This window comes from Ustilaginoidea virens, chromosome 6 (assembly GCF_000687475.1).
Source record: "Ustilaginoidea virens chromosome 6, complete sequence".
NCBI lineage: Eukaryota > Fungi > Ascomycota > Sordariomycetes > Hypocreales > Clavicipitaceae > Ustilaginoidea > Ustilaginoidea virens.
This window is the reverse complement of record NC_057321.1, coordinates 2,397,819-2,653,109: the sequence shown is the minus strand read 5'-3', so window position 1 is coordinate 2,653,109 and position 255,291 is coordinate 2,397,819. Positions and strand designations below refer to the sequence as shown.

Sequence of the window (255,291 nt, the reverse complement as noted above, 5' to 3'; positions counted from 1 at the left end):
TTCCGATTTCCCTACGTTATAGCAGGCGGATAGGTTAGAGGCTTAACCGTTATACTATCTTTTCGCTTATAGCGCCATAGCAGTTATATCCCAAGTCGATTAAGGTATTAATAAAGGTATAGGATTTATATAAGATTTGTTGATATAAACTCGGGGTACCCAGTTATACGTAGGGTCGCGCGCGTGGTATTAAGTACCGTGAGGTTACCGGTCAAAGGTATGATTACTTCTTTGATTATGACTGACTAACTAAGAGGAAAGAAAGGAAGCAAAAGAGTAATTACACGATATGGCCTTTTTATGCGTGCCGTAGTCACGTGCATTGGCGCAGTCGGGCCGGGCTGCCCGCATGCCCTACCGGGCTCAGGGGTAAAGGGGCAAAAGGGGCCAAAGTGGCCACATCATGCGCATCAGGTGTGCGCGGCACATCCGTCGCAATATGCCCAATTAGTGCCTAATTAGGCACCTTGCGACAGCAATTCCAATACTAGCAGCTTCTCTTTTTATAGAAGCAAACATCGGAATCGCTAGGATGTAAGGCGCACATATAGAAAGAAAAGTGCGGCGCGGTCTCGGCAGGTTATGCCGTCGATAACGCTATCGCGCCGCACGGCCGGCTTATGCAGCCTCATACCGTACAGCAGCCGGTATATTAAATATCGCAGCTAAAACAAAAGGGCAAAAAGGGGCAATAGTAAACGCAGTAAAAACAGCACAATATTGAACATAGGGAAATCCACACACTTGCCACCTATAATATCACCAATCATACCTAAATTTAGTTAGATATTGACTGACCTCTTTACCCACCCTTTTATACGTATAATAGCCTTATTTTAGTTGACGAAGGTCTTAAGGGCTTTATTAGGCGTTCTTTTAGTCATTACGTCGGCGAGATTATTATTCCTATTAATCCAATGGATCTTATAAATCTCCTGGCGCTCGTATGACTGTCGTAGGGCTATAATATCTATTATAAGCCTCTTTTCCTTAGTAGTGCCTAGCTTGACTAGGCATTCGTATAGCGAAAACGAATCCATATATACAACTATAGGGATCTTTGGCAATCCCAGCCTGCTGGTAATTATATTAAGGGTCGTGCCTATCGCATATGCGATATTGACCCCTTGTACTATACTATATAGCTCCGAAGCGAGTGCGCTATGCATTACCCACTTGCTCTTTATAGAGCTATAAGTAATAATATTACCGGTTAGCTAGAAGGCGTTATTTGCAGTATCTGCCTTATTCCCTAGCATAATTACGTAACTAATCTAGGAGCTTAAATCTTTATTGTTGGCAAAGGATCCGTCAATAAATATAAAGAGTTTGGCTATAGTAAGGGCTAGATTGATGTACCGTAAGCCACGATCCTGGTTATCGCGCTGCTATTGAAGGCGCTTGTTCAACCTCGCGATATCGTTATAGTTAGGTTGCTATTATTATGCTGCGACGGATAGGTCAAAAGAGGCCTCGGGCTAGCAGACCGTAGCCATATAAACACCACGAGCGCGTTATTCGATATAATTACGCTAGGCTGTAGGCGCATTTTTGTCGATGGTCGTGATCTTCTTACTTTACCCTTTCTGGTATAAAGTTATACCGTTATTGTTAGCCGTTAGTATGTATTTGTTGAATATTAAGGGCATAGTTAGCGATAGCCTCGTCTTAGGCTTAGCGTTAAAGCCTGCCTTAATAAGCTCTAATTCCTCCTGTTAGAAGAAGGCATTATTACTTAAGCCGAGGGTATCGTCAGTCTGTATACCTACAATACCGAAGTATATAGTAGTATTACGGTTAGGAGCGTTAGTACAGTCAGTATCGTTATTACCGGCGGATATTAGCAAACAGGGGTTATAGGTTGATATAGTTATGCCTAATTTCTCGCGATAGTGCCGGAAGTATATCGCCCACCAGTGGGTGCCTGCCTCAGCTATTCCGTATAGTGGCTTTACCACTTCTATAATCGTATTATCGGGGTATTGATACGCTATCTGCTTAGGTAGCTTAGCGATAATCGATTTATTAAGGGTAGTAAATAACTGCATATAGGCCTATGTGATATCGCGTATCCAGAGAAATAAGCCGTGAGAATGTTATAGTGATAGGGCCAATGATATAAGTAACTATTGACTAGCCCGTTGGATTATAGGGGACTAAGTTAATATCAATTGCTTTTCGTTATTACTATAACCCTGTATAATAAGCCTAGACTTCTCATATAGGGTATCTATACCTTTGCCTTTGATTTCTCATACTATACGTGAGTTGAATAAGCATTAGGCTCCATATTGACCGATATTAAAGGTGACGAATCGGAATATATCGCGGGCCTATAATGCTTCTATCTCTATACGGTCAGACTATTCGAAAGGGGCTCTAGGGGTTATGATCTTCCCTTCCCAGCGTAATTAGCTAGTAAGCTATAGGTCGGCTTGCTCTTTTGCAGTCAGGAAAGAGGCATTAATAACGGTATTAGAAGCGATAGTATTAACGAAAGCCTCTTTTTGGTCCTCATTGATTATGACATCAGATATTACACATACTAGCGGTAGTGATAGTGATACTGGCCTGACTTGACCAGAGCTAGTGGCTAGCGACGATAACGTTACGGCTACAGGCGACAGTAATATCGCGGCTAGAGGTGCGGCTATAGCCGGTATCCTGACTTCTAGCCTGCCGGGGCGGGCCGGGCCTTTAGTATAGATGATATCTTCGGGATCGTCCGTATTAAAATTATAGTTATAGGGCTTAACGACCGTTGATCTGAACTTAATGGGGCCATAAGGCATTTGCACAATATAGGTCTCACTATTGAGACTGATTAGCCGGTATAGTCCGTACTATCCACCCTTTTCTCTCCATACCTATATATCGGACTATAAGGGTAGTCGGTAGATAGGCCACGTGTCCGGGCCGTTCCGTTAGGTAAGGGCATCGCGAACCTGGCGTCTAGCGAGGCATTTTCTAGCTTCGTTAGTAGCCTTTCGTAATATTAAGGCACGTTGTAATACTAATAGGCTAGGCGGTAAGTCATCTATAAGTCGAGGATACGCTCTAAAGACTAATAATGTAGGCACTAGACTATTAGGTCCAGCCGAGTTATTAATAGCCTTTACAGTAAGCTGTAATTTCTGTTCCTTTGTTATTAGATCGCCTATTTCGTTACTAACGATGGTATAGGCTTTGCGTAATAGGGCGTGATATCTTTCGACTTTGCCAATACTATTATGGGCTTCTATAGGAATTTCATCCATATTGATAGATAGAAGCCGGGCATTATAGCGGAATTCGGCAGAGGCGAAGTTGGGTCTGGCATCGTGAACTATCCAATCCGGCGGGCTAAAGTAAGTATCGATTTAGCATTCCTTAAGGGCATTTTAGATATCTTGGGCCTTTTGTTTTTATAGATCGAGGAACCTAGCCGCCTAGAAGCTTATTGCAGTATTTATGATATGTAATACCGGCCGATTATTAATATAAAGGATATTTACGATTATCTCGTAGTTGAATTAGCGGTTATCCTTTAGAGTGAACTTAAATTAGTTAGGTGCCTTTGCGTTTATCTAGCATTAATAGCATATGTGGGTAATGCTCTCGATGATACTGCGGTCAATATCATCATAACCAGCCCGCTAAAGCAATTTAGTAAGCCTATTGATAGAAGGGTGCCCGAATCGATAATATAATTGACGGATCTCCTGTGACGATAGATAGAAGGTTGCAGTATCCGTGGTATTGAGAGTCTACTATAGATGTCCCCATTTCCTGATAATTGGGACCTTGATATCTCTTTGGATTAACAGGTTATTAATATTGTTAAGCTTTACGCCCATCCTATCTATATCTGTGATAGAATAAAGGAAGGGGATGCTACTATTAAGGACGTAGAAGGGGATATTGCCGAATATCGTCGGAATATTTAGTATGCCGGAAGATATGGCAGAGCCGGCACCAAAGTTCACTATGTGCTTTTTATTAGTCGTCTCGATGGTTAGTGTCTTTATTAATCTTATTAGGGCCTTTACTTGACCTAGGCCTACTATTAATAGGCTAGAGGCACCGGTATCCAGTAAGATTCCGCGGAAGGTGTAGTCACTATAGCGTTCTTCTTCTAGAAAGGCAGAATTATAGTTCGGTGAGGGCATTCGGAAGGGGTTAACTTATAAGAAGGCGTATCGGTATAATTCATCTTGCAGGGCCTGTAATATCTCAATAGATAATAACGGTTCTACTTGCATAGGGGCTTAGAAATATTAAGTGGCTGTGATTTGCGGTATAGTAGCATTCTCTGCATCCTATTATATGTCCCCTGCCATCATTACTTCAATATTACCAATAATATCGTTAAGGTCAGCCTCTTCTTCTTCGAGGCCTTAGGGGCCGGGCTCTTCGTATTCCTATAAGAAAATACGGAATTTCTTATTATTAGGGGCAGTATAGTGGGATCGGTTCTTTATCTATTAGTCCTTTAATTCTTATTGCTCTTTGGTAGAGTGGTTAGATAACTAACACCCTATTTTATTACAAATAAAGCAATGTCTTTGACGGGATCTATCTGGAAGGGCACGATTCTATTATTGAAAGCGGTGTTAAGGGGGTCTATATCGTTAGGGGCGTTAATACCGGTTGTGGGATTGACCATATCTATAGTCTGTGAACAGCGCCATATTATTATTAATATCGTCAGTATCGTGATATTATTACTATTGAAAGAAATGATGCTATTGATTTGTATGAATTGACTTATAGATAGAAAGGGATTACCATAGGTCAGCAGTAAGGCCTTCGAATGTAGGGGCATAACGGTATAAGGCCTGGCTATACTCAGGGGTATCCCTTATAGTATTAAGGACTTATCGGTGAAGCTCCGTATCAGCTATAAAGGGGGGAAAAAGACTACGATATAGGCATTAAAGTTCCTCTAATAGGATGTTGAGGCATTCTAACTTTAACTTATCGGGATATTTCGCGATAGTTGATTGGAGCGTTATTCTATTCCAATAGTGCAAATAGAATTGTTCTATGCTCTCATTTTCGAAATAGCTCTTGACTTTGCGGACTATATCGTCAAAAGTGAGGGTATCGCGAATACGTTTAATGTTATTAAAGTAATAGGTCTTAGTATCGCTGATAAGCATGATTTAGAAGGCTCTAGCGAATGTATTATCGGGTAATCCTAATAGGCGGTACTTGCTCTTGAAAGAGATGACTTTTGGTACAATAAAATCATCCATTTTGCCGCTATATCTATCCTCTATACGATAATTGCATAAGAGGTTAGATATCTTCTTGGAAATATTATTATACCTGGTTTGGGTATGATCTTCTTGGCTGAACCCTTATTGGGTATAATCTTCTTAGGGGTATTCCGGAGGGTATTTCGGAACGGCTTATCGGTTGCCTTACGGTAGGCTGGTGGGGTTTCTTACGGGGGTATCCTATAACTCGGGTCGGTTTAGGTTTACCGGTCCTCCCATTAAGACGGTCCGTTCATCGGCCTAAGTAGGCCGATATTAGCGGGAAGGGCCAGGTGCCGTGCCTATTTTTAGCATTATCGGATGAGGCGTTTAGGCCCGATATCTAGTATTACGGGCGGCATTGGCTTAGAGGGTATCATCGGGGTCCTCTATAGAAGGAAGCATATTATCGGGGCCTATAACCCGAGCTCTGTTGGGTATGCTATAACCTTAAGGGGCATTAGAATAGCCGCCTCGGCTAGCCCGGCTAGGGGTATAACCCCTAGGGTATAATATTTAATCGGTCGGGCTATAGTCTTCGTTGGCCGTTGCATATTATTATTGATGATGCCGGGAGCTTTCCCCTATTTCGAATAGCGGCCTATTATAAATAGGCGTTTTCCCTTTAGGTTATTAGGACCGGCCCCTTTCTTCTTCAGTAGGGGCAGGGGTAAGAGGCTTTTTCGATATAAAGGGGGGAATAATAGGTTATTATAACTATGATCGGGCCACTATTAGTATTGTAAAGTCCCTTATTGAGGCTTATAATGATCTTTTTGAGGGCCTTACTATAGTAGGTGCTCATAATGAATTCCGTGAGCCTATAACTTCCTCGTCGAAATTGCCGATAGGTACTAATGCTTCCCTATAAGGGTTGAGTTGTAATTAGAATATTTTACGCCCTAATTGACGGTCGATCTCTTCTTGAGGCTATTTAGGGTTCTGTTGTTATTAAAGGCATTCCATTAAGGTAGGTATTGTGATGGAGCCTAATGCTCCGATATACACGCCGTGATCTCGTAAGTATATACGGAATTCGCATAGGAATAGAGGGTTAACGCGGTTGAATAGCTATTCATCCTATTTACTATAGTCTTCGTGAAATAGTTCCTATAGGTTATCGTCAATTATACAATCCTTCTCATAAGTATAGATCAAAAAGGCCAGGCGGTTATATAATGCCACAGTAGTGGCATTAGGGGTAATTGGCTCTATCGCAGTGGCCTAATTATCATCAAGTAAGGGGGCAAATCGCTATAACCTTTCGGGCAGTGCCGGTTATAATGTTAATAATCGTGATCGTGCTATAGTATTAAGAGGAGGGTTCGAGAGAAAAGGGGGGGGGGGGATATATTGCAAAGAGTGCAAGATTCACTCTTGCAAGGAGTATAAGATTCGATCTTGCAAGGAGTGCAAGATCCGTGCCTTATAAGATTATTATAAAGAATGTAAGAGGGCTTTTATCTGTAGGGGTATCTATAGGGATAAAAGAAAGAAAAAAAGGGATTAGTTAGCAAGATAACCGTTTAACGGAATAGGTTATTTGCCTCCTATAGTAAGCAGGTGACCGTTTAACGGAATGGGTCAGCCGCCTCCTATATATACTAAGGGTATCTTCAAAGATCGTAATAGTTAGTATGTTTTCTTCCTTCGTAATAGACGGAAGTAGAAGAGGTTTACGTCATTCTTCTAATTAGTTGGCAGCATAACCGTTCAACGGAATAGGTTATCTGCCTTCCTAATTAGCACGATTTGCAATAGAAATCGTCTCTTCGAGAGTAATCTTACTGATCTATAATGCACCGTTCTTTGCGGGATATAATCCTATGAGTGGTGGTTATCACCACTAATCAATATTGATATAAACTCGGGGTACCTAGTTATACGTAGGGTCGCGCGCGTGGTATTAAGTACCGTGAGGTCACCGGTCAAAGGTATGATTACTTCTTTGATTATGACTGACTAACTAAGAGGAAAGAAAGGAAGCAAAAGAGTAATTACACGATGTGGCCTTTTTGTGCGTGCTATAGTCACGTGCATCGGCGCAGTCGGGCCGGGCTGCCCGCGTGCCCTACCGGGCTCAGGGGTAAAGGGGCAAAAGGGGCCAAAGTGGCCACATCGTGCGCATCGGGTGTGCGCGGCACATCCGTCGCAATGTGCCCAATTAGTGCCCAATTGGGCACCTTGCGACAGCGATTCCGACAAGATTAGTACTAAAAAGGGGTATTTATCTATTCGTTTTACGATCTCCTCTAATTCTTTTTATAATTAGGCTAGGATCTATACGCGCATCTTAAGCCCTCTAATAAGATTAAATTTAAAGGCTATTTTTTTTCTTAATCTTCATCGCTACTTTCGACCTCTATAATTTATAAGTTAAATAAGGCCACTTTAGCTACATCGGGTCGGATTACCGGCAATAGGTGGTATATAAACATCTAATAATTAGGAGAGCTATACTAAAGATAAAGACCTTTCTTCCTACGATCTTTATACCATTCTTTAGAGACCTATATCGCCTTAGGCGCGCATTAATTACCTTTTAAGTCTAGCTTATTATTGCAATTCTCAAGGTCACTATAAAAGCAGAGCCTTACTAGCTAGCTAGATGGCACAAGACTGTCTGCGACCTGTGAACTAATCTTAATATAAATACTAGATTTTTCACTAAGTCCTAAGACTATACAAGTGCTATAAAGCAGGGCAAGTGTAAAGGCAAGGCAAATATAAGATAACCAAAAACGCAGGGAAGGTGGAAGTTAAGAGGCATGTAGTGTATTGCAATTCTCAAGGTCACTATAAAAGCAAAGCCTTACTAGCTAGCTAGATGGCACAAGACTGTCTGCGACCTGTGAACTAATCTTAGTATAATACTAGATTTTTCACTAAGTCCTAAGACTATACAAGTGCTATAAAGCAGGGCAAGTGTAAAGGCAAGGCAAATATAAGATAACCAGAAAACGCAGGGAAGGTAAGAAGTTAAGAGGCATATAGTGCATTAACAGACTCGATTGTGCTACCCTTCTACTATCTAGAAAGAAGGGGAAAAGCTATCCTATATATACACGAAGGAGGGGTGGGCCCAGGCATCCAAAGTAGCCAGTAAGAAAGCTCCCCGTAATGCTCGCTATGCCACGTATATAATACGTCAGCAGCCCCACTATATCCAGCCTTTCCAACCACCCTAACCACCGCACTAGTAATTAGCCACCACGCTAGTGACTAACCACCACGCTAGTAACTACCCACCACACTAGTGGACTAGCCACCACACTAGTAGGCCGCCACCACACTAGTAGGCCCACCACGCTAATTTAGCAATGCCACACCTTTTTTTAATAAGGCCTACCTTACTTGATATACAGTAAATAATCCACTGAAAATCCTAAGGTAAAAGGCAAAGGCCTAAGGTTGGTAAGACTACCGTAAGTCCAAGAGGCGGTATAAGGACTAGAAGGTCAGTAAGCCAGTAGGGCATTAGGCCAGCAGCCTAGTAGGCTACTATAGGATTTTAATACCCCCTCTGATTAGCTACTGTAGTATCAAGCTAATCGTGTAAAGGATAGGGAAAGAAAATGCAATAAAGGTCCTAAGGAAAAACATAGGAAAAACCTTAGTAAGTTAGTATAAGTTAGCAGGCCCTAAGACCTAGTAACTCGCGGAACCTAGTAAATTTAGGGCCCGGCAGTGGCTTTGTAAGACCGTCAGCAGGCATACTATTAGTAGGTAAGTAGGTAATTTTAACCAAGCCCAGCTGTGCTTGCTCCCTAATATACCGGAATTTTAATAGTGTATGCTTAGTGCGAGCATGCTGGTTAGGGTCATTAGAATTCGAAATAGAGCCCTGATTATCGCAGTATAACGGTATAGGGCGTAAAATATCGATTTCCAGCTCCTTACAAAGGTTAGAAAGCCACTGTACCTTACGGATAGTCTCAAGTAATGCATTAGATTCAGCTTCTAAAGTAGATAATACTACTAAAGAGGCTCGCTTGGAACGCCAGCTAATAGGACCACTATTAATAGTAGTCAAGAAGCCTCCAGTAGATTTAGAGGTTTCTTTACAGCCAGCAAAGTCGCTATCAGAGTAAGCGGCTATAATAGGCTGTTGGTTGCTTTTAGTAAAGCAAATAGCTAGATTCTCAGTGCCTTTAAGGTAACTAAAGCTGCCTTTTGCAGCATTTAGATGCACATTAGTTGCTTTCGACATAAACCGAGAAAGGTATTGGGTAGGAAATGCTAGGTCGGGCCTAGTCATCATCATAAGCCACATTATAGTGCTAGTAAGGCTCTGATAAAGGCTCTGATCAGTAGGGCTAAGGTCTTTTCCACTAGATTCATTTAGAATCCCTGGTTGAAGTGGAATTAGCTGAGGTTTAGTATCCTGTAGACCGAATTTAGCTAGGACCTCTATTATAAATTGGGCTTGGTGTAGCCACAATAGACCTTCCTTCCTATTTCGTATAATCTGTACGCCTAGGAAGAAGGAAGCCGGACCGCGGTCTTCTATAGCATAGACCTTATGGAATTTCCTTTTTAGCTGGTTAATATAAGTTATATTTGGACCAACTAATAGGCAATCGTCAACATAAGTGACGATAAAGGTGCTGGTTTGCTTATTATAAAAGACGGCAGCATCAGAGGCTAAAGGTAAGAAGCCTTCACTAGAAATCAGGTCTTTTAGCCGGTGTTGCCATTCGCGGGGTGCTTGTTTTAGCCCGTATAGGGCCTTCTTTAGTAAAATAGCTTGCTTAACAGAGGGATTAAAGCCGGCTTCTTTAAGTAAAGTTAGTAACCGTTGGCGCTGTATATTAGACCAAAGCTTATTATCAGTAAGTAATAAGCTCTCTGTAAATTCAAGAAATCCGTCAGGGATATCCATATAAATAGTTTCGGAAAGCTCGCTATTTAGAAAGGCACCTATAAAGTCAATTTGCTCTATTTCCCAGTTATTACTAGCAGCTAAAGCCAGTATAACCCTCCAGGTAGGTGGGATAGAGGTAGAAGCATAGGTATGCTGGAAGTCCTTTCCTTCGACTTGCATAAAGCCCTTAACAACTAATCTAGCCTTATATTTTATAGGCTGATTATTAGCATCCTTTTTAACCCGAAAAATAGGCCTATTGCGTATAATTTTCCTATCAATAGGAACGCTAGACTTAGGAATAAATTGGAAGACTTTAGTATCCAATAACTGCTCAAATTCCTTAAATAGTGCCTTTATCCAAAGGTCCTTTTCAGGACTTCGTAGCACATCCTTCCAGCTATTAGGCGTACCATCAGGGGCCTTTTTAGCTAGCTTACGCTTAGCTGCATAGCAGGAATCCCATATTAGGTGGTATAAATCCTGATTAGGGAATAAGTCGGTAGGGCTAGTAGGGTTAGTAGGGCCCGCAGGTATAACAGGGCCAGCAGGGCCAGTAGGGCCAGCAAGGTCGGCAGGAGTAAGGCTGGTAAGGATATCTATAAGGTCATCCTTTGCAGTAGCCGGGGACTGAATTGTAGGGGTGGTATTAATATTAATAATACCAGGGACGCTTTTAAGGTCATCCAGTATAACATTATTATTAGTAATGTTAGTAGGGTCCGGCATGCTTTCCAGGTCATCCGGTATAGCATTAGTGTTAGTAATGCTAGTAAGGTTAGTAGAGTTAGTAGGGTCAGGAATGCTTTCTAGGTCATCCAGTAAAATAGCAGGTTCTCTGCTAGATACCCCCTCTGAACCTATATTTTGCCCTCTATGAAAGTCTCCTTCTAGACCACTAGAAATAGGGCCTATACCTTCATTTTGGTGAATAAAGGTAATAAAGGTTGTTTTGGTAACAACCTTCTTCTTTAGAAGGTAGACCAAGTAGGTATTATTACCTAGAGTGGCAAGGAGCCTACCAGGCTCGGTACGGGGCGCTAATTTGCGGCTCTTTACACGCTTTTCGTGTGGTATAAGCACTTCAATAGCTGCTCCAATAGCCCTAAGGTTAATAAGATCAGGGTAGTGCTCCGGTGTTATCTGGTTATAATCCTTTAATAGCTCCTGATAGGGGCTAGAAGGTCTGTTAGTAACTGCTGTTATATTTACTAGCATAACAACGCCAGTAATTACAGCGGACCAGAGGTTAGATGGTAGCCTTGACCAGGCCATAGTAGCACGTAGCCTGTCAGCTATAACCCTAATGGACCGCTCAGCTAGGCCGTTTTGTTCGTGAATATAAGGGCAAGATGTATTAAAAGTTATACCCTGTTCGACAAGCCAATCGCTAAGCATTTTGTTGATTTCATTTCCACCATTATAGTGGAATTCAACAGGCGTTTTACCATATCTGACCTGTAGGCTCTGTATAAAGCTCTGTAATGCTTTAAAAACAACAGTGCCTTCCCTATTAGGCAGTAAGTAAAGCCAACGGAATCGGGATTTTCTGTCCACTAATATAAGGGCAACAGGTCGTTTATTGTATGGTGTGGGTGATATAGCAAAAGTATCACCTTCTATAATATCTAGGCATTTAGCTGGATTAGGTATCGCATCTTTAGAAGGTCTTCTAACCTTCTTAGCCTGTATATAGGCTAGACAGCGAAAATCAGCATCTTTAACCTTATTAAGGTTAGGTAGACCAGGGGTATTAGCATAGGTCTTTTTAAGCAGCTGAATACCTATATGCCCTAGCCGTACATGCTAAATGCCGGCTAATTGTAATAGCTTCTGATATTCTGTATCAGCAGCTATAGGGGCAGGAGTAGGGTTAGTAACCTCTACAGGGTCTTCGCTAGTCCTAATAGCGGAAGGTTGGGTAGTAGGGCTAGTAGCCTCTACAGGTTCCTTACTAGTCGCAGTAGTAGGAACGGGGGTAATAGTGGTTTCCTCAGGATCACTATAATCAGCAGGGTTAGTAGGGCTGGGGACCTCTACTACTATACTATTAGTATAGTGGCTGCAAGGTTGATGCAGTAGTGGTGTGTCTATTCCTTTCTGTGGAAGGAAAAAGCCGTATTTTTCGAAGTTAAAAATGCCGATGCATTTACGGCTTGCTGACCAAAGCTGATTTTTAATTAGTACCCCTTTAGCGGCATAGTGCTTTACACCGATAATAATGTTAATATCTAAGGTAGGAATATATAGTGCATTCTTGAGCTCTATAATACCCCATTTAGTGGGATTAACGCCCTGTAGCACAGTAAATCGTGCTGTGCCCCAACCAGTAGGGGAAATAGGGCTACCACCAGTAGTAATTACTGGCTTATCATCCTTCTCAAAATGGTGAAAAGTGGTGAAATACTTCTTATCATTTACAATATGATAAGTAGAGCCTGTATCGTAAAGGAGGGCATCCTTAGGGGTCCTACCGCCTGATTTAGCACTATAGCTTATATCAGTGGATATAGTGGTAGAAGAAGAGGAATAGGATATATTAGTATCCTGGGTATTATAATTGCCTATAATAAAGGACTCGATATTTTGCTGTTTGCTGCTGTTATTAGAGTCCTGTTCCTTCTTCTTTTGCTGCTTCTTTTTCCTATTATTAGTAGAATTATTCTTGCTGTTATTAGTAGAAGCGGCATTAATAGTAGTAGGGCTAGTAGCCTCTACAGGGTCCTTGCTAGTCGTAATAGCAGAAGGTTGGATAGTAGGGCTAGTAGCCTCTACAGGGTCCTTACTGTTCATATTAGTAGGACCGGAGATAGTAGGGCTAGTAGCCTCTACTAGTTCCTTGCTAATTGTAATAGTAGGAACGTTACTATTTTGCCTACTAACTAAGCCTTGTATAAGGGTAGTTAGGGTATTCATCTGGGACTTTATATAGTCCATATCTAGCTGTAGTCGTGCAGTAAGATCAGCTTTAGAGTTGGAATCCAAAGTGGCCTTATAAGTGGAAGGCCTAGACTGTGCCATTATAGTGGTTAAAAGTCGTTAAAAATGGTGCCAATAGCTGTAGGAACAGATGAATAACCAGCTAAATAGCTGGCAAAATAGTCGAGTAACTAGCTGGACAGCTAGTAAATATAGTGGCTAGTAGCCTACTATAAAAGGTAACCGCAGAGTATAGCGGCAGGTCTCAATATAAAAGAGCACAGATGCCGTAGGCGTTGTGCAAGTCCGTATTATAGCGTTGGTATTCAAGGTGCTTATATGGTGCCGTAATATAAAGGTGCCGTAAGTGCCGTAGGTGCCGTAAATGCCGTGGAAGCCGTAGGTGCCGTAGGTGCCGTAGGTGCCGTAATATAAAAGGTGCCGTAAGTGCCGTACCAAAAGTGCTATAAGTAGGAGAGTATAACAGGTGACGTACAGTGCAGTGGGTGTCGTGCACTAGGTGTAAAAGTGTTATACAGTGGTATAATGTGGTAGATATCACACTATAAAATCCGTAGGTGCCGTAGGTTACGCCGAAAATAACATAAGGTTACGCTAAAAGTGCCGTGAGGTTACGCCGTAAGTTGCCGTTAGATACGCCGTTGATTGCCGCAGGGTAATACCGTAGGTAACAGAGGGTAAGCCAAAGGTGATAATAGGTAAGCCGAAGTTAATAAGGGTAAGCCGAAGATACCAAAGGATAGCTATATTAGTAGTACTAATAAGCAAAAGAGACCAAGGGGTGAACACAAAAAGGTAGGGTAAAAACAAAAAAGTAAAAACCCGGGCTCATAACCTATTGCAATTCTCAAGGTCACTATAAAAGCAAAGCCTTACTAGCTAGCTAGATGGCACAAGACTGTCTGCGACCTGTGAACTAATCTTAGTATAATACTAGATTTTTCACTAAGTCCTAAGACTATACAAGTGCTATAAAGCAGGGCAAGTGTAAAGGCAAGGCAAATATAAGATAACCAGAAAACGCAGGGAAGGTAAGAAGTTAAGAGGCATATAGTGCATTAACAGACTCGATTGTGCTACCCTTCTACTATCTAGAAAGAAGGGGAAAAGCTATCCTATATATACACGAAGGAGGGGTGGGCCCAGGCATCCAAAGTAGCCAGTAAGAAAGCTCCCCGTAATGCTCGCTATGCCACGTATATAATACGTCAGCAGCCCCACTATATCCAGCCTTTCCAACCACCCTAACCACCGCACTAGTAATTAGCCACCACGCTAGTGACTAACCACCACGCTAGTAACTACCCACCACACTAGTGGACTAGCCACCACACTAGTAGGCCGCCACCACACTAGTAGGCCCACCACGCTAATTTAGCAATGCCACACCTTTTTTTAATAAGGCCTACCTTACTTGATATACAGTAAATAATCCACTGAAAATCCTAAGGTAAAAGGCAAAGGCCTAAGGTTGGTAAGACTACCGTAAGTCCAAGAGGCGGTATAAGGACTAGAAGGTCAGTAAGCCAGTAGGGCATTAGGCCAGCAGCCTAGTAGGCTACTATAGGATTTTAATATAGTGCATTAACAGGTTCGATTGTGCTGCCCTTCTACTATCTAGAAAGAAGGGGAAAAGCTATCCTATATATACACGAAGGAGGGGTGGGCCCAGGCATCCAAGGTAGCCAGTAAGAAAGCTCCCCGTAATGCTCGCTATAATACGTCAGCAACCCCGCTATATCCGACCTTTCCAACCACCCTAACCACCGCACTAGTAATTAGTCACCGCACTAGTAACTAACCACCACACTAGTGGACTAGCCACCACGCTAGTAGGCCACCACGCTAATTTAGCAATGCCACACCACGCTAGTAGGCCGCCACCACGCTAGTAGGCAACCACGCTAATTTAGCAATACCACACCTTTTCAACAAGGCCTACCTTACTTAATATATAGTAAATAATCCACTAAAAATCCTTAAGGTAGAAGGCAAAGGCCTAAGGTAATACTACCATAAGTCCAAGAGGCGGTATAAGGGCCAGAAGGTTAGTAGGCCAGTAGGGCATAAGGCCAGCAGCCTAGTAGGCTACTATAGGATTTTAACACCCCCTCTGATTAGCTACTATAGTAGCAAGCTAATCGTATAAAGGATAGGGAAAGAAAATGCAGTAAAAAGTGCTAAGGAAAAACATAAGAAAAACCTTAGTAAAAGTAAGTTAGTATAAGTTAGCAGGCCCTAAGACCTAGTAACTCGCGGAACCTAGTAAATTTAGGGCCCGGCAGTGGCTTTATAAGACCGTTAGCAGGCATACTATTAGTAGGTAAATAGGTAATTTTAACCAAGCCCAGCTAGGCTTGCTCCCTAATATACCGGAATTTTAATAGCGTATGCTTAGTGCGAGCGTACTGATTAGGGTCGTTAGAATTTGAAATGGAGCCCTAGTTATCGCAGTATAGCGGTATAGGGCGTAAAATATCAATTTCTAGCTCCTTACAAAGGTTAGAAAGCCACTATACCTCGCGGATAGTCTCAAGTAATGCATCAGATTCAGCTTCTAAAGTAGATAGCACTACTAAAGAGGCTCGCTTAAAACGCCAGCTAATAGGACCACTATTAATAGTAGTCAGGAAGCCTCCAGTAGATTTAGAGGTTTCTTTACAGCCAGCAAAGTCGCTATCAGAATAAGCGGCTATAATAGGCTGTTGGTTGCTTTTAGTAGCACTAAAGCAAATAGCTAGGTTCTCAGTGCCTTTAAGGTAACTAAAGCTGCCTTTTGCAGCATTTAGATGCACATTAGTTGCTTTCGACATAAACCGAGAAAGGTATTAGATAGGAAATACTAGGTCGGGCCTAGTCATTATTATAAGCTATATTATAGTGCCAGTAAGGCTCTGATAAAGGCTCTAATCAGTAGGGCTAAGATCTTTTCTACTAGATTCATTTAGAATCCCTAATTGAAGTAGAATAAGCTGAGGTTTAGTATCCTATAAGCCGAATTTAGCTAAAACCTCTGCTATAAATTAGGCTTGGTGTAGCCATAATAGACCTTCCTTCCTATTTCGTATAATCTATACACCTAGGAAGAAGGAAGCCAGACCGCGGTCTTCCATAGTATAGACCTTATAGAATTTCCTTTTTAGCTAGTTAATATAAGTTATATTTAGACCAACTAATAGGCAATCGTTAATATAGGTGACGATAAAGGTACTGGTTTGCTTATTATAAAAGACGGCAGCATCAGAAGCTAAAGGTAAAAAACCTTTACTAGAAATCAGGTCTTTTAGCCGGTATTGCCATTCGCGGGGTGCTTGTTTTAGCCCGTATAGGGCCTTCTTTAGCAAGATAGCTTGCTTAATAGAAGGGTTAAATCCAGCTTCTTTAAGTAAAGTTAGTAGCCGTTGGCGCTATATATTAGACCAAAGCTTGCTATTAGTTAGTAGACTTTCCGTAAATTCAAGAAATCCGTCAGGGATATCCATATAAATAGTCTCAGAAAGTTCGCTATTTAGGAAGGCGCCTATAAAGTCGATCTGCTCTATTTCCTAATTATTATTAGCAGCTAAAGCTAGTATAACCCTCTAGGTGGGTAAGATAGAGGTAGAAGCATAAGTATACTGGAAGTCCTTTCCTTCGACCTATATAAAGCCCTTGACAACTAATCTAGCCTTATATTTTATAGGCTGATTATTAGCATCCTTTTTAACCCGAAAAACAGGCCTATTGCGTATAATTTTCCTATCAATAGGAACGCTAGACTTAGGAATAAACTAGAAAACTTTAGTATCCAAAAGCTACTCGAATTCCTTAAATAGTGCCTTTATCTAAAGGTCTTTTTCTTTTTCAGGGTATTGTAGCACATCCTTCCAGCTATTAGGCATACCATCAGGGGCCTTTTTAGCTAGCTTACGCTTAGCTGTATAGTAGGAATCCTATATCAGGTAGTATAAATCCTAATTAGGGAATAAGTCGGTAGGGCTAGTAGGGTCGGTAGGGCTAGCAGGTATAGCAGGGCCAGCAGGGCCAGCAGGGCTAGCAAGGTCGGCAGGAATAAGGCTAGTAAGGATATCTATAAGGTCATCCTTTGCAGTAGCCGGGGACTATAATATAGGACGGTTATCTAAGGTAGGACAGTTATCCAAAGTAGCATTAGTATTAATAACGCTAGTATTAGTAGGGTCCGGCATACTTTCCAGGTCATCCGGTATAGCATTAGTGTTAGTAATACTAGTAAGGTTAGTAGAATTAGTAGGGTCAGGAATACTTTTTAAGTCATCTAGTAAAATAGTAGGTTCTCTGCTAAATACCCCCTCTAAACCTATATTTTGCCCTCTATAAAAGTCTCCTTCTAGGCCATTAGAAATAGGGCCTATACCTTCATTTTGATAAATAAAGGTAATAAAAGTTATTTTAATAACAACCTTCTTCTTTAGAAGGTAGACTAGGTAAGTATTATTACCTAGAGTGGTAAGGAGTCTACCAGGCTCGGTATAGGGCGCTAATTTACGGCTTTTTACACGCTTTTCGTATAGTATAAATACTTTAATAGCTGCTCCAATGGCCCTAAGGTTAATAAGATCAGGGTAGTACTCCGGCGTAATATAGTCATAATCCTTTAATAGCTCCTAATAGGGGCTAGAAGGTCTATTAGTAACAGCTATTATATTTACTAGCATAATAACGCCAGTAATTACAGCAGACTAGAGGTTAAATAGAAGCCTTAACCAGGCTATAGTAGCACGTAGCCTATCAGCTATAACCCTAATAGACCGCTCAGCTAGGCCGTTTTATTCGTAAATATAAAGGCAAGATATATTAAAAGTTATACCCTGTTCGATAAGCCAATCACTAAGCATTTTATTAATTTCATTTCCACTATTATAATGGAATTCAACAGGCGTTTTACTATATCTGACCTATAGGCTCTATATAAAGCTCTATAATACTTTAAATACAATAGTGCCTTCCCTATTAGGCAGTAAGTATAGCTAACGAAATCGGGATTTTCTATCCACTAATATAAGGGCAATAGGTCGTTTGTTATATAGCATAGGTGATATAGCAAAAGTATCACCTTCTATAATATCCAGGCATTTAGCTGGATTTAAAATCGTATCTTTAGAAGGTCTTCTAACCTTCTTAGCCTATATACAGGCTAAGCAGCGAAAATCAGCATCTTTAACCTTATTAAGGTTAGGAAGACCAGGGATATTAGCATAAGTCTTTTTAAGTAGCTGAATACCTATATGCCCTAGCCGTATATGCTAAATGCCGGCTAACTATAATAACTTCTGATATTCTGTATCAGCAGCTACAGGGGCAGGAGTAGGGCTAGTAGCTACTATAGGATTTTCGCTAATCGTAATAGTAGGCTCTTCGCTAGTCATAATAGCGGGAGAGTTAGTAGTAGGGCTAATAGCCTCTACAGGTTCCTTACTAGTTGCAGTAGTAGGAACAGGGGTAATAGTGGTATCCTTAGGATCACTATAATCAACAGGGTTAATAGGGCTAGAGACCTCTACTATTATACTATTAGTAACAGTATAATAGCTGCAAGGTTGATGCAGTAGTAGTGTGTCTATTCCTTTCTATAGAAGGAAAAAGCCATATTTTTTAAAGTTAAAAATGCCGATGCATTTACGGCTTACTGACTAAAGCTGATTTTTAATTAATACCCCTTTAGCGGCATAGTGCTTTACACCGCTAATAATATTAATATCTAAGGTAGGAATATATAGGGCATTCTTAAGCTCTATAATACCCCATTTAGTGGGATTAACGCCCTATAGTATAGTAAATCGTGCCGTGCCCCAACCAGTAGGGGAAATAGGGCCACCACCAGTAGTAATAACAGGCTTATTATCCTTCTCAAAGTGGTGAAAAATAGTGAAATACTTCTTATCATTAACAATATAACAAGTAGAGCCTATATTGTAAAGGAGGGCATCCTTAGGGGTTTTACCGCCTGATTTAGCACTATAGCTTATATTAGTGGATATAGATAAAGAAGAATAAGATATATTAATATCTTAAGTATTATAGTTGCCTATAATAAAAGCCTTAATATCTTGCTGTTTGCTACAGTCCTATTTCTTCTTCTATTACTACTTCTTTTTCCTATTATTAGTAGAATTATTCTTACTATTATTATTAGTAGAAGCGGCATTAGCAGACCCTTTATTCTTAGAGTCCTTAGAAGCCTTAAGCTGCTTAGGGTTATTATTAGCAGCTACCTTATTAGACCCTTTAGAACGCTATTCTTCTAGTAGGTCAACTATAAAATACTAAAGGTTAAATTTGCTGCTATTAATAACACCTTAGGCGCTATAAGCCCTAATCATAGAGCGTTAGCATTCAGTCCAGCGGGTAAATACCCCCTCTACAGCCTAAAGATACTAATTAACTTAATCAAAAGAGTCGATCTTAAAACCTAGGATTCTAAGGCGAGATATATAGCTATTAAATTCGCTATTAAAAGCCTCTAAAGTGCCTTTATAACCGGTAAATATAAGGGTGTGAAATATAGGGTATAAGTGTGCCCGCTATACTTCTGGTGAGTGGCAGTACTAGGCCACTAGTAAAAGGTAGGCTTCCTCTGGGTTATTACACCAATCTATAGCCTCTACAGCTTCTTTACCATAGCTATTCTTTAGCATTAGTAGTAAAAGTGCCTGCTCAGACTCATCAAAGTGCCTTACTATAGAGGGGTCGTTAATAAAATTAGCTATTTTAAAGGCCCTAAGTTGTATTATAAGGGCCTGCTTCTACTAGTCGAAATTATAAAGGCTTTTTAGCTTTTAGGACTCCTTAAAGCGGTTAGCAGTCTTAGCTAATTCCTTAATAGCCCCATCACTAATTTAGTTAGTAATAATTATTAGTAGCATTGTATAAATAGGCTCTTTACCCTTATATTTTATAAGAGTAGAAGGTTGGTCGATTTCCATAACATTAGCTTTACTATCATTATCTTTAGTAGTAGTCTTAGTAGAAGGTCCAGCTTCAGTAGCTTTAGTAGGCTTCTTATTAGTAGCCTAGGTAGCCTAGGTATTATTATTTTGCCTACTAACTAGGCCCTATATAAGGTCAGTTAGTATATTCATCTGGGATTTCATATCGTCCATATCTAGCTATAGCTATGCATTAGTATCAACTTCAGTATCGGATTCAGGGACCTTATAGGATCCTAACTCTGCTATAGTAGGCAAAAAGGGTTTAAAAATCCATTAAAAAATGGTGCCGATAGTTGTAAAAACAGAGGAATAACTAGCTAAATAGCTAGCAAAATAGTCGAATAACTAGTAAAATAACCGAATAACTAGCTAGATAGCTAGTAAATATAGTGGCTAGTAGCCTACTATAAAAGGTAACCGCAGAATATAGCGGCAGGTCTTAATATAAAAAAGCACGGATGCCGTAGGCGTTATGCAAATCCGTATTATAGCGTTAGTATTCAAGGTGCTTATATGGTGCCGTAATATAAAGGTGCCATAAGTGCCGTAGGTGCCGTAGGTACTATAGATACCGTGGGTGCTATAGGTGCCGTAATATAAAAGGTGCCGTAAATGCTGTACCAAAAGTGCTATAAGTGGAAGAGTATAATAGGTACCGTATAGTGCAGTAGGTATCGTACACTAGGTGCAAAGGTATTATACAGTAGTATAGTATAGTAGATATCACACTATAAAATCCATAGGTGCCGTAGATTACGCCGAAAATAACATAAGGTTACGCTAAAAGTGCCGTGAGGTTACGCTATAAGTTGCCGTTAGGTACGCCATTGATTGCCGCAGGGTAATACCATAGGTAATAAGGGTAAGCCAAAGGTAATAATAGGTAAGCCGAAGTTAATAAGGGTAAGCCGAAGATACTAAAGGATAGCTATATTAGTAGTACTAATAAGCAAAAGAGACCAAGGGGTGAACATAAAAAGGTAGGATTAAAATAAAGAAGTAAAACCCGGGCTCATAACCTATTGCAATTCTCAAGGTCACTATAAAAGCAGAGCCTTACTAGCTAGCTAGATGGCACAAGACTATCTGCAACCTGTGAACTAATCTTAGTATAAATACTAGATTTTTCACTAAGTCCTAAGACTATACAAGTGCTATAAAGCAGGGCAAGTGTAAAGGCAAGGCAAATATAAGATAACCAAAAACGCAGGGAAGGTGGAAGTTAAGAGGCATGTAGTGCATTAACAGGTTCGATTATGCTGCCCTTCTACTATCTAGAAAGAAGGGGAAAAGCTATCCTATATATACACGAAGGAGGGGTGGGCCCAGGCATCCAAGGTAGCCAGTAAGAAAGCTCCCCGTAATGCTCGCTATGATACGTCAGCAACCCCACTATATCCGACCTTTCCAACCACCCTAACCACCGCACTAGTAATTAGTCACCGCACTAGTAACTAACCACTACACTAGTGGACTAGCCACCACGCTAGTAGGCCACCACGCTAATTTAGCAATGCCACACCACACTAGTAGGCCGCCACCACGCTAGTAGGCAACCACGCTAATTTAGCAATGCCACACCTTTTCAACAAGGCCTACCTTACTTGATATACAGTAAATAATCCACTGAAAATCCTTAAGGTAGAAGGCAAAGGCCTAAGGTAATACTACCATAAGTCCAAGAGGCGGTATAAGGGCCAGAAGGTTAGTAGGCCAGTAGGGCATAAGGCCAGCAGCCTAGTAGGCTACTATAGGATTTTAACACTTATTAACACCCGATATTTATATATCGCCCTCGGAATCCCAGGCGTATATCGGTCGGGAACAGGTCGAACCCGTATAGTAATTAATAGTTAAGCTAGTCTTAATATCGATAGCAATTTATCGGTAATAGTCTACCGCCGAATAATAATTATAACGGGAGACCCTAAGGCTAATAATCTTATCAGCTATATAAGCGTTAAGCGCTAATCGGAGGTATTTAAGCTTAACTTCCTTAGGCTAACCGAGACCGTTAATAAGCGTAAGTTTTTCCTTAAATCGCATAAAAAAGGCAGCAAAAGGTTCCTTAGGGCCTTAGTATAAGGAGTGCTTAAGCTTAGTGATAGCGCGATCCTATTGGTGTAAGTCCTCAAAGAGATATTAGAGGTATTCGAAGAACTTTATTATATTATAATCGCAAGCTATACTATTCTTGAAAAAGGCCGCGATTTATAATTAGATTGTAGACAAAAGGTTCTAAAAGATAAATATCTATTAGGTCTTTTTGTCCCTAATAAATTCCTTATCGACCTCGAGCTTATATTGTATAAAGGTCCGCCAGGCTGTAAATATAGCCTTTTTGCTATTAAAGGGGTCCCCCATTAGGATCGGCTTATATTTTGGCTAGGTATTCTAAGCCATAGGGAGGGGGGCGTTCTATTATACGACCGGGGCCGGTTAGGTAGCGTTTTAGGAGCTATTTAACTAATTCGTAAGGAGGGTCTATAGCAAGGCGGTAACAGCAGCGAGGTATTATATATTAGTCTGCATCTACGCCTCTATCTATTATAACCCTAATATAAGCTACTCTACTCGGGTATATATATTATATCGGGGGCGTTATAGTCTTGGGTGATCTATACCCGTTTCTCCAGGTGTACTTATCTCGATATCTTGTATAGCCTACATCATCGGCTCTATAATGTGAGGTTATAATAGTAAGGCTGAGAGAGTCTATTTAAATGTAAAGGACTGGCCCTAGGGCTATTGCGAATAGGCGTCGAATGAATATATTAAATAGACTAAGAAGGAAAGGAAGAGGACCCGAATAGGGGCCTCTAAGTAGTCTATTTATGCCCGTACGTAGTACGGGCTGAGTCCTTAGCGAGCCCTTATAACCCTATGCCGATACTCCTTAGGCTAGTCGCGGGCGCAGCCCGAGTCCTAGCTATATTGTGGCGCGGGCGTAGCCCGAGCCCGTAACAGTAAGTAGCGTTTATCTTAATAAAAAATGGTCTCATCGAATGTAATATGGCTAGAATTAAACCAGCAGTTTCTTTTTAATAAAGGCACCCAAATTAGGTATTAAGTGGTCGAGATATAGCCTGCTAAATACCTGATGTAAGCTCTTTAATTGAGCTTTAGACCTTTCTGCAATATCCTATCGCGAGTTATTACGAAAGCCTTGTATCTATAGGCGCAGAGGTGGTGAATTTATAGATGAATATCTGCCGGTAGGTATTTCCAGGCGGGCTTATTATTATAGAGCTAAAATTAAAGTATTTAAAGAGGTAACTTCCAGTTATCGTAAGGTCTTTCTAACTTCCTAGGGCTTCGATTTAGTAAATATACCGCTACTTCGGCTGTAATAGGCTATAACTCCTTAGGAAAGCCTGCTTATATATTGAGAAGGGCTATTTTCGTCTTTAATACCCCCCTAGAACATTCAGTATAACCATTCTAATATTAGTAACTAAGGCTCGAATTTCGAATTATAATACCTTTCCGTTTAGCTTCTTCCTAACTATTACTAGTCTAGAGTGCCGTTTCGTTATTAGAAATAACTATCGCGATCGCTATATCGTATAGGCGTAAAACCCGATTCTCGAAGATTAGCTAGTATCTAGGTAGGTCGGTCTTTCTAGGTATTATAAAAATACACTTTATTCCTATGAATCGGCAGGTAAATAACGCTATATATTTATCACTATTGAAAGCAGCAGCTTATAGAAATAGATCGAAAGAGACTATTTTAAAGGGTTCCTAAGGCATTAAGAGCTTATAAAATAATTATAATATCTACTTTATAATTTTCATGCTGCTATAAACCTTATAATTTAAAGCTTCTTTTTCCTCGGGTATCTATAATATATCTTTAAAGATATAATCCATCGAATCCCGACCTAAGTGCCTAAAATGCGTATGCTAGATAATATAAGGCGTTTTTATTGAAGTTTTAGGCTAGCGGCTATCTCCTCGAGCTAAATAGGCTTCATTAATATTTAAGGCTTTATTTTAAGCCTTTATAATAAATTCATCTATAGGCATATTATTTCCGCTACTTTAATAGAGGATGTAGGGCCTCTTATCTACCTAAGAAACTTAAAAGATCACTTCTTATTAACTATTTTTTCGTAGGTAAATCTTATCGACTTTATTATTCTAAAATAATCCCTTATTTCTTATCTTTTTTACGGCGAAAAGATTCGCTATAATTATCGGATTATATAGAATATTGGTAAAGGTAATAGCCCTTCCATCCTATAATATAATTCGAATAGAGCTAATACTAAGAACTTTTAAAATACTATTATAAGCATTACGAACGAAATGCTTATCAATATTATAATCGATATTAGTAAACTACTTTATATTATTAAAAACGTATATTAAAGTGCTACTATCGAGTATAATATAAGACTTTAAAAGGCCTAAATCATCCGGGTGAGTTCCTATAGAAAGAATAGATATTGTGAATATTTTATCTTCCTTTTTTTTTTCTATTAATCTATCTTTTTCCTTATTATTATTATCGTTGCTTTTGCCTTTGCCCTTGCCCTTATGTTTATCTTAAAAGGCCTTAAATGCATTTTATACCTTTTTAGATTCCTTTTTTATCTTTTTATATATAGCTTCCTAGCTTTTCTTACTAATCCTATCTTTTAAGTGGTTTAAAGCTATCGATAGAGTTAATATCTAATAATTCTTATAATAAGGCCCCTTTACTATATAGGGCTTGCTATAGTATTTATAGGTCTTTTTCTCTACTAAAGATAAAGCTAAAATATCGCTAGAAGCGGCTTACAACGAAGGTTTAGTATTATTGGTCATAAATACTATATAACTACTGCTAACCTTCCCTTTTTCTTCTAGCTCCTATTTCTGCCGAATATATTTAATAGTTATTAGAAAATCAAGATATTTATTCCGTTTTTATGCTTTTATTATTCGATTAAGGATTTTTTCCTTAAAGGCAGGATACTTTTAATAAAGAGCTTCCGCTAGCCATTTAGTAGGCGTATTCCTATTAATAAGGATCAAGTCTATTCGCATTAATCGCTTATACAATATAGAGATTTTATTAAACCATTCCTCTATATTATATCTTCCGAGGTTATATTGTATAGCCTGCTTGAATTTTTCTTTAAGGTATTCCCAGATAATAAGCTGAACCGGTCGTATACGTTCTATTAGGCGTTAAATTTTTCCTTAAATGTTTTAATCGCCTGCTATTAATATCTTATAGTTAGGGCTTAGCATTAATTCGAACTATACTGTATACGCTTGAAGATTCCGATTAAATATCGTATAATAGTCATTCTAAAAGTTATACTAAATATTAGCTTATTTCATCTATTCTGTAGTATTAATACCATTAGGGCGTTATATCGGCTTAAAGTAGTAGTTTTCTTTAATATTCTCGATTTGCTGCGGCTGGATTATTTTTATTCTTACCGAGGGTAATAGTCCTGCCGATAATACCCTAGCTGCCGTTATAGCTCTAGTATTTATAAAAGGGGTACGATCTATAGCTTCTATTAATGAATCGGCTATTGCTACCGATATTGGTATTAATGCTAATGCTTATATGGAATAGATAGGTTTATCTAATTCCCACGCCGGCAAAAGGGGCATATTTAGCATCGCCGAGCCCTTAGGATTAATAAATATCTAAATATTATCCTCTAAAGCATACTTTTAAATATAATCATACCAGATATCCCAATTATATCGGGATATTAGCTTAACTACTAGTTTAGAGCTATCATCAGTAATAGTACCTATTTTCGCTAATAATAATGTTTAGGGCATAAATTGATCTAACGAAAATAGCGGTTAAGATGTCGATTTTTAGATTAAAGGAAATATCGCGACTTTCTATAATAGCCTCCTTTTTAATTAATAAGGCCACACGAGTATATTAGCAATAAGGCTTTCGACGGATTTAATGGGGAACCCGGAGCTTACTTAAATAGGATCCGGAAAACAGTAGCTTTTACAGCAAAATAAAGATAACAGTTGATCTTAAGGCTGGGCCATAAGGTAAGGGATAACAATAAGGTTTTATTGTGATATTTACGCAATTGCTACTATGTCAGAATGCACAGGGAAAATGCGATAATACTTAATTGAAGGAACTAAGTCTTCTCTAAGAGACTTGTGTTCCCAGCTATTTATAGTGGGATAGGGGGTACCCCTAAGGGCTTACTGATCCAGGGAGAACTCGGCACATCCACCCTCGGATATGACCGATATCCACATTACAGACAAGCCAATTTCCCTCCAATAGCTAAACAGTTCTCCAGCGGGGCAGCGGGGCAGCGGGGGACGGGAGTGCTGACACACGCCCGAAACGAAAACAAGCATCACCCAGCCGCATCCATGGAAGTTGACATCACACATCACACACACCCAACAACCCGCACCTCCGTCGCGACGGCCAACCCTCCGCCATGGCCCCGAGCTACATGCGCAAACTGACCCTCGCCGACGTCGACCTCTGCGCCGCCCTCGAAGCATCTGCCTTTCCGCCATCCGAGGCCGCAACCCGCGAACAGGTGCGCCCCCCCTTCCACCTTTCCAAGCCCACCCCCGCTCACATCGGCAGATCGAGTACCGGCTGTCCGTCTGCCCCGACATCTGCCACGGCCTCTTCGTCCGCGAGCCTGCCGCGAGCGGCGAAACCCTCATCGCCCACGCCCTTGCCACCCGGTCCGACGGCAGCCTCATCCGCGAGCACGACATGGCCGCCCCCCCGGGCTGGAAGGCGGCTGCCGCGGCCGACGGGGGCCACCAGCCCGAGGGGGCCACGCTCGCGCTGCACTCCCTGGCGGTGACGCCGGCACATCAGCGCCGCGGGGTGGGCAGGAGCCTCGCGACGCGGTACCTCGCGCTGATGGCGCGGGTGCCCTGGGTGCGGAGGGTGGCCATCCTGACGCACGAGAGCCTGGTGCCCTTCTACCAGGAGCTGGGGTTTGACGATCGCGGCAGGAGCGCGTGTGCGCACGGAGGGGTGGCCTGGAACGACATGGTGCTTGTGTACTAATCCGTTCACCGCAGTATGCAAAGCCTAAAAGAACCGAGAACCGCCCTCGGTGTGGCGTCATTGACACTTTTGGTGCCGCAGCTTCCCGGCTTGCCTTGATTATTTTCTGTTGTCTTCGCCCCCCCCCCCATTCTCTCTCGCCCGTCCTGCCCACCACCCGCGGACTCGCACTCTTGCACTAGAATACACACGATGGGGAAACCCTTCCATTATTCAACCGGGCAGCATCACAGTCCTCCCCTTTCAGACCGCGAAGCACGTCCATCGCCCCAGGCGTCTCGTACCACGCAGCATAGTGGTATCCGAGCATCTGCAACGCCTCCTCCTGCGAGCGGGCCGCGTAGCGCATCGGCCTGCGCAAAATACCAGCGTCCGGGTCGTGGATCAGCAGGTCCCAGAAGTAGGCGTTGTACGCATCGACCGCTGCGTGCAGGCTGGCGACCTGGCGCTTGACGGCGTCGAGCAGCCTCGCCGTCTCGTCCGGCCCGGCCAGCAGCATGTCGCGCCGCGACCCCACGATGCCGCCGCCCACGAGCTGGCCGCGGACCATGTCCTCAATCTCCCGGGGCACGGCGCCGCGGAGCGCGATCCCCGCGTTTTGGACGGCCCGCAGGTCCAGCAGGACCCGCACCTTGATCAGCAGCAGCGCCGCGCAGGCGCTCAGGTCGAGCCAGACGCCGTCGGGCCACCGCAGGTCCGGATCCTCCAGCGCATCCGCGTCTCGGACGCTCAGCATCGGCGGGGCCCCGCTGACCAGGCCGTAGGTCGGCCGCCCCTCGTCGGGCGCGTTGCCCATCACAAAGTCGTGGGCTTCCTGGTCCCTGCCCAGCCGGATGTACAGCGCGGGCACGAGGTGCCGCACGCCCAGGTTGTCGCCGCTGCACAGGCGCATCATGTCCAGCAGGTGGTCCAGGGCCGTCTCCACCAGGTCGGCGGGCCCGCCGGCGGTGCCGTAGCTCGTCAGCATCGCGTCCACCATGTGGAAGCGCGCGCGCATGTACGGCCGCGTCTCGACGTAGGACCAGAAGTCGCCGACGTGGTCCTCAAAGTACCGCCCGGGCTCCAACATGGCGGGCGGCCGTTGGCGCAGCGCCGTCTCCTCCGCCTGGTAGAGGCGGCGCGCCTTCTTGACGGCGCCGCACGGCGTCCTGTGGTCGTCGCGGTCGGCGGCCTGGCAGTCCCGCCCGCAGTAGTACACCATCTGGCAGGCCGAGCAGCGGAGGAGGCCTTCTCTGCTGCCGCACAGCTCGCAGGCCCGCGGGGCCAGGCCGTCGAGCCTGGCCACGTCGGCGTTCATGATGAGAGGCATCTCGCGGGCGGCGGAAAAGGCGCGGCTGGTGGACGAGGTGCAAAGCGCTGTGGCCCGTTGAGAGGGGCAAGGTAGCCCGGACATTTGTCCAAGGGTGAAGCTGTCATGGGCATGTAAAGGGGCTGCTGAGTCATCATCGTCGGTTGACGGCGGCCCAAAGTACACCAGAGCGCAGGTCAACCGACCTGTGCCGCCCTCTTGTCATCCGACCCCCCATAATAACTTAACTGACCTGACCATTGCTGTGGGCTGTATCGTTAATGCGATTGGTTTCTTAAATCTGCGCGTTGTTCCTAAATAGTCATAATGCCAAAAGGGCACCGGTCGCAGAGTCGGTAGTAGTAGCTTTATAGAATGTCTTGATGTGCTTCTTATGGGATGCAGTAGTCGCAAATATAGTGCTCTAGGAGTGGCAAAAATTAATTAAGAAAGCGATTAAAAGGCAGAGTGCATTACCTTTAGGCATCATTCCTCGTCATTAAGCTCCATCCGATAGTAAATCTCACCAGCGATAATAATGATTTTACCGTCGAAATCGGTCTCGTGCGGAGGCAAATGCGGTTGGCGCTCCTTCTTCTCATTCAGATACTTGAAGTACGCCTTCTAATTAAAGAACTAAATTATAAAATCAATTCTAATTCAATTCAAAATTAATCTCAGACGTACCATTTGCGTATATGCAGATTTTCTTTGATAAAAAACGAGGGCGGTAATGCGCATACTCGAGGGATTCTAATATATCAAAAGGAAGGAAAGAGAAATAGCGCAGGTAAGTAGGCGTTTGCGTTATGGGTCACGTGCAACCTGCAGATAAATTATTCCTTACTTAATCCAGGCCAATCCCAAGTATATTGCTCTTAATTTAACCTATCTATCTCAATTTCGTATTAATTTTAAATAACCCTGACTAATAAACCAATTATATTAGCGATACAGCCTACAGCAATAGTTAGGTCAATTGAGTTATTATGGGGGGCGGGATGACAAGGGGCGAGCACAGGTCGGTTGACATGTAGTCTCAGAGTACACCGAGGCAACAACATCAGAACAGTCAATAGCGGTGGAATGAGGGGAGCAGCCTCGACATTTCATTTCCTCTGCACCTACGTGTCTGGTGCATCTGGCAGCAGCTCTGGGTGACAGCCATCGACAAGATGCGGATGCAAGAGCGCAATCCCACGGCGAGGGATTGCGAGCGCGCAGCAGGAGCTAGGCCATGTCTTATTACTGTGCGTGACTCTGGGGATGAATCAAAGTGCTCGGCTCGCGCGTCTCACCGACTTGGGTCTTGGGAGCATGATTGGCTGCAGCGCACGGCGCGCAGGGGCGGCATGCTCATTTGATACAACATGAAAAACAAGCGACGCAGAAATATCCCGATGCTTATGCAGGGTCCGCAGGAGTTGTGGCGCCAACAGTGAGGCGCTGCGATAAGTGCGGCTGGTTATACCTCTTGTTCCGTGGCGGCATTTTTTTCTTTAACTGCTTCTCATTACGGATACAGGAATAGCTACAGCGAGCTACGAGAAAGCACAAGTCAGGATGGGGTGCGAGTGCACGTGACTTTGGATCTAGGTACAATCTATTTTTAGGTATCCAGCCAACCAATACAGCCAACCCAGTATGGCCGGGAACCTGCCGCATTGATGTGACGTCACACTTTCCGGTACCCGTCAACACAACCACTGAATGCCATCCAGGCTGGCGACAACGCACAAACAGGGTGCGGCCCGGTACGTAATAAGCCACGGCAGTTCAAGTCGATTGAATATCTGGGCTCTGCGCTCCAAGGGATGCGAGTTCCCGGGATGCCCAAATAACCACTTTGCTCGGTCGAGTTTGCGCAGCTGGTTTGCGACTGCCGATGCACGCTGCTTGCGCTGGCTCACTCGTACGCGAGGGGAATGATGTGAAGCCAACGCGAAGGCGGCAAGAGGCTGCGTGCAAGCACATGACTATCCCTATCCGGCGTCAAAGAGCTTGCGGCTGAGGACGAAACGTCCCCATCGGCAGCGTTTGGCCAACATGACCAGTTTGCAAAAGTCAAAGAACTAGTTGGAGTGTTGTGCGGTCTATTCTGTTGGTGCCTGGCTCTTAACCACCGCATGCTTCCCCTCACATACGTGCAGGCACGGTCACGATTCACGAACAGGCAAGGCAGCCGACTACCAGTGCCGAGCCGAGATGATCCAACAGAGAGTTTCATTCACATCACTATCCTAATTCGCACTATCCTAATTCGCACTTTGCAACATTACAGAGCCACACCTGGTCAAAAACCCCCGACATATCCGACAGACGCACCATCGGGAGCAGACCCCGTCCACTCCAGTCTAAGGGATTTGGAAGCCGGGAGGCACGCAGTAGGGGCTGCCATTCTGGCGGTCGAACTTGCAAATAGTTTTCGGTGGGCAGTACCCAGCAAACTAAGACTCCCGTCAGCGCAAATGCTCTTGCTCCTTCTCGGGCATCAGGCCTCAACTGGACAGCAAAGGGGCTACTCACCACCCACTGTCCGCTGGTGTTGCAGACATCCCAGCCCGGCTGGCCAGTCTGGGTGTGATGGTCACAGCGGTAGGTAGCTGGCTTGCAGCCGTCGGAGCCAGTAGGCGAGGCGGCAGCTAGAGCTGCGAGAGCAACACTGGGAAGGAAAAACTTCATTTTCGTCTGCTGGTGTTTTTTTATTTTTTTTTTGGCGTCTGGTAGAATTCACTGTCTGTCTTGGGAAAGTTGGTTGTGAGGCGATGAGAGATGCCAGGAATGAAGGTGAACGCGAGAAGACAGCTCCTCATTTATAGCAAGCTTCTCCGGTGTTCGCTTGACACGCCGGAACCACATTCGTTCCGACTTATTCGGATAGCGGAAGCGTGGCGTCGTGTGCGTCTGCTGGTGTGCTTCGTATTTTCACAAATGGCCAAGCCTTGCACTGCCATCGGGCGAATATCGCAAGCCATGAAGCCAAGCACTGCCTTGTTGGCCGTTGGAAGGGGTAGCCACGAGGCTACCACTTGCGGAGAGCCCGGAGGTTCGGGAGTCGGCGCAACTAGCCTGCACGGATACGAACGGCATTCGTCCCACTTAGCGGGCGAGCTGAAAGCCCCTTCTTTAACCTGTTCTGAGCAAATTTTCCCGCCACTTCCACAGCCTCGAGGTTTATTATAGTATCGGCTGGGGTTTGCGTCAGCGTGATTCGGCCAAGTCCGCACATGTTTTGTTGATCCGCGACACGAGTGGACCCTCGTCGCGGTAGCCACCGGTTCGTATCTTCTTGGGCATCGCATCAACCGGCCGGGCGCGAGTCGCCGTCAAGGGTGTCCATGCGTCAGGGAAGTGGCTAGCGAGGCGCCGCTGACATAGGCGGAACGTTGCCATTGTCGACGGTAAGCGTCGTCGGGATGCTTGACGTTTTGACTTTGGTGGCTGGAGTCAGCTCACAAGGGTCCACGTCCCCCAGCCCGATCGGCGGCACGTCTCCGCCTGGCCTGTTGCGGCAAAACTCGTCGACCAAGCGAGGAGGCTTGTCTTGACGCCTTGGGGTCGCGTTGGTCTGCTCTGTCGGGCTGGTTTGGGGGCGCCTGCCTTGGTGCAGCGAGTCAATCGGTTTTGGTTTTGCATGGGTTCCAAGTCGCCCGGCCGACTAGGCACCAGCGAGGCTGCTGCGTAATGGCGGGTTGCGATTTCGTAATTTGTGCTCCCGAGGCTGGCTGGCAACCTGCGCGGCAGCCTTACCTCCAAGGCACCGACCGAGGCTGTCGGGTTGTTTTCCGTTCCGCAGACTCGCACCACCAACCAACCAACCAACCACATCGTCATCCAGTGTCGTCAATTCGACAACTCGACGACTTGCAACGTTGCCGTCTGACCCCGGATTCTTCATCGCCCCGTGGCGCCGTTGCATTGGACACATGATCATCGGGGAAAAAAAAAACCAATGGCGACCTGCGAAGCCTCGTCAACGAAAACCATCACTCGCTAGCCCATCTCCCCTTGTTTTGCGAGGAACATCGAGGGAAGCCCTGCGGCCAACGGTCCAGCGAGGCCGCGTTCCGAGACGGCTAGCGCACGACGGGTCCAGACAGGGCGGGATATGCTCTTCGGGCTGGAATCATTGACGCGGTGCATTTCGCTTCGTCAGCAAACGACGACTTCAATTGTCCGCGGGCGCCCCGGCCATGCAGCCCTCATCCCCGACCGTGTCCAACACATTACATAGTTCGTTTCTCGATTGCCATCTTCCGGCCGCGTTTCCTCCTGCCTCGCCATCGTTGGCCCGCCATCGTTGGCCCGCCTTGCACAATCATAAAGCTTGCCGAGAGAACCCCCGAGTCGCTGAACGAGTCTCGCGCAAGCTCTTGTTCGGCTCGTTGATACCATCTCGACAGAACAAACATGGACTGTCATAGCTCGAGACTCAAATGTGCATCTCGTGCAGGGGCCGTTCCTTGGGTACACCTATCTTGTGGCCCGATTTCGGTTCGAGCCTGTTGCCTGAGACTTGACTTCTGGACTGCAGAGCAGAGGGTTGTTTCGACCGTTCTGGCAAGTGATTGACTCCTTCTACATTTCTCCGACGTCTTGTATTCCGAGCAACTCGCGCGAGCCCAGCTGCTACTTGCTGTTTGCGCGAGGTGAATCCGACTATATAACAGCCACTCTTCTTTGCTCCGCCACCCGATGGGCAAAACCGGAGGGCTACAGTCTCCCAAGGGCTTGAATATGGGTTCCGTCCGCGCGTTGTAAGCTGTGGAGCCGCCGCAGTAACGAAATTGATCCCCTTTGCGTGGCCGATAGGGAATCCCGACTGGCCGGCTTCGGAACCTATGCGTTAACAGGGACGAGGAGCAGTTTGGCAAGTACTGAATAGGAGGATCGCTAGCAGCGGCCATGACGGGATGGCCTTTGAGTGCATGATATCAGCAACTATTTAGGCGCTTACCTCCTAACCTAACCCTACCTGACCAAGTAGGTGTAGGTACGGTACCTCTGCGGGGGATGCCTGACGGCGGACGCGCTCTCAGCAAACCGTCAATCTTATTACTAACAAGCATCTGAATCTTAGCCTCAGGCGCCACAGGTGGAGATGACCGGTGGTGTAGGCCAAGTCGGCAGTGATCGTCTCGCCAAGCCTCCCTCAGACTGGGCACTTATTCATGTGTTTCACCCAAAAGGGCCCCGTGTCAGCATCAATGATCAGCGTGGTGGAGAAGGCCCCCGTGGTTAGGCCGCCAAGGCATCAATGCTCACGTGACGCATCCCGACGCATCCCTGTGAAGCAGGTGGCGTGTGGCATTGGCAAGAGGCTGAATCGACAAGCCCCTGCCGAGTCAGGTCAGGCGTCAGGGATGAGAGAGTCCAAGTAGCAACGCCGACGAAAAGGGAAAACGGGCACGCGTCTTGACAGGGACCTGATTGATTGCTTGGCTTCGCGCTGAACCAACAAGCCAGCAGCGCCGCCTCGTTGTTGATCAGCTGTTTCAGACCATTGACCTGTTGGTTTGGGTGTTGGTTTGGGTGCGACGGCCCTGATTTCTTTCAGCTCGGCCAAATCCGCGCTGTCCCACTCCAATCCACTCCCTAGTACGAGATCCGCGCAGTCAGAGTCTGGTAGTCCGTAGATCAAGCAAACTTCCTGATTGCTGGGCCGGCGACGGGCATGGCGAGCCAATGAAAAGATGGAGCCCCCCTTTCCCCCCCACCCACTCTCCAATATGTCATGGGCCCTGGACTTCTGGTGTGCAACGCGTCTGGTACTCGCCAGCACTTCAAGCCCCTTTTCGGATGTGGGTATTCCGTCTTCACTTGGTCAAGAAAGTGTGTGTGCAAACAGCAGCTTTTGCCGAACTTGTTTGCGAACGGAGCAGGAGTGTTGCCGGCCCCCTTTGAACAGGCGAGTGAAGAGGGTACTTGCATGTACTCCGTACTTACCGTGACCTGCTGCCCAGCTGAAGGGTCTTGGCCCACTAGCTGTCCAACTCGCATAAGCCTTATGTAGTAGCCTCATGTATGGCCGCTCCTTTGCAAGTCTGGAACGACGCCACTGGAGCCAGAGGAGCCAATGCGCCTGCCCGCCCGGGGCAGCCAAGGCCAAGGCTGTGCCTGAAGCGCAGCCTGTGGCAAGTGGCATTCGGGTGTGGCTGCCCCAGGGTTCGTTTGTTCGGTCGTGCCTGCCTGCAGAAACACCCCCCCGCCGATGGAGCGTGACTGCTTTCCTCATCCCTACTCCGTACTCCGTGCTCCGTACTTTTTTTTTTTTTTTCTTTTTTTCTTTTTTTTTTCCCTTTCCCCTGGTTTCCAAACCTCCATAACCCCCCCCCGTTCTCTCAACTCATGTGCAGGCATGGACTTGAGCGCCAGCGGACGACTGTCTCCGCGCCCTAGACGGCACGCGTCCTCGGCAGACCGATTACCGTCGCCGTCCCCAAGCACTCCTTGCCTGTCCACGGGGAGACTGCTCTCGGGGCTCGTCACTCGTTTCTTCAATCGACGATTCGCCTTCGCCCTGCCGACCGTCTGCGTTCTCGGCTCCAAAGTCGTCCACATTTGCTCTCACAAGTCAGCCCTTTCAGCCGTTCATTTCAAGCGATGGAGCTTTTCATTCTTTGCCCAGGACCTGCTCCTGATACTGCTGTTTCGCTTTCTTTTCGACAAGTCTTGTTTGAACGGCGCTCGTTGGGTGCAGCTCGCCGGCAAGACGCTGGCTTGGCTGCTGGCCCCGATCGCCACCGCCTTGGGCGTCTTCAACGTCTGCTTCTTTCTGCTGACGGGCGCGGAGGTCCATTGGCGCAACATTGCCTTCGCCAGCGATGCGTCTTCGCGCGCCTTGCTCCTGTCGGGGCTCCTGACCCTGGTGACCGTCGCTAGCTGCGCAGTGTTGACCGCCTGGGCTCTGCAGGACCTCTTGTATCTCGTCGCTGGCATGGCTACAGACACGCTCAAGTGGCCCTTGAGGAGGTTCGTGCTGCGCAGGCCTCAAGGTAGTGGATCCATCGTCGAATACACAGCCCTCGATGACAGCTACGACGACGACAACGACGACAACGACGACGTGAAATGGCCAAAAGAGTCGTTGGAGCGTGCATCTGCCCGCGAGGGGAAACCCCGAAGGTGCATGCCGCTGCTGCGGGCGGCATCGTACGCCTTGGTGGCCATTGTGCTCATCGCACAAGTTGTGTGCACAGCGATACGACCGCACGAAAGCTCCCTCATCTTCTTGTCGTGGACCTCGATTCTCCTACCCTTTGTCGACTTTTCCTCCACCTCGCCAAACCTGAAGCATCTTTTGCCCTACTACAACAACGGGATCAACTATGAGTGGGATAACCGTACAGCCCTGCTCCCCCCCACGCCGCTACCCTGGCTCTCGCAAGAACCCAAGATTCCTGGGTTCGACGATTGGTACAAGTCGAAAAAGCACTACAACGCATCCGCCGATCCCCTGAAGATTTCCAACCTCGGCTCGGAGCTGTTACCCCTGCTGCGAGAGAAGCTCGGAGATGTCGAAATCCGCCACGTCGTCATCATCTTCTTGGAGAGCACCAGGAAGGACGTGTTTCCCCTGAAAAAACACGGCATGATTGACGCCAAGCTGTCGGACACCTATGTCCCCGGTCACATGCCCAAGGAGGTCGAGGAAAGACTGGCAACGCTGACCCCAACGGCCAACTACCTCACCGGAGACTACGACGACGGCTTCGAGCACGAGACAAGAAGGGCCCGCGGCGGCATCAGCTTCAACAACGCTTACACGACGGCAACATATACCCTCAAGAGCCTGACGGGCACGCTTTGCGGCGTCACGCCCCTGTTGGCCGACTTTAACCTCGAGTACAACCACCACATCTACCAGCCGTGTCTGGCCCAGATTTTCGAGGCGCTCAATCACGTGGACGGTGCCAAGGACGACGAGCCATTCGTCGGTTACAAATGGGTTTCCAGCTTCATGCAGTCCGTCACGTTCGACTTTGACAAGTTTGGCGATTTGATGCTCAAGCTGGGATTCCCCGCGGACCGCCTCATCGACAGGGAGTACCTCAAGAGCGACAAGGCCAAGTTTGGCCGCGTTGATTTGCCCGACGTCAACTACTTTGGAATGGTTGAGGCGCCTTTGGAGGACTACATCCGCGACGCCTTTGCCTCTGCGGAGAAGAAGAAGGAACGCGTCTTCCTGACGCACATCACCAGCACAAGCCACCACCCCTTTGGGATGCCTCGAAACGAAACGTACGTGCCTCTGTCCAAGACGGGCCACGACGACCTGTCGCACTACCTCAACGCCATTGGCTACGACGACCGGTGGCTGGCCAAGATTGTAGGCATGCTCGACGAGCACAATGTGGCCAACGAGACGCTGCTCGTCGTGCTCGGCGACCACGGCCTGTCGATGCCCGAAAACGACATCGTGTCGGCATACTACAACCCCAACGTCGGCAGCAACCACGTGCCGCTGGTCATCTCGCACCCTCACCTGCCGGCCATGAGCGTGGACGAGCCGGTGATTGCGTCGCAGATCCTGCCCACGATCCTCGACGTGCTCGTGGAGACGAAATCCCTCGGCGCGGCCCACAAGCGCGCGCTGAGAGACCTGATGGCCAACTACGAGGGACAGTCGCTCTTGCGGAAGCAGGAAAAGGCCGGGCCCGACGGCCGAGGAAACTGGCAATTCACCATTCTCAACCCCGGCCGCGCCATGCTCAGCGTGCGCGACGCCCGACAGCCGAGCCTGCGGCTCATCGTGCCGGTCATTGACAACATTGAGTGGCAGTTGACCAACGTCAGCTCGGATCCCAAGGAGCAGCACCCCATTGCGGGCTTCAACTTTGCTTCGTTTCTGGAAAAGATTGAGGACAGCCACGGCGTCGAGACGGCCGAGTGGGCCGAGGAAGCGGCCTTTGTGTCGAGGTGGTGGGTCGAGGAAAACAGCAAGCGGTGGCGGTACGGGCCGTGGTCCGAGTAGCCCGGGTGGTCTGTCCTTTATATTTTGCATACGCACATGGGAAGCATTTTGTGTTTGGCCTGTTTGACCTATTGGAAGGAACTTTTTGAACTTGTATATTTTTTTCGCGGACGACAGGCTTGCGTCTGCGCGTGTATGATTAGCATCAACGAGTTCCTGTCCATGTCGTGTCCACTGTCCATTGTCGACTGTCCGCTGGCACTAGACGCCAGCTGCATCTCTTTTAATAGCCAACAGCGCTTACATACATACCAGACTGGTCGGTGACGATACTGTAATCTGCAACTATACCAGCCTGGTCGGTGTCATCACTGTGGTGCGACTTGGGTCAGGCACAGGGTAGCGTCATATGCGTTTCATATATATATACTGTATTTATACGCTAGGTCGTCTAGTCATGGTGCGTCCAGCCAGCCTCGTATCGAGGGCCGCAGCGCTAATTCACCGAGTGCCGGGACACATTCCTGACACATTCCTCTGTACAGTCGAGTTTCGGCGGATGCCTCGTCTCCGAGGGCAGCTGCCGACTATAAGCAGCGTGGCGGCGTCACCGCACGTTCATAGCTCTGATGTCTATACGGCTTGGCATACTTGCACCGGGGGCAACCAGACGTACAGCGCCGCAGGTCAGGCGGTACAGGGAGGCGTCTTGTCGGCAGGTCCGCGGGGACTGAATGCAAGTTGAACGGGGGATTTGGAAAAGGGGGGCCAGGGAAAAAAAAGTTTAGCAGGCTTTGCTGTGCTGCTGCGCCTGGAACCCGGGGCATCGGCATGCCAGCCATGGCAGAGGGCGTGAGGAGGACCGGGACTCGAGTATGTGACGACGGGTTGGAAACGGCTGGTGTGTGCGGATGCCAGCGGGACTGGGGCGCACGCCACCGTACGGATCGGAGCGCGATTTCTGGTGGAGACGGTTTAAGATGGGACGGGCGCATGGCCGGGTTCACGAACGGGCAGCGTGCACAAGACGGACGACACACCGATCCGTCATCAGGAAGCATGCGCGGCTGCCCTGATCCATAGTCGCCCAGACGCTATGGTGCGTAACATTCCAAACATCACCTGTCAGTACAAGCCCGATTGAGCCGCGGTTGGTGTCGCGCACGCTTGGATGCCAGCATCCAAGCAACGCCGCGAGGCTCGTCTGCAGCAGACCGCACATGCCCTGCAGCGCTGCCTTTACCCCCTCTCAGGAGACGCACGACTCCGCTTGCATGCCCTGTTGTCATCCGGGGCCTCGTCCTCAGAACGCCTTCTTTTGCCCTTTGCTGGCGAATCCGTGTCCGCGCGACGGGCCGGACTGCCGGGCTGCTGCGCATCGGAGAATTCACCCTGCAGCTCGTCACCGTTCGCCTGCGCCGCGCCTTCCGCCGTTGGTGCCGAGTCTCGGCTGGTCGAGGGTGAGCAAGCATCAGGCGCGGCAGCGGTCCTTGCGGTTTTGCCGTCGTGGAGCAGATTGTCAGCCGTGACTTCTTCCGTAGGTGGCTTCTCTTGGCTCGTGTTGGCGGCGGACAGGTCGGGAGGGGATAGCGTGCTGGCGAGTGTCGACGCCGAGTCATCCAAGAGCAGCTTTTCCTGCGGGACTGAAGACGGACAAGAGGATGGAGGCGTTTCCTTCGAGCACGGCAGCGGTTCCGCAGCCGCTATGTCTCCCAAATGCTGAATGATGCGACCCTCGTGGCGATTCCCGTCGCTATTTCTGAGAATCTGGTAGTAATAAGGTTCGTCCTGCGTCTCAAAGTTAAGGTCGACCTCGCCGTCGTCTTCTTCTTCTTCTTCTTCTTCTTCTTCTTCTTCTACTTCTTCTTTGGAACATCCATGGTCGCTGTTTGGATGTCCATCTCGGGCCATCTTGACTCCCCCAGGGTACATGGCTGAGCAAATGGCTGTAATCCATCTCTGTATGCTGTATGAGCTGCAGGCAAGGCGAACGTGCCATGCCGAGTCTGCTGTCAAGCAAATTTTCCCTGGGTAGAAACTGTCGCCGAGCATTTGGTCACTGAATGCATATTGCTCTCTGGTTAGTTCGTCGGCACGGTCTTTTGCCTTCTGGTCCAGCTCAGCTGCATCTCTGGCAGCCATTCCTTCTGTAATCATTCGCTCGTAGAAGAAGCGTGGATCTAGTATTGGAATGCAGATTTGGTTGTATTTATTGCCCAGTCGCCGAAGATCGTTGACGGAGAAGTCCGTCATCTCGAGCCATTGGTGTTGGACATCGAGCGGAACGTCGTACATGAATGTGGGTGGCATTCTGGCTGTGGCAAAGGGACACTATGATGTTGAAGACGATGAATGAATCCCGGCATCGACTTTTGATGGAAATGCACGCTTTTCGCAAGAACAGGTGGACAGATGCAAGCAGAAAGTTGAGGAGGCAATGGCAAAAACCCAGCCACCTGCCTCAACCCCTTTGCTTTGTCATGCAAAGCCCCTGACCACATGACCACATGCGCGGGCGTAAGCGCCGAGCCCATAAACAGGCAGGGGGTTTTCAAACATGCAGAGGACGCTAAGCCTAAATAGAACCTGTATCTTCGCATACTTTCTATTAGCAGCTGCAGAGTACATACATGCCCTGCCGCATTCTTCTTCCTTCTATTCCACACATTTCTCCTCTATACCCCGCACATATTATCACACACACACATTATCACAACGTTTGCCCACACAATGGCCTCAGAAGCAGCGACTCCCACACCCTAATTATCCCTTTATCTCAAATTAAGTATGGATATTATATATATAATGATGCAATTACTCTGATTTAGCACCAGTACCTTACATTACGCGCAGTCCTGGCCTAGGGCCAAGTCCCTTATCTTCTCAGGTAAATATGCAGGAAGACTCTAGCCAGTCCTTGAACTAGGCATATTACAAGCCTTAATAGACTACTATCGCGATTTCCCTCACTATATGCACGTTTCAAAGGTTTGCAGCAGCAAAATAAGGAAGATCACTACTCATAGAAAATTATATGCGAAGGCCTAAGTTCTGTTTTAGGCTTAGCGTTCCCTGTCTGTTACGAGTACCCTACGAGCAACCGCCGCGCTAATGCGTGAATGGTTTCGCTTTCAGACACAAGTTCCCAGAAACCAGTCAACCGTCTCCCATCCTTCGCCTTTCAAACATGAGGAGTCAGGGCACGGCGCCAACAACACCGTCTCAGCGGAGCCTCGCTCTTTCCATCTGCCATGCGTTTGTTATAAGACTACAGGTCCAACCGGGGCTCTCAACCGGGGCTCAGGCATAGTTATGAACCGCTACTGCCACTTGCCCACCGTTGCACCCCCTCCTCAACATGTCAGCCAGCAACGAGAGCGCAACTCACCCATTTACTGATGCGGAAATAGAGCACCGAAAGCGCTGTCTTGACCTCGAATCCAAAGTCAGGATATCACAAGTGCTTTGTCAACCGGCACTCACTAACCCGGTCGAGCAGACAAGCACGTATGTCGACAAGAGGGTTGATTTGGCGCCACGGGCGGTAGCAACACGGGCTGAACTTGGAGTAAATGAAGTAGTCGAAGCATTCGAAAGGGCCTCAGTCGAATCGGCTTCGGGCACTCGTCTCATTGTAGCCAGGCCACCATCTCGCCACGCCAGCGCCTTGGATACCGGTACAAGCAGGCTGCCGTACACTATTGGTGGTTGGGACTTGGTCAGCGTTGAGCAACGAATCACGGATGCCGACTTTGTCATATCCCTTACCTTCTATGACCCTCCTCAAGAAAATCCCTCTCCACGGATGATAGCCAACGCTTTACGGTGTCGCCTGTGTTACCAACCGCAGCGCGATGATTGTTATCTCACCAATGAGGATAGTACGCGCCTTCGCGTCACCAAACTGGCCTCTCCGGATGGCCCGCAAGAGGACAGTAAATGCCTTGACCACAACAGAAGCTGCCTGGTTTCGACTGGAGTATGGAGGATCTCCTTTATCGAGACGGAAGAGCAGCATCTTGTGGAGTTTTTGCTCCTTCGGAGGCAATTTGTGGTATGCCCAATTTATTTACCAAATAAGCGGTCGCTGGACGAAGCCGAATTAGTCGGCGGGCGAAGCAAATCGACCGAAACTAGCAAGCAACCCGCCCCTTTACCTCCTGTAGCAGCCGGGAAATCAGCCGCAGATGGTGCTCCGATGAACTGTGGGCCCTCTTCGTCCACCGAAACTGTCCACATTGACACGATGTCGGTTCTTCAGCTTTCAAAGGAATGCTCGCTACTCGTGAAGAGCTCGCCACCCACTGAGGTGACCTTAGAAGACGAAGGAGTGACGTCTTATAGGCTCGACTTTCGTTGGAAAATCGACGAGACAGTAGGGTCAAAAGTCTTTGCTTGTTATCATTCAGCCCTGCCTGGCGGCATAGTCGTCAAGGCTCTTGATTACACAGACAGGCCCAGCGGAAGATCACCGTTGAGCGGCTGCGTGAAGAACTGGAAACGGGAACAGGCCTTATTAGATCGACTTGATCATGTAAGTTTCGCATTGGCAAGCACGTCAACAACATCTTGATTTCTAACTCTTGCTCTTCAGCCCAACATCATCAAGTTAAAGTCTTATGACAGCCGTATGCTGGCATTGTACCTTGAGCATCTGCCACTTTCGGTCCAGCGGCAGTCACCGGTATCCCCGGCTGTCGCTCTTACTTTACTTGGTGATATTTCGGCCGCCTTGAATTATCTGGAACGGGAAAAAATCGTTCACAATGACATTAAACCTGCCAACATCGCGTACTCTGCCGAGCGTGGCGGTGTCTTGTTCGACTTTGGAATGGCTGCCATTGATGGGGAGCTAGTACTAGGTGGTACGCCCATGTTTCTCCCCCCTGAATACCTGTCTCATGAAGTGTATAAAAAAAGGCGCGGCCCACATAGCGACATTTGGGCACTGGGCTTAACTATGCTCTTTTGTACGGGGAAAATACGGTATCCCAAGAAGAAAGTGGCGGCTATTAATCTGTTCAACTTGGCTATCGAGGATAGTGCTGATACTCAGAACCTCAAGAACTGGCATGCCACCATCGACTGTGTCAGAGTGGGCCTGGCTCTAGAAGAACAAATGGACCTGATCATATATCACATGCTGGAGCCCAAATTCGAATTGCGCATCACGGCCGCAGGAATACTCGCCGAACTCGGACGATACAAGGATGTTTCGGTCAACTCAGGTAGCTCCCTCCCTTCGACCCTGGAGTCCTAAACCCGGTTGCCATTCACGGCATAGATGATCAGGCAGCAAGTCGAGTTGGGAAATCAATATAAAGCACCATGGCTGCCGTGTCTCGTCGTGACCAAGCTGTATCACCCCGAAATAGTATATACAGCTCTCTCAGTAGTAAAGACCGAACAAAGATACAGTTTGAAGTAGATGTAGTTCAGCCCGTGGGGACCTTGACGCAGTCGTAACCAGCAAAACGGTTGTTTGCATGAACGGAGGATTCCTGCAGACGGGACCGTTTCCCAAGCCGACTCGTCCAGCCAATAGTCCGGGTTGACTGATGCATACTGATGCGGCTTGTTCTGCGATCCGACGCGCGGTTTCATAGCCAAGTATGGACCGACTGTGGAAGAGGACGGAGCTGGGTAGCAAGCCAGAGGGCGGGTTTGCTTTATGCCATATTCTCAACCCTGGCCTCCTCTTCTACCTTGGAATGGGCTATTGCCCGGAGGGTTGGCGACTTGACGAAGGCGACCTGGGGCTTCAAGACGGACTCCTCCCTCATAATCAGTAGTGACGCGTGGCCAAAGGGTTGTCATGTTCCTTATATATATAGAATGCAGCCGCTGCAAGGCTCAACGATAGGACAGAGTAAGGAAGGTATCGGGCTCGTGCTTGTCGGGGCTCTTCTCCAAGTACTGCTAAGCAAGGTACATAGGTCACGTACCCTGCACATTAAGAACGGGGAAAGCAAACGAGGGCTGTGCCAATCACCGTGCGGTACGCAGTGAGGCGCACATGACATGCCCCAGCCGTTAGCCGTTAGTGTTGGAATCGTCGGTCAGTCGGTTAGTCAGCTAGTTACTCCGCGCACCTGACTGGCATACGTGGCCGCGGCACGGCCGCGGCACGCCCACGTGACTGCGGCACGCACACATAAAAAGGCCACATCGTCAGGTGCCGCCCTATCTGCTCTTTTCTTCCTTTCTTAGTTAAGCCAATATATTATAGTCAAAGAGGAATCATACCTTTGACCCGTGATACGGTACGATGCAGTAGCATCCCGCGCGCGCCCTACGGACTGGGACCCGAGTATATACCGACACTGACCAGTGTTGATAGGAACTCGGTATACCCAGTTGTCCGTAGGGTCGCGCGCGTGGTATGATGTACCGGGTGATCACCAAGTAAAGGATTTTATTACTTTACTAATGACTATCTAAGAGGGTAGGAAAATGAAGCAAAAGAGGAATTACACGATGTGGCCCCTTTTCCTGTGCCCGGCAGGGCACGCGGGCAGCCCGACCCGGCCGCGCCGGTGCACGTGACCACGGCACAGGCACAAAAAGGCCACATCGTGTAATTCCTCTTTTGCTTCCTTTTCCTACTTTCTTAGATAGTCATTAGTAAAGTAATAAAATCCTTTACTTGGTGATCACCCGGTACATCATACCACGCGCGCGACCCTACGGACAACTGGGTATACCGAGTTCCTATCAACAGTTAGCGGGCAATTATTGCAGCGGTCCGCCCCACTGTGAATTCCCTTCCCAGCATTGGATTGGCAGGGCATCGTGAACCTCCTTCGCTTCGCCCACCACCTTGGGCTTCGAGACAACTTCCCGTGGCACCGTGTGGAGGAATGGGCAGAGATGGACGCAGAGTAAGATGGGCCACCGGCAGCATTGCCTTAGCTTCAACGGCGCCAGACTAACCATTCGCAGAATCGCCGCATCGAAGCCCTTCACGCTCGTCATTGGTCCCCACCGCCGCGAGTTTATCATGCACTCAGCCAAGGTTGCCGGGCTCTCCCCAGCTCTCAAGGCGCTGGTGAATGGACCAATGCGAGAGGGTGTTGAAGGGAGAGTAGAGTGGGATTTCTTGGACGACCTAAGCTTCCTATGTTTCTTCAATTACGCCTACACAAACCGCTATGATGCAACAAAGATAAAGGCTGATGCTAAGCCTGGAATGTCGGCCTCGAGCAACCCAGACCTTTCTGTGACGACAGTCCTCGATACCAAGATGGTGGTCAAGTTTGACGATGGCCAATTTACATCCAGGGGCTGGCCTGTTCGCCAGACGTCAAGGGTGAAGCCCAGAAAAGACATACTTAGCAAACGGGCCGCTCTGTGGACTCATTTCTGTTGCCTAAAGAAACCTAGGGACGACCCAGACGAACGCAACGAGGAGGCAATCATCGCAGGGGGGGAGCTTCCACCGGAGCAACTGGTGTGCAACGCCAAGCTGTACGCTTTCGCCGACTACTACGGCATTGAGGACCTGAAAGTTCTAGCATACAACAAGCTGCACAAAGATTTACGCGACGCCGCTGAATGCCGCCTGCGCTTGTCCAACGTGGTGTCTCTGTTGCAGTACTGCTGCGACAGACCTGTCCCTGATGAGCTGAAGGAGCTGGTCGTGCTCTATGTCGCTTGTCAATTCGACAACATTTGGAAAGAAGAGGGATTCCAGGATCTTCTGGCGACTCACGGTGACTTGTCCGTGGCCATTATTGGAGAGCTGCGCGGTTTATTGGAGTAGGGCATGGAGGCTCACGGCGGCTTGTCGCCAACCCGTCTCCGGAGAGCTGCGAAGTGTGTTGGGAGTAGGGCATGGCTCACCGGCGCCGGTCAACTGTGGTTGAAGAGGGTCACTACTGTAAACGTGAGACAGCGTTTTCCATTTCGCAGGTTCTTTTTGCATCGTGGTTCGGCAAGGCGAGGAAATAGCCTATTTGATACGTTTGAGCATCTCACGGAGTCCCGGGGGGGGGGAACACAAATCTACCTACATGACGTATGTAGTCTAGGGGTGTCTGAATTCATTGCAACGCTGGTTGACAGCGTGATTCGGTTGCCACTGAAATGCAGATCAAGCACGACGTCTAGGGTTCCGCACCACGCCCTGGATCCGATCCATGTGCCAACCTGCCCGTTCCAAGACTGGTGCGCTTCCGCCTTCAACGTCTTCGGAAACGAGGCAGCAAAACAAGCCCCCCCCCCCTCCTTCCCACCAAGCCTCACTTCTGGACGTCTTCGTCAGAAGGTTCCAAGCTTTCGCGGATTGTCCAGCTCCGGCAGCCACAGCGGCTCGGCATCCATCGCCATCACCTGCCGCATCGTAGGCCACGTTATCCAGGCCGTGAACCGGTCCTCAAGCGGGGTTTTGCAGTCCACAAACCTGCTCTTGTTCTTGTGAACGCAGTTATGGCCGTCCCTCGGGCACTGCGACGCGAGTCAGTCTTGCCCACACCCGCCGCCGCCGCCGCCGCCGCCGCCGCCGCCGCCGCCGCCCGGCTTCCGCTTCCCCTCGGCGTCCTGCGCGCGGGTCCCGACTTACCGCGAACTTCTTATGGCACCTTCCCGCGCGAAGCGACGGGTACGCCGCCCTCTTGCGGTTCGCCGGAATCATCTTGTAAGCGGTGCACATGCCGTCTTTCTTCTGGCAGGTCTATAGGCGGTGACGAAATAAGCAGAGCCGTAGCATGAACGGAGCCGCGAGCCACCGAAAGCGGATTTTTGTCTTTTTTCCTCTTCCTCTTCTTCTTCTTTGATTTCTTCTTCTATGTTTTTTTTTTTTAAACTTTTTCAAACTTTTTCCTTGCTACAAGGTGGTGACGCGTGCGGCGGGGGAAAAGGGTACCTACGCCGATCCAGTAGTAATTGGGGCGATCCGGGAAAGCGGGATCCATTGAGTCGAAGGCCATAAAGGCAAAGGGCTTATTGCCCATCAACGAGTGGATCAGTTCGACGTCCATGTCGGCGTGGGCGGGGAGGATGCCCGCGGCGGATAGGACGAGCGCGACGCCGAGGAGTCTCATGGTGGCGGATCTGCCGACGGTCAGAGGTGCGCGTTTGCTGCCGGTGGTGCTGCGATTTGCGGGAAAAGAGGGCATCCGGCCAGTTCGCGGGGTTGCCGGGTAGGATGCTGAATCCTATTTATTCGTCGGGACGGGGGGACACGCGCTCCGAGGAGCGAGCGCTCTTGTCTCCTCGGAGCGCTCTTGCGAGGGGGGGGGGGCGTTTCTGCTGTGCTGTGCTGTGCTGTGCTCGGCTGGGCCGCGGGCCTCGTTGGGTGGTTCGCGCTGCCGGGCGACTATGTTTAGAAAGGGGGGCCCGGTGGTGAAATGCCCCAAGTGCCAACTTGGCGGGCGCACGTGGCGTGCTGCTTCCTTGGTTGTAGCCGGCATCCACTACGGGCGACTGGGAATAATGTCCACGGACCGGGTGGGTGGGCAGGATGGGCTGGAAATAGGGGCACCCGAGGAAAAGCGCCGGGGGAGGCTCGTCGGGGGAGGCGCTGTCCGAGCTTCATTCACCGTGGGGCATGAGTCGGTATTGACGCGGGAAACAATCAGCCAGGACGCTGGCACGCATTGGAAAGCCGTCGAGATGCCTCGGCGCAGGAACGGCAGCTGTGGGAAGGGCGGAGGGAAGGGGGGAGTGGTGCCTCGGCATAGTTGGCTCGGAACGCGGAGTGACGCAGCATCTGGAACGCAAAGCAAGGCGAGACGTTGGCTTCATCCAGGGTTTGGGTCTCTTTGGCGACGAGTTTCCGACAGACGCGAGTCTCGGTCTCGGGGTACCCATTGCGGCTGCGGGTGGGGGCTGTTTTTGAAATTCTCGTCTTGGACGATGCTCTGCGCGCGCTCCCTGCTAGCTGGAAAACGTGACGAGGCAGCGGTTGCTCGGTAGAGTGGAGAAAGGAAACGGCGCGAGTTGAGATTGTGCCCAGACGCCCTTTGAGCCCGTCGCCGCATCACGGCCAGCTTCGGGCATCCGTGTTGTCCCGCACCCTGCCAGGATGACGGCAGGGCCTGGAACTCGCCCACACAAGACTGCTGGACGGCTGGACGGCTATAATCGAGCTTGCATCTGCCGGATGGCCGTGGTTCGCTAGATAGTCTGACCGGCACAGACGGAATCGACTCTTTGCTGTTGACTCGCAGAATAGCGGCATTCATCCTTTGAGAACCCGCACGGCACACGAAGCAGCCGCCACATGTCCCGCGGCCATGACACCACTTTTGATTGTCAAAGCTATCTGCAGTAGTGAGTTTTCTCCTCTGTTCGTCTCTTCTGACGCAAGCTCTTGGCACCATGGAGAAAGCTCCCACGTAAACGTGCTTGTTGCGCGCAATCCGCGATCCGACCGCACAGCCCATTCTGCCCAGGCCTCCCGCCAGTGGATCCCGCAGCTCCGTCAGCCATGCGCTTGTTCAGCGTCGTCGTCGTGTTGCTCGTCCACTCGGGTGTCTGCTCTCCCGTGGCCATCCCGGCGGGCACCTGCACCTGCACCTGCACCTGCACCTAGCTTGGCCGTGCCAGTCGACTCGCCTCCGCCGGCTCCTGAGTGGTCCAACGGGTGGGACGTCCTCGCTCGCCGTCCGCGAATCACGCCCTTCGTCGCTGAGGGCTCAGAGGTTCGACAGGGCCCCCGGTGAAACCACCCGGCTTGCCGAGCAATGCGCGCAATCGGGCAATGGTTGTTCCCCGTGCAACGACGACCCCGAACGGCAGCTGCGCGACGCAAAAGGGCAAGCCTTCTCTATGGAACAGGCGACAGAATGGCCGGCTCAGCTGGGGGTGGGCTTCCATCCAGGCTGGGGCTGGCGCCGATGCCGCCGCGACGGAAGCCCGTCCGCCGTCCGCTGTCCGCTGTCCGCTGTCCGCTGTCGTTGGGAGATGCGCCGTCGCGTCTCGGCCGTCGGCAAACGCAGATGAAGCATTGGCCGGGTCCAGGCCCCCGACGGATCTGATGCACCGCGTGCTTCATGTGGACCGTTGGTGAGGGCGTCGTGGCGCATTATGCTCGTGGTACAATGAGGTGGTGGAACGTGGCCAGGGCCGGACGCAGGCACGAGCGGCATCAACAGCGACACCCGTGACCCTGCGGCACTGTCCATTGACGCGTGGGCATTATGTATGATGCTGCTGCTCCGGGATTCGGGGCGCACGGGCACGTCGGCAAAGGAGGCGTCTGGTGCTTCTTGGACTGCGGAACCCAGCCCGGTCCCGGGAGCAACGAGTTCTTGCCCGTGGCCGGGGAAGGTTCAGCCGCATGATTGCCGCATGATTGCCGCATGATTGCCGCATGATTGCCGCGTGATTGCCGCGTGGTTGCCGCGTGGTTGCCGCGTGGTTGCCGCGTGATTGCGTGCGGTGGAAACTGGGGACTGGAGGGCTTGTTTCGTGGCTGAAGCATGAGATATCCCATTCTTCTCGCGATGAATAGGCGACGAAGGCGAGTCGGCGGTGGGGGTTCTGGTCTGGTCTGGTCTGAGCCGGTCCCTGATTACCTAATTTCCGCCAGGCTAGTGAACGACAATGGGCGGGTTGTGGGGCGTGTGGGGTGTGGTCTGGTGTGTGTGGTGCAAGGGGGGCGGTGGCTGGCAAGGAGAAAAAGAAACGGCACAAACGGCACAAACGGCACGGGGTCTTTGAGGGCATTGAGTTGGAGAAAGAAAGAAGAAAGGGGCCCTGGGGCGATTACTTATCCGCGGCTTTGCAGCAAGTCTGGCAGACTCGGGGCGTACCGAGTACGGAGTACGGAGTACTCGCCGCGCAGAAGATGGGGACTTCTTTGGCGAGGTCATTACTAAGGAGCCGGCCATTGGTCGTTGGCAGGTTGGTTCTTGGTTCTTGGTTCTTGGTTCTTGGTCCTTGGCGACGAGCGAAGTGGCCGACCTTGGCCATCCCCTTTCCCAGCGGGCCTCCGCGTTTCGCGTCCCGATTCTGGCCGAGAAGGAGGAGTTACTTATGTACAGTACTTACTGCACGCGAGCAACGGCGGGGATGCTTGTGGACTTGCCATTATTGTGTGGATTGTTGTGCTGGTGGTGACTGACGATCCACCTTATGCGCCACCGGCGGGACCAACCACAGCCATGACAAGTGATTCGCAGCCAATCCAATCCAATCCACGGGCGGGCCGCCATGGCAGGTTGCAGCACGGTGGCCGAGACGGGCACCCCCCTGACTCAGCACCCGATTTCTTACTATTTTACCCCTGGACCCAGCGCGGTGTGGCGTCGGAGCGACCAGGAGGGGGTGCGCCTACAAAGTGCGCCTACAAAGGACGCCAGCACCCAAGAGTCAGTCGGATGAACCACAAACGGCGCTTTCAGCTGCTGCGGCTACACGGCCGCCAAAATGACCTCGAGGCTCCAAGGCGACTTCGTCTTCCGATAGGGCCAACGGCTGCTTCAGTGGAGCGTTGCTTTGGCGGAGCGTTGCTCATGAGTGAATGGCAGGCTAGGCCTAGGCCGCACGTCCTGTCGGCCTGGTGGGGCGGGTTGACGACAAACACGGGGCTGTTGAAAGACGAAAGACGTGTGATGCAAAGAAGCGAACAAACAGACGGCTGATCTGGTGTGATGCGTCTTCATGCGTCTTCATGTGCAAGGGCAAGTAAGTGCATGTGCAAGAGCGACTGCAAGAGCGTGCAAGTGCAAGAGCATCCAAGAGCGAGTGCAGGTGCCTGCGCCTGCGCCTGCACATGCACATGCTTGGCGAGGCGTGCTCCGCCTCCCATTGGTTGGTGGGCGCCAGCCGACTTTCCCCCCCTTCTCGTCACAAAAAGTCGGCGTCCAATCTTCACAGCCATTTTTGCCAGAATGCCAATGCGAGATTAATTCATTGTCAGCCAGCCCTCCCCTCCCGCGGACCTGGGGCCCGGACCCCATCCGCGATTCAGCTCTTCTCGCAAACTCGCAAAGCCGCCGTTGTCCCGCGGTGGAGCGGAGCCCGGCGCGTCCCAGCATGTATAACCATCACTCGATACCCAGACGCCCTCTGCTCCATGGGCACCCGATACCCCCTGTTGCAACTCTTGATGCAGCGGCCCAGCAGCCGTTGGCACCTGGTATCTGCGGTACCCGTGGTGCCTGTGACAGGTGCATGAACAACCCCGCAGCCACAAGTCGGGCAAGAGCACCACCCCCCCTCCTTCCCTTTTTATAAAATATCAATAGGATAATAAGTAATATTAATAAAAAAAAAAAAAAGAGAGAGAGAACAAGGCTGAACGGCCACGAGCTTAAGTAACTGCCCATATGCTCCTGTTTTTCATCCTCTGCAATCGATTTCCCCCGAATCCCGGCAGCCATGTAAAAATTATTCGCATTGCAAAACGACTGCCGACTTGACGACCCCATCACCACGGCCCATCACCACGGCCCATCACCACGGCCTAATGCGGGCCTTTTCGAGGAGCAGACGGAGCGACAGCATCGCGGCTGCGCTGGACAACCCCGACGACGGGCTGCGAGTCCACGACGCCGACAGCAGCTGCCTGCTGAAAGATCCCTTCTCCGGCTTGACCTTGGCCCACTCGCCCTCGGCGTCTGGCCTCGGCTCCAACACTCGACATGGCTTCTTGACCTCCGACACGGTTCCCAGACGACCGGCCTCCCAAGGCGCGCAGTCCCACACATCCTCGACCGTGCGCTCTTGCTCCAACGCCTCCTCCACACACTGTCCCACCTACAGCCTCTATCCCGCGCCCACCAAGCCCCTCCCTCCGCTGCCTCCCAAGGCGGGCTCCTCCTGCTCCTCCTCCTCCCTCTCCGTCGGACGCCGTCCTTCGGAAACCTCGCTGGGAGCCAGCAGCAGCAGCGCCGGCCGCTCGTCGTCACGCTACTCAGATCCCTCTACAAGCGTAGCTGCTGCTACCGCCGCCGCCGCCACCGCCACCGACGTCCCAAGTGGGCTCCTTCCGTGCGCATCGCCGCCGCCGCCGCCGCCGCCGCCCATCTCGACGCTCCTCGTCCACGCTTCGGGTTCTCGGCCGCCCTCCGCCCTGCAAGCCTCCCTCAGGACCCTGGTCGTGTCCGACGACAAGCGCATCAACAACTGCGTGCACCACCTCGACGTGTCGTCGACGTCGTCGACCCTCGCCAGCAAGCACGGCAACAACTTTGTCAAAGTGTGGTCTCTGGAAACGGGCGACGTGCTGAGCACCATCAAGTTCTCGTCGTACACCGAGGCCCAGTCCCGCTCGCGCGACTACCTGATCCGCAGCCATGCCATCCTGTCCGAGACGTCGCGGCTCGTCGCCATTGCCACCAAGTTTGGCCGGACGGTGGAGGTCTGGAACTGGGACAAGAAGAAGAGCGTCCAGACGATTGACGGGGCGGATCGCTGGGCGGCCGGCAAGATGGAGGAGGCGTACGACCACGGATGGGGCTGCCTCGCCGCCTACCGGGGGGAAGCCAACAAGATCGACCTCTACGCCGCCACGAGGGAGAAGAAGCCGTTTGTGAAGATGCGGACGATAGACCTGGCCCAGGCCAACCTGCCCTTCATCCCGCAGTACCCGGAGCTGGCCCTCTCGGCCACGAGCCCCCTGGTTGTCGCGGCAGCCGGTCCGCGGCCGCCGCGCATGGGCAACCCGCCGCCGCAGAGGGAGACGCTGCTCATGGCGTGGGAGACGCACGACGTCGGCGGCGGCCAGCCCGGCAGCAAGCCGTACCGCGTCGCGCGGCCCTGGCAGCACGCGGAGCTCGACACGGCCATCCCCTGCCACCTGGCCACCTACGGCAGCGTGGTGGTGTCGATCTGGATCCCCGCCACCTTCCGCGCCGTGCCCGTCCGCGGCGGCGCCGAGTACAACCTCACGACGGTGCGGGTGCCCTCGCGCTACGTCCTGGTGTGGGACCTGGCCGCCAACTCGACCAGGGTGTTTGGCATCCCCAACTGCACGAGCTGCATCTCGCCCGACTGCCGGTACGTGGCCTACTGCCACGCCAGCGGGGCCGCCATCGGCGCGCGCGGCACCCTGGCCGTCATCGACGTCATGTCCTCGCACGAGGTGTGGAGCTGGCCCGACCGCAACGCCACGGCCGTCGACAGCGGGCCCAAGCCCGGCCTCGGCCAGTTTGACGATCTGGCCAAGGTCAGGGAGCTGTGCTTTTCGGCCGACGGCAAGGCCCTGCTGGTGGGGGATGCGGACGGCCGGATTGGCGTGTATGATGTTCACCCGAGGAAGGAGTAGTCTTTTTTGATACTTTGTGATACTTTTTGATCTTTTTTTTTTGATTCTTTTTGATACTTTTGATCGTTTTGTATCCTTGTTTGATTCTTTTTGATACTTTTGATCGTTTTGTATCCTTGTTTGATCCTTTTTGATACTTTTGACCGTTTTTTCCTTTTTGATCCTTTCTGATCCTCTTTGGTTCGTTTTGCTTATTCTGTTTTGTTTTATTTCGTTCTATTGTATTAACTTTCTGTTCCCCCGCCGAGGCGTTCATCTGGCTTGGAGTACTGCATCTCTGTTTTCTGGGGCACGGCCTGCTTGGTCTGGCTGGTGTGGCGAGGATCCCAATCCCAGCAATGATGACGATTCACGACGGTTGACTGGTGGGTTTTCAGCGTGCTTGTCTGCTCGTAGATGCAGCGTAGATGGAATCAGTGCGACTGCAGCATAGGTTGGGCCAGCGGCCATGCCGATGATTTTAGCTGCATGCGCGCGCAAACACCAGCCGCAACATGAACGCGGAATACATACTGTGCATCAGATGCATTCGCACGCAGACACCAGCTGCAGCATGCAAGCACGAACCTCTGATTCCAAAGGCATCGCGGGGTATTACGTGCGGCTCCAAACGTCCGCACAAGAAGATACGCCATGCGATTAGAACACACGCAATGCGTCTCGCCGAATACTCGAGGCAGCTCCCAGCGCCGCAACTACTGCGTCGCCTCCCGCTGGACAAGCAAAGCGATGCGCAGCACATCCATCTGCCTTGGTGAATCTTGGAGAATCTTGGACCAAACCGCGTCACGCGTGCGCCGTCAGCAACGACACTTGTCCCCGCCGTGCAGTCCGCAGGCCTCGGCGCTTACGAGGCCAAAGCCGCGTACGCCTGTACGCGGTTGCGCCACAAAGCCGTGGACAGGGCGGCGCATGACGCGGCCGTCGGGGTCCGTCCGTCCGTCCGACCGTCGTTTATCCCTCGAAGCAGCACGTCATGCGTGACGTGTGTCCAGCCGCCCGGACCGCTGCCACGGGGCACACCCCCTGGGCGCGGCCTCCTCTTCCCGGTCGACAAGGCGCGGTGCTTTGCTGTCGGCGCTGGGCGACCCACCACCAGGCGGCTTACACTGGGCGGCATGCGCAGCAGGAAGCACGGGTTCTCTGGGCGGCAGCCGGAAACCGATGGGCAGGGAGCGAAGAGCTGACGTGGCGAGTCAGCTGCGTCGCAGGGTGGCTGGGTGGTCAACTTGGGTCTGGGAGGGACGAAGCATGCAGGCAAGGGCGAAGCTTGGCGGGCCGGAGTGGACCTCCGGCGTGGCGCCGAGGGAGCTGCGGGGCCGGGGGGGTTGTCGATGCTTGTTCAAGGTCACATGGGATTGTTTAGCGGACGAGGTATGCATCGCAGCCAGGCGAGACCGGTTTCGTGGTCTAGTTGGTCATGATTTCTCGCTAACACCGAGAAGGTCCCCGGTTCGAGCCCGGGCGAAACCACACGTTTTTTTTTTTTTTTTCTTTTTTCGGGTTGTCATCTTTTGTTCTGTTTTTATACGTTCTTTTGGCCTACCGTCGCGAATGGCTGGGATCAATCTAAACACAGAGTCTGACTGCGGAGTAATTCGCAATCTGACTCCAGGCGAAGGATTCGTATGCCAACCGGTGCGTTGTGCAACACGCAAAGGCTCCCCTCCCTTACTCGGCAAGCGGAAGCACCCGCCAATCATCGAGGTCCGGGTGGGGAAGCTTGACGCGTAGGACTGGGGCTTAGCTCGGCAAGGATTCAACGTCAGTGTCTCCTTGTCCAGACTCCAGAGTTTCACCCGTCGACCTTGCCCTCTCCATCACCACCTCTGCAGACGTTTGCGGGATTCGTCCAGACGCTGTGCCTGGGCTGCCGTATCCCCGTGTGCACTCGCGACAAACAACCGCAGCAGGAGAGCTGCACGTCGAGGCAGACGAGAGCCGTGATGGACGCGCCGCAGAAGCATGGGAATCGCGGCTGCGGAACGCTTCCTTGCCGCCGGCCCCGTCGGGCTGGTCACGTCGGGCTGAGGGCATCGGTGTGTGTGTGCAAGATGCTTGTTCTCGGAATTACGCTAAATACCAACTTGCTGCAGCAGCCCGATCTGAAACCCCCAAAGCTAATTATTCCACCTCGTCTCGCGAGCTTTTTTTCTTATCAAACAAGGATAAAGATGAACCGATGGCACATGAACGAAAACGAAAGCGAAAGCCCAAACCAAAATCGAAAAGAGAGAAAACGCCGGAGAAACCGCCCCGACATTGCTACCGTCCCAGCTTCCTCCATGCTTTGATGCAGCACAGTTTCTCTATATGCCATAAGGTGTCTCGGTCGTCTAGTTTGGTTTTTTTTCTTCTCACCATGATGCAAACAAAATATCTCTCTTCTCCTCGCCGGGGAGGGCGCCTGGGCTCAGGCGGGGCAAGGTAGTTCCCAGTCGGATCCTTCTGAACTCTCTGAGCTCTCCAGCTTCTTGCCCTCGACCCAAGGCCGCACGGGATTACCCTTCCATCGCGTGCCTGCTGGCAGCTGCTCTCCGCGCATGACGAGCGACGACGCCGCAACAGTTGTGCCTGCGCCAATGGTCGTTGCCGGCAGTGCGATGGCTCGAGGGCCCAGGGTGGCTCCGTCTTGCAGGATGACCTTGTCCAGACGCATGATTCGGTCGTGGAACAGGTGCGTTTGCATAACCGCCCGCCTGTTGATAGTGGCGCCGTGGCCGACCTCGCACAATTCAGCCTCGGGCAGATGATGGCTCTCTATCCACACGCCGTGGCCAATCTTGGCTCCCAGACTACGCATCCACCAGTTCAGAAAAGGGGTGCCGTAAAAGGCCCCGGCCATCCAGGGGACAGCCAACGACTGGATAAAGACGTCGGCGAGCTCGTTGCGCCACACAAACGAGCTCCACAGGGGGCGCTGCATGCCGGGCTTGATGACGGGCGTCAGGAACCACTTGGCCAGGGTGGTCATGGCGCACGCCGCGATGCCTGCGCCAAGCAAGAGACCGCCGCCGGCGAGAACGGCCCACCCGACGCCGAATGTGATGAGGATCCACATGGAGCCGGTTCCAACGCAAGTCGTCAGCATGGCCCCAATAAGCAAGGGGACGATTCTGCACGACTCCACCATTCCTCTGGCCAGGACGAGCCGAGCAGGCGGCTTGAAGGTAAGCGACTCGTCCACGTCCGTGTCCACCTTCCGAGGCAATGAGATGGCTGGGCGGCCCAGCCACGATGACTCAGCTTCCATGTCTTTGGGGGCAAAGCCCAGCACGCCGACCAAGGAACGCTCAGGCACGTCAACACCGGGGTCAACCATGGCCGAGTTTCCGACAAACGCCTTGACGCCAACTGACGACGGGCCGACGCGGATCCGGCCGGAGTCGAGTTCGAACGGGGACAGCAAGACGTCATCGGCTAGGAAGGCGCCTTCCTCGACGCGTAATAACGAGGGGATGGGAACAACCGTGGATGCCTCGACGTGTCGACCGATGCGGGCGCCAAACAGTCTCAGAACCGTGGGCGTGATCAAGCTGGCGTAAATCGGGAAGAGGGTGGCTCGCAGGTTCATCATGACGAAGTGGGTGACCCATGCCGCCCATGCCGTGGTGCTGTGCCACGAGTACGAGCCGGGACGAAGGAAAAGGCTTGCCAAGCGAACAATCATGACGTTGACTGCGACGTACGCCAAGATGCCGAGGACGGCTCCGGGGAGCGTGAGCTCAATCACCGCCACCACCAGCTGATGGAAGTTGCTGTAATCGCGGACCAGGAGAGGGGTCAACCCCAGCGCAGGTGCGGCGGGGATGACGGGAAGGAAGTCCAGCAGCAAGAGGGTGACGGTGTAGCGGAGACCCGAGAAGAAGGCCCATTCGGAAAGGTGCTGCTGACGGTTCTCATCCGCCGAGGCCGTTGCCGCATCCGGGCCTCGGACGATGCCTTGGACGACAGTACCGGGCTCCACAACGGCGTGTGGCTCGATTACCGCGTCGGGCATGAGGGTGCTGCGACCGCCCACTCTGGCACCCCGTCCGACGGTGATGAATCCGATGTGCAAAAAGTCACCGTCGATCCACCAGCCGGCCGTGTCGACTTCTGGCTCGATGGCGCAGCCGGCGCCGAAACTGGCGAGGCCGGTGACGGGGGCAAGTCCGTGAAGCTGCACCCCCTTGCCGACGTGGCATCCCAGCAGCCGGGCGTATCGCCTCGCCCATTGAGTTCCAGCAAGGCTGGCAATGCCAGCCATTCCCACAAACCTCTCGGCAGCCCAAAGGCGGAGATGAACAGATCCGCCTCGAGGGTAGGTGCCTGGTTTGATGCCCATGGTGAAGATGCGGGCGCCTAGTGCCGTGGTAAGCATGCGTCCGGGAAAGGTCACGAAAACCGCCCAGAAGACGGCGATTAGCCACCACGGCCAGGCATAGGCTCCAGCCCACGAGTCCGGTCCCAGCCTCAGGGCGAAAAACTTCTTGAGCGTGGCCACGCCCGCGAGCCATTTGCCGCCGTTGAAGGTGAGCTCGGCAAAGATGACGAGGAACTGGACGAGCATGACCCAGCGGGCGGTGGGCTTGACCAGGCGGTCATCCTGCTTGGTGCCGGCAAGGTCGTCGACTCGCGCCGCCATGGCGGCAAGAGTCGGGTACTCGTACACATCGGCAACCGACATGGTAGGGCATCGCTGCCGCAACTGCGTCACCAACTGGGCGGCGGCCAAGCTGGTGCCGCCGAGGTCGAAGTAGTGTGAATCCGGCGACGCCGGCACGCCGAGAACGCGCCGCCATTGCTCGGCGAGCCACGCGGTGGTGCCGTGGATGGGCTGGGCATCGACATGCGACGAAGCGGGCGGCGGCCAGGGCAAGGCCTTGCGGTCCACCTTGCCGGACGTGCGGACGGGCAAGTCGTCGACGGTGACGAGCATGGGAACCAGAGTTGCGGGCAGCAGGCGGCGGAGAATGCCCCTGTCGTTGGCCTGGGGCGGGCTCTTGCGGACGACGTAGCCGACGAGGACCTGGTTGCCGGTCTCGCTGCGGCGGATGGCGCTGGCTCCGGCACTGACTCCAGGCAGCGTCATCAGGGCAGCGTCAATCTCGCCCAGCTCGATACGACGGCCGCCGAGCTTGATCTGCTCGTCGTTGCGGCCGACGAAGAACAAGCCGTCTCTCTCGGCGCGAACAAGGTCGCCGCTGCGGTAGGCTCGCTCGCCATCAAAGCAGGGGGCTGGGGCGAACTTGGCCCTGTCCTTTTCCGGATCAAGGTAGCGGGCCATGCCAACACCTCCGATAACCAGCTCGCCCTCCTGGCCCCATTGAACCGGATGACCCTCGGGGTCCACGACGGCCAACTTCCAACCGGCGAGGGGTAGACCTATCCGAACCGCTTGCCCGGCGACGAGCGGGGCGGCACAGGCGACGACGGTCGCCTCCGTGGGGCCATACGTGTTCCAGACCGACTCGACGTTGGCGGCAAGCCGGGTGGCCAACTCGGGTGGGCAAGCTTCTCCACCGAGAATCAGCAGTCGCAGACCCTTGAGAGCCTCGACGGGCCACAGCGCGGCCAAGGTCGGGACGGTGGACACGACCGAGATGTCCTGGGCGGTGAGGAAGGTACCGAGATCCGCACCGGCCTTGACGAGCGCGCGCGGAGCCGGGACGAGACAAGCGCCGTACCGCCAGGCGAGCCACATTTCCTCGCAGGAAGCATCGAACGCCACGGAGAGTCCGGCAAGAACTCGATCACCGGGGCCCAAGGGCTTGTTGGGCAGGAAGATCCTCGACTCGGCGTCGACAAAGGCGGCAGCGCTGCGATGGGTGACGGCGACTCCCTTGGGCTTGCCAGTCGATCCCGAGGTGAAGATGATCCAGGCGTCATCGTCGACGGTTGGCTTCCGCCGAGGTCCACCAACGGGCGGGTTATGTCTGGTCAGAGCATCCGCGTCGGCCAGGACAGCGGTGACGCCGGCTTCCGTCCAGACCAGCTGGGCTCGCTCGTCCGGATCGTCCACGTCGACGGGGACGTAGGCTGCGCCGGCGGTCATGACTGCGAGGATGCTCACGTAGAGCTCGAGGGAACCCGAGGTGACTCGCACCCCGACGCGGTCCCCCGCTCCAACGCCGGCAGCTCGAAGCTTCTCGACGCGAGAGGCAACCCGTTCAGCCAGCTGGGCATATGTGAGGCGGCTTGTGCCATTATCGATGGCCAATGCATTGGGGTGAAAATCCGTCGTGAGCTGCAGGATATCGACAAGAGTCCGAGGGGTTCCAGCCTCCTCGACGGGATACAGGGCCAGGTCTTGTTTTGAGCGAGTCTGGCTCATTTTTGCTGTGCGTTGGTGCGGAGAGAGGTGCCAAACATCTAGACGTCTCCTCCTGACGAGCAGTTGAAGTATGAACTGGCCAAGATACGACGACGACGACGATGACGACGACGACGACGAGAGGTACGAGGTGGCTGCAGTGTCCCGGGAAGGGAAGGGGGGGGGGGGGGGATGGGAGAGTAAGGCTCAATCAGAGTATACAAGAACGGGACTCTGTAGGGATAAGAGAGTGTTTTTGTATGTTGAGAGTAGTGGTGTGGCGGCAAGGCGGCTCAACTGGTTCAAGCCAGGTACGTTATTATATTTTATTTCTTGGTCCTGCTTTTTTTTTTTTTTTTTTTGGGGGGGGGGGGGGGGGGGGCGGGGGCGGTGGGTTTCCCTCGAGGGGTGCTGATGATGATGTATGTTGTCTGAGAGAGAAGCAGGGGATGCGGGAGTGGGGGAAAGGGCAGTCGACGAGTTTTAAACGCTGAAACGTATATATAGAAATATAGGGTTGCAAGATTCAAGACATTCAACTCCACGTGGGACTGGACGACGCAGAAGGCAGAAGGGCAAGAAAAGGATCTCTGAGACGGGTTGGAACCACTGAGGAGAGGGCCTTGCGGATCTGCCCAGATGCAAGTCGAGGGTGGTCCCAAGCCACTATATAGTATGCGAGCCGTGGCGTTGCAACACGACGACCAAGCCCAGGGAGCTTGCTGGCAGCCGAGCCCTTTTTCCTTGCGTGCCCGTCCGCTTGACGGCCTCGCCAGGTTCCCAGGTTCCGCCCCCCAAGGGTGTGTCGACTTGGGGACAGGCCAGGAAAAAAAACACACGCAAAGCAAAGCAAAGCAAGGGGTCCGGGACGGGAAGAAAAAAAGAGAAAAAAAAAAAACACACACACGCACACACACACACACAGACAGACAGACAGACACAAGCTGACGAGGCCGAATTAGTCACGTCACGGGGGTGAGATGCGGCGGGGCCAGCGAAAAAAATAAAAAAAAAAAACAACGGGCAAGGGGGGGCCTCGTCGGCGTTTCTTACTTGGATCGGACGATATCCGGGGCCACGGGCTGCTTATTTGCTGGGCCCAAAGGAGCGGACGCAAGAGAAGTCTGCAGCACGACTTCTGACATGTTGCTGACCGAAGAGGTGGGGGGGGCCGGACGTGACGAGCAGGGCAGGGGGAACACGCGGACTAGAGAAGAAAAGGAAAAGGAAGAGGAATAAGAAGAGGACAAGGAAGAGAGGTAAGAGTCACGCGCAGGGGGAAGGGGGAAAATGGCCCCCAGTGGTCGATGCGGCGAGTCTGCCGAGCAAGAAGCGGGCCATGGGGGGATGGGCTGGCGGGTGATGATGGTTTGAAGGGGGAAAAGGCGCCTGGGACGAGGGGACCCCGGGGAAGGGGGGGGGGGGTGACCAGGCGGTGGGTTACATGGTCTGAAGAGAGTTGGTCAAAGGGGATGCGATGGGATAGGACGGGATGGGATGGGATGGGAATGTGCAGCAGGTCAGGGACGGAGAGGTTTGCTTGGGGCGGGTGCTGGAGGTGCGAGGTCGTGGTCGTGGCCGTGGTCGTGGCACTTGAATCTGTTATGGGGGTCTGCTGCTGAGTATATTGTATGCCATGTGCATCTTGCGTCTGCGTCTGCAGCTGTTGCTGTTCTTGTTCTGCCGGTGTCTGTTGGCTGCTAGCTGCTGCTGCTTGGTTGGATGCCGGACTTGGGAGTTTATTCCTCAATGGGCTCGGGAAAGCCAGCCGGTAGCGCAGGCGCAGAAACAAAACAGGGCAAGGCAAGGCAGACGGGGCACGAAAGAAAGAAAGCCTAGTCGACGGCACCGAGCTTCCTTCCCCGCGAAGGCAGGAGGTCATCCGCCACGCACGAGCACGCGTCGTCTTCTGCTCAGGGAGAGCGAGCCAGCGCTTCTGGGTGGATTGACTGGGGCAACCTGACCCGGAACCGGTAGCTGATGCGGCTGGCTGTGGTTGTGGTTTGTTTTTCTCAGCGCCATCGAGATGGGCCACTTCCGACATGCCGCCAGCCTCGAATGCCCACGCAACCAGCCCAGGGCAACAACTGGTTTGCCCGCCGAGACGGCTGTGGCGCCGCCAAGAGCAGAGACGAAAGCAGCCCGCACGCCCCCCCCCCCCCCCCCACAGGCTCCTCAAGGGGTTTCGACTTTCGTCCTCGGCCCCCGGTTTGCGAGCGCGCAGCACCGCTGGTTGACGGCGCAGATTGCACCTGCGCCTGCACCTCGTTTTGATGCTCTCTACTTCCCGCTGCTCGTCGGAAGGCGGCGGCGTTGCGTGCGCGTTCGAGCGGGGAGGGGGGGGGGGGGTCTGGCAGAGACGCTGCGGAGAGAGGGAGGTGAAAAAAAAAAAAAGGGGGAGGGGGGGGGGGAGGGAGAGGGGGAAAAGGGGTGTGTGTGTAGGAGCAGTCACATGAGCGCCGCGCACGTTTAACAAAGTAAAAAGTTCGCTCTGCTGGCCCCGGCTCAGCTTTGTTCGACACGCTGCGTTTTTGTAGGGCGTTTGTTCCTGGCGTTTGATGCCGGCGCGGTTTCTGCGGCCGGGGGGGGGGGGGGGCAGCCTTGGCGATCCAGCCAGGAGAAACGCCGCCGCAACCAAGTTTCTCCCCAGGCGGGCGGGAGGGCCGGGAACCATCGCAGGGCGAAAGAAGAGGGAGGCGAGCCCGTTTCCCGTCCGATTTGGTTCGAGTGGAAACGAAAAGAACCTTGGACACGACGTCAAACAAGCGAGCAAGCAAGAGAACCGAATTTGAGGGGGGGGCGCCAAGGTTCCGGTGACATCTGTCAAGCTTTGGCCGCCCTCCCACCCCGGTCGTGCGCACGAGTGACAAGCCGCTAAGCTGAGTTGGGCAGGGGGCCGCGGGTACCTCCCCCCCCCCCCCAACCCCAGGCGGCGAATCAGCGCCCCGCGGCAGTCTGACGCAATCGGCGCCAGAGACCTCGACCAGGTCATCCACACGTCAGGGAGCCGTCTTTGTTGCCAAGTTTGGTCGGAGAAAGGGGGTGAAAGGGGGGGGGTTTGGTTGGTGAAGAAGAGGGAAGAGGGAAGAGGAAAAAAAAATAAAAATCGACGAGACCGGTTGCTGGGCACACGGCGAGGCAAGGGGCGCGAGTGGCAAGCTGACAGGTCGTCCGTCTCGTCCTTTGCGGGCGGACAGCCGCGGCAGCTGAACCGCGGTCCGAGCATTGTGTGGCCTGTTTATTGCGTGCGAGACACTATTTTTAGAGATGGGCTTCGATTTGCGTTTTCGGAGGCATCCGTCAGTGGGCGCTTCAATATTGATTTTTTTTTTTTTCTTTTCTCTTCTTTTCTTTTTGGCGAGTTTCAACACCCCGTCGACTCGAGGGGGGGCCACCAGGGGTTCCGAAGCTCGACGTTGATGCAGAATAAGCTAAGCGTCTGGTGCAAAGACGCAAGCGCTGGCTGGCTGGCCGGCCTCGCTGACCCCAGGCCGCCATGCAGTCTGCGTCGGTGTCGGCGTCTGCGTCTTGGCGTCTGCGTCTTGGCGTCTGCGTCTTGGCGTCTGCGGGCTGCGGGCGGCGGGCGGGCGGGGGGCCGCTGCGCTAGCGAACGCGACTCCAAGGGGTTTGCGCTCGTCGGCGTCTTGGCTCGATGTGTCGTCCATTCTGGCTGGTTGCATCCTTCTTTTCAGCCTCGTTCCAGGGAAGGCTTGTTGCCATTGTCGTGAGCAGTGAGCATGAGCAGTGAGCACTAGGAGCGGAACGGCGGGTCTGCGGCCATTCTGGCCGGCTGGCTGCAAGACGTCATGGCTTGTTTGCAACGTCGTGGCCGCGACCCCGGAGCGGGGCCCATGGCATGGCAGAAAAGAAAGTCTGGTACTAAGCGCCTGCGAAGATGATGGGGCCTTGCAGCGGTTGGTTGCCCCTGTCGCCGATGGGTCCTCCTTTCCTTTCCTCCCTTTTCTTGCTGATACCTGCTTCTTCTTCTTCTTCTTCTTCTTGGTCGCTGCGCCCCATATCGAAAAGAGCCGGTTGATCACCGGGGCTAGCCAGCAACCCCGTCTCGTTGGCCCCTCAGCCTCTGCCGGCTCTCTGTCTGCGACATGGCAGATGGGAGGGAGTCACTGCCGGGAACAGTAATACCGAGGCCCTGGTCAAGTTGGCATGGGGGCATGGGGGCCCCGGCTGGGTAAACGCCAGCCAAAGCAACTAGCGCCCCAGGGCTGGGACCAAGGGGAGCGCCGCACCGTTCAAGCTTTGTCCTAGCTGCAGCGGGAGCCAAGCCCAAGTATCTCCGTTAGCGAGACATCCCCCCCCCCCCTTTCCCCGGTGTAGCCTGCGTTTCGTTGCGTGTGGCTAATTTATACGTCGATGGAGCATCATGACCTGTCGCCTGGTCAGCTGGGTGGGGCAGCGAGGGAAAAGGGAAAAAAACCATTAGCAGGGCAGCAACAAACCCCGGCTCTCGGACAAAGCCGACATCGAGTGTGTTTGAGTGTGTACGCTCTTCCAGGCTTCACCCCCCGAGACAAGCTTTGTCGGCAGCGAGGCACGCCGTTGGCTCGCTCTGACGCGGACCCCGTCGTCGCGATTGCTCGGCAAAACTCGCGCCGATTGCCCTTGGAGCATGGAAGTTTATCCAAGGTTGCGTCTTCTGCATCCAGCCAAGTGGCCCCCCTGCCCCCACGATGGCGTGGCGCCTTCGCTTCGCCGGGCGGGACCTCTGCGCTTGTTCTTGTTTCTTGGTCTGGCGGCGTTTGCACGTCGGGCCGCCGAACCTGCATTGGCCTTGGCTCGCAAAATCTCGTGTTTGGCTCTGCCCTGATGCCATGTCATGCATGTCATGTCATGTCATATTCGCCGGGTATTGGGCACTTTTCGCACGGCAATTGCTGCCGGGTACTTTGCGTGCATTGCAGCGTCTTGCTTTGCTCCCCTCTCCCTTGTTTTTCCATCATTGTCTTGCCCTTTTCCTGTTCCCTTTTTTCCCCGCTTCATGTCTGGGGAGTCGGTGCGGATTCATCGGCACCCCTGCAAACCCCGTCCTCGACGCAATGCTACTTTGTCCCATGCTCCACGGTTACACCTGGGAACAGCACGGGCTGGTGGTGAACGAGACAGCTTGCGCGTCCTCCTCACCTGCAGGCTGCAAAGTCGTGCCGAAAGATGCGACAAACTGCCGCATGGATGCCTTGGGTTTGGGGGGGGGGGGGGGGTGGAGGAGAGGGGACGACCGCCCAATCGACAACGTGGTCAGTGGTTCGTCATGGCTGATCCGGTCAAGTCGTTTGCTGCAACCACCGCTGCACTGCGAATTTCGACACCTTTTTTTTTTGGCTCTTGCAGGCCCGCAGAGAGCGGAGCCGTCGTCTTCTGCCTTATTTCCGCGTCGGTCGCGCAGTTTGGTGGTCTTGATGATTTTTTTAACTCCGGTGACACGACGCGAATAACGTCTGACCAACGTCGGCTTCGTTCAACGGGGTCGACGGGGTCAACGGGGTCAACTGTCAAATTTGTCAACTGGGTTGCTGGCTTTGTAACTGGCGAGTTCAAACGTCAAAGTTGTGCGACGAGCCCTCGTCGGCAATGCCGGCGACACGTGACATGGCGGGTGGTACAGGCGCGTCTTGCTCACACAAGCTGCGGCAGGCGCGCACGCGAAAGCCCAGGGCGACTTCCCCTTTCTGGCCCCGACCCCGGCCCCGTTCGCATCGCATCGCATCGTTGTCTTCAACGAGTCCATGACCCTGACTAAACACACGGGTCACATCCAACACAATTGCACTATCCACCAGACACATTCCATAATCCACACATTCCCTGCAAAGACGCAAAATCCCTGTAGACGACCCCGGACTTGATAGCCGCACACAGGGTGCAAAAGCCTGCCCCGGCGTGGCAGCCGACGAATTTCCATGCCTGTTGTACACGCCTTGGATTTATTGACCCGCCGACTCCGAAATCCAAATCCAGCTTTGCTCGACGCTTGTCGACCAGATGAGGGAGAGAGCCCCGGGTATTGGGTCAGCCAAAGATTTATTTTGCTTTATTTTGCTTTCTTTTACTTTTTTTTTATTTCATCCCGGCCCCGCTTTTTCTTCGTGTTAACTGCGTGTCAGTTGCTGATCATGGTGATACTTTGGATGGGTCACGATTAGTAATTGGCCCTCTTGCTTCCCGCCACAGGCCATGGCCATCGTCAGCTTCGGGAATCCCGCTTTGCGAATCAGACGGCACACCCGCACACACACCCGCACACACACCCGCACACACACCCGCACACACACCCGCATACACACCCGCTGCCGGCTTTGCTGATGCCATTTCCGCACCATATATTGATATACCGAGACCGTGCTGGGTTCGTCTTTGCCTCGCGTATTTCGAGCTTCAACGTGACCCTCGCACGAATCCCGACAGCACCAGACCTTGCCGAAATCACGCAAGGTGCGTTCCGGGCTGACTTCGATTCCAAATCATTGCTGCCAGAGTGCCGCTGTGAGCGTTGGCTGCCGCCATGGATGCCGCTGCCAATATTGCCGCCCCCGCTGCGGCCCCACGACCGCGGGCCCTGGTGTATCGCGGCCCAGCTGGCCATCATGACCTGTCCAAGGCCGTCGCTCAGCTGCTCGAGTCGTCACCCCGACGCTTTGAGGTCCAATACGCAGGGCCGAACGAGAGCGTCGATGTCACGAGGGAGAGCCTGAGCCACGTGCAGCTCTACGCTCAACCCGGCGGACCAGGTGCGTCTGTCCCTTTCTTTTGTTGTCCGTGTATCATTGTCATCGTCGTCGTCGTCGTCATCTCTCCTGTTTCAATCTTTCCGCCCCGTTGCACCACGGCCCTTTCGTGCACGAGATAGCAGCTGCGGCCCATGGCCTGGCTGGCTGGCTGGCTGGCTGTCTGTCTGTCTGTCTGTCTGCCCAATGTGCACTCCTTTCCAGCGAGGGATTCTTCGCTCCTTTGCCTTTGCGCCTAGGAGTCTAGGATCCGTGGTCCCTGCGTCTCTGCAACACGCTCCCCGAGACGGCGCTTATTTTCGCCACCGCATATTTGTACCAGACCCCCTTTACCCCTTTACCCGCCCCTAATGCAGGCCATGTGTACAGATCTCGACTACGCCTGGGCCCAGACCAGAGCGTACGCCCCAGCCATCCGGGACTTTGTCTCCAGGGGTGGTCGCTACTTGGGCTTCTGCCTTGGGGCTTACCTGGCGGGGCACTCGCCGGGGTTTGGGCTGCTGCCACGTGGCGCCGATACCGATGCCGAGCACTGCCAAAAGGGCGCCCAGGTCAAGCACGACAGGGACACCATTATCCAGATTGACTGGAACTTTTCCACCGGCCCCAACGCCGGCCGCATCCTACAGGACCAGTGGGTGTTTTTCCAGGAAGGCGCCGTCATCAAGGGCCTGGACGACAGCGACAGCAGCATCGTCCTGGCGCGCTACTCGCAGAGCGGACGCGTCGCCTCGTCGCTGAACAAGTACGGCGACGGGTGGGTAGGCCTGACTGGGCCTCACCCGGAGGCCACGGATGAGTGGTGTAAGTGCCAGCTGCGTCTGATGCAACTGCAGAAAAAAAAAAGGAGAAAAAAAGGAAAAAAAAAATAAAAAAAGTCTTTCTTCGTGAGCGACGATGCATTCCCGTCCCAGTGCTGACTGATGCCCTATGCGCTCTCTCTCCCCCGCCGGCTCGTGCCTGTCTGTGCCTCGGCAGTCAGCAACTACAACATCAACAGCCCTCACGGGCTGCGGCACGACATTGGCCACGACCTGATTGAGGCCATCATGACGGGCGGCTGCTCCGTCAGCAAGTGCAAGTCGGACGATTGGCCGGTAAGCGCGCTCCGGGCCAGCAAGTCGCGCAACCCGTTGAGCAGGCTGTTGGGGTCCAAGCGGTAGCGGGTTTTCCCCGTGATGGAATGCGTCATGGCAATGGGGCATTGCGTTATGAGTGTGGGCATTTGCTGTTTTCTTTGTGCAGCTTGGGTCAGCAACTGTCAGTACATGCTGTGTGATGGGTGTGGGATTCATGTACGACAGACAGACAGCAGCAAACTTGGGTTTTACCAAATCCACCCCACGGCCACGTTCTCTCCCATGTGCTCGCTCCGTACATGATACACAAGACTCTGCCTCGGTGGACGCAGCATCAAGGACGGGCTCCGAGCCGCGCGCGGGGAACTGGTCATTCATCGCTGCAGTGCCGGTAGCCCCCCGGTGCAAGCGTCACAGAACGCCGGTGCAAGCGTCATAGAACGCCGGTGCAAGCGTTACAGAAGGCCGGTGGCAAGCTCCAGCCTTGCTACCGCAGCGTCCCAACAGACGGCATACGCCTCCGAAACCCGCCACGGCAGCTCGCCACGCCGCCCTCGCATCACTGACGTGCTCGCCCGGTTTCCCTCGCCTCCCGCCTCCCGCCTCCCGCCTCCCGCCTCTCGCATCCTCGCCTTGCGCTGCGCTCCTGAGTAATACCCCGGCGTCATGTGCCTCCCCCCTCGGACACGTTCCGCGTGGGGGGACACGCGCGACGAGGGCAGCCCGCTCGCCGTCAACGGCTAAATACAGAGCAGAGCAGAGCAGCCGGGTGGGAAAAAACACACCGAGCCCGCCCGACCCTCGTCTGACGTCAGATGGGGCGAGCTTTTTATTCCATTTTTCTTTTTTCCCTCCCTCTTTCGTTCTAGACGCCTTCCATGGCCGTGCACAGAGGCCCTCCCCCCCCGCACCTATTGCCGGGTGGTCGAGAGCCCCTTACGTCCGTGGTCGTACGGCGCATGTCCGACCGGGGGGGCAAACCGTTCCCGGATACTCGTAAAAAGAACGTTGACAATTGGAAATGTAAGCTGCCCGCTCCCCCGCCCCCTTCTGCAGCCCAAGTCAGACGCATGGGCACCGCATGGCACCGCATCACATCGCATCGCATCGCATCGCACCGCACCGCATCGCATCGCATCGCATCGAATCAGCTGATGGCGTTTCCGTTTCCGTTTCCATTTCCATTTCTTTTTTTTTCTCCATTTTTCCTCTTCGGTCCTGACTCGCCGCCGCAAGCGCAACGGGCCCGGCCGGCGGCGGATGACGCACACGGGCCTGCCTGCTGCTATGGTAAGCTTACTCGGTGGGGCCAGCTCCTTTTACCCGCCCGCGCGTTCCCCCCCCCCCCCGGCAGCTTGTATTGTATTGATGCGATGCGTACGTGCTTGTAACCGGTCAACACTCGCTACAGGGAAGGGGCCCTGGCTTCCGCTGGTACGAGGAACCCGAGGCGAACCGTGCACCGCCGGGGAGTTTTCCAGGAGGGAGGGTTCGTCAACGGGGCTGCTGAGCGTCGGATGAACCGGACGCGAGCCTGCGCTTGGGGGGGGGGAGGGGGGGGGTCCCCGGCGAATCAGGCTAATAAATCGTGCCTTTGGCGGCAGGGAAAGGCTAAATGTCCAGGCTGGCAACGCTGGGTGGGTTCGTGGGTGGTTTTTTTTTTTTTTTTTTTTTTTTTTTTTTTTTTTTTTTTTATAAATTTTTCAATTTCTCTCGCTTTCGGCGGCAAGCCCGGGGGGCCGTCTGGTGCCTGCCTCTTGGTGCAAGCAGCGTGCCCCGGGGTGCGTGCGTGGTGTTTTGGCGCTCGTCCACGTCGCCAGCGGGGCCTGGGGGTTCCTGGTGCGCGCGCCTGCGCGGGGTGGCGTGCGTTGGTACATACATAGCAGCGGCAGAGGGGTGGTGGCGCGGCGTGCCCGCACGCCCACGAGGAGGCCAGGCGTCAAAGTGGTGATGCAGTTTTTGATCTGCTGCATTGCGCCGGCCCCGTGCTTGCGAGCTGTGCAGTGTATTGTATTGTATTGCATCGTCTGCTTGCTGCGGAAGCCGGTGCGACCGCCCGGGGGTAAGTGTATGTATGCAGCGAGCGCTGCAACAGGTTCTTCCACCGGAAGTGGTGGGACGCATACCGGGGGGGAAGGGGGGGGGGGGGGGGAGCATAGGAAAATTGAGTGGAGAAAAAGGAAAAGAAAATAAAATAATACTAAAAATAAAAAGGCCGTCAATATCAATACTTGGGATCACACCAATGCCGCCAGCAGACCCGGCAAGCAGAGGAAAAAAAAAAAAAAAAAAAAAAAAAAAAAGGGGGGGAAAACGGGGGCGGGCAGCCCGTCCAGGGGGGCCCGTGGCACCGTCTTATATCGAACGGCAGGGCAGGGCAGGGGGCAGGCAAGGCAAGGCAAGGCAAGGCAAGGCAAGGCAAGGCAAGGCAAGGCAACATACATAGGCAGCAACAACAACCGGCGAGCGTCGTCATCACCGCCCAGTCGTCGTCATCAGTGCCACCCCGCCGCCGGCCAATCGCCGCGCCCAACCCAACGGCACATGTCTGGCTGGTCCGCAGAGCTGAGCCAGGCCGGTTTCCAAAGTTCTTTTTTTTTTTTTTTTTTTTTTTTTTTTTTTTTTTTTTTATTAGCACGCCGTTCCCCAGGCGAGATTCCGATTCCCGACCTCGACAAGCGCGGGCGTCGCAACGTCGCAGCTTAGTTTTTTTTCCAACGTTTGCAACCCAGGTCCCTTGCCGGGGGGGGGGGGGGGGGGGGGGAACGTGTGTTTTCCTGGCGGGGTGGGATGGGATGGGATGGAGTTGTATCGATGCTTCGTCATGCTGGTGCTGCTGCTGTCTCGAGCGTTGGGCGTGTTGGCCGCGCTGCCGGCAGTGCAACTCGACACGCCGCCGCCGGTCTTGGGCCGAAGATGATGGCCGTCGTCGTGCTTGCTGTGCCTTGCAAAGGGTGGACGCGCGTCACCGGGCTCGTCAAAACGTGGGTTGCACTGACGGCGTCACGCAAAAGTCGGTTGCTCTAGGTGCTGGTCTGCTTTGCTACGCATTCCAAGACACACTGGGCCATGGATGGATGGATGAGGTCTTACCTAGCACCAGACAACCAACTTCACACGTCTCGACCCCCACCGGCTTTGCAAGAGTCACGGCAGCTGGCTAGCTTCACGAGGAAGAATCACGAGGCAAGGGACCTGGAAGAATCACGAGGCAAGGGACACCTGGACCTGACCAGAGAAGCTTGGCCGTGTTCAAAAATGGCGCCGCGTCAACCTGGCGGAGAGCATCCCCCCCCTCCGTGCTGACGCTGCTGACGCTACCTGCTACCAGACGCAAGCTCAATCGTCCCCAAAGTTGTCGTAGTAGGTCACGGTGAACCTTCCGTCGCTTCCCTGGGCCGCACGCGCATAGTACTTGCCCCGTCCTGGGCCGTCGGCAAAGTCAATGACGGCCCCGTCCCTAGCCACTGCCGAGTAGTCCACGATCTCGCCAGGCACCTGCTGGCTCTCGCTGACCAAGAACTTCATCTTGGGCGAGATTTGAATCTTCTCGTTGTTTATCGGCGCAATCTGTCGTGCAGGTCAGCGGATGGTTAGTTTGGGCGGCGGGCGGCGGGCGGCGGGCATCACAAAAGGGGGCACAGGCTGATGGAAGCTTCGGGCGAGCTTACCGACGCGACGGGCGCGACTTGGCCGCGGTTGTTGACCTTGGCCAGCCCAACCAGGTACGTGTTGTTGGGCACGCTAAAGTCATCGCCGGTGTTGACCTGCACTGCGCCAGTGACAGCAGTAGGGCTCACTTCGGTGAGGGTGGGGAAGTTCTCAATGACCTTCATGTCAAAGGTGCCTTTGCAGCAGGTTAGTTAGTCGCTTTTTCTGTTTTGTGTGTTTCCCCCCCCCCCCCACCCAGCCGTCCGTCTCGGCTGCGGCCCGGGGGAAGGGGGTCTGTGGGAAAGCGGGAGTTGGTTGCGGAGCCCCCCCCGCCGCGACTTACTTCCGGGAGACGAGCTGGTGCCCAGGTTGCCCAGCAGGCTCATGCCGCTGTTGACAATGACTCCTGGTGCCGGGCGCGTGGGCACGGTTCCGACCCCTGGCAATCAAACATTAGCCGGTGCCCGTCGATGACAGCTTTTGGCGGCGCTGGGGTTATGTCAAAGACTCCTGTTTCCGAGATGAGCAAAAGGACGTACAGGGAAAGTAGTCGTTTCCGGTGCGGACTTCAAAGTTTCCGCCATAGGGGACGAACGAGGTGAACCAGACGTTCATAAAGGTTTCCCGGGTCCTGGTGAACTCGGGTGGCTCCATGAACACGGCATAGTTTGTGTTGGCGCCGCGGTTGTTTTCCACCGAGATGGTGTAGCTGAGAGACATTGCTGGCGAGAGGGAGTCTTTGTCCTTTGCAAGGGAGAACTTTGCTGCTTGGATCTGCGTGAGAGCAAGTTGCTTTGCTTTGCTTTGCTTTGCTTTGCTTTGCTTTGCTTTGCTTTGCTTTGCTTTGCTTTGCTTTGCTTTGCTTTGCTTTGCTTTGCTTTGCTTTGCTTTGCTGATGGGGGGAAGCGGGGGGGGGGGGGGGGGGGGGGGCCAGACGGGGTTTCGGATCGGTCGTTGAGGCGAAGAATCGGGCTTTTTATAGACAAAGAAAGCCTGGGTCAGGCATCGGGATGCCCGTCTTCGCTGGCGGCGGGCGACGCTGTCGACCATGAAGCAGACGAGATTTCCGATTCAGCCAGCCACCGCTGCCGGTGGCTGCGCCAAAGGCTGAACCAAGTTTCCGATCCGAGGCCAGGCGGGAGACGGCGAAAAAAGGTAAAGAAGAAGAAGGAGTAAAAAACTGAGGCCAAAGCCGCGGTGGTCGTCTGTTGCCCACGCCACGTCCAGCCCGAGGGCGGGTGATTGGCCCAGAGGGCGTCGCGCAAGATGCCAAGCGGACCCGAAGCGGAAACCCGCGCGTCCTGGATGGCTGCCAGCTGCCGGCGGAGCCCCGCGCCGTGCCACGCAGTCTTAGTAATAACGGCCAGCTGCGCAGGCCCGGTGCCACGATCGAGCTGCACCGCGATGCTTTGCTCTGCTTTGCTTTGCTTTTCTTCGCTTTGCTTTTCTTCGCTTTGCTTCGCTTTGCTTCGCTTTGCTTCGCTTTGCTTCGCTTTGCTTCGCTCTGCTCCTCACCCTTTGCCGCCCGCAGGCTGCTTCTTCCCCTCCTTCTCGGGTCTCGTCTCCGACGGCGCAGCCTGCCTGCCACGTCGCCGCTTACACGCTTCTCCCCTCCTCGTCGTCGGGCACCCATGCTGAAGCCCAGCCGCGGGGCGTCTCCCGGCGTCATAGAACGCCTTGACGTCATATGCTCCCGCGGGTGATGCGAGCAAACCCGCCCCCCTTCTCGCGGCGTTCTGCCTTTGGAGGACCGAGCCATCACCCAACGATGAACCCGCGTTCTGGCGCCACGGCTGCGGGGGGGCTCTGCTGTCGACGTGTCCGCCCGTGCGCGGCTCTCGTGTTGGGGGGCTGGCTGGCTGGCGGTCAAACAGGCTTGTCGGCGATTGACGAAGCGGACCCGAGCAATTCCAGGCGTGTGTGTGCGTGTGTGCGTGTGTGTGTGCGTGCGTGTGTGGCGGCGGGGAAGGTGATTAGGCCATGACGACGACGGGACGTGGAGGGCCTCGGATCCATGCGGGCCATGCGGGCCATGCTTCGCTTCTCTCGCACGGGGTCTTTCGGCCGAAGCCCGCGGCCGGGCTGCTTCGTCCCTCGTCGTCCGGCCTGGCGCTTACGGGGTCTCGCTGGGGGCACGAGAAAAAAAACCTGGCGGGGGCAGCCGCGGGCAGCCCGCCGACTGACGCCGAGCGGACGACGCAATGCCCCCCGTCCGTCTCCCGTTTGATTTTCCCCGCAGCGTCCGTGGCACAGGTCGCGCCGGCGGCTGCCTAGCAAGCCTGTCTTCCCGGCGTCGACTTGGCTTCGGCAGGCAGGAGCCCCAAGCAGAAGGGCCGGCCAAGGGACTCTTGCCTTCCCTGCCTCGGCCACCCGGCGCAGCGCCATCGACTCCGCGAACCGATGGAATCCCACCTGTTAAGCTTCACGCCAACACACCATGATCCAACTTAAAAAAATCTGGACACGCAAAACAAAAAAAAGGAGGGAAAGGAAGAGAAAGGAAGAGAAAACCCGCATTTACCTGCAGCAAGTCTTGACCGAATACCCCCATCATACCATACCCCCTGACCGAACACCCCATCACCGTCTGTCCGAATACCCCATCATACCGTCTGTCCGAACACCCCATCACCGTCTGTCCGAACACCCCATCACCGTCTCGGAATGCTCCTCCTCCCCCTCCTCCTCCTCCTCCCCTCCGCCGCCAGCGCCGCCTCGCCGTCGAGCACCTCGCCACGCGGACCGCGCTTCTGGCAGCCCCCGACCGACGCGGGAACCGCCACGCCCGCGCACCTCGCGCAGCCGACCTGCACCAGCACCACCACCCTGGCTGCCGCGGTGCCCGACCCCACGTACACCCTGTACGCGGGCTCGGCGACGCACACCGTCGCGGCGAGCTGCGGAGACTGCGCTCTGGAGTGGACCCGCCGGGCTGTCTTGTATCTGGCGCCGATGAGGTACACGGCTTCCGTGCGCGGCGGCGTCTCGACGAGGACCGTCTTTGGGTGTTTGTGACGCGAGGCATTGGCATGGCATGGCTGGTGGGCAAGCGCCGAAAGCGGTGTTGTGCACGGGCGAGGGGGGGGTGATCTCGGGGGGGCGGCCGTCATGGCGAATCGGCCTCCCACACAACGGCATGCATGAGAGACGAATACACGAGTCAAGTGGGCATACGTAACCTTGACTCTTGGGTTGCAAATCAGCCGTTATCTAATATGTCTCCTATGCAAGGCATAACGAATGCAAGAGTCCAGTCTGCAAAAAGTAAGCTTCCAAACTCCCTTCTTGGCTCAAATCAGCCCGTTGTATCTGGCTGCCTCCTTTATCGTGGCATAAGAGATGAAGACGAGAGTCAAAGTCTGCGATAAGTAAAGTTGACTCTCGGCTGTAAATCAGCCCTTGTACCTGACTGTCTCCTAGGTATGCAAGGCACGAGAGTCGAATACAAGGTTACGAAGAAAAGCGGAAAAAGAGAAATCTCCTACCAATTCTGCCATGAAGCAAACTTACTTCTCGGCTTTATATAAGCGGCTATCTGACTGTCTCCTTACGAGGCCGACGAATCCAAAAATCAAGTCTGCAAAGCAAACCCAACTTTGCTGGCTTTCAATCCCCCGTTATACTGCAGACCGCCTCCATACCCGTGTCAGCAAAGCACCTCAAAGGCAAGGATAAATAGACAAGATCAAGCTGAATACGCCAAGTCAATAGAAAAGTCGAGTCCGCATACGCAAGCCTAGCTCCAATGGCCTTCATCGCAAACTGCCTCCCACAGTCGCGCCAGAAATATAGCCATGATGGCTGATCACGCCAGTTAGTGGCCTAAGCAAGTACTGTCTCGTACCCCTGCGCTGATGGAGCGAAAACCGAGCTGGTTGCGTTTCCTAGCCGGGTAAAACTTGTGAAACTCGTGAAACCCGTGAAACCCCTGCCTGCAATATACCACTTCTATTCTATATCCCTGCCCGTGGGAAGTGTCCTCCTTTACATCCCATACTCCGAGCTTTTCTATTATCCATTCAGCCTTTACATGCCTTCTTAAATACTGCTCTTAGTAGAAAAACCCTGTAAACCCTCTCAAGACCCTAGCTAAGCCCATTTATTTGGATTCCCTTCTGCTAATAACACCCCGCCCTTTCCTCGCACCGGCAACCCCCCACGCGGAAACGCGGGGGCACCACCGATGTACATCGGTATATAGGCTTTTCTCCCGGCACTCGGGTTTTCTATTATTAGCATCGGGGCACTGTATACTGGCCTGTTAGAGGTATATAACTAGACTGCCTAGAGGATTACTCTTAATAACACCCGGCCGGATGCGCTGCTTAAATTATACCTAGAGCTCTGGAAGTTAGCCAGCAAAGTACGAGTCAATTAAATAGAGAAATGCAAAGTAAAGGGATAATGACTTTGGCTAAGACCTTGGTTATATCCTCTTCTACGATAATCCCGCCCGATGAGCTGCTTAAATTACACCTAGAGCTCGGGATATTAGCCAGCGAAGTACGAGTCAGCTACATAGAGAAACACGAAATAAGTAGATAAAAAACCCTAGCCAGGCCCTTGGTTACATACTCTCCTGCAAGAAACCCGCCCGATCGCTGCTCAAATTATCCAAAGGGCTTTAACTTAGCCAGCAAAGTAAAAGTCAGCTAAGTAGAGTTATACGAAATAAATAGACAAGAGACACAAGTAAGCCTAGTTACATCCTCTCCTGCGATAAACCCGCCCGATCGCTGCTCAAATTATCCCAAGGGCTTTAACTTAGCCAGCAAAGTAAAAGTCAGCTAAGTAGAGTTATACGAAATAAATAGACAAGAGACACAAGTAAGCCTAGTAATATCCTCTCCTGCGATAAACCCGCCCGATCGCTACTCGAATTATCCCAAGGGCTCTCTTAGCCAGCAAAGTAAAAATCAGCTAAGTAGAGTTATACGAAATAAATAGAAGAGACAAGTAAGCCTAGTTACATCCTCTCCTGCGATAAACCCGCCCGATCGCTGCTCAAATTATCCCAAGGGCTTAACTTAGCCAGCAAAGTAAAAGTCAGCTAATAGTAATACGAAATAAATAGACAAGAGACACAAGTAACCCTAGTTACATCCTCTCCTGCCAAACCCGCCCGATGTGCTGCTCAAGTCACACCTTACGCTCCAGCACTTGGCCTGGGAGCAAGGGTCCGCTGAAGATGGCGAATATACGAAACAAGACAATATCGAGCCTGGATACAGAAATACACAAGCCAAGTCCGCAAAGGCATCCTCAACCTTGTCCGTTCTGAATCAGCCGTTGTATCAAACTGACCCCGACAGTCGTGCAACGAAACAGTCATAACACAACATAACAACGTAAAAACACACATAAGAAATGGATGCAGTCGCACGCGAGAAATAAAGACACCGAGTCCGCAATCATAAGTCGTGTCGTGAGCCCCAGTCCCTCCTGCTTCCCCGTTGTCCTCCATCGTCCCGCTTGCACTTGCAGGCATCGCCAACCCCTACCAAGCACGGCTGCCACCTCCCTGCACCCCCCGGATTCCCGGCATCAAGCTTGACCCGAGCACGTCCCCCAACACGCCCGTCCAGCTCCGTCGACCGTCCAGGGCGCTGGTGAAGCTCGCCACTAGCCGCTCAACAGCTTCGCTGTCTGTGCCGCCAACTTCCCATGCTCCCCGGACGTCCCACCCCCCGGCGCGCTGCGGCGCTCGGCGAAACGTGCCTCTCCTTGTAGTCCAGTGGTCTGCGCTTCGGGACCGTCCATCCAACGGCCTTCCTTGAGAGTCGAATCGATCCGGTAAGCTTTCGACGTGGCCATCCGAGTCCGAGGGGGAGTCATCTCCGAAACGCCTGGCTTTGCGGATAAGAGGACGGGAGCGAGTCTGGTCCAATGACCGACGGCCATGATTTGCGTTGACAAGGGTCCTTCCAGTGGGCGCGTCGTCCTTGGCGTCGTCCTTGGCGTCGTCATCATTGTTTGGTGGCTGTCGGGAGGCCTCGCCCTCTGAAGCGTCTGCGTGCTCTCTGTGATGTCGTTCCATTGTTCTAGAACTTTTGGGTGACAGGGGGATGAAAGAGACTGATTTGGATGTCGGCGGCGGGCTGTCGCCCCTGTCGTGAGCATACCATGTATTTACACCATCTATTGCCTTGTTAGTCCCACCTTCTCCATGCAGGGGCTGCTCCCACCTCTCGACTCGCCGGCCTAGTACGATTGAACGCACCGTTTCCTCTCTCTTGCACGGGGCTGTGTCGGCTGGAAGCTTGTTGGTCACTCACATGATCTGGTGGACGATTCCCACCAGTCGGGGGCGGGCCTGCGGGCGGCGGGGGAGGTCCAGGCGGAGCCGGTCCAGGCGGATAATCCGCTGCTTGGAAAGTTGGCTCAGGGCGTGGAGGTGGGCCGGCCGGCGGAGGCGGAGGCGGCGGTGCGTACCCTGTGTAGTCTTGCGGCACATAAGGTTTGTATTCCTTGCGCAACGGTGCGCTGCCGTGCGATTCCGGGTAGGGGACATAGTTGTCAGCGGGTGCCATCGGGGGACCGCCTGGTGTTGGGGAGTATGGAGGATAGTAAGCGCCGCCAGATGCGGTTGGTGGTGAGTGTGGTCTCGGCACGGCATCATCGAAATAATCTCTCCTCGAGTCTCCTATCCTCGAGCCTTCATCATGACCTTGTTGAGGGGGTGGGAAAAAGTGAGTCCGTCGTGTACCAATGTTGGAGAAATCCATGACGGGCGATTCTTACCTCTCCTGTGGTGGTCTATTGACCTCGACCTCGACCTTCGTTCTCTCCTCTCTTTATGCTTTGTATCGTGTCTGTCCTTGAACTCTTTGATGCCGATGGCGGCAGCACCTGCTTCTGCCATGCCTCTTAGTCTGCTTCTGCTTCTGCTCCTCCTCACGTGTTCACTATCGGATCCGGATGAGACGGACGGATCCCGTCTCCGTCGCCTGCGTCGCTCTGCTCTCCTGTCTTCAGCTTCTGGGTCAAGGTCTCTCGGCGCCGGTGCGACTCGGGATGCGGGATACAAGGGATCGGTCCCGTATTCAACTAAGCCTAGCTCAGGATCAGCACCGGGCTGCGAATAAGGGGATCGTGCTATCGACCTCGACCTGCTCCGGTGCCTACTCCCGCTGGGGCTTCGTCTGCGTCCACTCGTCGAGCGTCGACGGCGGTAGTAGTCATCATCGCCGCTCTCGCTCAAATCTCGGCTCCTGTCCTTCTTCTCCTTGTGGTCGTTCCACAGCTTGTTTGCCACACCTGCGGCGGCGGCGACACCCCCAATCTCTGCCGCCCGGCGTAGACGAGACTTGCTCCTGGAGCGGCTGCGGTCCCGAGACTTGGACTTTGACTTGTCTCGGATGTGCTTGATGATGCCCGCGGTGGCAGCAGTGCCCAAGGCAGCCTTGGCCACTGTGGAAAGGCTTCGTCGTTTGCTCCTGCTGCGCGACCGAGACACACGAGACACACGATAACTCGGGGACGCAGAACTAGAGTAATCATCGCCACCAGAGTAGTAGCCGCGAGTGCGGCTGCGGCCGCGGTGGGCTTCCTCCTTTTCAATCTTGTTGGCTTGGAAGTACTTGGCGGCGCCGGCAGCGGCCAAGGCCACCGCGGCGACACCGAGACCCTTCTTGACCAGGTGATGATGATGGTCGACAGATTCACGGTCATGACCAAACCTCTCCTCGTAGGCGCTGTGCGCGCGGCGCGCAACCTCGGTTCCCAGGGCGCCAAGGGCGGCGCCGGCCAGGACCTTGCGACCACGATTTTCCTGCAAGTCCCCGTAAGCGTCGCGGCGGCTGCTGAGAATGGCCGAGATACCGGCGCCGGCGAGGGCACCTTCAGCGAGATGCCGCTTGTGGTGGGGGCTTTCGCTGCCATCGCGTCGTACGGTGCGACGGTAGTAATACTCGTCGTCCTCGCTGTAGTAGTCGTCGTGTCTTGGATGACGCTCGTACCGAGCCATGGCATAGTCTCTTTCACGATCGCCTCGGTACGGACCGACCTCGCGACGATCATAGCGATAGTAGTAGTCATCCTCATAGCCGTCACGATCACGTCTAGCCATTTCGCGGTCAGTCTCTCGATCCCGCAGCACGACGACGCCCGGTTGCTGACGGGGCACAATGATGGGTGCCGGTGGAGCATCCTGGACAATTATTTTCTGCGGCTCCTGCGACTGTTGACGGATAATGACTGGTGGCGGAGGAGGCGACTGCGGAACATAGTACTCGGTCTCCTTGCGATATCGCTCAACGTCGTAGCCACGGTCGTCGTCAAACCGCTCCTCGACTCGCTTCTCGATTCTGAGCTCCTCCTCGGGGCGACCATGGCGCGACCGCTTGTCCCACTCCCGATCGGTTTCCTTGGTTTCGTACACGGTGATACGAGACCGATCCGGATCTCGGCGGTTGTCACGCTCGACATCCTTTTCGTAAAACACCATTCGCGACCGATCTGCGTCGTAGGGCTCTTGGACCGGACGTGCATGATCTGGCATGGGCCCTCGCGTCTCCATAATGTCTCCAGAATTACGTGCAGAATACTTTGAGCGGCGATCCTCGTCGACTTCGACTCTTTCCGTCCGCTGGTAGCGCTCGCTATGCCTTTCAGGGGCGACCTTGTATCGTGTAACTGTAGTTCGTTTGTAGTGGTTATCGTCCGAGTCGCTGTTGTCCCGGTAGTATCGGGACATGGTATGTGCGAGAAAAGAGGATTGGAGGGGGGGGGGGGGGATGGGGGGGCCGACGCGGACCGAGCCGTCCCGTTGTGAGGCGCTTGGGTTAAGGTTTAATCCAGAGGCAAAGGGGGGATAAAAAAAAAAGCAGGCACCAGGTGGTGAGTAAAGCAGATCTCGACAGAACACGATGAAGCAGGGTTCAGAAAGAAAGCGGCTTCGCGATGAAGGATGCACGCAAGAAGGATAGGAAGCAGAAACCGGTTCAGAGGGGAAGGAGGCGATGATGACGAACCAGGGCTGTCAAGGGCAAGAGACGAGGGACGAGGGGGATGTTATGGCCCTTATGGGATGGCGGGGGCGTCTGGGGCCGTGTCAGCGTGTCCCGGTGCTAGTGAGGTACCCGCGCAGGCGTGACTGTGAGCTGGGCAGGCAGGAGGCGCACGAGCGGGGCAAAGCCAAGGAGCCAAGGAGCCAAGGAGCCAAGCGCTCCTCTGCAGCAGACAAGTACCCAGTAGTCGCGTGCGGAACTTGAGACTGTGCGGAGCACCAGGGCTGAGACGTGAGAGCAGGTGACGTGATGCCCTTGTTCCATGCCATTCCAAGCCGGCTACTCCGTACGTCCGTAGTGTACTCCGTAGTGGCAGAACAAGCGCCACCCTGGTTCAGACTTTTGCCATTGGTCTTGCGGTCTTGCGGTCTTGCGGTCTTGCGTTCTTACGGGTCTTACGGGTCTTACCGGCCTTACGAGCCCCCCCTTCAGCACGGGAAGCACGGGAGCACGGGGGTTCCCGGTGCAACACCCATGAACTGCCAGAACACGGGAGACTGGGCAGATTCATCTCATGTAGGTCACACAAGGATGTATGCTGTGGCTGGTCCGACTCTGTAGGCCGTCTCGCAAAGTGTATGGGCGAATACTACTACTCCGTAGGCACCAGACAGAGATTATGATATCCGGGGAGCTGGAGGCTCTCAGTGGGTGACATGATGGCGACCCGCAAATCATCACCACTTAAGAGCTCACCCGGGATAAGCAACCAACCCTCTCTGCCAAGGCAGCAAAGCTTGTAGGCGACGGAGTAGGGTCAGGTAGCGACTGGAAAAATTACCCTACTCCGACGGATGGCATCACAGCACGCACGCATCGGGTGTTTTGTATCCGTACATTCTCCGGAGCAACTCGTCGTTAACGTGAGTGGCCCACCAAAAAGCAGTTGCCGCCGACCAACGACAGTGGAGCACACCACCCACCGCCCATCCATGCATGCATGCACACCCATCAGTCACGCGCGACGCCAAAAACGGAAAGAGGGCAAAAATAAAACTCAAGCCGACAGAGACAGGGTTCGAACCTGCGCACGCGAACGTAATTGATAGCTAATGAGAGGCCTCATTCAAGTCAATCCCCTTGGACCACTCGGGCACTCTGCCTATCAGGCTTATCCTTGTCGGAGCACACAGCTATGCACATACATAAGTGGGAACTGACACATCCCATTCCGCACTCCGCAAATTCGCCCTTGATGGAATGGCAATCAAGTCCTTTCGTTCCCCTTTTCCCTCCTCTTCTTCAACACTTACGTAACGATTTACGTTCCCGCTCGCGTTTCACGTGGTTCCATTATCCATCGTGACTTTATCGCCGCGATTCTCTGCCGCAGCCGATAACCGCCGCCCCCTTCATTCAGCTCGGCCGAGCCCTCCGCTCCGAGAGAGCTCGGCAGCCCGGGCGAGGGGCGTAGAGTCTTGTGACGTCGAGAGATCAAGGCATGACCAGAGGTGGGTGCCCGGATCCTAGATGCGCGTTATGTAGCCGGGATCTGGCTTGGCTTGGCATTCGTCCGCTTCATTAGCAAGGGACGGACCGCCGAGGGACAAAACGCCCATGACGCATGGCTCGTGACTCTCCCATGTTCGCTTGTCGCAAGGTGCTTGGTCCGGCAAACATGGTCGTCTCCTCCTCGCCTGCTGCTCGATAACCTGACTTTTGGCTTTTCATCGCAAAAAAAAAATAAAATATAAAAAGATAAAAAAAAAATTCACCTGAGAAATCGTTTTCATTCGCAAAAGGTCCATGGTTCGTCAGGAAAGTGGACTTTCCATCAGCAGCAAGATTACTCCCAATGCGCAGGCCACAAGACATTACAAAAAAACTAGTGCATCCCGCCGCCGCGACCGGCCCCTACGCCAAAGCAGCCATGAGCTTCTTGAAGTCCGGCTCGCCGAGCCCCGTAGCAGCGTCCCACCCGGCAAGAGCCTCCCACCCCGGCGCTATAAAGTCGCGGTCCGCGCATCCATTCGTCTCACTCCCGTCCGCCACATCCCGATACACGTCTTTGCTCCTGGCCGCGTAGAGCAGGGGGTTCAGGAACCCCACGGGGGGCTTCTTGCGGCGCAGCCGGACGTCGTTGACCAGGGCCACCATGGCGGCGAAGACGGGCGTGGACGCGCTGGTGCCGTCGTGCGGCAGGGGGTACCCGCGCGTAAGAGTGAGGTAGTTGTCGCCCAGCAGGCTCAGGTCGGGGTAGGCGCGGCCCGAGGCGTTGTACATGCCCTCGTGCTTGCCGGCCAGCTCGGCCAGGTAGTGCCGCACCTGGGTGTCCTGCCAGGCCGGACGCGGAAACACGTTGGACATGCCTCCCGAGGAGTAGCTCGCGACGCCGCCCCAGCCCGCCGTGGCGCCGACCGACGTGATCCACGGGCAGCCCGACGGGAAGGTGGGTATGAAGCTCCGCCGCCCGCCCGGGCCGAGGCACTGCGTGTTGCCGCCCGTGCCGGACGCGCCCCCGTCGCCGGACGCCGCGACGACGGAGACGCCCCGCGCGGCGGCCTGGGCGAGCAGGTCGCACACGCGGCGCGCGTAGGCCAGCGGCACGTAGCGCTCGTCGTCGCTGTAGGACACGGAAACGACCTGCGGGGGCGTCTCGAGCGCCAGCAGGTACTCGAAGAACTCCACAAACGGCTCGTCGTCGAACGGAGAGATGGGTTCCGAAGGAGCCTTGTGCTCCCCGACCTTGGGCGCGCGCCCGCCCACGGTGTAGAAGGTGACGGGGAGCGGGCCGGTAAAGGCCATGGAGTAGTCGAGATCCAGCTCGGCCTCGACCGTCAGCGAGCCGCCGTCCGAAGGCGGCTGCAGGGTGCCGTTTCCGACCGAGACAATGCCGATGGGCGGGAGGGGGTCGGAAGCGCCGACGCCTCCGTACTGGTGCAGAAAGGCCACGACGTCCGTCACGTTGGGGAAGTTGTTGAGGAAGCCGGCAATGGCAATGGCGCTGCCGGACGCGTTGTCCGCGGGTCGGTAGTCGATGTTGTACTGGGCCCTCAGCTGAGGCGGACAGACGTTGTTGGTGCAGTTCTGCGGCCCCGTCGGCGCGCGCTGCCTCTTGCCGAGCTGCTGACGCGCGCCTCGGCCGCTGGGGCGGCGGAAAAAGTGCACCGTGGGGTAGATAAAGTCGACGTTTTTCTTCATGGCGTCGGGGATGGCGTAGCCCGTGGTGCGGAGCAGGACGTCCGGGCCGGCGCCGACGCGGTAGCGATCAAAGGTCGTGCGCAAAAGGCGGTTGGCCTCCCCGACGGTGAGCTTGACCGTCACCTGGTCGGCGGCGGTGCCCATGTCACGATCGGGAACGCGCTGATCCCGAAGCCACTGCTGGACCGCGGCCGAGGCCTCTGACGTATCCGGCCGAACCTGGGCGAGTTGCCGAGCGTTTAGGTGCTGGCCATACTGGGCCGATGCTGGGTCGGAAACCTCTTGTGCAACGGCCAGATAGTTCCTGTGCGAGTGGGAGAGGTAGATTCGCAGGTTCACAACCTCGTCATCTGCCGCGCGTCCAAGCCGCGTATAGTCGTCCGGGGGGGACTCGAGTGACTCGTGCTGCTGCTGCTGCTGCTGCTGCTGCTGCTGTTGGCCGTTGTCAACTCGGCACACATGAGCCAGCGAGAGTTGAGCGGCGAGAAGCCATCGCAAAGCAATGCCAGAAGCGCGCATCGTCAGAGGGGGAAACGACACGAAAGCAAAGGGGAAAAGGGGAAAGGGGGGAAACGGCAAAAGCAAAGGGAAGAGGAAAAGAAAGAAACAGGCTCCCAAGTTCCCGCACGGCTTCCGGCACAACCAGCCGCCCCCCATCGCGCAGAGAGGGCGCACGCGATGACGCAGCACGCCCTTTGCCGGGCTGTCCTTTGTCGCGGTAGAGGGACTCAGGAGACTGATCGGCAGATGCGATTCGCGGAATAGAGCACCCAGGCAGCTGCTCTAATTTGGTTCTGAACCTTCCCAGGGTCAAGGGTGGAGCGAATACGGGGACTGGGGGGGGGGGGATTGTGATGGATGTGCCGAACCCCGGTCAAGCAAGCGCCTTGGAATCCGAGGCTGCCGCGGGAAAAAAAGAGGCCCGTCCGCCGCGCGCCGAAGTGACGTCTATTTCGATACCGGGCTATGCAAAAAACGTCAGCCATACTTGTCGGTTAAAAACCTCTTGCATAGCCTGGGCTGGGGCTCTTCTTCCTCCCTCCTGCCGCAGGGACAAGGCGGCAACATACCTCTCCTCATCTCCTCCATCGTCAGCCGTCCGACTGGAGCCTTGAAAGCCTCACCATCGTACACCATCATACACCATCATACACCACCACCATCATACCGTCACACCGCCACTCGCCACAAATGGCCGGGTCGCAGTCTCTCCTCCTGCTTGCCTTGGCCGCCGGTGGTGTTCATGCTGCTGCTGCTGCTGCTGCCGCCGCCGCTGCTCCGGCGCCCGTGATACCCATATCGTACAGCTACGGCGGATACCCAAGGTAGCCACGGCCCGTCATCGTCATCGTCATCCCCTGGCCCAAGCATCCAAAAACAAACCTCTCCCTCGCTGACGCAAACCAAACCAACGCCAGGATACAAGCAGACCTCTCCTGGGGAACTCCCTCCCAGTCGTCCATCCCCACCATCTTCGACACCGGCTCGCCCAGCTTCTGGGTCTACGGTCCCCATGCCATCATCAACTACGGCAGCAAATACCACTACCAGCTAGGCCCGTGTAACAAATCCGTCGAGACCTTCTTCGACTGGCCCAAATCCACCACGTATTCCTCCGTCACCAATTTCCCTCGCGGACTGGGGTACTCGTACGGCGGCAACGGCAAGATCGTGGCGGCGTACACCGAGCTCAACGACACCTTCTCCTTTGCCAACGCCAACTTCCCCCCGCTCGCAAACAACCAAGTTGCCATTTCCAACTTTACCCTGGTCACCGAGGCCGACGACACCTGCAGCATACCCGCGTCAAGCTTTGACCACAGCATTCTCGGTCTTGCTCCTTTGACCGGTATCCAGGCGGGCCCTTCGTTCCGCGCCAACCTGCGCACTGCCGGCAAGACCTCGTCCTCGTCTTTCAGCGTGTGGATGGACCAAGCACCAAGGTCATCCAACAGCAAGTACACCTACCGGGGTGCCGCCGTCTTTGGTGCCATTCCCTCCACGCCAAAATACGTCGGCCCGCTGGTTCGAATCAAGCAAACCAACCCGGACCCTCCCTACACCGGATACTATGCTGCTCTTCCCAAGCTGACAGCAAGCAACCTCATGGGACCAGGGGGCAAGCCTCGAGAAATCGGGCTCGCGGACCCCACCGTCAAGAATTGCCTCCTCGATTCCGGCACCGGAGCGGATCGAATTCCCTTCAACGAATCGCAAATTGCCCAGGCGACTGGCCTGCTCCGGCTGCATAACCCTTCCATCCTCGCCTGGAACGGTACCTGCGATTCCATCCCTCATAGCGCGTCCCTGAAATTCACCTTTGACGGAGCTACGCCGGGTACTAGCGTCACCATAGCTGTGCCTATTCGCAGCTACGCGAGGGGGATATATGACAGTGATCCGGGCCTCGACACCTCCAAGTACTGCGGTTTAACCTTGTCGGGGGATGAGTATGGGGATTGCGTGCTTGGTGCCTCCTTCTTTTCTGCCATCTTTGCTGTCTTCCACGATGACATGCAGCAGGTTGCCCTGGCACAGGGCGGTGTTTCAAGAAACACTGCCGATGGCCTCTCCGCCATCGGGCCACTTACTCAGATTGCTGCTGGCAAGGACATCCCCTTTTCAGTTTAGATGAACGCAGATTAGATTGTGGCATGTGCATAAATGGAGTAATGAAGCTTGTTTCTAATTCGACCTCCGTCAACTGAGCTGTATTCTATTCTATCGCATGTCTCAGTACCTGCTCCACACTCGTCATATTTCCCGGTCATTCACTTACCACCGCCCGCTACTAGCCGTAAATATGACTATTGCTAAAAGAGGAGGGCGGGAATGTTAGTGTGTCGACAAACCCTCGTCTCTCAAACGGACCTGATGGTGCAGACATGACTTACAATTCTTCTGTGAACCTGCTCCGGTCAAGAGCGCCTTCATTCACCCAAACACTCACGCTGCATTGTCCGCAGGTGAAGTCGCCAAAGCCATCTTCACCAATCGTCACCTCGCCTTCCGACCAGCCCAATACATCAGACCATTTCTCCCCTTGATGCATTTCACCAACGTGCATTCGCTTTGTGCCAGGCCCCGCGTTGCTCAGCACAACAGCCAGCCCGAAAGGACGATCATGGGTGCCATATCGCACCCATCCGAGGCAGGTCTCATGGTCAAAGTAGTCTGCCTGTCGCCCGTACGCATACAGTTTTCGAGCTAGCATGAGTTGCGCAAGTTTTCCGCCGCAGCTAGGTGGACAAACATGCTCGCCCTGGATGCCGTAGAGATCCCCGTACCAGACACACGGATATCCTTCGCCACGGAGAAGAATCAAGGCGTAGGCCAGAGGTTTGAACCAATCCGAGATGGGAACTTCTAAAGCCTGGTGCGGCTGCGTATCGTGGTTCATAACCAGGGTCTAATGAGTAGTCAGCAGCGGGCAAGGGCCTTGCAAATGAAAGAGCAGCCTTGTGAAGACATACCACGGCATTCGTTGGCCGGCACTGTACAAGCGACCCTTCGAATACTTTTCGGATATCTGCACTCCCAGCTTGACTGATTTCGCTGAAACTGTAAACTAGCGGCACATCAAACAAGGAGAATTGGTGATCCATGTGGTCCAAGTATTTTTTCATGTCCTCGAGGCTGTCCTTCCAGAATTCGCCGACAAAGAACCACCCCTTGCCGTACTTTTCGTCTAGTTGCTTCACAAACTTTTGTACAAACTTGGCGCTGAAATGTTTAATGGCATCGAACCGGACGCCCTTGAGAGGGATCGACTGGGCGAGCCAGTCACTCCATGCCAGAACATCGGCCTCTACCTCGGGATGAGAGTAGTCCAAGTCGGCACCCATGAGATAGTCGCTGACGTGATTTTCATTTTTTTTTTCCGCGTCAGAGAGATAGAAATGAGGATTCCCGATTTTATTGAAAGACTCACTAGTTTCCATTCTCATCATCCACATCAGGAACCTCGGCCCAGCCGTGAGATTTGTCGCCAACGATGTTGTAAATAGCGGTTTTGTTATTCTCCGCATTGAAGTCGACACCACTGAAATGATACCAGTGGTACTTTTGCTTGCTGTACTTGTCGCCTCTTCCAGAAAAGTCGAAACCGACCCAGGCTTGAATTTCGTATGGGTCGCTGATTCGTTTGTTACGATCATCCGGGTCAACTTCCACAGCTTGGCATTTCTCTTTGTGGTCGGCAGCGAATCGGTGATTCAATACTGCATCCCAATAAATGCCGACACCGGTTTTCGTGGCAGTGTTGCACAAGTCTAGCAGCTCGTCTTTGGAGCCCCATTTTGTGGCGACAGTACCTTTCTGGTCAAATTCACCAAGATCATACCTATCGCAGCCAGGTCAAACACATGTCCCGCGAGCTCTTCACTTGAGGCATTGTATCTAACAGATCGTAAACATCGTAGCCGTTTGCTTCCTTTCCTGAGCCCTTGCATCTAATTCACGGGTCAGAACACGGGTCAGAGACTGCCCGAGGGGGACAGTTTTCGCTCGATGCTTACCCTGGCGGGATCCAAATGTTGTCGATGCCCCAGCTTTTGAGATTGGGTATCTGCTCCTTGAGGCGCCGCCAATGCTTCTGGTCTGCAGGCACATACCACTCGAACCCCTGCATCATGGTCATGTTTTCGGGTGTTGGGTCCTTTTGCTCCATTGCGCACGTCGCAGGCGTGGTGCTCTGAGGGATGATTCTCACGTATGACAGCAGAAATTTTCGAAACAAAAGAGATGCTCGTTGAAAGGAATGCAAACAGCTCTCGTGTCCAGGGTTCGCCGATGATATGCGTCAGGAACCGGCTACCGAGCTGGTAGCTTGAGGGGTTGAAACCTGGGACAACGTATCTGCTGCGCAGGCACCGAATTATGGCTTTCTGAGAATCCGTCAGTTCCTTGATTCTGGCCCCTGCCGACCGATTAGCGTCTCATGTGGAGCTTGAGCCGGTTTCCTCGGAGCAATTATGAAGTCGGCAAGATGCCATGAGCACCAAGCAGGCTGGGAATTTAGCACTACAGCCCCTTGCGCCCGCTATGATGGCAGCACAGCTGTCAGCTGTCTGCAGAACAAGCAAACAGCTGGACTCTTGGGCTAGACGGTCCAATCGTTGTCAGGTCATCCGAGATCCACAAGTTGCAGAGCACGAAAGCAGCAGGGGCTGCGCCGCCTCTGACGTCACCACTTTGCGGCAACAATTGGACCTGAGTCATCTGGCAGATCCAAAACCTCGATGCAGATTGCCGTCATCATTTCGCATCGAGCAATACGTTGCAGCTTCCGAAAGCAAGTAGAAGCTCGGACAAAGGAATTTACATTTATTTGCTGAGATTTTTGGCTGGTCAGCTTTGCGACACCTGACACCACTCATTTGCCTCTTCTCCTCACTGCTATTGTACATACTGTCTCGCTTCCTTGGCCCTTCCGCAAACACCACTCAGCAATAACAGACTCAAGTTCATTTCGATCTTCGCCATTCCTCAATACTTCATAGTTCGAATCACCATGATTTCATCAAGCCAATTCAGTAGCAGACTGGTTGCTCGCTCCGTGCCTCGCTCGGTAGCTCGACGCGTGGCCCGTCAACCACGGCGTTACCAATCGAGCTCATCCTCGCCAAGTGCAGTAAACTTCAGCGGCTCGCATTTCACAGTCGGCATGATTGGAGGCGTGGTGGGTGCAGCTGTTGCCTACGGAATTTATTCCTTCACCCCTGCGGGTCGCGCCGCATCTCAGATCAATAAGGCTGCCATCGAGGCCAAAAAGGCCTACGACGCCGCCGCCAAGAAGCTGCAGAACAGCACCCCCGATGCAGACCAGGCAGTCAACTCGATCAAGCAGTTTGCCTATTCCTACGCCGCCTGGGTCCCCGGAGGCAGAGTTTACGTCGACGCAGTCTTCAAGGATTGGGACACTGTTCGAGAGAGCCACAAGGATGAAGCCGACAAGATTGTCAACGATGCCTACAAGGAACTAAAGGCCTTGTCAAAGGCTGGCTTGAGCTTGGATACGGCTTCGAAAGCATACGACGTCCTCGCCGAGGTATCCAAGAATATGGCCAACCTTGGCGGCGAGGCCATCTCCGATATTCTCGACAACCATCCCGAGGCCAAAGAGAAGTTTGGCGGAAGCATCGAGAAGCTTCAGTCCATGGCGAAGAATTACGGCCCCGAAGCCAAGAAGCAGGTTGACGAAACGTGGAAGCAGATCAAGGACATCCTTGCTGGAGGCTTCTCCGCCTCAAACCTCGACAAGGCACGTAAACTGATTGACGACAAGCTGCAACAGGTCACCAACCTGGGCGAAGATGCTTGGAAGAAGGGCATCGAGGCAGCGAAGCCATACCTCGACAAGAACCCCAAGATGAAGGAACTGATTGAGAAGAACACCGATTCGCTCAAGCAGGGCAATGTCGGTGAGCTCTTGGAAAAGGTGCGCTCCGCTGCAAAGTCGGGCAGCCTGGATGACTTGAAGAAATATGTTGAGGATGCCGCCAGCAAGGCCAAAGAAAGCGCAAAGGACAAGGTCTCGGGGAACGGAGACAATTTCGGGCTCGGCAAGTACCTGAACATGGTTCCTCAGGGAAGTGACGTTTTACAAAAACTCCAGCAAATCAGTGAGGTGGCAGACAAGCACAAGGACGAGGGCGAAAAGTTGTTCAAGGAAACGGTCGAAGAGATCAAAAAGGTTCTCGAGAAGCAGTCGGAGAAGGGGAAGACCATTGTCGACAAAGCCAAGAAGGACGTAAAGTAAGGAGGCGTAGGACGACTGCGATGGCTACGAATCTGCGCGTCTGGGCGTGAGTGGCGGAGGGTGTATTTGTACTCGGTTAGATGTGCGATGACGAACAAAAGTTACACAGGAGCTGAACAACAGTGATTATGCGAGACAATTTGGTGAGTGTAAAATGATAGAAACGGCAACATGCGCTCAACACAATACCGCACCCGAGCGCACACGATGGCATGTTATCCCGAGGTGGACTTGGGTTCTTATGCATATAAGTTGCGACTCGCATCACCATCCGGGACGTCAGGAATAATAGAAGCAATAGGAAGATGGACTGGGACAGACTGCAGTGTACAATTTACATAGGAATGGTATCACCAACCTGGCTAGATGAGTGATAAGGACCAAAGACAGTCCAGCATCTAGTAACAGAGGACCTTCCCCACCCCTATTCCTACACCACTCATAAGACCGAGTCGACGGCCGAGCTTGCTTGGTTTAGACCAAGTGAAGAGGAAGAAGGACGAAGCAGTGTTCTTCCTATATACACACGTACCGACGTGTGGCATGCTCAACCTGAATTCCACTGAGCGGCTTGAACTTGGACTCGCCGTCTTGGCAACACGTCCAGTATAGGGGACGAAAGCACAGATGCGCTGATACGGCCGGGCTTCGCACCAGCTTTGCCGTCCATGCAGCCATGGCACGCGAGGCATCGAGGCAAGACCGGTCTAGCGACTCATCCGCACCAGGACTGCGCCCGAGACGTCACGCAAGACATGGGCTAATGCCGCGGAAACGACGCTTGATTCGCAGCGAGACTATGGCCAAGGGGGCACGCGGCACGCACAACGGGCAGGAAGCGCTTCTCAAGAGCGCCCCATGACGTACAGAGGGCGCGAGATGTCCCTCCCAGGATATTACATGTAACACGGTCTAGCGCTCAGCTTCAAAGGTAGATTACTACGTTTGCAGATAGACGGCGGATCCGAGTGGGCTCCTCTGGGGCCATGGTGCAAGGGAGCAATCGCACCCGACACATCCATTCCAGGCTGGGCTCTTTCTTTGAAAACAGCGCCCTGGACTGCGTGGGCAGACACCAGCTGCTTGGTGGCGTCAACGGCTCACTTGCGGCCCGTCATGGCCAACGTGAACACAGCTTCGGAGTTGCAACCGGCACAAGGGGTGCGGGTGGTGATGGACGCGGCCGGGTCTCGCCAGGTAAGCAGTACTGCTGCATGATCAGATAAGCTGCACGTCGCCGTGGACCCATGCCATGCCACGCGTCAAGGGGTAGATCGCTGCAACTGGCGTACCGGGTCGTGTACGCGCTGTCCGTCCTGGCGTGACTCCCTAAGCGCAGCTGCTCCTGTTTACAAGTCACGCTCGGAGGTATTCTACAAACAAACCAACAGAGACGCAGCACATCATGCACGGTCGTTGTATTGGCCAGGTAGCGGGATGGAATGACGGACCCTGATATAGAACGTGTAGCAGCTTGGGATGGTCTTCCACAAGATTACCCGCACACACGGCAGCTTTCTATCGAGCCGCGCAAAGAAAAATACGAGGCGAATCAAACAGTCGCTTTTTCACTGGTCGAAGGTGCACAAAAAGCCCAGGGCGATTCAGGTTCAGCTAGGCGTGTCTTGGTACTTGTGCAACCTCGTCCCAACGCACCACTCAGTAGACAACGCGGCAGTGACAAGGAGCAATTATACCAGTGGTGATTACACCGTTTTCTCCGTCTCCTAGTCTCCCTAGTCCCAGTCTTGCCGTTGGATGGGCAAAATCGTTCGGCTGCTTCTGGAACATACTCGGTGTTGGAAATGACGATTGACGAGGGCCCGGTTGACCCTTTTTTATTTCTGCACAATATCCTTGCACGGGTAGCGTAGAAACAGGGCTGTTAGTTAGGTCTCCATGTTCAGATGGACAGACCTTGCGAGAGGCCCTGCCCTGCACGCTGCTGCATACGGGGTATGTCGTGGTATGTCGTGGTATGTGCAAAGAATAACAAACAAATGCCTGGCCAGACGCCGTCCCTTATCAACATCACACGTACTCCCGCGGAACAGAAGACGGAGAGAGTAGCCTCAAGGTTAGGAATCGTATCCATGCTTCGTGTTCAGAAACCCCCCACCCACAGTGCTAGTCCGTCTCTTCTTACCCATCACATCGCGGAACCATTCGGTCAGCGTGAACCCCCAGTGCCCCGTCACCAGCACGCCAGACAGGATGTTGACGAGTTTCACCAAGTAAAGAAGAAAAGGGTCCCGATACTCGGACACATAAAGCAGAATGGGCTCGATATCGTACTTGACAAATATGCCTGGGATGTTGTACTCGGAAACAGCCTTGGTCTGCTCCGTCACAGCATACTGGTTCGTGACGATGTAGCTGTCACTGGCCGTGTAGCGGGTGGGCACGACGGATACGTAGTACTGGAACTTGTGGAAATGGGTTTCGGCGATATTGTAGGTGCGGTCAAGAGGGTTGACGAGTGATGGGTAGTAGGGGCCGAAGGACAGCTCGTTGACAATGTGGGAGAAGTTGAAACCTGGCATAAAAGTGGTAAGCAGAGCACACAAGACTTGTTTCGTCTGGCCGGGGATATATATATATATATATATATATATATATATGTGCGCCTGTGTGTGTATGCAGGGAGAGAGAACAAGAAGAAACCTACTCGAGTGGTCTAGGTGGCCGCCTTGGCTGAGATAGCCATGGCCTCGGGCCGTAATGTGAAAGTCACCTTGGACCTTGTTCAACTCCAAGCTTCCGTAGATTCTGCAACTATCCGGCGGGCCATGAACTTTGGGCGTCCTTGCCCACTTGGCTCGCCTCTTTCCCAGCGCAACAATATCGTGGATGTGCTCCTCGCCGAAACCTTCCTCGTCGAAATTACGCCACCCAGCACCGGTGACGACACGGCCCTCGCGATCCCTGCCCAGCTTGTGTACGCCGTTCTGATTGACCCATTGCCTCCAGCTCGTCTCGTCCTTGCTCAGCTTGGTGCCGGCCATGATGAGGTCGCCGGCCGCATCCTGGACGTTGACATGCAAGTCGCCGCACTTCATGAGGACGACGGCATCGAGATTGATTTGCAACGTGTGAGAGATGCCCTCCTCCACGTCGAAATGGTGCCATTCGGAGCCGCGCCACCATCTCGCTGTTTCGGCCCAGAACAGGACGACCGACACGATGACCATGGCAACCGTCCATTTGCCGCCGACCTCTGTTCTGGTCACGTATTGTGGTTTTGACTTGGCTGAATGAGACTAGTAGTCAGTTGCTCGGTCCTCCCTCTTGGGGGAAAAAGAAGACGGATCTTTGCGGGCTCGTCTGAACCTACGAAAGGCATCGAATGCGCTGACAATGCTGCCCTTTGCGCCAAAGTTGTCCTCGTCGAGGTCTTGCTTCTCGGCGCCGTTCATCATGTCCTCAATGCCTGGCGAGAACGCCGGTGGCAAGTGTAAAAGATGGGTTTTTCTCGAGAATGAAGCCTGACTGGGTTTTGTGGCTGCATGAATTCGGCAAAGTCTCGACGGCGTGAGCGGGGAGTTTGGTCTTCTCAAGAAGCTGTGTCAGGCGATTCCACCATGCTGACGGGCTCCCCGTGCCTCAATGTTATCTGGACGGACGGACCTTGAGGACAGCTGGACAATTTTGGATTATTCCCAGAGCGAGCCAGTTCATTGGGTGGAGAGCCTGGGAGCCTGGTGTGGAGCAAGTACGAGTTTGATTGGCTGATGATTGTGCGCCGGAATGAAGTAGGGCCGAAGCGGCGGCGATCAGCTTGTGGTGTAAGTTCAAATTTTTAGAGTATTGGCAGAGTACGGAGTACTCCATCCCTGAATTAGAATCCAGTATTGACGATGGAGGGCCCGTTTGATCCATGTCGCCAGCGGCAGAATGTCAATGGCATCCAAGTTGTATCGTCGTTATCAGGAATAAAGATGGCAAAGCATGTTACCTTCGAGTGCCGACGGGGAGTGCCCTTTCGCTGTTTGCGCTTCTTGGGCGTTTGTCAATCGAGAACTGCCCTTGGAAAAAGCGCCGCAAACAATTGCGAGGTATATTCGGTTCATTCAATTGCTTCTCAAGCACGAAACCATTCTTGAGGGTTGTACCGAAAGGTCAGCAGCAGGTCGGTCACTTGATCGGCTTCGGTTGTTGCGAATCGAAAAAAAAAAAAAAAATTACGGAAAAGGCGCAGGACATTATAGCTGGAGCCTTTCTAGACCAGAAGCGGAGCGCAGTGCACTGCAGTGGGAAGACATGCCGGGGAGTAAAGGACGGGAACAATATCCTGAGATCATGGCGATTTGAGACCTGCCTTGGTGACAATGCAAAGCATTCCATTGCAGTCCGCCGCCCCCTACCGCGATGAATCGTCTGTGGCATCACCTAGGTCTATAATCGAATCAGCTCTTGAAATTGACGGCATTGTCGCAAGTCTTGAATATGACCCGCCACGCCATCTGTGTATACTGTGCCAGGGACCTGGGACAGCCGCCCAGTTATGAGGCTACATCGTGGGTGGGAACCGAGAGATGGTTGGCTTCCCTGGCCGAGCGTTGAGTGACGTAGCCGTAACAGAATGCGGGCATCGAAGCTCGAAAAGTTTGAAGTGTTTCTTCGCTGGCAATGGAGCGCGTTTTTGGCGAGCGCAGATGCTGACAGCAAGTCTGGTGGATGGCAGGCTGGGGTTGTGGCGGCCCAGGGACGAATTCCGGCGCCAGGTGGAATCAAGCACTGGCCATCATCTCCTCAACAAGGCCCGGGAACGAGAGAGCCCGCCCACTAGCGAGCCAAGACAAGTCGGTCGATCGATACGGCACAACCCGCTTGGCATAGATCTCGATACGGCTCGAGCTTGGAACCTCTGATGGAAACGCCTTCAGCTCATGCGCCTCGACGGTCAAATAGACACCAGTTGACCTTTGGCCACCCGACCTCAGAAGGCACGGGGGGTTTCCCCATACGTTGCTGCTCTCTTGAAAAGACCGGACATGATGTGAAATGTGAGCGTCATCGCCGCTCCTGCCTTAATTTCCAGGCAATTGACATCACCCTTGAACAGCTGTCGAGGTTCCTGGGCAGGTGTCAGGCAAGGAAGGGTAGGGTCGGCTGGTGTGTGGGACCGGCCGGACCCGCTGGCGTATTTGTTTGGGCAAAGCCAACGACGATGCTATGTACTCCGTAGTCCGTACTCCGTACAAGCCCAGTTGACGCGTCCTGGCACTCTGGTCTTCGCAATCAGCCGCGGATGGTCAAATAACAAATGTCCGAATGGAATGCATGGAGGAAATCTGGGCAGAGAGGCTAAGGCGTGGCCGCGCCTTTTTTCGTCCCTCTGCCGAGTTTCTGCGAAGAACAACGGGCCAGCCTGCCCAGAGTCAGGTGCGAAATTGCAGGTTGCATCAGCTCGTAAAGGGCATATTTGCCGCCCGTGAGACGTGAGACGGGTCACCTCGAGATGGGTCACCTCCCTCCCCCAGTGTACGTACCGAGCAAGGGGGGTACCACCCCTTCCATACACTTTTGGCCCGATTTACGCGTCGCAGGCTGCCCTTCCCGGTTCCCAACCTGGGTTCCATCTTTCCGCCCTTACCGCCGCTTCTTCACCCACTCTCTGGTTCATGTCGACCCCTGGCCACTTGCCTTCATTCTCTTTTGACAATTACGCCATTCTATTCCTTTTTGTTCCTTCCTCTCGCCACCCGCCATTCTCATGCAAAACATTTTAGCGACAACATTCACGACCTTGTTAATGTGACCCCTCCGTCCGTCAACGGCCAATTTCCTGTACTGCTTTTCCATCCAGCGGGAAATCGCCAGATCAAGTCCCGTCAACGAGCGCCTATGACGACGATACTCGGATTCTTCCCCTTGACACACTCCCTGCCATACTTTAATTTCGGAAATCGGCAGTACCGCTTGCCTGCGTCATCACGAAAGAACGGCGTCGCATCATGAAGTCCGAAATTTCCGTTGGTACAGCGACGGCAGCGCTGTTGGCAGTCGCCTCGTTTGGACGCGCTCAGACGTCTCCCTTTTCTGTCGCTTCTATCGGTAAGGATAACCGACCAACTCCTTGTATTAAACCTCAAGGGTGATATGCCGGGTGAGTTATCACGCGCGACTAGGACTTCAGCTTACCCATGTGTTGAATATCCCAGCCGACATCAAGCAAAGCGCCAGCACTTTAGCATGGGACATGCTTCAGTACTATCAGGGCAACGTGTCTGGGAACACACCAGGCATCTTACCCGGACCGCCACCTCAGGGCGACTACTACTGGTGGGAAGGCGGTGCGATGTGGGGGACGTTGATCGACTATTGGTATTGGACGGGTGATTCGACTTACAATAATGAGATTATGCAAGCGATGCAGTTCCAGGTCGGCGAGAACAAGGACTATATGCCCCGAAATGTTACCGCATCCCTTGGCAATGATGATCAAGCCTTCTGGGGCATGGCTGCCATGTCTGCCGCTGAGAACGGCTTTCCTAACCCTCCGACCGACAAACCACAATGGCTGGAGCTTGCTCAAGCCGTCTTCAATACTCAGGCCAGTCCTGATCGCCACGATTCGACCTGCGGTGGCGGCCTTCGGTGGCAAATTCCGTTTGCCAATAACGGCTATGATTATAAGAACAGTATTGCCAACGGCTGCTTCCTCAATATCGGAGCACGATTATTTCGGTACACTGGAAATACCACATACTCAGGCTGGGCCGAAAAGACGTGGGATTGGATGTGGAAGATTGGGTTCATTGACAACAAAAGCTACGCCGTTTACGACGGTGCCAAGGTCGACAAAGACTGTACCAACATAAACAGGGCCGAGTTCTCGTACAACAACGCCGTTCTCGCTGAAGGCGTTGCCTTCATGTACAATGTGGCAAGTACCGTTCATTTGGCTGTCTTTATAATGAACCGAGTGTCCGATCTAACCGTTTTTCCTAAACAGACCAACGGTAATGCAACATGGAAAGAAAGACTTGATGGCTTGATTAAACATGGCTTAGAGACATTCCTCAACAAGGGAATTGCCGTCGAGATCTCATGCGAAAACGTTGGCACTTGCACCACCGATATGTTGACTTTCAAAGGTTTCCTTCATCGATGGTATTCAACCATCACCCAGATTGCACCGTACACAGCCGACACGATTCGCCCAATTCTCCTGACGTCTGCCGAGGCTGCCATTAAACAATGCACCGGCGGTGCCCGCGGTAGGCAATGCGGTTTCAAATGGGCCAGCGGCGTCTACGATGGCAAGACTGGCGCCGGTCAGGAAATGTCGGTTCTATCCGCAGTCGTGTCCCTTCTTATTCCCGACGCCAAGACTCCAATGACCGAGAAGAATGGTGGTACCTCCAAGGGCAACCCCAACGCTGGCGGCAGTGGCGACGACGCGATTAAGAAGCCGCAGCCCATCACGACGGCAGACAAGGCCGGGGCTGGAATTCTGACTTTGCTGCTTCTGGGGTCAGCCTGCGGTGTCTTTGGATGGATGAGCGTGGGAGTTTAGATGATTTTTTGCGAAATTTCCGAAAAAAGACACGAGAGGCGTGGGTGAGGGAGATTGGGCGACAAAGATGCCGAATCTCTCCCAACGAATACACATGCATCTCGGACGACCCAAGACGCGGGGGCTCGCTGGGGGGGTTCACTTCTATTGATATACCAACAAGTGAGAGGAATAGGCCACATTATGGTTGGCCGCTTTATTCGCGGACGAGAAGGGCGCAAAGGCTGGTTTTCAGGGCGTTGAATAGGGGGATACACGGATGAGCATGCCACGTTTTTCTCTTTTTTCCGGTTTCTTCATGTTATGTATGATGCGCTGTGCTGGGCAGAGATGGATGCTGCTTTTAGGAGACCGTATCACGCATGGCCTGTTGTGGTTTGCAAATTTTACGAATTTTGAGGCGGGTACATTTGTACTTGCGGCCATAGTATCGACTGTTTGACGCTGTCCCACGTATAAAAAGGATTTTTTTTTTCGCCTCCTGTCTTATGGAAGATCAGGCGTGTTGTTGTAAAATGTCGAGGTAGGAGGCAAAGTATTGGGCTGCAGCATACGGAGTACATGGCATGCACACCGAGGTCGCTCATAGCCCTTTGAAGGTGTGAAGGTGCATGTGTCGCGCCGTACCAGCCTCTCTAGCAGCGCCGCTTTTAGCGCGCTTACTATTTCACTTGTCTTTTAAATGCGCGCGCAAAGGCCACAAGACTTATGCGGAAATCTTCCAATGTCCCTTTGGAGGTCTCATCGCGCCTTGAAAGGGATAGCGATAGCTGGACTGCGGCAACTGCCGCAAGGGTGGGGCATCACGGGGGCAAGGGCCGACGGATACAACCCTAGTCACGAGGACGTTGCGCAGTAGAAAGCCCACACTCGAGATCATGGATGTCTGGATTCTGTAAACGAACCATGTACGGAGTAGTATTTCTTTACCATGTATTTACAACGCTTGTATACACAGTCTACTAAACGAGCTTCTTACGTCATATTTTACCAATCAGATACGGCTTATCAGATATGACTCTCTTATCAGTAATACCATGCGCGCAGCATCAGTATGTCGGGATATCCTTTCGATACTAGCAAAACACTTGCGTCTGGATTCACCAAGCATTGGTGAAATACCATTCGGTGATCCTTTCGATACTAGCAGAACCATTGCGTCTGGATTCACCAAGTATTGGTGAAGTACTATTTGGTGATTCTTTCGATACTAGCAAAACCCTTCGCTTCTGGATTCACCAAGTATTGGTAAAATACTACTCGGTGATTCTTTCGATACTAGCAGAACCCTTCACTTATGGATTCACCAAGTATTGGTGAAATACTATTCGGTGATCCTTTTGATACTAGCAAACCCTTCCCTTTGGTTTCGCCAAGCTTTAGTGAAATATCTATTCGGTGATCGCTTAATCGGCCGGGGAATGTACTCTGCGACAGACCCCGCCAGCGACAAGTTCACGTGTGCCTGCCAAACGACGATCTGTGGCGGGGCAATCGATAAAGGCGTGAAGACGACCCGGCACCAGAGGACGTAACTCCGCAACGAAACAGCAACGCTTGTATGAATGCCTCGGGCGGACGAAGATTTCGGCGTTCCAGGAGCCGTGCATATAAATGCGCTAGAGTACTTCTGTGTGCTGCTTTAATCGATCCCTCAAAGGGACGAATGGGTGCCCTACCCGTGAGAGAGTAGGTGCTCTGCCGCGCAGACATCAATCCGGCGACAGTGCTAGGGAAAAGTACGAAGGGCGCGGGAAAACTTCTTCGGGCCAAGGAAGAAAGTATGTGCCGACCCTGCCTATGCGGGAGCCTTCCCTGCACGCCTTGGGACTGATGCTGACCTGTGGTTAGATTTCATTCTTACTATCGTCGCCGTCCATCATGCCGAAAGTATCGGTATACTTCAGCAAGGGGGTTGGTTCGGCGCTATCCCTCCGCTGTGCCGCTGCTGGCACGATTCTAGCCGGTTGTATCAGCGCTGTTGACCGCGTGCCGTGCCCTTTTGCCAAGGAGGTCACGGGAGGGTTATGGCAACGACCCTGTGTGGAAACGCATCAGGTCAGTTGTCGACGACAACAGTCGGCTCTCGTTGGAAAACAGAGCAAAATCTCCCTTTCGGGCGGACTGACGGAATACTGTGGAAGACATCCCCGGATTGCCCAGCAAGACTTTGCATAACTAAAAATGCAACGGATGACGTCTTCGCCGCTACACACAATGGTAATCACTCGGTTCATTCCAAAAATTATTCATTCACAAAGGACTACAACGGTTTCGCGACTACACTAGGAATTGTTCTTTATGTCAAGTATAACACCCTCGCCGTCATAAGAGGCATGGCAACCTGCAGCCACTTTTGCCTCCGCCGTGCCCTTATTACACGATCGCAATCGACTTGCTCCAACTCTAATGGCCGGTTCACCACCCGAAAAGGAGAGGAACAAGTAAAAAACTGCCGGGAAAGCAGCCACTGGCAGAAAGTCTGCGTCAAAGCGACCTTTCATCGCCCAACTCACAGCCTCCCTCGCTAAGAAAGTGAGCATCAACATCCCCGGTCTCGTCCCTGCAGCAAGACAAGACCCAAGTCCAAAGCGAGCCGACCACCCAAGAACCCGCCGTCACTCCCGCCGTCACCCACAGGGAATCGTCCTCCCATAATGTCCAAGACAAGCCTCTAATCACTTCCATCATAGTTGGCACCTAAAACAGGGAAACACTTCCTCAATCCAGCTCCGACTTGATTTGAACCGCCCGGCTGCACTAGTACACTCGCCCTCGAGTCATCAATGAGATTGGCCGACATGCAGCCGCCATTGATAAGCTCAGCCTTGCCCTCGATAGATATTCGACAGCACTCGAAATCGCAAAAGTGTCGAACCTTCCGCCACTGGAAAGGTCGGCCCCAGCGGCTCGTCAGACCGCCGCAGCAACATGCGAATCACAACACCGTCACAACCTCGTGCAGGATGAGATGATTCGTCTGAGCGACGACACACGTCTCTCCCCTTTGTCCAACACACCTTCACCTCATTTCTGGAGCGCCTTATCCAGCACCCATTTCTTCGTCTCTCTTAACAGATTTCCCTCCCCTTCAATCTTGCACAGTTGAAAATCACCTTCCGTCAGCAATATCATCCATCATGGCCTCCCCAGGAAATCCACATAGATTATCGACAACATGGTTCAGAAAGTCTGGGCCGGACAGCGCACAGGTCTGGTGGCAAGAATTTCCTTCTAGACAGGCAATGTTTGCAACCACTCACCGCTTTTGCTACTCCGGATAAAGTCCCTCAAGGTCTCAATTTTCCTGGAAACTTTACAACATTGTCTCATAATATTCTCACCGAGTATATACATACCCCTATTAATCTAGGGAGCGCCCCCGACTTACTTGGAGCTGTGGTCAGCAAAAAAAATCCGGGGAGAGCTCCATCAAAATGCAAAATGGGCGGCAGCCTACTAGTCTTATAAGTATAGCTAGACCATGACCAAATGCGCCATCTCGATTATCAAAACGTGGCAGGTAATGGACCAAGCAAAGGAACGGGACACCAGACCACCGACTCTGAACCACCACGACGCACATGGGATCAGTTAAGGAAATCAAGGAGATGGTCCTGGGCATTCCGCCAAATCCGCGACTGGCTGCGCCAAAGGAGCCTGGCGACGCGGACACGTTTCGCGCCGACTGATGAAGGGCTCGGGCGGGCGCAGCCCAGGGCCTTGGAGAAAAAGCAACAGGCCTTGGCAGGAGTTGGCCATTCAACGCAATGCCTTGACTCGATTACCCCAACAATCCCTGGCTTGTTTCCATTCTGAAAGTCCTGCCATTGTAATGCCAGCCCGTTGCGCCATTTCTCCAGTTCTGGCGGCGGCCCGGGGTTACCTTCGGGATTTTTTTAGCCGAGGAGCCTTAATTCACCGTGACTGTCAACTTGGCCAAGATAAACCGCGCCGTTTGGCTACACGGCAAAAAAGAAAAAAGAAGAAGAAGAAGAAAAACGCGCCAGTGTCCTGCAGCAATACGATTGACAATATATCAGGGTTGGTTTTGATTGATTCTTACTCAATCGGTTGTCTGTCGTTGTTTGGCAAGCGCATGGAAACAAAACGCCTCCGACATGGTCGCTTCTGATTGCATCCCAAGGAGGTTGACTGTCAAGCTCCTACCTCGGCGAGACGCAATTATCTTCCAAGCCTCCAAGCTTCCACCTTGTACTTTCAAAGCAGGGCCGCCACTGTTACAGTCCATGCATTGCACACGAACCTGCGGCGAATTACCCAGGCATGACAATCATGACAATGCCCGTTGGCCAGAAAACGCACGCAACGTCATGGGACGAGGCCCAGGGTTGTAAGACTTGAAATACGACGCCATCACGAGACCTGCACTGTCGCGTGCGATAATGCCCGTGGGGACCGGCATGGTGCTGCGTGGAACCGCGGGCTGCGCTTATATACCGCTCCGAGAAAACAGCGCTCCAGAGAAGCCACCCCTCTGGAGGAAATTCCGCTGCGCATGCCGACGTGTCGCGCTTAGAGCAGCCGGTGAGCTATATTCCGACGAGTCAAGACATTGAGAGTTTCAGCACACCCACAAGCAATGACACACGATTGGCCAATGTGACGTTGGTGAAATCTAAGCTGGACAACGGACGGCCATGTGCTTCCGCAACGCCGTCAATAAAGAGCATCGTGCGCAATATGCGGTAAAAGTGACGAGACGGATTGATAGAGGAGGATAGTACGCTGCGTTTCTATATAAGATCAAGTTTTCCCGCTGTCGATGGATGAAGATGCGCATCAGGACCTACTCCAACCTTGGTTGCATACCCCTTGCTTTCCTGGCCTCGACCACAACTACTTTTTTTTTTTTCCTGCATCTCATCTTGGAAGAGAAATAGCTCTCTTCTGATCGAAGCACTCTGATTGCGAGAGATATTTCACATTTCAAAACAGCATCGCCTACACCACCCTTTAGAAATGCATCCTCTTGCTGGTCTCTTGGTTTTGCTCCCGGCAGCTACCTTTGTAGCAGGCGATAAAGTGACGGGGTGTCCTTCAGGTATGACCGGCATCTGCTACAACAAATATGGAGCTTGCGACCGCGCACGTTGCATAGCGTTTGTGTGTTTTTGTGAAGGAGTTGGTTTTGGCAATATCAAATGCGGGCATACATCTGACTGTCCCTATCCCCCCCCTCACGACAGGGACAGTGTACTCCCTCCCGGGGGGGTGAAGGGGGGGAAAGCATGGAAAGCATGAGATGATATGGGATCAGGGAGAGGCGAGAGATGGGGAGCAGTGGCCGCAAGGCCTGGTACGGCCGGGCAGATAGTAACAATGATGATGGCAATGCCTTCAAATCTGCGGCTCCGCCTCTTACGTCATTACCTGCCAGGCCCTGGCAGCCTCGGAGGGACCAATCATAAAGGGCCAAAGCGGCAAAAGTCAATGCGCTCTGTTGGGCATCTCGCACCGTGACATGCACTGTGACACGCGACCTTCCACCGCCATCTTGCTTACGCCATCAACGCCGTCAACGCTCGGCGGCCCAACGACCTTTCTCCTCCCCCGGCGGCGCAGCATCTCGCCCGCTTCGGCCGCAATTAAAAAACAGAGCAAACGGTCTCGTACCCTCGGCCCGCGCGCCCAGCCTCGCTTCCCTGCACAGGTCTCGCCCGTCCCAACCCCCCCCTCCACCAGCCCTTCTTCGCGGCCACGGTGCCGATGAGGAGCCTCACCCCGGCGGTCATGTGGCGCGCGCCGGACGGTCTGACGGCGCGCTGTGGGGGGGGGGAGCGGGAGAGCCAGCGATAAGAGGACCTGGCGCTGAAGGGGGGGGGGGTCCGTCCGGATTGAGAAGCGGTGCTTTTTCGCTCTGGCGTGCTGCCGTCTCCGGCGTGTTGCGGGAGCGGGAGCGCGGGTAAACAACGACGGCGCAGTCTACCAAGGCGTGGTTCAAGCGCGGGTCGCCCTAGACGGCGCCAACATGAGAAGGGATATGGCCCGGTTTCTCTGGCGCACTTGGCGGCGGCTACCCTGATCTAACGCACCGGCCGAGGGACGGTGACACGTGCGTGATTTTTGCGTCCTCGAGAAGCAGTGGGGGAAACAGGGCTGGCGTCTCGCTCTGCATACCGACCGACAGACTGTCTCTATCTGGCGCCTACGCAAGCCACGCAAGGAGGATGCGCTGCAGCGACCGAGACGAGAGACGAAACGACCAGCTTGAGGCGTCTTTCGTCAAGAACAGCCTGCGGCCCAGCGTTCGCGCGGGGACACCGTCGCTCGTGTGCCCATCTTGAACGAAGCTGAGGCTGTGCCGTTTTGCTAGGCAGCACTTCCGGCATTCCGTCCCAGCCGTCAGGTGCCCACTTCCAAGACGAAGGAGCGCCCGTGGGCTAGTCGCGGGTGTGTTGAAGGCGTGAGCGTGTCGGAGCCCTCGGAGATGGCGGAGGATTGACGATCGGTGCGCCGTCGCTCCCTAGCATCACCAAGCGACCGCAGCCATCCCAGGCCGCCGCCAGAGTAGGGATGCGCATTATTCAAAAGCTTGTCTGCCTGTTTCCACAGGTTTGGGAACGTCAATAGTAGGCTTAAAAACCGACGCGTGGGGGGAATCACAGGGCCGTCGATTCGAAGCTCAAGTTAGAGAAGCAGCTAGGAAGGAATATTTACAGATGACTGGGATAAATAGGAAAACTTTGAGGCCCACGCAGCTGGCCGACTTGACGGGAAGGATATGAACCTATTCCCCTTTCCAGGGTATTTAAAAACAGGTCTAATACGCACGGATGTCTTACTAAATTCAAAGCCTAAATTTGCCATTCAAGGCACGGGGACTCATGACCACACGGCAATCAACAGACCTACGCGGCGACTCTAGCGGCTAGGTCCTTTCCGAATCCTAGTAGCAATCATGAGTAATTCGACCCTGATTCTTTATAAATAGACGCCGTATATGCCGTTTACTACTTGGTCTCAGGATGAGACCGTCTATATTACTTTCTTGGGCCCTATTACTACGGCGGGTATGAGGTTCCCGCACCACGCCTCGGCGTTCCCGAAGCACGACACCATTCCTGCCACGCGGACCTGCAGCCGGTGGCGGCGCACCCGCCCAGATGGCCGCTCGGGAAATGAAGGATGGCGCACGTCTTTGGCGTGCGTTGTCACTGATGGAATTGGTGCAGGGCTTGCTGGTGCAGGGCGGCGTGGGTTGGGACGCGTTGCACGGGGAGGTGACGGCTCTCGCAGCAGAGGGGTGAATGCCGAGCGAGGGCAGAATACCGAGCGAGGGCAGATAATCAAACGAGCGCAGATAATCAAACGAGCGCACGAGGGCTGAGATTGCCCCCGAGTGTCGTCATCTACGGCGCGAATGCCAGTGCTTGTGTATGGCCAAGGTACACGGTTCTTCTACGGTATCCCGATCCTGGTGTGTTTCGATCGGTGGCATGCATGTCGCTTTCCCGTGTGCGTCGTGTGTCCTGACTCGACCGTAGCCGTAGCTGCTTGTTGGTAAAACGGGACGTGGCGTGAATACGCCATCTCCCTGTCGGGGACCTACCCAAAGCCAGCAGGGTCCGCTGGTTTCCACCCCGGCAACAAGACACGACATTATTTAGGGCACAGCCAGATGGATGCCCCCGAACCACAGCCGAGCTCCCGCTATCAAGGTCCCCCCCAATGGCACGGGGTCCGTCGGGGGGTCGCCCGGCCACGCGAACCGACGCCAGCCAGCACGCGGCCCGGCAGTCCAATCCAGTCCAGGCAGGCAGACGAGCGCCGCAACCACGACAGAGTGGCGACAGACCTTGCCCCGTCCCTCTGCGAACGATGCGTCGTCGCCGCTCCTGGCCTCGGGGGCGCCGCATCGTCACAGGGGCTCCTGAGCCGGGAGAGAAGCAAGCAACAGGGCAATCGCAGCTGCCGGGCGTTTCCGGCCGGGCCTTTTGCACAGGCTAGCACGGCGGGCGAGCTGTGCAGGCGAGCTGCGCAGGTAAGTGGCGGAGCGGCGGAGCGGCCGGGCAAAGTTTGGCGGCGACGATGTGAGCGAGTCGTAGGTAGGAAACTAGAAGCTGGGGTTTTGGTCGTCGCGGAACCTAGAAGCTGGGTTTGGTTTCATCGTCGCTCGTGAGTCGTGGAAAACTAGAAGCTAGTTTTCGTCATCACCTTTGGACCGGCGGCCATGGTTGCCCGTGAGTCGTGAGCGTCGCGGGAACCTAGAAGCTGGCTGGGTTTCATCATCACCTTGGACCAGACCAGCCGCCACGGTGCTTCGTGAGTCGTGAGCTGTCGCGGGAACCTAGAAGCTGGCTGGGTTTCATCATCACCTTGGACCAGGCTAGCCGCCACGGCGCTCGTGAGTCGTGAAGATCGCGGGAACCTAGAAGCTGGGTTTCATCATCACCTTAGCTCGACACCTCGAGGAAGTAAGCGTCCGCCACGGCCACGACTCACCACCACCCCGAGCGACGCACACGCTTGACTTGACAGTCGACTGCCCCTCCCGTGGAACGGGCTTCCTCTTTCGTGCCGCCTGTGGCTAGCGGGGACAGACGTGACTGACTTGGTCGTAGGCGCGGCGGCCAACTCGACGAGTTTTTTTGGCCAGCGGGGAAGTTTTAGGCCAGCGGGGAAGGTTTTTTTGTTGGCCGCCATGACCATGACCATGACCATGACCATGACCATGACCATGACCATGACGTGGCAAGCTGATGCGGCATGCTGATGCGGCCTGGCAAAAGTGCCGAAGACCGACCGACTGCCGAACCACGGACCCAAACGGCAGAAACACCTGGCGCACCGTGCAAGCCTGTCCGCGCACGGCCCAGCCCCCACAACTCGGGCGCCGCAACGCGCAGAGCAACGCAGCCACGCAGCCACGCAGAACCGGATACGTGGCACGGGGACCTGCGACGTACGGAGCACTGTGATGTGATTCATGTGTCAATCCCCAGCCCCCATTCGACAGCGCGCCGCCGCCCGCCCCGCCTGAAACCCAAATAGAAAAAAAAAGCAGGGCGTCGCGTCGCCCTGCCCCGCCCGTGCCCGTTTCCGCCCGGTCATGCATGGTTCGTATGTGATTGATTCCTGGCATGCGCATGCGCATTTGCATTCTGCATTCCGCATTGGTTGCATTTCTGCGTGTTTTTTTTTTTTTTTTCCTTTTTTTTGCGGCCTGTGCTCGCGTGCTGCTGCATACCATGCTATGCAGCCTTGCCCGCGATGCGCAGAGGGCCGGCAGGGCTGCCGCACTGTGTGGGCGGTGGGGGGTGGGCAGGCAGGCAAGTGTCGCACTGCGGTGGGATTGGCTGGCCTTTGCTGGCCTTTGCTGGCCTTTGCTTCCATCGTTGTATCGTGTCTGGTCAAGTGCCTGACTCTCTCGCCTTCGCCTTTGCTCCCTGTTTCATGTTTCGAAAAACTCGATTCGCAACTAGCAGTTCCCCCACCCCCGAGTCGATGCCAAGCTAAGCCGAGGTCGGCTCTTGGCAGTCAGTCTCTGGCGGCCAATCCCTGCGTCCCGGCACATGGGGGCCACCGGCCAGGCCAGCCTGACACAAGCCGGCCAAACTCTACCCGCCCGAAAACAACCAGGAGCCAGGCGCCAGGCGCCAGGGGGGGGTTTCTCGCCATCGTGAAACAGCCAGAAACACCAGGAAACCGCCCCTTCCTGACGGGCTTCCGAGTTCCACCGGGCCCAGCATATGTGGCATGCGAATGCAGGGGCAGGTCCGCCGTCCCCGTTGGGACCGACCGTTTTGCAGCCAGCCAGCCAGCCCAGCCAGCCCAGCCCAGCCTCTTCCTCAAGCCCCCCCGCAGCGCCTCGTTGGTTTTATAACCGGCCGGCCACCCTCCCCGGCTGGACTTGACGACTTGGAGCAGGCTCGCTGCGGGAAAAAAAAATAGGAAAAAAAGAAGAGAAAGGAAAGAAGAAGAAAAAGAAGAAGAACAGAAGAACAGAAGAACAGAAGAACAAAAAGAACAAGAAGAAGAACAAATAGAACAAGAAGAAGAAGAAGAAGAAGAAGCCAACTCGTCCCGGATAAAAGCAATAATTTCCGCTTCGAAAAATTAGCCAGCTCGTCCCGGATTCTTGCAGCCAAAAGAAAGAACCAGACTCGCCCCGGATAAAAGCAAAAGTTTTGCTTCCAGGAAACCAAGCGAAAAAATACAACCAAAAAATACCGGGAAAAAAGGAGAAAAGGAATCGACAAGGAACGTGAAAAGAATAAAAAAAAGAGACAAACAAAGAAATAAATCAGCAAAGCACGGCAAAGCACAGCAAAGCAAAAGGCGTCGTGTGTGTCGCCCGCGTACGCACTTGCCCACCATGACCAAGCGCAGCTTGTCGAGTCCCCTCTTGCACGACTTCATGGCGCCGCTCAGCCGCTCCCCCAACCTCGACTTCCACCTCCCCTTTGAGCAGCACTTCCGCGCCCTCTCGCACGCCGGCCGCACGTCGCGCGACACATGCTCCTCCTCGGCCTCGTCCTCCCGCGGCAGCAAGCCCCAGCACCCCGTCTATGACCACGACCACGACCACGACAACAGCAACAACAACACCTACAACAACTACAACATCAACATCAACAACAGCGCCATTGGCGACGACGACGACGACTACGACGACTTCGACGACGGCGACGACGACTTCCTCGTCGACGGGCTGGACGAGTACCACCAGGGCCTGCTGCACGCGGCCGCCTCGCGGGGCCCGCGCCGCTTCCACCCGTCGTTCCGCCGCCCCGTGTGCCAGCTGCAGCTGGGTGCGGCGTGCCCGGCCGGTCCGCGCGCCGCGCCCGCGCCCACGCCCAGCAGCCCCGGCCGGAGGGGCAGCCTGGCGCGCCCGCCCGCGGCGAGGAGGCCCGCCAAGCTGGTGCTCGCGCCGAGCGGGCTGGTCCCGGCGAAGCAGCTGCGCAGGGAGAGCTTCTGGTCCGCCCACCAGGGGGACGAGCTGGCCACGCCGCGGCTGACGCTGACGCGGTACGATCTGCGGGCCGACGAGGATGCCATATATAACTGGAAGCGCAGGGGGCAGTACTTTGACCGGTGGATACATGCGGACTGAAGGCGGCGCGGGTTGGAAGCCGACAGCCCGTCCCTTTGATCTCCTCTCTTTCTCGGTTGTTTTTTTTTTCTTCTTTTTTCTATTTTTTTTTTTTCTTTTCTTCTTTTTAGACTCTTTCCCCCCCTTGTGCAACACAGTGTAACGGAGCACGGGGAAAACAGCAACGGGTTGGCTCGCATAGCATGGCGGTTTCCAAAAAAAATATTAAGGAAAAAAAAGGGGAAAAAGCCATTAGGCGCGGCGCATATAGAGGACACGGGGGCTCTGGGCCAGGCATCACGGCGGCTTTTTCTTCTTCTTTTGCTCCTTGTTCTTATTCCTGTTCTTGTCCTTATTCTTCCCCCTAAAATGTACGAGATATCATGCGACGGAGACTCGCAACGTGCCACCCCAGCGTAGCTGTAGACAAAGCGCTCAGACTTGACTCCGATTTCGAGGCACTGACGACACCGTGACTGAACGCCCCGTCCTCGAGCGTGCCGCTCCGCTACCACCACCCTGCGGCCACGCGCCTTTTCGCATCGCCCAGGAACTCCTCAAACTCCTGGGGTCTCCAGCCCCCGCGGTACAGCTGGCCGACCAGGCAATCGACGTCTTGGCACGCCACCTGGCCCCGTCGTCCGGGCGCTCCCAAGCATCTTGCTGCACGCGGAGAGAAAGCCAGGGGGGGTGAGAGGACTCGTTAACTTGCACGCGCTCCAGTGGGGGCGCAAAGGTCGGGCAGAGCAACGGGGCCATGACGTGACGTACCTTGCTGGGCGATGAGGCGCCTGCTTTCGTAGACAAAGTCTATTTCTGCGCTGTCCAGGCCCAAGTCTGCGTGGAGAATCAAGTCGCTGCACGACGCCGAAAAGGGATAATGGCCCTTTGTGTAGTAGTGGAAGTGGCCGAGCAGGTTGTTTGCGTCTGCGGGCGAGCCAAAGCATTAGCTGGGTTAGCCCGAATCGCCAAAGCCAGAGCCGAAAAAAAAAACAAAAAAAAAAAGGAAAAGGAAAAAGGAAAAGGAAAAAGGAAAAAGGGCAGTGAAATGTACCCGCGTGGTATTGTCTAATGGACGCTTCGTGGATTTGGTTCTAAAGGGGAAAGGGCAAAAAAAAAGAAAAAGAAACGAAAAAAGAAAAGCAAAAAGAAAGAAGGAGCGAGAGAAAGAGATCATGTCAGTCACCACGACTCGCAAGGTTGTAGGGGTCATCTTTGGGCAGCCCCCCAGGGCTGCAAGATATGGCAGGCAACTCACCGTCATGGCGTCCTTCCCCAGGCTCCCGACCTCGAATGCCACCAGGAGCGATGTGTTGTGAAGCAGGATAAAGGTCGTCAGATACGCCACCAGCCATGGGCACTCCTGCCGCCCGTAGATGACGGCCTGCATCCTGCGGAGCACATCGCTCCGCAGCGAGCCCCGGATGTAGTTTGTCAGGATGGCTTTGAGCTGCAGAGCCAGCAGCGGCGGCAGCTGGCCGGCGCAACGGGGCGGCTGCGTCGTGCCAGCCACGCCGTCGCCGACGAGGAAGGCCGGCATGGACACGATCCTGCTCGCCGTCCAGACGGTGAACAGCTGGCGGATCAGCTGCGTTATTTCCGGCGGAGTGGCTGGGTCCTTGTACAGGGCACATGCCTGGCGAAACGTCTTGTTGGGCAGTCCGTCCGGCGGGCCTAGGAAGCGGCGAAACGCTTCGCCTGTAACGCCGGGGATGTAGTTGGCAACGGCCCTCCTGGCTTCGTCGTGGTCCACCAGCGAAAGGGGCTGCTGCGTCACGGCCGCTGCCTGCGCACCGGCGTCCGCTGCGTCGTGGTCCTCCGCGCCGTGTTTATGGACGCGCAAGACGATGCGCTGGTTGCCGAGTGCCTGGGATATGCCGACCACTGCCGTTTTGCCCGTCCTAGGCTTGCCGTGGCCGAAGCAGTCGAGTGTCCAGTTCAGCACAAGGTCCTCATCGGGCATGTACAGTTGCATGTCTTTGATTCTGTATCGGAGACAGGGTAAACGGCCGGGCACCTGATATGCGAGTCTGCTACACGGCAAGCATGGTTGACCAGTGCCTTGAGGGCTCATTTCACACTGCGAAGAGAGAAGGGGATGGGAGCGTGGGGGGGGGGGGGGGAGGCGGGGAGGAGGACCCGGGTTAGTGAAAGCACCACGCATCCAAAGATATGCCGACCGGCGAGTATTGGTTTCAATACTCACGCGCAGCCGCTGCTTTCTGCACCGGAGACACGAGCCAATCTTTCTCGTTCGCGCCGTCTCCTGCCGAAGATGGGTATTTTGAAAAGGCCGTCGCCTCGCCTGTCGTCCGTGCCCGCTGGATTTGCCAAGCACGAGCTCACACCAGTTCTCTGGCTTCCCCACCGGGTCAAGGGTGTCGGGAACAATGCCGTTGAGAGCGCCCTGTGTTTGGCCTTGCGGCAGCGGATCCGTCGGCGGCGACGGGGAAACCATGGGCGGCGATGCCTCGCTTGAGTACTGTTTCAGCAGGAGTGAGCGTTTTTTTTAAAAAACCAAAAAGGCAATTATAACCAAGTTGTACGAGGTTGAGAATAGAAAAACTTTCCATTCAAATTTGCAAGCAAAATGGTATCGGGGCTCACCTGAGAATCTGCCTTTAGAGCTTCTAGACGGTCGCAAGGGTTGTCCAGCAGGTTAGCATGGTCCATGTTATGCCGAACATCTACGTGTGCTGAGCGTTGATAAGGACTGTAGCGGAGTTCTTCATCGTGTGTCAATTTGGCGCCGCGTCGGCAACCTTTTGGCTGCAAAGTAAATAGATGGCCCGCGAAACTGTCTCACCTTGTGTCGGGTTTTCATCCATCTGCCCATTTGGCAGTATCGCGTCCACCCAGGTGCCAAGTGCGGTCTGACGGTCTACATCGTGCCACGGCTGCTGCACGTATTCCAACACGCCTGGATCTGATCGGTTCATCTGCCCACATGATCCGTCAAGTCTGCTCTGCACCAGCGGCGGAGCTGAGGTCGATGCGCCTGGGACGGCAGCCCATTGGCCAACGGGGATTGTTCCGTGCAGAGGCGTGTCGTCGAGATCAAACCCCAGTCTTGGCAGCGTCTCCTGAACCTGACTCTGGCTGGTCATGTTGAAGCCGTTCTGGAGCGCTAAGCCCAAGGCATTCGTGGCGGCCCAGCATTCCCTTTGGCCCTGGGATTCTGCCTCCAAAGCTCCGGACGAATCCCAGGGAAAAGGCATATGCGACATGGCCAGAAAAGCGCGAATCCAAGGACTGGGGAGCTGCCGAGTGTCGACCCTGTTCCAGGCTCAAAAGGCATGCCATATCCCACGCGACTTAAGTTAAATAGCTGATTCGATTCCTCCCCCTTGACATCTGACCGATCCGGACAGAGCCAACCAGTCTTGGTTCGAAACGGCACGGCAGCGCCCGCTGGCAATGGGATGATGAACGAAAACAGTGGGCCTGGCACGGAGCTGACTAGAGGCCTTTTACTCCCGTCATGTAATCCGTACGGGCTATACCTCTTTTTGTTGTCCATTTTTCTGTGCATGCGCGTCTTGGGCCAAAACGAGATGAGTTGTGATCGGAGAACGCTCAGCTGTCTTTGAAACCCGGATGCTGTCACGCCTGGGTCTTTCCATGGAAGCTGTTCAGACAACGTCTCTCTCAGCCTGACTATTGGAGCAAGTGTTTTGAAAGTATTTTCCAACGCCACAAACTTGAACAAACGAGGTGGGTACCACAAGTGGGAGAAGGGGGCAAAAACTAAGGCACAAACAACAATTAATGGGCTTGTTACGCAGAAGGAGGGGAAGGGGAAAATCAAAATCCAAGACAATGTCTTAATTTGGACGCTAAAGAGTGACGGGAACCAAGACAGAGTGTGTCAAGTGATGCATCCTGGGAGTATAAGGCTCCCGGCCGGTATACCAGTTCTGTCATCATGGCACCTTCAGCCTCACACGGGAAGCGTAGGGGTGACGAGGCGATTCATTACCGGATAGGTATCACCTGAAAACGGCCGGTTACAATGCCCCCCCCCCCCCCCCCCCGGTGGGTGTTATACCTGAAATGTGCAATGATTCAAAGCGGAAAAGGTCCGAGAGCACTTTCTCCGGGCTGTTCTAGGCGAGACCAAACTCCGGAGCGTTTCCCGTCTTGTCCAAGTTCATGACGCACTTTAGCAGGAGCGAGGACAGACACGGAAATTCCGTCCAAATACCAGGCCCCCAAATACAGCAATTAGCTACCTGGGTAGTATGGCTTTGCGCATTTTTATGCTGCGCTGTGGTAAACATTTGGCAAGAAAAGATACGGCAGCGGCTTGTGCTTCGTGAGCTGTCCTGTATTTGCCAGATATAGCTTCAGCGTTTGAAGACACGGCCGCCAATTTTTCCAATTCGAGCACCTTGTTTTCTCTGCAGTGCCGGGTTTCAATATTCAGTCCCCTTTCTCTCTTCTTGAAATTGCTTGTGAACATGAATTTTTTCGTCTGCCACGTAGGGAACCCATTAAGCCTCCGGACCGAGCCGCAAAGAAGAGTGCAGAATGGCAAAAGGCCACTCACAAGACTCGACACCCACGCAGGCGCCCTTGCTCCGTCGGTTGCTTATAGAACATTTCCACGAGGGTTCGTTGCGTCGAGGCAACAGACCGGCGGACGGCTTGTATTCTTGGTAGAGTCATGACCGATCTTTCCGGGATGGTGGCTTGGCCATGTTGTCTGAGTCCACCCAGATATCCTGGCCACATGCCCCAGGCAAGATGACTAAGGCGGCATGGGTATACGCTCGGGGTGTTTTGCATTTCTGCATCCAGCTTGGTCCATCAGCTGCACTGGGGGCAGCGAAAATCGCCGACGCCTCTCCATTGACAAGAGACCGCTTCAGGCGGCAGGGCCCACGAGAACACAGCCCCTGCAGTTTCGGGCTTCGGGAAGCAAGGTAATAGATTATGTGGGGTTGCGAGTGACACGTACCTTTTCTGCGCGCGCTTGGCTTGGCGTGGCCTGGGGATAAAAAAAAATATATTATCGACTTTCCAAGGGCAAGGGCACTCGTGTTCCAGCACCCATGTTTCGCGAAAGCCCCATGACGCTCGTCATGCTTGCACGCTGTGCCGAGGAATAGCACATGGCACACGGACGCGGTTCAAGCACGCTCGTTTCGAGCCCGGGATTGAAGAAGTTTGCGCCTGGTACGGAACCAGGGGGTCTTTGCTGGAATGGAGCTGAAATAACCACGAGGCGCATCGGGGAAAAAAGTCGCTTCCCACACCGCAACTCTGGCATGCGAATGATGGATGCTGTCTTGCACGTGTTGAAATGGTTGACGATGCCGGCTGCGCAGCCCAAGTCAGACGACAAAAAGGGGACTGCTTCCGTGTCACTGTGAGATTCCCCCCTCCTCCCCTCCTCAGCTGTCTGGAAGCTCGTCGGCCCTGGATGGTCGGCCCTGGATGGTCGCCCCTTGTCAGCCAGCGGAGCGTTCCGTGCTGTGATTGAATCTTCCGTCGCATTCTCCGGGAAGAGCTAGTTATGCCGTGGCAGCAGCGCGGCTGTTCTTGTCCTCGTGCTGATTCGCATTCTGGAGGACGCGGGACTTGCTCAAACAGACGTGTGAACATGGCAGCCCCTGGCCATGGTCAGCAAGAAGACGCGAGCAACGGAGTCGTCTTGTTTCCAGGTTCGACGGGCCTCGCCTCGCGGACAATTTGCGGTCCGCAGGAGCCTTGCAGAAAAGCAACATGGTGCCCTGGCTGCACGTCGTAGAACAAGATCAAATCGCCCCGCCCACGTGGAAACCCATGGCCAGGAGCCCAGGACGAGGTAACCCTGTGCTTGGTCATCGGCGAACCCGGGACGACAACCAACCACCGTGGCAATGGACTGGTGAGTTGTTAGTTGTTAGCCGAGTGGCGACCTGGACTCTTGTTCCGTGTGTGGTGTTGTATTGACTTGCTGCTGTCGAGTTCGTTCTCGACAGGACGAATAAATGCTTCAGTTGATTTCGGCGCGGGATCCACAGCTTGCTGCTGCAGCCTCAGTTCCCAGGCACCCAGTGCTCACCGACGCGTTACGTCAGCACCGGCAGCTTCGTCCCATCCATCGTCACCCAAAGCCTTCTTCCAGCCTCACTTGAGGGTTTCAAGTCCTTTTTTTTTTTTTTTTTTTTTTTTTTTGTGTGTTTCCTAACTGCCAAGACTAGTCAATTCGAATGCATCCGACCCGTGCACCAGATGAATTCATCCCTCCTATTTCGAGCTCCTCTCTCCCGTTGCTCAGCTCTCAGCCCTTGAGCGAGCCAGGGAAGCTTACGACCCAGAAAGGACACACTTGGACGCCAACACCATGAGGGATTCGCCATATTGAACCTGCCACGCCCACGCCCACGCTGCCGCGTCTACGTCGTCCCTCGAAAGCCCCGCGCGGATGCCAGTCCTAGTCAACACCTCGTTTCTCCAAAGCCCCAGCTTCGCCCGCCGCCGTGCCGTATCCACGCCCAACCAGTTTCCCCAAGGGGGGCTGTGCTGCAACCCCCCCCCCTCCACTGCTACACAACACCTGTCCTTTCCCACTCTGACCCGTTCCATGTCCCAAAGAAAATTGGCGATAAACTCCCTCCCCCCAACCCGACGGCAAAACCTACAACCGCCTCCTCCCGCAATGCCAGCAGCACCCCAACGCACGAGCTACGCATCACACCCAGTCTCCATCCCGGCCGGCTTCCTCGAGGACGCGCCCGCCAAGCCCGTCACCGTAACGCCCATACGATGGAGTCCTGCCCTGCCAGAGTACGAGGGCGCCGTCGCAGCCGTGCTGGACAATGTCCTGTCCCCCGAGGAATGCGCCCAGCTCCTCTGCCTGGCCGAATCGAGCGTTGTGCTCGAGAAGGGGGCCGCTTCTCCCTGGAGGCCCGCGCTCGTGAGCGCCGGCGCGGGGTGGGAAGTTCCCATCTTTGATTACAGAAACAGCGACAGGATCGTCTGGGACCAGCAGACCATCGTCAACAGGTTGTGGGATCGATGTAGACAGGGTCGTGGCGTGGAGGCCCTGTTCGGCAGGACGCCTGCGGACAGAGAGAGGGGCCATCTTTCCGGGAGGTGGGTGTTTGAGCGCGTGAATGAGAGGATGAGGTTCCTCAAGTACTCGCCGGGTCAGTTCTTTAGACGTAAGTGGACATTGGTTGTAGTCTGTTTCAACACGTATTCTTCCGCAGTTTCTCATGCTGATCGTTCACAGCGCATTGCGACGGACCGTATTACCATAGGGATGAAAGTGGCAGCGAGATGCGAACCCACTACACGGTGCATCTGTATCTGAATGACTCGGCCCAAGCGTCCGCCGCTGGAACGGGTCATGTTGGAGGCGCGACGTCGTTTCTTTCCCGGGATGAGAGCAGGCGTCTCGATGTCCATCCCAAGGCGGGGAGTGTCTTGATCTTCCAACACGGGAAGCTGTACCACGAGGGTGCAGAGGTCACAAGTGGTGTCAAGTATACCATGAGGACAGATATCCTGTATCGCTGGGTGGACAGGGAGGGGGGGGACAAGTAGATGACAGCTGCGCCGACAGACAGAATACACGCACGCACAGATACATAAGAACGAGTGCATTACACTCCCACGTCACCTCTGCTTGGGCATCTTCCGCTCCTCCATCGCTTCAATGTCCTTTTGCTTGTGAAAGTGCGGCGCCAGCTCCGCCAACCACTTGGGCTCGATAGGAATCACCCCTCTCATGTACTCCTTGGTGGTCTGCACCAGCTCGAAATAAATCACCATCTTGGCCGGGGGGTCGACCGACATCAGCACGCTGCTGGGGTGAACCCATACCGTCGTGTTGTTCTTGACGGTCCGGTAGCTGTCGCCGCTCCGCTGCAGCCGAGCCGCGTTTGGGAAGAAGCCGGCCGTGATGGCTCGCTTGATGGGCACCAGGTTGCTCGCCCCGCAGGTGGACGGCGTGACTTCCACCCGCTCGCACAGCTTGGACAGCTGATCGCGAACGTCCCGCGCGCGGGTCAGCGAGCGCTGCTGCAGAAAGTTCTCGCGCGCCCACACGGGCGAGAAGTCGCTGTCGACCCACTGGTTCCACACGTTGAGCAGCGTCGCGTGGTCGCCGCCATCCTTGACGGTGAAGCGGTTCCTGGCGCTGTCCGCGTGGATCTTCTTGTCCTTTGGGCGGAAAAACAGGGCCGACGCCTCCCCCAGCATCGACACAATGGACAGCACTTCCTCGACGCAGCCCTCCTTGTCGGCGGCCAGCACCGCCTTGGCCAGCATGGGGTCTGTCGGGAACTCGGCCATCTGCCGGCCCAGCTTGGTCAGCTCGCCCTTGTGGTTGAGCCCCTGCAGGGCAAAGAGCTGGTTGAGGGCGCCGATCAGGGCTTCCGTCGGGGGCGGGTCCATAAACTCAAAGTCCAGCAGCTCGTTGATGCCGAGCGACTTGAGCTGCAGCACCACGCCGTTGAGGTTGGTCCGCTGGATCTCGGGCGTCGTCGACTCGTCCATTTCGTTCATGTAGGCAAACTTGGTGTAGAGGCGGAAGCACTTGCCGGGCCCGACACGTCCGGCGCGGCCGCTGCGCTGGTTGGCAGAGGCGCGGGAGCAGGGAACCACCACCAGGTTCGACATGCCCGTGGCGGGATTGTAGACGTTTTCCTTGACATACCCAGGGTCGATGACGTACACAATGCCATCGATTGTCAGGCTCGTCTCTGCAATGTTGGTTGCCAACACCACCTTGCGAGCTCCCGCAGGTGTTGGCTCAAAGATTTTGGCCTGCAGATCCGAGGGCAAGTTGGCATAGATTGGACAGATGACCAGTTCCTTGATCCGGCTGCCGAGCTTTCTCGCCGTTTCGGTTATCTCCAGCTCAGCTGCCTCAATCTCGTCTTGGCCGGTCAAGAAGATGAGAATGTCGCCCTTTGGTTGCGTCGTGTGGATCTGAAAGACGGTCGTGATGGCTGCAGCCAAGTAGTTGGCCTCGGGGGCGGGGGTGTAGTATATGTCGACGGGATACCGTCGACCGGGAATATTAAAGATGGGCGCATCATCAAAGTATTCAGAGAACTTGGTGGCGTTCATGGTAGCGGAGGAGATGAGCAGCTTCAGGTCCTTGCGCTCCCGAGCCAGATCCTTGATAAGGGCGAGAAGAATGTCTGTGTGAACTGTTCTCTCGTGTGCTTCGTCAATCATGAGTGCCGAGTAGCCCGCCAGGTCTGGCTCCGTCATGAACTCTCGCAGCAACATGCCGTCCGTCATGTACTTGAGAATGGTCTTGTCGCCCGTGCAATCCTCAAAACGGATGGAGTATCCGACCTCGTTTCCAACCTTGACACCCACCTCCTCTGCCACACGGGCCGCGACGCTCATAGCCGCAACTCGCCGAGGTTGCGTACACCCAACCTTCATCCCGTTCTTGGTGTAGCCTGCCTCATGCAGGTACTGGGGCAGTTGGGTCGTCTTGCCGCTGCCCGTCTCTCCCACAACGACCAGGATCTGGTACTCCTCCAGGGCTGCCAGAAACTGATCACGGTATTCGTAGATCGGCAGGCTCTTGCGCGTCTCTTGGATCGAGAGCGCCTTCTTCTCGGCGGCGTCGATTTGCGCATCGAGAAACATCTGCTCCCTCGTCTTGCCTTCGCCGGCCATGCGAGAATCAAGGCTCCACTGGATGTACTGCGCGTCGTCCATGACATAGTCGTAGTCTTCGTTTTCGATTTCGGCCCGCTGGATCTGGGCTTTCGCCTTGGCTGCCTGCTCCAGCTCCCACTCCTCATGTTCCGTGACGAACTTTTCCTGGCCATATTCATCCCTCTCCACGTATCGTTTGTACAGAGCTTCCTCCTTCTTCTTCCTGTCCAGCTTTCCTTTTTCCGTGATGTAGTCCTCGGGCATGTAGTAGCCGTCCCGATGATCGTCGATCTTGAGCCTTTCCTCGGCGAGGCGCAAGATTTCCCTATTCTTGGCAAACTCGGCCTTTTCCTTGTGCGACAATCGTACACCGCTTCTCAGCTCGGCCGTCTCTTCCGCAACCTGTTTTCGCAGCAGGACGAGCCGCTCGGTTTCTCGTTTCTTCAAATACTCCTGACGCGACCTCTCCCGCAAGTCCGGCAACGCGGCGTCTCTTGCTGCGGCATCTTCGGCCAGTTTCCGCCTTGATGAGTCGCCGTCGCGTTGGTTCTTTTTTGACCTGCCATCGTCCTTCTCTTTCAAGCGCTTAGCAAAAGCCTCTCTTTCCTCAATGTCTCTACGTCTTGCGAGCTCTTCTTTTGCCCCGTCGGAAAGATCCTCGTCGTACTTGGAGGCGTCATCGTGGCTGAGCTTGACGCGTTTGCTCGCAGACTCTTCAAAGTCGGGCGCGGGACTACCGTTGTTGTCGTGGTTTTCGTGGTTGTCGTGAGAGCATATGTCGTCAGAGGGTGGCTCCTCATCGGCCCAACGATGGTCAAAGTCAGCCTCTGCGTCGTGTCGACGATAGGTTTTGGGGTGGATGTGATGAGACGACGATGTCCGCGGCGACCTGGAGCGACTTGGATCGCGATGTGATTTGGAAGGCCTTGAAGAGGACGTGCTGTCTCTGCCGCGGTCACGGTCGCGGTCGCGGTCACGGTCACGGTCGCGGTCGCGGTCACGGTCACGGTCGCGGTCGCGGTCACGGTCACGGTCGCGGTCGCGGTCACGGTCACAGTCACGACCCCCGTGGCGGTGCCTATGCTTCTTTTCTCTGACGACTTTTTGCGGGCCGACCTCGTCGTCCTCCATGGGCACAAAGGCGTACTTTTTGGAGCTCATGGCCGGCGATTGCAATCGCGGGCGAGCCAAGGCTAGATCGGCTGCCTGTGTCCGCAACAAGACACCCCGCCAAAGATAGGTTGGTGAGGAAAGCAGCAGCTTGCCCAGTCCGGATGAAGAGGCACGTACGGAGACTCGGAGCTGCTTGAAAACGGGTCAAAATAGGCTTGGAACCTTGCTTTGCTTACTCAGCAGTGAGAAGGAGGTCCCAAGACATTCAGGTGGGTCCGTACGCGGCGGCGGACGTGGGGCCCCAGGGCATGGGAGAGCTGGCCAATGACAGCAGTGCGTGGTCACACCCCCTGGCTACAAACTTGTCCTCAACGGGGACGTCTGGCAAGGGTTCGACTTGTTAACACGCTGGTTTTATTCAACAGCGACGCGAGCTTTCCTGCAAACGGACAGCTGTCGAAGAGAAGAGGCAACCAAACCAACCCATCCATCCATCCATCCATCCATCTATCCATCTATCTATACTGGAGCAACCAGCTGGCGACTCGTCCTCGTTTCTTCTTTCGCCTCCCCGCTCACCATAACCCAGCGCCTGCGAACCGCGGCGCGTCAAAAGGGACCAGTCGCTCGTTTTATCCCTCCGACTTGTTTTTCGTCTTGTAACGTACCTGCTCCTTGCCCGGGGGGTCAATGCAGCCATGTTGTACAACACCGTCACCTGTCTGCTCTTCGTCGCCTTGATACAGCTCGCCCTTTGCGCGGAGGACTATTACAAGGCATGCGACCCGCGTCGGCCAAACGTGCCCTACACATGTCTTCTTCTGGACCTAACACCGTGCGACTAGATTCTCGGCGTCGACAAGCAAGCCACCGACAAGCAACTAAAATCTGCTTATCGCCAACTATCCAAGAAATGGCATCCGGACAAAAACCCGTACGTGTGTCTGCGAGACCCGCAACCCCCCCCCCCCTTCCCCCCCGTCGCCCCCTCCCCAGAAAGCTGCTAACAGGGTACGCAGGGGAGACCAGACGGCCCATGAGAAATTCGTAGAGGTGTCCGAAGCCTACGATGTCCTGAGCGACGCCGAGACTCGCAAAATCTACGATCGCCACGGCCACGAGGCCGTCAAGCAGCACAAAAACGGGGGCGGTGGCCACGACCCCTTTGACCTGTTTAGCAAGTTCTTCGGCGGACACGGCCATTTCGGGCGGGCATCCGGCGAACCTCGAGGTCACAACGTCGAGGTCAAGGTGGGCATCTCGCTGCGCGACTTCTACAACGGCGCCACGAGCGAGTTCCACTGGGAGCGCCAGTTCATCTGCGAGCACTGCGAGGGCACGGGCAGCGCCGACGGGCAAGTCGACACGTGCTCGTCCTGCGGGGGGCATGGCGTGCGGATCATCAAGCAGCAGCTTGCCCCAGGTATGTTCCAGCAGATGCAGATGAGGTGCGACGCGTGCGGAGGGCGCGGCAAAAGCATCAAGAACAAGTGTCCGGTCTGCCAGGGTCAGCGGGTGGAGCGGAAGCGCACGCCGGTGAGCCTCAAGATTGAGAGAGGAGCCAAGCGTGACTCGAGGGTCGTGTACGAGAACGAGGCCGACCAAAGCCCCGACTGGGTCGCCGGGGATTTGATCGTCACACTCACCGAGAAGGATCCCGCGCCCGAAGATAACCCCGACAATGTGGACGGAGCCTTTTTCCGTCGCAAGGGCGACGACTTGTACTGGACCGAGGTCCTGTCTCTCCGCGAAGCCTGGATGGGAGGCTGGACTCGCAACCTCACTCACCTTGACTCTCACGTTGTTCGCCTCAGCCGACCGCGCGGTCAAGTGGTGCAGAGCGGCCAAGTAGAGACCGTTCCGGGGGAAGGCATGCCCAAATGGCACGAGGATGGCGACAGCGTCTACCACAAGTACGAGTTTGGCAATCTCTACGTCACATACGAAGTCATTTTACCGGACCAGATGGACAAGACAATGGAAGCGGAATTTTGGGATCTGTGGGAAAAGTGGCGAGCGAAGCAAGGTGTGGATCTGCAACAGGATACTGGACGACCAGACGCAGATGCGGCCCCGGTGCGAGATGAGTTATGATGAATATGTGAAGATTATGACTGGCTTTTAGGCGGAGGGTGGCATGCTGACGCCTGGGGGGGGGGATATTTTTAGTAGATATCATACCATATAGACGGTTGTATCCATGGAATCAGTCAGCTGCATGCTCCAAACTCGGTCTTGGTTTGCTAGACGTTCATTTGCTTAAGCACGTGGATTGCCGACCAAGTTCTTGAAGTTGGTTCCAAGTCAGGGTATCTCGGCACAAGCACTCGTACATACTTTTCCAGGTCGGGGCCAAACGGCCCGGTCTTCCTCGTCCCGCGCCTCCGACGAGTGGACGTTGTACTCGCGCCTTCCTGTGTCGACGTCCACAGAGCGAGCGGGTATATATTCTCTCGCCCGGTGGATGACCTTGTGCGCGGCATAGCACACGAGGATGATGGTGCAGAAGCCTTTGAAGCCGTTGTTGAAGGGCCCCCGACCGCGCCAGTACGCAAGACCAATGAATCCCTGCTCTGGGGTGCCCGCGCTATTCAAGATGATGCCGGATACTCTTTTGTTGGCGGTCAGCAAGCTTGAACGTTTCATGGTCTCGCTTCTCACATGGCTGGGGATAATGGTGTTGAAATGTCTTACATGAAGCCGATGATGTCTGTGATTTTAACCAGGGCAAGTATGTATCCTGCCTGGCCGTACGTATCAACACCAGACATATTGATTGTGATGATGAGGTCTGTAAAGAGTGTCGCCAAGATGGCACGTGGGAGGGACAGATTGCGGAAGCTTCATCACTTCTGAAGCCGCAACCACTTCCGCAGGCACAGAAATGAGCCATTGTAACTCGTTGCTGAAGGAGACTAGTCAGAGGACGCAGAAAGAAAAGAAGAACTAGAGTATAGGTAATACATACCGAGTAAGTTAATACATTTACGCATTTATATGCATGCATCTGAGCTGCATTCATTACCTTTTTATTGGCATGAAATACTTGAGTAAAATACTTGAGTAGGTAGGCAGCAGCACACTGCGTGGGTAAACGTGGCTAAGCAAGGCATAGTTCTCGGAGAGCAAGGCGTAGCGCTCAAGACAGCACGGGGCGCTAATCTTCACGTTCAGCAATTTTAAACCCCTAGCTTCCTTAAATACTAATGCTGTCTACACTTAGCGTCTATAAATTCTCAAAAGACTTGATGTACTTACATGTCGTGTCTAACAGGCAAGTGCGCTAGTGCGTCGGACGCCAATTGAAGGTGCTCGCCCAAGCTTGAGATCAACCGTTTCAGTTCTTGTTTTAGCTCTTCTTCGGTATTGATGCCCAGCATCACGTTCGTAGATGGTGGGGCTGGAACCGCCAAGGTGGTGTGCTGGTCATGCGGAAGGCTCTCGTCCTGGCCTCCCTGCTTCTGTACGGTGCTTTCCTCTGGTAAATCGACGACTTGGTCATTCGGTGAGTCGTCATCGGGTACGATAAGGCTCTCAATAGTCACGTCATCTGTCACGTAAATAGAGGGTTCCCTGGAGGCTGGTAATGAGCTTGCATGGAAGACTTGTTCTTCGAGCTCGAATGGCGACTTTCCTGTATCAGAGCTCATTGATATATTGTCAGAGTTCGCCGTGGATGGGCGGGGAAAGACTCCTGCCCCGTCTACTGTGCTGGCATCAAGGTCAATGAGACTTATCGTCGAAGCGCGATGAAGCTGCGTGTCCGGGATCGGTATGCCCGGAACCACATTCCACGACTTGGGATGTGAATGACTATTCTCTTCGGGGTCTTCAGCATATGGTGTCATAAGTGGGAATTTCCAATCCTGGGTCAGGCGATGACTCGGGTCCAATGTATTATTGGGGGCTGACGGAGGGCCTGCTCTGATTGTCCCCATATCAACGAACTGCGATAGGTGATTTCCGTCAAGTGAGGCATCGAGGTCTATTAGCGACTCTCTGATGGTGGAGCTGTCCTTGTCGTCCCGCAGTGGCAGATCATCTGTCCGCGGTTGGGCATAATGTCCGTAGAAAGCACGGGCATTGTCGTCATAGTTGGTGCTGGAATTGGGGTCGAAAATATGCTCGAGGGGTACAATCAGTGGCTTGACAATTGGTGGCCGGCGACGTGCCGGGTTTGTTCGTGGCTGCCAAGGCAAGCCGACCGCCGTCCCATATGCATCCTGAATGGTCCGGGTTTCTGAATCGTCACACTCGAGACTCGACTCTTTGAACGTTCCAAAGTCCCATTCGTCGTTCGGAACTAATGGGGATGAAGCGTTTGCAAGACCTTGCGCACCACCTGCAGAAAAGAGAGACTTCCTACTTCCCCCTTGGGCCTCCCAAAGTTTATAGGCGTTGACAAGCTGAGATAGCGAGGGAGTAGGAAATCGATCGGATGTGCCGAAAATGTATGGATGTGCCTGAACCTGCTCGATATTGGGTCGTTGGGCCGGATCGGGAACCATGCAGCACGCGACTATGTCTCGAAGATGTGACGAGTATCCATCTCCCTCGAGACGCGGACAGTTGTGTTTGAGATGCGACCCAAAGTTTGCCAGATCAATTAGGCCGGTCGCATTTGGCGGAAGTCCCGTAGCAACCTCGTAAGCCATAGATCCAAAAGCCCAAATATCGACCTCGATGCCGTACGATGTTGAGGATTCGAATAGCTCTGGAGCCATCCACTGTAGTGTGCCCGTGACGGTGCTTCTCTTGTCGAACTTGGTCTCGATAATGCCAGCAACGCCGAAGTCGCAAAGTTGAACGCCTCCGACCTCGGTAATGAGAACATTGGCACATTTGATGTCGCGATGAATGACGCCCTGACTGTGGACCCAGTGTATAGCCTCGGCTACTTCCCGCAAGATGGGTACAATCCACCTCTCGGCCAAGCCGCCGGTTGGTCTCATTAGAGTAGAGACGCTACCACCAGCACAATACTCAGTGATCATCCAAACAGACTGACCAACGAGGTGAGTATCGAGAACGCGATTGATATTTTTGGCTCCCCTATCGTTGAGAAGCTTCAATGTGTTTATCTCCTTTAGGATATCGCTGAAAGTATCTGTGCCACCGGGGTGGGTGCTGTCGCCCTCCTCGATGCTGATGATTTTAACGGCCACCGGTCGCCTTGTTTTTAGCCCACGAGCTTTATAAACCCGACCAAAGCTACCTTTACCGATAAGGGCCATCAACTCGTACGGTGGCGGTTTTGTGCCGGTATTTGCACATTCGTGCGCGATAATGGATTGGGTCCTCCGAGCATCTTCGACTGCGCTCTCCTCGTTTCTCCACGGGTCGTCAGCACCAGCGGGGGCGGTCAGTGTCGACATGGCTATTGCATGTCGGGAGTGCAGTTTAGTGCACGCATCGATCGTTGTCAGCTTTCAGGATGGGACGGTCGGGGGAGAAATGAAGGGATACGATGGAGTGCTTGTGCGGACACCCTGGCGCTGGAGGTGCGACCACAGGTCCGGGGAGATTGCACGTACGATGTAGAGGGTCTGTGTGACGGTGCACGACGTGATATGAAGGAGGCTTGATTGACCTAGGCTAGGTGGGCTAGGTGTGTGTGATGGTGGAGTCTTTATAGCTAGGGTCATGTGACAGTCTGGAGCCCCATCCAGTCGTCGGAAGCTTCGGGGCTGAAAGCATTCACACGACCTCGGGGTCAGAAATGTGGTTGTGGTTGGTTGGGTAGGAGGTTGAATTTATTCCTTCCGAAGAAAAACTAGTCTGAAGCTGATAAGTATGCCCTCTATTGAACGAACCATAAATACTGACAGTGGACTTTGCGTGTACAGCTTAAGATTACAAACGACATAACTTTGGGGAAAAAAAAAAAAAAAAAAAAAGCCTGCTTTGTCCATCTTTTTCTTCTGCTCTTCATGAGTTTCTCGTAGCCTCTCAACCCCACATCATCTGTTAGACTACCCAGCACATAGGAGAGAGAAATGCCGCTGCCGCTTTATGACGATGAAAAAAAGGCGCGATGACAGCATCTTTTGGACTAGTTGAATGTAAGTATAGGAGAATGGCTTCATTAATACTAGACTTACAGAATTACCGATGCGCGGGGCAATTTCCGCGAACTATTTTAATTTTGGACGTGTCCGTTATAAGGGGATCGCATCTCTTCTTCCTCCCTTCCTTCACCCCAAGGCACAAGTCGTAGTATGGGATGCCGTCGGGTCGCGTGCATCGACAGCCTTGGAACACTTTCGTGGGAATAATGTAGAAACACATGATGTTTGTAGAACCTGGCTTTTGTGTATTAAGTTGATAATGAATTGGAATTCGTCTTGTCGCAATGCTCTAGCAAGACGCGCGAGTTTTATACTCAGCAAGAGACGACTTAGCCGCTTGCCGGCTGGACTCTAAGCGCTTAGGGTGCAGTACTAAACAATCTACATGTCCACGAGAAGCCTCTTCCTTGAACGTTTGGTCGGTTAGGGCTGGCATAACTGCGGCCATCATCGTGGCTGTGTGATACGCAGGTTTCTGCTACTGGTCGCAGACGATACCTGCGAAATGCCATGGCCTGCAAGAAGGCCAGCTGAGGCACTGGCTAGCTTGTCACGCATCATATCAATATGGTGGAAGAAAACTGAGTTTTGAGGAACACATTTCTTCATGTCCATTGGGGTCCGCAATACTCACGCTACAGTATTATATATTTATTACACTAGCTAGTATACTTAGGTGGTCCTATCTATACTAGTATCTAGTACCCCAATGCTAATTTATATGGGAAACCCGAGGACCAGGCGGAAAACCCATATACGATCGTGCGACTGTTGGTACCCCTACGGTGCCGTGGGGGTGGGATATCAGTGCGTGGAAATTTGTTGCCCTGCTGCCTACCTCGTCAGGCTGCGGAGCTGGGAGTGTGTGGGTGGTCGCTACAGTATTACACTTGATGTATTGTATGTCATTTAAAGCGGTAGGCGCGGCGATGAAAGCTCTCACAAACGTAGGTGAGAAGGCAGGCTAACTTGATCGTCGCGATGACCTACAATTCAGTTATATAGTTTAAGTACATGCCACTATCAGAACTTGGGTAAATAAAACGCTTTGAAGGCTTCGAGATGGCTCTTCTAACCCCATCTGTGAGTTATTCGCCCCGGGAGGTAACTTCTGGGAACTGAGTCCCTAGGTCGTGAACCTGCATTGGCGGCATCAGCGCATCACTTGATATCCCAACTCTAGATCTTTTCGTCCCCGGGCCGTCTCGCACAAGCCCTGGTCGATTGTCTGCAACGCTGTGAACCAACGTTTTCCCGGGCGTCAAACGCCAGGGGGGGGGCAGAAAACATTTCCTAGCAGGCTGAGCCAGACACCACCAAACCAACACGCTTACGAGAATCGTCAGGCTGCAGTATTCTTCACGCCCAGCGGAGCACAAAGCCACGTGGCCATTGTGTGGCGCAAAGGGTGGTGACCATTTGTTGATGCGAGGCGCGCTAGTATGGTGGGAGCAAGCATCCATCATGAACTGATTGGATCGATTAAGCGCTCGTTTTGCCCGGAGCTGCTGCAGACATGGATTTGGTAGGTGCCTTCTGCGGAGTACAACTCCCCTCTCCAAGAATCTTCATGACGGACCCAAAATCGCGAGACAGACATGGCGATCGAGAGTGGTTGAGAAGGAGCATCTCTCTGTGTGGTAATGGTGAGTTTCATCACTTCAAGGCGCGGTGCGCCTCAGCCTTCGACAATCCCGTCGCTTGCCAATCAAAACTTTCAATCTCATTGCGATGGGTTTCTAGGGACTGTGGCGAGCCGTTGGCTTGCAGGTTTGTTGAAAGACTGAAGTTGTACCAGCTACAGAATACCCATGACTACCTACCTAAGCAAGTTTTCTGCAGGACATGGTGACCAGGCAGCAGCTGTGGGTTCCATCATCTCGGCTAGCTTTCTTTTCTCAACAATCCCTTCCAGTGAAGTTCAGCTGCTGCCGCGCGCCATTGGCAGCTTCAGCATCCCTGGGCGACAGACTAGGCCGGGGGACTGGAGGAATGTCTAAATGCTACGCTATTTTTGGCGAATGCATGTCTTCTGTGAGTAGGGTGGTATGCTAACATTCTGTCAACAGCTTTATGCTCAGCGTCGAGGCCGTGTATCGCATTCTCTCGTTGGTGGTATTGACTTGACATTAGGGTATCCCGATTTCGTTAATAGCTGCTCTGACACAAGGCGCCGGTTGACGCCTGTCATATGCATTCCTAAGCGGTCACAGAGTTCCTGAATGAACTCGACGTCAATTCAAATAGCCGAAGCATGGTAGAGTGATCAAAGTAGTGCCAAGGTAAACTGATCAAGAACGAGGAAACCTCTGGTCAAGGGCATCAAGGGTGGACTGCTTCAACACTTGCAAATGGAAGCAGGTTTGCCTTCTAAATGAGAGCTTCAGCGAGGCTGACACTAGGTATGCGGAGGCTGCAGCAGACTGCATCTGACAGTCTGCTCCGGCAGGTATACATGGCACGTCATTCTTTTGAAACCCAGTCACGGAACACGGCAGCTGGGGAAAGTTGGAGCACGCCCTTTTCTATTGAACCTTGCTATCCGTAATCCGATGCGCCTCCTCTTGCCCCTTGGCAGCGTTCGCAGCCGACCAATCTACGTCGTCGGCAACGCGGCCCAAGACCGGGTGGAAGACGGCAACAATCGAAAGCCATGCCCGGGACATTTATGGGCACCACTTCTGCCAAAGAGCAGCGTCCCTTACGGCGTGGCAGTGCTTTACTCGACCCGCAATACTGGTAGCACCTAGACTTTGCGCTTTGAACACAGCCCCTCGGCACTGGTGCCACGCTCTCTGAGCTACGATATGTTGTCTTGGTCTAGCTCAGGATGAGGCCAGGTGCGCCGCCTTCCACGGGGGCTGCTCCGACACGTATTGGAAAAAGGCCGCGGCCCTGGTGCTGGACTTGTAGGTCGCGTAGTTCACTATCTTGCCACCCTCGTGGTCATAGACGTCAATATGGACTCTGTTGTTCTTCAAGTACGCGTGATAGACCATGGGGAGGTGTATCTGGGACATGAAACTGTCGTAGATGCGAAGGTTTTCGGTGTGGATGGTGTCGCGGAGTCTAAGAGCAGCCATGGCAACGGGTGCCAATAGGGTGGCGAGGGCGATGACGATGCGCAGGAGATGCATTGCTGCTGGATGCTTAGTCTTTGCGATGAGGGACAAGTCTTGTGAGGCAGCTGAGCTAGGTTATTAGGAGACAGTCTCCAAGCCGACGCATTGAGTGGGATTTTATGATATTTCCAGCCGCGGTATTGGGCCGTTGATTTTTTTTTTCTAAGACTATATACCGAACGGCGGACCGGATATTTAGCGAAAAAGAACGTCCAAGGTGAAACACGAGACTACATATCAACCGACCTATGCCCCCCCCTAGTCATTCGACCCCCCCATAATAACTTAACAGACCTGACCAATGCTCTTTCCTAATATAGAGATACGCTAATAAATAGTAGTAGATCCTTTAATCTATAGTAGCCACTAGACTATAAGTATCTTTATATATATTTTTCTATAGTGAGTGACTTCCCTTATATTTTTACTAGGTATCCCTACCTTACCTAAGAACCTAATATTAAAAGTAGATAAAGTACCTTTATATAGACTTTTGTATAGAAAGTGACTTCCTTTCTTTTATTAGGTAGGTACCTAGGTCCTTAGGTACTATACGTAGAAAAAGTACCTTTATATATAATTTTCTATATAAAGTGATTTCTTATATTTCTACTAAGTACCTAGGTACCTAGTACCTAGGTAGGTACTAGGGATAGAAAGAGAGGTACCTTTATATATATATTTCTATAGAAAGTGACTTCTTTAATATTCTTACTAGGTACCCTTACGTAAGAACCTAATAAAACAGCAGAGAAAGTACTTCTCCTTATATTTTCTAAAGAAAGTGACTTCTTTAATTTCTTTTACTAGGTACCCCTACCTAAGAACCTAGTAAAATATCAGAGAAAGTACTTCTCTATATAGTTTTCTATATAAAGTGACCTGACCCACTATTCCCTAATAAACCAATTATATTAAGAGTATAGCCCACAGCAATGGTCAGGTCAGTTAAGTTATTATGGGGGGGTCGGATGACAAGGGGGGGACACAGGTCGGTTGACCTGTACCCTCGTGAAACACTCTGCAGTACAAGCGCCACATCAGTCATGTTTATTTAGTAAGCGGCCTCGGCTAGAAGTTTCATATCAAAGGCACATGAAACAGCGACGTGGCATGTATGCCAAAAAGCCACATTATTCATCGGTTAGACTAGAGGCGGAAGCAAATGACAAAAGTCGACTCTGATGTTGGTCGCCTTTTTGCACTCTCCTAACTACCCGTCTTACTTGCTGGAAGAGCCACCGATTCCCCGTGTGACATGACGCCTAATAGCCGTCAGCTTGCAACCCACGACAGACTAGACCCTCCGCCGGCCCCGACAGTATAGATACAACATGCAACCCGCAATGCTTCATAGCACCCAGCCTAGGGCTTTTTTCTAAGCCTCTTAGGGGAAGGACTATGCGCTTGCTCCAGTTGCGGAGCAATGATAAATGGCTGATAATAGCGAGATATAATAATATTCTTAGCATTCGGGCTAGCGTGAAAGACCCTGGAGAACACCAGACTTCGTGGTCTGGTATTTGCGTAGTAGACGTCAACCTGGACATATCCGAAGCCTTTCATAGGCTTCATCTCGCCATACACGTCTGGGGTGAGCCTGGATACAAACTGGTTGTAGCTGACAAGGTCGCGTTCAGCGATGCAGTCGATGGCTTCAAAAGCCGCGGCAAGGGGGGCCAGGAGGGCGACGAGGCCGATGATGATGCGCAGGAGAAGCATTGCTGCTGGTTGCTTGGCCTTTGCAATGGGGGAAAGTCTTGCGAGGCAGCTATGGGTTGGGTTGTTGGGAGATGGTCCCTGAGCTGACGGACTGAGTGAGTGCGGTTGTGTAGTAGATCTGGCCGGGCATGCCTTATTATATACTTGGCTATGATAGAAAAAGGTGCTGTATTGATTTTAGGTGAAGACTAGAAAATTAGACGAGCGCCACATCAGCCCGTTTAATAGTTAGCCCCGTTAATAGTAGAAAATCAGAGGACAAATCAAGAGCACATGAAACTGCAACGTGGCTTATCTGCTAAAAAGTAGAAAAATAGTAAGATAGCTTTATTAATGAGAAAGAAACTGTATTATTTATCTATTAAATTAGAGGCAGAACTAATGTTAAGTATCAACTCTGATGTTAGTTGCCTTTTGCGCTCTCTTAGCTCTTCGTCATACTTGCTAGAAGAGCTATTGATTCACTGGACATTATAAACGCTTCAGCGCTATTGCAACCTATGGCAGCCTAGTGTATCTGCGTATATAAGAGTTGACCCTCTGCCGGCCCCTGTCCCGTCCCTCACCCCCAGGACACGCATTCGCATCACTTCTACTAAAGAACGCACTCCCTAACGCCGTCCTTTACTCCCCCGAGTAGTATTACTTAACCTGCCATACTCGGTGCCCCTAGATGAGTTCTTTCCGAGTCATCTCTTTTGTCAAGTCAAGCGCTATGCTCGCTAAGTCTTGACGATAGGCCCGCCATTGGCCAGGCCGGCAAAAATCTGCGGGGCGTCCTTGCTAGCTTTGAAGTATTTATGGCCTTGCAGCTTTCCTCCGGCGCGGCTGTAGATGTCAACCTGGACAAAAGTGAAGCCTCGGCTGTCTTTGACGAGGTGCATCTCGGTGTACTGGTGCCTCAGGTTCAGCTGGGTTTGAAAGATTCTATACTTGCTCAAAGCGCTGGGGTGGATAATGCCGGCTCCATTAGCCGCGGCAAGGGGGGACAGGAGGGCGACGAGGCCGACGACGGTGCGCAGGAGACGCATTGCTGCCGGATACTTAGCCTTTTGCAATGGGGGAAAGTCTTGCGGCAGCTGAGTTGGGTTATTAGGAGGTGGTCTCTGAGCTGACGGACTGAGTGGGATTATATACATGGTGAAAAGGAACCAGCGACCAAGGTAAACCACTCCGCAGCAGAAGCGCCACATCAGCCATATTCAATTATTAGCCACTGCCGGGTCTTAGGCAAAGAGGACGTTCTAACTGCAACGTGGCGTATATGCCATAAAGTAGGAAACCGGTGAAAAAGAAAGAAGAAGAGAAGAAGTCCAGAGTTGAGAAGAAGAGAGTAATATAGTTTTACTATTCCTCGTAGTTTTGTTACCTCGGAAGCAAACTGATTGCGCACACTCTTGTTAGCATGTAAGCGGCCCCTGTGGCGCGATACATGGTGAACAGGGGTCCATGGTGTTCTGGGTACGCTTCCATAAAATTATGTTGCAGATCCTTCGGGGAAGGCGCCATCACTTGCTTGGATCAGGGTACTTGGATCACGGCCTTGGTCGCCTTTTGCACTTTCAGCTACTCTTGTTACTTGCTAGAAGACCTATCGGTTGCCTGTGAATTTAAAAAAGATTGACAACTGCTGCGACCCATGGCAGCCTAGTTTATCTGCATATATAAGAGTTGATCCCTCACCCGCAGGACACGTATTCGCATCACTTCTACTAAAGAACACCCTCCCTGACGCTGTCCTTTATTCCCCCCTAGTAGTAGTAGTATTGAACCTGCCATACTTGATGCGCCTAGATATTTCCTTCTGAGTATCTCTTTCAAGACAAGTGCTATGCTTGCCACTAATTGACCTAAATGTGCTTGCGATTGCGACTGCGCGGGTTGGGATTTTTCTGGTCGCTATTCTGCTCGTTGAGAATCTGCAAGGCGTACCTGCTAGCTGGAAATAATCTATAGGATTGCCTCTCTGGTTCGGCGTAGCTGTAGACGTCAACCCGGATTAAATAGTCGCCTCGGCCGTCTTTAACAAGGGACGTCTTGGTATACTGGTGGTTCGGGTCCAGCTGGGCTTGAAAGACTCTAAACTGGGCCAAAGCGCTGGGGTCGATAATGCCGGCTCCATTAGCCGCGGCAAGGGGGGCCAGGAGGGCGACGAGGCCGATAACGATGCGAAAGAGGTGCATGGCCTAACGCTGCTTTCGCGAGGGGAGAGTCTTGCAAAGAACCTAAGGGGATGGGCTATTAGGAGTCCGTCCGTAAGCCAGATGGGAGCCGGAATTTATAACAGTTCTGGCCATGCATGCCTTATTTATCTACTTGGCGACGTAGAAAGGTGGCCTAAATATTAGTAAAAAAGAACATGCAAGGGCAATTCTACCCTCTGCTATGCGAGCGCCACATCAGCCCTGTTTACAAAGGCCCAGACTCCAAGTACGCCTCGCGATGCAAAGGGACTTATGAAATACGTGGGGCTAATAGCTTGTAGAATATGCTTGTATTATAGAACGCTAGACAGAAACGCCAATTTTGAGCCACTGCGCCGAATTGATTTCGTGTATCCTTAGCAGCTACTCCTTTTCCAGTGCATGAAAGCGGCCCCTGCTAGCGAAGGTGATCATGTTCTAGGATGCTTCCATCATAATATATTGCTAATCCCTACTGTTTCTGGCAAGGCGCTATTATTTGTAAAGAGTCTGGTGCGCCAATTTTAGTCGCCAGGCGCACGTACATACTTAGGTCACGGCCTGGGTCGCATTTTGCGCTCTCTTAGCTGCTCGTCTTACTTATTATAAGGAGCTATCGATTGCCTGTGTATTTACTTAATTAGATTTGTAGCTACTGCGACCTACGGCAGCCTATATGTAGTTTATCTACTTATATGCGATGCCGCTGCCGGCCCTGTCCCTCACACCTTCCGCAAAAAAAAACCCCCCTGCCTGACGCCATCCCTTATTCCACCGGCAGTTAGCAATTTAACCCGCAATACTTGATAGCACCCAGACTGACGCCTTCTAAGCATCTCTTGAGGACAAGTGCTACTATACATAACCAACAACAATTGGCCTGAAACGGAGTAGCTCGAAAGTACTATAGGCTTCTGTGCTAGCCGCGAAGGTCCTGGAGAATTTGAAATATCCGCCTTGAGCTGGTGAGGAGTAGACACGAGCTATGATGGTGTTGCCGTTATCCGAAAGGCGCATTCTAGAATGCTGGCGCGCCGCTGTCATAGAGTTTACAAATCTTGTGTATCTTCTACGGTCAGAAGGGGCGATGACGTCAATGGGTTCATAGGCCGCGGCAAGGGAGACCAGGAGGGCGACGAGGCCGATAGCGATGCGCAGGAGATGCATTGCTTGTCGTTGGGCTTTTCCGAGGGAGACTACATATCAACCGACCTATGCCCCCCCCTTGTCATTCGACCCCCCTATAATAACTTAACTGACCTGACCAAGGCTCTTTCCTAATATAGAGATACGCTAATAAAGAGTAGTGGATCCTTTAATCTACAGTAGCCACTAGACTATAAGTATCTTTATATATTTTTTTCTATAGAAAGTGACTTCTATTATACTTTGATTTTATATCCCTAGGTACCTAAGAACCTAATATTGAAAGTAAAGAAAGTACCTTTATATAGACCTTTCTACAGAAAGTGACTTCTTTTCTTTTTACTAGGTAGGTACTTAGGTACTTAGGTACTATAATAGAAAAAAGTACCTTTATATATATTTTTCCATATAAAGTGACTTCTAATACTTCTACTAAGTATCTAGGTACCTAGGTTCTAGAAATAGAGAGAGAGGTACCCTTATATATATTTTTATATATAAAGAGACTTCTTTAATTTCTTTTACCAGGTACCCCTACCTAAGAACCTAGTAAAATAGCAGAGAAAGTACTTTTTATATAATTTTCTATGCAAAGTGACTTAACCCACTATTCCCTAATAAACCAATTATATTAAGAATACAGCCCACAGCAATGGTCAGGTCAGTTAAGTTATTATGGGGGGGTCGGATGACAAGGGGGGGACACAGGTCGGTTGACCTGTACCCTCTTTCCGAGGGGAGAATCTTGCCGAGAACTTGAGTGCTTGGCTTGTCGGGGGTTGGTCTGAGCAGGTCTGAGCAGGTCTGAGCCGGACGGGACTGGACTGGACTGCTGCCGGGATTTATAGTATCTCTGGCCATGGTGCTGGGGGGAATTGCGCCAAACATGGGCACCTATCCAGAGCGGTAACGTAGTCTAAAAGAAAGAGTGGGTTTGGTGAATCCCCCCCATGTGGATTGACCAGATGGTTAGTACCGAAAACGAACATTTTGAGGGGTTTGACTCTCGGCGGATACGAGCGCCACACCAGCCTTTTGTCCGCAATGGGCCACGGCTAGACAACTTTTTCTCGCGTCAAAGACGCATGATGGAGCCTTGCAAAGTGGCTCGCGTCCGCGCCTCCATACACCCAGGCATAACGTGCTCCCACAGGCAGGGAAGCAGTAGGATAGGCTTTGCTGCAACAGGACCAGGATCCGTCCGTGCCTTGTGCATGGACAGAACGAAACTATCCCGCCCTACTTTGAAGCCACGTTTTTGCGCACCCTATCGATTGCCGCGGGCTCGCCGGGGTACTGGCGCCGCCGGACGCTCCGGCTGATGATATGATGGGGGCGCATGCGCAGTCGGCGACTAGGCCGGGGACGCTCGAGCGCTTAGCGCGGGCCGGCTTGCGCGCCAAGAAACGCGGCGTTTGCAGAGGTGGATGGTGGAAAAGGTACCTGTGTTTCAGCAGATGCAGAGGAGATGCGGCGGGACGCGGCGGAGGCATCAAGAACAAGTGTTCCAGTCTGAACCCCCGGCCCGCTGGCCAGTCGGTGGGTGCTACGTTTTCCCAGGCAGGCTCTGCGTAGGTTGTGTCTCGTCTTTGTGCGGGCGGCTGCGGTCAACAGGAAGGAGCGAGACGGCAAGGGGCCGCGGTATCTGCTCGCGGGCGTCTGTTCCGGGCTATTGTTATTACGGGATCAAGATAGAAAGCGTCGAGGGCTGCTGGCGGAATATAATTGTTGGATATTGTGCGTTTCTGCAAAAGACCACCTCGCCTCCTGGCATGGAGTAGCCCCGGGGGCTCCCAGGCTCCCAGGGCCCCTACCAGGGTTTGTAGTGTTCTTGGATGGCTTCTACAAAACTATGTGGCTAATCCTTACTAGTTCTGGTAGGGTGCCATCATTTGTAAAGAGTGCGCCAATTCTGGGCGCCAGGCGCACGCACATTGATCATGGCCTTGGTCGCCTTTTGCACTCTCTTACTACTATAAAAAGCCGTCGATTGCCTGTGTATTTATTGAACTAGATTTGTAACTTCTGCGACCTACCCCTATATAGTTTATCTGCTTCTATGATGCGCCTCTGCCGGCCCTGTCCCTAACTCCTAGGAGACGTATGCACATCACTTCCACTAAACAACGCCCTCCCTAATGCTACCCTTTACTCCCCTAGTAACAGTATTTGACCCTGCAATACTTGATAGCCCCTAGATGAGTGCTTTTCAAGCATCTTGAGATGAGTGCTATTCTTGCCGAGGAAGGACGATCGACCTGCGATGGCCACGGTTGAGAATCTGCGCGGCGTTCTTGCTGGCTCTGAAATCCTTAAAGCCAATCCGCCGTGAGCCGGCGCTAGACGGGCTGTAGACATCAAACCGGACAAGGCGGCCGCCTTGGATAAGGGAAACCTTGGTGAACTCGTGGTTATCGGCCAGCCGGGCTTCAAATTCTCTAAAGAGGCCAAGTTCGCTGGGGTCGATGAGGTCGCGTTGTTTGAAAGCCGCGGCAAGGGGGGCCAGGAGGGCCGCGAGGCCGACGACGATGCGCGGGAGATGCATTGGCCTGCTTTTTGCGAGGGGAGAGTCTTGTAAGTAAACTAAAGGATAGGCTGTTAGGAGTCCGTCTCTAAGCCTACGTAGTTCTGGCCATGCGTGCCTTATTATAGACTTGGCTATACTATCTGACTTATATCGATCATGTGTCCTTTTCAAAACCGGTGGCTGATTGTATAGTTTTTAGGTTTAACCCTCTGCTACACGAGCGCCACATCAGCGCTGTTTAATACTCGGCCACCGCTGGAAGTTTAAAATCCATCAAAGGCATATGAAGCTGCAACGTGGCATATATGCTAAACAAGACAAATAGTTTAAAAGGAGATAAAGGCAGAATAGTTGATAGTTTCACTTATCACGGTGGCGCAAGCGGGGCATACCTAGGATCATGATGTGCAATAAGGAAATATTTAATTGTTGGAAAAGCTACGCCAGGATCGCTTGTTTCGTTTGTTTATAGGACAAGAGAGACTCTGATGCTTAGTCGCCTTTTGCACTCTCTTGGCTTCTCATCTTGTTTGCTTGGTGGAAGAGCTATCGATTCCTGGCATATCAAAAGCTTTATGACTATTGCAACCCACGGCAGCCTAGTTCTCTCTACCTAGATAAGACGCCTCTGCCGGCCCTTCCCCTCACTCGTAGGGTGCCGTGTTCGCATCACTTCTACTAAAGAAGACCCTCCCTAAAACGCTGTCCTTTGTTCCCCCTAGTAGTATTATTTAACCATTTATAACTAACAGCACCCAGATAAGTGCTATCTGAGCATCTGAAGGTGAGTGCTATTCTTGCTGAGGAATCTCGATAGACCTGCGATGACCAGGGTTGAGAATCCGCTGGGCGTTTTCGCGGGCTTTAAATAGTCTAAAGTATTGCCACTGTGGGCTGTTGCCAGACGAGCTATAGACGTCAACCCGGATAAAATTGCTGCCGCGGCCGGCTTGGACAAAGGACATCTTGGTGCGCTGGTCCTGGGGCAGGTGGTCTCGAAAGATTTTATACTCGACAAGATCGCTGCGGTCGATGATGTCGCGGGCTCTGACAGCCGCGGCAAGGGGGGCCAGGAGGGCGGCGAGGCCGATGACGATGCGCGAGAGATGCATTGCTTGTCGCTAGGCTTCTACCTGGGGAAAGTCTTGCGGGCAGCTTGAGTGTTTGACGTGTTACGGGTTGGTCTGAGCCGGGACAGGGGTCGGTCGGGACAGGGCCGGAATTTAAAGTAGTTCTGGCCAGGGTGTCGGGAGGAGTTGCGCCAAGCGCGGGTACCTATCGGCAGTTGTAAGGTATCCAGCTGGGCAGCAGATAGAACACCGGGTGGGCTCAGTAAATCCCTATATGCAAAGGCGAATAGATGGCGAGCCGAAAACGAACGAATCCGGGGTTTAACACCCCCCCCCCCCCTGCAAATATGGGCGCCACATCAGCCATTTTCCACAATGGGCCACGGCTAGACGATTCGCATCAAAGGCACATACATGATCGAACATGCCAAGTGGCGTGCGCACGTACCTCGAGGTCCTGCTTGAAGAGCATACGTCCATACGTATATGCTGCTATGTTACAAGCAGGGAAATAGTAGCAATGGGTTGCTGCAGAGGAAGCCACGTTAAATTCATCCGCAGGACCAGGACTCGCGCCTTGGCATGGACAGGATCCGAGGAAAACTTATCCACCCTGATTCGTAGCCAGTTTGCACTCCGTCGACCGTTGCGTAGGCTGCGCCGCATCCGGCTCGGCCTGTCCGACGGGCGCGCCTGCTTACGCCCCGGGAGTCTGGGCCGGCGCCGCCGGAGGCTCCGGCTGATGGGGCGCATGCGGGGTCGGCGTTCTAGCCCAGGGCGCTGGGCCGCTAGCGCTGGGGGTTGCCTCGGGCGCCACGTATGTTACCGCGGTTCCTTGCTGTCTCACTTCTTCCTGTTGGCCGCAGCCGCCCGCATAAGAGTGGAGGGAGAGCCCCGACCGCGCCGCCCAGTCGGCGGGCGCGGCGGGTCAAGCGTTGGCCGGGGCCGGGTTCTGCAACTGGCTGCCCGCTGCCGGTCGGAGATTCTGTCGGAGATTCTGCGAGATTGTGCCGGGGATTTCGCGGGAGACGGCCCGGCGAATCGGCGAATCGGCGAATTCCCCGCGTCGCGGCGGCACCTAGCGAATCATGTTGCTACATCGGCGCAACTCCGTACCCAGTAGGCGGGGCCTTATCGGCTCGGCTATCTAGGCACGCGCCAGGCAGCTTTGCAGCGCTAGCGCTCCAGCGCCAAGACGCGATGCGATGCAAGGCGCTGGCCAAGTACAGTACATACTTGCCACGTGGACCGCCCAGCCAGCCGGGGCGGCGCGGCGCGGCGCGACTGATGTACAGTAGTCAATCATTGCCGGCAACTACGGAGTCGGCTCCGATAGTACATCGTACCACGCAGGGCCAAATATTATCTACGCGGCCCCGTGGGCCTGATTTCACCGGCCCTGAGGATCCCCGTCTTGATAACGGATGCGGCTCTATTTAGGCTGTCACTGGGTTTTCCCGCATAACTCATGACTCTCGGATACGGCCGAGCATCGACCAACCGCATATCCTTGCAGGAGCGCGCTTTTCTTGCAACCCTCTGGACGCGTTTCTTCACCGACACGACACTGCAGGAGATGCAATGTAACTCGAGCGAGTCGACCGCGTAGATGGCGCTAGATGAAAACACCCTTGTGCTGGCCTCGGGTGGTGTCGACGCCGACACTCTCCGACCCCCGGGGCGAGTCCGCAGCCTCTTGTTACTTCTCGAGCGTGGAAACGGGCATGTGGGAAATGCCCCCCAAAGCCCGCATCATGAGACATTTACAGCAAAGAGTCGACATGCCTGCGGTCAAGTTGATGCAGCTACACGAGCGACGAGGGCCGCACCATCGCCAACGCTTTTCTCTATAAAGGCCCTCCATTCTCCTCTTCGTCCTGCTCTTCCGCTCTACACACCTCAGCTCTTTCTTCTCCTCTCATCTTCCAGCTACCAACCCAAGGCCGACCAACCTGTTTTTTTTACGCACTTCAAAGTACGCAAACTCGCTCCCCGCACACCAGAACCAGTACTAATCATCATGCGTGCAAGGCACCTAGGATGCGCTGCTTTGCCCCCCTCCTCGCCTTGGGCCTCGGCACTGTCGTCCGGGCATCTTATTCTGAGACCTGCCCGGGCGCGCTTTTCAACGCGGGTGCGCCTTGCTGCATAAAGCCGCACACTAGACCGGTCCAAAAATATCAAGCACAATGTACCGCCGGGGAGGTGACTCAGACGTGCACCTGCTATGATGATTACGACCTTGAGTGCGCGGGGGATTGCTTGCCTCACAACAAGAAGAAGCCTCCAATGGCCGCAGCACAAGGCCGCAACCGAGCAGCACGAGGCCCCGACCGAGCAGCACGAGGCCCCGACCGAGCAGCACGAGGCCCCGACCGAGCAGCACGAGGCCCCGACCGAGCAGCACGAGGCCGCGACCGAGCAGCACGAGGCCGCGACCGAGCAGCACGAGGCCCCGACTAAGCCGGCAAAGCGCGCCCCGTTGCGTGTGGTTTTCTAAGCTCCCGCGAGCGGACGCGGTGCCCGTCTACTCTGCACCGCGCCTCGGGTCAACGGCAGTACTCGGGGTCGTGGCGCGCAACAGTTGGGCGCCAAAGCTCGACTTTGGGCCATTTTCTTCTCCGGCGTGGGCTGGAGCCTAGGGCTCTGGCAGGTATCTGGCTGGTCGCGTGGACTGTGTAGGCAGCTCTTCCCGTGATTCCGTTGAGGGAGACTTATCTACATGACAAATATACTTTTGCGCGCGTCTGTGATCTCGCTGGTGAATTTGGGCCTTGCCTGCGTGCTTTGGCCCCGTGACTTGACAGCACCCCGTCGGAGCTCCTACCCCCCGGCACCGCGATTCTGATGCCCACGAGACTTGCCGTCCAGCCAGCGCCTCCTCGGGATTCCTCCGCTCCGGCCTTCTCCGGCCCTCTCCGGCCCTTCCCCTCGGCTTGCTCACGCGTACCCCTGCCCCGGCACAATCGTCTCGCCCGGCGTCCACCGCAGGTCCGCCCACCTGCTCCGCAGATCCTCGACGGCCGCCCCCCTCGCCCACCCCAGCAGCCCCTCAAAGTCGACGCACTTCTTGACCGTGCTAAAGTCCGGCATCAGCCGCGTCTTGGGCTCCGCGATGCCCTCGTTGCGCACCCAGTTGTGCGTGACGATGCCCACGTCGGCCCGGCACGCCAGCGCCTGCAGCAGCATGTGCACGCAGTGCGACTTGTGCGCCCGGCGCAGCTCGTCCCCGCCGTCCCCCTTCCCGCCGTAGTAGTACCCGCGGTGCATCTCCTTGCGCAGCTCGTTCAGGCAGTGGATCTGGTGGAACACCTCGATCTGCGCGAGGTAGGCGCCCTCGCCGCGGCCCCAGGACAGCGGGGCCCGCAGCGTCGCCGACGGGTCCTTGCCCGACTTGGCCACGTCGGCCGCCGTGACGGTGACGAGCTCCAGGCCCTCGGTGGATATGCGGTCCCAGGCGGCGTCGACGGCGGGGGACGGGGGCTGCCGCCAGATGGACGAGTTGTCCCGCAAGGCGCCGTTGAGGGTGGTCAGGCTGACGTTGAGGTCCAGCTGGTCGTAGATGGGGGCTGCGTGCCGGGCTGTCAGGCTGGGGACGGGCGCTGGGGGGAAGGGGAGGGGAAAGGGGTGAGCGAGGGAGGCTGCATGCTAACTCACAGTAGGCGTTGGCGCGCTTCAAGTCGCTGTTCAGGGAGGATTCGTGCCATCCGCAAAAGGCGCCTTTCGTTACGAGGACGGCAAGGATCCCGGTGGCGATGTTGGACACTACAAGAAGCACAGCCAGCGTGATTGCTGGCACGCCGCGGCGCGGAGCTTGCGTGCGCCGCTTGTGCAAAAGGTTGTCGTCGGGCTCAGACGAATCACTGGCGGTGTTGGCGTCCGCATCCACCGTCTGATAGCGTGGCTGGGAAAAGATGCTCTTGATGGTATTCATGGTGTAGGTGCGGTGTGTGCCTCGATATGCATAGCAGCCTTGGGAGGTGTTGGAGAAAGAAGAGGGAGGGAGGAGGCAGCAAGATATATATTGGCCTGGCGGGGCCTGGCAAAGGGTGCTCTCCATAGGAGCCTTCAAAAGCTAGTCCGTATTTGAAAACTGCAGTGCCAACATGGAATTCAACCCTTGTTCCTTGTCATGAGAAAACCTGGCCATGGTCGATGGCATGGCTACTCTCAACGAGGGCGTGAGCCTAACCTGCATGTCAAGTTGCTAATCCCCCAAGGGGACCTCTATGAGCTGGACAGTCAAAGAGGTATGTTGTTGTTGGAGAAATGAAAAGAGTCTACCAAGTAGTTACTATGTAAGCGAGCATTACGCGTACAGAATTTCACCGTGCAGATTCTGCAGAGCACCTAGCTACGCAGCTAGAACCCCCACAACGCCAGATACTTGTCAAGCTTAGCCGCGCTATCTTTCTTCTTCTCCTCGAGCTCCTTAGCTGAGGATTTTCCGACGATCCTTTCCATAAACCAGTACGCCTGGCACAGCTCCTGCGAAAACCACCACAGGTCGGCCATGAGACCGGCTCCCGCGATCGTGGAAGGTTTTTGCGCATGAGCATCGGCCAACATGTCATCCCATAGCCGATTCACCTTGAAACAATCTTCTACGTCCTTTGGAAAGCCTTCAAGCATCCATTCCCGCAACGATCCAACAGGATTCGCCTGGCTGGGCAGCAAGGCGTCCCAGTCCCAGAACGAGAACAGGTGCTCGGAAATAGGCGCCCCGACGTGCGAAAAGTCAAAGTCCAGCACGGCGGTGAGCCGATACGTTGCGGGATCAAAACGCAGGTTTACAAAGGCTAGAGCACTTAATTAGCTGGCGTGAAAACAGGGGGGGGGACCGCAGCAAAATCAAGTGTTTGGGGTTTCCTTACCGATATCTGCGTTGACCAATGTTGGCTTCTGCTTTGGCACCTTGGCTATAACCCCGTCCAGTCCGTCGGCGAAAAAGGCGTCGATCCTTTTGCGCAGCTCGGGATAGTCACGCCAGCCGTTTACATGCGTGCTTCGCTCGCTTGCCTCTAGTTGCCAACGGAACGTGCCCTTCAGAAAGGCGCCGTAGGAAGGAAACGGCCCTCCACAGGGAATTACACTCTTGGTGCTTTTAATCGTCCCTTCTTCGTCAAAGGTAAGGCCACCAAACTCGGTCGCGCTGTCCGGTAGCTGGTAGTCCTGGAGACATTTGGCAACCTTTGCCATCTGACCTAGGACGAGGCGCTGCGTCTCGTCGCCAAGCTTCACGAGCTTTTGGATTGTGAGGTGTTCCCCAGTTTTCCACTCCTCTAGAATCCAGCCAAAGCTGGAGTCGGAAACCGTATCTGACCAGCCAAACACGGCGGGAGTAAGAGAGGGACCGATGGGCGAGAGAGCCTCGCGGGCCAGGGTAAGAAAAGCGACCTCGTTGCGGATACGCACCGAGTCCTCCAAGCTGACGTTCTCTTTGGGTATCCGAAACACCAGACGCGATGTTTTGGCAGGGATAGGGGTCGTAAATACCTGGTTGGAGGGGGGGGAAGGTTCCAAGGTTGGACTGGTCAACTTGAGCAAGAAGACGTGATTATTCTTGGCCTCTTTAACTGGCTCAATTTTAAAAGCATTTGGTGCCAGGAGAAACCGGTCTTGCAGGATGCTCCGTATCAAGGCTGCGTGCTTGTCGTTCAAGGACATGATGGCGTGGGTGATGATGTATTTTTGATTTGGTCAAGTCACCGAGGCAGACGGATGATGGACAATATGGAAAAGGGGACTATATTGGGTAGAACGGATAGGGAAGGCTGGTTTCGAAATCCTGTTGGGCATCTCGACATATTTATCGAGACGCGAAGAAGCTGATGAAGTCAGGTCCCGGCCGAGGTGAGACATCTTTTGGTGCAGAAGTCCGTAGCATGGCAGGCTCCAGGTTTGAGAGTCTAGACTCTACTGACAAGTCGTCGGGGAATTTTGCGACGTAGGACAGCCTCAAGGTGCTCATGCTACTTCGGCTCCGTGCCGAGTCGCGGCAGCCTACCGCCTCGTACCTTGCAGCCCGCTTCGCACGGGTGAGACGAGCCAGGGTCGCTTTTGAGGACACTGGTCGTACGAGTTGACTATCAGCCCGCTGAAGCTTTTCAAAAGTTCCTAGATATTGAGACCCACCAAGAGCTGTCTTCAAGCCAGGGTGATGAATTGTCCCGTGGGCAACGGCTTTAATGTGGGGCAGATGGGAAACATGGCCTCGGCGGTAGGAAAGGGACAGAACCAAGGGAAATGGTTCCTTTGGATAAGTATAGATGGTAGTAATAAGCATTCATAGTAATGGCGGAGCTAAGATCAAGCCCCATCGGCGCCGGTAACGTTGGGGGATTGACGTCTCGGGGCTTTTTGTGCAGATGCAGGGGAAGACGTAGGACGCAGGATGCAGGTGAGATGAGATGAAATTTCTGCGACGGCCCATGTAACTTGGGCGTCCCCACTTCCCCATTTCCCACTCCCCGCTTATCCTTCGCCCTTTCCCGATTCGAGCCGCCCACACACCACCTTCCAAATCCGGCTAGGCCGAGTCAGCCTTCGGCTCCCACTTCCGTCCTGCCGCCCAGTCCTTGATGGCTTGAAAATCGCGGCACATGTGCATGTTGGATGTGCGAGCCTTGGCGAATTTGGTCTCGGGGTCGTAGGAGTACGCCATGAGGCCAACGTCGGCGTCGCAAAGCACTTTTTGCCGGAGGAGGTCTATGCAGTGGTCTAACACCAATCAGCATCGAGCGACGAGCGACGAGCGACGAGCGACGAGCGACGAGCGACCAACGACGAGCGACGACCCAGAAAGCAACGCTGATCAACCACACTTACCGACATGCCCCAAGACGGCCTCTGGTGGGCCTCCGAGATTTCTCCAGTCCGGGTAGTGCTCTTTGAAGATGTACTTGCGGATGAAATCGACGCAATGGACGTGGTGGAAAACCTCGACGAGCCCCAAATAGCTGTCCCCGTGCATAGCCGCGCCTTGGGTAGCGTGCCCTAGTCCTCGCATTTCCTCTGGACTTAGCAGAATAAGGTGGCCTGAGATATCTGCTTGTGAGCTCCGACTTGCTAATCATGTCGTGTCTTGCTTACCTTCCGTCACATTGGCCCACGCTTCGTCCAGTTCTGGCCTCGGCTTACCTCGAAAGGGCGATGGCACATCAGGTTCTAGGTGGAACTGCGCCGGCTCGTAGCGCACAGCATTCCAGAGCGATTCAAGTGCTAAAGCGTCATCATGTGTTAAAATTCAAGTCCTGAAGAATACATGTTCAAGGCTTGCCGACTTACAGTATTTCTTCTCGTAGCAAATATAATCTTTAGAGGTCGCCTTGAAAAAGTATGTCCAGGAGACAGCCGCCGTGAGGAAGAAAAGGGCTGATGCTGCAGCCATGATTGGTACCAGCCATGCCAGCCTTTGAGATCCAGTCTTCCTAGCTGACTTTGAAGGTCCAGAAACCTCTTCCTCCCCAAGCAGGCTGTTATTCTCTTCTTCAACCTGCATCTTCCCTTGATACATTGCGTGAGATGACGTTGAAACGGATCCTGCCAAGCTCTATTGCGTTGCGAAGTCAGTCAATGTAGGTAGGGTGACTGATGCGGGAACAGTTTCAAGCAGCGTAAAAGACGGGTTATATATAAGATTAAACCAGGCTCCCAACCACGCGACCAACCAGAATTTCCAATTCCTGGCTAAACGGGAGAAAAAACGGGTCTAGCGAGGAATACTATTGGCTTGGGAAGATGTAAAGTGCTCAACTATGGAGAGCAATTATTATGTACACCAAGTTACTTTGAGGCAAAGCAGAGCAAAGCATTGCCCACATTAATTACAGTGACTACAAACAGCAAAACGGGATAAAATAGAGGGATTTTGTTCCCTCAAAATTGCAAAGTATGGTATTTTTTTATTTAGCGATTAAAGGACCTACGCTTTTTTTGCCATTTCCCCGCCATTCTTTCCGCCATGCTTCTCCTGTGCCTCATGTCCTATATCATACCATCTTTGACTTGAAATCCCGTAATCGGCTAAGCCACCTACCATGCCGTTCTAGTGGAATAGCAGTCCACGTTGTTCTCGGATGCCGGGCATTGGCGCTTCTCAACAGAAGATTCCTCTGTCTGGGCTCAAGTTAGCTAGCGGCTTACCATGATTCTATTTAACTCAAGCATAGTATTTACCTCGGCCTTGGTCCAAGCCGAACGTGTAGAGTAAGAGTCCACACCAGAAATCATGCCAGAGCCAGGCTATTTCCAGAAACTTAGTGTTAGACAAAATATCTCCCATATTTAGAGTCGAGGAATAAATCTTACGGTAGGCAATCCAAGAGCTCCGTTGACCAGGAGAGCAGTGGCAAGCATGACCATATTCGTGGGCTTCATTCTGGCAGATCGGTAATAAAGATTAAAAACTGAACTGGGGAGAGATTTTTGTCTAATAGATTTCTTTTTGAAATTAAGATAATCTAGGAACAGATTACGTCCATCGAAGGTGCTTTTATATTTCCACAACGCCAGGAACGTTGAACGTGAATACCTAGCTACTCCATAGCACTGTGGATTATGATTTGTCTCTTACGCTTCGAGAGGCCTTCTCTACCCCCAGGAAAGTTCAAAGGATCCCTTAGTCTGAACCTCGCCTCAGGGACTTTTGCGGGTGAGTAACTTGGCCAAGAGAATTCTTCAAAAAGTCCCTTCAATATCACATTTCCTGGCTTTTAGTAGCCCGGGGCTGTAGTTGCCCGGGGCTGTAGTTGCCCGGGGCTGTAGTTAGCGACCTTCCTTCGCAGATTATTAACCGCGGCAAGACTTCTAGTAGTCACGACATGCCAATGCGAGCCAGACGCGGAACGGCGGTTTGCCCATTCTGGGCTCTAGAATGACTCAACCAAAAAAGGAATTTCTGATGACTCAAGGATCTGTTACTGTTACTCAGCTCAATGTGTTGACAAGGATTTGGTTGCTTCCTAGCCCACACCGCCCAGTACTCAACGCTCTCCCAGAGACGGTGGTCCGTAAAGCACGGAAGTCAATTTGATCCAAAAAACCTGTCACGAGTTGACGTCTGAAGAGATACTAGGCCGACGCGCCGAATTTATCGGCATCGTAGGAGGCGCAAAGCTGCGGTAGCCCTAAGGTGCCGCTGAATTCTTTAGTGTCAAAGACATAGGGAAGGCGGAGTAGCCAGACGGGTAAATATTAGTCCGTCTTAGCTACTGCTTTATTTACTGCCTTTTTTACTACTCTTTTACTGCTTTTTTTACTACTTTATTTTACCTTTACTGCCTTTTTACTGCCTTTTTACTGCCTTATTTTACCATCTTTTACTGCCGAATTTTACCGCCTTTGCCTTGCCTTTTCTACTATCTTATTTTACTATTATTTTTACTACCCTTTTTACCGCCTTTTTACTGCCTCAATTCACCGCCTTTTACTGCCTTATTTTACCGCCTGTTTATTGCCTTATTTTACTATCTTTTACTGCCGTATTTTACCGCCTTTGTCCACCTTTTTTACCACTATTGTTTTTACTACCCTTTTTACCGCCTTTTTACTGCCTTACTTCACCGCCTTTTACTGCCTTTTTTACCGTCTTTTTACCGCCTTTTTTACTGTCTTATTTTACCGCCTGTTTATTGCCTTATTTTACTATCTTTTACTGCCGTATTTTACCGCCTTTGCCCTGCCTTTTTTACTGCCTTATTTTACCGCCTGTTTATTGCCTTATTTTACTATCTTTTACTGCCGTATTTTACCGCCTTTATCCTGCCTTTTTTACTACTATTATTTTTACTACCCTTTTTACCGCCTTTTTACTGCCTTACTTTACCGCCTTTTACTGCCTTTTTTACCGTCTTTTTACCGCCTTTTTTACTACCTTATTTTACCGCCTGTTTATTTCCTTATTTTACTATCTTTTACTGCCGTATTTTACCGCCTTTGCCCTGCCTTTTCTACTATCTTATTTTACTATTGTTTTTACTACCCTTTTTACCGCCTTTTTACTGCCTCACTTCACCGCCTTTACTGCCTTTTTTTTACTTAAATATTTTAACATAGTGCATTTTTTATTATTCCCCTCCGGGGGCCCTCCGGGGGCCCTGCCGGGGGCCGCCTGCGGCGAGCTTCCGCCTGCAGCGGGCTTTTTCGCCTGCAGCGGGCCTCTGCTTAGAAAGCATTACATAAAGCCGACGATGTAGCTTTCTGCGTCTTTTTTCCGCCACCTCGTCATAATTAAGTATAGACCCGACCTCTTGCAATACTAAATGCTGTAGCAATAGCCTCATTTACGCCTCTTAAGAGTACGTACCGGATCCACAAAGATACGTACCGGCTCTGGTTTTTCAGCCAATAGGGGCGTTTTAGTGCCCTCTAGACCAATCAGATCGCTGGCTTGAATGACATGTGGCTAGTGATTGTGGTGGCTTAGCACCCCTGGCCTCTCATTAAAGAAGCAAAGCTGGAAGGCACGCTTTACGCACTTACGTAGCGCACGCTGCACCTTCGGCACAGCTTTGCTTAAGGATGCAAAGAGTCTGTGGTGTACGGAACGGAACACCTGGCTTGTTTGACACTTGTAGCGGGGCTTGTGTCAGCATCAAATGATGGATCGTTTTTTTTCAATACTAGGGATATCAGTCTGACGAGCTACCTACGGCAAGGGCTGTATCTTTGCGTCTATATACTGTCCCTTGCTCATAGCAAACATGAAAGGAACTTTGGAGCCAGAAAATCGGGCGGGCCTCGCGGCAGCTAATGATGACTCAGAACCACCTATGCTCCGTGAGATGGAGCCATGTGAGAGACGGGACGCGTTCAATAAAGCCGACCGGGAATAATTTCAGTACGGCTTTATCATGCAGCATGCGCTGTCAATACTCCCTCTTAGCAGGGCCGAAACATATCGAGAATGGTGAAAGATGCTAGGTGTCCACGGCCAGGTGCCCTTTTGTCGGAGAGTTTGGACGAAATGGGATTGATTGTGACTCAGACGGGAACGAATAGGGCGGCACCCCGGCCCGGAGCGGGCCGGAGGCGCCTCATGCGCCCGCATAAAACTCCTAGCACCTACCTATGTTGCATGCGCCCCACATTTCGCACCTTGCATTGCGGATTTCAATAATCTCGTGTGATGGAATGACCCTTGGCACTTTGGTGTTTTTTCCGCCCAGCTGCAAGGTGCCCCGGACAACTCGGGTTATTTCGTTTCTCATGACCGCCATCTTGCCGCCCGAGATGCCAGATAGGATTCATTGCGTGCGTGAAGTGGGGCATGTATCTAGTCTGGTTCCTTTGCGCGACGCCAAGCTCTTCGGTCAACTACCCGGCTCGTAAATTGTAGTCCACTCGGGCAACTTGTTGGCGCGTTACTTGACCGCTAGTTATCAACTATCTACATATCTACATCCCCAGGTGCCTACCCAGCTAACAGGTACATACATGTAAGCACCGATAGGTTCGACAGGCGCTCGCTCGCGCTGAAGCCTTGTCAGTACCCGCGCAAACCCCTGGTTAGACACCAACCCCCTCAAACGTCACGCGTGCCTTTCCACACCAGCCCCCCAGCCTAGCGGATCGTCGTCAATCTGCGCAGTCCAATTAAAGGGCACCCTCATCGTATGCTTGGAGGCCCAGCCGCGAATGGCTTCGAAATCCACGCAGGTGTGGATGACCCGGGCTTCCTCCAGCGCGCGATTCCTCCCGCGAGACCACACGAACGTGACGGGCGTGACGTCGGCGTTGCACTGCAGGCTCTGGCGGATCGTATCGATGCAGTGGTCGATATGGTCAATAGCAAACAGCTCGTCCTGGTTGGTCCAATCCACGTGGCCATACACCGCCTGCCTGACCACATTCTGCGCGTCACCCACACGACGTCAGCCGATGAACCTGAAGTCAGTGGACTTGCAAAGCGGGCAAAGCGGGCAAAGCTCACCAGACAGTGCAGCTGGTGGAAGACATCCAGCGACGTAACGTAGTAGCCGTGGTCGCCGGGGATGGGCAGCGTCCGATTCACCATCGGCGCAGCTTCTGCCGCGGAGATGCGCGATATGCCAACAGCTACGCGGGGCGGTTAGCCTGCCGCCAGACTCTACAGCAGAGCGAGCCCTCGGGCATATCCGTCATGGGGGGGGGGGGGGGGGGGGGGGGACCAGAACTCACAGTCGTAGAGGTTCCGCCAGAGCCTGTTGTTCGTCTCGTTTGGGGCCCCTTGGTAGGGACTCGCCCCTGCGCCGAATCCGCCGGTGAAGACGCGGTCGACGCGGCGCAAGACGTGCTGCGCCGGAGCTGCTCGGCGTTAGAACCCGGGGCCTGGTCGCGACGGACTCGACTTACAGTACAACCGTTGCTGACGCAGGGACGGAGCAAGCGGCGAGACGGTCGCGTGCGCAATCGCAAGTCCGCCCAGGACTGCGTTGAGCAGGATGCTAGAGAGCGCGACAACCCGCCAGGCTCGTTGCCGGCGGCCGCGGCTCGTAGCATCGCATATTGCGCTGGAGTCGTCGGCCGGGAAGTCGCCAGATTTGCGGGGAAGCAGCTTGTAATGCCTTGTTTCCATGCTGCAGCAGGCACGGTTTGCAGAATGAGGCAGGATCGGTGCCTGGGCGACTTTGCGTGAACAGGAAGAGAGGGTGGCATCGGGAGAAGGGCAAGAGTGGCTGCTTATAAAGGCGCAGCAGGGCCTGAGCCGGCGTGTGGGGATGGCAAGCACGGCGAGTCTGGATCTTGCATAAATCCGGCAGCGATGCTGCCCGCTCCCTCACAGCCCGGTACACAAGGTTCTCTTGCAGGCTTTCTGCCGCTTACTTAATATCGTGCCGTGCCTTGCCGCGCCGCGCCCCAGCTCTTCCGCACACCCTTGCACCTGGGAAGAGCCGGCGGGCTCGTTAGCTGGCGATGGATGGATGAGGTTTCGATACTCGCCGGGCCACGTGTTTTATACAGTCTATCCAAGTCGTTGATGTGCAATGGCCGAGCGAGTCGCAAGTCCCAGATCCTGATGCTGCATAATTTTGATCACAGGTCAACGATGCTACTTCTGGTCATGCTGCTATATTTCACGGGTCTGCTGATATGATGCCGACAGTTTCGCGAGTAATTAGTTCTCTTGCCGTTTCAGGGTCTACCGCTATTACCACGTTTGGGAGGAGGAAGTAAGTGCAGCTATTACAGTACTATAACCCGTAGTCTGAACAGAGATTGGCTATAGGCCTAGAAGCAGTATTGGCAATCCTAAAGACTATTACTATTAGGAGAAACCACGGAGTGCGTAGTCATTGTGTAAACACACAAGTAAAATAAATAATCACAAGTATATTTCTGGTCATGTCAAGTTTAACTAGGAAGAATCAAAGGAGAGTCAAACGAAGCGACGTCGCCAGCAGTACAATTCTACTGTAAATAACTGCTAGGCAGCTCCAGGAATAAGCCTATCAAACCGGTCGTTTACTTCATGTATCTAGGTACACGATCGACAGAAATCTTCTCGGTTAGGAATTCGCGACAAGACTGGGTAGAATCTCACCAAGTAAACGTGTACATCGATTGAACCGGCTGGCATCACTTTGTTCACCTTGCAACAAACCGTTTCTCGCATACAGCTGCCACGATTGACCACGGAACGAAGCAGCGCGGGGGCAGCACGAAGCTCGCTCCGCGTGCTCCCGGCCCCTCGCCATACTGGTGCACTGGTTTCAAAGGCACCTGGTCGTTCATTACGCGCCTTGCCGCCCACACCGAGCAGCAAAAGTCTCCCGAGAACAGTGCCAGTGCCAGTGCCAGTGTCAAGCCTGTTGTGGATTTCAATCGCCCCGAGCACTCACCCAGGCCCCTAAATATCATAGACTGACGTCTCTCCATCGTCCTCGCAGTCTCAAGGACTCGATGGAAAGAGTACATACACGCCGCTCCGCTGATGCTCATGACGCTCTAGAATCTCGGCCAGCGACGCAATACGTGCTTGCTCCTGGTGAATGGGAGCGGGGCGCTTCGGCCGCACGCGCCAGAGTCAGCCTTCAACATCCCCGACCCCGTCCCCGAGGGAACCGCATGCTGCATCACAAAGGGGGGATATGTTCGCCGTGGGTCAACGGCGCTGGTGGAGCGACTGCCCTCCGACCACATTGCCAAGACCCCCAGCTCCCGAACCCATACGATCCCGAGGAGGAACGGAGAGACCGCCAGAACATGGAGCACGAGTACGATGGGTGTACCGTTACATCGACCCGTGCCCGTTTATCCCCAAGCTGATGGGCTGGGGCAGCAAATGCAGGACATTGGTTCTCGAGGACCACGCCCCACGGGGAGATCTGGAGACCCTTCTTGAGGAGCCATGGCGAGGTCGATGCCGACACGCGCGCGAAACGGGCTCTGCAGGCGGCCCAGGCGATGAGCAGCCCCCACGGCGTGGGTGTGATCCACCGCGACGTCACGCCTCGGGACTTTCTCCTGGATGGGGAACATGGACCTGCGGATCTGCGATTTTCCGGGAGCTCGTTTCCGGGACATGCTGCGTCGGGTGGTGCCCCGGGACCGAGATACCGGTCACGCGAGTGGGAGGGAGGGCATGCTCCCGGCCAGGCTGATGACATCTCAAGCCTCGGTTCCGTGTTGTATACTCTGGCACGTGCGGCGAGGAGGCCTACAGCGGGCTTGATGAGGACGTAGGTCGTTCTTCACAGCTGTCATTTCGATCCGCGGGATGGCTTTTCTCCTGTCGTTTTAAACATGCAAAGTGGACAGCTGCAGCCGGTAGCAATGTCCCTGTTGCAGGATCGGGGAAGGCAGAGTGCTGTGATGTATGGTAGGGTTGCTTACGTAGCGCAGGTCTCACATGGGTCTCTTATTCCAAGCAGATATCTAATAAAGTTATATAAGACAGTCTTTTCATACCTTTATCATGATTCATATATTAGGCACTAATAAGGCCTTATAAGGCCTACCAAGGCCTAATAATTCCTTTTTATTAATTTTTTATTTTCCTGTTATTTATATACACAATTGTATACTATCGGAGCATTGTAAATAGCGGCATTGCTCGCTAATTTCCTACGTAGTTAATCAAGGACTGTTACACGCTCCTCGCTTATGTACCAGACTCTGTGTGGTACAAAGCTAGGGATATGCCCTAAAGGGAAGCAGCATCCCGCTTTCCCTCCTAAGCATACAGCGAAAATCGTTTCAGTAGATTTGTCGATTGGTTGTATTATTCGTCGATGAAGTCGCTTTGCATCGTTGTGTCCGTGTCGCGAGATTGATGGGTGCTAAATCCAGAGGAGCAACTATCCAACGCCACTGATTGGTTAGGACACCAGCAGCTGAGGGATTCCTCTGGGGCGGGGGTTGCACCGTTGCAACCAGCAAGCATCGTCAATCATGTTACATATATATGTACAACCCCCGCTGCCGGTTGCAACACAGGGAAACATTTCCCATGCTTCCCCAACCTCACCTCCCTCCACATTGGTTTGTTTTCTGAAATCTACCAGACCCAAGGTACCTGCCATCATGTGCAAAGAGTTCGTGGTGTGGCGGAGGGTGCAAGCTAGGCCAGTGCGACAGGATCTAGTACACGTCACAGCCATGCGACGAGAAACCCTGGCAGGGTATTCGCCACTGTCATCGCTACCAGCTCATCACTTCTGCCTCTTCTACAAAGAAAGGCCCTCGACCCGGCCATACACACGACAAGCAGCAAATAAGAGGTGGTCATCATCCAACGCTCATCCAAGCACGCGGTTGCTTATTTTCACGCAGCAAACTTATTCGGCGACGCAGAGCTATCAAGGGTCGAAGCAAGTCAAGTCCTCGTCAGACTTCCCAGGTCTTGAGGATCTGCTCTGCTGGCCCTGCAGCTCTGCGTGGCCGCAAGTCAGCCTTTTCTTTTCTTTTTTTTTTTTTTTTTTTTGGGGGGGCTTTCCTCGGGGTGGCAACCAGGATTATCACCGACTAGTATCGACTTGGCGATGCTGTCGCCAAACAAGGGCGCAAAGGGACTGATGAGCTGGAGAGCGAGGTTCCAGGCAAGCGCTGTTTGCCTCGCCACAAACTGCAGCATTGCGAGGGAAAGCCTCGGCAGAAGACGAGATGGTGAGGCCATGGCGTGCAACGGGGTTGGAGAAGGGCGTGCCATGAATCGGCGACATCGCAGCCAAGGCGTTGGCAATGCCAGGTCGGGTATCCGTCGGGGGAGCGCATACCAATCAGCTGCGGCGTTGGCAAGCCGACGGAGAATAAGGGGCTCCTTCCGCCCGCAGCGGGCCCTTTATGTCTCAGCATACAGCCTAATAGAGCCGCACTCTATGCGTTCGCCGCATTTTAGTGCAAGGAGGGGAACTATTTTTATACTAGCTCATTTCCGGCTTAGAGGAGTGGACTAGACCAATGAGCACGTAAACACGCAAGTACGGCGACGCTAAGCCTAAATGAAAGCACATATCGTTCCACAAGTACCAGGTACATACGTAAGCGACCTTCTTTTTCGCTGCTGCGAACCTTTGAATTGTGCACATGGTGAGCGAAATCGCGATTTATTAATGCCGCCTTGGGGTAATATGGAGCTTCTATCGAGGCCTGTACTATACCCATCTTCCTTCTGCTCAGAGTCCACCTCGGGATTTAGCTGCGAAGATAAGGAACTTGGCCCAGGACCGGGATTGCGCGGATCTCAAGGTACTGCTCCTGTGGTGTAGAAGAATCGGTTATAGTAAGCTATGGAAGGAGATGCAGCCGGCTAATGCGCTGCTAACGGGCGTACCTGATGAGCCCGTTAACAATGCTGTTGATAATGACGATGTATTGCAGATGTAGCCTGCAAAGCAAGCCGTGAGGCCATTGTGCGGGGAAAAGTCGTGATGATGAGTACGTGTGGAGCAAAAAGGAGAGAAAGTCGGTGTGCAGCTCCTAATAGGAAAATGTGTGCCAGGAAACATGGTTCTATTTGGGGCTTGCCGTCATTGCAGGTTTGACAATCCTTCCTTGCCTGTTTACATGCTCCTTCCGGACCCCATGCCGAGTGAATTCTTTCAGGGCTGAACATTGAAGCCATGCAAGCGCTGGGAACGAGGCTCCACCAGCAACTCGATCCCTCGCTTGCCTCCTTGCCAGCCCATCCAATGAAGCCGAGAAGACAGCTCCGTTAACCGCATCCACAACGAGACGGTCCTGGCCCCCGCATGCTCCCCCCGCGCCGTTTTAGACCCGTGTCACTTCTGGCTTGGCGACAAGGTCCTGGTACCGCGCATCTTGCAGCCTGCGTGGCGATGACCGGTCAGACGCACCCATCTCTCGCCGCCTCGCGCGGACTAGGGTCGGCCGTGCCCTTCTCAGCCCTGCGCAGTCAGATTCGGCTCCGGGCGCGTGGCGAGGGCACGGTCAACATGCGCGGATTAATGCTGGGCATCAAGATGTCCTCGTGAGCCGTGGCGTGCTGGTCCGCCTTGGCTGAAGATAACGCTCGCGGGCGTTCTCTCGGGCGTTCTTTCGCCATGGCGGCGACTGGTAAGCACGGCGGGCGGGTCACGAGGCCCCTTGGCCGGGGATGCGTGTTGGTGCTTGGCGGCCGTCGGGAGGGCGGGTGGTCAGCCGTGTCTGCAGAGGCATCTTGACGATCCCTCCGCATCAACAGGAACCCAACCGCACCCGTGGACCGTGGTATCAGTATCCGACTCATGCGTCCACGTCCACAGCGCACAAGCAGCCGCATTGCAGCGTACCCAGACCCACATGAAGCTTGAACCCCGGGGAGAAGATGCCAGAGAAGATGCCAAAGTGCATTGAAAATAAGAAGCGTCAGCATCGTTACATCATTTTTTTCGCAGCGGAGAAAAAGAAATTTTTTTTTTTTAAAAAAAAAAGGAGAAAATGAAAAAAAAAAAAATGCAAAAAACGCGGAAAACGCGGAAAACGCGGAAAACGAGCACGGGCAAGTCGTTGCGTGGCAGGTCCTACGATTGCACAGAGACTGCCCCGTGACGCATCTCCTCAGGCGTCACCGTGGCACCGTAGAAGCCCCCGTGCTCGGCGCCCGACGCAGCGCAGGCCAGGCAAACGCCCCCCCCGTAGACGCGGGTGTGCCGCGTCCAGCCCGCCCCTTGACCGTCCAGCGCCGAGATGATTTCCCCCTTGACGTCGACGCGTCGCCGGGCCTGGTCATCGGCGGGTGCTGCCGGGGGCGGCGGCGGCGGCGGCGGCGGCGGCGGCAACAACGGGCTGCTGGGCGGGTACGAGCTGGGCGCAAAGTCGGCGTCGGCCGCTCTGCTGCCGCCGGCCAAGGGGGAGATGCCCAGCACCCTGTGGTAGGAGAGGCGTCGCGGCGGCGTAGCTGGGGAGGACGCGGCGGCTGTGTTGCAGGGGTTGTAGTTGTAGTTGTAGTCTGGGTTGGGCTGGCGAATGAAGCCGTCCATGGCGTGCGGCGGCTGGTGGTCTGGGGCAAAGGGGAACACGGCGGCGCTGAGCTCAGGCGGCGTCAGCGGCGGCGCGGGCGGCAGGAAGGGCTGGGCGGCGGCAAGACGCCCGCGCTGGGGGCCGGAGTCGTCAACCGTCCGGCGGTCGGGCTGGTCGCCTTGGGCGGCGCGGCGCAGCGCGTCCTCCTTGTCCATTTTCATGCCGCCGAGTGCAGGGGCCGATGGCGGCAGGGCTGGGCGGCGCGAGCGTGGGGCGGGGTGACGACAAGGCAGCCTGCTTGGCGGGCGTGTCGGTCTCGGCAGGGCACAGAGGGTCTGCAGGAGGAAGCGAAGGATGACGAGGACGGCAAAGAGGGCGAGAAAGCTCTGGATGGCGTGCCAGACGGTGGGGAGTTGGGGTTTCAAGTAGTCGGGCATGAGGAGGGCGCCGCCGGGCAGGTGGTTGCGAGCGGCCGGCATGTCTGGAGGTGCCAGGTGCCAGGTGCCAGGTGCAGGCCAGGTGCAGGCCAGGTGCAGGTCGGGTTGGCAGGGGACAGGGTGGGAGGGGGGGGGGGGGGTGGTTGACGGGTCTGCCCTACGGAGCGGGGATAGGGGCTGGGGGTTGCTGCAAGTCGATGGCAGATTGACTCGACTGACTCGAGCCACGACGTGTGATGGATGGCTGAGCACCTATGTCGTAACCGAGTACCGAGTAACGCCCGGGGCGACAGCGGGCAGCAGCGGGCGGCAGCGTCTGGATGGGCGACTGGCGACTGGCGACTGGCGACTGACCCGGCAGGTCAATGCAAAGCGTCGTCGGCAAAGATCCTTTCTTGACTGCCGGCTTGTTCATAAGCACGATTCCACGGCCGATTCCGACGCGTGCCGCCCCAGGGGCCCGAGTGCCCTTTTATGTCCCCATGACTTGAACTGACTGACTCGTCGGTGCGAGGTTGGTTGCAACCAGCCCCAGCTCTCTTCGTCGTCCCAGCCCAAGTGTGGGTCGGCGGCGACCGAGGTGCGTTGCCAGACAGACGTCCACCAGACAGACGTCCCTGCGTACGGAGCGATAAAAGAAAAAAAAAAAAAAAAAAAAAAAAAGGCAAATGGGAGCTTGGGAATTGTCAGCTGGCCATGGGAGGAAAGCGCCCCGAGCCAGCCCAACCAGACGTCGCGATGCATGTCCCGGAAGCCGCCCTGGCAAGGGCCCCGAAGGACATCGGGCCAACAGGTGCACATAGTGAGCCGTTCGCTGCGGCCAGGCTGCTGCCAGGCTGCTGCCCAACCGGCACCGGCCCCGCGGGCCCAGGTGTCTCAGCAGCAGTTGACGCCAGCTGAACAACCAGACCACAACCAGACAGACCAGACAGACCAGACTCAAGCTTCATGCTGTCTGCCCTGCCCTGCCCCGCCCAGGCAGTCTCTGTCCACTTCAATGACTCCCCCTAACAAAGCCGACAAGAGGCAGACGGCCCAAGGCCGCGCGACCCCCGTCATGCCATGCCATGCCATGCCATGCCATGCCATGCCATGTCGAGCCCATTGATTTGCCGGCCGGGATCCCGACAGGGCCCTGCCGAGACGTGTTTGTGCAGCGGGCAGCAGGCAGCAGGCAGCAGGCAGGGCTCCGTACCTAATGCAACAGGTACCTAGGTAGGTACGTACCTAGGTACCCAAGGTAAGCAGTGGGCAGGGCAGCACGGCTGGGATGCAAGCCAGGTGTCTGGTAAAACGCGCCAGGCCAGCCCTTTTCAGCTGGGCTGGGCCAGGCCAGCGCAACGAACGCGGCGGCATGTCGACCGAGGCCCGAGCTGGTGGGGCTTCCGCCGCTGCACAACGCCGCCGCACAACGCCGCCGCGTTTGTTTGACCTGAAGAGATCCGATCGCCTGCGCTGGCACGCACTGCACAATGCGACCAGACGCAATGCATAACGCATGCACAACAACAACAACCTCGATGCCGTGATGATGCAGCCCCGACATGCAGCAGCAGCAGGTCTGTGTGGCCACCGCACGGCCAAAGGCTTGCCTTGCCGTCGTCTCCCGCTGCGCCCCATCTCCCAGATTTGCAGCACAAGTAGCCGTCCGTCCCTCATAATTGACCCGGTTCAGCACAATTGGCCGCCCGCCAAATCCAATCGGGTAACCCGCGGCGTGGCCTTGGCTGCGGCAGCTCACGTGCTCACGTGCTCCTCCTCCGCCAAAGCAAATCTTGGGCAAACCTCACGACGCCTTTGTGTCGGTCGGTCCACAAAGACACGAAAACACAAAGAACCAGAAACCTTGCCCAGCTGAGCCGCCGATCCCAGAGTCGACTTGCCCATGTTTCTAGAAATCCCGCCCTACCGTGCATGCCGCGCGCATCATCCCCCGGCCCGGTCTAGCCCCGTCCTCGACCCAGCTGAGCAGCGGTTCGAAACCGGATCGTGGCGTGGCGTGGCGTGGCGTGGCGTGGCGTGGCGTGGCGTGGCGCTCTCCCCATCACGATCACGGGTGGCAGATGCCAGCCCACGCCCACGCTCGACAGCCCCTGCAACGCCCAGCGTCGCAAGCGGAAGCGAATCCCATGCCCTGCCCTGCCCTGCCCTGCCCTGCAGCCACACGCGTAGATATGCCGGCCCCCATGTCCGAGATCGCCGCCGGTCCGAGATGGGATGGCCAGAGCAAGTGCGTGCGTGGCGAGGGGCAGCCCTCTTCCTCCTTCTCGTGTCGATGCGTCACGCTCCATAGCTGTTCTCGTCGTTGCCCAGCCCTAGGGCTGCGGCGCGAGAAGGCGTCGGAAGCAAGTTGACATGAACATGCCTCTCTGCACCCGCGCCTGCACCCGCGGCCAGGCCTTCCGGCTGCTCCGAACCGGCGCTTCGGCGTAGCCAGACGGCTCACCGCCTTCATCTGCCGGCCGCTTGACTCGACTTGCAGTGCAGCCGTTCATCCTGGCCATTGTGCAGAAGAGCGCTGTGCTTCACGACATCACCGACGGCGAAACAAGACGCAAGAAGCAAAAGAAAAGCATGAAAGCATAAAGCATAGAAACCACGTCATCCGCCCAGGCCGTCTGGTAAACATGCCTCGTGACAAGGTTGATTCTGTTCCCACGCACCCTACCCAAAGTCAACGTCAAAACAGCTACGCCCAACCATTGCCGAACCAACAGAAAAACAAAAAATAAAAAAATAAAAAAACGCCGCTCGCCTTTCCGCCGCTGCCGCCGCCGCCAATCAACATTACCCAGGCGACAATCCCAGGCGATGCAAACATGTATTTGTCCAACCAATGCTTTCGCCCCCCCCCCCCCCCCCCCCCCTTCCTCCGTCCAATCAAGCGCCCACAGCATAGTCCATGGGTTCCGCTGCTGATGGTGCTGCGCCCTCCACGCCGCTTGCGTCCTTCTCTTCCTCCATCATCTCAATGAGATTGTCCAGGTTCGTGTCCAGGCTCTCGCCGTCCTTTGCGTCCAGGCATCGTTTCAGCAGCTTCCTATACTTTTCAATCTTGTCCCCGACGCCGACCATGCTCAGGGCATCAACGTAGTCCGCCTCGGCTTGTCTCTGCTCCGCTAGCATCTGGCCGAGCTGCCGGGCAAGAGCCAATCTCTCCTCGTATGTGCCGTCTTGGCTCGTGTCGCCGTTGTGGCGGCTCAGCTCATTGTCCACGGCCTGGTGGATATGCAGCCTGTTCTGGTGCGTGATGAGCGACAAGACCTGGTGCTTGGCCAGGTTGGCCTCGCTCAGAATCTTGCTCGCCACCTCGTCGGATTCCAGCTGCGCCTCGAGCTCGGCTATTTGTTGGCGGGCTGCGCTGAGTTCCGCTTGCGTGTTTGCTAGGATCCTTCGCGCCTCGGCCTCTGCCACGTCCTTTTCCTGCCACTCTTCGTCGTAGCTCTTGGCCAGGTCCTGGAACTTTTCCATTATCAAGGGCGAGATCCGAGACTGCACCGTCGTCGCGGCCGTGGAGAGGAAAGCCGTCGGCTTCTTCTTCTTCTCCGCAAAGGCGTCCCGAAACGAGGCATGCCGTTGCGAGTCTGGCGCAAACGGTGACGACGAGCGCTGGGGGTTGCGCTCCTTCTTCGCAGCGTTGAGCTCCATAATCAGGTCCTCCGCCCTTATGCCTTCGTGGTTGGCAATGTCGGTCGAAGCGTTGCGGCCGAGCAGCGCCCTGATGCACTTGCGGGCGTTTCTCTGCGCTGCCAGGTGCAAGGCCGTGTTTCCCTCGTTGTCCTGCACGTCGATCATCTGCTGGAACGTGCAAGGGTCCACGTTGGCTTGCAGCCGGTTGAGTATGAGGTCCAGGTAGTATCGTGAGCACGACGGGCTAAATACTCTCCCGTTCTTCATCACCGCCGCGTGGTGGATGACTGTGCAACCAGAGTTATCCCTGGCGTCCACCGTGTCGAAGAGCTCCTTGAGCACGGCGGGGAACGACTGCTTCTCGTAGCAGTTTGTGAAGTTGACCGATCGCATAAATGGTGTTTCTCCACGGATATTCTTGACCGATATGTTGGCGTGGAAGCGCTTCAGTTGCTTGATGACGTCCACGTCGCCCATGGCAGAGGCCCAGTGAAGCGCGGTGTGGTTTTCGGCATCGATGAGCCAGTCTGGCTGGAAGTTGGGCGGCGGATCGGGCTTGATGGCGGGCTGCTCGTTTCTAGAAAGCAGAAAGTAATCCAGTAACTCGTCGCCATAGACCGCGTGTTGCTGCTCGGTGAGGTCTTGCACGTGTTCCTCCCTTTTTCGTTTCCTGTGGCCTGTTGTTGACATGTACGACGTGTCAAAATGGTCGTCGTCCGCCATGTACGAGGCAGAAGCTACCGTAAGATTGTCAGGAGTATCGTCTTCGCCCATCATCGCTTCGCCGTTGTCCATCTCGTCATGACGTGCCATGACAGCACCTACACACACACACACACACACACACACCCGTCTGCATTAGTATGGTGCATGTGCGAAGGAGCTTTGTTCTGCATTGAATCGTAGACCTACTGGCGCCCCATTTCGGAGGGGGAGGAGGCGGGGGCTTGGCCTTTGAAGTCTTTGGCTTCGTTGTGTGTCGAGGTGCTGGTGGAGGACTTTCGTTGCCGGCAACAAATTCAAAGATGGGTTGTAATCTGTCGTAGACGCTGTGGCGTTGCGCGAGTGCTTCTCCAGAACCGAGTGGTATCCAGGTACCTATCTTGGGTCAGGACGTTGCAAGGTCAAACCGCGCGAGACACGCACCCTGATATTTGCCGTATCCTCCTTGGATCTTTTCGTGTATGTCTTTCTGAACATCTCGCTCTAGAATTCTGGTACGGGCGGGTTTATCGAACCCCGCAGCTTTCAGAATATGTGTTGCATTGATCCAGTCATCGTGTCTTCGTCGCATAACGTGTTCCTTGAGGTCCGTGCCGAATTGAAACTCGTACACGGGAATCTGTCATGGAAACGGTCAGAAGAAAGGAAAGACGTTGAACGTTGCGGAGATGGGGTGAATCATGGCTCCTTGTTGTTGTGGTCTGTGATTGCGGCATCAAGGCCAGGAGCGCATGCCGGGAGTTGGGAATATCAGGCCAGGCTGACCACATTTGCAGCCATCAGACCAGAGCCAGAAGCACATCACGATATTCGTATAGTATGAATGTTCCAAGAGAAAGCAAAGCGCAGCAACAGGGACGGATTGGATTCTTACACCACTGTACGTGGCACTGTAGACACCGGGCCCCGTAGGACGCCCCCCGGCGGCAGCAGCAGCAGCAGCAGCGCCCTTGACCATGATGGCGGTAATTCCGAGTCCAGCACCAAGCGTTCTAGATGTCCATAGGCAACGGTCGGGAGATGAGGCGAGGCGAGGCGATGAGGGGAAGCTCCGTGACTAGAGCGAAAAAGGGCCAGTGACTTTGTCGCCAAGGGTAGAGCCAGCTCGACGGGAGAAAAGACTGCTGCGCGGTGGGGATGTTGCACCGGCGACTCGAAATAGCATAGACGAGATTATTGCAAGGGTGGTGAGTTTGCAGCGTTGTCTCCGTTCTTTGAATTGCGTCTGGTTGGCTCGTCGACGACGCGGTTCGCGACGGAGAAGACGCGAATCCACGCGAACCACTAAAGTGCTTCCTGCCCTGCTTGGGCCCTCCCTTGAAGCCATGGCCGCACGTGATGCATGTATGTGGCGTCGAATTTCGAGCAGCCGAGCCACAGTGGCGCAAGGTGCTGGTTGCTTCCGTGAGCTTTGCCCAGGCCCGTCGTGTCGTCGGGGTTGGGCCTTGTTGTTGACATTGATGACGATAACCACACGCAGCAGCAAGCCCGCTCTTGCCAACGACGCCAGCTGACCACGACGCCAATGAGCTCTTGATTCGGTGGTTAATCGTTCTGCGCTTCCCCGTCGTTCCCCATGCAATAGATTGCCAGCATCCTGGATTTGTCGCGAGACCACGGTTGAAACCGGTCAGGGGCGCCGCGGAAGCCCAGTCCAGGCGAAAACCCGACAACCCAACGGCAAAGCTCGAAACCATGACGGAGATACTTCACAACGCGCCCATTGTCCTGGACAATGGATCGGGCACCATCCGTGCCGGGTTCGCCGGCGACGACCTTCCCAAGTGCTTCTTCCCCTCCTGGGTTGGACGGCCGAAGCACCTCAGAGTTTTGGCTGGCGCCCTGGAAGGCGACGTATTCATCGGGCAAAAAGCCGCCACGGAACTGAGGGGGCTTCTGAAGATTCGCTACCCCCTGGAGCACGGCATTGTCACAGACTGGGATGACATGGAGAGGATATGGGAGTACGTTTACGGCGAGGGGCTCAAGACGTTGAGCGAAGAGGTTCGGATTCCCGCCTCCCCATCTGCCCACCCATCTGCTCATGCTACCCCTGGATGCACCATCTGGCGGGGGGTGAGGGTTGACGCGACCCAACCCAACCCAACCGCGGGGATGCCTTTGCTAACGGCCGTCGGACGTGCAAGCATCCTGTTCTGCTGACGGAACCGCCTCTAAACCCCCGGAGCAACCGCGACACCGCGGCCCAAATACTTTTCGAGACTTTCAACGTCCCCGCCCTGCACACGTCCATCCAAGCTGTCCTGTCATTATACGCCAGCGGCCGCACAACCGGCATCGTCCTGGACTCGGGCGACGGGGTCTCGCACGCTGTCCCCGTCTACGAGGGGTTCGCCATGCCCAGCAGCATCCGGCGAATCGACGTGGCTGGTCGCGACGTGACCGAGTACCTGCAGACCCTGCTGCGGAAGAGCGGCTACGTGTTCCACACAAGCGCCGAAAAGGAGGTGGTGCGGCTGATCAAGGAGAGCGTGTCCTATGTTGCGCACGACCCGAGAAAAGAGGAGAGGGACTGGATCGGCATCAAGCCAAACGAGAGCAAGTTTGCCGAATACGTCCTACCGGACGGCCACAAGCTCAAGGTGAGCTTTGCGTCGTCGTGTTTGGCATCCCGTCCGCGCCTCTCATCAAGCTTCCCCTGCGAAACGTGCGTCCCGACGTAACCCTGACCCCCCCCTTTCAGATTGGCCCCGAGCGCTTCCGAGCTCCAGAGGTCCTGTTCGACCCCGAAATCATCGGCCTCGAGTATCCCGGCGTCCACCAAATCGTGGTCGACGCCATCAACAGGACGGACCTGGACCTGCGCAAGTCGTTGTACAGCAACATTGTCCTCTCTGGCGGCAGCACCCTGACCAAGGGCTTCGGCGAGAGAATACTGACCGAGCTGCAGAAGCTTGCGGTCAAGGACATGAGAATAAAAATCTTTGCGCCCCCCGAGCGGAAATACTCGACGTGGATTGGGGGAAGCATTCTCGCCGGATTGAGCACATTCCGCAAGGTACGTCTAGGCTCTTTCCGTGGCGATGCACCACCAAAACCCATTTTGATGAGGAAAATCAAGTCAAAGGGGATCTTACCCCCCCCCCCCCCTTCCCTCCCCCTTTGGCATGGGCACGTCAAATGAAGCTAACGCGATGCAGATGTGGGTAAGCATCGACGACTGGCACGAGAACCCGGACATTATCCACACCAAATTCACTTGAGTGATGATGCTCCAGGGTGACCCGTCGACCGAGCAATACAGCGCCGAAGAGCTGCCACCAGCCCAGTGACTTTTTTTCTTCTTTTCCTTTGTCACAGTAAGGCCTCCACCCCCCCCCTTGAAGCGAGAGAGAAAGAGGTTTTACGTGGTCATACTGGCTGTTGCCGAGGACCTGTGCCGAGAGCAGGTGGAATCGAGTGGCAATGCGGGGTGACAAGAGCGACGGAGGAATCAAGGTTGATGAAGGAGCAAGGCGAGAGTTGTTTAGATACCCTGGTGCTGTCGGCAACATGTCAGAGGTATTACCTATCGTACCAACGCAGCCGCGGTGCCATTTGTGCAATATGATTTTTTTTTTCGTTCACAGCAGCTAGCCTCTCGGTATACCGTCGATTGAGGCCAAAACAGCGGGCCAAGGAGCCGCCAATCGCTCACGTCTCGACGGACTTGCCGCAAATTGCGCAACGAAAACTTTTAAATTTTCACCTCTGCATCATCGGCATGATTCTCCAATGCTAAATATTCGACATGAAAACTTATGATACACGCCCGCTGCGGCAGCGGGGAAGGGGTATAATGGTAGTTCACCAGATGCAAACACGCGAGCTGCTGATGCTCGCTCTGAGGTCCCCCCCCTTACAAAAACGCCGGCCTAGAAAATCGACTCGCAAACCAGGACAACAAAACGGCAGAAATAACCACGTAGAGCACTTTTGAAAAGTCTTATAGACATGACCCGTTCCTCCTTTTCCCCCGCCCCAGACAAGACGACGTCAGTCTCGTCCGAAGGAGCCGCTGACGCGCTTCCACAGGTTGGCCGTCGAGCTCATGCTGCTCTTGACGCTGGCCGCGCTGGAGGCGGTCGAGGCCGAGGCGGCGTCGCTGTCCTTGCGGCGGTAGATGTTGCCGGCACCCCCTCGGCCGCAGTAGCCGACGGGGGCGTTGTCCCGTTTGGCGGCGTGGCGAAGGGCGTCGTCGAGGGACGCCGCTGCGGAGGGGAGCTCGGCGGCCGGGTGGGCGTTGCCGGCGCCGCCGATGCCGCTGAAGAAGCGGCCGGAGGAGGGCGTCTTTTTCGCAGTGGGGGAGACGGCGGTGGTGCGGGCTTCGGAGGACGAGGCGCGGAAGGTGTTGCCGGCGCCGCCGCGGCCGCAGCGGACGTACGAGGTTGTGGAGGGCGAGGGCTCGGTGAGGAGATACTTGGACATGTTGGAGGCGGTTGCGTTTCTCGACTGGCTTTTCGCAGGGTCGTTGTTTTGTTCGAGCGAGCGTTGTGGTGGAGGTCGAGGCGCAACGAGGGGATGAGGATGCGCGGGACAGCAAATGGCAGGTCGACGGATGATGGAGAGAAATGCCAGACGACGCCGTGTGGCTCTTGTCGCTCCCGGGCTTTCTATCGGCGCCGGAGGAATGCAGAATGCAGAATGCAGCACTTGGCAACGCCGTCTGTTGATGGTGGTGTCCCACGACTTATAAGTGCCCTTGTGCAATGTATAAGCCGTGGCTAACCTAACCCCCGGCAAAACGGGTCCAAGCCATGCCAAGGGGTCAGCAGACCCTGTGTGACGGAGGAATAAAAAAATTGCAAGTTTGTACATATGGTCTCCTACGCTTCCAGGTCGCCATGGCTCCACCACGGACGCAGGCACTTGAACGGGCGACGCTCGTCACCGGGGGGGGGCGTCCCCCCTTCCATGCCAATGCGGGGGAAACAACGCCGAAGGTGTGGGCCTCTGGGTGCTCCGTCCGCAGTTTTCATTACCCCATTGAATCGGTCTTGGGGTGAATGGCTAGGCGAGTTTGAGCCGTGGCGTGCGCCATGTGCGGTGGGGGAGTGGCGGCGACAGGTCGAGGGATGATGGGTTGCGGTTGTGAGGCCTGCGTCTCCCCTGGGAAGCTAGGAAGCGCCATTGCGAAAAGTTTCTTCTCAGATGACCTCCGCCACCATCATGACCCGGCTTGGCGGCTCGCCGAGGGAGTGACAACGTGGAACGCTGCGACACGCATGTCATGTCATGTGGGCCTTGCATCCCTTGCATCCCTTGCTTGATTGATCCCTGGCAACACGTTGCGGCACCCCAGCAACGACTCAAACACCTCAAACACCCCGTTGAGGCGGACTTGCCCTGCGAGCAATGCGAGCAGCAACGCCAACTGGCGGTTTCAGCTTTCGTCGGCTCGGGCGAGCGCACGCCACGTCGGCCTGTCCTGTTGCCGTGGCCTGCGCGGGGAATCAACTACAGCTGAGCGAGGGTTACGCACAAGACTGCGAATCAGCCGCTTCCACCGCATCGCCGCCTTTGTTCTGTCCATGTTGGCTCTTGCGGGTCGCTAAAGTCGGGGCCGGCCGTTTCGACAAGGTGTTTACAGTCCTTTTTTTTCAGTTAGATCCCAGTGGTTGCAGCTTCAAGCAATGGCTGCCCCCGGTCCGGATGTAATGACGACCTTGTTCTGATTCAACGAGCGCCTGGGAAAGCCTTGAATGGCGCCATCGGTGCGTGGGGCCCGTCATGTGTGATCCAGGCCATCGAAGTAAACAGGCTACCAAACGTCTCTCTTGTCCAGGCGTCGATACCGGACAAGGACCTGGCTCGACACATGTTTGAAGCTGCACCCAGGTGTTGTTATGTAGCCCTCACCCAGTCTTGCCAGATTCCACCGTCGTTCGTACCCAAATGACCCGGCCTCAGGTCTCGCTTCAGCTTTACGAGTGGGAAAGTCATCGGCGACCACACAAGACGCATTTGGTCTTTCCCCAAACCCACACGTCGTCGATAAGAACCCTTCTGGGCTGCATCGTGCCATCATCGCGGTCCGGTGCTTCCTTCGCGAGGCTTGAAAGAGAGTGCGGCTTCGTTTGGATCGTCTTGTCCGGTACCTCGAGCTTTGGTCCACTGGCAGTGTCGAGAACGAAGCCTCACGCCTCTTTCATTCGGCAGACTTGCGTCTTGGCCAGACCTGGCCAACATGGCAAGGCTAGCATAAATCTCATCCTTGGCAAGCAGGTCATCCGAGAGTCGCTCAATCTGAGCCTGTCCTGGCATTTCTGGCTTTCGACTTGAAGTCTGGGTCGGGAAGTCTCGTGGCCAGGACGTGCATGGCAGGCAATGCCGGCGGATCGATGCCCTCTGAGCCTAAAGCTGCATCTTGGAAACGTTTGCCACTGCCGATGGCGATGACGGCCCTGTCGATGACCTTGATCCGGATTGCGCTGGTGTTGCGCTGGTGTTGCGCTGGGCTGAAGTGGTGGTGCGGCAGCGTTGTACGCAGCAGAACCTCACCGCCTTCTCTTTTTATTCCTCGCATTCATGGAATTCTTGAACTGTCAACCAAATCTCATGCTCGGCAAATGCAACAGCTTTGTTCGGCTCTCTCCATATGGAGATGAACGATCTGATCAGACGGCCATAGTTTCTTCTCGTTTTCCTGCTCGACGACGCTTGTAACCCGCAGGCAAAAGTCCGCTTTCATTGCTAATGGCTGCAGGTCCGGCTTGTCCCAACGCGCCAGAGTGAGGATATTTCACAGCCCGGGCCAGTCCGCAGCCAAAAGGGCGTTTTGGAACAATAAATGTCCAAGGGACTCTGCACGCCGCATGCCCCTGTCTTTCTCCTCGCCTCTTCCAGGAGAATCCTGCACCCAGAAACCGACAGGGGTTCTCTTGAAGAGGGTCGAATCAATAGCTGCTGCTCGTCTTTCGAAACTTGCTCTGGCAGACATCCCCGCTCACATTGAGGAATCAGCCGTGACGGTGGTCCAAATTGCCAACAACGTCTCGGAGAAGATGGCTGTATTCTTATCGCCAGCGGGATAAGTTTAAAGCACGCGTTCTCCAAGGCCTGCACCTAAACCTCACAGGGACTGAACCCTTGGGGCCGTTTTGGTCGAGCATTTGGAGGGAATTCAAGTGCCCTTCCTTTGTCTGCGTTGGAGAGGTTGGGCTTTGCAGCCGATTCTGGAGTGGAGATGCCCTGCTGCCCTGCTTGATGGGCTCATTGCTGGCATGTCGGCAAAAACCATTCCCCGGGGGAGGAAGAATCTGCACCGTCATCTTTCTGGGGTAGCTGCAACTTTCGTGACAGGTAACTTTCCACACTTGCTGACTTGCAGAAGAAGGGACGGGAATCCTCGTGAACGTCGAGACGGAAATGGCTCGAAAATCATGGATGAAAAACCAGTACGAGCGAGAGCTTGAAATTATTCATCGAGGATCGTTACTCGTCAGGTAGCGAGCACACGGCGGAAATGTCCAGAGCTCGTGGCCGCGATGATCCTAACGATGATGGAGCTCCGAGTGGCGTGCGAGATTTCTGCTCCGGAATCCCGTCCAATGCTCGGGGAGCATAGGGATGCGCAGCCACAGACTGGCTTGTGACTGGACCTCTTGCAAAACCCGATTGCGTCTAAAGAAGCCGACTCTGGGGACTTGACGCAGGATACGATTGCATATTGCCTGGCCGCCCGCCCTGCTTTTCCCAACTCCGTCTGCGTTTTCGTCACAATCCGCGTTTACGGAATTCGGCTCCCGTCCGGCTTTGCTGTCAGACATGTCCAACATTCAACCCCGCGCCAGGAGCTTGTGCAGGCCATCGAAGCAGACGCTCGCCTCCTCGGCAGAAGCAGCGCTGCGGGAATCTCATAAGTCCTTGTTGACGGACACTGCGGGCGGACAGAGACGCGTGATGGGAGCAGCAGCAGCAAGAGGCGTGTCGCTTGAGGACGGAGCTGAAGACCCTTTGGGTGGCATCGAGAATTGTCTGTACGTGTGCGTTTGGTGCTGAGCATCGTTTGGAACTGCCGTCGGAGGGAGACCAGGCTCCTGGTGTTGCGCCCGCGATGTTGCGCCGATAGTGTTGCGCATTCGAAAAAGAAAAGAGAGAAAAAAAAAGGGGGGGGGGATCCCATCCTGCTGGATGGACGTTTTCTCGAATAATTGTACACAATCACAACACAATGATGCGGGCTAACGTGTTGGACAAACTGGTGAGCTGCCAACAGTGCCAGCCAAGGCTGTGCCCCTGTCCAGTCGACTACATACATAAGGTACCTACATAGGTACCTACCTTACTTACCTAGGGTAGGTATCAGGTAGGTACCTACCTAGGTAGGTACTGACCCTGGGTACCTACCTCTTATTCAACATACTACGGAGTGTTTGGTTATTTAGGTACCTGAGGTAGGTATCTAACAAAGGCACTGTGTGCCTTGACACGCGGTCCGTTCCCTTTGACGCCTGCATGGGCAAGTTTGAGCAGCACGGCTAGCCGGCCATCTAAGCTCGGAAGATGGTTTGTCCGCGAGCGAGTCAATCGTACGTTACGATGCTGGTATCACGGCCCATGGAGAATGATGTGCATTAGGCCGAGGGGGATACTCGCCCGTTTCAGTTGGGAACTTGGGAGGAATGATGAAAAAGGAACAAGCAGGCAGCCACCGGCCTTGCAATCTGGGTTGCCCAGACGGGGGGACATGAATGTCATTTGTCATTATCCCCGTCTGTTTCGGGCAAGGGCGGGCGAGTCATTACTTGTAACGCTGGGCTCGGCCACTAAGGGCAGGTACTTGGGCAGCGGTGACGGCAGGGAGTAGCTGCCCCCAGCCGTCTAGCTGCTTCGAGCATGGCCGAAACAGGGGAGAGTGGGTCGCAAGGGGGGGGGGGGGGGGGGGAGGAATACGATGGAAGATGTTGGCAGGGAACCCGCCCGTCGACCGGCAATTGGAGTACCCTGGCCACCCAACGTCTTAACGGTCAAAGGCAAACAAATATATACCGACACCCAGACGGACGACCTGCGCGAGACCCCCGAGCGAGAAGCCCATGGCAGCCATGGTGCGCGCTGTCGAATGCAATTGTGTGTGTGTGTGTGTTTTTTTTTTTTTTTTTTTGTTCGTCTTTGCGCGGGCAGTCGTCGTCGGTGGAGTCGGTTGGCCAGCCAGCACAGCAAAAAGAAAATCGGGCAGCAGCGTCCAGCTGGTGCTATTCTTGGCAACCCAGTGCCAGGACCTCACGCCGGCGGCCGCCACAGGAGCCGCCGTGCTTGCAATGGCCGCAGGCACGGCGCGTCCGAGCCGAGACGAGACGCCTTGCTCTATTTTACTTTATCCTGAACCGTAATCCCGCGCCGGCTCCCCCGCCCGCGCCGGGCTGACGACCGTGCAGGGAAAAGACAACCTCGAAACACTGTGCTCCACCGGCAGTTGGCGGGATTCCATGAAACCGTGCCTATGCCAGTACCCCGTACGGTTAACGGTTAACTCGACGGACGAATTGCCACATTGCAGACTCGACCACTCACTCGTACGGAGCACATCGACGAGACACGGTGGCTGGGTACGGGAGTACTTGGAGGCTGAATGCATGCTGCCTCCATTGCCGCCAAGCAAGGTCAGACTGCATCAACAACAACAACAACAACAACAACAACAACAGCAACAACAAAGCAAAAGCAGCAGCAGCAGCAGCAGCAGCAGCTCGGGCGCTGGGCTCTGGAGAGCAGACCATCTTCAGAAGCCACTGCGGTGATGAGGAGAGAACGCACCATCGAGCCAATCAGGTCGCGGGCCCGGGCCTAGCCTATCAAGCGGGCCATTTCTCCCAACCCCCCGCCTGCGCGCCGCATTCCTTCGCCGGCGCCTGATTGGCGGGAACTGGCGCCTCCCCCCCCCCGCCCCCTCCCCCAGCGGTGACTGAGACCCGTTGATTGGGCGCGGCACGGTACTTGGGCGCCCGCAATAGACCGGGAGGGGAGACCCTCGCCAAGTTGTGCGCAAAAGGCTCCCTGATTCGCCTGGTCCCGCCGCCAGAATGCCCCGAGAACAAGTGGCTGGCGGCCCCTGCAGCGGCCTCTGAAAGTTTGACGCTGAGCAGTGGCGCTTTGACGGATGAGTCAAGCGGCTTTTTCCAAGATGTCAGTCTGGTGCGGTGCGTGGGAAATAAAAAAAAAAAAAAAGGGAGCAAGCCGGCCAGCCAGCGGGGTACCGAGCCTCGAGCCCCCCCCCCCCAGCTTTTTCTGGGCAACATGCCAGTGACGCCCGCATGCACCGGTACTCTGGAGTCGGTCCACCACTCAGAGCGAAGGGAAGTCGATGGAGAAAGTCAATGTCTGGTTGGAGCGCCCGAAGCCGGCGGACACTGGTTGGGGTTGAGATGGGCCCACTGCGAGATACAGATACATACATGTACCCGCCGGCTCCCGCCGTCACGGCGCAGAAATCCAGGCGTGCTGACCACCCCCCCCCCCCCCCCATCTGCTCCCCAGACGATGGGTGGGAAGGCCAACAACGCCGCGAGCCCGGGGTACATGGACATGGCGAGAGAGCATCAAATGGCCTGGGCCCTGGGCCACAGCGCTTGGGTGTCCTTGCGTGCGCGACTGCATGTGCCCCTTCGGCAGCCCCTGGCAAGGTTGGTGAGTGATCTGGCCAATTGACCGCAACGCGCGGGTGGCTTCAGCGTTTGGACGGCCAAGCCAAGGCGTCTGGTCACTACGTGCACTGCACTGCTCGGCGGCTGTGGTTGTCTGCCGCCTGGGTCGCTGCTGGGCCTCTCTGCTGGGCCTGCGATGTCGCCCCAGGACCAGACACCACCCGGCGCCCCACTGGTGCCAACTGCCATGATGAGATCAGAGGCGCCCGCCAGGCCGTCCCGGACTCCCGCCAGCACACTGGAACCTGGAATCCTCGGCAAGGCAAGGCTGCTGGCACCCAGCCAGCTTGCAACAAGTGCAGCTCAGGGGCCTCGTTCGGCCTCATTCGGCGACTGGTGAAAGCCCTCCCCCCCCCCCGGCCCAAAGTCACCAGACCCCCACCCCCTCCTAGCCCGGCCCAGGCCAATTTTTGACAGCCACAAGTTGCACCTGTTGTCTGGTGGCTCCCATCTCAGCCTTGAGCACCCCAAGTCAGCCAAGAGTCGCCTCGAGCACCCCCCCCCCCCATCGTCAACCGCTTTCCATCCTTTTTCCGGCTCCCCTTTCTACTTTGCTCCTCCCTTCCTCCCTCTCTCCTTCATCCACCTCCAACCTCAACCTCGAACCCTCACCTCCTCCCCTCGTTTCCCCTCTGTTTTTTACGCCCTCTCCCTGTATCCGAATCTCCTCCTGCGCCTTCTGTTTTTTTTTTTCTTTCTTTTTTTCTCCCCCGCGCATCGTCTTCCTTCGACCCCGTTTTCGACCTCGTTCGCCACTGTTAGTTTTTTTCCCTCGTCGCCTTGATAGGTCCACAAAACCCGCATCACCACTACTGCACCAACAGCCGCGATCATCGCCCAAGAAACGCAAAAGCGACACTCGAATTCAAGGTCAAAGCCCGATTTTTCGGCAAAAAAACTTCTTGACAAGGGACAAGTGGACTATTGGAGAAAGAGGTGCCGGTTTTTTTTTTTTTTTTTTTTTTTTTTTTTTTTCTCTGATTGCAAAGTAAAGTCGGGTTCCATTGCAGTGCACAATCATCACCTTTCTATTCTTTCCTTTTTTTTTTCTCGCTTTTCTTCAGTTTCAGTTTGGAAGGCTGCACCCGCAGCACCACATCCATTTCGGTTCCCGGATACGATACCCTTTGGTCCGTCTCAACCCGCCTGCTGCCATTATTTGTCTGCACTCAGTTCCGACCGCTCTTGCTCGTCGACATTACGTCCGTCTCAAAGCGCCTACGCACCTTACATCTCGAAAGCGGGAAAGTCTGCACGCTCCTCCTCCTTGCGTCCTTGCCATCCAGCGTTATTGCATCAGGTACATCGTCTTCGTCTCTTCGGCATTTGCATTACCTCTTTGTAATTCTACCTTTGAAAAAGAGCCTCAAAGCCTTGTTATTCCGTCTGCCATCCTGCCGCTTCGCGATACTTTTCAGCCATACATTTTTCATCCTGACCATCGACCGATACATTGCAACTCATATTCGATCTCTGCAGCTTGACCTTTTCTTCGGAATATCGAGTCATTACAAGCAACCCGGGAGTTTACTCATTAGTCACCCTCGACTGGTTGTTGCACGATAGCCGCCGAGCAGAGTCATCCCTTGTTTGCTTCTCGCTTGGTTCCTGTGGCCAAGAAACGGTGCAACTGCCCTAGAAAGGACCATACGAACACATCAAAGTACCACCTTTTCGATTTCTTTCCTTCTTAATCCTGGCCCCCCCTCCCTTTTTTTTTTTTCAAGTTCTAGTCCTCGGACTCGGTACCCGTTTCCAATTAATACTTTTTCTCGGCACGTGATTACTCGCTCCCTCTCAGACAGCAAAGAACAGCGACAGAACAAGACGACTTAGGAAAAGAAGCTTGTTCGACGCTCAACCGCTGGTGGCACTCGTGTTTCCCGCTATTCCTCGATTGCTCTATAGTATCGTTGCCTTCTCTCTCTGACCATTATTACGCCTTCACTTGGCGACGATTTCGAAACTGGTCACTGTCTGCTTCACATTCTGGAGAAGTCGCCTTTCCGACTCCGTCTCGGACACACCTCCTCTGGAGCCTGTTTTTGAACGCACGTCTTCTTCATTACTAATTTCTTCGTTTATCTGCCATTGGTCATTGCGTTCCTTCACCCCGAACGGCCTTTTATCATCGAAAGCTAGATACACTGCCGCACAGTGGACACCCACCAGATTTTTTTTTTTGACGCGTCAAGTAGATTTTGTCGTCATATCTGCGAGCAATGGACGCAGGCGGTCTAGCTCAAATGTCTTCAAATTCCTTCACTCCGGCCCATGGGCTGTCCATGCCTACGAGTGGTCTCGCTTCCCGTCGAGGCGGCCAGACTATCAAGCCTCTGTCCTTTGATGCCGCGAAGCAAAACAACGTCAGCAGAGACGGCAGTGCACCGACGCCTCGGACCAGTCGATCTCACCTCCTCGCCGGTCTTCGAACAGCTCCCAAGTCGGCCGCGGCTGCCACCTTTGGCCCCGGACCTCTGTCGCCTACCGTCAATGCCACCCCCCAGCAATACGCACAACACGGCATGGTCGCCAACCTCTATGGTTATGGGCAAGACAATGCTTACAGCGCCGCCCCAAAGACTGCTTTTCCCCAGTACGGGGCTCAACAGAGTTATGCGAACATGATGAATAACGCGCAGTACACGGTTGACCAGGTTCTCGCCCCCCCCCGAGCTTGCCATGGACGATCAAGCCCAGGAGCACATGGACCCCAGTCTTTACGCCCAACTCGTGGCTACCAACATGTACCTCGCCCAGCAGCAGCAGAGACTTCAGCAGCAGCTCAGGAGTGTCCAGGCCGCCGCGCAGCAGTTTCAGCAGCTCAACATGAGCAACTCTCAGCTCACCCAGCAGCAAATGGCCTTGTACGAGCAACAGCAGCAACTGCGAAACATGCAGCAACAGGTTGGGATGCAGGCCGCCATGAATCAAGGGCAGCAGATTTACTACAGCCCGGTGACTGGCCAATACTACGTCGACACGTCGTCGGCCAATGCTGCTCAGGTCAACTCTCACTACGCTGAGCAGCCCCTGTCGCCCACCTACATCAACGGATTCCAGCAGCAGCAGCAACAACAACAGCAGCAGCAGGTTTTCCAGCAGAAGCAGAAGCAGAAGCAGCAGAAGCAGAAGCAGCAGCAGCAGCAGCAGCAGCAGCAGCAGGAGGCTCAGCAAAAGAATCAGCAGGCCCAGCAAGGAACTCCCAGAGTGCAGGTGTCGCCGCCTCCAGAGAGCTCCCAGACGTCGTTCCAGACGTCCCCTCCCAAGCGCCACGAATCGCCTTCGGAAGTGACGCCTCTGCCTCCCCCATCCGCCAACGCCTTTCGTCGCGGCCACAAGAAGGCCTCGTCCCTGGCTCCCGTGAATGCCGCTCTGGCTGCTGCCAGCGCCGTCGGCGAGGCTCCCAAGTCGTCGGCGGCCAAGACGGCTGCTTCTTTCCCTCTCACGCCCCTGACGGGGGGTTACGGTCCCGGCCAGGCTCGTGCTGGTGAGCACCCGGTTCGACAGCCACGCGGGCCCCCCTCGCTAGACGAGCTCAAGTCCAAGCCCACCGCCAGACACGAGGGCAGCAAGAACTTTGCCGCTCGCACACGTCGCTCTGCCGTGTACAACCTCGTCCGGGCCGGCTTGGAACGCCGCAAGGGAACGTGCAGCTCTACCGGGAGCATGAGCCCTGTTTCCGAGACGGCCGAGGAGTCTGGGTCGCCCGTGACGGACAATGACTCGGACTCTGGTCGGAGCGGCTCGGGAAGCCTGGTGGGGGAAGAAGAGTGTAGCAGCTCGAGGACGTCGGCTAGCGGCAGCTGGGGGGCCATTGGCTCCGACCGGCCGAGTTCGCGACAAAAGGCACGCTGCAGCGTCGACAGCACTGGTTGCACGTCTGCCGGGGAGGTTGAAAGCAGTTCGTTTGCCAATGCCTTCAAAAATGGGGCTATCCGGACTGCAAAGGCCCAGGAGCTTGCCGACTCGCAACGCAAGGCCCCAAGGCTGGTGCTAACCAGCATCGAGAAGCGAAGGGCTGCTCCTATCGTTTGAGTTTTTGATTGGCGCCAACTTTTTCTCTCGACAGCGCCGCCGCCGTCGCCGCCGCCGCCGCCGCCGCCACCACCACCACCACATAAATATACTCTTCTCTCCCCCGCCTCCGTCCCCCCTCTTTTCTTTCTTGATCCCCCTTTCTTCTTGTCTTATTACGACTTTATGCGCCCGGAACACTGATCACGATGCCTCTCGGCTTTGCGTGTTTTTCTCTTCTCCCTGGTCATCAGACTTGACTTGTACAATTCGATTCGTTTCCGCAGGTATGGCAAGTGCAAAAAGAAAAAAAAAAGAAAAAAAAACACGCGAGGTGGGAACCGATTACAACGTTGCACAAAACAAAAAAAACAACATGCGGCTTTTATATTCCCCGTGGCGAAGCGGGCTATTCGTGCCGCGACATGGACGGTCTTTGTGTGTGTTGCCTCTTGATAGAGATCAGATGCAGAATCCGGCAATTCTGTGCCTATTTTGTGTGCTTTTGCTGGACAGTGATCCAACTGGCAGAAGTGGACGGACGGCTCCTTGTTTTGGCTTGTTTGGGGTCCAAAAACGACGCCTCGTTATATTTATTATGTGCATCCTCACAAGTATACATGATTTTGGCCATGGTGCTTTGAAGATTGGCAACGCCGCGAGAGTCGGGGGGGGGGGGGGGGGGTTCTTTGCCTGGAAAGGAAGGGACGGCGGCTGCCGGGACTTTGCGGCAAAAGACGCAACTGGCCAGGAGCCAGTTGAAGGATGGCGAGTAGAGAATAATGAGGACGTGCGTTATGACGGTTATAGTGTTGGTTGCCACCCACAATAAAGAAGAGAGATTTGGTGGCTGCCGAGCGTGCGTGATAGCGTGAGATGCGTGAGATGCCTGACTTGGGGAGCGTGTGCCGATGGTGCAGTGTGATGGCAGTAATATCAATCTGTATAAAGTAGTATGCCGCCCTGGCATTAGTTGTGATTCTCCAAGATAAGAGGGCATACTAATTCTTGATTATTATTCTCTATCAAGTCCCTAGACGTCTGTCTGCATATACTATCCCTCTTGGACACATTGGATACACGTGAATAGAACAGGGGCGCCAGCAGGGCTTTCTTTTAGACAGCCTTCATCCCTGTCACATGACCTTGCCTATGTAGGCACTCCACCATCACATATCCTAGCTTAGGTCAATCAAGCCTCCTTGATATCACATCGTGCCCCTCACCACTCCAGAGTCCGTACCCTGGGCATGAAATGAAGCCCGATGGAAGCCGCGCCGTGGTGTGGCGTCGCCACATCCTAGCGCAGCAGCGTGCGTGCGTGGCTGAGCGGCTGCGGCTGCGGCTGCGGCTGCGGCCGACTACTTGTGCTTGACGCGTCTCCCGTCTGGGCCAGATGCACGAAACGGGGTGCACCAGACCCTTTTTTTGGGGGCTGCGACGACCCAGGTACGTACTTGCTGCTGCTGCTGAGAGGGGTGGTTATCGCAGCGTACTCCGTATATAATGCCCAATAAAGTCATATTTGTGTGGCGTCACACTGTTGGTGCAGCAGGTGGGGGCCTGGGGGAGGGGGGGATGCACGGTTGCAAAAACTGGCTCGATTAGCTCCGGCGTTGGGAATTGGCAACGAGTACGGAGTAGTCTTGGAGAATGCAGCAGCAGGTTGTTTATTTAGCTGCTAAATAGCAGCCCCCTGGCGTGATTTGATAATAATAGTGATGATGATGATGATGATGCGACATGAACCCAGCCACCAGCCAGCCGTCAAACCGTGTCGCCGTGTAAAGCCTGCGCGAGATCGTGATGGAAGACTTCTTCATCGAGCCGAGCTGCGGTGCCCGCCGCGAAACGTTGGAATCCTACACGTATCGTATCGCATACATGGTGGTTTCCGGCATCTGCACCGCAGCACCGGGCAGCAGCAGCAGCAGCAGCAGCAGCAGCCAGCACGTGCGCGCTAGATTCCCCGCGACTGCCCGCGCCGACGACAGCAAACCACCAGACAGACAGCAGACAGACGCCTACAACGTGCGCAGCCTTTTCCCCGGGCCGAAAACCAAAAATGCGCAATTCGTAGCGCTGCGCCGGCGGCCGGGGGAAGGCAGCTCTTCCGAGATGGGAGTTGCTGCTTGCTGCGCCGCTGTTACCGGTCAGTCTGGGTGATGTGATGCATCTTAAAGGGTCCATTGGCACGGCGCACTGTGAAGTCGCGCCTGATATATCTTAAAGGTCTATTGGCACGGCACACTGGGGAAGTCGCGCCTGATATATCTTAAAGGTCCATTGGCACGGCGCACTGGTGAAGTCGCGCCTGATATATCATAAAGGTCCATTGGCACGGCACACTGGGGAAGTTGCGCCTGACATATCTTAAAAGGCCTATTGGCACACTGTGAAGCCGCGTCTCTATTGGCACGGGGATAGCTGGGCTGTTCGTACAGCGTGCGTGTGTGCCGAGACAAGACGGCGTGGAGCTTGTACTCTAATCGTGGATTTATTGCTTTCCCCTGAATACTAGAGTCAAGTCATGTGTAGACACTTGTACCCCCGTCGAGGATCCATCAGCTTCCCTGAATACCAGAGTCAAGTCATGTGTAGACACTTGTGCTCCCGTCGAGGATCCATCAGCTTCCCTGAATACCAGAGTCAAGTCATGTGTAGACGCTTGTACCCCCGTCGAGGTTCATCTGCCTCCCCTGTATACCAGCCAAGCCTACAGCTTGTACCCAACGCGGCTCCATTCGCTCTTGCCGCATGCTACAGTCCAACCCGGCCCCCCGTCCTCGCTCCCATGCAGCACGTTCACCGGCAGACGTCCCGTCCGGACCGTCTCCCAACGTCATGTCTCGTGCCTGCCCGGCAGGGGACGCACGCACGCCCGCCTCGAGCGGAAGTAGCAGACCGCGGTACGAATGCAGTGCGGATGCAGTGCGGATGCAGTGAGAGAGACGGCGCGGGGTGTGGTGCTGCGCTGTCATAGTTCGTTTTGCTCATTGGCGTGCCTTGTCCTGCCCGGCTTGCCGGCTTGATGCCGAGGGCGGCTGGCGAGTGTGGCCAGGGCCTGCAAGATGGGAGCGGGTGTTGCGTTGTTGTCTGTTGCGCTGCGTTGCTTGCGTGGCGGTGCGCTGCGTTGCGTTGCGTTTGTGTTGGTGGGAAGCTGCGGGCATGGTATGATGCGCTTCAACTGCGTCGTCGTGGCCGCTGACTCGGATGGCTGCGTTCATGATGCAAGTAGCTCGGTCGTGTCACGCACTTCAACCCGACTGGCCCGTTCATCATGCCCGCTCATCATGCCCGCTCATCATGCCCTTCATCTGCCCGCTCATCATGCCCTTCATCTGCCCGCTCATCAGACTCCATCTCGGCGCTGCCGTCATGACCACTTCAGCTCGCTCGGCGGCCTGGGCCGTCTCTTGGCCGACGCGTCGCCCCCCCCGCTCGCGCTGTTCTCCTTGTTGCTCGCGCCGCTGGCGCCGCTGTCGCTGCGGACCACCATCGGGGGCGCCGGATCCCCCCTCAGCGCGGAAAAGGGCGAGCCCGACGAGCGGCCTGCGGCGAGCGAGGTGCGCGGCAGGCGGCTCTTGGCGTGGCCCGACGGCCCGAGCGACGAGCACGTCGAGTCTCCGCTGACCCGGCGGCGGGGGACGGCGTCGCTGCGGCGCGGGCTGGCAGCCACCTCGATCAGGGCACCGCCGTGGCTGGGGTTGCTGGCGAGGCTGGCCCGGCTGCGGTGGTGGTGGTGGCGATGATGGTGATGGTGATGGTGTTGTTGTTGTTGCTGTTGTTGCTGTTGTTGCTGTTGTTGCTGTTGTTGCTGTTGTTGTTGTTGTTGTTGGTGGCGGTGGTGATGGTAAGGTGACGACGGCTGCGACGGCGACTGCGGCGGCGGCGGCATGGACGAGCACGACTGCAGGTGCAGCAGGTTCGGCGGCGTGTAGCTCGTGTTGCGGCGGCGCGTGCCTCCTCTCCTCGAGCACGCCGCGGCCGGGCTCGCTTGCGACGACGACGACGACGACGACAACGACGACGACGACGACGGGGCCGACGGGGCCGACGGGGCCGACGAGAGGCTGCTGCTGTCGTGCCTGAGGAGGAGGACCGCCGCTGAACCCACGCCCGCGCCCGCGCCCGCGCCCGCGCCGCGCCCCCTGTCCATGTGGCATCGCACCAGCTCGGCGGCCAGGTTGCGCACCAGCACGGCCGAGTCCGTCTCGGCCAGCGTGTGGATCGAGTCCATCAGCGACCGCACCTGCCGGCTGTTGAGCGTGCGCGAGCCGTCCCCGCCGCCCAGCCCCGGCTCGCAGGCGTCCATGATGATGCGCACCAGCCGCAGCAGGTTCAGCCGCACCACCGGCTTCTTGTGCCCCAGCCGCCGCGCCATGCCCGCAAGCATCTCGGGCTTGGCCAGCGACGCCGCAATCGCCGGGCTCAGCCGCAGCAGCTTCAGCAGCGGCTCCAGCAGGTTCGAGTCGAACGCGTTGAGCCTGTTGGTGCCGAAGCAGCTCACAATGGCCCGCGTCAGGTTGCCGTCCATCAGGTGGTTCTCCACGTTGGCCGTCTCCTCCTGCAGCCACACCAGGATCGCGTCCAGGGCCGTCACCTGCCAGTACTGGTCCGTCAGCAGCGACACGTAAAAGTCGAGCCCCTTGTTCTGCCACAGGTACCGCCGCCCCTTGGAGCCCGAGTGCGCCATGTCGCAGAGTATCGGCAGCGCAAATTCCTTGGGCGGCCGGTCCGTCTGCATGATGCGCAGCAGCAGCGGGATGATGCCCCCCACCGCCGCGTCCTCCTGGCGCTCCTTGCTGAGCCGGCACAGGTTGAAGAGCGTGTTGAGCACCTGGTTGCATATCTCGCGGAACTGCCTGTGCGCCCTCTTCATGCTGTAGCTCAGCAGGTCGATCAGGAACTCGATGGCGTCGGCCGAGTGCAGCGACTCAATCGTCGTCGACAGCATCGACAGGTTCTTGATGAACTTGAGCATGGTGACCTGGTGCACCGGCGTCATGCGCCGCAGGTCCTTGAGCACGCTCTTCAGAACCTGCCGGTCCGCCACCACCTCCTTGACGTAGTTCTCCGCCTGGCTGAAGAGGTAAAAGATGTTGACGATCCGCCCCTCTATGAGCTCGCCCAGCTCGTCCTCGCCCTCCTCGTCCAGGACCCGGTGCAGCACCAGGGCCAGCGGGTACAGGATCTTGCTTCTCGAAAAGATTCTGCAAAAGTCGTTCTTGGGCGTCGGTCCCTGCAGCTCGAACACGTTCCATATGCCGTTGACCCCGATGAGCACCAGGTCCCGGGCGCTGTCGTAGTCTTCGTCCAGGAATTCCACCAGCACGTTCAGACCGCCAGCGGCTACAAACATTTGAAGCGTCAGCGTGGATGTCTGATACATTTGCCGCACAAAGGCCGCGGCCTCTATTCTGATCTCGTCCGAGTATTGGCGCGCCGCGAATTTCGTAATGATGGGTATCCCGCCCACGAAGCAGAGGTTTTCCTGAATCTCGACATCATCCAAGATGATCTTTACCAAGTCAGCAAGCTGGTGCGGCACCGGTCGGTGTGGAAAGAAAAGGACAAAAAAAAAAAAAGCGCACTCACCGAGTTGACCACCTTGAGAAGCTGCAAGATCATGTACTGCCTGCTCTTCACCGTACACGGCTCCAGAATCTCCAGAATGGGCAGCAAGCCGTGAGCACTCATGATGAGGTTCTTGACTTCCTTGTTCTCCCAGAGCAATCCAAGCTGGAGAAACAACAGCGCATCAGCACACTTTGAAACAGAGCCCGAGACTTGAACAGAATGACCTGCCGACGGAGAAAAAAAAAACCTACCAAATCTTCCGACAGCTCCGACAGCATGTCATCCCCTTCAGTCGTCTTCAACGAGCTGACAAGGTCTTCCACCCTTTCGGCCAGACGGGCATGCCTGTCTCGCGCAATGTTGGCTTCCAAATCCATCTCGTCCCAGCCAGGGTCCATGGAGGCAAAGGGGTCGTATTCTTCCTCATCGTCGCCGAGCCAGGAGTTGCTCGACATTTTGGACAGAAGCATGAGGCCGCCATCTTCGGAGCCACGTTCGCTTTCTTCCTTCTCGACAAGGGAATCGTTGGTGCCAAAGACATCCGAAAAGTCTTCGTCGTCGTCCTCGGCGAATTTCTGGATCTCTATGGAGGACCGTGTGCGACGCATGGGGCGGTCCGGCAGTACCGACGGCCGTGAGGGCGGCCGCTTTCTTACGCTACCGTCAGGGGCTTGCATGGACCGAGGGAGGCTGGTCAAGTCTGAGGGATGGAACAGCTGTGGTGCATCAGTGGCGCGGGAGCCCTAAGCGACGACGGAAAGATTATTAGCACCAAACAAAACGTTCGGCGAAGGTGCCACAGAAAAAAAAAAAAAAAAGGACTTTCAAGCTCTCACCCTTCGTACTGCCTGGTTGGCTTGGCGGCCAAAGGCGTTGTCGTTATCCACAAACAGATCTGCAAAGTCCTCGAGGCTTTGCTCTCGAACCGCTGCATCCGGACGAGGCGGCAGCTCAAAATAATCGCCACGAGGGGCTTTCACCAAGGAATCGGATCCAGGCCGACCAGAAACGGCTGGTGGCGTGGCGTTTGCAGCATTTGCTGCGTCAGTCGTCCCCAAATCCAATCCCGTGCCCTGGTGATGTTTTACATTGGCACTTGTTGCTGCTCTTCGGGGCGCGGGGCGCAGAGTCTGTTCTTGAGCTTCCTCTCGTTGATGGGCCAGCCCTTTGATTGTCAGCAGCTCTCCCTCAAAGTCGTCGTCGTAGTTGTCGGTATCTATGGTCAGGTCGTTTGTGGACGCAAAGGCTTTAAGCTTATCACTCGACAGCAGACCTCCAAAGTTATCCTGCGGTTTTAAATGGGGGAGGTGCAGCGCGCTTGGTGAGATTGCGGTTACGAAGTCGTCGTCCCAGTTATCGCTATCTATCAAGCGCAAAGTCAGCAATCAAAATGCCCCTTTTGGGGGTCGCCCTGAACATGAAACAAGACACGAGAGAAGAAGGGGGGCGAGAGATTGTGGAGCCACCCTCGGGATCAACGGTCAAAGGACGGGTTTTCCCTTCTTACCGGGAAGCTCGACTGTCTTGAATGCTTCAACACCGAGCCTTGCCTTGGCCAGTCCAAAGGAGGCCCTGGCAGGCGTGCCGCCGATGAATCGTGACGAAGTGGCCGCGACGTCGGATCCAGTGGAGGATCGGAGAGCAGGCTCAGAAGAGTTCAACGCCTTGTTCCACTGCTTCACCTCCTCGACAGCTTGGTTAAAGTTGTCGGGAGCCTTGGACACGGGTGCATCAGCCCGACGGCAACCAACAATCCAAGCATGCCTCAGCAGTTTGCGAGCAGACACGCGCAAGTTGGGGTCCTTTTGGAAACATTGCATGAGGAAGTCTCTCGCGGCCTTTTACCTCTCGAGTTAGCCACTATTAGGGGGGGGGGGGGGGGGGGGCGGCACGCGGGATTTGGAGGGCGATGCTGGGGGAGGGTACGTACGGGTGAAATGCCTTCGGGCAACGGAGGGTGGTCGTCATTGACAATGGCAAAAAGGGCGGGCATAGCTGCTAGGTTGTGATACGGCGGCTTGCCTTGCAAGAGTTCAATGACGGTGCAGCCGACGCTCCAAATATCGGAGGCGGAGCTAGCACCCGAAAGCTGAATGATCTCTGGCGCCATCCAGTACGGAGTGCCGACGACCTGGGCTTCTTTATCTTGCCCGCCGGCAAGGGTGCTTGTGGAAACACCAAAATCCGCCAGCTTCACCGTGCCATCTTTTGTCGTGAGGATGTTGGCGCCTTTGATGTCTCGATGAATGACACCCTGATCATGCAGGTATTGAAGACCCTGGAGGACTTGGGTCATGTAGACGCCGACAAGGTTCTCGGGAAACTTGCCATACGTCTTTAGTATGGAATGCAGCGAGCCGTTTTCGCAGTATCTGGCCAATTGTCAATCCAAGGCTTCGGAGGGGGGGGGGGATTAGAGAAAAGGGGGAAAGAATGGCGCAGGAAAAATGTGACACATACTCTAATATGATGTTGAGGCAGTCGACCGATTTGACAAAGCCAATGTATTTCACAATGTTGTCGTGCTATTTATTACGCGCCTGTTAGCTGTCACACACACGAGAGACCATCCTTTCTGGGCCATACGACTTACCAACAAGTTCTTGAGCAAGTCGATTTCACTCTAAAGATTTGCGTCCCATGTCAGCATCATCGTGTTGTCCTGCAGTTGCTTCAGAACGGCATCGCGCCCGACGCACCTCAATCATTCGCAACTCGCTCTTGGGCAAGTCGACAAGCTTGATTTGTTTCACAGCAACCGCCTCGCCAGTGCTCCAATTAAAGGCCTTGTAAACAGAGCCAAAGGCCCCCTTTCCGATGCAAGCACCTAGGCGCTACGTGATTTGTCAGCCGTCAGTCTCTGTTCTACACGGCTGTGCCACCGGTTTGCGCCCTTTGCACCGCGTCCGCCCGGCCTCCGGTGACAGATGTTCAGCGGGAAGGAAATGGTGACGCACGTAGTCTTTTAGCCCGGGATCTTGCACGGCGGAAGAATCCCGCTGCTTCTCCTTGCGAGACGGCGTGCCCGGCATGGCGGCTCGCTCGCGTGAGGCCGCAGGGGGGCCGCCCGGCCGGCCATTGCTAACGTGGTACTGCCGCTCAGGCGGCATAACTCTTTTGAGTGGTGGTGCGTTATCTATCTCACCCCGCCCACCTTGCGCCGCCGGCGTGAACCGGTTTGTGTTTGGCAAGCTCGACGACGTGGTGTCCGCCGCTGGGACGCCCGGGGGATGTCGATGTCGATGTCGATGTCGAAGCAGGCAGCAAGGTCGCTAAAGCAGAACCGTCGTCGCATCCCTAGCGTGTGGAGAGAAGAGCAAGCATTGGGGGGGGGGGGGGGGTGGGAGGATTTTTCTTTTTTTCCCCAAGCTGGAACGACGTGTATCTTTCTTTCTGGTATCGAGTTACGTGGCTGGAGGCAAGCGCATATTCGTGAACTGGCGGGGGTGCGGATGGAATGCAGTGGGTGCTTCTTGGCAGATCTCGGCTCGGTCTCGAAGGACGGTCTCGAAGAGGGTCTCGAAGGACGGTGATGAAAGAGGGGGGCCACAAAGCTGCGGGATGGCCCTGAGGAATGCAGGAGCAAAAAGGTCGTCCGGTATGTACGTCTGGCCTTGGCGGGTTGAAAAAGGGTAGAGGCGACCAAGGGACGGCGAGGACCTCTGCCTGGCGAAGAAATGGCGCAGAAGCAAGGAGGGAAAAATCAAAGACGGGCCAAGAAAGAAAGTTGCGTAAAAGGGCGGGATGGCGAGAGTCGGTGTTGGATACGGTTCCGAATTTCAGGGTCGAGAATGTGAAGTGAAGCTGGTGCAACTCAAGCAAGCAGCAGCAGCTGCTGCCGCCGAGACTCGAAACCCTACCCCTACCCTACCGACCTGGCGGCAGAGAGAAGTATTTGTTGCCGATGGATGGAGATGGGAGGATTGGAAAAACACCACCAGCGCCAGCGGAGACGCGAGGGCGGCCAAGGTGGGGGGGGGGGGGGCAGAGGGGGGTGAAGAGAAAGGAATTTCAAGAAAGAAAAGAAAGAAAACCAAGGCAAAGCCGGCCAGGCTGGAGAGGAGCTCAGCAAGAGGCGAACTGGGAAATGTGTGCCGCGTTGGTGGCCGAGTTGGTGTGGAGGAGGATTCGGTGGGCGACGGCGTCGGGTCGGTCATGGATGGAGCTTCGAGGTTATTGAAGTTGGCTGCATCGGCTGCATCAGCTGCATCAGCTGCATCGGCTGCATCAAGACTGGTACTCCGTACAAGTCCAGGCCGGTTTGACGCCTGCCAAACGCCGAATTCACTGCACAGCAGGGATCAAATTTGTCATGTAGTGCGTGGCCTGGGGTCGACCAGACTGCTGCTGGCTGCTGGCTGCTGGCTGCTGGCTGCTGGCTGCTGGCTGGACGTTGCTGGTGGATGTTGTCCGCAAGTCAACTTGGCCGGGTGCATGCATGTTGCGTGCGCCTCGGCGGCCCTGCCATCTGCCATCGCGGGCCCTTGGGTAACCGACTCCGCCTGCCAAAGGCCCAGCCAGGGGGGGTGCGACGTAGCGGGTGCCTGTGCCTGGCTTGTGTCGCCAAGGGCTGGGGCCAGGCCGTCCCTGAAGAGCCCCACGTTCCCGGCGTGCGCGGGCGCGGTCCTTGCTGAACGCCGCCCCCGCCGCCCAACCAGACGCTTGGGGGTGCTTGGGTGCTGCTTGGCGGCCGCGACGTCCAAGCCTGCAATGGAAGTAGGAGCTATTATGTGCCTCTCCACATTGATTTCCGTTGCATGACTTTTTGGAGTTTCCATAACATCATGCAAAGATGTAGAGTAGTGGCCATAAAGGGGGCTGGGGAGAGAAGAGAAAAAAAAAGAAGAAATTGTCTAGGCAGGCACCTGTGCGTGCCAAAATATGCGGACAGAGACAACCCCACCCGCCAGCAGTTGACATGAATGCCTCCTGGGCCTGCCGCCCAGCCGCCAGTCACTCACCAGAGATTGATGGTTCCAGCGCCCGGCTCAGCTGCACGGCGCGCCGCCCTCCACCGCCCGCCTCCCCCAAGGCGCCAACATGAAGCCTTCTGCACCACGTTATGTACTGCTGGTATGTACCAGCTGCTGCATGCACGTCAACCGTGTTCGAGCGACAACTCCCACCAGCCTGCACAGAAGCCCAGCGCCAAAGGAACGACAAACCACCGCAGTCGACAAACCCCAAGCAGTCCAGGAGAACAACAAGGCTCCAGATGCACGTCCAGGGAAAACCGCCCCCAGGCGTGAGTCCATCCCTCGACCAAGTCGTCCGTGTCCCGCAAATCATGCCGCATCCCTGGTTTCCGCCCATCGGCAACGGGGGCTTAACCGCGCGGCCCTACGATCGCTCGTCTGCAGCTTGTACGCCGTCTCGCACAACCGTCTAGACGAAACCCCCTTTTTTCTTTTCGCACCGGTGGAAACAAGGAGGGCGGCGTTAAGGGGAAGGGGGGTGCATGAGAAAGACCAACGTTATCAAAGGTGCTGTTTTGAGACATTGTAACCCCATCTCCAGGGCGCTCAGGGCTCGCCCACAAGCCAACACGGGGGGACGTTGATAACCGCATCTGGATGTCGAGACAACATGGGACACTATACGAGAATCTGTGCAGCGGAATTGTGTCAGCGCAGAGTAGAGTTGCCCAAGGGGACATGAGGTCGGTCTCTCGGTCGGCAACCAGCCACCGACTGCGTGTACCCACGACGTCGACGAGACTCCATCGAGATCAAACTGCTCGGTGCTTGGACAAATCTTAAACTCTCGTCGAGGCTTCTCTCCGGAGGTCGACCGGGTACGCATTGAGCGTTTTGCCTGCTTCAAATGGTAAAACCCCAGATGCAAAATCGCCGTCTCCTGAATCGGCCGTTTCTGAGAATTGCTTCACATGGTTTCTGCCGCCTCCACGCTTCGTCTGTTTAGGTACCGTTACACAGCCGTTATCTAGAGCATCCCATTCCCATGTCGCCGTAATGTATCCTTTACCCACCCCCATGGGCTGAACTTGATCCCCCCTTCGCTCGCTAAACTCCCCAACAGGATGCCTTTCGGTTCGACGACCGAGTCGTTAGAGTGCACATCTCATCGTGGAACAGTCTCCCTTTGCTGCAAGATGCGACTGAGGCCAGCCTCAGCCCACCATCCATCTGGAATGTCCTCCCTCCTCGCGAGGCTTCGTACGATGCGCTGCATGCCTGACCAATCGTCTTCTGCTGCCATGGGGTTGGCCTGCGTGGCGGAAGATGACTCATCTGGACTCTGCAGCGCGCCGTCGAGGCTGTGTTGTCTCTCGCCAGAGGCGGCGTGGGCTGCAAAAGGCCCGTTCCAGCTTCTGCTGTGCTCGCCGGGCTGGGAAGTGCTTTGGGCATGAGCCAGGTCGCCCGATGGCCCAAGTCTCCTGGTTGACTCGTAGATTGTCAGCTGTCCGTGCGGCGTGTTGATTTGCCTCGTTGAACGGCTTTCGTTGGAGGCTCTTGGTCTTCGTGCGTGCTCGTCCGCCACGCGGTTCAAGTTGTTCTCTGGCACGCGACGACTGTCCGCCTCGCCCAGTCGCCCGGCCCGCCGTCGTACAATTCGCAGGAACTCGGGGATTCCGTAATCAGCGTCTTCCATCTCGTTATCCGAGCCCTCGCAGCCAGATTCGCACGGCGCGTCAACGAAGCCGTCTTCCACAGCCTCTGAAACAGTCGTCGGCGTTGCTGATGATGGTCCGGCCGTCTGTGACGCTGCCACGGCGGCGAAGGATGATCCGGCGCTTGGCGGCTGAGGGTCTGGCGTCAACGTCGACAACAGCGTGTCCCAGCCTTCCGGGCTCAGGCTTCGTTCCCTGTCGCCCAGCCCGTCAAGTCCCACGGCGCCCCGTATGTCCGGCATTGTTTGCCGGGCTGCAGAGAGGCTGCCAGCAGCGCGAGATTGGCTGGCTGGCGCATCAGCAGCGCGAGGATGCGGCGCGGTTCGGGCCGACACTTCCGGCGGAATTGTGGACGGTGCGTCAAGTCGATCCGACACGCGTGTGGATCGTTGCTGCCAACGGGTCAGACTTGGATTTGCTCTGCAAACTCCTTCCGCCGCATTGAGCAAAGATGGGCAGCCATTGCGCGAAAAGAGGAAGAAAAAAAAAGAAAGGCCATACTTACCAGTCGCGTGCGCCAGGAGCGAGGCCCAAAAGACCACCGACTATGGCTCACTCCTTCAGACATGTTTTCGTCTTCAGAGCCCGCAGCCTGCGCGGAGACTTGCCAACTGTTGCTGTACAGCATGTTGACGTGTTCTTCCAGACGTTCTCTGCGATCCTCATCGTATTCCGCCATCTCTCGAAGTGCCTGGCGATACCTTCCCGATCGACGGTCTACCGAGGTCGCATTCGCCGCCGCGACGCCGGAGTTCTGGTCCCGCTCCCGGGTATTGTGAGGAGGATCCCTCTGCAGGGGGCCGTAGATACGCGAGCCTGCGCGTCGGGTACCAACGCGGCGGTCGCGAATCTCTGACCGAGATACTCGTCCCGGGTCCGCGCGCAAGGACGAGGCTTTCGCGGGTCGCTTATTGGGCAGATCCGAAGCAACTGGCTCTACAAACAGTCTATGGCGGCAGCGGTGATTAGTTACAGTGGTTGATGAAGGGAAGTGGGAGAGTGTCGCACTTTATAGTACGGTGTTGTTGGGACAAAGCAAAGGCAACTTTGCATCTCGTGTGCGTGAGGACAAGCCGCAGGGTTGCTTTGGCGCGGGACTTGGCATCGAATGTGAAAATCAAGGGAAAATGATGAAATCAGGGACGTGATGGCACTTTGGCGACGGTGACGATGGGGATCATGGCAGATTTACCCGCATCATGGTCGCGATACCGTGCCTATTATCCGGAACGCTCTGACAGGAACAGCATCAGAGAAGGGCTCGAGAACTTACGGAAGACCCATGGTGGTTGCTTGGAGCGCAAGTCTGAGACCGCAGGGCGATGATGCGATAATGCAGGTGGATGATGCTGGGATGCGCCGGTCAGGCAGGAGCGGCTTCAACAGGCGACGGGAGAGCGTGGCGGACAGACGACTTCAGTACCAGGAAAGGAGACGGACAAGAATGGAAAAGCAAGTGACGCGAGTGCGACGGTTCCGCGACGGAGAATCAAATCAACGAGAAGCAATGTGTGGGGCTTAACGCGGGCTTTCGCGCGGCGAAGAAGGTGGGGGGGGGGGGGGGGGGGGGGGCGGGGGGCAGTAGATGTCAACGTGGATGGATGGTGGAAGGGAGATGAGGTTATTCAACGGCGACGGAACAGCGGGCTGGGAGAAACCAGAAAACTCCCTCGTCGCGCTGGCGCCAACCAGACGCTACCAACCCAAAGGCAAGGGCCAGCCTCCGCGTTTAGGTTCCCGCTGGTGGGCAAAAGCCTGGGATCGCCACCAAACCCTGGGCCAGAACGGTGGAACCTTGGGCGAAAGAGTTTCAGAAGTGATACCTGTGCACTAATATAACTGCACCCTAGTGTGCGGAGGTTTTGATCCCAGCGGATGTACAGCGTTTCGTGGCGGTTTTCGCGACTTGCAGGTACCAGGTACCACCGGCATAGCATGTACTCCGTACCTGCGAGGTATACGGAGTACTGAAAAATCACGTTACACTTTGACAAACAGCAAGAACGCCACCACCTCTGTGGCTGGTGCTGGTGCTGGTGCTTCAACTCAGCCGAACGGATTTTTGAATTTGTTCATGACGATATCGACCAAAAGGACCTGCCCATCGGCCCTGTCCAACTCGCCAGCAAAACATCCAACCTTACATCGCACAGCACCGAGCGCACGTCAGTCCACGAGTTCTCATCGACGCCTCATGGGGTTTCCGGCCAAGTCCCTGTAGCCGGCCGGTTAGGCAGCCTGCACCCCCAAGGGTAAGGAAAGGGAGGGCAAAAAAAAAAAAAAAAAAAAAAAAAGGGGGGGGGGAGAAGGCGGTGCACACGTCGTCCCCCTTGGACAAAAGATGCCCACGACCAAGGACATACAACGAGCTCTGGCTCGCATCCGGGTGTTTCTGCCCGCCCGCAAGCAAGCGGCCATGGAACGGCGCAACATCAAGCTCGGGCTGGAGCGCATCAGCCGGGTCGTTCCCGACGAGCAGAAATGGACGGGCGTCCACGTCGGCGGCACAAACGGCAAAGGGTCGATATGCGCCCTGCTCGCCGGCATGTTCAAGCTGTCGGGCATCAGCCACGGCACGTACGTGTCGCCGGCGCTGCCGGAGCGTCACAACGCCATCACCATCAACGGCTCGTACGTGAACAAGCGCATGTACGAGATGGAGATGGAGCACGTGCGGCAGGCTTACGAGCGCGTAGCCACCGGGTGGACGTTTGCGTCGGGCGAGGGCCTGGGCCACCTGACGCCGTTCGAGCTGGAGACGGCCGCCGCGTTCCGGGTGCTCAACAAGATGAACGTCAAGTACGGCATCGTCGAGGTGGGCATGGGCGGCGCGACCGACGCCACCAACGCCATGCGGGACAAGGCCGTCACCGTCATCTCCAAGATCGGCCTCGACCACCAGGAGTACCTGGGCGACACCATGGGCGAGATCGCCAGGGTCAAGGCGGGCATCATGCGCACCGGCGTGCCGTGCGTCGTCGACGGCACGAACCCCCCGGCCGTGCTGGACGTGCTTCGCGAGCACGCGCACTCGATCGGGACGGACATCCACCTGGCGTCGCGGGCGCTGCCGCTGGTGCGGGACGTCGATCGCCAGAGGTTCCCGCTGCAGGACTACGAGCAGCAGAACCTGCTCTGCGCGCGGCTCGCCTTTGCCAAGCTGTTCCCCCACCTGCACATCGACGTCAACAAGCTGCTCGCGCTGAAGCCGCAGCTGCCGGGGCGCATGGAGCGGGTCCGCGTGACGGGGCTGACCGAGGGGGCGCGGGAGGCGCCCATCCTGGTGGACGGGGCTCACAACGTGCTCGGCGTCGAGGCCTTGGCGGCCTATGTCGACGGCACCCTCCGCGAGCAGGGCGAGCCCGTGTCCTGGGTCATGGGGCTCTCGGCGAGCAAGTCGAAGCCCTTTGCCAGGATGGTGGAGGCGCTGGTCCGGCCCCAGGACAGCCTCGCGTTCGTGGAATACACCCAGGGACCCAACGACCCGCCGCCCGTGCCGGCGGAGCTCGGTCGCGAGATCGCGGCCCAGGTCATCAGGGACGAATCCCGGCTGTACGGCGGCGAGGCGGCCGACGTGGCCCGGGGGGTGCAGTGGGCATGCCGCCAGGCGGGCGAGCGTCCGGTGGTGGCGACGGGCAGCCTCTACATGATACGCGACCTGTACAGGACGCAAGGGGTGGAGCCGAGCCGAAAGATCAAGACGAGGCGTCCAGGTCGGTCGCAGCTCTGGCGCTACGTTCAGCTGTCAAGAGACAGGCCGCTGACATCTGAAGAGGCTAGGGAATTCAAGCGGGCCCGACGACACTGGTACCTCGCGCCCATGAACAGCCCGGTCTTCCGGGGGGTCGGGGACGGGCAAAGCCCGACAGCGTCGCCTCTGGTCCCCGACAAGATCCGAGAGCTCCAGCGACGGGCCGCCCATCACAAGACCCAGGCAGCCGGCTACCAGGAGGCGATCCGGAGCATCGCCATCGCCTACACCAACAACGGCAACAACAATAATACCAATGACAACAACAACAACGACAACAACGACAACGACAACAGCAACAACGACAACAACAACAACAGCAGCAACAGCAACAACAAGAAGAAGCAGCCGGCGGCGGGCGCGGACGAGGAGCGGACGAGGAGCGTGGAAGAATACCAAAGACGGCGCGACGAGCACCTGCGGGCCTACAACCGCGCCATGTACAGAATCCGAGGCCGGATACCCGACCCAGACAGGAAATACATCAGCCACCAAGAGATATTCGGCGTGCCGGAGAAGCCCGCGCGGCGAATCTCGGCGCTGCTGCCACGAGAGGCGGAGGAGGCGGGCGACGCTCCTCCCGCGTCGCCGAGCCCAGCCGCCGCGGCCGAGCCGCCGCCAGAAGCCGGCGCTACCTGGTCACGCCGGGCCCGGCCACCGGCGCGGGGGCCCGCAGGCGACGATGAGTTTTCCAAGGCGATTAAATGGCAGCGCCGGCAGTGACTGGGGGGGGGGCCTCTGCGCGTGGTGGATGTTTTGATGTCTCTTTGACGGCATCGTCTCGGTCGAGAGCCTTTACATTTCCTGTTTCTGTTTCTGATTCTGTTCCTGTTCCTTTTTTTTTTTTATGGGGGGGGGCATTTTGCGAATACCCGGGTGGAAAATAGACGGCAGCATAGCAAAATCCAAATGTACATTCAGCAGGCGCAAGTTGCGAAAGCCTCGTTGTCCCACCAGACGACTGTCACAGGTCACTCACTTGACGGCACAGGACAGATGATATATTTATATAGGCTTGCTTCTAGACAGCCATAGCTTAGAGTGATCAACCTTCTTACATTCCACACATTTGACCCTACGATTGTGACAGATTGGTAGCAATTGCACAACTAGAACCAGCACCAGAACCAGACGTGTTTTTTTATTTTTCATTTCCGACAATATCGCAGAGCCCCCTCGCCGCCCTCCTATGATACTCTTTCCCCCCAGCCGTCCAAGCAAGAAAACAGAGAAGTCATCGACCCTCCCTATGGTTTCCGAGGCCATTCACAAAGCAGTTTCACAACGCAATTTCTTCCATCTCACATATCCCCTGCATTCCCCAAGCAAGGACTCGATTCTGGATTCACAGCGGCTGCACGTTTTCTGCAGAACGAGCCACCTGTGGTCGGTCGACTTAACTCTCTCAACGCGAATAAGATCTTGCCATACATCTAGCAGAGGATTTCTCTCTATTAGATGCTGACATTATTTACCCTATTAACTAGGTCGATTCTCGTTATTCTCTCAATGCTTTTCTCAAAAAAGTAGACTAAGAGGGAGCCTAACCATTCTCCTAACCGTTGAGTGGTGATCTTATCGAGATAAAGGCTCCTTCCCTCACTTCAGGTATTGACACACCAGTCGACGACCTTATCGACACATTAAATAATCTCTTTACAAGGTCGGATCATTCCCTCAAAAAGTTAGACCACTTATTCAGATCCCTCCATATCATCAAGTCCGTTTATCTTACCCGACCACTCTTCCCCTGAAGAGAATAGGCCAGATCGCTTTCAACCATCATACAGTCGACAGAGGAGACACCACCACCTACCCCCCTTTGGTCACCGTTAACTTCAACAGAACAAGAGCCTTCCTCGTCAGAAGTTCAACAGTCACAAGATTCAACCATGTCATCCAACGCATCCCAGTCTAGGCAGCCGTCAGCAGTGCCTCAAGACTCAATAGCAGCCCTCCTCCGCTTGGCTAAGCAGATGGCCAGGCAAAATGAGCAGATACATAGCTCGCCAGAATGACAACTTGATGAATCTGCTGAATGGACAGGCTGTCACTCCTACCCCTTCCGGATCGTCCAGCAACCAACCTCCTTGCAAAGAACCTCCCCGACGAGATCGATCCCAACGATCCAACGCCGCTCCTCGATGCGGCCATCGTCAAGATGATACAGGGTACCCTTGACCGCAACTCTAAGTGGCAGGAAATCTATAAAGTTCACAAACAGACTCTTGATGACATCCCGCAATGCCCCACCTCCGTCATCGACGCCTGGAAAGTCACAAACCAAGTTGAAATCACCTACGTCAGAAAGAGAAAGAGGCCATTAAAGCCATTGTCGTTTGAATGAACTAACCCCAACCAAACGACGCAACCTAGAGTCCCCCTTACTTCCGAATGTGCCTCTCCCCGAAATCCTGTTCCCAACGGCTCCAACTACATCCCCTATATAGCTCCCACTTCTGCAGACCGTACTGCTGGTGCCACCAGAGTTCATCACCACCCTCGTCAACCACTCATCACGCAGCAATCATACCAGGCTATATCACCGCTCCCAACGCTTATGCCGACGCGTTAAGAGCATATATGACGAATCTAACGGCACGTAATATGTCGAGCAAAGTTCATCAGAAAACCAAGGCGGCAAAATCCACGCTTCCGTCGACACCGACCAAGGACGATTTTTGGTGCTCAGACGTTGAGTAGCAATAAGCTTGTGGAATTAGATAGGACTGGATGGGACAATTTGCTGATGATGAGCTGATAATAACTCGATGCAGACATATCGATTTTTTCCTATTGACGGCACCTATCACAGGTCACTCATGTGACGGCACGTGACAGATGATATATATTGACAGAAGATATATATATAGGTACATACATATATAGCCTTGCTTCTAGACAGCCATAGCTTAGAGTGATCAACCTTCTTTACATTCCACACATTTGACCCTACGATCGTGACAACGACGTCTAATGGTGACGAGGCAACGCTCCGCCGCCACGTTTTCCCTTTTTTCCCTTTATTTATTTTTCCTTTTTGCCCCGTTTCAACTCTCCCGCGGCGGATTTTCATCGCGAAACCAACCCCCACCTAAACCTGGGTGTGCACATGCCGCGTCACCCGGACCCTTGGCCACCTCGCGCACCAAAGTCCATGTCACCGCCATGGCGCCCACGGCCCTCGTCATCGTGTGCTGCCACGCCATCTGGCAGGGCGGCCCGTCCCACGGCGCCCTCGAGTCGGAATGGCTCCTGCAGCCCTTCCAGCGCGGCGAAACGCCCACCTTTGTCGAGCACATCAAGGCGGCGGCGCGGTGCGTCGCGCAGACCCGCCAGCCCTGCGCGCTCTGCTTCTCCGGGTAAAGCAGGCCCCCCCTCCCCTTTCCCCGGGCAAGACGATCCCCCGCGTGGCTGACTGTTTTTCCCCGCCGGCCGCTTTGTTTTTTTGTTGGTGTGTTCCCTAGAGGCCCGACGCGCGGGGAGACGCGCGTGTCCGAGGCCCGGTCGTACGCGGAGCTGTGCCGCGCCGCCGGGCTGCTGGGGCCGCTGCCGCCGCGCACCGAGGTGCTCCTCGAGGAGCGGGCGCTCGACTCCTTCCACAACGTCCTGTTCAGCGTGACGGCGTTCTGGGAGCGGTTCGGGGCGTGGCCGGCGCGCGTGACGGTGGTCAGCCACGCGTTCAAGCGGCGCAGGATCATGGGCCACTGCGCGGCCGTGGGGGTCGCCGAGGCTGCCGTTGTGGGGGTAGATCCCCCGGGGATGCTGGGGGCCCCGGACGCCCTGCGGGGGGAGGAGGAGGCGGCGCGGGACTGGGCGAGCGATCCGTTCGGCAGGGGGGCCGGGCTGTCCGCCAAGCGGGCGGCGAGGAACCCATGGGGTGTGTGGCAGGGCGTCTTCTCCGAGGGCTGGCCGGCGGGGACGGTCGAGGACGTGGCCAGGCAGATGGGCGCGTTGGGCAGGCAGGCAGGGAGGGAGGCAGGGAGGGAGGCAGGGAGGGAGGTAGGTAGGTAGGTAGGTAAGCAGGCAGCGCCGGTTCTGCCCGGGGTTCTGCAAGCTCGGCCTTGTCCCTTCGCGGGCCCTCGTCGACCACGCGCACCGGCGTGTCGTCCGCCTCCCCCCGGAGCAAGCGAGCGCTTTCTTGCCCCGGACGCGCGAGTCGAACAGGCCGCGGAGAGACGGGTCTGCTCCGCCTTTGCGAGCGGCAGCTCCGGCGGCAAGAATCTGCTTCCCAGGAGGGGGCCGGCGGCGTCGAGGCCGGAAGCGCCGAAGCGGCTCGTCATCAGGCCTAGCTTGCTCGAATCAGCAAAGTAAAGAACAACAAGGCGATAAAAAAAAAAAAAGAGGCAGCCCCCCTCATACCCAGATGATCAGGACACCCGACCACCACCACAGCCGCGTCGAGCCTCTGCTCGCCCCAGAAACTCCACCACGCCGCGTGGCCGCCCAGGCAGGCCAGACGTGTCCGTCCACCCGCCGCCCGATATAAACCCCCCAACGAGACCGATCAGCAGGCTGACGTCTCCGGGGGCCGCAAAGGGGTCGTGTGGGTGTCGCCGGAAGAAGGGGCTGTTTGATTCTCGACGCGGCAGGTGAGCATGGTCGGAGTGTGACGGGCAGGACCGAGGGATTGAGCAGGTAGGTAGGGGCTGGTGAGGGCCGGTTGGTCGGCTGCGCCCAGTCGGTGATGCAAGCGATGAAGGCGATGGGCGTGACGGAATGATGGGAGTTGTCCCGAGGTCAGCCGGGGGATGCGGGATGTGAATGTGATGCGATGCAGGTTGGGGAAAGGGGGGGGGGGTTGCATTTGGGGCCGACATTCTGCAAGGGCTGTCTGGTGCGACCTTGACAGGACAACCGCCAGCCGACGCTCACTCGTGGCTCCAGGCGGGACGGGCATACCGGTCTTGGACTCAACCATGGGGTTTGCCAGACAGCCACAGACGGGGGAAAATTAAAAAAAAAAAAAAAAAGAAAGAAAGAAAAAAAGGGACGGAAAGAGAGAGAGAGAGAGAGAGAGATAAATCATATCGATATCGCCATGCTCCAGACCGAAAATAACCTTCTCACTACCGTAACGCCGCTTTCCCAGCTTTCCTTCCATGCCATGAAACTGGCTCAACGTTGCGTCGCCCTGTTGCGTGTGGCACCCAGCCTCCGCCCCCCCCTGTCTCCGCCTCCTCGTCGCAGTGCTCCGTATCTGCTCCGGCGTCTTCCCGTCTTCTGCCTCCTCGGCTCAGAGAGTGTGCGTGGCCAGTCGGTCGCATTGGGCGGTTGCAGTGGCCGCCATCTCGTGCAAACGCTCTTCTCTCCCGTCACTTCCCCCTGTCGCATATGCAGCCAGCCGAGAGATTCCCCTATTCCCCCTTTCCACCCCTGGCCTCCCGAAACGCTTTGCTCTTGTCGAGACACGTCTCGGTCCTAGTCGACCTTCCAGTGGTCCGGCTCCCCCGTATCCAGGTAGAGCTCGACGCCGTAGAGGGCTATCGTCAACCCGACATTGATCCACCGCCAGGTGCTCCCGCCCACGTCGCCTCCCCGGAGAGTCCAGCCGTCGGGTCCGTCGCTGGTCGAGAAATGTTGCAGCAGCAGGCTCGTGTAAACTGACACCAGGATGGACGGGGAGAACCAGCTCAGGAAGCCGAGCAGCTTGCTGGCAGTCTCCGACTCCTCAAAGCTGGGGTCATCCATGAGCGCCCGGGCCCCCAGATCCCGCACCGACGGGATGATTCTCGTGGCCGAGTAAAAGACAAAGAGCCGGTACGCCAGCGAGATGATGACGGACGGCGTGATTGTCTGAAAGGCTGCGTACAGGAAAGCCAGCGACGAATGCATCGCCGACGGCAGCGAGCCCAGAATGTGCAGCAGCGTCGAGTAGGACGCCATGATGACCGGCGGCAACGGCGGAATCTCGGGCTGCGAGGATGCCTCGTCGGCAACTTCGGACGGCAGGTAATCCGTGAATATCTGATAGACGCAAAGGACGACGTAGGCGAACAGCAATGAGCTCTCGATGGGGTTTCCGCGGCCGCTGCCGATGCCATATGCGCAGAGAAAGGTGGCAGTTGTCATGGTGATTCCGATGAGAGTCGCGTCCAGATTGCTGATCTGCGGGAACTGGGCAACTCGCCAGAGAAAGTAGACTGCGCTTGCAATGATGGAGCCGGAAAAGGCAAGGAGGATGATCTTTGGAAAACGGCAAGTTAGCAAGCTATGGTCCATCAAGAAGCCGTAAGTCGGGCCCGAGATGCGCATCGAGCGACAACAAACAGGGGAAACAAGGGCCGGGAAAAAAAAAAAAAAAAAAAAAAAAAAAAAAAAAAAAGCAGACTACCAACCACCCAAGTGTCACTGCGACCTCTGTTGACGAGCCAGCGCGTCATCTGGCCGGCAGCCTGAATGACAAGCAACGTGCAAAAGCCCTCGAGGAGTTGAAACACGGGTCCGGCGTATCGCAGCATGTTCTCCCAACTGCCCAGCATGACGGTCTCGAGCACGCCGTCCTTGCCAAACAGCCATTCCGTCCAGCTGGTGCTCTTGGAGTGGAAAACCCCGCCCAAGGTCCTCTCCACCCAGTTGGTATTTCCCGCATCGACAGCAAACTGGCTGAGAGCCCAGATGAGCAGCGACGGGATGACGACCCATTGCGAAAGTCGAAGCAGGTTGGCCGTGGTGGAGCCGAGGCGTGACCGCGTCGGACTTGCGATGCGAATGGCCGAGTAGACCAGGTAGAATATAAACAGGGACAAGCTGTACGCCAGACCGCTGTCACGACCGCCGACGTCGAAGGAAACGGGAATGGAGAGGATGATGGTGACGAGGAAGACGGAGCTGAAAACGATGCTGAATAGCCACCACATGGGGACGGCGGATTGGCGGGCGAAAACGCCTTGCCTGCAAACGGGACGTTGAGATGGGAGGGCGATGCCAGGAGTCGAGGTCTCGACCAAGAGCCAGAATTTCGCGTGCCGTGCCGTGCCGTGCCGTGCGGTGCGGTGCGGGTGCGGGTGCGAGCCGTAGCTGTCTGCCCTTTGCTCCTCCCCTCTGCCGCAATGGGCAATGGTGATTTTGTCGTGTCGTGTTTGAGTCGACCTTGCTCGCGCAGAAGTGTTTTGCCGACCGGAACTGCCAAGGTGTCCCACACAAGCTAATGAAGGGAAAACGTAGCTCAGATGGGGTCCGACGGAAACGAGACGGGGGTCCCAACCTAGCAGCGTCTGGTTCGCTCGCGCAATGTCCAGACAGATGTTGGTCAAGGTGCACCCTGGGGGGGGGTTGGTCCCGTGGTGAAGAGGAGGGAAAAGCGAGTAAAATAAAAACGTATGAGCGGCCGGCCGGTCGAGCGCAAGGCCAGGCCTCTTTTTTGGTTTTTTTTTTTTTTTTTTTTTCGGTAATTGTGTGTCTGATGCCAGGCCAGGATGCAACCTGATCCCAAGATATTTCAGGAAGGCCCACCAGCTTTTTTTCCCCCTCTGTGGCCTAGCTCCACGCCATGTGCATGTCTGGAGGCTGGGCTGGCACCCGGAGGTACCTACCTAAGGTACCTTTGGTATCTATCCTACCAGGTAGGAAGGGTGGGTACCTCGACTGCACATGTACTGTACTCCGTCCACCATCGCCCTGTTATCGCAAGAGCACGTGAAAAGTGCAAATACAAGGGAGCCAATCTTGAGCGCACACAGGCAGGCCCTTGTACAGTGTCAAGTTGTCAACTGGTCTTTTATCCCATGGATGACATCTGGAACCTGGAACCTGGCCAAGTACGGACCCCAACGTCGCAGAGTTACCCGGTAGGGGTTGCGTCGCAAACTTGGAAGCTGAACCTGGCACCTGCAGTCTGGAAAACGCAGCTAATTGATCGTCTTTTACGCTGGACTCTGCTTGCAGACATGAACCAGGCGGCTTTTGGTTTTCCCCCAATGCAGAGCGATGGATGGGCCAGGCTTCATGTCATGTTTCCAAGATGGCGGACTCACCTCGGCCTGCAGGTCTCACCAGGGGTTGTTGCATTTCTCTCGCCGACGTTGAGAACCAGAACTTGCAGTACTCACTCCGTGATAAACACGCAGTACTAATGGCCGCTCCACACAGCCAAGCAGTTGACCGGCAAATAAAAAGAAAAGAAAAACAACTACACTGAGCCCGCATGCTTACCCGCATGCCTCGCCACTCGGCAGGCCCAGAGAGCTTCATGAACGCCATGACGTGCTGCAATGGTTCCTTTAGCAGCAGACACCTCCCCAGACGTCGAGTTTATAGAAAAATGACGTGCCTTTTCTTATGTATCCGGTCCGCATCGCATCGCCGGAAGCACAACACGAGGACAAAACAGCAGCTAGCCTGACCTCGCTATCATACCATGTCGGACAAGCCCCGACCGGAATCCGCGTCAGGTCCTCGTGAGTCTCGCCCCGGCCGTGTCCGTCATCCCTCGCCCTCGCCGGTGCGACCTTGGTCCCTGACTCGTCCGCGTTGAGTCCTCTCCGACATGAGCTCGCCGCTCGACAGCTGGCTGCTCGACAGCTGGTTCGGCTTCATCTTCTGGGGTGTCGCCTTCTTTCGCATGCGCAGCGCAGACGACAAGGTCGGCAGGGCGCGAAACCCCGCCGGCGACGGCTGTCGGGTCGCCCTCAACGTCGTCATCATCCTCACGGGGCTCTTCCTCCTCACGGTTGGAACGTATGCCAGCGTGCAGGGCATCATGGATTCCTTTCGGGCTGGAGAGGTAGGCGGCGTTTTCTCGAGCCAGAGCAACGCGGTGTAAGGAGAATTCATTCATTTTGGAGAAAATACAAGTCAAGATGGGGAAACTTAACCATTTGTAGAGAAATTGCAAGTCCAACATGTAGAAAAAGATGCGATCCGATGTGCGATCCGATGGGGGCCAAGCCAAAGGTCTCTGATGTGACGGCATGTTGTGGCTCCTGGCCCTGGAAAGGACGACATTCGCAAACTTGGAGCTGAGACTTTTTGCAGATAGTTATGTATGTTGCAAAGAGAGAGCAGCAAACGCTGTAGCGCTCCTTGACACAGGCCGGAAACTGCATGTCATGTCTTTTCCTGCCTGCCAGCTGTGCTGATAGTTGACTCCAGTCGGCTTTATTTCGACTGGAAGCCCACTTGGCGCATGCAGACGCCCAGAAGCGCCAGGCGCCACCCTTGGCCTCGCATGCCCCTAAGGCCCCTCGTCCGTTCAGCGTTCAGCCCGTGGGCCAACTAACTAGCTCCAGGCGGGAGGGATGTTTCTACGTACCGCACCTATGTAGATGTCCCTCCAACCATCTCATCCAGCAACCAAAGAAGAGGGTCCATGCCAGTACTCGACAAAAGATTGCCACTCGCTCAAGGCTGCTACTACCCTGCTGATGGAGCAGGGATCGCAGCATTGAACCAGACCCTCTGCTGCATCCACTCCCCCGGGGCCCCAACCAGACAACCTCCCTCCTCGCATCTTGCGCCTTGCCACGTTCCCGGACCTCAGGCCATCCCGGAACCTCAAACCGCGAGCAACGAAAAGAAAACGACGCCATCTTTTCAAGCCGAGAATCGCTCTCCGTGGCAGCGTCCCGCGCCGGTCCTCCCTCTTTCTCAACCTGCCTCGTTGTGTTTTCCTCCGCCCTCCCTATCCGACTCCCCTGAACGATTTTGTACTCCTCCTTCAAAACCGCCATTCGCCTCGACACGCGCCGACTCAGAAACGCCTCGACGGCAGCCCCCGTCGCCATGTCGCCCAACGGCTCCGCCGCCGCCGCCGCCGCCGAGCCGCCAGACAAGCAGCTGCCCGCGGCAGACACGCAACCTGCCAGCCCGAAACACGACTTCCTCTGGACGTACACCGAAGAGCCGCACCGAACTCGACGGCTGGCCATTATCAAGGCCCACCCAGAGGTAACGGCCGAGGCGGGCGCCCAACCAACGAGTTGTTTCCGCCCGGGGGGGGGGGAAAGGGGGGGGCAAGGCGCAGATTTCTCCAGTGACGCCTGGACGCTGACGACTCGCAGATCACCAAGCTGTGTGGCCCCGAGCCGCTGACCAAGTACGTGGTCCTCGGCGTGGTAGCTCTCCAGGTCGCGCTGGCGTGCCTGCTCCGGTCGACGCCCTTCTGGTCCCTCAAGTTCTGGGCCGTGGCCTACGTCGTGGGCGCCACCGCGAACCAGAACCTGTTCCTGGCCATCCACGAGATCTCGCACAACCTGGCCTTCAGGAGCGCCCTGGCCAACCGGCTGTTTGCCATTGTGGCCAACCTGCCCATTGGCGTCCCCTACAGCGCCGCCTTTCGCGTACGTCGAGAACCCGAGAACCCGAGCGCCCGGGCCCCCTCCTCCTCCTCCTCCTCCTCCTCCTCCTCCTCGAGCCTCCCCCTCCGTCCCCTCCGTCCAGAGCCCGCAGCTGACCGTGGGGAGGGAAAACAAACCACAGCCGTACCATCTCACCCACCACAAGTCCCTAGGCGTGGATGGCCTCGACACGGACCTGCCCACCGCCGTGGAAGCCTTCTTCCTCGACTCCATCCTCGGCAAGGCCTTCTTCTGCACCTTCCAGATCTTCTTCTACGCCCTGCGCCCCATGGTCGTGTACCGCATCCCCTTCTCGTGGGTGCACCTCGTCAACATGGCCGCCCAGCTGGGCTTCGACGCCCTCGTCCTCCGCCACGCCTCCTGCAGCGGCCTCCTCTACCTGCTCCTGTCGTCCTTCCTGGCGGGCAGCCTGCACCCGCTCGCGGGCCACTTCATCGCCGAGCACTACGTGTACGAGACGGTCACGCCGACGCAGCGCGACCCCGCCAACTTGGCCCCCCTCCCGGAGACCTTCTCCTACTACGGACCCCTCAACTGGCTCACCTACAACGTCGGCCTGCACAACGAGCACCACGACTTCCCCGCCGTGCCCTGGACCAGGCTCCCCGCCGTGCACGAGACGGCCAAGGAGTTCTACGAGCCGCTCCCCCGGCACGAGAGCTGGGTGTACGCCATCTGGCGCTTCGTCTGGGACGACTCCGTCGGCCTGAACTGCCGCGTCAAGCGCAAGAACGGCGGCCGGCTGGTCGGCGGCCCCGTCAACTGGAAGGAGTCCGAGGTCCAGGCTTAGACGTGCCTGTCTTTGTCTGGGGAGCTACCAAGAGTCCTTGCCTGATCCTGTCCGGCCAGCCGAGTCGGGTTTCCCCCCCCCCTCCCCCCCCCCTCCGCAGACGCCTAATCACAGTATTCTGTTCTGTCCATCTCCATCCCCCCCCCTCCACCCTTTTTTTTTTATGTCATGTTTTCTGGGCAGCTCATAATTAGTGGGTTTTTGATCAGAGGTGCTTCACCAGGCGTTGGAATAAGTTGAAACTGTGCTGCACACGAGGATGCATTAGCAGAGGCTACGGCGGAATGTCACATTGATGCCCGGCGTGTACAGAGCAAAGGAGCCACTTGAGAGCCACTTTTGAGCACACGTCCTCTCGAAACTCCCTCCGGTTTTTATTCATCACTTTCTTTTCACAAAAGCCATGCCATCATACCTGCACGGAAAAGCCAAAAGGGGTTTGAGAGCGAAACCTTGCGCCTTTTAAAGCCATACGAGACAAGAAACAAAGGAAATTTCCTCAAGGGCAAATCGTAGAAGCTCGCAGCTGGTACAACGCACGGTGCAAATGCCGCAAAGGGCAGCTATTCAGCATCGCCCGACGTTGCAGCCTCGCCGTGAAAAGCCTTGTAATTAAAATTACCCACTCACTATGCGCTGCTTCGCACCTTCCTTTTACCACCTTTCCACCGCCGTTGCTTGGAGCCGTCATCCGTGCTGGTTCGTTCGGATTCCTTTTGGTTGCGCTCTGCCGTGTCCCATCCTCTGCACCGTGTAGCAAAGGTTTTGATCGTTCGTCAGGTGACCCCTATCCAAAGTCCTGTGTGCAGGGTCAAATTTCTTTGTCAAGAGGAATGCCCGTTGGGCGAATACTTGGCTTCTGCGGGACGGCAAGAGACTGTCTGCCGTGAAAAAAGAGTTTCTCTGCGTGCTGGCCAAGGATGTCAAAACAGGTCCACGTTAGCCTGCACCCAGTCGTCCCGCGAGCAAGATTGCGCGTTCCCCAATTGTTAGAAAAAGAAGTAGGCGAGGAGGAAGCTCAGTAGACACAGCAGGGCGACGATTGGGACCGCCACACCCTCCGGTTGCTGCTTAACAGCCTGAGGGGCGTCACCACCCGCGGGTCGCTTCTCGTCGCCGGATGAGCTCTTGACGTTTCGTTGGCGCAATCCGCCGTCCTTGAGGTTCAGCAGCTGCGCCTCCGCTTGTGCAAGCTTCGCTTTCAACTCCTCGTATGTCAACTGCGCAGTCTCAGAGACAGCTGCGGCAGCCTGCGCTATGACGGAGTTTGGCTGTCCAGATTTCTCGTCGGCGGCATCAGCGGCGGCATCAGCGGCGTCATCGTAGGTGTATGGGGGAGGGTCGGAGAGCGGCGTCAAGTTGGAGCGGCCGCCGGGCGTGGAGAACGGTCGAGGGGCCTCGGGAGTTTCGGCAACCTTGAGCGCAGAATAGAATTCAAACATCAGCAACAGGTACTTTTTCTTTTTTCTTGTCGGGGTAGATTCTGGAACAGGGAACAGTGAGGGGGGAGCGCACTCCGTTGACAGAAGAGGCTTTGCTAGGCGTCGACAAAGGTCCTGATGGTGGGCTGGTGCTTTGGGCAGCCTCGCCGCTGGCAGCAAGCCAGTTGACGCGGATCTTGCGCTCCGTGAGCTGCGACTTGTCTGCAGACTCCAGCACAGATGCAATGCTGGCAAAGTCTTGGTCCGAGTTGATTGGAGCGCACTGAACGAGGAACTTGTCGCGACACTTGGCATCCAGGGGAGGGTCCTGTTTCATAGCCTGGAGGAGGACTACCGAACCTGTCAATTACGGCGCATGGGGGGGAGCACGGGACCTGGACTGTTTGCATGCGAGGTGACGATGCTGGGTGCGTACCTGCGACGTCGAAAGAGTGCCCGGGCTCGATGCGACCGGCATTGGGTCGAACGCAGTATTGCTTGGGGGCAGTGGTTTTGACCTGTCAAGAGCAGAAATCAGCATCTCGCACTGCACATGTCTGCACATGTTGGAGGCTCTGCGTCATGGTGCGAAGCGAGCAACCGCTGACACGTACCTTGAATGCTACGGGGGTGCTGCTTGTGTTTCGAATCGTGAGTGTTCGCGCAACCTCAATGGTAAGTGGGCCTGCCAGGTAAGACGTTTGAGTCCCGTGATGAAATGGAACGAGCTGGGCTGGGCGGCTTGGGGAGACATGATCGGTGTCTACATACGAGCAAAGTTGAGCTCCAGAGGCAAAATATCGACAGTCATGATGGGTAGTAAAAGCCTGGCTGCGCGACAGCAAGTATCGATGTACTGAGGTAGGAAGATTGGAGAAGGCTTAGGGTGAGCAACCGGTTGCCGTTGGACGGGATGGCGGTCGAGATTTGAGGACACGACCGAATCCTTGGGTCCCTAGTCTTCTTATGTCAGTCGGGAGAGCTTCCCTGGCCCAGATAAACGAACGGGGGGCACTGCGAAGCCGCCTGGTGACCAAAACGGGGAAAGCTTACTCAAAGATACAAAGAGACCTGGAAAGCGAGAAGCCTGGGATCTGGGATCCAGGAGTTGGAGCAAGGCTGCAAAAGGCGAGCGAGACGGCCGACGGTGGAAAAAAGAGATGCTGATTGGTTTGTAGTTTACGACATACTTTTGTGACCACTGACGACAAGATGTGCGGGTTGCCAGGATGCCGTGCTGGCTTCAAGCCGTCCTGCTCTCTGGCTGGGGGGCAGCAAAGATACATGAACCTAGGTACCTTAGGTACTTGTTAGCCTCGGCGCTAGCCCAGAGTTGAGCCACGTCCGGTACCTACCTAGGTACGGAGTACACATTGACTGCTGGGTACAGACTGCAAACCCAAGGTACTATACTATATAGCACAGGGCCGCTCGAACAGGCGACCCTTGCTCTTCACGTGCGACACCACTTGGCGGCTTCTCGTCTCTTTCAGCTATACAACTCCCTCACTGTCTTGAATGAATCATGTCGACCTGCTGGACAAGGCCGATAGATACATGTAGTCTCTGCCATTGATACCGACAGGTGGCGCGGCACAGCACTGCAGCACAGTACTGCAGCACAGGGTGGGTGGTGGGCATGGCCCACCTGAGCGAGGCCAAAAGGGGCGTCAGCACTCAGCACTTGGCGACACAGAAGAGAGTCAGCACCCAAGTCCTTGTGCGATTTTCGCCTCCAAGTCTTCGCCACCATGCATCATCAATTGCTGCATCTTGTGGTGTGATTCAAGCCGTTACGCTTGGGGCAATGGATTGCATTTCGGCAATACTAGGTCCCCTGTACTCTTAGCCTCTCGTTAGTACCGCACAAAACCAAGTTGCGCGGATCCCACCACCGTGCTGGTTGACTTGACCAGCTGCGCAGCGGCCGAGGCAGCTGCAAGCGACTAAATGACGTCTGGTGTCATCCCCGAGGCTGCCACGGCATCAAGTTTCCACTGCGGACTTTGAAACGCCTGCTTAAACAGAACAACAGCTGCAGCCCTGGTTTTCCCATTCTACAGAACCAAACGAGCAGACAGGCCTCGCCAAATCGAGCCCACCTCTGTGCTCAAGAGCATTCGTTGCATCGTCGCATGAGGGAGTGAATGGCTTTGACCCCACTACAGGGCAAGTCGACGGGTTGTTTGTTGTCACCGATCTAATTAGCGTGCCTGTTCTTGCTACCCCTCCAAGCGCAAAGTGCTCGGGTAGGTAGGTACATACCTAGTCAGCCTCACACCTCAACACCCCCAGCCAGTTCGAAACCCCGTCATAAAAACGGCTTCCGCAGATATGCCTTCCGATCTCGAGACCCTCGCCGAAATGGGCTTTGAGAAGGCCCGGGCCGAAATTGCCGTGAAAAAAAGCGGTGGGCGTAAGTGCCAGCTCCGGGCAACGGCTCCCCCAAACCGATCCGCTGTTGGTGCGTCTCGGTGACTTGGATGGCTGACGTCGAGTGACCAGTGCAAGGAGCTTTGCAATGGCTGGAGGATAACCAAGACAAGTCCCTGGACGAAATTCAAGAAGCCGAGGCAAGCCAAGCGCATGGTGACCAAGATGACGAGGATGCCGAAACCAAGGCCAAGATTGCAGAGCTCGAGACGGGCCAGGCCCGGTCTCTGGTCTGCAACGAGTGTGGCAAGAAGTTCCGCACTCGCGACCTGGCTACATATCATGCCACCAAAACGTTTGTTTCCCGTTTTCCGTAGCGGCAAATAACAGAACAATGCTGTCCGGAGATTGATCTGACGCGGACTGCATGTTTACACAGGGAACATGCCGACTTTTCAGAGTCGACAGAAGAGATTGCTCCTCTGACCGAGGCGGAAAAGAAGGCAAAGTTGGAGGAGCTACGTGAACGTCTCAAGGCTAAGCGAACTGCTCAATCCGTTCAAGACAAGGAAGATGCCAACAGAAACGAAGTGAGTTTGGAAAGAAACACGCACGCAGACAACGAGTAAATAAAATAAAGCGAAAAAACAGAAAAGGAAAAAAGAAAGCGAAGGGAGAGGGAGAGGGAGAGGGAGAGGGAGAGAGAAGAGGGCTCTGCTTCATCCACTTTGACTAACACCAAATTGTAGCGGATCCGGCAAAAGTCGACGAGGGAAAGCCAAGACGCCAAAGAAGAGCTCGCTCGCAAGGAGCAAATCAAGGAAGCTGCTCGTAAACGCCAGGAGAAAGCAGACGACATCGAGGCCAAAAAACGCATCAAGGCCAAGATCGAGGCTGACAAGGCGGAGCGGCGTCGCAAGGCTGAAGAAGCCAAGGCGGCAAGGGAAGGCAGAGCGCCAGAGGCAGACGCATCCGCTTCGGCTCCTGCAGCGGCCGCAGCGGCCGCTGCCGCCCCGAAACCAAGGGCTGAGCACGGCCAGGCAAAGCTGAGGCTTCAAACGCCCAGCGGGAACCTGGTCAAGACTCTGCCTGCGGAGACGACGTTGTTTGAGGTGGCTCAGCAGATACAGCAGGAGACGGGGCTCATGGTGTCAAGCTTTGCGACCACGTTCCCCAGGCAAGTGTTCCAGGGCGACATGGACATGTCCAAGACGTTGAAGGAAGCAGGCTTAGTGCCGTCCTCTGTATTGATTGTCAAGTAGATGGTGTATGCCTAGATGGGAGCAGGGTCTGGGGCAAGAGGATGGCGTTCTGGACACGGCATATTTTACGAGTCAACGGGTCGATGTTTCTAGAGGACATGCATAAAAGCTGTCGATATCGGTACAAGGAGAATGCATATGTGCTCTGAAGCGTGCACAACGCCCAGCAGAGTAGCCTTGCGCTGGCGTCCATGTCCCAGCCGTTTTGCGCAGATCCTTCTCCGATTCATCCCAGTGGGCGTCGTATTTCGGTTGCAGTTTTTTGCTTCTTTTTGCTGGCATACTTTTGGCCAATGGCAATCTCGACGCATCAACGGGCAAGCGACAGGTCGGGGGCAATAAGACAGTCATTCCCAAAAGCCTTTATTTGACCAGCACACTCGGAGGGGCCTTTTTGTAGCTCCCCACTTCCCACATTCAAAACTCCGGTTGTCTTTCTTTTTTTTTTTTCGCAGTTGGTCCTTTTTTTTTTCACTTTGCATTCAGTCATACTAATCGTATATGAAAGAAGCTACCTCCGTCCAAGGTCGCAGCGAAACAGGAAATGTGCGCCCCAACCTCCATCCTGTATGATCGATTGATTTGTGAACCCCGAAGCCATGCAGTTGGAAGTACAAAAAGAAGCAAGAAAACAGTCGTCGCGGTATTTCGTTTAGTCGAACAGACCGAAACCCATATCCTCGTCGGACTCCTCCTTCTCTGTAGTAAATCGTCAGCAGCTGATCTTCATCCACGGGGGGAAACGAGAGGGGAAGCATGGTCAAGACAATCTACTCCACAGGGAGACGGCGCGTCTTGGGGTTTCTTCCGGGGGTCAGGGTGGACGTACCCTCCTCCTTCTCCTCCTCTGCGGGGGCGGCGTCACCGCCGGCGGCAGCACCACCAGCAGCAGCGGGGGCGGCAGCACCGCCGCCAGAGCCGACGTTCACAAGCAAGTCCTTGATGTCCTTGCCCTCCAGAGCCTGCGTCGCATCACTTGGTCAGCCAAGAGTCGAGAGTGGGCAATGCGAGGGGGAGCGTTGTGCATGCTCGGTTTTTCTCCTTTCCCCGTCGTACCTTGGCGAAGATGGAGGTCCAGATTGGCTCGACATCTTGGATGCCGGCGGCCTTGATCAGGGCCTGCAGCTTGTCGGACTACAAACGAGAAGAAACGTCAGCGCCATGGTCACATTTGCTTCCGGGTCAGAATCCAGTTGTTCCATGGTGGTTTCCCCAGCGCTGAGCAACGAAGAGCAACGCTTCGGCGCACATGTGCAGTGTTGAATCCCTCGGCGTCTCTCTCGTAAATCGATTGGGCTATCCCCCCTCCCTTCTTTCCTTGCGCCCCCCCCCCCCCCCCCTTCCCCCCAAGCAGAATAGAAGGGTGGTTTAGAAGCTGGCTGCGGCTCGATGATGCTCATCGGTCGTCGGTTCTTGACTTACGGTGATGTCAACGCCCTCGTCGGCGAGAATCAGGGCCGCGTAGGACGAAGCGAGCTCAGCGTTGGAGGACATTGTGTCTGGGATTTGTCGTGGTGGATTGTGGATGAACGACGGACGACAGGTCTGCAGCGAGGTCTGGGTGCGTGTAGTGCGATTATCACCGGGACGGGGCTGGAGCACAGAAAATTGCCCTGGACGAATATGCCGGGCTGAAGGGCTTCAAGACCTAATCTAGGTGGGGCGCTTTGGTTTTTGCCGAGAAAACTGTGGGAGGGGACAAACGGCGCTGATGATTGGCTGAGATATGTGGCCAACCATCTCGCTGGAGAGGGAAGGCCCTTGCGATCCGAAGTGCAGCCGGGTGGCAAAGCTTATGCATTTCTTTGCGGTTAAGCATGACGAGACCGACATTATTTGTACTATGTACGGAGTAGTCGGCTCTTGTCTGCGAAAGGGGGAGCAATTGATGGACGGATTAGGCTTGCCGGGTTCTGTTCCATGGAAGACGTCAGGCAGCCATTCTCTGCATCCCAGGCTCCTTCTACGCGTCCGCAGGGTCTCACCACCTTAAACAGGTAGGTACGGATCATGGAGGCTTCAAACAAGAGGTGACGCAACAACCGTTTCGAAGGACAGGTATTGTGGCTGTTGGACCTCCCAAAACTAGATCCGACTTGAGTCATTCGAGGAAAATGCTTCCGCTGAGCTGCAGACGCCTTGAGACGAACACGTCCTGCCAGGTGATTGTCGCCGCGATCCTTTTGATCGGCTCAGCTCGATGCGCTCATTCGTCTCGTTTGTCCCGTCATCCATGGGCCAGCAGTGACGTGCTTGCCGCTCGACAATGCCTTCCAGTTGCTAATGTGCCCTTTTGCCAAGCCTGCAGTCGGGACTTGGGACCCCATGAACCAACCCCGTTGCGCGGTCCCAGGAACGATTGCCAACCTTTTCCAGACGATCCGTCGGACTCGCGTGGTCGGCACACTCGGGACTCAGCTTCCAGCTTCCCATCTTCCATTGTCGTCCGTCAACTTCGCTTCCGGATTAGTCCCGTCCCGTCCTTAATCAACTCCCCGCGCGCCACTCGCCCCAATCTTCTTGTTGGTGTTGGAACGAACCTGTCAGCGTAAGTCCGTAATCTCCACGGAGGCCCTGGACTTGCCCACGTTGCACATTGCCACAAGACCTCGTGTCGCATCCGTCATCGTAAACCGAGCTCGATAGTCCGACGCAGTAGTCCGACGCAGGAAAGCGTCTGGTTAGCTTTTGCGATAAAAAGCCCCCTCCATTTGCAGCCCCCGACAAGACGTCATTCTTCCACCCTCGCCCGCCAACGTGTGCGACAAAAGCGCAACGGACTTGGAAGAATGGACACACCATCAGTACCCGCGCCACGGGATCTCCGGGAACAGGCCATCTTGGCTCGCCTCTCCATCATCCGGAACAAGCTCCTGCTGCTCAAGCAAGACCGAAGTACCTATATCCGCAGCCAGGACGTGATTCCTCTTTACGACCAAACCATCGAGCAGGTCAAGGAGCTCAACGACGTTCGCGTCGAGACTGGCAACCATGAAGAGAATAGGTGTATGCGCAAACCCCCCTTCCACCCTGACAGTGCGATCATGATGAAGAAACAAGGGGTTCGGGGGGGGAAAAAAAAAGAGAAGAAAACAAAAAAAAAAAAAATAACTAACCACCGCATCAGTGGACAAGGTGTTGGAGAGCTGCTTCCAACTGCTTTCGCTCTTCTATCTCACCATCGGGCGAAACAACGAGGCGCCGGCTGCGTATTCACTTACATCCACCATCAAGCGACTGTTGGACCATCTCACCGAGGCAAGCCTCTACTCCGCCAAGGATCTGGAAAGCATCAAGTCCACGCTAGAAGAGACGGCAAAGGCCATCAGCTCGGCGCAAAAGACTGACGAGTCCGAAGCCAAGCACTCGCCATACCTTTTGACCCTCTTGGCGAAACGAGTGGCCCTGTGTCAGGGAATGCTGGAAAACTTGCGCAAACGTCTCGGAGGCATTGGCAGCCCTCTTCTTTCGATTCACGAAAAGTTGATTTCCATACTGCGACAGATTTCGTTTGCCAACACGAAATCCAAGGTAAAGTTTATCCGCCGAGGGAATATCCCCACTTGAATCCTGAGAGAAGAAATTGTAGTAACCAAAGCCAACCCCCCCCCTCTGCTGAGTTGCAGTTCTCGGCAAGCGAGGTTCAAAAATTGAAGAATCAGCTACTCGAGGTTGGGGAAAGACGCAAGAATGGAAAATTCGCGTGTGCAGATGGTAGCATTCCTCCGGGAGAGGCGGAGATCCGCGAGCTATACGAGCGATGCGTCCAGTGGTCCGATATAGTGCTGGAGAGGTAGGCGCGCATAACACCTTGTCGTAACAGTTCTGCTGGGGAGGGCCGGGGGGCCTGAGCAGCTGACGCTTTTTTTTTTTGGTTGTGCAGAAAAGGAAATGTGCAGGATCAGTGGCGGCCGACTTACGACATTCTCGTGGGCATCCGAAACGACTTGGAGAAGCTGTCGTTGACGCAGGCTTGGTCGCTGCGCGAAACCGACTTGTACGACTTCCAGCGGCAGCTGGACAAGATCGACGAGAGCAGGCAGAACGGCAACTTTTACGATTCGCAGGGGCGGCCGGCGGACTTGTGGACGCAGCGCACGATGCTCTACCTGATCCGCCGAAGCTACGCGTACATCTACTCATTCATGCTGTCCTCGGAGCCAGTATCCGAGGCTCTGCTGCCCACGTACAAGCAGCTGCAGACCCTGAAGCGATGTCTCATTGAAGTCAAGAAGAACGGAGGCGTGACGTCGGTGCGGGAGTTGTATCCGTACAGCATGAAGGTGAGTGGGCGGGCCGGTTCACAGTCCTCGATTGCTGCGCTGCGTTTCTGACTGACAAGACGCCAGCTCAATTCGCTGGACAACATGCGAGTGGACGGCAAATTCGTCGTCAACGGCGACGTCCCGGAAGGTCAAGGCAGTGTCAGCGAGCTCTTGGCAGAATGCTTCGACCTGATTTACGAACTGCGCGTACAGGCTGAGGAAGGGAGCAACGAGGAGGAGTGAGCTAGCCGACGGGAGAACAGGCACGCGGCGCTTCTTCTTTTTTAGTCTGGTCAAGTGAACAAGCAAGACTCTGACATGCACAGCTGTCGATCCGGGTCTGCGATTGTATCGGTGCGTACTGCAACAAGCACGGCGGGGTTTACAATCATGAGAAAGCTTCCGAGCAGAAGGATCAACGTACGAAACTCGGCAAGGCTACCTCGGCAGTGGGGAGAGATGTTGCACTGTTACGCCAAGCAATGCGAGCTCCATCATCGAAGCTGCGCACAAAGAAGTCAGTGCTTCAATATATATCGAGGCACCTGAAAGGTTTACGTTGCATCAACCCAGCCGTTCCTGTCGCAGCATGCGTCGATGAGATGACTGCGAAACGGTTCTACAGGTCTGTGTACCAAAGTCTTGCATGTTTCAGCTTGACCAGACTGTTGCAGAAGGTCGTTTGATGCCATGGGCTGTTGGCGAGATTTGGGTCTGGTTCATGTAGGGAATAGGTTCTAGTGCTCGGTGGTTTTCCGTCTCTGTAGGGTTGGGGCGTTTTGCCGTTGCTTGTTCATCACGGCGTTGTATCCTAGGACGGGTTTCTGTTTCTGTTTCTGTTTCTGTTTCTACAAGTTTCATCAACTCCAGCAACGGGTAGTGTTGCTGATGGCGAGGCAATCGCAAAGAAGGCAGGGGGGGGAGGACTGCATAATTCGGGGATATGTTTTCTTCTTCATTTCATTTCCCGTTTGCTTGATATTACAGATTCTCGACCGGCCGGCCCCTTGGCCCGAGCAGCCGACGCTGCAGGCAGACCGGGCTCCCGCCGCTGATGTTACCCCCTTGCATGCTGCATCCGTCAAATTCACGGGGCTCTAAAGGCGCACAGAAAAGGGTAGATTTGCGCCTGCGTCGCTTAGTCTCATTTGGCACATGAAGCTTCCCACCCTCCCCCCCCCCCCCCCCCCGACCGACGAGGCATGCCACGCTCACCTTTTCGATATCCCAGACGCCAGACGCCGAGTACACGTCCTGCTTGAGCAGCTCCAGCACCTGCTCCTTGGTCTCGGCGCGGAATACGACGGTGCTGCCCATGAAGTCAAAGGTCGCCGGGTCGTCCCCCTCGGGGAAGCTGTTGAGCAGAGCGCCTTTTGCAACCCGCGCGCGCCATCCCCCAACCCCCGCCCCAGAGCCGACCTTGTCAGCGAGCGCCTAGCGAGCCCCCGTGTGCGAGCGGGGATCGGGACGTACCTCCCATTTTGACGACGCCGGACTCGGTGAGCGGCGTGATGTTTTTGAGGTGAGCCCTGGGGCCGGGGCGGGTCAGCTGTCCGCAGACGTCGGGGCGGGGGCGGGTGGTCGCTGGGGAGGCTCCAACGTACGGTCTTACTTGGAGCCGCTTGGCGGTTGCGCCGGGCTTGTCGGGGATGATGACGAGGAACTCGCGGGTGCTGGGGGCAGAGGCCATTGTGCGTGCGGAGAGGGTGGTGCGAGGACGGGATGGGCGGCGTCTGGGCAGGCGTGCGAGGGCGGAGACGACGGGCAGGCGGGCGGCCATGGCTGACGACTGTGATGTGTATATATAGGTATTGTAAATACATATGTGTGGTTGAGGGAGGGGACTGGCAGGAGCGTGGGAGGGCGGTGCGCGTGGTGGGGGGGCTGCAGCGGCGATCTGAAACTGGAAGGAGGCACAGCGGTTGCCGCTCGGGTTGCAGCGAAATGCGGCGGGTGGGTGCCGCCCGGCCACTGCTGGCTGCAGACGTGTCAATCAATGCATACTATACTGTACGGAGTACGGAGTATGTGCCAGCCCAAAGAGGCGCGCTCCGCTTATGCAGAGGCCGACGAGACGTGTTTGTTTGTACGGAGTTGCGCGGACACGCGTGGTTGCTCAGCAGGCGCAGGGGGGACGGACTTGTCTCGGATTACCTGAGGGCAGGTACCAGGTACCAGACATGCGCACCGTATCGATACGAGGTACCCGCTGAGTCTGGGTCGGTACCAGGTAGACCAAGGGGCCTAGGGGTAGCACACGCGGTTGACGATGGCCGCTTTCTCTGGAAAGCTGGATGGGGTTTGGAGGCGGGCATCAAGGAACGATTACTCCGTGCAGAAAAGAACAAGAACAAGAAGAAGCGACGGACGCGACGTTCCTGGTACCTGCCAGGTACTCGAGAGCCAAGGTACTCGCACGGAGCAAATGGCGGGGTCAATGTCAATTAGAAGCCTGGAAGCTTGAAAACATCAGCGGTCGCAAGAGTGACGTACCCTTGTCCGCTGTCCACTGTCCACTGTCCACTGTCCACTGTCCACTGTCCACTGGAGTCTGGCCCGTGGAGGGACTGAAAGGGTCTGGTGGACTGACACTGACAGACAAGTCGACAGAGTACTCCGTACGGAGCGCGAGCAAGAGTGACGCAGAGTGTTTCAAGGCAGCAGAAGCTCGTTTCAGACCAAATCCAATCACCCGACTCCACCACCTCCGGCAAGGCCCGCCGACATGTACGTACTGTACGGAGTACATACCACCACCATGCCTCGCCAGTTGCCAACCAGACATCCCCACCATCGCCCAGGCATCGTCCATTCTTCCCAGCCTCTCGCTCGACCTTCATTGACACCAAACCAACCCCCCATCTCCCCCCTCAACCGCCGGTTGAATCCGCCTCGCCATCCCCATCCCCACGCCCATCCTCCTGACGCCGTCCCGTCCCGCATCCACGGCCCTCTCGCTCGGTACATGGTTACGTACATGATTGCCGGACGAATCCCTCCGTCATGGCCGAGGTGGACCAACTGCCCACCTTTGGCGCTGAGTTGAAGGTGAGCAGCAGCAGGCTGGCCGTCACTGCTAGCCTTCACCACATGGCCGTCTCCGAACCCGCCTCGGCTCAGAATGTGGTGTCCCGACTTGATCGAGAGCCTGGCTAACGTCCAGCCATAGGATGGGTTCAAGCCAGCGAGCGCCTGGGTAGGCCATGGCATCGGCTGGCTCGAGGATATCCAGCAGTTTTACCGAGAACGGTCCCTCATTGAGAAAGAATACAGCGCCAAGCTCAGTGCCTTGGCAAAGAAGTACTTTGAAAAGAAGAACAAAAAGGCCTCCCCGTTGAGTGTTGGTGATACCCCGAGCATGACGCCTGGCTCGTTGGAAAGGTACGGAAGCTGGTGTTGCACAACCGAAACATGAATGAATGAGGGCCCAAGTTTTCTCGCTAACGTGGCATCACTGCTCTTCTCTCTTCCCTCTTCCTCCTTTCCTTTTTTCTTTTTTTTCCTTTTTTTTTTCTTTCCCCACCCAAAAGTGCCTCACTGACAACGTGGTCTACCCAACTGACTACTCTCGAGTCTCGCGCCGCAGAGCACGACAAATACGCCAGTCTCCTCGTCTCGCAGGTGGCCGAACCCCTAAAACACCACGGCGCACGCTTCGAAGAGCTTCGCAAGAAGCACGCGGAATACGCGGACAAGCTCGCCGCCGAGCGCGACTCGTCGTACGGCGACCTCCGCAAAGTCAAGGCAAAGTACGACGCCGTGTGCCAGGAAGTGGAAACGCGGCGCAAAAAGTCGGAATCGCACTACGACAAGGCCAAAGCCCAGAGCGCCTACCAGCAGCAAATCTGCGAGATGAACAATGTCAAAAACAGCTACCTCGTTGCCATCAACGTCACCAACAAGCTCAAGGAAAAGTACTACCACGAGTACGTCCCCGAGCTCATGAACAGCCTGCAGCATCTGAGCGAGTTCAAGACGTCCAAGCTGAACGGGCTCTGGGCGCTGGCGAGCCAGCTCGAGGGGAGCATGCTGCGGGATAGCCAGGCCATGGTGGAGCACCTGGGCCACGAGGTGACGAGAAACTTGCCGCACCTCGACTCCGTCATGTACATGCGGCACAACATGGGCACCTTCCAGGAGCCCCCCGACAAGGAGTTCGAGCCCAGCCCGGTGTGGCACGACGACGCCGCCATGGTGGTGGACGAGACGGCCAAGATTTACCTGCGAAACGTGCTCAGCAAGTCCAAGTCGCAGCTGGGGGAGCTGCGGCGCGAGGTGGACAAGAAGCGACGAGACGTCGACTCGGCCAAGACGTTGCAGCGGCGGGCTCGAGCCGGATCCGAAGCCAAGGACCAGTTCGAGGCGGCGCGCTCGTTGCTCGCCATGCAGGAAGACCTGCACTCGCTGGACCGCCAACGGCTGACGGCCGAGGTCGAGACGGGCACCATCACGGCCGTCGTCGGCGACGTCACCCTGGGGGCCAAGAACCACAACTTCAAGAGCCAAATGTTCAAGATACCCACAAACTGCGACCTGTGCGGGGAGCGCATCTGGGGCCTGAGCGCCAAAGGCTTCGACTGCAGGGACTGCGGCTACACGTGCCACGGCAAATGCGAGATGAAGGTGCCGGCCGACTGCCCCGGCGAGCAGACCAAGGAAGAGCGGAAGAAGCTCAAGGCCGAGCGCCAGGAAGCCGCCAACCGGCTGGTCGCGCCAAGCCCGGCCGCGCCGGCCCACGTCGCGGACACCCCCCCCGACCTGTCGAGGTCAAACACCATGACGTCGCTCAGCCTGCACTCGGCGAGGAGGTCCGTGTCTGGGCCTGGACCGGGAATCGCCGGCGACTCGGACGCGGGCGACTCGCCGTCAGCAGCCAAACCCGCGACGAGCACCCGCAAAAGAATGGCAGCTCCGCCACCGGCAGCCTACATCAGCGAGATGCCGGGCGGCGGCGGGCTCGACGGAAGCGCCGACGCGGAGGACATGAAGAGAGGCAGGATGCTGTACGCGTTTGACGCCAACGGCGACGGAGAGCTGTCGGTTGCCGAAGGCAAGGAAGTGATTTTGCTAGAGCCCGATGGTACGTCCGCCCCCTTTTTTTTTTATCTTCTTCTTTTTCCTGATTTCTCTTCATCATCTCCTTTTTTTCCTTCCTCCTCTTTCTTCTTCTTCGTTGTCTCCCCTCTATCCTACTTTGCTGACAAGAACCAACCAGACGGCTCCGGCTGGGTCAAGGTCCGCGCCGGCCACAAAGAGGGCGTCGTGCCGGCCACATACGTCGACCTGAGCACCTCTCCAGCCTGCGCGCCCGCCCGCCCCGAGTCGACCTACTCCAACTCGACGGCGTCTTCCGCAGCACCGTCGGCAGGCGCGGCGGGCAAGAAGAAGGGCCCGGCGGTGGCGCCCCGGCGCGGCGCCAAGAAACTCAAGTACGTGGAGGCGCTGTACGAGTACGCGGCGCAGAGCGCCGACGAGCACTCCATGGCCGAGGGCGAGCGTTTTCTCCTCGTCAGGGCGGACCCGGGCGACGGGTGGGTGGAGGTGGAAAAGGCGGGCGTGACGGGCAGCGTGCCAGCCTCGTACGTGCAGGCCGTGTAGGCGAGGGTGCCCGAGGGCGGCAGACCCCGTCGAGCCGTACCCGGATGCAGACCGCCTAGGCCGAGCTTCAACGGCGATCGCACCACGCCAGGCCCGGCGCGGACTTGCCGCCGCGCCTCCTCTTGCGACAATCTCCATTTCACAGAACACCCAAAAAAGGCCTCCAGACCCCCCCCGGGGTCCGTCTCGCGCCGAACGCCAAGGCAGGCGAGACCACCTCGGCTGCCCCCGGGCTGCAGACGGTCCCATGGCGGGCTGACGAGCAGCCAGGCTTCGGGCCTGCATGGACACTGTCTTACGGGAGCGCCTTGGCTTTGCCTGCGTGGCTGCGGCGCGCCGGTGCGGATGCAGAGTGCGCATGACGATGTAGTCAGCTCTAGGAGGCTTAGCTTAGCTACCTAGGTACCTAATGCGGCGCGTTTCGCCGTGCGTCGCTTCGGTCTAGCGCTTGCCGGCTGGATGTGCGAGATGACCCTGCGGGGTTTGGTGAATCCCTCCTTGTCGCGGGACGCGCTCGTTTGGCCAATGTCCCTGGCGTTGTTGCCAGGCGCCCTTGTGCTATAGAGTCCGCCCTTCTGCGGCAGCTAGAACGTCGTTGCCGCGTGGTTAAATCTGTCCTTGTGGGTACATTGTTGGATGCATTGTTGGAGCTGTCCGTGTGGGTATGTCGGTTAGATGTTGTTGAATTCTACCCTTGTCGGTGTACTAGGTGATGCCTCGCCGGTTTATCATTAAATGCCTCTTATTATTATTATTATTATTATTAATAACATCGGGCAGACACCCTTGTTATCGCAACGTCCTCCTTGGCGTTGTTATTACCAGGTCCTCGCCATTATTACAAGTCCACCGCCCTCCTCGTCATCATGTTCGTTAAATGGCCTTGGTATTGTCAGGCAGACGCCCTCGTCGTCGCCAAGTGTCCTCCTCGGCGTCATCATTGGCCAGGTTCCCTTGCTGCCATGTCAGCTTCAACGCCCCCTCGTGGTCATCATAAACGCCCTCGCTGTTACGTCGTTGAATTCTGTCCTTGTCGGTACATCGGTTGGACGCCTGCCGGATTGTCGTTGAATTGCCTCCTCATCGCGATTATCGGACGGACGACCCTCGCATCATTGGCAACCGTCTTGGGCGTTGTCGGCTTCCCTTGCTGTTAGTGTTAGTCGAATTCCCTCCCGTGGTTGCCAGGCAAAAAAAAGCGCCCTTGCCATTAGCGCATCAACTCTGCCGTTGTGCCTCCGTGCCCGGATCGTTGTTCAATTCCAAGTCCCCCCTTGTTGTCATAGGGCAAACACCCTGCTCGTCGTCATCATCGGCAACCGTCCCCGCCGTCATCGCCAAGTTCCCGGCCCCCCTTGGCGGCGTTGGCGTCAGCCGCCGGGGCTTTGGATGCTCCAGCGCGAGGTGGCCGAAGAGACTGCGACAGCGTGCCAAATGCGTGGCTTGTAAAGGATTAAACGGTTATCGGAGTAAAGAGACAAAAGGTGACTTGAGAGCAAGATTAAATGGTCAAGGAAGTAGAGATTAGGCGTGATTTAAAGAGCAAGATTAAACGGGTTTAAGAGGTAAAGATACGAATGGTGACTTTAAGAGCAAGATTAAATGGTCCAGGAAGTATAGACACGAATAGTGACTTTAAAGAGCAAGAGTAAACGGTTAAAGGAGTAAAGAGATTATTCGTGATTCAAAGAGCAAGGTTAACGGGTTTAAGAAGCATAGAGACGGACCATGACTGTAAAAAGCAAGTTTCGGTCAAGGAATCAACGTTGAACAGACATATCATGACTTCAAAGAGCATGATTCAACGGGTTAAAAGATGGATAATGCTGCACCCCAAACGCCAGGCTCACATCCCGCGAATGTGGAATGCCGCAGATTAGGCTGTCATTGACGACGGAGCGAAAAGACTCGCGGCCCACGGGCTACTTATACAAGGCTCGCCCGAGACACAAGGCTGCAATGCAATCAGTGAACCAGGATGCACACGGCCAACCTGAAGCACAGCCTTCGCTCGACCCAGTGAACCAGGCCCTCAGCACGACGGCGCAGCGGCAAACTCCATCACGGCAGACGAGCTCCCGACAAGCACTGCATTCAACTACACCTAAACCAGGACATCCCATGGTCCCAAACCCAGCGCACCGACACGCCTTGGATGATGGGGGGAAAGAGCAACAGCGCGGGGATCACGCCGTCTGGCAATGGTAGAAGCACCGTCGCCTTCGGGGCTCGCCGTCCATCTCGCCTCGTTGCACAAGGTATAAATACCGGGGTATCGTGACGTTTGAAAAATCGAACAATGATGCAAAATAAACGATGATGTTAAAGGATACATCAAGGGGAGCGTGTACTGCTTCAGCAGTGTGTGTGCATGATTGAAAGGCCCTTGGCAGCCATGCGGCACGCACACGGGACCAGCAGGCAAGGCTCAGCCGCCCGCGGCTTCTCACGCCCGGCGAGTCCCAGCCCAGGCAGGCAACTTGCCGAAACCACGCTGTCGGGCCTCTCGTCGGGCTGCCCCGTCCTCGAACTCGCCCAACGGGCCGTCGGGCAGCTTCGTGCTCGGTGGGTTGCCAAACACGCGGAGCAGGACCGCCATGGCCAACGCGCTGGCGATGCTCAGGCACAGTATGCCAATCATGGTGAGATTGCTCTTGCGGAACTGACGGGGCCCCTTGGCGGCATCCTCCGGCCAGCCCGTGTACAAGGCGTAGGTTGTCGTGATGCTGCCTAGATTGCCCAGCCCAGACACCAGGGCTGTGGCGGCGGCAACGCCAACCTCTCCGTGCCGCCGCTGGAAAATCTCGGAGCTCCAAGCCATGCAAATGGGCACGGTGGGACCGAGGCCGAAGCCGACCATGAGGAGGCCGCCGTATCGGGCCCAGCCGTTCCCAAGGGCAAACGTTGTCGTGAGCAGGCCGGCAATCTGGATGCAGACTGCTCCGGCAAAGAAGAATGCGCGCAGGTGGTGGAAGCGATCCGACAGAGGGGTGACGATGACAATGGCAATGAGGTCCATCTGGGGAGAAGAGTTTAGTTTGGATGGATGGAACAAAAAGGCAAAAGGGAGCAAGTGAAAAGAAGAGTGAACTGGCCCCCGCAGAGCTGATACCTACAATCCAGATGGGCGCGAAAAGCAAGCTGACTGTTATGGCGCTTGCTTTCGGCTGAATGGCAGCAATGATGACGGATCCGTACAGTTGAGTCCCGATGCCGACACCGACGACCCCAAAGTACATGAGGGTCAGCGGCCAGAGTCGCCAGTCCAAAAGCACACGGCCTAGATCCTTCAGGGTCCAGCGTCTCGGGTGGTACACTCTTGCGAGGTCGTGGTAGTGGACAACGGCATCTTGTCCCGTCAGAGCCTCGGGGGTTCGTGGCATCCAGTTCAGCCACGTTGACGGTTCCCTCATCTGCCCGGGAGCCAAAGGTCTTTCGGGCAGCCACCAGAACAAGGCGGTGCCGAGGGCAATGCCGACGAGGCCATAGATCAGGAACATCCAGCGGAAACCCTCGAGGCCACCGACGCCATCCATCAGCTGGAACCCGGCTGAAACCAAGCCGACAACAGCGGCGGAAACCTGCGAGGCGGTAAAGTACATGCCGATGCGCTTGCCCGTTCTGGACGGCGGATAGAAAAGAGTCAGGTAAAAAGCCATGCCGGGCCACATTCCCGCAATCACCATTCCCAACAGGAACCGCAGGAGCTTTAGGCTCCAGGCACTGTCGACGGCTGCGAAACAGGCTCCGACGAGACCAGTGGTCAAGACGATGCGTGCCATCCATGCTCGTGGGCTCACCCTGGCCATGATCAAGTTTGACGGGACGTCGAAAATGACGTACGAGACGTAGAACAGTGCCAAAGCGGTAGACGTATCTTTGGCTGTCAAGTGCAGGACCGACACAAGGTCATGCTTCTCCCGCACGTTCATTGTCTGAGCGATTCCAATGTTGGAGCGGATGGCAGAGCACAGAAAGTAGAGCAGCCAGAATGCTGACCAGATCAGTTAGCAAGCCACGTCTCGAAATTCCGGGACCTTCACCCACGTGGAATGATTCTGCAGTCGAGTTTCCTGCCCGGATCAATGTTAGCATTCGCCAATACTACCCTGTCCGCGTTCGGAGACTTGGAGAAGCAGTGCGGAATGGAACAGAAAACGAACTTGTACACCCGCTCTACAGTTTCAGCATCGTAGTCATAATTCTCCGGCTCAGCTTGTTTCTGGCCATTGCTATTCTGCGCGTCGTCTCCGACATCTTCAACGGCCATGAGGGCTGCCAGCCGGTTTGGCCCGATTGGATTGATGACCCGAAGAGCGAAGAGGGGTGTGGACGGTGATGGACGGTGATGAGCGCGCCGAGAATAAATAGATAAAGATGGCCAAGACGTTTGCTGGGCGCGAGGGAGCTGGCGGACGAGGCAGCGTTTATGATTGTGCAAAAATTCTGGGTTTGCCAAGCTGCACGGCGTACTCCGTAGATTGGGATGGAGATTTGCTGCTATGGCGCCGGTGGGTCTTGCCCGAGTTGCACCAGAACCTGAGCGGAGAACTTTGGATTGTAGATTGACGCGGATAGCCATGGCTTCCATGTGTCTCAAGCTCGAATGAGCCTTGCAGTCTCTCGATAAGTGCGCTCTCTTCCGCGGGTGAAAAGAATCATTTCGTGAGCTTCTGTTTGATGGAAAACTTGCGAGACAGCCATTTTGCATTGCAGCATTTGGCTTCACCTGGTGCCGACTCGCGGTGTGTTGCCGTAGGCAGTGCGAAAATCCTCTACTATCCATCACGTCGGCCTCAAACTTTGAAACTTGCAGAGATAAAGGCTCAAAGGACAACGTCACTGCAGACGGAAAAAATCCGCACCTAGCAATAGCCCATTCTGTCCATGTATCGGCAGGTCATTGAGATGGGCTGTCCAGAGCGATTCGGTTCGGACACGTGCGTTTCTAGACAACCCAAGAAGCCACAGAGAATAGTATGATGGACACTGGGTATACACATGCTATTCGCTTTGACTGACATGTCTGCCGCGATAGTCTGCAGTCGTCGTCCTGGAAAGTGCCAAGCCCTGCAGGTAGAGGCTGCATGAGCAAGAGCCTGCGAATGGGACGGAAGCAATCTGCCAAACACGATTCATTACACAATCTCCACCTGACAAGCCTCTTGGACGATTCGACGGGTGGAACAGAAAGCTCCCAGCAGCTGAACATGATGTCGTTGGACGAGTCTGTTCCAGAGAGCCGCTCGCCCTGACAGCACGTCCGTCGTCGGGCCACAATAGTGTAGCATCACATGGGCAAATCTAAATGGCAATGGCAGTTAAAACTTGCAACCGCCCTTGTCCGATTTGAAGCCTCCCAAAAATAGATCTTGGCGATTTGCGATTCAGTTACGGCGAGGGGGGTTGGGGGGGGTAAGCCGGAGCATCTGTCTCGGGAGCACGTCAAAACATACGCATACACAAGACAGACAAACGGATACTGCCTTGCGGCTCGGGCCTGCGACGTGGATCCGCTGACATCAAATCGCCATGGCCCCTGCCCGTGACAGTCGTTGTTTGCCTGCTGGTGCCGCTGCCTCTAGGAAACTGACGTTTTGACTGCCAAGCAGCTGCGGGAACGAGCGGATAATTCGTCCTTGACCAGCCCGTGGCGGGCAGTGGCGGGCTGGCAGCCCAGGATTCGCGTGCATCGGATCGAGGGAGAGCTACGCAAGACCACACGCAGCCTTGCCTCCATGGTACGCGTCCGGGGTACACTGACGACGACTCAGCCTCTGCTGGCTGCCCAATGACTCAGAGAACTCGTGAAGGTTCGTTCACCAAGTCACTGACCGCTCGAGCGGGAAACGGTAAAAGGGGGGGGGTGGGAGGTGGAGTCGAGTCATCCGGAAAAGCCTCTTTGCTGCCTAGTTGAGCCCCAACGCTGAAAATAGATATAACGGGCTGTGTCTCTTCAAGAATCTCGATACCAAGGACCAAACCTCGGAACCTCGGTCACGTCGATAATCATTCAGCCCCTTCGTTTGGAGGCCAAGGACCCACTCACGCGCCCTCACGTGACCACTCTCCTGACTTTCCCTTTTCACGCTGGCTGGGCTCTGGATTTCCGCCGGGGCGGATCTTGACGATTCGACCCCTTTGAACCATATTTTTCAGGCCAGCAAACCGCCACCCCGAGCAGACGCTACCTACTACCTACGCCGACAGATTCACGACTTGGCATCGTCGGGCCCCGGGGCTTTCTACCAGTCGCCGGCCATCGCACCCACCGAGAGCGCACGAGCACCCGGCACCCGCGAGCGTCCTGATCGCACCACTCCCCGACGTCTCGCGCGCCTTGCGCCTGTGCCTTTTGGTCCACGCGGCGGTCGTCTTCTCCCGCCTCCCCTACCGCGAAAGGTGTCCTGGTGCCGTTGGAGAGCATTCTCGCCGTCGACATATCGAGGAGTCGTCGCCGCCGACGCCGCCGCCGCCGCCATGAGCGTCGCCTACGAGCCCAGGTCCTTTATACACGAAGGAGCCTACCCCCCCATTGGGGATGAGCACGATCATGGCACCGATCAACGTTTCACAGACTCGGAGGTCGCCGAGCACCTCAGCCATTACACGGCCGATGCGTCCCTCCTGGGCGACGATCGGGGCATCATGGGCGACGACGGGACCGGCTTGCAAGATGCCGCGCGGCTGGACCTTGGCGCGAACAGGTTTCAGTCGCCTATTCCAGTGTCTCTGCATGCGCCGTCAATACCCGAGCCCATTTCGGAGAGCAAGGACGCCTCGCCGGGCGTTGAATCACCGCCCTCGTCGCGGGTGAAGCCGATCCCCAAGCCTGATCGAGACGTCGCGAAGCAAGCCGATGGCAAGTTTCATTGTCCCCTGGATGACTGCAAGGAGGAAGTTCGCGCATTTTCCCGAAAATGCGAATGGAAGTCGGTGTCCCCCAATTCTTTCATCTCTTTTTTTTTTTTTGGTTTGCCCTTTGAGGATTCCAAGACTAATGCCCAAGCAGCAAGCACATGGACAAGCATGAGCGGCCGTACCGATGCCCAGCCATGGGATGCGAGAACCTCCCTGGCTTCACCTACTCGGGCGGCCTGCTGAGACACGAGCGCGAAGTGCACGGCAAACACGGCGGTCCCAAAAACACAGTCAACTGCCCGCATCCAAACTGCAAGCGGCATTCCGGGAAAGGGTTTTCGCGGCAGGAAAATCTCAACGAGCACTTGCGGCGCGTGCACACCAACGGCGACGGGGCGACGCCGCCCGCCGACTCGGTCGCGTCTCCGGACGGCAACGAAAGCGAAAAGTCGGGCCAGAAGCGCAAGCGCCGATCCAGCGGGCCGGGCGACGACCTCGACGAGCTTCGCGACGAAATCAAGCGAGTGCGCGAGGAGAATGAGAAACTCAAGTCGGAGATTGAGCAGCAGTCGCAGCATTCTCTGGCCATGATGGCCCAGATTGCAGAGCTACAAGACACCCTGCGACATGGGCTTGGACAGCACAGCTTAGGAGCACCAACGGCGCAGATGATTTAGGAACCCCGATCTGTCCCGGCGTTTCCACCACAAGACGAGCGGTACGCTCTTGCTCTCATCCAACTGCCATGCAGGTTCTCACCCTGAGGACAGGGTATGCACCAGGGCATGCGTCTCGATTCGGGAAAAATAAAAAAATAAAAATAAAAAAAAAAACACACGAAGGAATGGAAAATAGGACAAGGGGGAAAAACAAAAACCCACTCACTACCCACGACAAACAAGTGGAAATCATCGGTACATGATGAACGTTTTGAGACGACTGCACAAAAGAGCCCCCCTCTCCCGACGATGACACGCAAGCGATAGACTCATTCCACTCTGCTGTTTCCGATATCACTTTGCACCCTCTCCTTTCTGATGAGCGTTGCTGGACGAGCTTCTCGGCCTCTTTTCTTCGCCATCCCCCCCCCTTTTTTTTTCTTTTTCGCTTTTCTTTATTATTGTTTTTTCATTTGTTTTGGCAGCACGGCTCGGCGTTACGGACGGGGAAAGATACACAGATAAACACGGACAAGGGCGGCATTCACATGTAGGCAGTTTAACCGGCAGGGCGGGGGGGAATCTGGCGCGTCTTGCTTAGCATGAAAGTATCACAACTTTGGCTCGACCGACGGGGGGCGTTTTACTCCTGTTTCCGTCCCCTTTGATCACTGCGTGGCCTTGCTCCGTGCAAAAAGGGGGGGGATTATGCTTCCCCACAGGCGTTGACGGTGGTTTGTGGCACGGGTGGATGCCCGTCTGTGTTCATTCCCGCCGTCGGTGTTGCTAGTGCACCGATGACCGCCTTGTAGGATGTAGAACTCGCCGCTTCGAACAAGCCCTCTCGCCGGGGCGGTTGCGCGCCATCAACCCGTTCGTCGCGGACGTCGTCTCCCATCCGCTCGGGCTCTCCCCCGCGGCGCGTTGCGACAACGACGACCCCACGGGAAAAAAGAAGAAAGAAGTAAGAAGAAAACACGGCACGCAGGCGACGGGGACCATGACTCACATCACGAGCGCGAACGCGAGATACCGCGCACACCACCCAATCTCGCGCCGAGGTGGCGCCCTCTTTCTCCCGCGGATGCTGCCCTCGCATGACGCGCCGATCGTTGCCGCTCCGGGCTCTCTTTCTTTTTTCCTTTTTTTCCCCCCCCTTCTCTCTCTCTCTCTGTCTTTTCTGCGTCAGGTGACGGGGGTGCACCGGCTTTATGCTGGTTGGAACGGGGCAAGGACGGGTCATGAGGATGAAAAGGAAGCGGGGGACGGTCAGCTGGCGAGCTGCTCTGCAGCTTGGCGTTTGGTTGCACGGCGCACAGCGGAGGCACGAGGCCCGCGCACGTTGTCGCCTGGGGGCGCTTGGCATCCGCCTCCGCATCCGTTGGGGGGGGTGGGGGGGGCATGGGCAGCCGCGGCAGAGGCTGAAGGCAGCGCGAGTTCGCGCCGGTGTCGGAGGCGGCAGCACCACCTCGCAGCTGCGGACGGCTGGCCGCACCAAAACACTCTGCGCGGCATGACGGAATGGGGGGGAAAAAGAAGAAGGAAAAAAAAAAAACGGCCGTGGGGGGAAGGGCCGCTGGTCTGGCGGCAGGGCGGGCTGGCGCAGCGGAGGAGGATTGACTGACTGGTGCTGGCATCATGGCAGCGTGAGCGCCGGGTCATGGGCTCGCGACTTGCATGGGGGCGGGCGGGCATAGCAGGGGCGGGCATCGGCCGAGTGGGAAATTGGGCCTGGCGGCTTTGTAGGCGGGTTCCTGGCCACGGCGGCAGGCGGCAGGCGGCAGGCGGCAGGCGGCAGGCGGCGTGCCCGTCTGGCATTTTGGCGCTGGGCATTGGGATTGGGCATGAAATTTTCGATTCGCGCAGCGAGCACATGGCGTGCCGGGATGGATGGGGCAGCCGTGGGGAGTGCCTGGCATGGATGCGATGCCGAACGCATCGTATCTGCGGGCTGCCCTTGAGGAGAAATAAACTCGCAGCAACGGGCCGTGCAGCAAAGCAAAGCGAAGCGAAGCGAAACGAAGCAAAGCAAAGCAAAGGGGGTGTTTGTCACGAGCCCAGCAGACGAGAGCGCGTCGCCGTCGTCATTGTCACGGCCGCCACTCGACCACCCCGGCACGGGTGACCACGGGCCTCCTTTTTTTTTTTCTTTTTTTTTTTTTTTTGGCCATTTCATGTCTTGCCTTTTGTCCCCTTTGTTCCCGCTCGCTGCGCAGGGTCGAAAGGCTCACACGGGCCAACGTATTTTTTTTCCAGAGGTGACTGGCTGAGCCGGCTGTGGCAGAACGCGTCTGGTGTTAGCAGTTGGCCCGGGGACCCGAGACGGCGGGAATAGAAGCAACCACTGCGCACGCTGCGCACGCTGCGGCCCGTCGACCAGCGCGGCGAGGGTTGGTCGTAGCTGTGTCGTGGTTGTGGTCGTGGGTGCGTCGTCGTGGTCGTATTTGAATCCTGACGAGGCCTAAACTTCCAGCGCGCACGACTTCCAATCCGGTCATATCTGTCGCCAGGTTTGCCTGGCCTGACCTTGCCACCCCCCCCCCCCCCCCCCCCCAAGACGCCACCGCCACACCACCGAGGCGCAGAGCCTCCTCGACCTCCTCACCTGGTGCCTGCAAGCTCGGAAACAAACGATGGACACCAGTCCGTGACTTTGCCGCCGCGAGCACAGGATTTCCCGTCACGCGGCCGGCCTGTCGTGCCAGCTCTAACCTGACCAGACGCCGTGCGCCGCTTGGGACGACGGACGGCTACTGGCTGCCGCCGCCCCACTTTGCGCTCCAATCCCCCCCCCCGCAGCTTGGCTTGGCGGCGATGCGCAAAAAAGGCTCGGCTGCTTCCCGATGCTCGCAGTCGTAAAACAAAGTTGAGGGGCTTCTGGCGATAATGGCTTTTTCATGACCCTCCTCGGCACGCTCGTGACGTGGGATTCGGCGTCGGAACCCTCCTTTGCTCGCTTGACGCTTGGCAGCGTTTGCCGACAAATCCCATGACACGATAGATCCGTGATCAAGGAATGGATGCATTATCGTATCGGCCGGTGGGGGGGGGGGGGCGAGGAGGGGGGCGTGCGGCTAACGAGCAGCACCGCGGCTCCTGCCCTGGTCAACTGCAAACTGCAAAGTCCAAAGTCCAAACGCCAACGCTGCAAAGGCGGCAGGCACGCCCCTCAGATGCGCGGTACCTAGCACCTGCTGCCAGGTACCGGTGCCGCTCCCCCCCACTGCCTCCCCCACTGCCTCCCCCACTGCCCCCCCCCACTCCCGGGTCCCGAGCCCTGACTCTGACTCCTCAGTCCTGACTCCTGAGTCTGACCCCCAGATTTCTCCTCCTGTCAATGCATCCATTCGCTCAGTCTACGGACGTACCTGGCTTCGCTCTCCTTTCGCATATTCCGCATACGCTCGCCGTGTCATGGTCGTCGCCTTCTGTTCTCCGGATTGCCGCTTCGAGCCAATTGAGTCGTTCCGTGCGGGCCGACACCCCATCAAGCCTTCAATCTCGTCTCCCAGAGTTTGAACCTTGCGACACACAGAAATCGACATGGCCATGAGCCCATGGCACCCACGTCGCCATTTAATCCCAGTCAAACCAACCTCCACCGGCTCCAACACTCCCCACTCCATTCCAAACGGCCTTGCTTGATTTGGCAGTGGCCTCTCCGAGCCTCCGAGCCCATGCTGTCCAGTGTCTACTGTCTCTTGTAAGTTTGCAAGTCCCCTGTTTCCTTGTTTCCCGGCCCGTCCGTCCAACGAGTTTCTGCTATATTAGCATCACCTGGGGGGGGGAGAAGGGGCGGCCTGGTGCGCATGAGACACCAGAGTCAACGTGAGAAGAGTCACAGGACCAACCAAAGTCTGCTACACCAGTGCCGCAGGAGTGCTGATGTCCTATTCCAGCCCGGCCAACTTGATTCCGATCAAGGCCTTCTCCTTTCTTTGTCCCTTCTCGGCGGTGCAGTAACCTTCGTCAACACTCAACCAGTGTCATTCCTGGAGTCCGAGACTCTCCACATCGGAAAGCGGGCCTGGCCTGGAACAAGCCCCTGTCCATCCTCCTTGCTGGGAGAACTTTGTTCTCATGCTGGCGGGCGGCTTTGCGGGCTTTGTACAGCTACATTTCTGTCTTTGTGCAACAAGCCTGGACCATGGGCGGGTACGCCCACGATTCCATCCGTGCATGCATCGGCATTAATTGCATCTCTCGCACAACCTACCACTGCACCCCCCCCCCCCCTGACCCGGTTCATCTTTCTCTGGATCACGGTTGTTATCGGTTGCATCGGTTGTATCCAGCCATCATACCCACTTGCAAGATTCCCACATCGTCAAGCTCGCATCACATGTTCGTCCCTGTTATAAATACCATGGGGGAGAACCTCTATGAGGTCGTGGTTGAGACGTCTCGGTCGTCAATCTGCTCGTCCTGTATCCAGCACATCCTGTTGCGGATCCCCGGCGCCATGAAGTTCCTCGGCTACGCCTCGGCAGCCGTCTTGTCTCTGCTGGGATCGCGGGTGGAAGCTGATTCCACCTACTGGCCTGCGAGGCCTCCTGCCCTTCCACTGGCCGTCAGAAACCCCTATCTCAACGTATGGCTCAATAAGGAAGTGAACGGGCCCAATCCGATTCTTCCCGGCCAATGGCCTCGGTTTTGGACGTAAGTCTGAAGGATCGTCGAGGGAAAAAGGACGGCGAGACTGTTGGGGCCTGTAACCTTTTTTTTTTCCGTTCCCCCTTTTCTAAAAAAAAAAAAAAAAAGGACACTCGGGGAGTAGGAGGAGCAGACTATTTGCTGATGGCGGCCACCTGGCGTTAGTACTGGGATTCAGGGATGGCAAGGCTTCGTCAAGGTCGACGGCGTGGCATACAACTGGATGGGCGGCGCAACCGGAGCGCCCCTTGTCGACCAACTGAACGTGACGTATACCTCGACCCGGTCCATCTTTACCTTTTCCGTCGCCGGCAAGGTCACTTTGAACGTCGAGTTCCTGTCACCAGTTTACCCAACCGACCTGAAACGCCAGTCCATCCCCTTCTCCTATCTCATCGTCAAGGCCAGGTCTCTCGACGGCGCCTCCCACAGCGTGCAGGTGTATTCCGACGTTTCCGGAGGTGAGCAGAAGCTGAAACCCCCCTCGTCGGGCTGCGGCACCCGCTTTGCGCTAACGCTTTACGCGGGCAGAGTTTGCCTCGGGCGATGACAATGCCGTCGTCAAGTGGGAAACGGCCAGCGCCTCTGGCGTACGCAGCCACAAGTTCTACAAGGCAAAACAGAGCGTGTTTCAAGAAGACGGCGACAACGCCGCCTGGGGCAACTGGTACTGGTCGACGGCCGACGCCAACGGCTTAACCTACAGAATCGGCGCCGACACGGCCGTTCGAGGGCAGTTCCTCAAGCAGGGCAAGTTGGACAATACGGTTGACACCGAGTACCGCGCCGTCAACGACAGATGGTAAGCACATGGAGCAAGCAACCAAAACCCCGTGAGAAGACACGGCCAACCGGGGGGGGGGGGGGGGGGGGGCGACCAAGTGCTAACGCGGCAATTCTTTTTTTCTTTTAAAAGGCCCGTCTTTGCGTTTGCCCGCGACCTGGGCAGCGTCAAGGGAAGCTGGGCCCGGACAATCTTCACCATTGGCGTGGCGCAAAAGGACGGCATCCAGTTCACCGGCCAGGCCAAGGAGCCTCGCAGCGTGCCGTCGCTGTGGACGGCCTACCTTGCCGAGGAGGACCTGGCGGGCTTCTTCTACAAGGACTACGACAACGCGGCGCGGGCGTCGGACGGCATGGACGCGCGCATCCAGAAGGACTCGGTCGCCGCCGGGGGCCAGGACTACGCCACCATGACGACGCTGGTGCTGCGGCAGATTTTCGGCGCGCTCGCCTACACGGGCGCAGCCGACGACCCGTACATCTTCCTCAAGGAGATCTCGTCCAACAGCGACATCCAGACGGTCGACGTCATCTTCCCGGCCTTCCCGGCCCTGCTGTACCTGAACCCGGACCTGCTCAAGCACCTGCTGGAGCCGCTGCTGATCAACGACCGGTACCACTACCCCAACGACTTTGCGCAGCACGACCTGGGCCGCTTCCCCCGGGCAAACGGGCATCCCAAGGGCGACGACGAGCAGATGCCGCTGGAGGAGTGCGGCAACATGATTCTCATGATGCTGGCCTACTCGCAGATCAAGGAGGACGACGGGTACCTGGCCGACAACTGGGACCTGCTGGTCAAGTGGGCCGGGTACATGATCAAGGACGCCAAGATTCCCGCGCAGCAGCTGTCGACCGACGACTTTGCCGGACATCTTGCGTAAGACAACAGCTTCCGTACATGCTCCCGTTTCCCCCAACGGCTAACCAACACCTCCCCCCACCCCCGCAGAAACCAGACCAACCTGGCCATCAAGGGCATCATAGCCCTGCAGGCCATGTCGCAGGTCGCCACCAAGGCCGGCCACGACGACCAGAGCCAAAAGTACGCCGACCTCGCCAAGGAATACCTGGCCTTCTGGACCCAGCACGGCGTCAACCAGAAGGCCGGCCACACCACGCTCCAGTACGACAAGGCCGACTCGTACGGTAGGTCCTCCCCCCCCCCCCCCCCCCCCCTCCCCCGAAACATCCCCCTTGCCACCACCACCAGCGCCGTCTAACACCGTCTGACACCGTCACCCCCCCAGGCCTCCTGTACAACATCTACCCGGACAAGCTGCTCAAGCTCGACCTCATCCCCCAGCGCATCTACGACATGCAGAGCGACTTCTACCTCGCCAAGCAGCAAAAGTACGGCGCCATCCTCGACACCCGCGCCACCTGGACCAAGACGGACTGGGAAATGTTCGCCGCGGCCGTGGCCAAGCCCGCCACCCGGCGCATGTTCATCACCAAGATTGCGCGCTGGATCGGCGAGACGCCCACCTGGCGCGCCATGACGGACCTGTACGACGTCGCCACGGGCGACTACCCGGCCAACCTGCAGTTTACGGCGCGGCCCGTCATGGGGGGTTTGTTTGCGCCGCTGGCGCTTTGAAGGGAGCTGTTGCATCTGGGGTTTCTCTCTGATTTTTTCTCTTGTTCTTGGCCCATTATGTTTGGTCCTTTCGCCGTGGTGCCTTGTAGGACGCGACGGATGGGCCATCAGCTCCTGCTGCTCTCTTTTACACTTTGCATGCTTTGTATATATGTGGGATTTCAACACGAGCGGGGTCAGATCCTTTGCAGACGACTTGGCCGTGCGAAACGGTGCGAAACGGTCTCGTGAGCAGTACAGTAGCCGTGTTACGATGTGCTGAGGGTCAGCTGTCGCTTCGCCTCGAGTTCCCTGATAATGCCGCTTAGCTAGCTCCCCGTAGCAAAGGTCCAGCGTGTTACGGACGGACGCATCTAATGATGTATGTGGGGCTACACGTCTTGGAGAAGGCGGAGCTGAAATAATTCCATCGACCATGGTGGGTTTGTAGGAGGTTGATTTCTTCAGCTCGTTTGGATGAACTCTCCACCTTTCGTAACCTTCCTACCCTAACCCACAGAGCTCGCCCGTCCGGGTAATGACAATACCAGTGATAGACTTTGCCTGGCAGCCACGAGGTCTAGGGTAGGCTGGCTGACTGTAAATGTGTGTGTGTGTGTGTGTGTGCGTGTATATGCCTGCGGGCGGTGGTTTCCGCCAAGGGTAGGGCCGGTAGGGCCGGTAGGCAGACCAGAAGCGTCTGTCTGATACAGCCGGCCGTCTGTCTACGCGCACACACCACAGGCGCACATTCCGTCTGCTTGCCCGCGCAAAAGGGGGCCAGGATCGTCGGGGCGAGATGCGTGCACGGCCCGCGACGCCGACGAGGACGGACACGCGCCGCCGGCTCGACGCTCAAGGTGGACGGACATGCACGCAAGCACGATGAAAGAAGAGAAGGGAGAAGAAGAATGTTTTCTTGTTTTATAAGAAAAAAAAAAAAAAAAAAAAACACCCCGACGAGAAGAAGAAGAAAAGAAAAGGGTGGGAGAAGGGACAAGGGAGCAAAATAAAAAGGTACATAAAATCCAGGCATTAGGCGGCGCGTGGCCAAGTTTTAAAAAGAGTACTATGTCGCAAAGGAGAAGAAGAGAAAAAAGAGAAAAAAGAAGAAAAGAAGAAAAAAAAAAAAAGACAAAAGAAAAAGAGAAAAAAGAAGAAAAGAAGAAAAAAGAAGAAGACAGAAGAAAAAGAGAAAAAAGAGAAAAAAGAAGAAAAGAAGAAAAAAAAAAGAAGACAAAAGAAAAAGAGAAAAAAGAGGAAAAGAAGAAAAAAGAAGAAGACAGAAGAAAAAGAGAAAAAAGAGAAAAAAGAAGAAAAGAAGAAAAAAAAAAGAAGACAAAAGAAAAAGAGAAAAAAGAGGAAAAGAAGAAAAAAGAAGAAGACAGAAGAAAAAGAGAAAAAAGAGGAAAAGAAGAAAAAAGAAGAACAAAAAAGAAGAGACGAGAAAAAAAGGCAAAAAATGCCGCGGGCTAGCTGGCCGTTTTGCACTGGTCCGCCGTCGTGATGTCCCTCCTTCTTTGCCCCAACTTGCGCCTGGCCAAACGCTTGCTAGGACCCCCCACGTTCATGTGTTCGTTTCCATGTCTTTTGATTAAAAAAAAAAAAAATAGAGGGGGAATATAAAAACAAAAAAATGCATGCCCTGCTGCTCCGCGCGTCATTCGAGCCGTTGTTCCCAACGCCGAAAAATTACCCCCCCCCCCCCCCGGGGCCTGGTTTTCCCATCGGCTTGCTTTCCCATCGGCCTGGCCTAGTCACCCCTGCTGCTTGTCCGCAGCTTGTCCCCGTCGAGGGCGTGCTCCGTCTCCTGCGTGTGGTTCGACCTCGCGTCCGCAAGCTCCAGCTCGCTGGCGGCATCGCGTGCTCGGAGTCGCCGCATCGCCAGGCTGCTGTGCCGGCGTGGCTTGGATCTCGCCTCGCTGCTGTGGGACGAGCTGCCAAACGTCCGGGGCCACAAGCGCACGAGGATGAGCCGCATGGTCGGCAGGCAGGCGCACATGAGGCCGACGTTGATTTCAATCGTCGACCACCAGGCCGTTTCCCAAAGGTCCCAGGTCGGGTTGCCTGCGCTGTAAAAGTACATGAGCGAGTGGAGTCGCATGATGGACACGACGGTCACGCTGTGCAGGTTTTGTGTCGGTCAGCATTCGCCCCAGAAGCGAGAGAGAGAGAGAGAGACGGAGAGAGAGAGAAAGAGAGAAGCTCGACTCACAAAGTGCCAGTCATAAACATTATGCCAACGCCAACCTTCTTCTTCCAGTGCAGCCCCAGCTTGCTAATCTGCGCCAAGGGGATGCCTATCATCCATATGTCCAGGCCCACGCTCATGGCTGCGTTGGCCCATCCCAGCATGTTGATATTCATGCACTTCCCGGCCTTGTCTTGGTCGTACCGCGACCAGTAGAAGTTCACCGGCGAGCACTGGAAGATTGTGGCCACCTCGAAGACGAGACCAAAGCCGACCGCGGCGACTACTGTGCTCCACAGCATACGTCGCACCGCCTGGCCAGGGAATATGCTGAGGTAAAAGAGCAGCAGGCTGAGCTTGATGGAGGCGCTCAGGAAAATGTAGATGGTCTGCTGGATGAAGAAGTAAAAGGAAAACGTCACGATGGTCGCCGAATCCAGAGTCCAGATATCCTTGCCCAGGCCGTAGTGGGTAAGTCCCACGGTGTTGAGGACCGTGCAAGGAACGCCAGCCAGAAGGGACGCGCATATCATCCAGTCGTCAGGCTTGAGGCCCCGGTTCACGCTAAAGAAGAGCTTGAACCCGAGGCGCAGAATGATGAGGCTCGCAGTGATCGCGCACAGGCTAATGCTTGTGCTGTCGTAACGAGCTGCCCGATCTCTGGGTTGGTAGCCGCAGCTCACTTTTGTCAGATTCTTGATGACTGCGCGAAAATGGAAAAAATGAAAAAAAAAAAAAAAATGTCAGATTGTCTGCTCCTTTGACGTTGTCTGGGGGGGGGGGGGGGTTCCCTTGGTCTTTCGTACCCAACTGGTCGGAAAAAGTGCAGGCTGCCTGAACGCATGCCGCGAGGCCTTGCGCGGTCGAATCTTCTGAGCAGAGGCACGATGCGTCTGAGCAATTCGGCGCCGAAAGGGATGTTGCGACGCATTTTGCCTGTGCAAACTGCGTGAGCGTCTTGACAGGGGCCAATGGACCAAGGCCTTTTTCCTCGATGCGAGTGAATAAAGGCACGCGGCATGGAAACTCACTCCGCAGGAAGGCACCCGGGCCAGGTAGCGAGGCAGGTCAGCATCAGATGATGGAGAAGTCGGCGGCAGCGCTGGCGTCGTGGCGGACGATGGTGATGACGTAGGCGAGGGCGAGGGCGAGGGCGAGGGCGAGGGCGACGGCGGCAAAGAAGGAGAAGCCGATTCTGCTCCTCGACAGATGCCAGACGCACACGCGGCAAGCAAAAGGCTTCGGATGTGGAAACGCATCCCGGTGACCGGTGCCGCTGTGTGGCTCACCTGGGCTGCGACAAGCAAGGGCGGCGTGAAGAGGCTTGTGAGATGGGAAAAGAGGCCGGCCGTGGAACTAGAGCGACAGTTGCCGCGGAACCGTGGGCTGATGGCGGTCTTTTCTTTAGGTTTCGTTTCCTCTTTTCCCCGGTGCCCTCTTCCTGCTTGTCCCAAAGACGGATCCCAGAGACATGTCCAAGAAACAGCTCATGGCTAAACGGCCGGGTTAATGTATCCCCCCCACGCCCTTGCCGGCGAATAAAAGGGGGGTTCTGCCATCTCATGGCCCTTGTTTGCTGAAAGTCGAAAGTCGAGGCGATCAACTGCCGATGGAGCATGGATCAAGGACGTCGGGCCCAGGATGGATGAAGCCGAGACGCGATTGGAAAGGCTTGAGAAAGGTGTTCCATGGCATGCCGGGTCTAAACTGGGTCAAAGAAACCCCCTCCCCGGATTTCCACGTGCCGATGGGACAGAGCCCACCCGGGAGATGGCGCACCGAGGCACGGATGCTGATGTCCAGGGGGGGGAAGGCTGGGTTGCTAATTTCGCTGCGAGACACGAAGCAGCTGCCGATGCAAAGCAACGGCCGCGGGGTCTTGAGCCCGGCTCGAGCCTGGCAGCAGCCGGAAGAGCTTCACATGCAGGTGGCCGTGGAAGCTGCCGCCGTGGACGAGCAGGATGAGACGAGGGGAAGGAAGGGATCGTTTCTGCAGGGGTTTCTGTTGCGCCTGCTGCCTGTTGGTGCCGGTTGGTGCCGGTTGGTGCCGGTTGGTGCCTCTTGCTGTGTCTTTTCCATCTCTTTCCGTGTCTTTTGCATGTCGTCCTGCCTTCATTATCCGGTGTTGCCACACGTCTTGCTGCGTCTTCCTGTTGTCTTGCCGGGTGTTGCATGTTGCATTGCAATTCTTGGTTTCCAGTTTTTTTTTTTTTTTGTCTTCCTTCCTGCCGCAAGAGTCAGAGACATGCGTCTGTGAAAAGCGGGGCCTCTCCCCATTTAGGTATCGGCTAACGGTGGCCACGGCAAGCCGGATGGGGGCTTTGGCTTTGACTCTGACTATGATATTTTATTTCCATCCGGGTTTATTCTTCGTTCATTCGTCATATTTTTAATTTCAATTTCGCAATGTCCCAGGTTTTTTCTTTCTTTCCCTCCTTTTTTGCTCGTCTCTCCCCTCTCTGGGGAGAATCAGGGGGGCCTGGATCCCCCCAGCACAGCCCCGCTCGGGTCAGGTCACCCGCGGCCGAAACCCAGTCGTGTCTGGTGCCTCCAGCAGCGTCCAACGTTTGGGCCTGAGGTACGTAGGTACATGTAGCCATCGGCCCCGAGCAGGGTGTGGCGCACCTGCGCGCTGGAAAACATGACATGCATCTCTGCGCTGACGCCTTGCGCTGACGGCGCGCGCAACCCCGCAGGGTCCCGCCTTTCCGGCGGGGCGACGCACGAGCCGCACCAAGACAACTCTCGACAAATCCCCTGGTGCAGACTTTTTTTTGCATCGGAGCAGGGTGTAGGCTAATAGGAAAAAAAAAAAAAAACCTTGCAAGAAGAGGATGCGGTCAGCAGACGCAGCAGTGCTGTCACGGAGAAAAAAAAAAAAAAGGAAAAAAAAATACCAGCAGCTTAGGGCCTGGCGCGCTGGCGTGCAAATGACTTGAGAAATAAGGTGGTGGTGGTTAAGTTGGTGGTAGTGGTGGTGGTGGCGGTGATGGTGGCTGGCGGGGAGGATCAAATAGGTTGTGCTGTCGATTGTCCTTGAGCCAGCGCGCTAAATTAGCGCGTTTCTCTTGGCAATTATTCCTTTTCTCGGGCATGTAAGCGGCCCCTGCTGGCGCGATGCGTCGCCAGCAGGGTTTGCCGTTGTTCTAGGATGGTTTCCATAAGATTATGTTGCAGATTCTTACTGATTCCGGCAAGGCGCCATCATCTATGGCGAGAGCGCCAGCTACATCGCACTTGTTGGACGGAGTACGGAGCACGGAGCACGAGGAGGGCACGTGCAACATGCATAGGAGCGTACCTGATCCCCATAAAAAGGTGGGTCAGGCACCATTTTAAGGCGTATGTACATATGTACATAGGGGGGGTCGCGGCCGCGCGCCGGCGTCCGGAGCCCGCTCCGACCTCGGGGTCGCCAACCGTGCCCCTCGCCCGGCCCGTCAGTCATGGCCGGTTCCGGCGGCGGTCTGCCGGGCAGATGCCTCGGGGGTCCCGGACTCGGCAGCCCTTTTTTTTTTTTTTGCTTCTTTTTCTTTCTTTCTTCTTCTTTGTTCTTGTTATTTTTTTTTCTTTTTTTTTCTTTTTTTTTTCCTTCACCCTGCGCACGTCCGACGACCGACAACCGACCACCGACCACCGACGAGAGTGGAAAAGCGGCCAGGTCAGCTGGTGCGGCGTTGGTTTATTTACCGTGCTGGTTTCGTGCTTGTTTCGTGGACGAGTCTTGCGCTGCGCGGCCCTCTGCGCGTGTTTTTAACTCTGCGCCTGCGTCGCACTGGCCGCCAAAACTGCGTGTGCCGTAGCCTCCATGCCCTAACACCGTCCTTTGACTTTGAATCCTGCGCGTCCGGCCCAAAAAAAAAAAAAATTTAAAGAATAGAAAACTCAAGTTCGATTACCATACAGTGTAAAGGGAGAGAAAGGAAGAATAAAAAGACAAAAACCCCCGGCAGCAACATAAACAATATAAACCCAACCCTCCGCACCCAAACCCCGCGACCTTTACCCTGCCCCAACCCCAACTCTTCCCATCCGCATCACCGCCAACTTGTAAGGGGTCCCCCCCCCCTTCCCGGTCCGTCGACGTCGACCATGATCCTCTCGACGCTCGTATACATCGCCGCCCACGTCGCCGCCGTCCCGGTGGCGCCGCCGTCGCCACCACAGTCCGCGACCCCCGGCCCATCATCGCCAGGCCCAGCCCCCGGCCCCCCCCTCGCCGACACCCTCCTCAACACAACCCTCCTCCCGCAACTGTCCTCCATACCCCCTCCCCCCTTCCGATTCTCCCCCGTCGACGAACCGCCGAGCAGCCTCGACGGCCCCCCCGCCGTCAACTCGTCGCTGTACCACAACTCCCTCTTCCCGGGCTGTCTCTCCGTCAGGATCCAGATCGAGCCGTTCTACTTCGTCCCCCGGTGGAGGATCAAGATCAAGGAGGACGGCAGGGTGACGTGCCAGATGCGAACCTACTGCAACCGGGAGGACCAATGCCGCAACAGAAAGGAGCAGTGCTGGGGCGGCAACAAGCTCACGTGGAGGGGTCTCGCGCCCTGGTACTACAGCAAGAAGTACAAGCGGGTTCTGTACCCGTATCTGAGGGGGGAGCCGACCAAGACTCGGTCCTGCATGCATACCTGTAAGTGGCTCGGGGGGGGTGCCCTGAGCAGGGGGCGGAGACGGGTAGAAGAGAAGAAGGGGGGGGGGGGGCAACGCACTACTAATGCTGTGTTTCTAGACAGTTTTGTCAGCGTCAGGGGTTGCATCGAGCGCGTTTACGAGATTGGGCATTGCGAGGCAAAGAAGAAGAAGAAGAAGAATCAGTGAGCATGGACACGGTTGTGGATGTTGTCAGTGGATGAGTGATTGGGCGTTGCCAAGGGCCTTTGGTCGGTGTCTGAGAAACAATGCTTGAGAAATCGGGTCTGAGAAAGGGCGTCTGAGAAAGGGCGTCGGGGAAGAGGAGGACCGAAGAGGCGGTCGGTCTGAGGAAAATGAGGGTAATAACTAGTGCGTCAAGTCGGCCAACTGGTCTGCCTGGTTTGAACTGTTTGAAATGTTTGAAATGCCCAACCTGCCCCCGGACCCCGGCCCGTCTGCACCACAGCCAAGCCGCAAGTGTATCTCCGGAATGATGCATCCATCTCTTCTTGGAGAAACATCAAGGGAGCGAAGAGGTGCCGACCTGACCCTGGGACGCACGGGTACGAGCCAGCCCGGCCGGCCACGCTGGTTTGCTTGGTCCAGTCAGCACTAGCACTGGTCGGCTGGGTTTGGGCCGGGTTAGGAGCTATGCGCACATGTCACATGTAATGACTGGGTGTAGTCTTGGGTCCGGGTCCGGGGTCGGGGCCGGGGCCGGGGCCGTTAGCCGTGCGGGGCGTGGTAGGCCCGGTCGTTCGTGACTTACTTCATGGCTCCTCCTTGCTCGATGCAACGCAACGCGGCGTACTTGCTGCTGAGCACTTGGTACTTGCTACCGCTTCTTCCCCGCAAATCCAATCGGACACGAGGCATGCTACACCCAATTCGCCTTGGTACGTTTCATGCCAAGGTCTCAGTCCCTCCCTCTGGCCCCTCCTCCCAGGCCGCCCGAGTCCATCACCGTCCGTGCTCCTTGGCCCCGTCTGCCGCAGGACAAAGCCAACCTGCGCAGCTCGTCGAACTTTGGTGTTCCGAGCCCCGTCGCCGGATCCCAGCCTTCTACGGCATCCCATCCCGCTTCTGGTATGAGAGGTGCAGGAGCATGGCTATAGCTCGTGCCTTTACACCCTTCTGACCTGCCTTTGGTAATGCTAACCCAAGTCCCAGTTAGTTTGCCGCACTTCCTCGACACATGGAACATGCCTGAAAAAGGAAAGACGGAAGAAAGGGAATAAGGATGCAAGGGAGATTGCTCTGCTTACTCGGTAAAGGCCCGCAAGCCATGCTGGTAAAGCCAGGGGTTTAGAAACCCCAACGGTGGTTTCCCGTGCTTCATCCGATCGTCATTTATAAGGGCAATCATGGAAGCGAAGAGTGGAGCGGATGCGCTGTGCCGTAGACAAGATCGTCAGTCACTTGCAGGGATCCACCATGTCAGACGTAGTAGCCCCTTACCTGGTTCCTCCACCACTTTCAACCTTGCCATGGTTGAAGATGGGGTAGTTTATTCCTTGCGCTGCTACATCCGGGTACCCCCGTCCGTTGGCGTTGTAGTACTTTTTCCACTTGTCGCCGTGCTTGCCCAAGAACGGGATAACTGCAGAATCTTGCCACTTTGGGCGGTCCCAGTACTCGGAGAACCCCCCGGACGAAAAGTTCAACGCTTGTTCGGGCTCGCGTCCTTCAGTGCCGCCGACAGACGTGACATAGGGACAAGTTGCTGGAAAAGAAGGCAAAAATTTGGTCGTGTTGGTGCCGTCATTCGATTGGCACGACACGCCTGGTCCTGTGTCGCCAGACGCAGTAATAATCGACATGCCGCGAACAGTCAGCTGTCCCAACATGTCACAAATCTTTTGAGCATATACCCTGGGGACTGCCTGCTCATTGACGCCATACGAAATTGACATAACCTGTGGCAGCTCGTGGTCAGGGAGTTCCAGCATGTGACTGACAAACTGGAACCATGGCTCAATGTGCTCTTTCCCGCGATCCGAAATACTTGTCACTGTTAGAGAACCGGTCGTCTTGCGACGGTCTTCTGAGGGCCTTTTTCATTTCTCCTTTCTTCTACCGAGAGGGAAAGAGAATGACTTACTCCAAATCTGGCATGAAGCCATGATCTTCCCCTCCTGTAGAGTAAAACCGAACAGGAACTTTGTATGCCATGGCGACAGCAATTTGAATGTCCATGTTGGCTTCACCTCCTGGGTAGTTAATTCCCTGGGGGTTGGTGCCATTGTTAATGAGCTCGACGGAGAACGTGGCGCCTTTTGCGTATGCTGCGTATTGGTTCAAGTATTTTTCCAGCTGATCGTATTGAGCGGCTTGCTGCAGAAGCTGTTAGAACGCTCGCCTTCTCACTACAATCGAGAGCGTATACGCAACGGATAAACTTACCTCGCTGAAACCAACCACTCCCAAAAGTGACTTTGCATCTGGCATGGACAAGGGATTCCACATCTTGTAGAGTTCTCGAAGGCAAAATGGCGTGTTGAGTCTGTCACATTCAGCCTTCTGGCTTGAATGCTGCACCTGGGCATCGGTAATATTCCTGCGGCTGTAACGGCAGGAATCGATTGATCCCGACTGAGTCCAACGTAACCGTTTGTTCGAGGCCGAGAGCTCAAAAAACGTCGTTGGCTGAATAGCTGTAATGTAGGGTCGTACATGGACTGGTACCGAATAAAAGAGAGTTCCAATCGCCTTGCGCCCATCGTCTCGCTCGAAGACGCGATATTCGGTCGACAATAGCTTTTCGGCTACTTTCATGGAGACAACAGTGTCTATGGAATGTTCTCTGTAGTCGATTCGGCTTTGCGGGATGTTCGCAGAGACTAGCCATCGTCGCACAGAGTCGACGGCGTCCTGCGAAGGCCCAAGAAGTTTTGATGCCTCGTCGCGAGATAGATGCTGGCCGTATTTCGGGTGCCCTGGATCCGCGATTTGCGCAAGTGTCTTTTCAAGAAGCCCCTCACCACGAGACTGCAAGGTTATCGAGAGTCGAATCAGTTGATTGTGGTTCGCGGGTCCTAAATTTCTCCATCCAGCGGGTGTGTGACCCAAAGTTTCCACCACAACGGGCTGTGAAACGGTCAGTGCCGTGATGGCATTGCCCAAAGCACAGCAAAACCCGATTGTCGGTCTGACCATTCTAGCCTCTTTGCAATTCGTTTGGGAGGACCGTGTTCTGAACAAGCTAGCAGATTAATCAGTCGGGCACAGCTTCTTGTACTCGCAGTCCATGTTTTGTTTGCCTGCGGGCGTTGACGAGTTTTTTCCAGAATCCCGGCTGCTTACGGTAACGAGGCTCAGCTTGTGGATAATTCCTGCAACCTGCCGGCCGAGACTCGGTATCGGAGTTGCAAAACAGGGTCGTACTGAGTAGACAACAATATTAAGGAGGCATGCAGACTGCGCGCATTGACGATTGTGGTAGAGGATTTTCGATTGAGCGCGAGCAAAAATGCTTGAGCCACGCATTCAGCTGCTGAAAAAGAAAAGGGGGACGAGGCTCCATTTTGAAAGCACGGAAGCTCATCCCTTGAGCTTGGCCTGGAGGCTGGTCTTGAGGCTGGCAACGAGATTAACGGCTGAAAGACCAAAGTAGAGGCAAGGAAGGTCGGCCAGTCGTCGTTGGGCAGGTTGCACTTTCTTGTTGGTGAAAGAACCCTGAGAGTGGTCAATACCGATCGATCAGGAGGAAGGCACAACCAACATGTGACGTGACCCCCACGAGTACCTTGGAACAACCAGCCATCCTTTGACGAACTTTTGAATTTTCAAACCAAAAACAAAGCTGCTCTACTCTCTGGTACCGGCCACCTCGATGACGGCCATCGTCATCGCCCAGCGTGTTTGAATTTCCCATACTAGTTCTCGCGCGTCTCAATGGACTTTATTCGCTTTGGCACAATTTCGACCGGTTGCCGCAAGTTGGTTTGACGGAATGCTGCGGCTAGCAAACTCGTCAGCCACAGTTTCCCGCCGCTTAATGTTCCTGATGCTGCAGCGATGTCAAGGCGAAGCCTCGGAAAAGAAGACAGAAAAAAAGATAAAAAGGGTAAAGAAAGAAAAAAGAAAAAAGAAAAAACCCCCAGAGAGCGTGGGAGGTTGGGATAACGTTGTGGCTAGTTGCATAGGTGGCGCGGCGCCGATCATATTGGCCGCTGATCTTTCCTAGAATGGCAGGTGGGATTGATGTCTTATTTCCTTCCTGAAGATATTATTGCCTATTCACAGGTTATTGTTTGGCCAACTTGTTGACTGATCAGCGTGGCGTACCCTCCTTGACAGCCGCACAGGGTGCGTTTCGTGATTCGGCTTGAGACGGTTTGGGACTGCTTGACTTTGCGGCATCGTCTCGCCGAGATGAAACTGCGTCGGGCGGGAAGTTTGAACCAACTTTTCCAGGGGCTGGCGACGACTGGATGCGACATGGATCGCTCATCGCCTGCTTGACCAAGAAACGATGGAGATTTATTTCCCCGACCATGAAAACTTGGACCCCTTTGACCGTTTGGGTTTTGGGATGATTTTGCCACCCAGGAATCAAGATACCCGCAGCAAGAGTTTGGCCGATGCACTCGAACAATGGCGGAGAGCCCGCTCATCAGAGGCAGCTCCATCACCGTCAATTAGATCCGCAGCACCAAATTAGGTCTATTCTGATGACGGGGTGCAGCTTTCTGCGTACGCCGTGGATTCAGGCGTCAAAGGGGCCTCTATTTGTGCACCTGGACCCTGCTATTTGCACTGCATCAACTGCAAAGCAGGGTTGAACAAAAATCCATCGTCGTCATCTAATCTACGCCTCTGGTCTTATTCCATGATTTGTTTCAAGTCATGCACAACTTCCCTTACCCGATTATCCGCTTCCACGGCCTGACAAAGAGGTTGCAGCGTCTTTTCTTCAACAGCACGTTCAACAGCTGCACGCGACAGGAGGTGCTGGCACAACCGAAAGGACCCGTTTCTCTTGTTTCCGCTAAGAATCATGTACCGCAAGCTGCAGCAATAATCCTGAAACCGGTATTCAACACGCGACGAGGAGTAGCTCCTCACGGCTGCCTCGTGGTCATGGTATCCTTCTGCCACTTTGACTAGACTCCAGCCGGGCATATCGGGTATTCGAGAGGCATAGCGTCTGGCCTATTGCAATCGATTTTGGGGCCAAGTCAAGGATGTATCGCCCTAGTCCATTACCGGGCCCACGGCAGCAGCTACATCGACAAGTGTGCCAAACCGAACCGCAGAGCGTGTTTCAAGACCAGCAGCTTCAGCCATGTCGGCCTTCCAAGAGGGGCGGCAAGAGCGGGTGCTGAAACTAGGCGATGGTGGCGAGAACGGCCAGCAACTTGATGCTCTTCACAGCCGGTGGTCTTCCCTCTATTTCCCGATGCTCCATGGTACAGTGATGGAAGATTCAGCGGCAATGGAATGTGGCGCCGCACGCCGCGGCTTCCATTCCCCTTAGCCCCGCGAGACGCCACCCTTTTATATTGATCAATGCCGTTGTCTACCACTGGACGACTGAGGTGGGACCTTCGTTGGAGCACGTAGTCGTGGAGTTCTCCGGACTGACCAGGTCGAGCAAAGGCTTCCGAATCAGCCCCGGGACAACAGAAAACGGAAAATGGTGGGCACACGGCATTGCCTCTTCAGACCTGGCGCCGGGCGAACACCGCGGCTCCGATGGCCCGACATGACGCAAAGAGCACTGTCATGATCTGGGCACATTGTTTCAGGCTTGGAGCTCTGTTTACGAGCCCGTTCAACCTGGGTTTCCCCACACGCGGATATATATGGGACTAGATGGCGATCGGCGCGATACCAGGCCGGCAGCTACGGAGGCAGGTTTCAGAGGCGCCGGCGGGAACAAGCCGCACGCTCTCGATTGGGTTGTAGAGCCGTGAGATGGGACATTGTCATGGGCGCCTGCGCCTGCCCTGAGCATGTGCGGCAAATCCCGAAACGGACCGGCAGCAACCGAATTTTTGCGATGCGCGTCGCGGGCCGGAAACCCGGAAAGGGCTTAAATGAGGAGGAGGAAACAGCTGCAGCGCCAGGTCATCAATTGCGGCTCCTTCCAGGTTCCGCCCCCTCTGTGCTACAGCAGCAGCCTACTTTTCTCCTCTAGCGTCATCCCTTTTCCCTCGCTAGCAGGAGCTCGAACCAAGTTCCACAGACGGTAGCCATCTGTCGGCGGGGATACCGGTGGATCATCACATATGTCGGGAATATCCGGATACGAATGTGGCACATATAACCGAGGGAACAGTAGCCCCTTAGGGTTACCCCCGTGCCCACTATAAATAGCTAGTAACCTGAGTACTATTAAGACAGGTCAGGTCAACCCTTTACAAGATACCGCTTTCTCTCCCTGCTTCCTGACATAGTAGCAATTATGAAAATAACATAACAACCTCATTCTTATCCTTTTATTAGGTGCCACAGCACTATATTGTTCGATATCTAAGATTATACTATAATTACCGCTCTCCTCGGATATCTATTAAGGTATAACAGTGGATTCCTACTAGATCTATTAAAACCTCGTATTACTATTGTACTCGTATGGCCTCCTATAACAAAAAAGAAGCTATTCGGAAGATCGCGATACTTTTTTATGATTCAACTTCATCTATAATTAACCTATTCAGTCAGATAATCAGCCTTTCGTGCCTAAAACATTACAGACAGCAAAGATAGGTGCCGATATAGTTAATTATAATAAACCTATATACATTCTAACATCCCGATATGAGTAGGATATCTAATATAATTATATTCAGAGCGAGGCTTAAGTAAAGAAGGTATAAGATCTTATTAATCCTAATTAAGCGATAATCCTTAATAAACCTAAGGATATTTCGCTCCGACTATATCGACCTATTCTAATATTATCGGCGGAAGAAATACTAATAGAAAGTAGTCCTTCTAGCAATACTAGGGTAGCCTCGGCGTCAAAGGCAGTATCTAGAGCAACGCAAAGCTATTTACAGCCAGACTAATAGCCAGAAGACCCAAATAACTATTTTAAATAGAGATAAATCCCAGACGGCCTAGGCCCTAACAAATGGGTTAATTACGTTAATAACTTATTAAGAAACGACCGGCACGATTATACTAAGCTAGAATAGGCCCTTTCTAAATATATAGAGTGGTTCAATACAACCCTCGGCCCAGAATTTAAACAGATGATAGCAATAAGGTTAATAATAAGGGATAAATTATACATTCTTATTAAGCGTATACTGTCGGAATCGCTGTTGCAAGGTGCCTAATTGGGCACATTGCGACGGATGTGCCGCGCACACCCGTTGCGCACGATGTGGCCACTTTTGCCCCTTTTGCCCCTGTGCCCCTAAGCCCGGTAGGGCACGCGGGCAGCCCGGCCCGACCGCGCCGATGCACGTGACTACGGCACGCACAAAAAGGCCACATCGTGTAATTACTCTTTTGCTTCCTTTCTTTCCTCTTAGTTAATCAGTCATAATCAAAGAAGTAATTATACCTTTAACCGGTGACCTCACGGTACTTAATACCACGCACGCAACCCTACGTACAACTAGGTACCCCTTGATGTGACACCAATACTGATTAGTGAAGTTGAAGTTCACTTCATAGATTAGCTAGGACTAGCAAGAAGAGACGGTTTAATTAAATCGTGCTAATAAGGAACGTGATCTAGCCTATTCAGAGGAACGGCTACGGATATCACGAACTAAGGGATAAACTGATTGTATCTAACCTTCCCTACTCGTCTATCACGAGGAACAATCGCTAAATATCACACTAATAGTATAACAGCCAGTAAATACCATTAGCAAGCACACAAACGCAGGTTCTTACGCAAGCGACTCAGAGCCTCACAACAGTAAAGAACCTATTTACCGTTATATTCAACAGTCAAATAAGCAACCGGAACGCCTATAATATCCTGCCCGACTATTGCTTCTTTCCTTACTTCCTTCCTGACCTTCTTCCTTACTTCCTTCCTTCCTTCTTTTCATTAATTACTTCCTTCTTTCTTTTATTAATTACTTCTTTCTAATATATATGCCTACCCCTATTAACATCACGATAGAGGGATTACTACCCGAAAAGCTCAGGCCTTACGCCGATACTATCATAGAGGACTAGGTAAATTTAAAAGGGCAGATTGACCCTACTAATGCCATAGACAAATAGTTATATAATCGTATCGCCTACCTTATCAATAACTACATAATAGGCGATAAGATGGATAATGATCTATAGGAATAATTCTGTAATGATTGTAAGGAATAGACCGAGGAGCTATTTAACTATATTAATAAACGGCTTCTATAGGAATTCCGAACAACCCTACGGGAATATAGGGTATATATTAGAAGCATAGGATCGTCAGCAGTCAAGACCCTTACCCACTATCTCCAATAAGAGTATATGCCTAAGTGGCCTTAAGAGGAAATAGATCTCTAATTTGCACGCAAAACCTTTATATCCCGGTTAAATCCAGATAGGGAACAATTAGTCCTTACTATTTATACCGAACGGGAGATATAAATAAACTAAAATACCCCCTTTATTATAAGCTCGAGGAATTCACTCCCTGCTATAATTATTCGAATACCCTTATAAATACCCTCACGGATACCCTTATAGATACCCTTGCGATTGCCATCACGAACACCCTTGCGATTACCCTTGCGAAGACCTTTATAAGCCCCTTCGACCCCCAGGGACTTTGCAATACTAACGGCATAATAACCCTTTATCCCTTTATCTATATTAAAAAAAGCCCCTATTCCTACTAATACCGAAGAAGAAAAGGGCCGGCCGCTATAATAGAAAGGGAAAACGCCTATTTACAAGCCGCTATTTAAGACAGGGGAAAGCTCCCGACAACAGTATATAATAGACGATAACTATAGCCCGACCGACTAAATACTACACCCTAGGGGTTATACCCCTAGCCGAGCTAGCCGAGGCGGCTATCTTAATGCCCCTCGGAATCATAATATGCCCATAAGGACTAGAAGTCAGGTTATATGCCCCGATGATATGCTTCCCTTAATAAAAAGACCCGACGGCAATACACTCGAAGTCACCAATATCAATATTCCCTAATATACTGCTACTAGCGGCACCGGGCAAGCCCCTAATATTAATAAAATAGCTGCCCCTAATACTAGATATCACGAATTATAGTATCACAGCCACAACTAATAGGCACAAATGCCTCAACTACTGGCTCTAATGCCTCACCCGATAATGCTAAAGATAGGCATGGCACCGGACCCCTCCCGGCACTATCGGCCTACCTAGGCCGATAAACGGACCATCTTGACGGGAGGACCGGTAAACCCAAACCGACCTAGGTTATAAGATAACCCAGCCAGAGATCCCGCCAGCCTACCGTAAGGCTACTAATAAGCTATTTTAGAATACCCTCTAGAATACCACTAAGAAGATCATACCCAAAGAGCCTATATAGAGGCCGGGTTTAACGATATTTCGAAGAAGATATCTAACCTCTTACGCAGCTATCATATAGAGGATAGATATAGCGGCAAAATAGATGACTTCCTTATACTAAAGATAGTATCCTTTAAGAGCAAGTACTGCCTTTTAGGATTGCCCGATTATACACTCACTAAAGCCTTTTAAATCATACTAATCGGCGATACTAAAACCTACTACTTTAATAATATCGAACGCATTCGCAATACCCTTACTTTCGACAATATAGTCCGCAAAGTTAAAAGCTATTTCGAGAATAAGAGCATAAAGCAATTCTATTTGCACCATTAGAATAGAATAACGCTTCAATCAACTATCGCGAAACATCCTAATAAATTAAAGCTTAAATGCCTTAATATCCTACTAAAGGAACTTCAACGCCTATATTGTGGTCTTTTTCCCCCCTTTATAGTGGATATAAAGCTTTATCGATAAGTACTTAATACTGTCAGGGATACCCCTGAGTATAGCCAGGCTATATATCGTTATGCCCCTATATTCGAAGGCCTCGCCGCTGACCTATAGCGATCCCTTTCCATCTATAAGACTACCCATATAACTTAATAGCATTATTTCCTTTAATAGCAGCCCTAATAACATCAGGATATTAAAGATATTAATAGTAATATAGCATTATTTACAGATCGTAGATACGGTCAATCCTATAACCGGTATCAACGCCCCTAATAATACGGACCCCCTTAATGGCAACAATAGAATCGCGCCTTTCTAGCTAGGCCCCATCAAAGAAGATGCTTCGTTTGCAATAAATCAGGATATTAGTTATCTAACTATACTAATAAAGAGCAATAAGAATTAAAGGCATAATAGCTAAAGAACCGCTCTAACCGGACCGCCCCTAATAACAAGAAATTCCGTATTTTCCTATAGGAATACGAAGGGATTGCCAACTAAGCCCTTAAAGATACCGATTTTAATAATATCATTGAAGATATTGAAGTTATAATGGCAGGGGTTATACATTAGGATACAGAGGACGCTATCGCACCATAAATTACAGCTACTCAGTATTTCCAAGCCCCCCTATAAATAGAGGCATTACCAATTAAGACATTACAAGCCTTACAAGATAAATCATACCGATATGCCTTCCTATAAATTGACCCCTTCTAAATGCCCTTACTAGACTATAATTCTGCCTTTCTAGAAGAAGAACGCTATAGTGACTATACCTTCCGCGGAATCCTACTAAATACCAGCGCCTCCGGCCTATCTACAGTAGGCATAGGTTAAGTAAGAGCCCTAATAAGATTGATGAAATCTTTAACGATTGAGTCAATAGATACGCAGTATACCATTAATTTCGGAGCAGGTTCTGCCATATCTTCTAGTATATTAAATGTCCTAACGATATTCAGTAATATCCCCTTCTATATTCTTAATAGCAGCACCCCCTTTCTCTATTCTATTACGGATATAGATAGGATAGGCATAAAGCTAGATAATATTAATAACTTGCTTATCAAAGGGGATATTAAGGTTCCAATTATTAGGAAATAGGGACATCTATAGTGGACTCTTAATGCTATAGATACTATAGCCTTCTATCTATTATTATAGGAAATCCATTAGTTATATCGTCAATTCGAGCACCCCTCTATTAATAGGCTCTCTAAATTACTTCAACGGGCTAGTTATAATGATATTAACCGTAATATCATCGAGAGTATCACCTATATATGCTATTAATGCCAGATAAACGCAAAGGCACCTAATCGGTTTAAATTCACCCTTAAGGATAATAATACTAGCCAATTTAACTACGAAATTATTATCAACATCCTTCATATTAATAATCGGCCGGTATTATATATTGTGGATGCTATAATAAGCTTCTAGGCAGCTAGGTTCCTCGATCCACAAAAACAGAAGGCCTAAGATATTTAGAATGCCTTTAAGGAATACTAGATCGATATATACCTCGGCCCGCTAGATTAGATAGTTTATAATGCCGGTCTAAACTTCGCCTCTGCTAAATTCCGTTATAATGCCCGGCTTTTCTCTATTAATATAGATGAAATCCCCATCAAAGCCCACCATAGCATTAGTAAAGTCGAGAGATACTATGCCCTATTACGCAAAGCCTATACCATCGTCAATAAAGAAGTAGGCGACCTATTAATAAGGGAATAGAAACTATAACTAGCTATTAAAGCCGTTAATGATTCTGCTAGGCCTAATAGCCTCGTACCTATATTATTAGTCTTTAGAGTGTATCCCCGACTTATAGATGACTCACCCCCTAGCCTATTAGTATTATAATGTGCCTTAATATTACGAAAGGCTACTAACGAAGCTAGGAAATGCCTCGCTAAGCGACAGGTTCGCGATGCCCTCGCCTAATGGAATAGCCCGAACATATAGCCTATCCACCAATTACCCCTATAGTCCGACATACAGGTATAGAGAGAAAAGGGTGGATAGTATAGGCCGTACCGGCTAATCAGCCTCGAAGGTGAGACCTATATTATGCAAATGCTATATAGCCCCGTTAAGTTCCGGTTAATGGTCGTCAAGCCATATAACTATAACCCCGATGATGCTAAAGATATCGTCTATACCGAAGGCCCGGCCCGCCCCGGCAGGCTAGAAGTCAGGATACCGGCTGCAGCCGCACCTCCAGCCGCGATAACACCTACAGCCGCGACATATCTATCGCTAGCCACTAGCCCTGATTAAGTCAGGCCAATATTACTAGCAAGGGTGGTATCCAATGTTATAATTAATAAGGACTAAAAAGAGGCTCTCGTCAATACTATCGCTTCTAATACCGTTATTAATGCCTCTTTCCTAACCGCCAAAGAGCAAGCCGACCTATAGCTTACTAGCCAATTACGCTAGGAAGGTAAGATTACGACCCCTAGAGACCCTTTTGAGCAGTCAGACTATATAGAGATTAAAGCATTATAGGCCCGTGATATATTTAGATTTGTCACCTTTGATATCAGTCAATATAGAGCCTAACGCCTATTTAACTCACGTATAGTATAGGAAATCAAAGGTAAAGGCATAGATACGCTATATAAGAAATCACGACTCGTTATACAAGGTCATAATAATGATAAAAAGCAATTAATATTGACTTAATCCCCTATAATCTAACGGGCTAGTCAATGGCTACTTATATTATTAGCCCTATTACTATAACGCTCTTACGGCCTATTCCTTTGGATATATAATATCACACAGGCTTATATGCAATCTTCTATAACCCTTAATCGTTTAATTATCGCCAAGCTACCTAAGCAAATAGCGCATCAATACCCCGATAATACGATTATAGAAGTAGTTAAGCCACTATACGGAATAGCTAAGGCAGGCACCTACTAGTAGGCAATATACTTCCGGCACTATCGCGAAAAGTTGGGCATAACTATATCAACCTATGACCCCTATTTGCTAATATCCGCCGGTAATGATAATACTAACCGTACTAGCGATACTAGCATATGCTTCGGTATTATAGGTATACAGACTAACGATACCCTTAGCCTAAGTGATAATGCCTTCTTCCAACGGGAAGAATTAGAGCTTACTAAAGCAGGCTTTAACGCCAAGCCTAAAACGAAGCTATTACTAACCGTGCCCCTAATATTCAACGGGTATATACTGACGGCCAATACTAATGGTATAATATTATACCAGAAAGGTTAAAGTAAGAAGATCGCAACCATTAATAAGAATGCGCCTACAGCCTAGCGTAATTATATCGAATAACGCGCTCGCAGTGCTTATATAGCTATAGTCTGCCAGCCTAAGGCATCTTTCGACCTATCCATCGCGGCATAATATCAACAGCCTAACCCTAAGGATATCGCGAGGTTAAATAAGCGCCTTCAATAGCAGCGCGATAATCAGGATTGTAGCTTATAGTACATCAACTTGGCCCTTACCATAGCTAAGATCTTTATATTTATTGACAGATCCTTTGCTAACTGTTGAAATCAGCGCCTTTTTAGCTGTATTTTGGTACTGGTCTCGCCACCATACGACGTCTCTACGTTGAGATATCACGGTGGCTATACCAGGCGCTATGGTGGGGCACAGCGCCCCACAACGCCGATTACAGTGGGCCACAGCGCCGGTCACGGCACCGGCACAGTGCCCCACAGTCGGCCACAGCGGCCGGTCACAGTGGGCCACAGGGCCCACAACAGGCGGCGCATTTCTACAGGATTACCAAATGGGCAAACCTTGCTAATACCAGCACTTTCGGCCTTCTACATACAGTCACCCGCTACACCGCGCCTTTACGGCACACCGGTATAGGGCTTCCGGCCCGTACGGCACACCGATATAGGGCTTCCGGCCCGTACGGCAGGCTGTTATAGGGCATCCGGCACACCGCTACAAGCCACTGGGCTTGGTTGGGTAGGCATTGGGTAGGCACTGGGTAGGATATTGGGCACAGACTGGGCACGGTTGGGCAGACCGACTTTTCGTCGGGTTTTTCGCTATTTTTACGGTTTTTCATTATTTTCAACCACTTTTTCAAGATAGTAGAAATATGCCCAAAATTCCCTCTTTCTAGCTAGAATAGTCACCAACAATTAGAATCAGATTTCCCTGACATCTTTGCTCTGGTCAACCTCTTATGCGCTTTAAATCTTTAACCAGCTCTTTGTTTTATTCTGCAACGCCTTGTACGCCACTGTCGGTATCCAGTACATTTCCAACAGTGTTCTGAATCACCATTTTGCAACACTAACAATAAAGATTTAAGCTCCCAGATTGGTTACGTAATTATGCTAGGGAATGAGGCAGATACTGCGAATAACGCCTTCCAGCTAACCGATAATATTATTACTTATAGCTCTATAAAGAGCAAGTGGGTAATACGCAGCGCACTCGCTTCGGAGCTATATAGTATAGTGCAAGGGGTCGATATCGCATACGCGATAGGCACGACCCTCAATATGATTACTAGCAGGCTAGGATTGCCGAAGATCCCTACAGTTATATATACAGATTCGTTTTCGCTATACAAATGCCTTATTAAGCTGGGTACTACTAAGGAAAAGAGGCTTATAATAGATATTATAGCCCTACGATAGTTATATAAGCTGTTGATATAAACTCGGGGTACCCAGTTATACGTAGGGTCGCGCGCGTGGTATCATGTACCGTGAGGTCACCAAGTAAAGGATTTATTGACTTTACTAATGACTAAATATCTAAAAGGAAAGAAAGGAAGCAAAAGAGGGTAATTACACGATGTGGCCTTTTTGTGCGTGTGCTGTTGTTACGTGCATCGGCGCAGTCGGGCCGGGCTGCCCGCGTGCCCTACCGGGCTCAGGGGTAAAGGGGCAAAAGGGGCCAAAGTGGCCACATCGTGCGCATCGGGTGTGCACGGCACATCCGTCGCAATATGCCCAATTAGGCACCTTGCGACAGCGATTCCGACACTGGCAGCTTCTCTTTTTATAGAAGCAAACATCGGAATCGCCAGGATGTAAGGCGCACACATAGAAAAGAAAGTGCGGCGCGGTCTCGGCAGGTTATGCCGCCGATAACGCTGTCGCGCCGCGCGGCCGGCTTGTACAGGATCATACCGTATAGCCGGTATGTTGAATATCGCAGCCGAAACAAAAGGGTAAAAAGGGGCAGCAGTAAACGCAGTAAAAGCAACAAATGCGCACAACATTAAACATAGGAAAATCCACACACTTGCCACCCATGACATCACCAATACCTTCCAAACGCAGTCAGATATTGACCGGCCTCTTTACCCACCCTTCCACACATATAACAGCCTTATTTTAGTCGACGAAGGTCTTAAGGGCTTTATTGGGCATTCCTTTAGTTATTATATCGGCGAGGTTATCATTCCCATTAATCCAGCGAATCTTATAGATTTCCCGGCGCTCGTATGACTATCGTAAGGCTATAATATCTATCATAAGCCTCTTCTCTTTCGTAGTGCCTAGCTTAACAAGGCATTCGTACAACGAAAAAGAATCTATGCACACAACGGTAGGGATCTTCGGTAATCCCAACCTGCTGGTAATCATATTAAGGGTCGTGCCTATCGCATATGCGATATCGACCCCTTATACCATACTATACAGCTCCGAAGCGAGTGCGCTACGCATTATACGCTTACTCTTTATAGAGCTATAAGTAATGATATTACCTATCAGGTTGAAGGCATTATCCGCTATATCTTCCTCGTTCCCTAGCATAATCACGTAACCAATCTAGGAGCTTAAATCTTTATTATTGGTAAAGGATCCGTCAATAAATACAAAGAGTTTGGCTGTAGCAAGGGCCAGATTGATATACCGTAAGCCACGATCCTAGTTATCGCATTGCTATTGAAGGCGCTTATTCAACCTCGCGATATCGTTAGGGTCAGGTTGCTAGTGTTGTGCTGCGATAGATAGGTCAAAAGACGCCTTAGGCTAGCAGACCGTAGCTATATAAGCACCGCGAGCGCATTGCTCGACATAGTTACGCTGGGCTGTGGGCGCATTCTTATCGATGGTCGTGATCTTCTTGCTTTAACCTTTCTGGCATAGGGTTATACCGTTATTATCAGCCGTTAGGATACATCCGTTGAATATCAGGGGTACGGTTGGCGATAGCCTCGTCTTAGGCTTTACGTTGAAGCCTGCCTTGGTAAGCTCTAATTCTTCCCGTTGGGAGAAGGCATCGTCACTCAGGCCGAGGGTATCGTCAGTCTGCATACCCACAATACCGAAGCATATGCTAGTATCGTTGGTATCGCCAGTACGGTCAGGATCGCTAGTAGATATCAGCAAACAGGGGTCATATATCGATGTGGTTATGCCCAACTTCTCGCGATGGTGCCGGAAGTATGTCGCCCACTAGTGGGTGCCTGCCTCAGCTATTCCGTATAGTGGCTTCACCACTTCCATAATAGTGTTATCAGGGTATTGGTGAGCTATTTGCTTGGGTAACTTAGCGATGATCGACCGGTTGAGGGTAGTTGATAACTGCACGTAAGCCTGTGTGATATCACATATCCAGAGGAATAAGCCGTGAGAGCGTTATAGTGATAGGGCCAATGATATAAGTAACCGTTGACTAGCCCGTTGGATTATAGGGGACTGAGTCAATATTAGTTGCTTCTCGTCATCACTATAACCTTATATAACGAGTCGTGATTTCTCATACGGCGTATCCGTGCCTTTACCCTTAATCTCTCGTACTATACGTGAGTTAAACAGACGTTAGGCTCTATATTTACCGATATTAAAGGTAATAAATCGGAATACATCGCGGGCCTATAATACTTCTACCTCTGTATGGTCAGACTATTCGAAAGGGGCTCCAGGGGTTGTAATCTTTCCTTCGCGGCGTAATTGGCTAGTAAGCTGCAGGTCGGCTTGCTCTTTCGCGGTTAGGAAAGAGGCGTTAATAACGGTATTAGAAGCGATAGTATTAACGAGAGCCTCTTCTTAGTCCTTATTGATCATGACGTCGGATACCACCCGTGCTGGTAGTAGTGATACTGGCCTGACTTGCTCAGAGTCAGTAGCTGGCGACGGATATATCGCGGCTGCAGGTGTTATCGATGATGTCTCGGCTGGAGGTGCGGGTGCAGCCGGTATCCTGACTTCCAATCTGCCGGGGCGGGCCGGGCCTTCGGCATAGACGACATCTTCGGGATCGTCCGCATCGGAGTTATTATCGGGGTCGTGGTTATAAGGCTTAACGACCGTTGACCGGAACTTGACCGGGCCATATGGCATCTATACGATGTAGGTCTCACTATTAAGGCTGATTAGTCGGTACGGCCCGTGCCATCCACCCTTTTCTCTCCATACCCGTACATCTGACTATAGGGGCAGTCGGTAGATAGGCCGCGTATCCAGGCCGTTCCATTAGGCGAGGGCATCGTAAACTTATCGCTTAGCGAGGCATTTCCTAGCTTCATTAGTAGCCTTTCGTAATATTAAAGCGCGTTATAATACTGATAAGCTAGGGGGTGAGTCATCTATAAGTCGGGGATATGCTCTAAAGACTAGTAACGTGGGTACTAGGCCGTTAGGCCTAGCAGAATCATTAACAGCTTTAATAGCTAGCTGTAGTTTCTGTTCCCTTATTAATAGATCGCCTACTTCATTATTGACGATGGTATAGGCTCGGCATAAGGGGGCATAATATCTCTCGACTTTGCTAATACTATTGTGGGCTTCTACAGGGATTTTATCCACATTAATAGAGAGAAGCCAGGCATTATAGCGGAATTCGGCAGAAGCAAAATTTGGTCCGGCATTATATACTATCCAATCCGGTGGGCTAAGGTAGGTATTAATCTAGCATTCCTTAAGGGCATTCTAAACGTCTTAGGCCTTCTGTCTTTATAGAT

General features: G+C 54.5%; 76 protein-coding genes across 76 annotated transcripts; 34 read left to right on the top strand and 42 right to left on the bottom strand.

Annotated features, from left to right (window-relative positions):
* Positions 1 to 26,428: 26,428 nt before the first annotated feature.
* UV8b_07633 (uncharacterized protein) lies at positions 26,429 to 27,021 on the top strand (the record flags this gene model as incomplete). Its single annotated transcript, XM_043145130.1, has 2 exons — positions 26,429 to 26,533; positions 26,584 to 27,021. 2 exons carry the CDS (start codon positions 26,429 to 26,431, stop codon positions 27,019 to 27,021), a joined length of 543 nt encoding a protein of 180 aa, XP_043001065.1.
* Positions 27,022 to 27,199: 178 nt separating this feature from the next.
* Positions 27,200 to 28,414, bottom strand: UV8b_07632 (uncharacterized protein; the record flags this gene model as incomplete). Its single annotated transcript, XM_043145129.1, has 1 exon — positions 27,200 to 28,414. One exon carries the CDS (start codon positions 28,412 to 28,414, stop codon positions 27,200 to 27,202), a length of 1,215 nt encoding a protein of 404 aa, XP_043001064.1.
* A 2,249-nt stretch (positions 28,415 to 30,663) lies between these two features.
* On the bottom strand, positions 30,664 to 30,991 carry UV8b_07631 (uncharacterized protein; the record flags this gene model as incomplete). Its single annotated transcript, XM_043145128.1, has 2 exons — positions 30,664 to 30,756; positions 30,836 to 30,991. 2 exons carry the CDS (start codon positions 30,989 to 30,991, stop codon positions 30,664 to 30,666), a joined length of 249 nt encoding a protein of 82 aa, XP_043001063.1.
* Positions 30,992 to 34,667: 3,676 nt separating this feature from the next.
* On the top strand, positions 34,668 to 37,283 carry UV8b_07630 (uncharacterized protein; the record flags this gene model as incomplete). The annotated part of the gene is made up of 1 exon (XM_043145127.1): positions 34,668 to 37,283. The coding sequence occupies one exon, from the start codon at positions 34,668 to 34,670 to the stop codon at positions 37,281 to 37,283; it is 2,616 nt and encodes an 871-aa protein (XP_043001062.1).
* Positions 37,284 to 38,462: 1,179 nt separating this feature from the next.
* On the bottom strand, positions 38,463 to 39,533 carry UV8b_07629 (uncharacterized protein; the record flags this gene model as incomplete). The annotated part of the gene is made up of 1 exon (XM_043145126.1): positions 38,463 to 39,533. One exon carries the CDS (start codon positions 39,531 to 39,533, stop codon positions 38,463 to 38,465), a length of 1,071 nt encoding a protein of 356 aa, XP_043001061.1.
* Positions 39,534 to 40,581: 1,048 nt separating this feature from the next.
* On the top strand, positions 40,582 to 42,483 carry UV8b_07628 (uncharacterized protein; the record flags this gene model as incomplete). The annotated part of the gene is made up of 2 exons (XM_043145125.1): positions 40,582 to 41,757; positions 41,818 to 42,483. 2 exons carry the CDS (start codon positions 40,582 to 40,584, stop codon positions 42,481 to 42,483), a joined length of 1,842 nt encoding a protein of 613 aa, XP_043001060.1.
* Positions 42,484 to 44,093: 1,610 nt separating this feature from the next.
* Positions 44,094 to 44,985, top strand: UV8b_07627 (uncharacterized protein; the record flags this gene model as incomplete). The annotated part of the gene is made up of 2 exons (XM_043145124.1): positions 44,094 to 44,104; positions 44,166 to 44,985. The coding sequence occupies 2 exons, from the start codon at positions 44,094 to 44,096 to the stop codon at positions 44,983 to 44,985; spliced, it is 831 nt and encodes a 276-aa protein (XP_043001059.1).
* Positions 44,986 to 45,097: 112 nt separating this feature from the next.
* On the bottom strand, positions 45,098 to 46,264 carry UV8b_07626 (uncharacterized protein; the record flags this gene model as incomplete). Its single annotated transcript, XM_043145123.1, has 5 exons — positions 45,098 to 45,174; positions 45,236 to 45,410; positions 45,555 to 45,668; positions 45,784 to 45,894; positions 46,091 to 46,264. 5 exons carry the CDS (start codon positions 46,262 to 46,264, stop codon positions 45,098 to 45,100), a joined length of 651 nt encoding a protein of 216 aa, XP_043001058.1.
* A 1,194-nt stretch (positions 46,265 to 47,458) lies between these two features.
* On the top strand, positions 47,459 to 48,234 carry UV8b_07625 (uncharacterized protein; the record flags this gene model as incomplete). The annotated part of the gene is made up of 3 exons (XM_043145122.1): positions 47,459 to 47,645; positions 47,772 to 47,883; positions 47,964 to 48,234. 3 exons carry the CDS (start codon positions 47,459 to 47,461, stop codon positions 48,232 to 48,234), a joined length of 570 nt encoding a protein of 189 aa, XP_043001057.1.
* A 2,403-nt stretch (positions 48,235 to 50,637) lies between these two features.
* UV8b_07624 (uncharacterized protein) lies at positions 50,638 to 52,437 on the top strand (the record flags this gene model as incomplete). Its single annotated transcript, XM_043145121.1, has 1 exon — positions 50,638 to 52,437. The coding sequence occupies one exon, from the start codon at positions 50,638 to 50,640 to the stop codon at positions 52,435 to 52,437; it is 1,800 nt and encodes a 599-aa protein (XP_043001056.1).
* A 976-nt stretch (positions 52,438 to 53,413) lies between these two features.
* On the top strand, positions 53,414 to 53,803 carry UV8b_07623 (uncharacterized protein; the record flags this gene model as incomplete). Its single annotated transcript, XM_043145120.1, has 1 exon — positions 53,414 to 53,803. One exon carries the CDS (start codon positions 53,414 to 53,416, stop codon positions 53,801 to 53,803), a length of 390 nt encoding a protein of 129 aa, XP_043001055.1.
* Positions 53,804 to 54,850: 1,047 nt separating this feature from the next.
* Positions 54,851 to 58,753, bottom strand: UV8b_07622 (uncharacterized protein; the record flags this gene model as incomplete). The annotated part of the gene is made up of 1 exon (XM_043145119.1): positions 54,851 to 58,753. One exon carries the CDS (start codon positions 58,751 to 58,753, stop codon positions 54,851 to 54,853), a length of 3,903 nt encoding a protein of 1,300 aa, XP_043001054.1.
* Positions 58,754 to 63,985: 5,232 nt separating this feature from the next.
* Positions 63,986 to 64,338, bottom strand: UV8b_07621 (uncharacterized protein; the record flags this gene model as incomplete). The annotated part of the gene is made up of 3 exons (XM_043145118.1): positions 63,986 to 64,105; positions 64,195 to 64,236; positions 64,288 to 64,338. 3 exons carry the CDS (start codon positions 64,336 to 64,338, stop codon positions 63,986 to 63,988), a joined length of 213 nt encoding a protein of 70 aa, XP_043001053.1.
* Positions 64,339 to 65,249: 911 nt separating this feature from the next.
* Positions 65,250 to 66,635, top strand: UV8b_07620 (uncharacterized protein; the record flags this gene model as incomplete). Its single annotated transcript, XM_043145117.1, has 3 exons — positions 65,250 to 65,475; positions 65,842 to 66,276; positions 66,451 to 66,635. 3 exons carry the CDS (start codon positions 65,250 to 65,252, stop codon positions 66,633 to 66,635), a joined length of 846 nt encoding a protein of 281 aa, XP_043001052.1.
* A 3,255-nt stretch (positions 66,636 to 69,890) lies between these two features.
* On the bottom strand, positions 69,891 to 70,922 carry UV8b_07619 (uncharacterized protein; the record flags this gene model as incomplete). Its single annotated transcript, XM_043145116.1, has 4 exons — positions 69,891 to 70,121; positions 70,223 to 70,398; positions 70,546 to 70,641; positions 70,742 to 70,922. The coding sequence occupies 4 exons, from the start codon at positions 70,920 to 70,922 to the stop codon at positions 69,891 to 69,893; spliced, it is 684 nt and encodes a 227-aa protein (XP_043001051.1).
* Positions 70,923 to 72,853: 1,931 nt separating this feature from the next.
* UV8b_07618 (uncharacterized protein) lies at positions 72,854 to 73,312 on the bottom strand (the record flags this gene model as incomplete). The annotated part of the gene is made up of 1 exon (XM_043145115.1): positions 72,854 to 73,312. One exon carries the CDS (start codon positions 73,310 to 73,312, stop codon positions 72,854 to 72,856), a length of 459 nt encoding a protein of 152 aa, XP_043001050.1.
* A 2,387-nt stretch (positions 73,313 to 75,699) lies between these two features.
* On the bottom strand, positions 75,700 to 78,897 carry UV8b_07617 (uncharacterized protein; the record flags this gene model as incomplete). The annotated part of the gene is made up of 5 exons (XM_043145114.1): positions 75,700 to 76,340; positions 76,478 to 76,566; positions 76,635 to 76,869; positions 76,944 to 77,255; positions 77,328 to 78,897. The coding sequence occupies 5 exons, from the start codon at positions 78,895 to 78,897 to the stop codon at positions 75,700 to 75,702; spliced, it is 2,847 nt and encodes a 948-aa protein (XP_043001049.1).
* A 2,167-nt stretch (positions 78,898 to 81,064) lies between these two features.
* Positions 81,065 to 82,870, bottom strand: UV8b_07616 (uncharacterized protein; the record flags this gene model as incomplete). Its single annotated transcript, XM_043145113.1, has 1 exon — positions 81,065 to 82,870. The coding sequence occupies one exon, from the start codon at positions 82,868 to 82,870 to the stop codon at positions 81,065 to 81,067; it is 1,806 nt and encodes a 601-aa protein (XP_043001048.1).
* A 672-nt stretch (positions 82,871 to 83,542) lies between these two features.
* On the top strand, positions 83,543 to 84,982 carry UV8b_07615 (uncharacterized protein; the record flags this gene model as incomplete). The annotated part of the gene is made up of 2 exons (XM_043145112.1): positions 83,543 to 83,676; positions 83,770 to 84,982. 2 exons carry the CDS (start codon positions 83,543 to 83,545, stop codon positions 84,980 to 84,982), a joined length of 1,347 nt encoding a protein of 448 aa, XP_043001047.1.
* Positions 84,983 to 85,142: 160 nt separating this feature from the next.
* On the bottom strand, positions 85,143 to 87,020 carry UV8b_07614 (uncharacterized protein; the record flags this gene model as incomplete). Its single annotated transcript, XM_043145111.1, has 6 exons — positions 85,143 to 85,164; positions 85,246 to 85,760; positions 85,825 to 86,206; positions 86,283 to 86,693; positions 86,755 to 86,802; positions 86,869 to 87,020. The coding sequence occupies 6 exons, from the start codon at positions 87,018 to 87,020 to the stop codon at positions 85,143 to 85,145; spliced, it is 1,530 nt and encodes a 509-aa protein (XP_043001046.1).
* An 843-nt stretch (positions 87,021 to 87,863) lies between these two features.
* Positions 87,864 to 89,111, top strand: UV8b_07613 (uncharacterized protein; the record flags this gene model as incomplete). Its single annotated transcript, XM_043145110.1, has 1 exon — positions 87,864 to 89,111. The coding sequence occupies one exon, from the start codon at positions 87,864 to 87,866 to the stop codon at positions 89,109 to 89,111; it is 1,248 nt and encodes a 415-aa protein (XP_043001045.1).
* A 2,078-nt stretch (positions 89,112 to 91,189) lies between these two features.
* UV8b_07612 (uncharacterized protein) lies at positions 91,190 to 92,530 on the bottom strand (the record flags this gene model as incomplete). Its single annotated transcript, XM_043145109.1, has 3 exons — positions 91,190 to 91,647; positions 91,780 to 92,361; positions 92,446 to 92,530. 3 exons carry the CDS (start codon positions 92,528 to 92,530, stop codon positions 91,190 to 91,192), a joined length of 1,125 nt encoding a protein of 374 aa, XP_043001044.1.
* A 2,538-nt stretch (positions 92,531 to 95,068) lies between these two features.
* Positions 95,069 to 96,633, top strand: UV8b_07611 (uncharacterized protein; the record flags this gene model as incomplete). Its single annotated transcript, XM_043145108.1, has 3 exons — positions 95,069 to 95,168; positions 95,276 to 96,000; positions 96,070 to 96,633. The coding sequence occupies 3 exons, from the start codon at positions 95,069 to 95,071 to the stop codon at positions 96,631 to 96,633; spliced, it is 1,389 nt and encodes a 462-aa protein (XP_043001043.1).
* A 10,339-nt stretch (positions 96,634 to 106,972) lies between these two features.
* Positions 106,973 to 107,710, top strand: UV8b_07610 (uncharacterized protein; the record flags this gene model as incomplete). The annotated part of the gene is made up of 1 exon (XM_043145107.1): positions 106,973 to 107,710. The coding sequence occupies one exon, from the start codon at positions 106,973 to 106,975 to the stop codon at positions 107,708 to 107,710; it is 738 nt and encodes a 245-aa protein (XP_043001042.1).
* A 487-nt stretch (positions 107,711 to 108,197) lies between these two features.
* Positions 108,198 to 110,907, bottom strand: UV8b_07609 (uncharacterized protein; the record flags this gene model as incomplete). The annotated part of the gene is made up of 7 exons (XM_043145106.1): positions 108,198 to 108,352; positions 108,461 to 108,616; positions 108,744 to 108,783; positions 108,948 to 109,706; positions 109,896 to 110,171; positions 110,297 to 110,415; positions 110,496 to 110,907. 7 exons carry the CDS (start codon positions 110,905 to 110,907, stop codon positions 108,198 to 108,200), a joined length of 1,917 nt encoding a protein of 638 aa, XP_043001041.1.
* A 3,428-nt stretch (positions 110,908 to 114,335) lies between these two features.
* Positions 114,336 to 115,225, top strand: UV8b_07608 (uncharacterized protein; the record flags this gene model as incomplete). Its single annotated transcript, XM_043145105.1, has 2 exons — positions 114,336 to 114,840; positions 114,912 to 115,225. The coding sequence occupies 2 exons, from the start codon at positions 114,336 to 114,338 to the stop codon at positions 115,223 to 115,225; spliced, it is 819 nt and encodes a 272-aa protein (XP_043001040.1).
* A 72-nt stretch (positions 115,226 to 115,297) lies between these two features.
* On the bottom strand, positions 115,298 to 118,465 carry UV8b_07607 (uncharacterized protein; the record flags this gene model as incomplete). Its single annotated transcript, XM_043145104.1, has 1 exon — positions 115,298 to 118,465. The coding sequence occupies one exon, from the start codon at positions 118,463 to 118,465 to the stop codon at positions 115,298 to 115,300; it is 3,168 nt and encodes a 1,055-aa protein (XP_043001039.1).
* A 650-nt stretch (positions 118,466 to 119,115) lies between these two features.
* UV8b_07606 (uncharacterized protein) lies at positions 119,116 to 120,511 on the top strand (the record flags this gene model as incomplete). Its single annotated transcript, XM_043145103.1, has 3 exons — positions 119,116 to 119,193; positions 119,263 to 119,351; positions 119,437 to 120,511. 3 exons carry the CDS (start codon positions 119,116 to 119,118, stop codon positions 120,509 to 120,511), a joined length of 1,242 nt encoding a protein of 413 aa, XP_043001038.1.
* A 210-nt stretch (positions 120,512 to 120,721) lies between these two features.
* Positions 120,722 to 121,439, bottom strand: UV8b_07605 (uncharacterized protein; the record flags this gene model as incomplete). The annotated part of the gene is made up of 4 exons (XM_043145102.1): positions 120,722 to 121,028; positions 121,112 to 121,208; positions 121,268 to 121,322; positions 121,386 to 121,439. The coding sequence occupies 4 exons, from the start codon at positions 121,437 to 121,439 to the stop codon at positions 120,722 to 120,724; spliced, it is 513 nt and encodes a 170-aa protein (XP_043001037.1).
* Positions 121,440 to 121,613: 174 nt separating this feature from the next.
* UV8b_07604 (uncharacterized protein) lies at positions 121,614 to 123,792 on the bottom strand (the record flags this gene model as incomplete). The annotated part of the gene is made up of 2 exons (XM_043145101.1): positions 121,614 to 121,626; positions 121,676 to 123,792. 2 exons carry the CDS (start codon positions 123,790 to 123,792, stop codon positions 121,614 to 121,616), a joined length of 2,130 nt encoding a protein of 709 aa, XP_043001036.1.
* A 3,518-nt stretch (positions 123,793 to 127,310) lies between these two features.
* Positions 127,311 to 127,622, bottom strand: UV8b_07603 (uncharacterized protein; the record flags this gene model as incomplete). Its single annotated transcript, XM_043145100.1, has 1 exon — positions 127,311 to 127,622. The coding sequence occupies one exon, from the start codon at positions 127,620 to 127,622 to the stop codon at positions 127,311 to 127,313; it is 312 nt and encodes a 103-aa protein (XP_043001035.1).
* A 1,350-nt stretch (positions 127,623 to 128,972) lies between these two features.
* Positions 128,973 to 129,329, bottom strand: UV8b_07602 (uncharacterized protein; the record flags this gene model as incomplete). The annotated part of the gene is made up of 1 exon (XM_043145099.1): positions 128,973 to 129,329. The coding sequence occupies one exon, from the start codon at positions 129,327 to 129,329 to the stop codon at positions 128,973 to 128,975; it is 357 nt and encodes a 118-aa protein (XP_043001034.1).
* A 722-nt stretch (positions 129,330 to 130,051) lies between these two features.
* On the bottom strand, positions 130,052 to 130,529 carry UV8b_07601 (uncharacterized protein; the record flags this gene model as incomplete). The annotated part of the gene is made up of 2 exons (XM_043145098.1): positions 130,052 to 130,408; positions 130,467 to 130,529. 2 exons carry the CDS (start codon positions 130,527 to 130,529, stop codon positions 130,052 to 130,054), a joined length of 420 nt encoding a protein of 139 aa, XP_043001033.1.
* A 650-nt stretch (positions 130,530 to 131,179) lies between these two features.
* Positions 131,180 to 131,512, bottom strand: UV8b_07600 (uncharacterized protein; the record flags this gene model as incomplete). Its single annotated transcript, XM_043145097.1, has 1 exon — positions 131,180 to 131,512. One exon carries the CDS (start codon positions 131,510 to 131,512, stop codon positions 131,180 to 131,182), a length of 333 nt encoding a protein of 110 aa, XP_043001032.1.
* A 3,376-nt stretch (positions 131,513 to 134,888) lies between these two features.
* UV8b_07599 (uncharacterized protein) lies at positions 134,889 to 135,203 on the bottom strand (the record flags this gene model as incomplete). The annotated part of the gene is made up of 1 exon (XM_043145096.1): positions 134,889 to 135,203. One exon carries the CDS (start codon positions 135,201 to 135,203, stop codon positions 134,889 to 134,891), a length of 315 nt encoding a protein of 104 aa, XP_043001031.1.
* Positions 135,204 to 135,976: 773 nt separating this feature from the next.
* UV8b_07598 (uncharacterized protein) lies at positions 135,977 to 136,297 on the bottom strand (the record flags this gene model as incomplete). The annotated part of the gene is made up of 1 exon (XM_043145095.1): positions 135,977 to 136,297. One exon carries the CDS (start codon positions 136,295 to 136,297, stop codon positions 135,977 to 135,979), a length of 321 nt encoding a protein of 106 aa, XP_043001030.1.
* Positions 136,298 to 137,864: 1,567 nt separating this feature from the next.
* UV8b_07597 (uncharacterized protein) lies at positions 137,865 to 138,755 on the top strand (the record flags this gene model as incomplete). Its single annotated transcript, XM_043145094.1, has 2 exons — positions 137,865 to 137,981; positions 138,576 to 138,755. The coding sequence occupies 2 exons, from the start codon at positions 137,865 to 137,867 to the stop codon at positions 138,753 to 138,755; spliced, it is 297 nt and encodes a 98-aa protein (XP_043001029.1).
* Positions 138,756 to 139,195: 440 nt separating this feature from the next.
* Positions 139,196 to 140,189, bottom strand: UV8b_07596 (uncharacterized protein; the record flags this gene model as incomplete). The annotated part of the gene is made up of 2 exons (XM_043145093.1): positions 139,196 to 139,824; positions 139,913 to 140,189. 2 exons carry the CDS (start codon positions 140,187 to 140,189, stop codon positions 139,196 to 139,198), a joined length of 906 nt encoding a protein of 301 aa, XP_043001028.1.
* A 428-nt stretch (positions 140,190 to 140,617) lies between these two features.
* UV8b_07595 (uncharacterized protein) lies at positions 140,618 to 141,922 on the bottom strand (the record flags this gene model as incomplete). Its single annotated transcript, XM_043145092.1, has 2 exons — positions 140,618 to 141,054; positions 141,130 to 141,922. The coding sequence occupies 2 exons, from the start codon at positions 141,920 to 141,922 to the stop codon at positions 140,618 to 140,620; spliced, it is 1,230 nt and encodes a 409-aa protein (XP_043001027.1).
* Positions 141,923 to 142,784: 862 nt separating this feature from the next.
* On the bottom strand, positions 142,785 to 143,645 carry UV8b_07594 (uncharacterized protein; the record flags this gene model as incomplete). The annotated part of the gene is made up of 4 exons (XM_043145091.1): positions 142,785 to 142,975; positions 143,084 to 143,251; positions 143,348 to 143,476; positions 143,543 to 143,645. 4 exons carry the CDS (start codon positions 143,643 to 143,645, stop codon positions 142,785 to 142,787), a joined length of 591 nt encoding a protein of 196 aa, XP_043001026.1.
* Positions 143,646 to 144,289: 644 nt separating this feature from the next.
* On the bottom strand, positions 144,290 to 144,634 carry UV8b_07593 (uncharacterized protein; the record flags this gene model as incomplete). The annotated part of the gene is made up of 3 exons (XM_043145090.1): positions 144,290 to 144,373; positions 144,434 to 144,499; positions 144,566 to 144,634. The coding sequence occupies 3 exons, from the start codon at positions 144,632 to 144,634 to the stop codon at positions 144,290 to 144,292; spliced, it is 219 nt and encodes a 72-aa protein (XP_043001025.1).
* Positions 144,635 to 147,786: 3,152 nt separating this feature from the next.
* On the bottom strand, positions 147,787 to 148,811 carry UV8b_07592 (uncharacterized protein; the record flags this gene model as incomplete). Its single annotated transcript, XM_043145089.1, has 4 exons — positions 147,787 to 148,107; positions 148,188 to 148,312; positions 148,415 to 148,540; positions 148,589 to 148,811. The coding sequence occupies 4 exons, from the start codon at positions 148,809 to 148,811 to the stop codon at positions 147,787 to 147,789; spliced, it is 795 nt and encodes a 264-aa protein (XP_043001024.1).
* A 5,386-nt stretch (positions 148,812 to 154,197) lies between these two features.
* UV8b_07591 (uncharacterized protein) lies at positions 154,198 to 155,115 on the bottom strand (the record flags this gene model as incomplete). Its single annotated transcript, XM_043145088.1, has 1 exon — positions 154,198 to 155,115. One exon carries the CDS (start codon positions 155,113 to 155,115, stop codon positions 154,198 to 154,200), a length of 918 nt encoding a protein of 305 aa, XP_043001023.1.
* A 2,838-nt stretch (positions 155,116 to 157,953) lies between these two features.
* Positions 157,954 to 160,384, bottom strand: UV8b_07590 (uncharacterized protein; the record flags this gene model as incomplete). The annotated part of the gene is made up of 4 exons (XM_043145087.1): positions 157,954 to 159,524; positions 159,616 to 159,801; positions 159,850 to 160,045; positions 160,301 to 160,384. 4 exons carry the CDS (start codon positions 160,382 to 160,384, stop codon positions 157,954 to 157,956), a joined length of 2,037 nt encoding a protein of 678 aa, XP_043001022.1.
* Positions 160,385 to 161,121: 737 nt separating this feature from the next.
* UV8b_07589 (uncharacterized protein) lies at positions 161,122 to 162,650 on the top strand (the record flags this gene model as incomplete). Its single annotated transcript, XM_043145086.1, has 4 exons — positions 161,122 to 161,430; positions 161,574 to 162,029; positions 162,131 to 162,445; positions 162,588 to 162,650. 4 exons carry the CDS (start codon positions 161,122 to 161,124, stop codon positions 162,648 to 162,650), a joined length of 1,143 nt encoding a protein of 380 aa, XP_043001021.1.
* Positions 162,651 to 163,422: 772 nt separating this feature from the next.
* On the bottom strand, positions 163,423 to 163,854 carry UV8b_07588 (uncharacterized protein; the record flags this gene model as incomplete). The annotated part of the gene is made up of 1 exon (XM_043145085.1): positions 163,423 to 163,854. One exon carries the CDS (start codon positions 163,852 to 163,854, stop codon positions 163,423 to 163,425), a length of 432 nt encoding a protein of 143 aa, XP_043001020.1.
* Positions 163,855 to 165,743: 1,889 nt separating this feature from the next.
* UV8b_07587 (uncharacterized protein) lies at positions 165,744 to 166,034 on the top strand (the record flags this gene model as incomplete). Its single annotated transcript, XM_043145084.1, has 1 exon — positions 165,744 to 166,034. The coding sequence occupies one exon, from the start codon at positions 165,744 to 165,746 to the stop codon at positions 166,032 to 166,034; it is 291 nt and encodes a 96-aa protein (XP_043001019.1).
* A 3,631-nt stretch (positions 166,035 to 169,665) lies between these two features.
* UV8b_07586 (uncharacterized protein) lies at positions 169,666 to 170,412 on the top strand (the record flags this gene model as incomplete). The annotated part of the gene is made up of 2 exons (XM_043145083.1): positions 169,666 to 169,781; positions 170,100 to 170,412. 2 exons carry the CDS (start codon positions 169,666 to 169,668, stop codon positions 170,410 to 170,412), a joined length of 429 nt encoding a protein of 142 aa, XP_043001018.1.
* A 1,882-nt stretch (positions 170,413 to 172,294) lies between these two features.
* Positions 172,295 to 174,110, top strand: UV8b_07585 (uncharacterized protein; the record flags this gene model as incomplete). Its single annotated transcript, XM_043145082.1, has 2 exons — positions 172,295 to 172,668; positions 172,730 to 174,110. The coding sequence occupies 2 exons, from the start codon at positions 172,295 to 172,297 to the stop codon at positions 174,108 to 174,110; spliced, it is 1,755 nt and encodes a 584-aa protein (XP_043001017.1).
* A 1,785-nt stretch (positions 174,111 to 175,895) lies between these two features.
* On the top strand, positions 175,896 to 176,255 carry UV8b_07584 (uncharacterized protein; the record flags this gene model as incomplete). Its single annotated transcript, XM_043145081.1, has 1 exon — positions 175,896 to 176,255. The coding sequence occupies one exon, from the start codon at positions 175,896 to 175,898 to the stop codon at positions 176,253 to 176,255; it is 360 nt and encodes a 119-aa protein (XP_043001016.1).
* Positions 176,256 to 177,465: 1,210 nt separating this feature from the next.
* On the bottom strand, positions 177,466 to 182,701 carry UV8b_07583 (uncharacterized protein; the record flags this gene model as incomplete). Its single annotated transcript, XM_043145080.1, has 10 exons — positions 177,466 to 179,610; positions 179,688 to 179,831; positions 179,921 to 180,412; positions 180,506 to 181,032; positions 181,177 to 181,507; positions 181,600 to 182,041; positions 182,130 to 182,194; positions 182,263 to 182,292; positions 182,369 to 182,503; positions 182,627 to 182,701. 10 exons carry the CDS (start codon positions 182,699 to 182,701, stop codon positions 177,466 to 177,468), a joined length of 4,386 nt encoding a protein of 1,461 aa, XP_043001015.1.
* A 2,407-nt stretch (positions 182,702 to 185,108) lies between these two features.
* UV8b_07582 (uncharacterized protein) lies at positions 185,109 to 187,584 on the bottom strand (the record flags this gene model as incomplete). Its single annotated transcript, XM_043145079.1, has 5 exons — positions 185,109 to 185,525; positions 185,596 to 185,713; positions 185,809 to 186,692; positions 186,806 to 187,247; positions 187,574 to 187,584. The coding sequence occupies 5 exons, from the start codon at positions 187,582 to 187,584 to the stop codon at positions 185,109 to 185,111; spliced, it is 1,872 nt and encodes a 623-aa protein (XP_043001014.1).
* A 1,057-nt stretch (positions 187,585 to 188,641) lies between these two features.
* On the top strand, positions 188,642 to 190,774 carry UV8b_07581 (uncharacterized protein; the record flags this gene model as incomplete). The annotated part of the gene is made up of 3 exons (XM_043145078.1): positions 188,642 to 190,013; positions 190,081 to 190,107; positions 190,170 to 190,774. 3 exons carry the CDS (start codon positions 188,642 to 188,644, stop codon positions 190,772 to 190,774), a joined length of 2,004 nt encoding a protein of 667 aa, XP_043001013.1.
* Positions 190,775 to 193,219: 2,445 nt separating this feature from the next.
* On the top strand, positions 193,220 to 194,343 carry UV8b_07580 (uncharacterized protein; the record flags this gene model as incomplete). The annotated part of the gene is made up of 3 exons (XM_043145077.1): positions 193,220 to 193,413; positions 193,519 to 194,004; positions 194,109 to 194,343. The coding sequence occupies 3 exons, from the start codon at positions 193,220 to 193,222 to the stop codon at positions 194,341 to 194,343; spliced, it is 915 nt and encodes a 304-aa protein (XP_043001012.1).
* Positions 194,344 to 195,472: 1,129 nt separating this feature from the next.
* Positions 195,473 to 196,911, bottom strand: UV8b_07579 (uncharacterized protein; the record flags this gene model as incomplete). The annotated part of the gene is made up of 2 exons (XM_043145076.1): positions 195,473 to 196,237; positions 196,390 to 196,911. 2 exons carry the CDS (start codon positions 196,909 to 196,911, stop codon positions 195,473 to 195,475), a joined length of 1,287 nt encoding a protein of 428 aa, XP_043001011.1.
* A 1,499-nt stretch (positions 196,912 to 198,410) lies between these two features.
* Positions 198,411 to 198,815, top strand: UV8b_07578 (uncharacterized protein; the record flags this gene model as incomplete). The annotated part of the gene is made up of 2 exons (XM_043145075.1): positions 198,411 to 198,450; positions 198,529 to 198,815. The coding sequence occupies 2 exons, from the start codon at positions 198,411 to 198,413 to the stop codon at positions 198,813 to 198,815; spliced, it is 327 nt and encodes a 108-aa protein (XP_043001010.1).
* A 959-nt stretch (positions 198,816 to 199,774) lies between these two features.
* UV8b_07577 (uncharacterized protein) lies at positions 199,775 to 201,139 on the top strand (the record flags this gene model as incomplete). Its single annotated transcript, XM_043145074.1, has 3 exons — positions 199,775 to 199,939; positions 200,053 to 200,331; positions 200,471 to 201,139. 3 exons carry the CDS (start codon positions 199,775 to 199,777, stop codon positions 201,137 to 201,139), a joined length of 1,113 nt encoding a protein of 370 aa, XP_043001009.1.
* A 403-nt stretch (positions 201,140 to 201,542) lies between these two features.
* On the top strand, positions 201,543 to 202,029 carry UV8b_07576 (uncharacterized protein; the record flags this gene model as incomplete). The annotated part of the gene is made up of 2 exons (XM_043145073.1): positions 201,543 to 201,576; positions 201,644 to 202,029. 2 exons carry the CDS (start codon positions 201,543 to 201,545, stop codon positions 202,027 to 202,029), a joined length of 420 nt encoding a protein of 139 aa, XP_043001008.1.
* Positions 202,030 to 202,128: 99 nt separating this feature from the next.
* On the bottom strand, positions 202,129 to 203,371 carry UV8b_07575 (uncharacterized protein; the record flags this gene model as incomplete). Its single annotated transcript, XM_043145072.1, has 5 exons — positions 202,129 to 202,554; positions 202,655 to 202,911; positions 202,997 to 203,078; positions 203,175 to 203,245; positions 203,332 to 203,371. The coding sequence occupies 5 exons, from the start codon at positions 203,369 to 203,371 to the stop codon at positions 202,129 to 202,131; spliced, it is 876 nt and encodes a 291-aa protein (XP_043001007.1).
* Positions 203,372 to 204,894: 1,523 nt separating this feature from the next.
* Positions 204,895 to 206,195, top strand: UV8b_07574 (uncharacterized protein; the record flags this gene model as incomplete). Its single annotated transcript, XM_043145071.1, has 4 exons — positions 204,895 to 204,976; positions 205,066 to 205,288; positions 205,373 to 205,523; positions 205,683 to 206,195. 4 exons carry the CDS (start codon positions 204,895 to 204,897, stop codon positions 206,193 to 206,195), a joined length of 969 nt encoding a protein of 322 aa, XP_043001006.1.
* Positions 206,196 to 206,847: 652 nt separating this feature from the next.
* UV8b_07573 (uncharacterized protein) lies at positions 206,848 to 207,689 on the bottom strand (the record flags this gene model as incomplete). The annotated part of the gene is made up of 4 exons (XM_043145070.1): positions 206,848 to 206,894; positions 207,025 to 207,157; positions 207,252 to 207,329; positions 207,618 to 207,689. 4 exons carry the CDS (start codon positions 207,687 to 207,689, stop codon positions 206,848 to 206,850), a joined length of 330 nt encoding a protein of 109 aa, XP_043001005.1.
* Positions 207,690 to 208,984: 1,295 nt separating this feature from the next.
* On the top strand, positions 208,985 to 210,703 carry UV8b_07572 (uncharacterized protein; the record flags this gene model as incomplete). The annotated part of the gene is made up of 5 exons (XM_043145069.1): positions 208,985 to 209,201; positions 209,323 to 209,726; positions 209,822 to 209,988; positions 210,079 to 210,478; positions 210,545 to 210,703. The coding sequence occupies 5 exons, from the start codon at positions 208,985 to 208,987 to the stop codon at positions 210,701 to 210,703; spliced, it is 1,347 nt and encodes a 448-aa protein (XP_043001004.1).
* An 844-nt stretch (positions 210,704 to 211,547) lies between these two features.
* Positions 211,548 to 212,240, bottom strand: UV8b_07571 (uncharacterized protein; the record flags this gene model as incomplete). Its single annotated transcript, XM_043145068.1, has 4 exons — positions 211,548 to 211,589; positions 211,676 to 211,830; positions 211,934 to 211,989; positions 212,065 to 212,240. The coding sequence occupies 4 exons, from the start codon at positions 212,238 to 212,240 to the stop codon at positions 211,548 to 211,550; spliced, it is 429 nt and encodes a 142-aa protein (XP_043001003.1).
* Positions 212,241 to 213,463: 1,223 nt separating this feature from the next.
* UV8b_07570 (uncharacterized protein) lies at positions 213,464 to 216,058 on the top strand (the record flags this gene model as incomplete). Its single annotated transcript, XM_043145067.1, has 4 exons — positions 213,464 to 213,508; positions 213,630 to 213,841; positions 213,991 to 215,540; positions 215,676 to 216,058. The coding sequence occupies 4 exons, from the start codon at positions 213,464 to 213,466 to the stop codon at positions 216,056 to 216,058; spliced, it is 2,190 nt and encodes a 729-aa protein (XP_043001002.1).
* Positions 216,059 to 218,504: 2,446 nt separating this feature from the next.
* UV8b_07569 (uncharacterized protein) lies at positions 218,505 to 220,328 on the bottom strand (the record flags this gene model as incomplete). Its single annotated transcript, XM_043145066.1, has 4 exons — positions 218,505 to 219,077; positions 219,175 to 220,052; positions 220,106 to 220,131; positions 220,222 to 220,328. The coding sequence occupies 4 exons, from the start codon at positions 220,326 to 220,328 to the stop codon at positions 218,505 to 218,507; spliced, it is 1,584 nt and encodes a 527-aa protein (XP_043001001.1).
* A 617-nt stretch (positions 220,329 to 220,945) lies between these two features.
* On the top strand, positions 220,946 to 221,313 carry UV8b_07568 (uncharacterized protein; the record flags this gene model as incomplete). Its single annotated transcript, XM_043145065.1, has 2 exons — positions 220,946 to 221,035; positions 221,104 to 221,313. The coding sequence occupies 2 exons, from the start codon at positions 220,946 to 220,948 to the stop codon at positions 221,311 to 221,313; spliced, it is 300 nt and encodes a 99-aa protein (XP_043001000.1).
* Positions 221,314 to 222,538: 1,225 nt separating this feature from the next.
* UV8b_07567 (uncharacterized protein) lies at positions 222,539 to 223,596 on the top strand (the record flags this gene model as incomplete). The annotated part of the gene is made up of 2 exons (XM_043145064.1): positions 222,539 to 222,990; positions 223,071 to 223,596. The coding sequence occupies 2 exons, from the start codon at positions 222,539 to 222,541 to the stop codon at positions 223,594 to 223,596; spliced, it is 978 nt and encodes a 325-aa protein (XP_043000999.1).
* Positions 223,597 to 224,075: 479 nt separating this feature from the next.
* UV8b_07566 (uncharacterized protein) lies at positions 224,076 to 224,476 on the bottom strand (the record flags this gene model as incomplete). Its single annotated transcript, XM_043145063.1, has 2 exons — positions 224,076 to 224,161; positions 224,299 to 224,476. The coding sequence occupies 2 exons, from the start codon at positions 224,474 to 224,476 to the stop codon at positions 224,076 to 224,078; spliced, it is 264 nt and encodes an 87-aa protein (XP_043000998.1).
* A 3,444-nt stretch (positions 224,477 to 227,920) lies between these two features.
* UV8b_07565 (uncharacterized protein) lies at positions 227,921 to 230,614 on the top strand (the record flags this gene model as incomplete). Its single annotated transcript, XM_043145062.1, has 6 exons — positions 227,921 to 228,237; positions 228,397 to 228,692; positions 228,763 to 229,033; positions 229,148 to 229,894; positions 229,967 to 230,163; positions 230,265 to 230,614. The coding sequence occupies 6 exons, from the start codon at positions 227,921 to 227,923 to the stop codon at positions 230,612 to 230,614; spliced, it is 2,178 nt and encodes a 725-aa protein (XP_043000997.1).
* Positions 230,615 to 232,346: 1,732 nt separating this feature from the next.
* On the bottom strand, positions 232,347 to 234,043 carry UV8b_07564 (uncharacterized protein; the record flags this gene model as incomplete). Its single annotated transcript, XM_043145061.1, has 4 exons — positions 232,347 to 232,716; positions 232,809 to 233,487; positions 233,591 to 233,720; positions 233,816 to 234,043. 4 exons carry the CDS (start codon positions 234,041 to 234,043, stop codon positions 232,347 to 232,349), a joined length of 1,407 nt encoding a protein of 468 aa, XP_043000996.1.
* Positions 234,044 to 234,425: 382 nt separating this feature from the next.
* On the top strand, positions 234,426 to 234,749 carry UV8b_07563 (uncharacterized protein; the record flags this gene model as incomplete). Its single annotated transcript, XM_043145060.1, has 1 exon — positions 234,426 to 234,749. One exon carries the CDS (start codon positions 234,426 to 234,428, stop codon positions 234,747 to 234,749), a length of 324 nt encoding a protein of 107 aa, XP_043000995.1.
* A 2,127-nt stretch (positions 234,750 to 236,876) lies between these two features.
* Positions 236,877 to 237,611, top strand: UV8b_07562 (uncharacterized protein; the record flags this gene model as incomplete). The annotated part of the gene is made up of 2 exons (XM_043145059.1): positions 236,877 to 237,423; positions 237,523 to 237,611. 2 exons carry the CDS (start codon positions 236,877 to 236,879, stop codon positions 237,609 to 237,611), a joined length of 636 nt encoding a protein of 211 aa, XP_043000994.1.
* A 730-nt stretch (positions 237,612 to 238,341) lies between these two features.
* UV8b_07561 (uncharacterized protein) lies at positions 238,342 to 240,581 on the bottom strand (the record flags this gene model as incomplete). The annotated part of the gene is made up of 5 exons (XM_043145058.1): positions 238,342 to 238,579; positions 238,691 to 238,816; positions 238,884 to 239,429; positions 239,527 to 239,759; positions 239,829 to 240,581. The coding sequence occupies 5 exons, from the start codon at positions 240,579 to 240,581 to the stop codon at positions 238,342 to 238,344; spliced, it is 1,896 nt and encodes a 631-aa protein (XP_043000993.1).
* Positions 240,582 to 240,965: 384 nt separating this feature from the next.
* Positions 240,966 to 241,299, bottom strand: UV8b_07560 (uncharacterized protein; the record flags this gene model as incomplete). The annotated part of the gene is made up of 2 exons (XM_043145057.1): positions 240,966 to 241,100; positions 241,201 to 241,299. The coding sequence occupies 2 exons, from the start codon at positions 241,297 to 241,299 to the stop codon at positions 240,966 to 240,968; spliced, it is 234 nt and encodes a 77-aa protein (XP_043000992.1).
* Positions 241,300 to 242,249: 950 nt separating this feature from the next.
* Positions 242,250 to 242,549, bottom strand: UV8b_07559 (uncharacterized protein; the record flags this gene model as incomplete). Its single annotated transcript, XM_043145056.1, has 1 exon — positions 242,250 to 242,549. The coding sequence occupies one exon, from the start codon at positions 242,547 to 242,549 to the stop codon at positions 242,250 to 242,252; it is 300 nt and encodes a 99-aa protein (XP_043000991.1).
* Positions 242,550 to 254,393: 11,844 nt separating this feature from the next.
* UV8b_07558 (uncharacterized protein) lies at positions 254,394 to 254,573 on the top strand (the record flags this gene model as incomplete). The annotated part of the gene is made up of 1 exon (XM_043145055.1): positions 254,394 to 254,573. The coding sequence occupies one exon, from the start codon at positions 254,394 to 254,396 to the stop codon at positions 254,571 to 254,573; it is 180 nt and encodes a 59-aa protein (XP_043000990.1).
* Between the last annotated feature and the right edge of the window lie 718 nt (positions 254,574 to 255,291).